This window comes from Balearica regulorum, chromosome 1, assembly GCF_011004875.1.
Source record: "Balearica regulorum gibbericeps isolate bBalReg1 chromosome 1, bBalReg1.pri, whole genome shotgun sequence".
Lineage (NCBI taxonomy): Eukaryota > Metazoa > Chordata > Aves > Gruiformes > Gruidae > Balearica > Balearica regulorum.
The window spans coordinates 42,439,875-42,672,547 of NC_046184.1; the positions used below are offsets into that span (position 1 = coordinate 42,439,875).

The 232,673-nt window shown below is 41.8% G+C and overlaps 3 protein-coding genes and 1 long non-coding RNA gene across 18 annotated transcripts; all 4 read right to left on the minus strand.

The window, feature by feature from the left end:
* Nucleotides 1–4,863: 4,863 nt before the first annotated feature.
* On the minus strand, nt 4,864–42,027 carry NAP1L1 (nucleosome assembly protein 1 like 1). Of its 4 annotated transcripts, none has more exons than XM_075747122.1 (15): nt 41,835–42,027; nt 25,468–25,502; nt 24,683–24,771; nt 20,149–20,251; nt 16,868–17,009; nt 16,330–16,410; nt 15,954–16,079; nt 15,379–15,450; nt 14,568–14,707; nt 10,249–10,394; nt 10,146–10,165; nt 8,856–8,978; nt 7,816–7,848; nt 7,389–7,439; nt 4,864–5,589 (listed from the first exon to the last, which is right to left on the minus strand). In XM_075747122.1, the coding sequence occupies exons 2-15, from the start codon at nt 25,482–25,484 to the stop codon at nt 5,554–5,556; spliced, it is 1,179 nt and encodes a 392-aa protein (XP_075603237.1). In that variant the 5' UTR covers nt 25,485–25,502; nt 41,835–42,027; the 3' UTR covers nt 4,864–5,553. The 4 variants fall into 4 exon arrangements, with proteins under 4 accessions (XP_075603237.1, XP_075603242.1, XP_075603227.1 ...); XM_075747127.1 differs by having other exon boundaries at nt 15,954–16,082; nt 41,835–41,962; XM_075747112.1 differs by lacking the exon at nt 41,835–42,027 and adding an exon at nt 41,497–41,712 and having other exon boundaries at nt 15,954–16,082.
* Nucleotides 42,028–83,744: 41,717 nt separating this feature from the next.
* On the minus strand, nt 83,745–91,233 carry LOC142600853 (uncharacterized). Its single transcript, XR_012834381.1, has 3 exons — nt 90,830–91,233; nt 85,474–85,673; nt 83,745–85,182 (listed from the first exon to the last, which is right to left on the minus strand). It is a non-coding gene; the product is annotated as an uncharacterized LOC142600853 (long non-coding RNA).
* A 25,092-nt stretch (nt 91,234–116,325) lies between these two features.
* Nucleotides 116,326–118,694, minus strand: BBS10 (Bardet-Biedl syndrome 10). The gene is made up of 2 exons (XM_075747210.1): nt 118,384–118,694; nt 116,326–118,310 (listed from the first exon to the last, which is right to left on the minus strand). Exons 1-2 carry the CDS (start codon nt 118,566–118,568, stop codon nt 116,354–116,356), a joined length of 2,142 nt encoding a protein of 713 aa, XP_075603325.1. The 5' UTR covers nt 118,569–118,694; the 3' UTR covers nt 116,326–116,353.
* An 81-nt stretch (nt 118,695–118,775) lies between these two features.
* OSBPL8 (oxysterol binding protein like 8) lies at nt 118,776–214,032 on the minus strand. Of its 12 annotated transcripts, none has more exons than XM_075747160.1 (25): nt 213,871–214,023; nt 180,650–180,755; nt 177,203–177,239; nt 173,446–173,583; nt 160,117–160,359; nt 153,755–153,825; nt 148,816–148,896; nt 147,842–147,943; nt 146,549–146,752; nt 141,807–141,891; nt 140,489–140,651; nt 136,971–137,205; nt 135,398–135,582; nt 134,557–134,638; nt 133,761–133,859; nt 133,221–133,317; nt 132,771–132,869; nt 131,209–131,306; nt 129,761–129,850; nt 129,047–129,183; nt 128,543–128,728; nt 124,526–124,613; nt 124,025–124,127; nt 123,322–123,427; nt 118,776–123,070 (listed from the first exon to the last, which is right to left on the minus strand). In XM_075747160.1, exons 5-25 carry the CDS (start codon nt 160,256–160,258, stop codon nt 122,935–122,937), a joined length of 2,589 nt encoding a protein of 862 aa, XP_075603275.1. In that variant the 5' UTR covers nt 160,259–160,359; nt 173,446–173,583; nt 177,203–177,239; nt 180,650–180,755; nt 213,871–214,023; the 3' UTR covers nt 118,776–122,934. The 12 variants fall into 12 exon arrangements, with proteins under 12 accessions (XP_075603275.1, XP_075603266.1, XP_075603271.1 ...); XM_075747151.1 differs by lacking the exon at nt 160,117–160,359 and adding an exon at nt 213,249–213,313; XM_075747156.1 differs by lacking the exon at nt 160,117–160,359 and having other exon boundaries at nt 173,446–173,580; nt 213,871–214,032.
* Between the last annotated feature and the right edge of the window lie 18,641 nt (nt 214,033–232,673).

The window sequence follows — 232,673 nt, forward strand, 5'->3', positions numbered from 1 at the left end:
ATCCTTGAAAGTCTCTACATCTAAGATCACTTATTCCTTATTGATTTTTTCCTTTTCCATAGACAAAGTTGATACTGGTGACAGAAATGTTTGTTAAATATACTGGTCTCCTATATCATAAGCTTTCTAACTTAGACTCAAGTAGTTGAAATTTTGTGTATGTAACCTTAATTAAAGAGCTGTTAGAGTAATTAAAGTGGTGTTCTTAAACCCTGAGGCAAGTTACACATTGCTTTGGGAAGCCACCATAAAAGAATAAAAAGCCCATAATTTTACTGGAGTTCTCCTGGGCAATGAAGCTGCAGACAGCAGCTTGACACCAGCCATCAACTATTAGTTTCAAAGCAATGCTAAACCTGAGTGACAGCCCCTAAACATCATCATTTCTTACATTACTATTAAGTGGCTAAAACAGAAAGGGTTAAGGAAACCTAAAGGAAATATGAGCTGGTCATTGCTAAACAGATGGGGGTGGGGGGGGGAGAAAGTCAAGGATTGAGAAACACATGACAAAGATGTGTTGCAGTATGTAATTAAAGCAATTAGACAATAACTGATTACTTCTGAAAGTATTTTCTTGACCTCTACCATCTCCCAGTAATCTCACTGGAACTTGCTGCTAACCAAACACTGAAGCACTGAACTGATCTGGGGGCAGACTCTTCCTTTTACAAATTCCATCTTCACCAATACATGTATACACTCCGCAGTAAACTAGGCATAAATAGATGGAAGATTTACCATATCAATCACATTCCCCGGGCCTTAGCATTCCCTATAACCCATGGCAGTACCAAATGAAGAAACTGTGTGCAACGCACAGACTATGGGCATCACAGCTGTTCCAGCCCGGCTGTTCCAAAGTCCCCTGCACTTCAGAAATAGCAGTCTTCTAAAATACTAAAAAGCACTTAAGCACACATTGTAGAGCAAAGCCAGCCTGTATAAGGTTTTAAATGACCTGATGTTTCTTAGATTTGATCACCTGGTGCTGAGTAAAACATGCTCTAAGTTCAGAACATACTGACTACTTCTTAACAACTGCAGGGTAAACATGCATTTGGGCAGATACAACACTTGAGCATATAGCAGAGCTCGCAACAGCTCAGTTCAGAAGCTAAGCCCCCTCTGCAGCTGGGGGGACAACTTTTGTCAACTCACCACACTTTAGATACCTGGGCAAACAACAAGACCCCTTCTGCCACACCCCCACACATGGTATACACTAAGCAGACCTAAATGTGGAATAGCTTATCTTTTGCTCAGTGTGCTCTGCCTTGCTCTGATTTTCCTACAAAAGCTGAGACGCAGGCAGAAGATTACTAGGTCTGAGCAGAAGTCTAACAGGAGGATTTAAAGAGCGATGGGACAATCTTGACCAACATGCCACGCAGACAAACTTCCAACTCGTCTTGATAGCATATAGAAGTAAAACTTACTATTTCCAGTAGACAGATTTATGTTCCCTTTAGGTAAGCATTAGCAATTAGAAGTCATTACTTCAACACCCTCTTGAAAACTTGCAAGGAACCAGTGCATCTCAAACAGAAACGAGCGGTTGAGAAATTAAACTGAAGGTGTGGTACCAACTTCTGACCTGTACAAGTCTTGGATTGGAGGAGGCTACATCTGCACAGAATGAAGGAGGAAGTGCTTTAGAGCTGAGTCTGCTTACTCCAACATCTGTGCAGCTCTAGCCCTACCCTGATAGGCCATCAATGCTGTTACATACAGCAAAGCCTTCATTATCAGGCCACCCCCTTTGTACCAAGTTTAGCATTTTGTTTCCTTAAGCCACTGAGAATGCCACAGCACAACCCTCCTGCCCAACACAGGGTATCTGGGACACAACTGCTGCAGAGATACCTTTGGAAATAGGAGATCTCCGGCAGACAAGCTAATCATCTATTTGTATATAAATTCCTTATCAATTTCTGAATCAGGTCTACAACAGTGGGCCTGAAAACACAGGGAAACTAAGTACCAGCTTGAAGGCAAAGATGAACAAATACCATTCCTACAGTTTTCTGCTAGGTTTGTTTGGGTTTTTTCATTTAACAAGTAACAAAATGTCAAATTACAGTATCTGCTATATAGCTTGGGAAATATCAGTTCCAAGAATCCAACTAAGAATCTGAGCTTATGAAGCTCATTAGCTGCAGGAGACATTGCTAAGACATGTTGCTATGCCTAGTGTTTAAATAATCCAAGGCAGCATTTCTAACTGCACCTGACATCACCCTTCTCCAGAAAGTAAAGCTTAAGAATGCTAAGCTTAAATCCGTATCCTGAAATATAGTAGACAAGATTTCATTAACATTAACAAAGTTATACCAGAAAGGGAAACTCTTCAGTGCTAATGTAATCTAATCAACATTTGCTAAAAGCATAGGATTACCAAGAAGCATCCCTCTCCATCGAGCATAAGCTCTGAGCACCCTTCCCCCTTATCCAGTCTCAGTTAATTCTCCTAGCTCTTTCTTCACCAACCCCCCATTTTTCCCCTGAGATAATTCTCCCTTCAACACAGCAACCAGAACTGGACAGAAGACACCATTTACGCCGATCTTAAATTTTGGTGCAGTGCTGCAACAACTGACCAAGAAACCTTACTTCACTGACATTTTCCTAGCCTGAACTTGTTAACAAGGTAACTTCTCCTCCTCAAGTATTAAGTGAGGTGTTTCTCTACAGCTGGTATAAATCAATGAGAAGTGAAAAGAATGAGTCACAATACTCCAGTCAATGGTGAAAGTTTAATGTTCCTGCTACATACTGCCTTTCAGAATTGCTAAACAAAAGCGTAATTGATCACAAAACTACGTTAAGCACCAAAACAGTTTTTATTTAACCGATGCCATAAGAACTGGCACCTCAAATTTGTATGATTATATCCTTCCTTTTGCAGCAGTATGGAGAACACAAGAACTGCTGATTTAGAACTTGCAAATCATTCTAGAGAGAAGTTTACCAGAAATCTGTTGACAGAAATGGATTCATGGTTCTGGATCTTGCAGGCTGCAGATGAGTTTTGATATCTACCAACTCCTCTTTTCAAATATTGTATCCCATTGTATGACATGAATATATTAAATGAGAAAGCAATTGAAACACAAGCCAAATTTAAGAACAGTAACTTCTGAAATTCATCAGACAACTTTTAACAGGGTTTTCTCTTTTTAAGATAACAGTTGCCAGATGCTGTTAGTAAAAATGGGCTAGATCCAAGTAAGGACTTTAGAGACTTCTCATGTCCAAAAGTATGAGCCACAAAGCCCTGTATTAATGACTGCTCATGCTCATAACATCATCAGTTTGGTCTCCACATCCCCTGAAGTTTAAGTTTAAACTCAACCCTGGGAGACATTCAGAGAAGAGACCAAGTGAAACCCCAACATCTGACCAGGGTCAGTGCCTTGAAGGATAAGCATATTCTGTCAGGATTTATATCACAAGAACACAACCACATCTACTTTAACACACAGCTACCGGAAAATGTGATGTTAACCTTTCATTACTGTATTTTTCTATGCTATGATCTATGTGTTACCTAAAAAACACATAAGAGCACAGCTTTGACAGTACTGTTTAATATACAGCTATAGATAACAAGAGCTGCTTCTCTCACATCCATAAATATCTAGAGAGGAGAAAGATTAAACCTGACAGGGATTCTGAAGTGAAGCAGTGTGGTATTTAAACCTTCAAAGAATTAAAAAAAATTAAAAATCAGTTTAGTCAGAGCACACTAGACCTTCCTCTCAGGGGAGCTGAGGATTCAAAGGGGGCTTGGGATAAGCTTCATTCTATGTTACTTACCCTCCAAGCAACAGGCATGATAGAGAAACTCTCCCACCAGTCCCATCCTCATGTGGCCATTGCCTCATGCTTGCCCTGCTCTTTTCAAACCTTTAAGCTTTTATGGCTAAGTCAGTATATCAGTGGCAAGAAAAAAAAAAAGGAAAAAATAGTAGCTACTGCAGAAATAGATCCATGGCTAGCTGGACATACCTTTATAACCCTACAAAGGCCTTTCCATCCCTAAAAAAAAAAAGTTATCTGGGTACCTGGCTTACAAGATCAGAACTTCTACAATTATATGAAGGACAAAACTGCAGAGTACAGTAGCATCTTACTGAAAAAACTCAAATGGAAGATATCAGTTTATAGTCTTTTCAAGCTGAGTGCACTCAATTCCACATCTCAAGAGCACCTCCACTGCTAGGCTAGAGGCAAGGTTAGTACAAGAAAGATCTCCTAGCCCATATGTTTCACCTGACAATGAGCATCCAATATGGACAAAGTATAAGCCAGAACATGCAAACATGAGCATAGCGAACAGAACATTAAGTGAGGAGAGAGAAATTCCTCGGGGTTTGTTTCCTCCTCTGTAGATGATACAGTGAGTACAAACTAGAGTAAAGCTAAGTGTTCTAGCTCTCCCCTAAGCTGCAGGGCAGATTTTGTTCAGGACAACCTAGCTCTGTCTATGCAGACTGGAAAACCAAGGCACCTTTCCTGGCTCCAGATTTCATACTAATAACCAATGCTTTAGAGTCAGGCACAGCAATACCAAAGTCCTTTATCAGATCTAGCCCCACTTCTAAAACCTTGTCTTCTCCAAAATGGCAGTGTTGACCTATCACCAAAACATCTATCTCAGAATCACAATAATCTCACTGCAAGTAGAAAGTATGGATCAAACTTTCCAAACTAATTGTGTGTGTTTTTTAAAGTGTTATACAATTTACTTTTCAGTAACTCTCAACTTTTGTTTCTAGTAAAAAGTGAACTGCAGCATGAAAGATATGCCTTACCAGTTTACACATGCAGATACACACATCATAATAAAACAAGACTAGCTTCTGAAAATACTAGGTTTTATTCACACCCCAGTGGTAAACAATAACCTTAATATGATGACTAGGTTTCTTCTGTAGATCACTATGTCACATAAAATACAAAACCCATAGCATAAACAAGCTGACAGTTATGAATGTTTAATGTGGTCTCGTTGGAAATTAAACAAGTTATACTAGTCTTCTCAAGTAGTCAAATTCAAAATGCATCATCATCTCCTAGTTAGTACAAGTCACTGCCATTTCTATAACAAAGTAATGAAGGCACAGCTAGTGCAAGCAGACTTAAACCCGTTCAGACTACTGGGCTGAAAAATACTTTGGTTGGTTCTTCAGGAGAGAGTTTTCTCTAAACAAATATTGGTCTCAGTTAACAGTTCTGATAATCTTCACAGCTGCAGTCTAATAGCTACATGACAAAGACTTCACAAGAACCAAACTATGTAGCAATGAATTAACATTCATGCTTTAAGGGATTTACTGCATTCTACATATTGGCAGAAAATTATACTGTTAAAATGCTAGGTAGATTGAACCTACATTTTAAACTGGTTCTTATGTGTTTGATTTTTTTTTTTTTAACAAATTGGTTACTTAATTCTACCAAGATACAAAACATAAGGCTGTAAGTAACTAATAGTTGTGTTTAGGCTATTACAGTGCAGGTAATCCTCAAGGCCACATACACACTGCTTCACTGCTGCTTGCATTCTGCTGGGTTTTGATCCTTCTGTTGAGAAAAAAGAAAGTATCAGTTTACAGATGTTTCAAAAATGTTTCAAAAAAACTATTAATATCGCTAAATATACTTTCTCAAGTTCCAATATTCAAGTTCTTTCATCTTTTCCCTTAACCTAATTGCCTAGTATTAGTAATACGGCTGTTTTTGGATGTGACAACATCCACAATGCATTTATTTTGGCTTAATTAGTGCATATATATGCACTATATATCATGTATATGATCCAGAACAAAAAATCTGTTCAGAACTAAGTGTGGTGGGATACTCTGAAAAACACTAAAACTGGAAAAAGGAGGAGGAGAGTTATGGGTAGTAACAAACAACTCAGCTCAGAATAAGCATCCCGTTCTTCTGCACTGAGGCATAAGAAACTTCCTATGCTAACAAGGGCACGGCCTTACTCCAGAAGCCACTGCAGAGCAAGGCAATGGAACACTAAATCATGGTAAGTTCTTACCATTCTGGAAACATCTTTTGCAATAATTTCCAGTTGTGAGAAAAGTCTAATGTGGAAAATTCCTTCTGTTATATTGAAACAGACAACCAACAATATCTCACTGTAATATGGGAATGTAAGGAAAAGGCTTTTTGGGTGCAGAGTTCAGTTGCAAGTTTTACTCCATTACCTTGGTCTGGATAGCTATTCTAGGACCACAGTGCTTTAATAAATTCAGTTGACTTTCAGCCTGTGATCAACTTACAACTATTTATTCTTATGTCAATACACTATAGTACCACTACTGTCTCTAGCCCTTCGGCAGTTCTGTGAAACTCAGCATACAGTCTTGCCCTTTCTCAGTTCTGTTTAGCCTAGAAAAGCAATCTGAAATGGTAGAAATAAGAAGCCCATCTTGCAGCTGTTTCATTTCCATTCCAAGACATCCTTGAATAGGAAGCAATTTGAATACACTATAGCAGGTGAAACATTACCAACAGGTTGTACATTTTGATTAGTAGTTCTATACCCTACATCTTTCTAGATACAGGGCTAAGAGTATGTAAACTCTTTCAATAGTACTTTGATTGTAGCTCAAACTATTCCTACTGAAAAATGTTGCCTCCTCATTTGAAATTGAAAGCACATTTTGCAGCAGACATTTGGAGTTCACAGAATTCATTTTCATGACTGCAACTTTCACCTACCACCATTAGATGCTTTCAGGTGGCCAAACGTGCCTTTCCCCCAGCTAGGAAAAAGCTATGGAGTTGCTCAGAACCACTTTTCCAGCAAAGCGAGCCTGAGTAGTCATTTGCCCTTCCCATGGAATAAGAAAGCTGCCAGTTGCTCTTGGCTGTTCACATTTTAGTACTTGGCTGTAGATGTATTCCTGGACTTTGACTTCTGCTACCTCAAGCAATAAAAGACTTGCTATTATCTACCCTGAAAAAAGCCTCTGTTTTGTACTGCTGGGAAAATCCGTGCCAGAGTCAGTTTGTGACAAGTTCCCCAAAACTGAGCCTGGATTACAAACCAATATAGAACATTTTTATGATTAGCAGCAACTTGCTACAAGACAAGTTTATAAAAAAACAAGCCTGACTAAATTCAGTGCTCAAAGCCAAAAGTTGCTTTTACAAAATAATTCATGGAGAAAGAACTTTTTTTAAAAGTTGCTCTAGCAATATTTAGTCTGTCAGAACTGGGACTGAAACAGCCTCAGCCAAAACATACTCACCATAGGAACTATTGATTAAATACTTTAACTAAAAATCAAGATTTAACCTACATAGAATTTTAAGTGTGTGTATGCATATACGAACTTCAAACATTCTTTTTAATTCCTTACTTTTGGGTCATAGTCAGGATCATTTTCTTCATCTGCTTCTTCTTCCCCCTCCTAAAAGAAAATACCTGTTTATATTTCTCCAGCTTATCCACATTCAGCTTCCCAAGACATTTTTGAGAAGTTTAAGACTAAATTCTACTCAAATAAATTCATTACCACTTTAAGTTATGCATATCATATTAGTTTACCCTACACAAAGCATATAAACTTTTGACATCAACTGCAGCTTAATTTGTACCTTAGGTTTGTCTCGGGTTTTGGTTTTTTTAAATAATCACCCTAGATCCACAAAACAATGTGTTGTATCTTCCATTCATAAGTAATACTTAAAACTTAATGTCTGGAACATTCAAAAACTAAAGGAACTCTTATTCCAGATAAAATACAAATGGGAAACCACTTGAATTCAGGCCATCTGTCAACTTACCTCATCATCTGCCTCTTCACCTTCTTCATCGTACTAGGAAAGAAAATAAATGGTTTTGATAGTGTCATAAATGCAGCCATTTATGGCTCAAGTACAGCTAGATAACTCAGTCAGCAGCCACACCGTATTGTGCTCTAAGAGAGCTTCCTATACTTAAAAGATTTAAAAGTGCTTTATGCATCAGCATGAACAACGTCCAATCTCTTAAGCTACTCCCTGGCAGAGAAAAGTGTCTATCTTAAGTTCCTTACGTGCAGCACTAGAAGAGCTTATCAGAACTGTGATAACACTCGTGGCCAGTAGGCTGTCCCAACACCTAAGGCAAGCTGTACAGCCAGTCACTTTCCTCTTCCGCCAGCCAAGGCTTTGGACTAAGCGCTACCACCTTACATTCTATAAATTAATTCTAAGGCAGGACTTATCTTTTGCTAAATCAAACTGTCAAACTGTCCTTCTTTGTGCAGAGGCAGGAGAGAGAAGATACTTTACACATCTAAAATTCTAGGGGTTTGTGGTTTCTTTTTCAAGCTTAGCTCCTTTAAAGCACTTCATTCAAGCTTTTGCAGAGCTTGCTTTGAATATCTTGGCATGCTTTGAATGTGCTTATCTATCATTTTATAAGAGTGCCCTTCTAAAAGGATCAGGCTTGAATCTCAAGGAACTTGGTAGCCTAGTGTCACTGTAAGCACAAACACCACACTGAGCAGCTAGACCAATCTGTTCTCTGGCAGCTCATTATAGTTCTACCAAAGTATTGGGTACACCAGCCTAGGAATGCCTTATACACAAAATTCAACTCTGACTCTAAATGTTCAGCTTCTACCACTACTTTTGCCACAAAACTCTGAAGTCACTACTTCAAAGAAATTACCTTTGTGCCACCCTTTACTGAACACTCTAGGAAGCTCAGCTGAAACTGAAACTAATGTTGATAGATCCCATTCTAAGAATACCAACATTATAAAAGTCAGAAGTTACCCCAAGTCTTTAAACAACATTATTTCAAAGTTTTTAGCATTTTGGAAGAGCATTATACTTACATCATCATCATCATCTTCAATAGCTTCTCCCGTGAAGTACAATACTGATCGGGGGACTATACGTTCACGCAAGAAATGACCTATTTCAAAGTCTGCAGCAAGGATTGCCTCAGCATCATCATCCTGCATAAAACAACATTATTTCCTAAATCGCAAGCTGATAACTGTTTTTGACACAAAAACACAAGCTGCACAGATTTTGATGTGGCCAAATTTATACAAATCTGATGTACTGACATTTTTGGTTCAGTATTTGCTTTACCGATTTGAAATTGTGGAGTCAAGTTTTACACTTTTAACAGCCTACCTGCATTATGCAGTGGGGGTGTGTGCTTCTTCAGTAAGCTTAATTATACAAAATTCTGGAGTTTAAGTTTTATTCTTCCCCCACCAACAACTTTTGTTCTAAGTAGAAAAATTGTTTAATACCTGCCATAGAGTTTCAGTTCATATGCACAATACTCTTAAGAGCCAAACACTAGCCAGGTGAGCCTATCTAATTAAAGATTTTACAAGCTACTTCTCATTCCTGCAGTGTATTGCCTCCATGATTCCCATTAAACAAGCCATTGTGAAGCACCTGAACACCTAAAAAAGCTCTCCAATCCAAGCCCAGGTTTTCACTCCTTTTGTTTACACACATATTCTGCTGTCTCCCACCTGACAAGTTATCGAATTGAACATTATGAACATACAGCTTTTGGTGTCCATGCCAACCGGAGTTCTAACCACATGCTTCTACAGGCTTTAAATCAGATTTCTCACTCAAGTTGCAGGATGTATTCAGTACTGTTGGGTTTTTTTCGTAGTTTTCCTCTCTATGAAAAGATGGCTTATTGCCTCAGTTTTCTACTAGTGAGCAGACAAAAGAGGGCTCTTGCAGTTTTCTACTCTTGATTTATTATTTTTTCCAAGAGTTAATAGCTTGGGAAATTTTTAACAGCATGAAATAGAAACCAGATACATGCAGCCATTAGAGATGATCATCCAAACAATGCCCGAAGGGAGAGACTTACACTACCTATTAGACTAAAGGCTAATAAAGATCACTATATTTGCACAACTGCTAACAATTTTCAAGGTAGCTTTCAGGAAGGATTAGCTGTTAAAGTTTACTAAACTGAACTCTACCATCCAACTCAATAAGCAGTCCTACTAAAGACAACTCAAATACATACTATCCATCACAAGTATTAAATACAGAAACAGCTGAAGCTGTTTAACAAATTCCCAAATAATTTAAGCACACACTTTGTACAACACGCTGTTATTTTAAATAAGCCAACTTACCAGGTCTCCACTTTCAGGAACTGTAGAAAAAAAGAGAAGAAACAAGTAAGTGAAGTACATACTACACTTGAAGTTAATGCAGATAAACCACTGTTCAGTTTACCTTCAGGAGGACTAAAGAAGTTAAAGAAGGAGTCATTAGAAACTGTTTTTGTCACTGTTCTAACTGTTCCACGACCCTTATGTTTCTGCTTCTTCTTAATGGTTTTCAAAGTAACATTCTTTCCTTTTTTCCAGTCTATTTGGCAACTGGAAAAAGAAAAAAAAAAAATCAGCTGCATTAATACCATTTGCCTTGTTACAGGTATATACTGAAACTATCACAACAGCAAGGGATGCAGTGAATATAAAGTATTAAGGTAGTATTTATTCAGTTGCTATCTTTTCATTAGTTTATACTTTTGAGAACAAAAGTAACAGGCTCATTTTAGGACTGAAGTTTTTTTTCATCCAAAGATTTCTCCTTCCCCACTCTCTCTCTGAAATACTAATTTTCATTTGCTGCTGAGTTCTACCTAGTTTCCTATCAAAGAATGGTGTCACATAATTTTCAGTGCTACCTATCCATTATCAAGTATTGCCATATCCAGTCATGCTAGTAATATGCCAAGGTTTTCCACATCTATCATTGTAATCAATAAGCCCTTAAAATAATGCAAGCAGGTGTGTAGTTTTTGGTTGGGTTTTAGTTGTTTGTTTGGGTTTTTTTCCATTTTGGGGGTATTTTTGTTTGTTTTAACTCTATTCTGCTAAATCATGCCCACAGACTTGTCTGACACACACAGAATTCTGGGGATGTGTTGGGTTTGCGTGGCAAGGTTTTGGTAGTGGGGGGGCCACAGGGGTGGCTTCTGTGAGAAGCTGCTAGAAGCTTCCCCTGTGTCTGATAGAGCCAATGCCAGCCGGCTCCAAGACGGACCCGCCGCTGGCCAAGGCCAAGCCAATCAGCGCCTCTGTGATAACATATTTAAGAAGGGAAAAAACAAGTTAGAGCTTTTGCAGCTGGAGAGAGGAGTGAGAAGATGTAAGAACATCTGCAGACACCAAGGTCAGTGAAGAAGGAGGGGGAGGAGGTGCTCCAGGCGCCGGAGCAAGATTCCCCTGCAGCCTGTGGTGAAGACCATGGTGAAGCAGGCTGTCCCCCTGCAGCCCATGGAGGGAGGATGAGGGGGTGTAGAGATTCCACCTGCAGCCCGTGGAGGACCCCATGCTGGAGCAGGTAGAGACACCTGAAGGAGGCTGTGACCCCGTGGGAAGCCCACGCTGGAGCAAGCTCCTGGCAGGACCTGTGGAGAGAGGAGCCCACACCAGAGCAGGTTTGCTGGCAGGACTTGTGACCCCATGGGAGACCCCACGCTGGAGCAGTCTGCTCCTGAAGGTCTGCACCCTGTGGGAGAAGTTCGTGAAGGACTGTCTCCCATGAGAGGGACTCCATGTTGGAGCAGGGGAACGATGAGAGGACTCCTCCCACTGAGGATGAAGAAGCGGCAGAAACAACATGCCATCAACTGACTGTAACCCCCATTCCCCGTCCCCCTGTGCTGCTGAGGGGGGGCAGAGGTTGAAGCCAGGATTGAAGTTGAGCCCAGGAAGATGGGAGGGGTGGAGGGAGGTGTTTTAAGATTTGATTTTATTTCTCATTCCTCTACTCTGTTTTGTTTGGTAATAAATTAGATGAATTTTCTCTCTAAGTTCAGTCTGTTTTGCTCATGACAATAATTAGAGAGTGATCTCTCCCTGTCCTTATCTCAACCTGCAAGCTTTTCATTATACTTTTTCTCCCCCTCCTTAACTAGACAGGGGAGTGATAGAACAGCTCTGGTGGGCACCTGGCCACCTGTAAATGAAGAAGCCACATGAATAAGACCATCTGCAAGTGCTTAAGTTTCTGATTAGTTTCCTTTAAAGACTCAAAGGAAGTGAGTTGCTTTGGGATAAGAGGTTTGTCTTTGTGTTTAAACACAAAACAAGGACTAGGAATAAATCATTTTCACAGAAGCAGAGAATCATCCTACAGTGACCTCTGCCAGGATTTATGCTTTTCAAAACAGTCCAAACAGAAAAAGACAAAAGAGTTTGATCGAAGCCACTTAAGAATACATCTTACAGGACATTCCAGAAATATATTACATTAAGTGACCGGAAAATGAAGCAGTAAGTCAGTCAGTATCAGTAACTGCACAGTAACACAAGGGTAAAAACAACCCTGACTATGCAGCGATAGAGTGATAACTAACTTAGAACCTAAGAGAAGAGACATGAACACAAAAGCAACTGAACAGCTCATGATGCACAGAACCCTGATGTACCTGTAAGACTAATCATGTAGGACTCAAGTTTTTCTTGTCCTTTTTCTGTGAACAGAAGGACATGTACAGAATAAAGAGATTATTTAGCCTAAGGAATAACAGCTAATTTAGAACAAAAGACATCAGAGAAAGGAGTGACAGATCTTTAAAATCATGAGGAACCTGGAGTTAATAGAAGATAACTGTTCTCCATTTCTCAAACAGATCAACTGAAAGACAGAGGCAAACATTCAACAGTTCTAAAACAAACTGGACAACTGCAATATAGGAACTGTAACATACTTCCCAAAATGCTGCATGTCAGAAATACAAAAGAATTAAAAGAAGTGATCAAACAAATTTTGAAAAATACATCAAGGCGTAGAAAAAGGTAACACCATCCACCTTCCAATTCAGCTTTAGTGATTGCAGAACAGTATTTCTAGATAAATACTGATTATAATTTTTTATTTATATGCATATATAATATATATTCTATATATACTTTAAGGACACTTTCCATAGAGGGAAAGAGCTCTCAATTACCATGTGTAAGAAATCAAGAAAGGAAGGTAAAAGGCCAGTATTGCTAAGTAAATACCTGCTGGTCAAACTAAGGGGCAAGATGGAAATGCACAGGCAGTGGAAGCAGGGACAGGTATCCTGAGAAGAGTACAGGGAGGTCACCCACTTATGTAGGGATGGGGTCAGGAAGGCCAAGGTACAGCTGGAGCTGAACTGGACAAGGGACACAAATAATAAGGGCTTTTATAGCTACGTCAAATCAGAAAATGAAGGTCAAAGAAAGTATACCCCCCTGATGAAAACTACTTGTAACAACAGATAAGGAGAAGGCTGAGGTACTCAATAACTTTTTTTTGCCTCAGTCTTCACCGGCAATCTCTCTAAATTTTAGAGATATGAATTTAATGAATGAAATATTCGGTGGATAAGGAATTAGCTGGATGGTTGCATCCAGAGACTAGTAGTCAACAACTCAACATCTGGATGGAGATCAGTGTTGAGTGGTGTCCCTCAGGAGTCCATATTGGGACCAGTATTGTTTAGTATCTTTATCAATGACACAAACAGCAGGACCAAGCACACCCTCAGCAAGTTTGCAGATGACACCATGTTTAGTGGTGTGCTTGACATGCCTGAGGGATGGGATGTCATCCAGAGGGACCTGGACAAGCTTGAGAAGTGGGCCCATGTGAACCTCATCAGGTTCAACAAGGTCAAGTGCAAGGTCCTGCACCTGGATTGGGGCAATCCCCAGTATCAATACAGGCTGGGGGATGAAGGGATTGAGAGCAGTCCTGATGAGGACTTGGGGGTACTGGTACTGGACATGATCCAACAATGTGTGCTCACAGACCAGGAAGCCAACCGTGTCCTGGGCTGCATCAAAAGAAGTGTGACCAGAAGGCCCTGCCCCTCTACTCCGCTCTTGTGAGACCCCTCTGGAGTACTGTGTCCAGCTTTGACATCCTCAGTAAAGACATGGAGCTGTTGAAGTGGGTCTGGAGGAGGGCCACAAAGACGATCAGAGGGCTGAAACACCTCTCCTACAAGAAAAGGCTGAGAGAGGTGGGACTGTTCAGCCTGGAGAAGAGAAGGCTCCAGGGAGACCTTATTGTGGCCTTTCAATACTTAAAGGGGGCTGATAAGAAAGATGGGGACAGACTTTGTAATAGAGCCTGTAGTGATAGGACAAGGGGTAATGGTTTAAACTAAAAGCGGGTAGATTCAGACTAGATAAGGAAGAAATCTTTTACCATGAAGGTTGCCCAGAAAGGTGGTAGGTGCCCTATCCCTGGAAACATTCAAGGTCAGGTTGGATGGGGCTCCGAGCAGCCTGACCTAGTTGAAGATGTCCCCACTCATTGCAGCGGCATTGGACTAGATGACCTTTAAACATTCCTTCCAGCCCAAACCATTCTATGATTAAATATATAGTTTTATACTGAAGTTACTGAAATACACTAAAATACTCAAGTCAAACCCAGCTGTTTACAAGTTATTACGTAGCAGTATCTTTTCCAGCACCTTCCCAAGATGATGTGAGTCTACAGTTGGATAATGCTAAGGAAGAAACTGTTACATTGCCTTAAAGCTAATTATTAGCACTTACCCTGTACAACCCATGATTTCCGGTCCATCAAAGGAAAAGGGATCAGAATCATCTGGCTCTGACCTCATTCTATACGTCTTTGTCAACACTTCATTTGTGAAGTAGTCATTTGGTTCAAAATGAAATTCTAATGTGAAACTCTTAAAAAGAATTGCAGAGCAACAACTTTAGCATTTCAGCAACACATATATTTAACTTTTAAGTACGTAAAAATTCAACCCCAAAAATACATGTGCAATGGAACATATCCATCTCTGCCAATATGGAAACCGTGCATACACGTAACTTATTCTGGATTTTGCTGCCCAAGTTGTACAATTAATCTTCAAATGTTTTCATTTACCATGTTAATCTTGTGCTTATTAGTTAATATACTGCTTGCAGGTTTCACACAAGATCTCCCAGAGTACAGCTTTCCTAGTGCTAACATACAGAGGTAAGTTCTAAATTTAAAATAAAAACTTAGCAAAGTATCTGGTTTCTGACAAGGAAATTATATCCAATTATAACAGTTACACAACAAGTACCTGAAGGTATCAAAATTTAAAGGTGAAACTTAGTCATCAGATACTAAGGCCAAGTTATTAACTCATCAGAATTTGAAGTTATTTGAAGTTAAATTAAGTATAAATTAATTCATATCATACTGAACGACTATTACTGGTCCTTGTACTGTTTTTCAGAAGACAAGAAACAGCTGCATATTTCTCATGATTGCCATAAGACAATTGGCTATCGCAGACCACACTAATATACAAATAAAAGTCTTAAGATAGCACAAAAGTAATCTTGTTTAATAAGTTAAACTAACCATAGGCTGTCCAACTTCTGAAAATTTCACTTTAATATCTTTTAAGTGTTTCAGGATAGGTTCATCATGTTCCTGTAAAGAAAACAGTTTATTAAATTTTCATAACATTATACTGTACACAGATTTAAGACCCTGCAGAGATAAAAAGACATTTAGAATGAGTTTTACATAGATCAAGAACCTTGTTATAGCACTGAAACATTTTCACAAATGTGACCAGCAGATGGCAACAATGGCCGTACAGAGTTTCCACCGCAGCACACAACATAAACCCACACAAACATCAAGTGTATTAAATATTGCTAAAAACTGTACATCTCATACACTCGCTCCTACAAGTACAGAAAATGCATTAGTAAGGTAAAGTAAGTTCAACAAATAACATAGAATGTATTTCAGACTGCTCTGCGCTCTCAGTTGAATGAAGTATCAGAGATGACACTTGAGGTTGGGGGTTTTTTCCCATTTTTGCTCTCCAACAGACACATCAAGTAATGTACTGTTTCTACTCCTTTCTTAAAGACACTTGGATTAACTACTAACACAACGTTAAGTCTGCACCACCCACCACCTACCTGAACCATGTCACTGAGCAAGTCCACATTCTTGAATACTGTCAGCCAAAACTCAGGAATTCCTTTAGGGTCTTCTTTTTCTTCATCTTTTTTTTCCTCTTCAAGCTTGGCTTTCTCTTTCATTTCCTCCTTGATAAAATAAAAATGTTAGTTTTTCTTAATCTTAAGAACGTCCACAAGGTTCATTAACAGTTTTATGTTGATACCAGTACAGATTTAATACTTAAAGCATGCACATGAAATTTATCATTAAGAATTATCATTATTGTAAGTTATCATTGTGCATCCAATTTTTCTTTTAAAGTTTAGTTACTGTATTGAATGTTGTTTCCTGCTAAAGCCCGAGATACTGATGAGAACCAATTAATATACTCACTGAAATTTCTTCTTCAACATCTGCTTTCCATTCACATTCTTCCTCTGTAGGTTCATAAATTGCATTGATGATTTCACTTCGCTGGAAGAACACACCAAGAATATTTTTGTATTTCCTAGTCATTGCAACCAGCAATGCCCTGACCAACAAATTCCTAATCCTAACTTTACACAATTAGTGAATACACTAACTATTTATCAAAACTTTTTCTTCTGGCCCTAGAAGATGACTCAGTACTTACGACCTTTTCAACACACTAAAATAAGCACCAAAGTTCCAGAAAAGTTACCGTACTGACATCTTCAATTAAGAAGATGAGGACTGGTAGATTGAAGTGATTTTGGTAACCACGGAACAGTCTGAACCTTCCTCCCCTTTAATCTTAGCTGATATTCACATGGACAGTAAAATGGTATCAATTTAATTGAATGGGCACATATGAGACCAAAGTAATTCAGAACACGCAAAAGCTTTCAGTTTATATTCCCTTGTGTTTTAACTAAAGCTTTAAGTACAAATCAGATTAGCATTACAATACCTTGTCAAATAAGGGCTGATAGAGAGCAGCATACTTTCTTTCCAGCTCATGAACTTCCTCATAGAACTTCGCTTCTATCTGTGCACACTGAACTTGAAGGTTCTTGAGAGCATTCACACGTCTTTTAACAACTTTAGGCAAGCTGAAAAATTCAGTGACAGAACTGTTACTAACACTGCATTCTAAGTACATACTGACCCCTCCTTAACCAGTCCCCTTGCAAGTTAACCAACTTGCATCAAAACAGATTTTACACTATTTTGAGCTTTAGAAAGCTGTACAAATCAAAACTATGATCCATGTGGATTGAAACTGTTAGCACAGGCTCTTAAACTGAGGCTTAACCTCAGCAGGAACAAGAGTATTCCAAACACCTATGTACATCACGAGCAATAAAACTTCATACTAAAACCAGATTTGAGTGTAATTAAGAAAGGTCTTATCAGTAATTGACTTAGTTTTATGAAAAAGTTCAAGACAATTGAGTTATTCTTCACCAAGGAAGTTAATCTTCAAAATTCACATTTTTGTTTCACTCAGGAAAGCAGCTGGTACTACTGTCTTGTAACATGTTAGCTGTCACTCCCAAAGGGAGCCAGAACTGTTTTGCTAAATAAGCCACTGTATTCAACATGTGTGAAAAGAAAACAATTAATGCAATCTTCATTGTAAATACTTGTCAGCTACAATTCTAATACTAGTTTCAGTTCAGTAAAAGAGGCTAACACAGACTTACTGTTAGGACAAAGTTACCTACATCAAGGCTACTGGTGAGACTCATGGGGTAGATTGCTGACAGCCTCCATCGCCTGTGAGGTAGGCCAAACCCCAGCATACAGTTCCAGAAGATTACTATGTTAACTTTCAGTATTTATTTTATTGAAGCAGTTGTGCCACATTATTTAGAACACAGTAGTAAACAACTGCTTTTAATTGTTAGGACCAGCTTCAGGTTAGAGGAAGTAACCAAGAACATATTAGCTTAGTTAAACATGAAGGTTCGTATTAATTACTAAAGCTATCTTACCTCTATTAGGTAGGACAAGCACACGTTCCAACATCCTTGTTCACTTTATATGCAGAACCCTTCTCCCTGACAGCTTTATACTCAACATGAATATACTATTTCTGGTTACTCAGATAATATGCATATCACCATCAAATCAAGATTTCCCTTAACCTTCCAATTTGGGCAAAAGTACATCTGCTACACAAACTACTGAAAGCACTTAAGTTAGTCATGTATGCTCATAAAGGGTTGATAATACTCTTGTTACTCTGACATTTTTCCAGAAGTTAGTCAAGTTAATAATTTGCTGTAATTTTATCTTCAAGTATAATATCAGAACTAACAGCAACTTAAGTAGCAAGTCCAGTTAGTTCAAGAAGAAAAGTGTTAAGGAAGAAAATTAATATGACCACACAGATAAGTCATATAACAATCGCCCACTTAACGCCACACACATATCTAGACTAAGAGGTCCTAGCAATTGCATATAAAGCACTATGAAATTTCTAAGAGGTAGTGCCGTACATGCAGCACATCCAACTCCAATATATCAGAGTAAAGATTTCCTTTCTTAGGGAATCTACAGTCTTTTGCACATGTCAAAGCTACATTTCATTACAGTCCATGGCAACTAGTTCAAATTTCACAATTTGTACATCCACTACCTTTATAAACTCTGTACTTTTAAAAAAGGTAATTTCATGAAAGACACAGCTCAAAGTAAATCCAAAATGAAGAAGTAGACCAAGAAATCTGAACTGGACTGCACATGTACAGTAATGGCAAGTAAAACCTGTTGTTTTGAATACAAGCCACTAGCAAATATTATGATCACACAAGAATACAACCTCCTGCAAGCAGCTGAGGGCAATTCTACTCTATGAAAGTATGTATGAAACTACTCTATGAAAGATTATTGTGGCCAAGCACAGGTGAAGAGGTAAGTTACTGGATAGCTGCTAAGCAATTAGCAGATTCTAAGCCTGAGCAGACAGATGTTTTCCTGGAACCTGTTTAGTTTCCTACCAGTTTATGCATCTAGTTCCTTAACAGCCCACATAACAGGCTTTTAGGATCCCAGACTCCTGATGACTTGTGCCATCTCATCGTCTAGACTCTCTAGATAAATAAGCTCAAAATGATACTTGGGAAGACATCTAAGAGGCACCTGTAAAGCATGGTTAAGTCAGCATGCATATGTTGAGAAACTGCAGACTCAAGTTACACACACTTCCCAGTTATTTTCATATTACAAGTTAGGTAAGCATTTGGTACACTGGCAAAGTTGCAATGCTTCTGTGACAGAGAATGCACTACTGTACTTGGAATTGATGAAGAAATGGTACAGTATCTTAGAGAGCAGATGACTAGAAGGATATCATGTAAATCAACTTTGGTCACTTAAATGAAGAACTTGAAAGATTAGTGGGGTTAATTAACATCTGTTGAAAAACAGAAGAAAAATATTGGGCATAGAAAGCCTGTAGCATACAGCTATCTAGACGAAAAAGAACCTGGGTACCCTTTGACTTCATGCTCTTTCTTGGGCCAGTATTTATTAGGAGACAGTATTAGTTAAATGGGCTTTTTTCCCATGCTATCATCTAACAGGAAAGTGGTATGAGTAGGAGTAGCAGCAGCAATGCCTGTTACTCAGCAGCTGCTGCAGTCCAAGTCAATAGCAATGTAGAACCCTATTGCAGCAAGACAGCTGTATGCTTTACAAGTCCTGTGGATGTGGTGAAATGTTCATATACAAGCAGAAATTACGTAAGAGGGACACAAAATTCTGTTAATACAGTTCAAGTAAAGAAAATTTTAGCACAAGGTTGTTTCAAGTTTTGCTGCAGAAGGAGACCACACCAAGTAATGATACAACATTCTCAATTAGTTCCTGGTTACACTCTAACCAAAAAATGACTATTAGAGACACTAGGTCTTCAAGTATTTGTCCACACCTAAGATAACTGATATTTCATGATTAAGGCAAAGCTACAAAAGACATTCCAAGTAGCAGGTAAGTATCTTTCTAAAGTGTGCCATGCTGCAACTGCAGGGGACAGGGTTAGCCACTGTAAATATTTTAGCATTCTTTTCATAAAAGCCCAAATGAAAACTCTTCAATTCTGAGATGCACTACAGACAGACTATACTAGTTTTCCTGCTATCTGGGCAGCCATAAACTACTGTGCTATTAATGTTACAGACAATACTATTCAGAAAACAAAAGAACCATTTATACAACTCTGCTCATACTGAACACATGCTGTACCTTTCTATATATCCTGTAGATGTTCCTACCAGACCATCAAGTCTTTCCTGAAGGGCTGCAAGAATCTGAGGATTTTGCATCATCTGCACAGTCAACTGCCGAGCTAAATTAAAAAAGAAAATTATGTAAGTGCAAAGTGCATCTTTTAGACTAATTTTGAAAGAAATGTTACTTAAATACTACAAAAGAGCAGTAAGTTTACTACATATACACTTGTAAAAAGAAACATTGGCAAAGAAGTATTTCAAACACCTCTCCATTTTGGAAGCGTGGACCAAATCCATCCTGTTCTGAATATGGAAACAGCACCTGCATTAAAACGGCCACTATTCAGCAAGCTGAGCTTTTTTGTTAAAAGGAGAAGTTTTATATGATGCCCCTAAAAGCATCAGTTTCGCCTTGACTGCTTTTGAGTTCATTAAGGAAAGGCAAGGCAGAAGAATTTGTGCTTTTACTTTAAGAAGGGAATCAGAACTGGACCCAAACCATTCTATGAATGGGGATTTTAATTCCATTTTAGGTAAATAGAAAGAAACAGTTTCAGACTTAGATTTATAAAGCAGTTTTAAATCCATGTTTACCTTATTTTTCCTGCAAAAGAATAAATTATTAATTAGGATAGTCTGACACGTTATTGAATACAGAATATCAGTACTAGGTCCTTGACATGTATCATCTACAGCATGTTTAGAAAGCACTTTGTCCAAATGTGAAACCAGTTTCAAAATACAAGGTAGAAGTATATTTAAAAGACAAATTCCTAGCCCAAGTGTTCTCATTATCCATATCAACATCAACCCTTTTGCTTTGCTCAAAATCTGTGCCCCAACCTACAGAAATTAATTTCAAAACTTCATATTTTTTAAATAAGAATTTATAATCAGTTTTTATCATGATGATTTGCCTCCTTCCTCCATCCTCAACATCTACAGATAGGCAAATTTTGCATTCCTTATAAGATACGAGGTTTATACAGCATTCTTCCAATACCTTCAAATTAGAGTGAAGCTTTTTAATCCTTCCTAACACACAAAGCTTCTGGAAAGAGCACATGATTTTCCACTTCTATGTCCCTCACTACATTAACCACATGTGAATATTCTCTTCTACTTTTACATCCTAGCACTGAAATTACATGCTGAAAAGTTATGTTTTAAGCAACATCCAAAAAAGCAGTCTTGTTTCTCCATAATGATTGCAATCAGTTTACATTTTAGCAGTACAAGCTGTAATGACTTCTTAAAAGTGCTTCCTCACATTAGTCAACACAACTACTCACCTAGGTATCTAGTTTTCTCTGGTCGTCTTATTCATTAGTCTTTCCTATACACTTGGAAACCTACCCAGTTGTGCCATTTGAGTATGTTACCAGTTATACTTTAATAAAAAATCAGTATACACATGGTATGCCAATGCCAACAGCCACATCCCCTCAAATTGAAATCTGACCACATATACTGTTTTGCAAGCTCTTGGATCCATGAACATTTTTTCTTCAAAGAGTTTTTTCTAAAAGCACAAGTGCTTTACTTAGTATCCACAGAAGAACCTTTGACACAATTAAAAATGGAATTATCTAGATTTTTAAAAAGTAAAGCAGTAAAACCTAAGGAAAAATTGTGCGTGAAAAAAATGCTAGAACACTAGACAAGCAAGAATTACGGATGCAAAAGAACTGCTTAACACTGTGTCAAGTTTCCCTACTACTAAAACATGTTTCTGATTTATAAAATCCAATTTCCCTCCAAGATTCCTACAGTATGATTTCCCCTCAGATCCTCATCTACAATAGCTGGTATTAATCACTGAAAATACACATTATTCATCTGTGGGTTCTTTTGGGATACCTGAATACTTACCATTTAATTGTTGTAAGCTGTTCTTCAACTGACCAGTGTGTTCCCCAGAATTTTGCAATCCACTTTTGAAAACACTTTTTTCAATAAATATAGCAGAGTCTCTAACATCATCTTGAGCAAAATTATCCTACTTTTCTTTAGCATTATTATTCTGTTCAAGCAATCACATAATGTGGCACTATCAGCAGTAGTAAATAATTTTATTGCAGGGATTATTAGTTCTCTTTTGGCTACTTGCTCTTCAGATTTGTCTGTGCCTCCAGTCTTTAACTACAAAGCATGAGTAAGACACTTCAGCACAGACAAAACAACCATTCTGGTACATTTTCAGGTTTTTTGTTGAGGGGAAAAAAGGATTTATTGATTTTAAGAGTGGTTACACTAAGCATGATTTTTGTTCTGTTCACAAACAACTCAGCAGCAAACTACTAAGCAACTGATCAAAACAGACACACACACACACCTGATTTTTCTCTACCCAAAGCTTCACATTTTAAAATAAGCTTTTAACTGTTTAGTTTTGAAAGAGTAGTCACATACCCACAATCCCTCCTTTTTCAATTATACATCCTTACAGGTGGCCAGCACTGCCTGAACTAGTAATAACCATGACCAAAATGAGGGACTACAGCTAATAAAAAAAAAATCACACAACTAAAAAAAGCCCTTCCTTTAGAATTTAAACAGGTGTGACTCAGTAGTTAATGTTTTACCATTTCCTATCATTTTAAGCAGTAGAATCATAGAATGGTTTGGGTTGGAAGGGACCATAAAGATCATCTAGTTCCAACCCCCCTGCTGCGGGCAGGGACACCCTCCACTAGACCACGTTGCCCAAAGCCTCATCCAACCTGGCCTTAAACACTTCCAGGGATGGGGCCTCCACAACCTCTCTGGGCAACCTGTTCCAGTACCTCACCACTCTAACAGTGAAGAATTTCTTTCTAACATCTAATCTAAATCAACCCTCCTTCAGCTTAAACCCATTACCCCTTGTCCTGTCACTACACTCCCTCATAAACAGTTCCTCTCCATCTTTCCTGTAGGCCCCCTTCAGGTACTGGTAAGCTGCAATTAGATCTCTCCGGAGCCTTCTTTTCTCCAGGCTGAACAACCCCAACTCTCAGCCTGTCCTCATAGGAGAGGTGCTCCAGCCCTCTGATCAGCTTCATGGCCCTCCTCTGGACTCTCTCCAACAGCTCCATGTCTCTCCTGTACTGGAGCCCCCAGAGCTGGATGCAGTACTCCAGGTGGGGTCTCACAAGAGCAGAGTAGAGGGGCAGGATCCCCTCCCTCGACCTGCTGGTCACACTTCTTTGGACACAGCCCAGGACATGGTTGGCTTTCTGGGCTGCTAGTGCACACTGCCGGCTCATGTTGAGCTTCTCATCAGCCAACACTCCCAAGTCCTTCTCCTCAGGGCTGCTTTCAATCCATTCCTCACTGTGGTGGGTTGACCCTGGCTGAGGGCCAGGTGCCCACCAGAGCCGCTCTATCACTCCCCTCTTTCATTAGACAGGGGAGAAAAGGTACAATGAAAAAAAACTTACGGGTCGAGATAAGGACAGGGAGAGATCATTCTCTAATTATCATCACGAGCAAAACAGACCAAACTTAGAGAGGGAATTCATCTTATTTATTACTAAGCAAAACAGAGTAGAGGAATGAGAAATAAAATCAAATCTTAAAAACACCTCCCCACCCCACCCCTCCCATCTTCCCGGGCTCAACTTCACTCCCGGCTTCAACCTCCGCCCCCCTCCAGCGGCACAGGGGGACGGGGAGTGGGGGTTACGGTCAGTTCATCACACGGTGTTTCTGCCGCTTCTTCATCCTCAGGGGGAGGACTCATCGTTCCCCCGCTCCAGCATGGGGTCCCTCTCACGGGAGACAGTCCTTCACGGCCTTCTCCAACGTGAGTCTCCTCCACGGGGTGCAGACCTTCAGGAGCAGACTGCTCCAGCATGGGTCCCCCACGGGGTCACAAGTCCTGTCAGCAAACCTGCTCTGGCGTGGGCTCCTCTCTCCACGGATCCACAGGTCCTGCCAGGAGCTTGCTCCAGCGTGGGCTTCCCATGGGGCCACAGCCTCCTTCAGGTGTCTCCACCTGCTCCGGCGTGGGGTCCTCCACAGGCTGCAGGTGGAATCGCTACACCCCCTCATCCTCCCTCCATGGGCTGCAGGGGGACAGCCTGCTTCACCATGGTCTTCACCACAGGCTGCAGGGGAATCTTGCTCCGGCGCCTGGAGCACCTCCTCCCCCTTCTTCTTCACTGACCTTGGTGTCTGCAGATGTTCTTACATCTTCTCACTCCTCTCTCCAGCTGCAAAAGCCCTCTCTAACTTGTTTTTTCCCTTCTTAAATATGTTATCACAGAGGCGCTGATTGGCTTGGCCTTGGCCAGCGGCGGGTCCGTCTTGGAGCTGGCTGGCATTGGCTCTGTCAGACACAGGGGAAGCTTCTAGCAGCTTCTCACAGAAGCCACCCCTGTAGCCCCCCCCACTACCAAAACCTTGCCACGCAAAACCAACACACTCACCCAGCCTATAGTCGTGCTTGCGATTGCACCAACCCACGTGCAGGACCTTGCACTTGGCCTTGTTGAACTTCAATCCTTTTAACACATTAATTAGAAAGTATATATACCAGCTGCTTAGCAACTTTTCAACATTACCTTTGCTGTTGGCATCTTCACCAGTTTCTTCTTCTTCTACTTCTTCAACGTCTTCCATATCCTGTTGATCAAGTTCAGACTGCTCTTTGCTATTAGGAATAGTCAATAACAGGATCAAGAAGTTAATTTTATAAAAAATACTATAATGAGCTTAAAGAGTTCAAGTTAGAGATCACATGGGTAGAAGCAAACTGCTGCATCAGTTTTGATCTATGAAGACAAATTTGGCTTTGTTTAGCTACTAAGACTGATTCAAGTTTCATATTCAACAATCTCAGAACAGTTTAAAGAACTACCAGCTTTCTAGAACTTCGAAGATTCCTTTTTACAAAAGAATTCCAGTTCATATCAACAAGTCAATGCTTCCTTCTGCTCTACACATCCTCCTTGTTAAGATGCACAGGCCATGAGAACTGAGGGTAAGTTCACCTATACTTCAAATGCCAGAAAATATTGAGCGTTCAAAGTACAGAAAAAAAAATACATACAGTGAAGCAATAGTAATGGGCAGTACTATTGGGTTTTCCCCTTCAGAATTCCAACTAACACAGTAAGTTGACTGGTGCCTTGTCCCACTTCTGATTTACTTACAATTAAGATCCCAAACCCATTTGGCATGAGCAACTCAAGCTTCCCCCACCCCCCACATGCTAAAAACCTCCCATCTTATCACAGTGCCAAGACCACTACCTAGACCCTGTCTACCAAGTATATGGAGATCACAGCCATCTCAGGTACAGCATAGGACACAGTCAGAGCCTCAGTAACCTACAGATTTTACTTACTTGTCTATGTCTGCCATTCTCTTAGATTTCAAACCCTAGAGGAAAAAAACCAAGAATATAAGAACAGCAGCATTAGACTTCACTTTACAAGGTCTACAGGCAAGTGCCATAATACTAAAGAGAAGAAAGAAACACAAACCATGTCAGCTTTAAGAAATGGGACAAATACATATTATAGTCTGAAGAGTGACATATGTCCCATGCGCTTTTTGAGCTCTCACTCTAAAGCATACAGAAATACTGAAAAAACTTTGCTCTGGTTTAGAACCAATAGATCTGATTACATAAATTTAAGTACCAGCGAAATGCCATGTTGCATTTTCTATCATAGGACCGTACTAATACCAGATATTTAAAACTAGACCCAAGTATAAAATCAAAATATAACCTGGGAAAAACCAAAGCAAAAAGGGTGCTAGAACCCTTTTGGTAACTGTTTACTCATTTCCAGCATGTAATTGCAAACAGAGGATACTTAGAGCTAAATCAGTTTCTTTTAATACTAAAGATACCTTTTTGTAGATTTACTTTTAATCCTAACTTTACAAAACCAATCCAATTAGTTCCTCAGAATACCCAGAGAATTGCAACATTTTTTAAAAAACCCACAACATTTGATGCCAACTGCCAAGCTATTTAACATGACTAATTTCCATGTCCTGAATGATCAGAATTTTCTTAAGTATCTCAGTATCATCATAAACACATTCCAGACACAGTAATTAGGAACATTGTATGTTGAGACTATTGTAAATCTTGCATACCATGAAGCACCCATGTTCTCAAGTTTATTACAAGATGAATAACAATTTCTACCAGCAAAACAGTACTTAGTCTAGTCTCCAAAAAGATGTTTCAGGTAGCTTCAAGTAAGAGACAGTATTACACACAAGAAAACACTGTCTCATTACTGCTGTCTTAGGTCCAATGGTTCAGGAAACACCAAGAATAATCCACTGGCTCAGAAAGCTTGGAAACCATTACTTTAGAGTCCTCATTTTAGCTGCTGTCAAGTAAGTTAAACAAATACAAGTTTCTTTCAGAAAGTTCAACTCTAAAATTCTCATTGGAACACATTATAAAGTGTTGGAGGTGTGTGTTCCAGTAAAAAATGAAAACTGCACTTGATCTGTCCAGAGCTTGCAACGCCAGTAAGATCAGGACATTAATAGTCAATATGAAAAGACATGTTAAATTCTGAATCTTAGATTCTAACAGCTACATATATGTAGATGTAATCAAAATACATGTTTCTGGTGTGATAACTACTTTCCAACAACTACATGGGAAGGAAGTATCTGACGTCTTCATTTAGGACCTACAACTTTTAAATGCCAACAAAGTATTTAGGAGACTGCACGTAATCAAAAAGTTTAAATTCTCTAGTATGCCAAAAAACAAAGAACCAACTACTTGTCAATTATTTCAGAGAAATACAGTATTTGCTATCAAACAGAATGGCAGCACTACTCTGAACCAAAGGCCAACAGTTTAGTAAGAAATCGAGGAGTTCCAGTAACATTTTTGACTCATTTTGAAGTTTCTTGAAATTCAGATCATGTTTGCCTGTCTTGTGACTTCAGGTTTACATATGGATGCAAGCTGTCTATATAACAATTCCAAAGAGTCTCCTTTGGACACCATTCTCAAAAGATAACACAGACTGAAGACCTACAGGAACTGATATCATACTACGATTACAACTCACATTTAGATGTCCCCATATTTCTTGAGTGACATAACAATTAGCATTATTTCTGATTTGCAAAAGATTTTTTTATCCATGCAAAATATACAACTTTTCCTTACACATTTTGTCTTAACTTGTTCTTTTGCACGGTGATACTACCTTGAAAGGTCTTGCATGAAGAACAGTTCACCTGCCTTTCATGCATTTCTATGCAAATGTGATAGACACAGTGATCGTATTCACAAACTATTATTGCTCCTTGCAGAGGAGACCAACATTTCCTCTCTCCATTCCCCTCAAATACAGCTTCATTTTCCATAAAACTAGAGGCAGTTTTTTCAAAGGTGTTACTAGTGACAACACAAGCCCTGTGGTCTCACCAAGCCAGTGGGCTAGATGAAACAGCAGCTGAAACACTTTAAATATAGATTTCCTGAAAGAGACAAGACCAACTACTACAGTTCATTTAAACTTTTTCTAAATGAGGACATGAAATTGGCTATGACCAAGTCCTGCCTAAAAGCTTTCAGAAGTATCCACCCCATCTCCAACAATGGCCATTAGCAGATGCCTAGAAAAAAAAAAAAGCAATGACACAGCAAGCATTCCCCCAGAAACTCTTCAAGCTTTCAATCACATTCAGAAAAAACACACTGGCTCAGGAAGTGCAGGTATTTGACAACCTCATAATAATTTTTTATTTCATAAACTAACCCTCATCTTCCCTGAAACCATGCAGGTAAGCTGATGTTATCACTCAAGTATCAAAGCACTAAAATCCTGTTTCTGAGTTGCAACATTCAGGTCAGAGATGGTAACTAATTCAGATTTTTCTATACTGGGCAACAGTGCGGCAGAGGAGGTTTCACCAGCAGTCTCTCTGTTCTTGAATTCCTCAGTGGGCCCTTGTTCTCACCATTCTGAACAACTACCTGTAATCAGCAACCTTCATCCTTGCACTGTTCACCCCTCTTTCCAAGATCTCTATGATCATGCTGAAGGCATTCACCTCATTGAAGAACCCTGTGGAAGTCCAGCATTTACTTCTCTCTCCTCATCGCAAGGGGCAGTTACTCACCCTCTGCTTCCTGTTGTTTAAACAATCCATGCAAGCACTGCATGTTTTCCAACTATGGAGTAAACCCAGTTTACTCAAAGACTTTAGATAACATTCTTCAAAGATTTTTTGGAAATTAATATAGACTGTATCAAGCAGTTGTCAACTTCAGAGCCTCCCTCCAGTGTGTTCCTATCTGCCTCATCCCATTTTTCCTATTCTCCTTGCATCAGTCTTTTTCATGTCTCATCCTTTTATTTTCCTTCTACTTTTTACACAATTCAATATCAGAACATTTGCAGTTGGAAGAGTTCTTCTGCAAACTGAGAAGATACTACTGTCTGTCATGACACTGTCATCTGCCAGCCCTAGACAACAGTTCTTGTGCGAGGAGGCTACAAGGCACTATGCCAACAGAACTACATTGGCAGACATTTAGACTAATCTGTGCAACCCACGAGGAGCATGGATATATAGTTGCATCACATTTAGTTTATTGTCATTTACTTAAACAACCATACGCTTCTCTGCAAACACAGTTCTACTGATAAAAAAGCTGTAGAGGCAGAAAAGCACTGAAAAAATGCATTCCTTAAGAGCAAACAGCCTCCACTATTTTTGCGCAATGCCTAATACAAGGTCCCAGTCTAGTATCCAGAGCTTCAGATACAGTATGTACCACAATCAGTAATACTAAAATACATCACTGCAGTATTTATTTTGCAGTATCTCCCCAAAACTAAATCTTGGGATACAGCACTCAGTCAGCTTTCCACAAGACAGACACAGCCATCCTTCCCAGTTTGTTTCACAGGTGCATTTAGGATTGTGAACAGCAGCTGCACCTTGGCACATGCAAGAAGCATTCACTGGTATCATTGAAGAGGTCCCTGGGAGATACCAGTCCACCAGTTGTCAGTACAGGATTATAACAAACCTGGCGACAGCTGCTGTGTTACTTGAAGCCTCAGTGTCTAGGTGATTGCTTTGGGCTGAGATACTACTTAGACTCTAGGCCTTCTGACTGCAAGAAAAGGCTTATGAGTACCAATAAAGGGTAGCCTCCTTCCCTGTTCAAAAGCCAGCAGGGAAATAACCTCCTTATTTGTAAAAATATTTTCTTTCCCTCTTAAAGAGCTACAGCCAGTAGCACCGCATTATGGTCAAATACAAAGGTGCCCAGAGGCTTCACTAACAATGTTTTGCTACTCACTGTAAAAATACGCAGAGGAAAAGAAACAGTTATCTTATCTTTGCAGGGCTTTAAAGACAACGCGCAGGAAGTTTATACGACGAAAAGGAAGCAAAAGCACAGAAAAGCAAGCCACAGTGCAAGTTTTCTAAAGGCTTAAGTTTAAAAGCTCTTTCATACAGGTAGCTTAAGCTCAATCACAAGCCTGCTTGCCATCACAAGGAACATCATCTTTTTCAAAATGGAAAGGTTAGTAGACTTAATCCAGCACAAGCTTAGCTAGTTTTGAGTGCATCCTGCAGAATGACCAAAAAATTAGCAGAACTCCCTTAAAAACTTAAACCTTACCAAAACAGTATGGAAATTCGCTATTTTCATGATGTTTAAAGGACACTTCACCTCTTTAATCTGCCACAGTTTTTAAGAAAAGTAGTTTGATACATGCCGAAACTAATAATGATATTGCCATGTGTTCACCCTCAAGTTAACCATTATAGTAAGCTTTCAGTTTTCAGGGGTTATTGTTTCTTCACTAAGAAGTTTTGCCCAAATGAAGACAGAAACACAAACTGTAAGTGTTCAGCCCTTCCTACTCTTTCCTCTTTACCAGTCTGCCTTTATCCACACAGAAACCAGTCTGAGTTTGCACAGCAGCACCAGCCGTGTTACAGCTGGGACACAAACACTCTGGTGAGAAGCCTCTTCTTCTTGAAGGTCAGCTTTAAGCGTCCCAAGTAAGTATGCCAGTATGAGATTACCCTGACATCCGCTCGGCCTCCGAAGACAGGTCACGGCGAGGTGAATTAGGAGTCAGCCGAGGCAGCAAGGTATTCCTGAGACACCATTCCCCCAGCAAAACAACAGCTTTTTTGCACAAGCCCTAAGGCTGGCAGGCCACCAACAGATCTCAGCTGTTCAGCATCTCTGTGGATACCACACCACAGTACCCATTCCCTCCCTTTCAGGAAACATCATTTCCCCTTTTTCTAGAGGGGAGAAGGTCACACAATTAGCTTGCAACAAGCAAGTAGAAGAAATAAGGGACATAAATGGGCTTTTTGAGGATACTGGACCCAAACTACAGGCAAGCCTTGTTTACTCACATCTTTAAGAGAAATCTATCCCTTTGCCCAAACTAATTTCCTCAGCAGCCAATAATTCAGAGCACTGCAAATAAGTCAGCCAGTGCATAGAATAGCATATCAGGCTCCTCCTGTCTCTTTCAAGCCTTGGGCCATTGAAAGCACTACATTAACAGAAAATACCTAAAACAAATGAGCCCTATGTGGGATTAAGGAGCTGCAACATAAGGTAATGAACTAAGTGAACTAAGTCAGATGTCAATGAAGATGAGAGGTCCAGCTGGAGGATAGCTAGTTGTATAAAAAAGTATCAGGATTAAGTCCTATAAGCTATTTGCAATGCGTGCAGAAACCAAAGGTGCCAGACAAATGACATCATACCAGCCAAGTTCAACTCTCACTACAGACTGGGAAACTCGAGAGCAACATATTCACTGAAAGTTACTTCCAAATGATGTTCTTGCCTTGCATTCCAAGAGGGCAACTTGTAACATTTTTCTTTACATAATCAGCAGTAAAAAAGAAAACAAAAATTAAAATAGTAGCACAGAGATCCATCAAAAGATGCATTTTGACTGTAGATGTTAAAAATAATTGTTTGGGGTAGTTTGCTCAATACCACTGAGAGGTTTGTAACTTTAAAGGGCTCAGATGCTCTGCTTCATGCAGTTTCATTCACACCAATGGCAGAACTGGGTGAACTGTTTAACAAGCACGCAGTACATGGCATAGAGTTACACACTTCAAAATTTATGGTACTAAAATCTAAAAACTGCATCAATCACTTCACAACTGTTAGTAGAAGCTATGGTACCAACCATCAGGTAGGAAAACTGAAAGAAAGGATCACCCAGTTCAGTAGTAACTAGGAGAGCATTTAGCTCCTCTTCAAAAAGAAGTAATTTAATAGAGTATCAGATTAAAAAATGCAATTTCAAAAGGGAATCAAGCAGAAGACTGTTTCCTTTTTACTTGTGTGGTCAAATTCATGAAACATCTATTATTTTTACTATGGAAACTGGGGGGGGATGAAACAAGGGGATATTGCACCTATCATTAACATGGCAGATACGCAACATACATAAAGATTATATTATACATATATAAAGATTATAAAGATTATATTATTCATGTAATGGAAAAATATGCCTTCCTAGGAAACCTGAAGGTCAAAAAAAAAAAAATCAATGTCAATTAAGTGAGCACGGTAGTCCTATGCTAGAACATCAAGATACATCTATTTGATGAAAGACATTATCAGTCACTGAACTCTCCAGAGACAATTTCCTTTTATTAGTGCCTCAAAGTTCTTCTGTCAACAAAAGATTTCAGACTGCTAACGTGGGAGGGCAAAAACTGGCAAAATCAATTTAAATTTTCAATCCTAGAGTAGATAATTAAGATTGTCTGCCCAAATACAAGCATAGAGAACAAAAGTATGAGATAATAAACAACATAGTACTAATTAAAAGGCTATCAAGGTCTGATAAAGAGACTAAGTAGCCAATGGAAGCAAGGAAACCAGGTTCCTCAATACAGTAACAAGAAGGTACCACTGGACCCTTGCAGTAACTCAAACCCCTCTGTTTTGTTGCAATTTATTGTGCAACCACCAGCTCATCCACTACATCCAAAAGACACGTGCAGTCCACAGCAGAAGTGCTAACTGGCATGGCACTATATGGGAAACTTCAGCAGAAGCTTGAGTAAGGTCTTCTGGACCAAGCAGAGAAGGGTAAGAAATTCACACGAGTAGTGATGTTTCACAAAACATACTCAGAACTTTTAGCTACGTGCAAGTGCTAAATTAAGCAAGATGGGAAGCACTTAGATCACCACAAGGGAGATATGCCCCCGTCATAAAAGAAACACCAAGTTTCTCTGCTGAACCATCTCCCAGTCAGCTAAAGCCAGTACAATTGGTAAATGCTGCTGGAAAAGCTTATCATGGTTCTTCCTTAGGTATGCACATCCCTTTCCTTTCATCAACATGTGATGAAACAGCTGTAATGTTAAAAAAGTGCTAGGTATTTCTTTGCATAGGGCTAGACCTGCAGTTGCATGAATTAACAGCAGGGTCAAGAGACAGAGGCCACCACAGGCAAGAGAGAACCTTTCATAACTCATGAATGGGGTTAGGCAAGTTTGAAGTTACTGTGAAACTATGCTACAGCATCTTACCTTGTGATAACATGACAAAATTCAGGATCTGGCTATAGAGAATACAAACCCTTAATCATGGTAGTGCTGAACCAATACAACATTTTTGTGTTGAAACTGTTCTCTCCCCTTCAACTGGTATTTTTTGCTTTTCCTAATAATTCCTGAGGTAAAGGCACCAACTTCAGCCATTTGCCAATGCAACTATTTCAGTAGTGCTTGCAGGTCTCTGCACAACATATTATGACATGAAAATGCAGATTTTCCACATTTAAAGTGCTCTACAACTTACATGAGAATGCCAGTTACATGATAGGAAAAACTCAAATTCTCCAAAACAAAACACAGTGATCATATATAACTCAGTTACTAGTAACCACAGGGCTTGTTTTCATTCATGTGGAAACATTTTTTATAGCTTTCCCCTTAACTAATTTTTAAATCAGGAAATGAAGATTCAGTCAACAAATACTGAACTCCTCTATTTTAGTAGCATTTGTATTGAATTTTAGGTAGTGCCTGTTTACTCTTGCAGCAAAAAAGAGTCTCCATAAGGAGATGGAAATGGACTACAGAATTACATTTTTAAAATCAGGACTGAATTACATCTGCATGTTTGTGTCTGCTACTTATCTGAGCTCCCTGATCATGTTCTAAAAATAGGGTAATTAACACACAATGCAGCCTTTGTCCTGGATGCCACAATGCTGTAGCAGAAAACCTACCAATTTGTATTTAGAACAATCTTTCATTATTAGAAAAGTAATACACAAATTTAAATTCAAATCTGAAAAACCTTAACAAGGATTTTTTTTCTCTTTTAAACAAACTAATTAGCATAGCTTGTTGCAGTTTCTCCTTTCCATCACTGGTAATGGGAAAACAACAGCCATCCTCAAAGGCTGAAATCAAAATCTTCATATACAGGAAGATATTTAAAACTTCCTTAGAGAATATGTCTCTATACAATTCATGTGCGTACAAGTATTCAGTTTGTTAAGAAGTGTCACAGTAATACAAAAATAGTGTTTTAACAAAGTACTTCAGGTAACAGGGTGCTTTTTAACAGTTTAAAATATCAACTTGCACATGCCACAACGTCAAACAAAGGAAAGAGTGTCAGTTGACTACTGGGATTGCCACATAATCAAACACAACCATATTGGCAGTTACGCTATCTGCAAGACTCACACATTGCAGCATTAAAGTCTTTTATCCAATTTGACTTAAAAAAAAAATCTAAACATCCTTATCTGAAAAGAAAGTTAAAATAAAAACACTGAAAAGAACGCACAGGTTTCAAAAGGGTGAGGTTTTTTTCTAAAAAATCTGATTAATACAGTATTTTAAATTCGTTTACTCCCCAAGAAGCCACTGAAATTCCTAAAATATATTTAGCAACTTTTTTTATAGCTTCACTTCAATATTTTTTCCATGGAAACAAAGTCCTTATTGAAGTGCAAACCTTAAAAGATCCAGTTTTCAACTAACAAGCTAGCATTCACCGAAAAAGACCACAATAACAATTTAACTGATACATTTTGAAGGCTGTTAGGAGTGAGACATTACAATTGGTAGTAAGACCAAACCCATGGTTTTAGTAAATCACTCAAATGAACACAGGTACAGAGTTTAAAAAACATTTGTAAACATGTATTACACCTGTAGAGAAGAACTTGAGCCTTATTTCCAAACTGCTCTTCACAGAGAGCCCCAGGTGCCCCAGATGGAATGTCACAAGAGCAGAGTAGAGGGGCAGGATCACCTCCCTCGACCTGCTGGTCACACTTCTTGGATGCAGCCCAGGACACGGTTGGCCTTCTGGGCTGCAAGCGCACACTGCCGGCTCATGTTGAGCTTCTCATCAGCCAACACCCCCAAGTCCTTCTCCTCAGGGCTGCTCTCAATCTGTTCTCCACCCAGCCTGTAGTTGTGCTTGGGATTGCGCTGACCCACGTGCAGGACCTTGCACTTGGCCTTGTTGAACTTCATGAGGTTCACATGGGCCCACCTCTCCACCCTGTCAAGGTCCCTCTGGATGGCATCCCTTCCCTCCAGTGTGTTAACCACACCACACAGCTTGGTGTCGTCGGCAAACTTGCTGAGGGTGCACTCGATCTCACTGTCCATGTCACCGACAAAGGTGCTGAACAGTGCCAGTCCCAATACCAACCCCTGAGGAACGCCATTCTTCACTAGTCTCCACTCGGACATCAAGCCATTGACCACAACTGAGTATGACCATCCAGCCAATTCCTTTTCTGTTGAGTGGTCCATCCATCAAATCCATGTCTCTCCAATTTGGAGACAAGGATGTTGTGCGGGACAGCGTCAAATGCTATGTAGAAGTCCAGGTAGATGACATCAGTTGCTCTTCCTTTATCGTCCAGTGCTGTAACCCCATCACAGAAGACCACCAAATTTGCCAGGCATGATTTGCCCTTAGTGAAGCCATGTTGGTGGTCACCAATCACCTCCTTATTTTCCCATGTGCATAGTATCCAGGAGGATCTGCTCCATGATTTTGCTGGGTTCTCACAGAGGTGAGACTGACCAGCCAGAACCCCTATTTTTAAAAAAGGGTAAAAAAAGGAAGATATGTTTCCCCTTTTCCAGTCAGTGGAAACTTCATTGGGCTGCCACGACTTCTCAAATATAAAGAACACTGGCTTAGCAACTTCATCTGCCAGTTCCATTAGGACCTGTGGATGCATCTCATCAGGTGCCATGGACCTGTGCACCTTCAGGTTCCTTAGGTATTCTCAAACCCCATCTTCTCCTACAGTGGGTGGTTCTTCATTCTCCCAGTCCCTGCCTTTGCCTTCTGTGACTTGGGCAGTGTGGCTAGAGCACTTGCCAGTGGAGAGTGAGGCAAAAAAGTTGAGTACCTCAGCCTTCTCCATATGCCGGGTAACCAGGTCTCCCCTCTCAAGAGGCTATATCATGAAGATCTCACCAGTTCAAAAATAGCAAGCACATTTCTGATGACGCTACCTTGCATACACAATAGAATAAAGCTCTTATACCAGCTCATAGTTAACCATCCAAAGTCAAGATGAGTAACTTCCAAAACTGGAGTATCACAGAATTAAGAACTGCTTAAAAGGTGATCCAAGCGAGGCAAGATAAATAGTACTAAAGTAACATATATTACAAGGAGCAATTCAAACTAATTTAGAATTCAAAAAGTCAAAAAATTGCTGTGCAAAGGCACAGGTATAACTGCATATAGCCCATTGAAGACTTCTACTCAACATGCAGAAATAATCAAGATCTGAAATAAATGCACGATGACTAAAACACACAATGCAAAATAAGATTATTATACACTTCAGTGATGTATCCTTAACAAAAAAAAAACTGTATTCACTGCTGAACATTGCAGAAGAGAGGAAAGAGATCAGTTCAGGGCCTCGCAACATGAATACCTGAGAAACAAAAGCAGTTTAAATCTGAGATTAATAGTATTTGAGAGGGGAACAATGAGAAGTGACACAAAAATAACTAAATTAAAAGGAAGTTCAAAAAGAACTTATTAAAAATTGCTTTGGATGTAAACAATTGTTTTATTTCATGTCCTCTCCTCTGTTGTCCCCAATTTAACTTTTCAAATACTCTAGCTTTTAACTAGAGCCAGAACTAAAAGGAAACTTTCCCTCAACAGCCAGTCATCCCACAAAAAATGTGAATCAATTGCCCCTCCTTTGAAACACCACATATTAAACATCTAGAGAAAGCAGATGACTGATCATACTGTAGATGGTCAGAAAAGACAACACGCATTTATGATTCTAACCCAGGGGTTTGGTCTCATCTACAGATTTCAGGTACCTGCTTAGTCCAATCTCTTAAACAGAATTTCCAACACTTAAAAATTAGAATAATTCCAGGATCTCTCAGGTTCTGAGTCAGAGTTGTTTTGTTGTTTGGTTTGGTTGTGGTTTGGGGTGGTGGTGGTATTTAAAAAAAAAAGCCATATCAGCAGCTGAACATCACACAGATACAGGTACATCCAGAAACTGAAGTTTTCATATATAAGTTGCTTTCATGTTTCAAAAACAATATTTATGAAATTTTTACTTTTTTTTTTTCCCATAAAAAGCTACTAAGGATAAACTGGTAGTATTTTGTCCTAAAGTCTGCAAAGATCAGGTGAGATGCAATTGCCTACTCATTACCACAAGTTAAGCTTTAAATTGAGGCATCATCATTATAAATTACTTCTGTGCAGATGTACGCTTAAGCACGCATTCAGCCCCCAAATACATTCTGTATTTTCCAATACTAAAATCTAAACAATTTTCCATCTAGGAAAGATCTGACAGTAGTTAAAATGCAGATTATGTTTTGGTAATATGTAAATTCATTAAAAAGATTAATCTTTAGGGAGAACACAAATTACGTCAAATCTTAAATTATTTATATTTTAAAACTAAATATGAAATATCTAAAGTAAATTAGCAAAGTCTCCTTTTCTTTTCTGAATGCAGCTGAAGTTTTAGTTCACAACATATGTAGTCTTCCTGAAAGCTTAAGGTGAAAGTTACCACTAAATACACAAAGCGTATTTATAATTAAGATTTTTCCATTTGCATTATCTTTATTGAGTGCAGGAATTCCTCAAAAACCTCATGCATTGTTTCTAAATAGCTTAATTTTTTAGAAGGTCATCAAATGAATCCCCAAGCAACTTCTGTGCTGCCTTCCAGGCACGTCTGGTTTTCTAGACAAATACACTGTGACACCAGAAATACTCTCCAGATTAACAAAGTTAGGTGATGAAGAACTGCACTAACCTCTGAGCCGAATGAGGATCAGCTAGATTGAATTAACTGTAATTATAATCACTTTTGAGCTCGAAGTAATTTACAAATGAAAACTGACCTATAAGCATTCATCACAAACATTTCTCAAATTAAACACCACTTGTACAATACTGTTCTGCTCTATTATTTACTAGCTGGTTTCCTAAAGAGAAGTTAGATGGAATGCGGTCGCCCAGACCAGAAGCTAACTCTGAAGAGTCCTCAGCTCTAGTAAAATACAACCAATATTAAGAAGTCTTAGAATCATAGAAAAGTTTTGGTTGGAAGGGACCTTAAAGATCATCTAGTTCCAACCCCCCTGCCATGGGCAGGGACACCCTCCACTAGACCAGGTTGCCCAAAGCCCCATCCAACCTGGCCTTGAACACTTCCAAGGAGGGGACATCCACAACCTCCCTGGGCAACCTGTTCCAGTGCCTCACCACCCTCACAGTGAAGAATTTCTTCCTGACATCCAATCTAAATATGCCCTCTTTAGTTTAAACTCATTACTCCTTGTCCTGTCACTACATGCCCTTGTAAATAGTCCCTTTCCAGATTTCTTGCAGGCCTCCTCCAGGTACTGGAAGGCTGCTCGAAGGGCTCTCTGGAGTCTTCTCTTCTCCAGGCTGAACAACCCTAACTCCCTCAGCCTGTCTTCATAGCAGAGGTGCTCCAGCCCTCTGACCATCTTCATGGCCTCCTCCGGACTCACTCCAGCAGCTCCATGACCTTCTTATGCTGGGGACCCCCAGAGCTGGACGCAGTACTCCAGGTGGGGTCTCATGAGAGCAGAGTAGAGGGGCAGGATCACCTCCCTCAACCTGCTGGTCACGCCTCTTTGGACACAGCCCAGGACACGGTTGGCTTTCTGGGCTGCAAGCGCACACTGCCGGCTCATGTTGAGCTTCTCATCAATCAACACCCCCAAGTCCTTCTCCTCAGGGCTGCTCTCAATTCATTCTTTGTCCAGCCCATAGTCGTGCTTGAGATTGCACCAATCCAGGTACAGGACCTTGCACTTTGTCATGCTGAACTTCATGTTTCTGTCTGCAAAGTACTATCTTCTGTATAAATGTCTACAAGTACCACACAAATAGCAAAGCACTATCAGTCCATGGAAAGACCCAGAGCTGAAGTTCCACTAAATATATATACAAATGCAGAAAAAACCCCAGGCATTTAAAGAATATCTGCATCTCCATTTTCTGCAAACTGTCAAATTCCTGAAGTTTCCCAAGGAAATAAGAATTGAACCTTTAGTCTGAGATACAGCATGTTTGTAGCTGTGTCACAAGAACCCAAAGATTAATTGGGTTACAACCATATTAACAAAAAGGTGTAGATACCATAAACATGTTCATTACACCCATTGGTCTACTGGAACAAACTGTCTTTCATTAAAGGATTTGATCAAGAATTCGAAATAGAAGATGCTTGTCTTACTTGCCCTGAGATTTTTCATTACTGAAATTCAAATCCTCAAGCTATTTTATTCCCCTGAAGGAATACAATCTCTGCCACAATGAGTTAAGTTCTCCTTGTTACAGTTACTTCAACTTTTAGGAGCTAAGTGAATGAACAGACTTCTACCAACGTGACTAACAGTACAGTAAACCAATGTTTATTTGAAAATCTGGAATTCCGTATTAAAGAACATGGACTCAGCCTGCAAGACTCAGGTCTCACTCAGGATTGTGAAAAGTCTGTTAAAAACCTTCATAACATACATACCTACAACGACTTGTTTCAGTTTCACTTGTGCACACATGTTTATTGTCCATTATGCAAGAAGCTAAAAAACAGACCGCACATTTCCAGGGTGCTCAGTAAGCAGATCACCACAGCAAGTCACCCACCTGCACCCAGGAACAGTTTTTGAGTGAGGCAGGGGCTAGATGAAGCACAAGGATGGCAGGAGCATTACTGTGCTGGATCTGCTGTAGCGCTGTGTGTGTACAGCAATTGGGCGGGCTGCATAGATGCAGTTCACTACTTCTGTACGCTTCCAGCAGTCCCAACACTCACTTCCTAGTGTTGGGAATGCCAGAGAAGGACTGGGGGCTCTGAAAATCACCAGATCTACCACCTGTGCCCAAGACCCCATTCTACAATCCTCTGTCCTCAGAAACTGGAACACATGATATGCAAGGCTGATCACAAAATACAAAGTGGAGGGAGAAGAGATTGTTAATATATAGCACTCTCGCAGGAGTAAGTGGACCACAAAAACAAAAGCTCAGGTATCAACAGCCTAATCCAAGCACTTATATCAATGTTTCAGTACCTGAAGCCCTGAGCAGCCTAAACTTTTCTGGTACAGAGGCATCCAAGTCACTCAAATTTCAGTGTATGTAGATTTCAAATTCCATTTTGTCCTAAAAATTGAGATAACTTCTGGATTTATGAGAGGCTGGAAGCCATTCAGCTAACTTCAATCCAAGTACAGTGCCATTCTCATCCTTTAAGGAGTTTACCATTGTAAAAGGGGCACAGCAAGAAGTTCAGTTAGCTACTAACCAGCTACTAAACATTTTTGTCAGAAAGTACCTACAGCTGTACACAGCTTTAAGCCTTAGCTCAAGTTTTATTTCATGATTGAAATGTAAATAATCAGGCATTATCTCCTGATTAACATAAGGTCCACCAGCAGGAGTTAAATCCCAATGGAGGGGGTGAATGATTTGTCATACCTTGGACACTCAGTGTTCACCTCTCTTACCTTCCTCAAAGGAGTCAGAACACGAAACGTAAGTATATCTACAGAAGGGTTCAAACACCAAATGGACACACACAAAACTGCAGTGTGCTTGGAGATAAACTGTGGAAGATGCGGCCGTATTATTACCATATGACAGCCACTTGAAAAAATGTTTGTGTTTTCTTATGCAAGCAAATGGGGAAGGTTTGGTACTAAACATTGAAACCATCACAAGTACTGATAGCGTAAGTCCCCTAAATATCCAATATGGAGTAGATGGAATACGTCTTATATCGAGATAAATAAATATGAATGCTAAACACAAGCCAGTACTTCCAAGTCTAGTTACTGGATCTTTCAGGTAATTTCTTAGCCTTCCCTGGTGACAGACATCATGTACCTCCTGTATCTGCTGCTGTGCACATCGGACACATCCACCATCAGGAGGAAAGCAAAGGCCTCATTTTGGGCGATATCAGCTAGCAGGCACCCAGAGAAGCGACATGTTGAACTCCAGAAAACCGAAAAATGCCCTTTCTGAGGCAGGAAGCAAGAGTTCTCCGTCCCCTGATGAATCTCTGGGTCCCCCTGCCAGCAGCGAGCAGCACAGCACGCGCTAGACGCGGCTCCCCGCTCGGGAGGCAGAACAAGGCGCGGGAGCCAGCACAAGGCCACAGCGCGCTGCCATCCGCCGTCCCCCCCGCGCTGTCCGCCCCTCCACCGTGTGCACATCCGCCGCCCGCCCCTGCCCGCCCGGCCACCCCCGCCGGCGGCCGTACCCGCCCGGCACCCAGCCCCCCCCCGCGTCCCTCACCGCGGCCGGCCGGACACACACACACACCCCCGCTACTCCCCGTGCGGCTTTCCGGCCCCGCCGCCCTCCCCCTCCCCGGCAGCGCCCCGCGGCGCCGCCGCTGGCCCCGCTCCGTCCCCACGTGTTGCCAGGCGGACCCGCCTCTCCTCAGCGCCGACCCGAGCAGCGCGCCCTGGCCTAGTCCGGCCCGGCCCCTCCGCTGGGCGCGGGGGGCGGCGGAAAGACGCGCGGAAGGTGGGGGGGGGGGGGGACGGCGGCAGGGAGCGCTCCCCGCCGAGGGGCCGGGTGAGCAGCGGCGCTGCCGGCGCCGCCACCCCGCGGGCCGCGAGGGAGAGGCTCGGGGCGGCGCGGGCACCGAGGGCCCCCCCGCCCCAGCGCCCCGGCGGCCGAGGGGCCCCGCTAGGCCAGGCCGGCACCCGCGGCCTCCCCGCGCGGGAGCGGGGGCCAAGCGCCCCCCCCCCGCTCGCTCCCCCCCACCCGCGCTCCCCCCAGCCCCGGCGGCCCGCGGCGCGGCGCCCCGCCCGGTACCTGCGCGGGCCGGGACTGGCGGTGACTCAGGAGCGAGGAGGAGGCGCCGCGCGGCTGGCGGTAAAAAGACCCGAGCTCCCGCCGCTCGCGCTCATATAGAATTAACGTCACCACGTAACACACTCCCCCCCTCCCCCGCGCGCCCGGGGTCTCCTGGCAACGCGCGCGCGCTCGCTCTCGCCGGCCGCCTCGGGCGCGCGCCGGCCGCCGGCCCAGGTTGGGGCCTGTCCCGGCGGTCGCCCTTCCCCCGCGCGCCCGCTGCCGCCGGGCCGGGCCGGGAGGCGCGGAGGGAAGGCCCGGGCGTGTCACCCCCCCGGGACGCGGGTCCTCTCACGTACCTCGGGCTGCTCCCCCGTCCACGCCGCTGCCCCACGCCTGGGTGGCACCCCGCCCGCAAACCCACCAGGCGCGGGGGCCGAACCGCGGCACCCAGAGCCGTTCCCCCGCTTGGTGGGGCGCAGGGCGGCGCAGAAAGCACCTCCTCCCCGGCGGGAGGGTGGCGAGGACGGACCTGCCGGGGGGCCGGGACGTAACGCTACCCCGAGCACTTCAGTGCTGCTTTAAACCTGAACTGGGAGGGTTTCTGACGGCACCAGGGCAAAACAGCCGCAGTCTGCCAAGTAGGCACGGACAAACCCTGTTCGCAAAGGCTACAGGTACCACAGAGCCACAGTCAGCGCTGAAAACCATGGTGGTGAAAATGCTGTTTCATCAGTTTCGATCGTTCCTGCCGTGGCCAGCACGGACAGCCAGAGGCAGCGACAGCTTCAGCCCTCCCAATTTAACTTGCCGTACTCGCCTGCTACAAATGCGAGCTCCGAGTGAAGCCTTTCCTGAAACTGATTCCTGCCTGGGGCTTCCTTCCCGTGCACGTGGTCTTGAGTAATAGCATGGAGCACACTTGGAGAAGATACCTGTGATCTACACTAAACCTAGAGAAACGTAAATGTCTTTGAGACTTGTAGCTCCTCGTGGCTGGTGTGGGATGGGGAGGAGAATGGGAAGGAAAAGGCAAGACCTGGTGGGTTGGTATAAGGACAGTTTACTGGGATTGCAAAGGGAGAGGGGAAAACAAGACAAAACAAACCAGTACTTAACAGAGTATACGAAACTGGTAATACACAATGCAGTTTCTCACCCGAGGACCGTACAACTCAGACCGCACGCTCAGACCTGTCCCGAAACCGGACTGTCCCCGAGCCACGCGTCCTGGAGCTGCTGCCGCCTCTCCCCGGCTAGCCCCCTTTTATGCTGAGCATGATGTCACATGGTATGGAATACCCCCTTTGGCTAGTTTGGGTCACCTGTACTGTCTATGTCCCCTCCCAACTCCTTGTGCACCCCCAGCCGTCCCGCTGGCAGGGCGGTGCGAGGAGCAGAAAAGGCCTTGGCCCCGCATAAACACTGCTCAACAACAGGTCCATAGAACAAAAACATCTCTACATTATCAATGCTGTCTCCAGTACAAATCCAAAACATATCCTCACACTAGCTACTATGAAGAAAAAATCAATCCTCTCAGCTGAAACCAGGACAGAGCCAATGATTTCAAACGTTATTAGAGGCAGGTGGGATGAACGTACACACGGTGTGATGGCATAAGAGCTGTTTACTGAGGGTATATCACCAGATAGTTAATCTGTTTTCTCTGCATTTTACTAAATTCTTGCATCTACTTGTCTAAAGCAATCTGCAGTCTAAATGCATCTGTTTAAATAATGGAAATGACAGCAGAAAGCAAAAGAAGAAGAAAAAGTGGTGGATCTGCCTAGTACCTGCAATACAATCTATGTTAAGAACGAGCAAAAGATAAAGGATCCTGTTCTTCACTGTGCAGGGCCACACCAGCTTTGTTCCAGTATATGGCAGTAAAATCTCAGCCCCCAAAAGCAGATGTCTTTGTGGTAAGGAAATCCCATCTTCCAGACAGAAGTTAATGGAGAGAACTTAAGGATGCCCTATTCCCCAGCACATTGAATTTGGGGAGGTGGGCTTTTTTATAACATGCCATTTAAAATAGCTAGAAACTGCAAAAGTGTAAGGAGGTGTCCTGGTTCAATCCCAGCCAGTACCTAAGCACCATGCAGCCGCTCGCTCACTCCTCCCCACTAAGGGAATGGGGAGAAGAATGGGGAAAAAACCTCATGGGCTGAGATAAAGACAGTTTAATAGAATAACAAAGGAAGACACTAATAATAATAATAATAGTAATAACAGTCATAATAATAACAAACAAACAAACAGACAAGTGATGCAATTGCTCACCACATGCAGGAAAAAAACCCACCTGATGCCCAGTCTGTTTCTGAGCAGCAATCCCAATTCCCGGCTCGCTTCCCCAGTTACATATGGACCATGCTGTTCTACGGCAGGGAATATCCCTCTGGCCAGCCTGGGCCAGCTGTCCTGGCTGTGCTCTCCCAGCTTCTTGTGCACCTGGCAGGGCACAGTGAGAAGCTGAAAAGTCCTTGACTTGGTGTAGACACTACAGCTACCCAGCAACAACTAAAACATCAGCGTGTTATCAACATTATTCTCATACTAAATCCAAAACACAGCACTATACCGGCTACTAGAAAGAACATTATCTCAGCCAAAACCAGGACAGGAGGCAAAAGAAAGATCCAGGCAAAAGGTTGCAGAGCATAGTCCAAGTGATAAGAATTAGGGAGAAACAGGGATGAATATGTTACGTGATTCTAAAATGAAAGTACCTGTAGCCCCCTTGTAACCCTCAGATTTGAAAATTGTACTAGTTGCTAATTTTTTATTTATCTGAGATGTCCGGTGCTTGGGAGTATGAAGAGAGCAGAGGTATACAGGAGACAATTGATAAAAATGAGCAATCGATTGGTATTTATTGCAACACCAATTATATGCTATTGCAGGCATTCCCTTTATTCAATCAGCTAAAAGCGGCAATCATCAGTAAACAAGTGATTCACAAGGCGGTGGCTAGCCTTGCTTGTCCTTCTGAGACCTGCCACCTCGTGACAGGCAGAACCCTGAGGTGAGACCCCGTGGCCCCTGTAGAGGCGTGATGTGCAGAAGAAGCCAGCAGTGTGGAGTAGAGCGCAAGGTAGTCAACAGCAGGGGTCAAGGAGTCAGGGACAGGTCTAAACAGGTCTAAGCTGGAAACTTCTAGACTGGAGGAAAATGCCTTTTCATCCAAAATTTTTCATTAAGAAGCAGTTTCTGTGAACAACTACGTAGGAGGGGACAAGGTAGAGGCCATACGGACACCACTCCTGCTTCCACATGGCTCCTGCCATCACATGTCTATGGAAAGAGGAAAAGACAAGCCTGTTTCTTACAATACCTGAATTGTATGCACATGCAAGCTTTCTAGTTTGGGTTGTTTTGCTGTCAAAACAGTTCAGCTTATCCTGATGTGTGCAGTCGTGACAATGAAACTAAAGAAACTTTAAAGTTCGACTTGAGTTGAAATTGAATGTGTACTTGAGTTTTAATAGCCCATATATTTTTCTTTGCTTTGAATTTTCATCTTCCTCTGTGTTTCCCATGCTTTAGAGCATGCTCTGCAACTTTTAGTTTCAGTCTGGCTGGATAGTTGGAGTGCTGCCTTGGTATTGCACAGAAAGTCAAACTAACAACATTTTTTGAATAATAGGAATCAAATCCCCTGAGAACACATTAGATACCGGCACAGGTATATTTTTCTCATAAACACATGTTATTTTCAAAATATTACTACTCAAAGCATTTTTAAAAGTCTTAAAACATGTGTGCAAGAAATGTGCCAGTGTGGTCACTGAATGCGCAGACACAGCATTTTCTCCAAGCTGGAAGAGCTTTGGTAAGCCACGCTAGGAGAACTGCCCTGTGGCATAGAAGCTGGGTCAAGTCTCCTGGGGACAGGGACTTGAGGTCAAATTGCTGCTCCAAGTCAGAGGAAGAAGAGTTTGAACCGGGTCCCTCGCACGCTAGTTGAGTGTCTCACGGAGCTGTTAAACATCATGGAATCTGCCCTCTCCTTTGAGTGCATAGGCCTTAGCTCTGCGCACATTCGAGTCCTTCCCGCCACAGCTTGCATCGCTGACTTGCACCTTGGCTGTAGACAGAGGCCGTGAGGATGCTCAGGGCTGGAGCACAGGCCTAGGTTTGTACGTGGAGGGGGCTAAAGATGGTCAGGCACTGAAGCCGTCACAGAAGGCCAAGCCAGTATTTGTGTAATGGCCTGTTGCAACAAATGAGTTTGGCACTCGCATTGAGGCTGAATCTTCCCAAGCACAGCTTGCGTCCTGTGCTAAGCTAAAGCAACAGTGCTTTAGCTTAGGGAAATGTGTTGGTCATGGAGCTTGGTATGCTTACTTCAGATCAAGAACTCCTCTGTGGCAGGCGATTCATTGAACATTTAAGCTGCTTTCAGTACCTTTTGTACTAACAGAAAAATGCAAAAGGTCCTTGGTATGGACCTGGATCTGATTACATGAACACCCTCAGGGTACTAGGCACGCTTGGCACTTACCAAAGGCTCAGCTTTACAGGACTCAGGACCTGCTCAGCACTGCAAACCTGCAATATACGAAAAGCTCTGAGCACACGTTCTCTTCTGGTCATAGCTGATTTCAGCTCACCCCGACTGTTTTCCGAAGTACTGATTGCCCAAGGTTACCCTCTCCTGAAATCTGTTGGCAGTTCTCCTCATGTGAGCACTGAGTTACAGCGAGGGATGATATGAGTGCTCCTTGTCTGCGTCTGTCTGAGGTAGCTGGCTGAGTTACAATCACCATGGAAGTTATCATCAGCCACCGAAAATGAGAACACCCTCACTGAACCATTTACAGAATAAAAACCCCAAGGTTCCCCAAGTGCCACAAAGAGATGTCTTTTCCTCAGTACAGCTTCAAACCATGATGAAATCCTGTGCGGAAGTACTAGGTTTACCAGTACACAATGAAAGCAGTGAATCCAGAGTATTCCTTTTAAAAGACTGAATTGCTTTTTTGTGGCCAAAAAGCAATTCTTTCAACTCTTACTGAATGATTATTTCAAATTACGTGGCTAGCCAATGAATGATACAGAGCAGAGCTGTTAGTTCTTCCATGTATTGTTTACTTTTTGAGGAACTACTTGTTTTCTAAAAGAAAGTACATCACCCCAGAAAGCAAGTCATAGTTTATAAACAGTGCCGCAGATGGCATAGAAAGTTCTGCTGAACTATCACATGGCAAATCATGTAAATCCCCGTGTAGAGCTGAATGAACACCTCTCACAGATTTCTCTTTTACACTTGCTTTTGCTTTTGTGAAACAGGAGCAAATTTTCCCTCAGGGAACACATTTGCAGACAGGGGTAGCAGCAAAATACAGTGTGTGTAACCTTTGAGATACTGTCATAAAAGACAAAGAAAAATGACATGGTTTGGAAAAAGTGAAATCCTGAAATGTGATTATATACTTTTTGACATAATAAACCTTCGACATCTTTCGTTTCTCAATATTTTTAACTCTCCAGGGACTAAATCGTGACTCTTGTCTTACATTATAGGGATTGCTCATAGGTAGGCAAAGTATAAACCAAAAGTAACAGGGGAAAAAAAAAAACCTAGAGGAGAGATGAAGAAAATAGGGATACAGTTTAGAGTGATAAACTGGGGAAAAAAGTGATGCAGTTGTATTGAAATGGATGTACAAGTACTTCAGAGGTAGTACAGAAGTTAAAATCTCAAGTACAGTGCACTTGGTGTTTTTTAGGGTCATTTCCAGGGGCTGGAACTCACTGCAGGGTTTTGGGTTTTTTTACTGCATTTACTCTGAAATAATTCTATCAGAAAAGCCCAACTGTGCTAACTGAAATATCACTCTAGAATAGCCTTTTTAAAGAAGCTGTATGTGGAAACCGATGAATTATTAAATTATTACATTAGAACAAATCTTTTTATAATGCATATAAATTAGTTAAGTCATAAGAAAAAAAGCCATTAAATAGAAGAAGCTGTACCTCTTGTAGTGCCTGCGGTTGGTCTTAATGTATCTAACTCTAACATGACAGTAAAACTATATACAGAGGGGTCCTTGTTTCTAGTCTTGTTGGTTACTTCACATGACAAAATAAAATGCCACAAAGTAGTCAAGGGTTTTGCAGTGGTCTGTAAGGATGTAAGTAATATGTTACCTAAAAGCTGCCCAACTTTTTCATAGCTTCCTTGTACATGTGAGGAGGAAGGTCACTCCCTTAAACTACTCTGGTTCTTTGACCTTCACAGGTTTAATGGTTTGGAGTTTGGTTTGATTTGGTTTGGCTTTTTCACTGTATGAGGGTGCAATAACCACTGCCGGTACTCTCTGTCACTGCTAAAAATGCCCACAGTAGCACCCCCAGCAGGGACAGGGTATATATTCAGCCCCAGAACTGGGCAGGAAATGGTTCTGAGCCATATGAAAAACCAGCATCCCAAATAGGGAGGGAAAGACAATAGCCCATTCTCATGGACTGTAATCCCTCCCTCCCCTCTTCCCCCAAAAAAATCACAGAGGGAGCAAATCCTAACATTCCATTTAGATCATCTGCAGTTGTATTGTTTTGATTTTTACCACTTCACTATGTCTTTACTAGCATTAATTCTAAGTTTGCAATTAAAAATCATGATAAAGCTCAAATCTTGCATTTTATTAGGAAATCCTGACAGTTTTAGAACTTTTTGTCCCATACTCTTTTTGAGTTGAAACATTTGCTAAGACTAACTCTTTCGGACGAGCAATTTAATTTTCAATGAATTGGCCATTACCAATTTAATCTCTGACTTTGGTCTTTAAAAAAGAGTTCTCAGCAGCGGTAGTCAGAGTATGACCTGGCACAGGAGAGCTAGTTCCTTCCTTCCTTTCAGCCTCATTTCTCAGAAAACAGTGAAACTTCAATAAGCACAGACACGGATGCAGACTACTTGCTTTCCTCAGTACGTTTTTCTAAGTCTTTGGTTTTTTTCAGCAACATGGACAACACTTTTGCCTGAAGGCAGGTGCCTTGGCATCACATAGCAGTGCAGAATACAGCTGGAAAGAATTGCAGCTACGCAACTTCAGTCAGCAAAGAAATTAATGTCTCAAAATTATAGTTCAAAACACAGCACTTCAAGTGGTTGGCATTCAAAGGCCGATCAGCTGCAATAGCAAAAGCTGTCTGAAGAATGTCAAAATAGGGATATGAACAAGCTTTTTAAAATAAATTTGTTAGAAAAGGTGTATATTTAAAACTTTTTTGTAATGATCATTTTCTGTCTTTACTCCTGTACTGCTTCCTCTGTAGCTTTGGCCTGAGGCTAGAGCTGAGAAGGGAAGCTGAAGATCTTTGAGTTTAGGTCAACGGCTGCAGTATCTCATGTTATCCTTGCATGTTCCCAGATACAGTTTCTTAGGACAGTCTGTCAGGGGCTGTTCTGTTCTGTCACAGAGGGCGGCTGGAAGAGTTTGTACTGATGGGATTCAAAGATGCTCAAATCCTGTTTACTGCAGTAACCACAGTAAACTTTTGATCAGAAGATCATGCTGGATATTAATGTTGCTGCAACCCTTGAACATGAAGGCCCCCATCTACCAACCTGAACTGCTGTCTAGGGAGGTTTGCTGCTTGCTGGGGGCTCAGATCTGGGATACCATGGAAAGACTGATGTGGCTTGTCCAGCCCCCAGATTGTTAACCCCTGCTGTTCTTCCAGGTGGACACCAATGCTGCTACTAGGGGAGACCTGGAGTGTATTGAGCATGACTACATGACACTGGGTAAGGGCATGGGAGCCCAAATGGTTTTGTCCTTGATCTTGTTGGTGAGGGGACAGGGAGTGGATGTATCCTTTGGATCAACATCTGTTTGCGCAGCTGGTGTCAATGACAGGGATTTGGTTTTTATGACCATGGGTCCTTTGTGAGGATTGAAGAGTGTTGGGAAGAAATGGGATCCCACCCCAACTAAGCAGGTCAAAAACATCTTTGCCAATTGCTGACCAACCTGGTAAAGAGAGATTGAAACTGGGAGTGATGGGGGAGGGAAATGTCAACTTACAGTTAAGTGAGGAAGTGGTAGACTGGGTTGGCAAGCAAAAGATGCAGGGTGGACAAGAGAAACCTTGAAACCAGCAGTACAGGACTGGAGAGGACCTCAGGCATATACACTCAAATGAGGTAATGCCAAGGGACAATATTACGGGGAAAACTCTCACACTTTTCCTGGGAAATCAGCACAGCTGGGTGCCTCTCTGAAATGCCTGTACACTAACGCATGCAGCATGGGGAGCAAACAGGAGGAATTCAAGCTCCAGGTGCCATTGCTACAATCTCATTGGGGTGCAGAGACATAGCAGGATAGCTCACATGGCTGGAGTGCTGCCACGGAGGGGTCCAGGTGCATTGGGTGTCCTTTAAGGAGAGGGAGGAAAGGGAATTGCCCTTTACGTGAGAGCAGCCAGGATGTGTGGGGCTCTGCCTACAGATGGATGATAAGCCGGGGGGGAGTTTACCAGTTAGGACGTGAGGACAGACTAACAAGGGCAACATTGTGGGTGTTTGCTGTAGACCACTTGATGAAGAAGAAGAAGAAGTAGATGAGGTACCTTCTTTAAACAACTGGAAGAAACCTCATGTTCACAGGCCCTGGTTCTCACAGGAGACTTCAACTACCCCAATATCTGCTGGAGTGACAGCACAGCAAGGCACAAGCAGTCCAGGTTTCTGGAGTGCATTGATGGTTACTTCCAGACACAGATGGTCAAGGAGCCAATGATCGGAGGCACTCTGCTGGACCTTATACTTAGAAACAAGGAAGAACTGGTCAGGGGCATGAAGCAGCCTTTGGGAACAACCTTGGCTGCAAGTGACCATAAGACGGTGGAGCTCAGGATACTGAGGGGATAGAGCAAGGCAAAATCAGGAATCAGGACCCTGAACTGCAGGGCAACAGACTTTGGCCTGCTCAGAGATGTACTTAGAGGAATCCTATAACAGATGGATCTGCAGAGAAGAGAGGTCCAGGCAAGTTTGCTGAATTTTCAAGGACTGTCTCCTCAAAGCTCAAGAGGAGTCTATCTTGTTTTGCAGGAAGTTAAGACAAGGGCCTCCTGACAAAACTCTGACATAAAAAGGAAGTATAACAAGAGGTGGCAGTAGGGGCAGGTGACCTGTGAGGAATATAGAGACACTGCCTGAGCATGCAGGAATAGCATTAGAAAAGCCAAAGCCCACCAGGAGTTGAATCTGATAAGGGACATGAAGGGCCATCAGAAGGGCTTCTACAGGTATCTCAGCAGGAAGGACCCAGTGCTGAATGGGACCAGGAACTGTAACAGATGACACAGAAATGGCCAAGATAGTAAATTCCTTCTTTGGCTCAATTTTCACAGATAAGATTTGCCTTCAGGAATTCCAGGTCCCTGAAAACACACAGAAAGTTTGGAGCAAGGAACACTTACCCTTGGTGGAGGAGGATGAAGTTAGGGAACACTTAAATCACCTGGACACACAGAAGTCCATGGGACCTGACAGAATGTAGCCCTGAGTGCTGAGGGAGCAGCTAATCTCATTGCAAGGCCAATCTCAATCATCTTTGAAGGGTCTTGGTAATCAGGAGAGGTTACTGAGGACTGGAAGAAAGCAAATGTCACTCTTATTTTCAGGAAGGGCGAGAAGGATGATGCAGGGAACTATAGGCTGGTCAACCTCACCTTGATCCCCAGGAAGGTAATGGAGCAAATCCTCCTGGGAACCACTTCCAAACACATGGAAGACAAGAAGGTGATTTGAAGTACTCAGCATGGATTTACAAAGGGGAGATTGTGTCTCACCCTCCACTAGCCTTCTACAATGAAATGACTGGCTTGGAGGATGATGGGACAGCAGTGGATGTTTATTTTTACTCATGTTGAAAGCATGGTTTCCACACTGTCTCCCATAACATCCTCATAGGCAAGCTGATGACTAAATTAAGTGGGCAGTGAGGTGGACTAAAAACTGGCTGTGTGGCTGGGCCCAGAGGGTTGTGATCAGCAGCACAAAGTCCAGCTGGAGGCCAGTCACTGGTGGTGTACCCCCGGGGTCAACACTGGGGCCAAGATTGTTTAACATCTTCATTAATGACCTGGATAGCAGGACAGCATGCACCCTCAGCAAGTTTGCAAAACTTGATACAAAACTGGGAGGCCTGGCTGATATACCAGATGCTGCTATTCAGAGAAACCTCCGGGGGCTGGAGAAATGGGCTGACAGGAAACTCATGAAATTCAGCAAAAGGAGATGTAAAGTCCTGCCTCTGAGGCGGAACAACCCCAGGCACCAGGACAAGCTGGAGAATGATGGGGTGGAAAGCAGCTTTGCAGAAAAGGACCTGGGAATCCTAATGGATACCAAGTGGAATACGAGCCAGCAATGTGCCCTTGCCGTGAAGACGACCAACAGCCTCCTGGGTTGCATCAGATTGAGGGAGGTGATCCTTCTCCTCTACACCACCCTAGTGAGATGTATCTGGAGTGCTGAGTCCAGTCCTGGGCTCTCCAGAAAAGGAGAGATATGGACATACATATTGGGTCTGGAAAAGAGCCATGAAGATGATTAGGGACTGGGACATCTCTGGTATGAGGACAGGCTGAGAGCTGGGACTGTTTAGTCTCGAGAGGAGAAGGCTCAAGGGGATCTTATCAATGTTTATGAACACCTGCTAGGGGGTAGGCAAAGAAGACAGAGCCAGACTCTTCTCAATGGTGCAGAGTGAAAAGGGAAGGGGCAATGGGCACAAATTGAAAAATGCAAAATTCCATTTAAACATATGAAAAAACTTCTTCACTCTGAGAGTGATCAAACATTGGCAGAGGTTGCCCAGAGGGATCGTAGATTCTCCATCCTTGGAGATATTCAAACCCCAGTTGGATACAGCCCGCAGCAATCTACTCTAGCTGTTCCTGCTTTGAGCAGGGGTTTGGAGTAGACAATCTCCAGAGGTGCCTTCCAGCCTCAACTATTCTGTGATGCTGTGATATTTACATAAAAGCCTTGTTGACATTTGATGTTCAGGGATGTGAGATTGAAAAGCTGAGAAAAAAAATGCAGCTAAATTTCTCATAACGAAAAATGCAAAGTAATACTATTAATTTAAAACCACTGGAACAATGGCAGAGCATGTCTAACATACACAGCTCTTACATGTCTGTCTGATAAATTCCAAAATGTTCATGTAGAAGGCAGATCAAAATTGTTCTCCATGATTTGCATGGCATATTTGCATGGGGAAATAAAGCCTTCATACCTGGGGAACTGAAAGTTGGCTATATTCTCTGCAGTTTATTAGGTCTCTTTCTATAAAGCCATGCGGGGTCTTGGTTATAAATATAGATTTTACTGTTCTGCAGAAGAGCCAACTGCTTCTGCATCATTTAGTCTTATCACCTCTCTGCATTTCAAATCATACCTGTAGCCTAATTTAGGCAGTTTTCTTATGAAACATAACAGTATTTAAAAGCTGAGGGTACTGATAAAACTGCTTTGGAGTTTTTGCTTGTCATTTTGTTTTGTTGCTTTATTTTGATGCTTTTACTTTTCATCTTTCTCTGTCTCCCACTGCAATAAGCAGACCTGCCATTCTTAAGAACTTTGTGGTATTGCTACATTAGCTGAAAAAGGATGAAGGACAGAAACTAGGCAAAAAAAAAATAAAGGGAAGTTGCAAAGGATGGGAGAAGAGCAAAGGAGAGGAAGTTTGATGAGAGCTGTGGGATTTGCTATGTGAAGTAACCAAAGCCTTTAAAAATAAGGAGTGGAATTAATTCCACCTAACTTCAGATGTTCTCAGCTGCAATATCTCAACTTTCCTGGGTTGCCTTAATAGTGAAGAAAGAGAAGCTCTTGTACAGTGTAATTCACCTGGGCTATTTTAATTGTCTGCTTGAAGGTGGGATGACTTGTGCCCTAGAAATGCCTCTTTCCATCTACTGGCAATACAAGGCCTAGGGGATGAGCTCAAATGTAAGCGTGTGCATTTACTGAATCAGCCTAAATTCTCTAGCGCAATTTTGGACACCTAAAGTGAAGGAAAGGAAGCCAAACAGCAGAAGTAGTCTGGGCAGCTCATACCTGCCAAAGCTGGTGGTGCCCCAGAGCACCTGGAACATGAATTGTCCAGTATATTTATTTTGCATGTTTAGTGCTGTTTTTCCTTTCTATTTTCCACAGCGGTGTCTGGGTCTGAAATGCAGAGAGTATATGTAGGGTCTGGTTGTGTGGCTTCGTTTGGGGCTGGAAGGATGACATGTCCTCCCCAGGTCGCCTGGCTGCCCTCAATGGGCTCCTGGGTCCCTTCTTTCTCAGATGCTCTGGAATTACTTGCTGGGGCGTGGTGGTGGCTGCAAAATTCCGGGCGTGGGCAGATGTGCAAATCTTATCAGACGTGTTGCTCCTTTCCATTAGCGCAGCTCTGCTGTTTTGAGGCAGATGTAGTCTTTGTCCTCAGGATACCTCTTCTCACGAATTTGCTGTGCCAGGAAGCCACAATTCTCAGTATTATTGCAAATGCAAGAAGGACAAGAAAGATGGTCAAGATTCCTGAAAGGTCTAGATGATAGCGTAGAGCTGCTATAGTGAGTATGTGTCCCTTGAGTGAACAAATCTGCAGTGAGCTAGAAATACCTGGTTATAGCAGCATTTAAGCATGGGGGATTCATCCAAACAAGATGCCGTACAAGTGAAGAGGTAGTCTGATCCAGGAGATCACGGAGAGAAACGGCAGAAAGCAGAGTTGTTAATCCAAATGTTCATGTGTTACATTAACAGCTTCTTGAAAAAACATCACTTTGGAATAGTTTTTTTCCAGCTCCAGAGGAATAATTAATGGTGGATAAAATAACAAGGAAATCAGAAGTGGTGAAAAGTGGCTTTCTGCAAAATCCCTGAAGGTATTTTGAAAGAAACTTTCCCCTTGTGTCAAAGGCCCAAGTGCCAATTCTCTGATTACTTCTTAGTAGCTGATCAGTCAGTCATGAATTCACTGCTAATGGGCAATGAAAAATAATACAATTTAAACATAAATAATTTATAAGCACCAGCCATGACTGGCAATACAGATGTAGTTAAAATGATTCCTACCTTCAATTTAGGAAGGGACAGGCATAATGAAATTTGTTCTGTAAAAGTGAGATGTCTTAGGTAAATTCAGGATTATATAAATAAATTTTATGACAAGTCTTCAGTAAATTCCAGAATTCATAAAGTTCTAGAGAAGTTTTGTCTGTTTATGAAGTAAATTGTACCTTGGAACTCTTGAGTTCTCTACCTAACCAGTGTTACATTTAGGCTAACGTACTATTTTTGAATTATTTGTAGCTATCCAAGAAGTGGCATTTCACGTATCAGTATCTTAGGTATTATAAAATACTAATATGATCATTTACTACTATAAACTACTACATTTTATTGTGTGATCTAACAGTAAAGGTTTTTTGTCTTTTGGGGTTTTTTTTTACATTATTCCCTATTAGATTAATATCTGCATTAGAATATCGTGGTGTTTAGAATATTTTACATGTTGAAGAACAGTTTATAACATTAAAGTGGAATTATTTGTATTAGAGGAATAGTGATACAAATTAAGTCATTTGTAAATGGCATATAAATTCATAGGTGAGCACTGCTCCAAATATTTATGAACGTCTCATGCTCAAAGCTCTACGTGTTTTTAAATGATAAAATATGAGTTGATGAAATATTGCTTTGCAAATATATGCTCTTGACATTCAATGAACTGGAGGAATCCTGCTTCATTAAATTGAGTCTGCTATTGCTTACTCCAAAAATATCTAAATCTACAGCTCTTCCTCCCAAATCCCACGAGGCAGACGGCGGTAACCAGCCACCTGGATGCTTTTCAGTCTCGTAGGATCTCATTAGATGCTGAGTATACCAACCACGCTTCTGTTCCTTCTGCTCACATTCCTGCTCCTAAATAACCAGTCAGACCCCAGCCCTGCTCGCTCCTTGTCCAGGGCCAAAACGGGCAATACTGACGTGTTGTCCCTCCGAGCTCGGCCTCTTGCCTTGCTCTGCGGTCTGGCATGTCACTGGCTGCGTGGCGTTGGTGGCTGAAGCCAGCTCAAGTCTCGCTCCGGCGTGGTTTGCCTTGGTGCTGTACTGCAGCTCAGTGCACTCTCCATACCTGGCTCCAAACACGGTTCCTGTAATCAGTAACTGTGATTGATTGATAATTGTTATTTAAGGTCAGACTACCTCACTAGTGTTACCCATATTTGTTTTTTATATTCCTAGCAATGAACTGAACACATCTGCTGGGTGGTGACTGGGAAGGCAGGTACAAGGACGTGCATCTGCAGGGACCCGAGGGTTCTGTAAGGAAAGATGTAAAGTTTTACAAATCATTAAAGAAATAATTATTTTCTGTTTGAACTTTGGTACCTTAATAAAAGGCACCTTAGACATAACTAAGATGGGAGACTAGCTTCTCAGGAAATAAAAATGTGAGTGGTCTCCTGAATTTTAATTCACTGGCTGCAGCTAATTAACTGATTGTATTGTCTATGTGTATGTGTTCTTTACTCTCAGTAGCTTACTTATCACTGTGTATCTTTTTTTTTTCTTTCAGAGTGTTCTAGAAAAGATTTTGAAGCAGAGGCAGTGATAGGTGATCGTGGGGCTAATCTTTGTGCATTACTCAGTAATAAAAATAATAAGGCTGGCTCATAGACTGTAAAATGCTGTTCACTTGTTCCTTTGGGCTTGGAGGGATACTGTCAAGACTGGCTGAAGTGTTGGGATAGATGTCTCTACACTCCAGGGAATCTGTGGAAAAAGCAGGTAGTGAAAGTCCTGTGTAGCCATGGAAAAGGATTAAAAATCCCTCAGGATTAAGGCTCCTCCGTGGGTTTGGGAGCTCAGGGTTGCACTCTCCCACTTAGGCAGTGTGCTCCCACTGACACAGGTGTGTGACAGTGTGTGTGACATGTGGCACAGGTGTAAGAGCCCAATAATTTTAAAAAGGAGCTTTACATTTGCTTCATCAGAGGTCAGGGCAAGCAGCAGGCAGAGCATGCATCAGCAAAGGACAGAGTTACGCATCTTTGGTCCTTAGAAGCACTCCTGCAGAGATCCTGAACTGAACAGCTCAGCATCTCGCAGTGATACCTGGAATTGCTCCCCGCTTTGATTTTTCATCCTGTTAGTGTGCAGCTTCTCCGCCAGTGGCACATCTGTATGCAGCCTGTGGTTAATGGGATTATTGCCCTGGAACAGTATAATTGAAGTTCTTTCCTTCTTTAGTATGAGCGTGTGTATTTTATCTGTGTCGTCTGAATTAGTCAGGTTTGCTGGGAGTATGTGACCATTAAGTGGGTCATCTGGAGCAGGAATGCACTGCACCTTACTCAGTGATGGTATCCCATCAACCACACACTTCCCAGTTTTCTCCCACACTGGCTGTTTTGATGCATTTGCCTTCATGGGTAGGAGATAGCACTGACTACTCTGCACCAATGTTCCTGTCTACCAAGTTCTGTACTATTTCTTATCTTGACAAATTGGTTTCTTCCTGTTGTAAACAGAAATTTCTGCTTGCAGCCCTGCAAACTGCAGCTTGACACTGCTTCTCTTTCTGTTCCCTCCTCCTTTCCACAGGAGCCTGGTGTGCTTCAGAAGTTCCTCAGCTAGACAGGTGGCTACTAAGGGCCACTGTGTAATTTTAGGGGAAAATTTGAAGTTTGCAGGCTGTGTATCCCTTTCTTAACTTCATGATTATGGCATGCTTTAAGAACACTTTTCAGGATGCTAGACCTTGCATTTAATCTGTCCTTTGCAGTCAGAATAATCCCTGTCAAGAACAGGTGGCATTTTGCAGGTACCATAAATGAAATGTACAGTGGTGAGAAATAAATAAGACAAACTCTAATTTAAGATTTCTTCAGTAAAGCCCCAAAGACATTTTGGGTAGGAAGAATGTAATGTTGGAGGGTTTTCTAAAGGGAAAGGATGAGGCAGCTGGAAAAATGAGACTACCTACTTGTTCTTGCTCTGCATTTGCTCTATCATTCCTTATCCTGCACTTCTCCAGCAACAGACCACTCTCAGTGCAGGTTTTTCTGTTCCCTCCAGAATGAATCTAGAGGTAGGAGCTCCCTTGTGCAGCACGGTCGTTTTCATTAAGACACCATCCACCACAGACCCCTCAGCAGAGGAGGACCACAAGGAGCATCAGCCTTAGCATCTAGCAAGGATTCCGTGGATTATGGCTGAAGCTGACTTTACATCAAAGATGAAGTTAGCAGATGAACCTAGAGAGTAAGATTTTTAACTGCTTGTGGTGGATCTTATTAGAGGGCATGCAAGCATAGTGAAGGGACTAACCAGGTAGGATTGCTGAAGGAAGCCTGAAGGAAGAAGAAAGCCACGTACAGGGAATATGTAGTCACTCCTCTTTGATGACTTGCATACTTCATGGATAAAATAATGTAAGCATCTCTAAGAATACAGATGCTCCCAGCTCCCTAAGTGTAATGAACTTCACAGAACTTCAAAGGAGAAGCACAGGTTGCAGAAAAACTGTGGAAACTCAGGCAGGCTTTTAATGGCCAGACACCTACTTGCAGTCATAGTATCATCAAACATAATTCCATTTATTAAAGGATGGTCAGGCCTTTACAAGCAGAAAAGCTCAGGGTTTTACTCAATGGATGGTGTAAAAAGGATCAAAAAGAGACAAAAATATTATGGGTACAAAATTTCTGACTCTGCTGACTTCATCAATGAGCTCATTAGCACCTTTTCAATTATTAATTGCTCTGGCTGCTGAAGTTATTACTGATCCATATTAATCCTCCAAGGAACAGGAGATGACAACACCAAGTCATGATGACCTTGCCTTTCCATATGCTGTGACTGGTCAGGAATTTTCCAAAGAAATAGCTGTACACTGGAAAATGTGAATTCTCCAAAATCTTTGGTTTTATCGGAAATATACATATTTCATTGATTCCTGTTGAGGAAGTCCTTTTCAATCTAACATGGCTTTCCTATAGCTAAAATTCATGAGGAGGGTTTGCCTTGAGTGTATGAGATGAACAGATCCTCTTTCTTCCTGGTAATGCATACAAAGCAAAGGAGAGGAGACTGAGGCACACCTAGCACAGACTGCAGTCTAGGCTGACCCAGCTTCAAGACCATTGGCCTCACATAGTGAAAATAGGAAGATCCCATCTTCATGAGAATTTAAAAATTCATGGGATAAGAAAGGCATTTCTTGTTTTTCTGCAATGGGCGCTAAAAAAAAGAGTAGCAGATCAAAACAATAACCCCAAACCATAACAAAACAATAGGGAAGTGGTATCAGCTTTTGTCATATTTTTCTCATGAGTGTTTCACACATTTTGTAAGAGTCACAGCTGGAGGAGAAGGAAACTTGAGAGGTTAACCTTCAGAAACTATCAGTTCAACCAAATATTGAATTAAGTCTATTTTATTCTAAAAGCAACAGATTCTTCTTTTCAAGATGCTTTAAAATATATCTTTGCCATTTGGTTCAACATCTTCTTTCCAAAGTCCCACCAAGCTCTAGTAAACCTAGGAACAATACATAGTACTCCTGTGTGCATTGAAATGCTTTATAGCATTTTAGCATAGTTAAAGAACTTTTTCCTTTCCTTTTCTTTTTCCATACTCCTGCCTAAGTCAGTGTTCTTTCTGCATATTCAACAGGGCAATGGTTCTGTGCAACAAAAAATTATATGTGATTAATGGTTATATTGAAATATGCACATTATCCAGCTGGGAAAGTCTGCTGGAAGGTAGTGTACTCTCTAAGCCAACAGATCCAAGAAGATATTAACTCAGACTTTGTTATCATCAAAGTTTTTACTCATCTTTGCATGCGAGATGAGCAGTGGTCCTTGGTAGGTTCCAGAAGAACCAAAGAGTGGTTCTTTCTGGTGTGAAAAACAAAGATCAGGAACAGCAACTAAATTGCCAGTGTGTGAGTTACAAGGCCAAAGTGGAATGAGGCAAGAAAGTGCTAGGAAAGGAAAGTGAATAGGATAGTAGATTCATGAAAGAGGAAAAAATAGAAGAAAAGTCAGAATAGAAAATGAGTGAAACTAAAAAGAGAAAACTGAAATCTAGTTTTCTAGACTGAAAGATGTCAGACATCATCATAATTTTTATTTATTATCATTATTATTACTATTACTGTTATTGCTGTTGTTTCTTTCTCCTTAGAATCATAGAATGGTTTGGGTTGGAGGGGACCTTTAAAGGTCATCTAGTCCAACTCCCCTGCAGTGAGCAGGGACATCTTGAACTAAATCAAGTTGCTCAGAGCCCCATCCAACCCAACCTTGAATGTTTCCAGGGATGGGGCATCTACCCATCTCTGGGCAACCTGTTCCAATAGCAATAATAGTACTAACAAAAATGTGAGAAGCTAGGACAACAATCCCATAAAAACATGGGGAAGGCTCTAAATGAGGGACAGAAGTCTGTCCAACAGTTATCCATTCTTGTTTTGCGGTAAGATGCCTCCCGTTTTCTATTCAAAGATTAGGGGAAAATTAATATTTGTGCAGTGACTTGGAGGCAGGTGTTATCTGAATGAAGTACAACTAGAGCTGATCAAATAAATGTGGGACTTTTGCAAAAGAATTTCCTGCTTTTTACACCTGCCCCCAGACTATTAGCATTAATGGTTTCCTTTCCATGCCCCTCTAAGAGAGCTCTGCGGCTTATAGTTTTGGTGGAATTACAACTAGTCGAAACAATGTGATAAGCTAAAGTACATATCCTGTCTCTAGTAGCTTAAAATCAGGTTTCTTAGAGATTACAACTGGCTGCTGATTAGAGGCCCTAAAAAACTCATCATTAATCTGTTGATGAGCAAAGGTAAACTAGGTCCAATGCTGCTAGGATAGAAACACATTGTTTATGGAGTTCCTTGAGCCACTAAGCTTTGCTGCAGCAGGTACTCCCAGAGAGGGGAGCCACTCAAGGTGTTTATTTTTCCTGATGCAGGAGGGATCCTCAGGGTGGAAATGTTTTATTTGCATTCCCTACTCAGCAGCAGGCATGCTCAGCGGGGGCTGTTCACATTCCAAAACTCCCCCTGCTCCCCAGAGCAACACAGCTCTTTGGGAAAGGGTGTTTGTGGCCTGAAAAATTTCTCAGTCCAAAGCCACAGAGAAGTCTGAGGGTCAGTCTGGAGTGAATCCCCTCCCAGGCGCATCAGGGAGACAGTGAAAGGATTGAGCTCAAGGCAAAAACATAACTTGCTTTTTGGGAGCAGGAGAAGATGAGTTGCCCTCATTTTTAATTTAAATAGTATTCAGAATGTGTTTTTAATTTAATTTGATTTAAGCAGGGTTTAGAAAGCCAAGCTCTTAAATCCCTTAAATAACTCGGATTTGAATTAAACAGCCAATGACAGGAACAAGGGTGGTAGGAAGGAAACATGATACCTACTTCTGCTCAGAGGAGCATCCTTTCATGGGAAGGATAAGGGAGTCAGAATCCTTCTAAGAATACTGTTGAACTCATGGCAGCTTAGGAGACCTAAAAAAAAAAAAAAAAAGAAGAAGGATTTGCAATAGAGCTATGTAAGAAAAAAATCTGGAGCAGCTTATAATATATAATATGGGTGCTTAGTCTTTAAAGTCAGGATACCATCACACTGAGCAGGTCCTTCCTTTTAACTCTCATAGGACACTGCTTTTGCTATTCACGCATGTTTCTTCAATTCTCTTTTATTCCCAGTCAATGGAATTGAATAAAGCTCTATTGCATGATTGGCCACGACAATGTTTTCTGAATGAGAAGTACAGGGAAATTTCTTGGACTTCCAGGTTTTGTTTGTGTTCCTTTTTCTACAGCTGCCTATCCACATGGGAAAGCACTTCCAGTGCTGGGATCCACATTGCAAGTGGGCTGTACAAGTGGTCCTTCCATTTAAGAGAAAACATTAGCAAGCTGAGTTGGTCTAGTAATAATTCTCTAGAGAAGCAACAAATAACCCTAAGTGATAAAGATTTTTGCCTTTAATTTCATTCACCTTCATAGTTTCTAATGTATTAGTCAGAAAGAACAATGGAAGGAAGGAAGGAAGGAAGGAAGGAAGGAAGGAAGGAAGGAAGGGAGGAAGGAAGGAAAAGTATGTTTTTCCCTGATTCATCTGAGTTTCAGATCACACTGAACTTTTCACAGAGATGGTGTGCAGGTAGACGGGATTTTAAGCAGTCAAGCAACTTGTCCAAGTAAGGTTTTTCATCCTTAGTGCTATTTAGCACCACTATTTCCAGGTGAGAGATGCTAAGGAGAGAGACATGAGCTATGTGAAAGTATGCTGTGCCATTCATTAGATGCGATATTCATGTGAATTATTTTAAATCTTCATTTGCAAGATCTCAAATGTTAGGGAAATAATCCAGAAAATTTTAGCTGCTTCTCTGAAGGAAATCGTAATTATGAGCTCACGCTTTTTTGTCTGCCTGCCTACCAGTCTGTCTCTTGCCTGTGCCATTCCTCCCACTCTACGTTGTAAGCTGCTCGTGGATTGTAGCTAAGTCGAGGAAGAAGTGGAGAACAGAGAAGTAACACCGTTCTTGCCAGCTCTGTAAACCAGACACACGGGCACATAAGCAAGGCCACAGAAAGAGTCACCTTTTTCTTATGAGGTAACAAAACACTCCAAAAGAGAGTAGAAGAGAGAGCTTAGCAATGGCCCAGTTTTGAGATGGCCTTCAGTGAGCTCGCAGTTACAATGAGCCTACAAAACACGAAGCTCCTTGAGCTCAGTGCTCAACAGCATTGGTTTATATGTCCTCCTTGGATTGCCTTATCACAAGAAAAAAGGTAATGCACAGTGCTGATCCTGTAATTCTGTACAGTGACAGTGACAGGTATCAGTGTTTTATTCTGGATTCCTGCTCTGTCTCATACTCTTTTTCTCCCATCCTCTTCTCTCTGCTCCATGGCGCACACACGTTCACACACAGTGATACCCTACAAAGGTTTTGGCAGAGTTTAGTTGTGGGGTCCTAAAGGTGAGAGTAGCAGAGCTTTTGCAGAGCGAAAGGCTGGGCAGATATTTCAGCAATGGGCTGGGACTTAACAGGTTGAGATTTAATTCTGCATGCTCTGCGTCTTCTGCGCTTTTGTTCCTTCTGTCTATAATGAGAATAATGAAGTTTCGTTTCTTCCACCTTTACTTCATGTAGATTGTAATGGCTGAGGTTTCTCAGTAGGCCTAGCAAAGGTCTGATCCTGTGTGAACACTGGGAAAAACCCTCTCTGGCACAGAGAAGTAGGAAGGTGAATCGCTTCATCTCAGCCAAGGACTCCAAAGCAGACGCCAGCCTGGTTCCGCAGTCCTTATCCAGACAAGGCTCAGACTCAGTGGAAGCACCACCAGCATGAGGGCAACCAGGTAAGAGCCCATCTCCTTTCACCATGTGCAGGCATCATATGCCCCTTCTTGTGCTACTATACTATCATATATTGCATGGTGTTGCAATAAATTATTAATTATTTTAAGGAACAAAACTGTATCTTGCCTTTTTGCTTCATTTCATTCATACAATGACCAAGGTCAGATGATGCATAACAATCCCATAATTCCAACTTTGAGCAGGCAGTCCTTGAAGCAACTGCATAGATCATTCTGTTCCTGTTCCCTTTTAGATTGTTGTTTCTATATACATGCCTGAAGAGGAGAAAAAATGTTTGCAATACCTTGATCTGTTTATTTATAACTTGCCAGACCTTTGGCTGCAAGCACAAGGAAAAAAATCCAAAACCAACCAAACAAAAAACAACCCTTATATGGAATGCTATATTTTAATTAAATGGATTTATATTATCCTAGAATTTATTTGCCAGTTTATTGTCTCTCCTGATAAAAAAAAGACATAAATTATTCTGTTAGTAACAATGTACTTGTCTCTCATAGTTGAAATTATTCTTGAATGGAAGTTCTTACTAAAAAGGATTTAATTTTAGCATTTTGATGGGAAGCAAAGATACCGGTTTTGCATCTAGCTCTCCTCCTCACCACCCCCATTTACATTTTCAGGGGAATTTAGAGCTCAGAAAAGGTGCCAGGCTGACAGCACTGGAAACTCAGAGTCTTCGTTTATCTGCAGGCTGCTGCGTTTTGCACCACTACTGTATGTCAGCTTGATGGGAAAGTTCACAAGTTAGAGGCTACCTCATGCTTTCGAACATTATTTTCTTGGTCTATCAACACTGCCAACAACAGCAAGTTACTGGGCTTGAAACTATTCCCACAGGCAGTGGGGAAGAAGAATATCTTCTGGCAGGGGAGTTGCTGCTTAATCTGACATTTCTGTAGGGCATCTCAAATTAAAGTTCCTGTTGCAAAATCTCTGACCAGCCGTCCCAAGGTGGCATACTGGAGAGGAGATCAAGAAAGTAATAATCCATCCTGAAGCTTCACCCTGAGTCTGAATATTGCTGAGATGCGACAGTGGGCTTCCGAAGTGTGAAGGCATTCAGAGCCATTCATTTTCGCCAGGTCTTGGCATTATATATAATGTATGGTTCTCAGCAGGACAAATTAATCTGCACCGAGTTCCGTGTTGCAGTGGCTGGACTGCTGACTGCTTCCTGTGTGCTTGGTCAGCAGTAGTTCACTAAACCCCTCTGCTCTGCCCCGGGGCCTGCAGGGCTGACACCTGATGTCATTACAGAGCAGCTATGAAAATGATGGAATTTTGTTTTCTCCCCAGCAGTTTGCTTTTGAGAGGGACAAAACTGCCAAAACCAATACTGTTGTTTCTTATTCTGCACATGTACAAGAATTAAGTCTGGGGCATAAGTGAGAATGAAAAAAATTAAATGCTCAATCTGCAACTTGTAGAGGAGCACACTGAGGAGCACAGGAATATCAGCCTGCACGTATCTAGCGGGAATATTTGACACTGTTCCAACATTTCTGCAAAGAAAGAGCCAGTTCAGTTTTCAGAAATAGCCCATCTTTTTTTTTTTATTGTTTCTTTTTAACATAGCATACTGTATATGGAATCTATGTTGCGGCTTACTGTAATCCTTGCTGCATTAAAGATGCATCTTGCTCTGTTACACATCTGCAGTTCATGATGTGAAACACAATGACACAGCTGGCAGGATGTCACCAGTGTAAACCATGTGATGTCTGTCAGACGCTTGCTCCGATAGCAAAATTTCTGATATAGATCTATGGCAGTGAGTGCAAATACAAGACAGACAAGATGATAAACACTGTGGTTCAGCAGCTCATAAAATGATTTTCAGATATTCCGTGAAGGAAATTTTGTTCAATCTCCCAAACTGTTTCACTGAAGAATAGATTGCAGGGTTTGCGGGGGTGTCTTTTTTTTGATGGGATGTTTTTTCAGATGGCTAAAATGAGGTGATATGAATCACCTTCATGTTTGTCTTGCCTAACTGTTTAATCCAACTTTTGAAAGCTGAATGGACTTCAAAGGTTGGCTGGCCAGAACACTAAAACATAAATTGTTAGGAACAATCCTTCAGAAGATCGTCATGAAAATCAAATGTAAACTGCCGTTAAGAGCCAGTAATGGTCACAATGCTGTCTTTAACTACTGCCTTCTCCTTTTGATATTCTGGGGCTGGGCCTATGGACGCTACGTACAAAAATACAGTATGCAAAAATGTAGATAAAAGTAGGAATAGAAGATTGCAGTCTGGTTTGGTCAATATGAGTATTTAAATGTCTATTTTTCAGAAATTACTTCTATCCCATAGGAGAAAAATACATTTTGACATGTCAGGAACAGGCAAGAGTATCGCCATTTTGGGCAGCAGCATAGTGGGCACAGAAAGCCTTAGAGGCAAAGTCTTTTTAACAACTAATATATCCTGGCAAGCAAGCAAATATGAAAGGCAAAGTGTGATAATCTGGGCTGCTCAGAAATGACTACAACTTAGGAACTAGAAGCCTTTTTCTGAAAATATTTGTATGTGGAACTAGCTACTCATGGACCTGAATTCTGAATATCTCCTTTTCCCTGCTATTACCATCTTTTGGCAGGGGAACTCTTACCTTTCTCACCCTGCTGACTGGCCTGTTCAGTGCTGTAGCCCTCAGGTTACACAGAGGAAGATGCTGAGCCCATTCAGACCAGTGATTCTGCAGATAATTCCGGTGTTACCAACAGAATTACCCTGTATTTCCCTTGGGGGAAAAAAAAAAAATAGTTTGTGCTCCTGGATAAATAGGTGTTTTTTCTTTGACTCATTCTATGCATAGATGAGTCAGCCAGGTGTCACATCACTCTCTCAGCTCCCTTGTCTTCCTTTCCAAGAGCTGGACCTCATCTGCAAAATAAGAGCTGGCCCTGACCTGCAAAATCATAGAATCACAGAATGGTTTGGGTTGGAAGGGACCTTAAAGATCATCTAGTTCCAACCCCCCTGCCATGGGCAGGGACACCCTCCACTAGACCACGTTGCCCAAAGCCCCATCCAACCTGGCCTTGAACACTTCCAGGGATGGGGCATCCACAGCTTCTCTGGGCAACCTGTTCCAGTGCCTCACCACCCTCACAGTGAAGAATTTCTTCCTTACATCGAATTAAATCTACCCTCCTTCAGCTTAAGGCCATTACTCCTTGTCCTATCACTACATGCCCTGGTAAACAGTCCCTCTCCAGCTTTCCAGACCCTGATCCATATATCCTCACTTGTCTGTTACCCCCCCAGAGCACCAGCCTCCTGCAGCACTCTCTTGGTCCACTTTTTTCTGCGCTATTTTGAAATGCCCAGTTCTAATGCAGCTTCATTGTACAAAGCACCCCAAGCTCATTATTTATTTCTTTCTGTCATTGTAAGGTTAAGATGAAATAGATCTTCTACAGCAGGCAAACTAAGTTTTAGTTCATGTTGTACCTTTTATTCTCAGAATTTGTCTCTTTGTCTCTGTGCCTGGCAGAGTACAAAAGTGTGCAATACACAGGTCCCCCTACAAACATCTGAGGACCTTGCAGCAGCTTGGGTGGCAAACACAGCCTCTATCTTCATATTGACAAAATCAAATAGGGCAATGCTCTCTCAGAAGCTGCATAATCTGTGAAAGCTGCTGACTCTGGGTAGCAGATGCTTGTGATTATCCTGGATATGAAGGCAACAGGACCAAGGAGGGCAGGCCAGCAGTAGCGAGGAGCTGTAGGAATCAGGTGTGCAAACGTAACATCCAAGGCAACAACACTCAGCTAATGCGGATGCATGACTGACCAGTCAAAGGAGCTGGTGAAGAAGTTTGCAACACCAGCTTCATTTTTACCAACAGGAAAACAACTCAGAGAGGTACAGTAACAGGCCCAGGGCTACCTGTAAAGTATTGGTAGTGCTGGAGAAAGCACTTGGTCTCTGCATCCCCCTCTCACTCTCTTCAGATTTTTTGTAGTGCTCTGGGTCAGAGCCCTCGTGAACTAGCAGGGCAGACTGCAGGACAAAAAGGAGCTTTGCCCTTTGCAGGGTCCGTGTGCTGCAGGACAAGAAGGAACTTTGCCCTTTGCAAGGTCCATGTGCTCTGCTGAGGACACGGAGAGAGCTTCTCCGGGCTACATGTTGTGCATTCTGAAAAAAACTAGTGCTTTGCCAGCTAAAGTGCTTTTCCTTTGAACCTGACCCAGATCTTTCCAAACTGTCTCTGCTACAGAGCTAAGTGGAATGTAGCAAAATCCATCCGGCTCGCCCTGGCGCACAGAGTGCGGCTCCCGCTGCGCGACTGGAGCGAAAGCTCAGAGGTAACGGAGGTGGGCTGTGTGCTGCAGGCAGGCGGCGGAAGTACTGGCAGGCATGGATGGGCACCCGTCTTCGTCTACTGCTGGCTGTATGTTCCTGTTTATTTACAGTGGCAGACTGTAAAAGACATCTTCAAAAAATGCTGTGTTCTTTAATATATAAGCTTGCATTTATATATTACTCTGCTGTGGGATTGCCCTGTGTAGTGTCCTCACTAAAATCCAGTGATACACTCTGGGTCAAGGATTCGCTGCAGGATACTGGTTGAAGACCAAAGGTCATCTTGATCCTCCAGTGCGTTGTCAGAATATGATTTCAGAAACGCAAGAAACACACTAAAAGAGGTGGGTTGGAAGCTGCCAGTGACCTTTCCCGAGGACTGACCTCCCCAGCAGTGTGTGAGGCAAGGATCCAGTACTGAAAGGTGTATTTCAAAGAGACAGCCGGCTGAAATCCTAGCCAGGTAGAAGTACATGGGAGTTTTGATCAGCAGATTTCCACTTGGTTTGTGTAATAGCGAAGCTGAGGTGGAGCTAATATTTCAATTTCAAACACTGTAGCCAAACAGTGAGCAAAATCTAATAATAAAAGCAGGACGTTGGGGACGGCACAATAAAGTTCTGTGTTTAGTTGTACTCCAGACTGGTTGAACAACCTTGACAAAAACTTGGCATTGAGATTTTCCGAGGCTGCACCAGAGAGAAAGAAATGCAGAGATGGAGCTTGCAGGAGGCAGCTGCTTGAGGAGGGAGACAGAGGTACGGCATTAGTGTGAGACCGGGCAATGGATGGTGGAGAGAGGGCTTTCAGGGAAAGAGAATCAAGCACACGACCATTTGCAGACCTTAGCTAGAAAATGGCAGGTAAAGACAGATAGGTAGGAGGAGGGGAGGCATATTTTTCTCCCCCAACCTAACAAAATCAGTGCCCACTTCTAGCTGTAAAGCCCTGCTGAATATGCAGAGCCCCACCCAGGCTAGTAACAAATATGTGGGCATATGGGTAGGATTATCCTATTATTTTGCAACATTCCCAAGAGTGAGATCAAAGGGAGGATCCTACGCTCCACTGCAGACAGAAGGTCATTTTTGTTCTTGAATAAGCAGAGTGATTTTATACTTTTTTTCTCAATTACACAGAACTGTGCAGTAGAAATCATTCCCATCTAAGCGTCTACAGGTTAAGGCAGGAAGTGCTGAAGTGAAACCCCAAATTTTTAGAAAATCACACTAAAATCGTATTCCTCATCTGCTCACAAGAGGGTGAAGGGAAAGGAATAGCACAGGTAACCAAGCACCGGAGAATCAAGAGAGGCTTGTTGAAATAGCTTTTCCTAGTGGTTATTATGCTCTCAGAATGGGGGGGGGGGGGGGGAGCCAAAGAAAAATATTAAAAGAGGCTGAATAGAAATGTAGCTATTTCCATTTCACTAACCATGATGAATTTTGAAAAGATGTTTCATCTTCTGAGCAAGACTAAATTACAGACAGGATGACAGATGGGTTTTGGGCTGAGTACAAGGCTGCAAATCACTTAAATGGCTCTGCTAACATCAGACTGCAGGGATGCTACCAGTTTAGGAATTTAGAAACGTTACCATTCAAACACCATTTATTGATTAGTTTGCATAAAAACATAGTTGGATAAAATGCCTTTTCTCCATAAATGAATCGTGTGTGATTTCCTTACCAATGCTGGAAACTGCTTAAGCAAGTAAAATTATCCAAACCTCAATCTAGTGATGTGGCTGCTCTGCTTCTCTTTCTGTGGCCACCCGAGCTGCGCCTACTGCTTAGCCGGCTCTCCAACCTGATCTCCTGGTTCCCCGCCATGCCGGTGTCTTCTTTTCCACCCAAGGAGACAGTACCGTGCTGGGCGATGAACACATGGGCCCATCTTAACACATCAGACCTAATGTGTAACACGTGAAGTCCATGAGAGAGGCCACAGCACAAGGAAGGAGCCTTCCTGCCAAGCTCCTTCCAGCATGGAGCTCTGCTGTCTGCAGCTGATCACAGATCCCACAGGCAGCTGGGTCTGGCGTGCGAGGCTGTGGGTTGGGAGACGAAACCGGAGGACGCAACATACTTCTGCTTGCATAGGACTGCAAGGCAAGAGACAATTATGGGTGAGCAAGACTGGAGAGCTTGGTCTTCCCCATCCCAGCCTAATTTGGGAAAGGTGATGCGCTGAAGAGGTCCTGTGGTCATGTTGACCTACTACTCCCAGCAGCAGCGTGTTCCTCTCTGCCCCTTTTCCTGCTGGCTTTTTCTTTCTCATAACAAGGTCTGGAAATTGTCTTGTCTTGTTATTTATTCTAATACTCCCACTGCTGTAATACCTGTTTTTCACAAAGACCAACCAATGTAGCATTTCTGGGGGGTCGGAAACGTCGTGTTGCCAGTGGAGCAAGGCAGGACAAGAGGCATGTCTATGGCGTGCAGCAGAGCATGGCCCAGAAAGCGCTGAGCTCCCATTGACCCTGCTGCAGAACTGGGAACTTCGCAGCCAGCATGATGCTGAGCAGGCTGCAGGCAACTCGCTGGCACAGTCACCTTCCCCGGAGGCTTCAAGGCGTGACACCGCATGTGGTGACACCAGCCTGCCACATCTACACCTGGCTCCACTGCTTACAGTGGCTGTGCCCAGTAATGCCCCAAACCTCTGTGGTCCAGCCCAAGTAATGCTGTAGGAAGCCAGCCAGGCTGCCTTCTGTGGGTTTCCAACCCTCTGAAATATAAGAAACAATCTGAATTTCTTCTCCGTACCAAGAAAACATGGCGATATTTCCCCCAGAGAACATGGAGGGCGGGAAGGACCCTGCACCCCATCTCTGAAAGTATGGATAGGAGGAGACCTGGTGTTCCTCCCTGCCACCCGTAATGGGGAGACTTCCACACACGGGCGAAGAGACTTGAAGGGGTGCAGGAGGCTGTTTCTCAAAGGGTGGTGAAATTACAGCCTGCGGTTATATTTGGATAAACAAATACCTTCGTTATGTTTATCAAAAGCTGGCAGTAACTTGCTTTGTCATCCGTCAGTCAGTTGTAATATTCATAGTAGAAGCAGTAATACAGGACAGTGGCAGCATGTATCCAAGATAATATTTTAATCATATTAGATGGAGATCGATCAGTGAGCTCCAGACTTCCAACTCTGTCATCATTCACCTTCAGGGTTTTTTTCAAACGCTGGCAATTCCAAAGGAGTTCATGAGGACAAATAATGAAGTTGAGTGAGCATAGAAATGCTCTGGTTTTGAAGCACCACTTTAAGAAACACAGCCGGGTGATGGAAGTGCTATTTTAGGAAATCAGTTCAGCACCATTTTCAGGTTCATAGATATTCCAGATGAAAAAGACCTATTAGGTCATTTGTCCATCCTGCCAAGAAAGGATTATGGGAGCCATTGATATCTGAATTTGTGTCAGTCCTTCCAGGTGCCCTCTTTGCAGCAGCATAAATACATCAGCTGCAGATTGTTCCTTCCTTACAGGTTCTGAACGACACACACCACTGCTAACAGCGCTTTGGGTGGAAGCAGGGAGCAGCCGGGTGCAGCTTTCCAAACGACAGGGCAAATCTGTGAGCAGTAATTTTCATTCCTCCTAATCAGCCTCATATATTGACAGAAGAGAATGAGAAAAGAGAATTGCCCAGTATGTGACAAATTCACGCTTCATTACCTTTCTAGTGCCTGTAAGACAAATCAGGTTTCTCAATTTTGGGACTGGATACATTAAGCTTAATTCTTGATTTTATTAGTCAAGACAAATATCCAGAATTTTTAATTCCATCCCTGCAATTTGATGAGGAAACAACTCTTTTGCTTAAATATCATTGCCTCCTGAGGATTGGCAGAGCCCTTTTGATGGTTCTTAAATTTGGTTCTTAAATTGCTTTTAGGAAGTACACAGGTATAGCTCAAATTGCAGAACCGAGCATTTGCTTTGTAATGCAGATACTCAGACTAGAAGAGATAGAAGCAAGAACCTATTTGTGAGCTCCTCCATACCCTTATATATCAGGAGTGACTCATCTGAGACTGCAAGGGTTAACATGGCACAGAGCTGTTGGGAAGGAGAAGAGAAATGGGCCCCAGCAGCATACATTTGTTATCTTTCCTTGCTGAGTCTCATTTTCTTATGCCAGTTTTTTTCTTGCTAGCAGCTAATTTCTCTTCTGGATTCCTCTAATGTTTCCCTAGTGCAAGAAGCTACTGGCTCCTGACAGAGGTCGCAGGGAAACTCATTAAAAGTACAGCCTCCTGTCACCTCTGCAGAGGATCCACAACTCACATAACACTGGTGGGCTGGACAGTTTTATAAAACATCTTCATGTGATGCTGCTGTTAGTTAAACACCGTGGGCAGAATAGTATAAACTAGAAACCTGCCAGCCCGTGTCTCCTTGCCAGACCTCTAGGATGATGGATGTGTATTTGTTCCCAGCGCTCACGTCCCATGCTAATTCAGCATTTCTGCGGGGCTGCCTTTGCTGCTGTGAGCCGCTGACGGGGAGCGCTGGCCGTGCTCAGCACCACAGGGCAGGTGTGGCATTGCAGGGGACACCCCGGACAGAAATCTGACAGTAGGCAACTGATATTGGCAATTAATACACTTGGACAAAGGAGCAATTGCAGCAAAACCAGAGAGATCGATGTTATTATCCTGCCCAGCAGCAGCTCCAAATGGACTGGGAGAGTACAAGAAGCTGACCGATAACTTGGATTTTTTTTTCAAAGATTAAAATCCTTTCTCTGTAATAAAATATTCCCTTCAATTGGCATTTGATTTTTTCAGCCAACTGAACGCAGTAGCAGATGGACTCCCTGTTTCTTGTCCCAGCATGTTCACAGCTGGAATGTGCAGAGTCTTAATCTCCATTTATAAGAATATTAGTAAATATATTTACCTTCAGTGTTGCTATGGAGTCTGAATGGTAAATAATTATGATCTTGATATATTGAGATGGTTGGCATGGTGTTAGTAATCTGGGCTACAATACCTTTCTGTCATACTGCAATACAGGAAGATTTCTTTAGGAAAATACCTGATAGATGCATTAATATGTACAACAAAATATAGAATTTTACCAGTATAATCCTTCTGCGTAATCCTGAGTTCTTTTATATGGACTTGCATTTTTAAAAGAACAATTCATAAAATGATCCTTTTAGTGTGACAAGACATAATTTGCCAGTGACTATCTATGGACTAGAATACTTTTAAGCTACAGTTTGGGAAAAAGAATCTGACAACTTGGGTATCCTTTTTATTATGTTTGATTTAAAGAAAACATCTGTTCTGGGGTCAGCCCTTCAGTAGTGACCTGGCACTGTATGTGAGGGTGCCAATTAAATTTGGTGTTGACACAAACTTGTGAGGTTTTGTTGGTCCAGGAGGAGATGGGAGGGTGGAAATCAGATGACCTGGAGGACTGAAGTAGCAGGAATCGAATTGCATCCAGCAGTGCAAGGTGGAGGACCGGGTACCAGGGAAATAATAAGAGGATAAAACTCAGAGCTCATCAGCTGGAAACTGCAGAGGAGGAACAACACTTGGGTCCAGCAGCCAGACCCAGGGTGACTATGTGCTGGCAGTGTGATGCCTCCAAATGGTCCCAGGGGAGGTGTTTCCACAGGCAGGGAAATACGAGGCAGTGGCTGTCTTAAGGTACCATAATAGTTTGATACTATGAATTATTAATATCATAAATATTATAGATTATCAATACATCGAGACGGAACATAAAATGGAGTAGTGGAGCAAACCTCCCATCTGCCTTTCAGGTGGAGTCTGGCCAATTTCTGGCACAGCTACCTACTACTGCAGTGGATTAAATCTGAAGAGCCAGCTCATTCCTGACTGGGATCTGCCCCACCTGCCTTTAAGGACAACCCCCACATCATCCAGACCTCCACATCAGAGCCCACCACCCAGGCTTGCTCTAGAGTCCAAAAGGAGCAGGTATTTTAGGAGCTGCAATCCGTCTGATCTATTTTAGGCAGCGACTCTGGGATAAGACGTATCATGTCCTGGAAGTGCCTGTTTCACTCTGTCGCTAGACATCTACATCAGGTCCGATGACTCCCACCCTGCAGGCAGTAGGCTCAGCTGTGTAAATGTAGCCCAGCTGACTACAGACTACGGGACACATTCCTCTGCATGTATTACTATTGACATTCAATATACACAAGAATTTTAAAAATTTTATTGACTTTTGGGGGAGGTATTATTTACTTAGCTATATATTTGTTCAAAATCCCTTCATGGGTTTGCAGGGAGAACTTACATTTGATTTTTCAGCTACAAGTATCAATTGAAATACTTGTTTAAGAATAAGTTTTTTTGATGGAAGCTGTCGGGGAACTGAGTTTCTTTGAAAAAAAAAAAAAAGCAAGGTTTTTAGTTATTGTAGCAGTTTGTACACTCATTTTTAGAAAACTGCGATTTAAAAAAAATATATAATCATTAAAGGATTTGTAGCCCTGGTGCAAATTAAGTAAGCGGGCTCTGAGTGTTTGTGAGAATCCAAGTCACAGATTTTGGATCTTGTTTTGACTGACACATTCTTCATTTCAGTATGGCAACAACTGAGAAAAAGCAAGATTTTTACGTCGGTTGTCTTGGTTTTACACTGGTTACAGGAAATTCAGTTGTTGTTTCATTCATGTCTCATAAGCAATTAAAGGCCTGATTTGCAAAGCGGGTGCGATGCCTGTGCACATTCTTGGGGTGAAGTTACCTGTTCATGCATTGGGATTCATGTTCCCAAATTCCCCAGAACAAGCACATTTGGGAACATCCAGCCTGTATATTGAGGACCAGGGCCTGAAGATGGACCAGTGCTTCCTAGAGAAAGTCACAGGCAGATTTTTTTTGAAAACAGGAGAAAAGAATGCGTGTGACAGGTTTCTCGTTTCTGATTGTGATCATACCCCTTCCTTCATTGGGGCTGAAACACCAGCCCTGTCCCTAGCAGACAGCCATTATTTATTATATCTGAGCCTTGCCATTATTTTGAGGTTTCAACATTAATTTTGTCGGACTCCATTATATTGCTTGAGGTGTTTCGAGGTGGTTCAGGCATACACAGCAATCTGCGAGCAGCGCAGACCTGCCCTCCCATCCTTCCTTACCGAAGGAGGCGATGCTTCAGTCCCATATTCACACAGGTAATCCCCACTCGCTGAAGAATTCCTGCCGAAGTAAATGGCAGCACCAGCACAGGTACGGATTTGTATAACCAGGCCGATCACTCTGGAAAATTTTGCCATCAAAAGGAAGACAGCTCTCTAGATTTCTGCTTTTCATATTCACGAAAGATGGCAGAACCGCAGAAGAATGAAAGTAAACACCATGCATAATTTAACAAATATTCACCATGGAAATATTTTTAAGATTACCTGCAGAAGTCCCAGAAAAATGTAAATAATTAATATCGCGTGGTGTGAAAAACACCACAGCCCTCATGCAGTTTGCCATGCTGACTGCTGCTGGTACTGCTCTGGTGCAGCTGCACCAGTCACTGGTGCAGATTTTATTCCGACAGTGTGTCGTAGTTGTTTTCAGCGCCACGCTGGGGCTCAGGAGCTCACCCGCAGCCCCATTTCCACTGGCAGGCTGTACATCTGCTTTCTCCCTGTCCCGAGAGCCCAGCCATGTGTGTAGGAGAGTCGAGTTTAGGCTGAGTTTCCCTGGCATCCACCTCAGTGTTAGTTCCAGCCAGCAGCTGGAACTAAATGCAGCTTTTTGATGGGTTGGGATTTAGGGTGAAGGATAGGTGGAAAAGAGTGGAAGTTCTGTTGGCATGCCACGTCTACGCAACTACACACACCTGCTTTGAAATAAAAAGGAAAAAAAAACAGAAGGCAGAGTGTAAACCACCAGGTACTAGCAAAGAGCAGAGGACTGGCAGTACTGGTTGGCACTGGTATTCCCTCAAGAGCGGTATCCTCTGCCTAAAAGCAGCTTAGACCAGCTGCTTCCAAGAAAGGACAAGAAACTTGGACGCTGCTATTACCAGATAGTTTCCTCCCCATAAAATTTCTTCCGTACCTGTATTAAGTGAAGGGAGTGTTATGCCCTGAGGAATGAGGGTTTACACTTGTTTCAAACCTTATGTCTTTTAATCCCTAGCAAGCAATCATTTCCAACAACGTGATTAGAAATAGAAAGCTTTTCTTGAACAGATGCAAAGATTCCTGCATTTCGGTCTGATATCTGATTTGATGCTGTTCCAGTTTCAAGTAGGTGAAACTAAAGACCCACAGTGAAATAAAGGCAACAAAAAGCAAGCAAAACTAGGCCAAAAGAAAGCCAACAATCTTCAAGAATTTAATGTCAGACACCAAAGAGGGAAGGCACTGTTACATGTTGCAGAGCGAAGGGGAGAGGCCACCATTGTTCCAGGCTGGATTAATGCAAAGCCACAGAGCCCTGGGCAGTTTGTTTTCTTCCCTCTCTCCATACCATGTAGATATGGCCTTTGAGTAACCTGGGCATATAGCAGAAGAAAAGTCAAGAGATCAAATTGTGTTTATTTTTTCTGGGAATACCCATCAAGCTGCAAGAAAGAAAAGGTCACTCTCTTTTTGACAGGGTTTAAAAATGTCCCCCAGATGCTACAGCCGGTGCAAATGCAAAGCCCGTATAATTCTGGGAAAGCTGCAGTGGTGCTTCTCTCTCTGTTCTCTGAGAAGCTAATTAGAAAAATTAGCTACACTTTTTAAATCCTAACTGCAACAAGTGTAGGCTTTTCTGTTTGCTTTATTTTATTGCAGGCACTCCAGCTGTTAGAAGAATGGCAATCACTGTGGGATTTGTAGGAAATTTGATCTTACAAGGCATCTCTTTCAGGAATGGCTGCAGGTAAGTCCCACAGAGCACCATTTAATCAAATGGTTGTAGCCAATAATTATTTTTCACTAGAAGCCAGATATATTTAAAAGAGCGAGATGCTGAATTCTGAACACTCCAAAAAACAGTGAACAAAAACTCCCCGGTTACTTGAAAACTGCCTTGAGTTACACAGATGTAATTAAATTTTCATTTTCGTTTAAAAAAAAAAAAGTAAATCATTATTCTTTTACAAAGAGCTACTTTTTAATTAGAGAAGCCCGTTTCTCCTTAGCACATTTAAGACTTCGGCTGCATTGAATGAAGTACTGTGGATTCATATACAGCATCCCTCCCATCAGTGTTTCAGGGCTGTACAGGCGCTGGGTGCAGGAGGGAGCAACACACCTCTGCGGGATCTTCCAGGCAGGCATTTCTGAGCCCTTTGTAAACATGACTCAATATCTGGAGGTGAGATCATTAGATATTATTAGCGCTGTTGGTTTGTAGGTGGCACAGAGAGACTAAAGGATTAAGGATTGCGTCTCACACCTCCTCCATGTTGTGCATCGGGGTGAGACAGCGCCCAAGCAGCACATCTCTGTGTTTGCTCTTGGCTGCAGCTGCTGTCCACAGCTGCTTCTCCAGCCTGGGCCATGTCCTCTCCAAAGGCAGAGGGGGCAGAGCCGTGCCCTTCCCTCCAGCCAAGCATCTCGGCGTTGGGCAGTAGCTCCATGGGCAAGTGTATGTGCGGGTGATGGAAGGTAGGAGAACCCCCAGCACCTCACTGGGCTGATGAGGAGGGAGCAGCGACCAAACCTGGCATGTGAGGAGCTGCCCAACGCTGAGCTGGAGCCCGGATGCGATGAATCACCCCAGCTATGTGATTCGCAGCCCTTCTTGTCTTCATGAGGAGCACAGCTGGTCCGAAAAATTTCCACCCACATTTTATATGGCAAAAAGGGCCTGTTTTTCAAAATACGTTTGGTTTCTCCAGATTTTGTCAATGAGCTCAGCACAGATCGGTGGTTTCCTCTGAGCCCTTGAGAGTGAGTCAGGTCCCCACTCCCGCTGCTCCTTCTCCGTGCAATGGAAGTCACCGGTGTCCTTATGTCCCAGGTGAGTGGCCAGGCTAAGGTCACAGAAACCAGGGCTGGCAGTGAAAATGCAGACAAGTAACCACTCTCGAATCCAAATGGCAAAGAAGGGGTCTTTCTCCAGAAAACATGCAGCTGCTTAGAAACCAGTCCTGCTGCAAGCCCCTGCCAGGGAGGTGCAAGTGAAGAGCAGAGCTCCCCCGAGAAAAGGTTTTTCCTGTAATTCCCACCTCATCCATGTTTTTCTTTCAGCGTTTATTCACTGTTAATTACTGTTTCAGACTCTACCCATTTCTCTTGTCTTTTTTCCCCAGGCAATTGCTGTGAGGCACTTGAAGGTTAATGGGCCATGTGTTTATTTTTAGCTCTGCATCTCTTTAACACAGGAGAACCTGGCTGATGGCAAAATAAGTGCCTCTAGCCAGCAGGAACAGTTTCTGCCTCCAGTGCTCTTACAGATATTATTTCTTTTTTTTTTCTTTTTTTAATGAAGTGACAGCAAATATCCAGTGACTTGCTGCACAATACGCAACGTGTGGACTCTTGCGTCTCTATGACAGGCACCTGCGGGTAGAGACTGCCTGGAAGGGCAGAAATGCTTCCAGCAAATTGTGATGCACCAGCTTCACCACTGCTGCGGGTGCACAGAAACAGCAGAAAATGGAAGAACACTCCAAAAAGGACACTATTCCACTGTACTTGCCCCTCCATGAGGTTGGAAGCACCTCATGAAAGCCACACCAGTGCTGAAGCACCCCAGAAAACGTGTAACTGTACTGAAGGTCTAACTAGTGGTGATGGAGGGCTGGGAAAAATTGCTCACATGGATGTGGGGAGAGCTCAGAATAAGCCTGTGGCCTTGTGAGTAGACTTTGCTAGACGAAAGCATCCTCCTGGCCTGGGCTGTAGTGTCTGAAGCACAGCTCGTGCTGCTAGCACTGCAGGGTGGTGCAGAGCCCTCAGCACTAGAGAGTGACCTAGAGACAGAGCTCAAAGGCAACGACCATAACTGAGATGCGCACACAGTTGTGTAAGCCATGAGATGTCCCAAAGAAGAGAGACACCAACCTGAAAGCAAAAGGTAATTTCAATAACGTCAAGGCACACAGAGGGGTCTGGGTGCCAGAATTAGTGGTATTGGGACAGGAAGAAAAGCCAGGAGCAGTAGAAGTGGGTAAAACTCACTTTGCGTTACAGTAACTACACAGGAGGGTGTAGGATCTCGGGGTGGAAATCATTGGATGGACTGCAGATGTTTCTAGGGCATGATTCCTCTCACCCCAAAGGAGATGTCAACATTCAGTCAGCGGAATTGTACCATTTCTCAGTCACAAGACTGCAAAGGTTCATCCCTGTGGCGTCACGAGGGAGAGCCACCAGAGTGCTTAAGTCACTAGTGATTGTAGGGAAAAAAAAAAATACCCCCACCAACAGTATATTGTTAAAAGGAAGTTTTTCACTTCCACAAAACCAGCGATCTTTGAGGGATGGCTCATGCCAAGCACAAGTCTTTCTGCTGGGTTGTTTGCATTCATGAGTTCCCACATTGCCTGGAGAAAGCAACACATGTATGTGTGTATGGATGGCATTGGTATAGGAGACAATGCTTCTCCAGATTGGCTTTTGGGTTGTGTTGTGCAGCTGAGGCCTGTCCCAAGAAACTATTTTTATGCTTTAATTTTTATAGAACAGAATAGAATAGAACACAGCAGAACAGACTATTTCACCTGGAAGGGACCTACAACAATCATCTAGTCCAACTGCCTGACCACTTCAGGGCTGACCAAAAGATAAAGCATGGGAGTCAAGAGCATTGTCCAAATGCCTCTTAAACACTGACAGGCTCAGGGCATCGACCACCTCTGTCAGAAGCCTGTTCCAGTGCTTCACCACCCTCTCTGTAAAGAAATGCTTCCTAATGTCCAGTCTGAATGTTCCCTGATGCAGCTTTGAACCATTCCCATGTGATCTGTCACTGGATCCCAGGGAGAAGAGCTCAGCACCTCCTTCTCCACCTCCCCTCCTCAGGAAGCTGCAGAGAGCAACGAAGTCACCCCTCAGCCTCCTTTTCTCCAAACCAGACAAACCCAAAGTCCTTAGCTGCTCCTCACAGGACATGCCTTCCAGCCCTGTCACCAGCTTTGTTGCCCTCCTCTGGACGCATTGCAGGACCTTCACACTCTTCTTAAATTGTGAGGCCCAGAACTGCACACAGTACTCCAGGTGAGGCTGCACCAACGCTGCTGGTTTTGGTACGACTGACAGCAAATGGCAAATGCATAGGCAGCGTTTTGAAGAGGGGAGCACAATGAGACACTGCCCATGGATAGAGACAAAACGTAGAATCATAGTATCATAGAATCATAGAACAGTTTGGGTTGGAAGTGACCTTTAAAGCTCATCTAGTCCAACCACCCCTGCAATGAGCAGCGACATCTTCAACTAGATCTGGTGGGCTACAATAAGACCATTTATATAATTCTGCATGATGGGACACAACCGTGCAAAAGGTTGTCACAACAGGTAGCAGTGAGAGGCCTAGGCACATTCACAGCTCCTGTTGTGGGTATTTGGGAAAGTTCTCAGTGCTAAATGGGACTTTTTTCCAAGACATCAGGATGTTCATTCAAAGGAGCTACAGGAAAAGATGTTTAAAAGGTTGCTTCTAGGCGTCTCCATATAGTTTAATTTAATTCCTTAAGGAATTGAGAAGCCTAAGTAAAGAACCACATACACTGGCCTTAGATGAGCAACATCACAGATAAATTGCTAAGGCTTATCGTGCTTGCAGAAAAGCCTAGGGAGGTAGAACAGCCCTTTCTGAGCAGTGGCTGGGCAAAACCACACATATGTTCTGGCTTTTTATTTTTGCAGAGCTAGCCCTGGCCAAGGCCCTCTTGCGCAGCAGTTCCTGCTGTTCCTGGTGCCTGCCTGCGTACAGGGTACCTGGAGTGGCTGATCTGACTCAGCAGTAGCTCAGTCGCTGAGGTGCAAAAGTGGGAGAGGAGCCTTTGGCTCTGCACCTTTCCTGGAGTCATAAGGGAACAAAGCTCCTTGTCCCCCATCTGCCCTCACCTGCTCCACCACCCTGAGGATTACACCGATGTCTTGCGAAATGGCCCCTCTGCAGCCTTGCAAGGGGTTGTGCAACGGGCCTGGGAGATTGCTTGCCCTTCCAGTCATCAGAAACACAAAAAGCTCCACAAAGTCAATATACATGAACACTAGTTTTATCTCCTGAAAACACATGCCACATGAAGGGCTCACCAGCTGCATGGTTTCCCTTACAACTATTTAACATGTGATTTTTTGACTGGGGCTGCAATGGGCATCACCTTTTAGTGGCCTTTTAGTGGCCACGTCTGCCATGGTCCACACTTGAATCTTCTGCTGTGGAAGAAGCATGTGATCTTGGCACATGCTGGTGTTACACCGGATTTTCTGTAGAGCTGCACCCACTCATGCCAGAAGAACGAAGGACCCGTATACCTTAATGAAGTGGAACGAGGCTTATTCTTGCAGTGTTGTGGTTGCTGTTCAATGTAGAGCGTGAATTTTGACCAATGGGACACTCTTCTTGGGCCCGCATTTATTTTATACCCTGTTTGGTGTGCATGGTGCTTTTAAACCTCAAGGCTTTTCCTGATGGTTTCCTAGACTAGCTTTCCTATTGACCTGGGGTCTGCAGTACCAGAAGTGACACCACCACAGCCTTCTCTAAAGGACTTCCAAGACATTTCATACACCAGGCATGGGGCCCTGCCAATGACTTGCCTAGCAGCAACATAGCCCAATTACATGAAATACGCAGCTCCTGAGGCTGATTTTCTAGCCCTGGCACCTTGCTGATTGCACAGGCAAAACCTGTAGATGAAAGACAGTGACATAGTGGTCTCCTGTGCAAGCAGCAGGAAAAGCGGGAGCCAGGGCTGCTCTTGAAGGCAGGGCTTGGCTCGTGCTTCGCGGGTCACCCCAGGACTGGGCAGCGGCTGCAAGGAGAAATGCCTTCTGGCAAGTTCCCCTTTCAACAGGCGAGTCTGCACAGTTATCTGGTTTTGAAGGACTTTCTTCAAAGCAGGCAGCAGGAAAAACACCACCTGTGGCTTGGATGGTCCTGGCTTCCTCATTGCCTTCCTTCAATCCCACTCCAGGAGTGAAGTCTGGGGGAGGGCAAGGACGACCTCTCTCCTTTCATGGCAGCAATAAAGCACAAAAGTATAAGGGGACAAACTCTGGGATTGCACCCAGGAGAGGCCAGGGCAGGGGACCAGGAGCTTAGCAGGGGGTAAAGGTGCTGAGCTGTGGAGATGCAGAGGTCACCCCTCCTGCCACGGAGCTGGATGAGGATGGGTGAGTGACCCCCATCCATTTTTGTTCCTCCAGTTGTGGGATTTTAATAATGTATTATTCAGGAAACTGCTGTATACAGCAATTACTCATAAAGTCCATCCAACTCCTGTGTGACTGAAGACCGAAATATTAAGTTTGCCCTTAGCCCTTAATAAGGAACAAGTTGAGTCCCATTTGGATCATTGATTTCAAGTGAGAGTTCAATACCAAAATGCTTTTGACATATTTGCCAGCTCTGTAGTTTGTAGAAGTTATTTGCTGTCACTGCATTTTCAGTTTCTCTCCTGACTGTGGGAGCAGAGTTGGACATCTTCAGTTAAGGTGGCTGATGGCTGGCCTCGGGGATGACAAGGTGATGAGTTTGGCTCATAGAAGATGTTGAGAGGCCCTGTTCCATAGCCAGCCTCTCTGGGGAAAGCACAGGGTCTGGGAGGAGAAGGACAGGGATTCATCCACTCCTGTCAGCTCCACTCCATTTCATATTTCAGGGGTCAACACACATGCTAGGAAGACCTGTGTGCAAGTTCATGATGAGACTTGAGATTGAATATAAAGCCTTCCTCAGTCCAGGGGGGAAATATCTCACTGAGTTGATGGCTTTTGACCACATTTTGTGTCCATACAACTCCATTAGCTTGTGAAACCTTACTAAGCTGGAAGCCCTTCTCTGGTGGAGACCAATTCATCCTGTGAAAGCTATTTTGCAAATTTTTGCAGTGCATTTTATGCCTTTTATTTTCTTCATTTTGGAGAAGGAGAACTCCATGCCAGATACTCTTCCATCTTCTTGCTTTCCTTCCCTGCCACTGGCAGTGATTCAGATCCACTGAGGGCAGAAAAGCCACCCAAGAACATAGATTTTGAAGATAATGCTTAGTAATTGAATAAAAACTTGCAGGGATTAGCCAACTTCCTGTGATTAATACCAACCTATAAGTTTTATTAATGAGCATTTCAACCAAGGAATGCATTTTCTAAGTCTATAAAGTATCTGCTATATTTTCCCGAGTTCCTTCATAGTCTTATAATTATAAAAGCCCAATGTGTTTTTATCTCTACAATGTAATTGCCAGCTGGGATCAGGAAGGAATGTATCCTTATGTCATATAGATGTGTACCACTATCCCCAGAGCATTACAGTATGGGGTTTTTTTTTGTCTTCTCTGGCTTCAGAAATAGGTCACTGCTGAAGAAACATGAGACAATTGGCAAAATCTGGGGAAGTAATGTGACTGGGGGCATCCTCATTGCAGGGTGGTTGCACTAGATGACCTTTAAACGTCCCTTCCAACCCAAACTACTCTATGATTCTATGTTTCTGTCGTGACCTCTGGGTCAGCGACATTGTGGTCCCAGGGCACAGATGTGGGGCTGCAAAACCAGGTGGAGCACGGCCCACCCGCACAGCCTGGTTGCCCGAGCCAGCGCGCAGACCCAACCGCGTGGGCAGCAGGCCATTTTGCAGGGGCAGCAGTGCAGGCATGGGTCGGTGGGCAGTGTACCTCTGGGACATTCATGGAGATGGTAGTCCGAGGGACCAGCACAGGGAGATGTAAGGACTATGTGTGAAGAAGGTCCTTCCCCACCCGAGAGTGTCCCCCCAAGCAGGTCACTGCACTTGCTGTGTGATGCTGCACCCACCTCCAGTTCCTTGACACCTTACAACTGGAATTAAGCATTACTTAAATAGTTTGAAGGTGCTGAAAATAATTCCCCCAAACTGAAGAGAAAGACGTTGAAGAGTACTTTGTGATGAATAAATGATGTGACGAAAAGGAACAAGAGTGAGTACACACACGCACAGGCAGAGCTCTTCCCTGCCACATCCTCACAACCTATTTACCCTTTCAAATTCATCATCATATAAGTATGTACCCTATACTCTAGTATACCCTACAGTACAGTTTGTATGATCTTCTCAGTTATTGCTTCTGTGCTGCTAGCCCTTGACCAAAACACACTGACCCACCTTTGAGATAATTTATTGATGCTCTTTCTTTGCAGTGCTGAGTCTCAGCAAACCACGTTTGGCCAATTGCTACATGCCTTTTTGTCCCTCTGCACTGCAACGAAAGGGGGACACGGCACTCATTGGGCTCGCTCCCACAGCCCCCAAACACATGACTACTCCTGCTGCCTTCATGTAAATGAAAACTGCAGGATCAGAGCCTTAAGGGCTAGAACATATTGTAGCGTTAATATTTGTTCATTCTCATTTGGCAACTCAGCTTGCACTTTGATAAATAACTGCTGAGAAGGAGGCAGCGGGCAGGAGTGCTTGGGGAGGGCGAGCGAGAGCCCGGCGGGAAGGAAAGGGCAGACAGGGCTTGCGGCAGGATCTCCTAACTCCAAACCCCGACCAGCTCAAGCGATATGTGCTGCATGTCAGAGGCAAGTATCAAGTGAGGAGACAGAAGCAGTTTTAATTTAACAGGAAACTTACCATTTTTGCAAAATGCTGCCTGTAACGTTTTGCATCTTTATGGCACAAGTGGTGTTGGTGGCCGAACAAAGAGAGCTCAAGAGTTTGCAACTCTCTGTGCAGGAACTAAACATCTCTTCTGTTCCTCCCAAGTGCCCAACTTCCTGGGGATCAGCCATCCCCTGTGCACATTGAGCCAAAGTCAGGACATTGTATGTCTGCTTCCCCAGGGATGCCAGCACCCTTTTGCAGGCAGCGCGGCTCTGTTTGTAGCAGCTGGGCATGAGCCACCTGGCACCAACAGCGGTGCGGCAGCACCAGAGCAGTGCCGGGACACCCGGCTTGTTAGCCACCGCACAGCGCTGGGTGCAGGGGCTCCGATCGCTTTGTGGAGCAGAGCGGCCAGCCAGCATCAGAGTCAGTGCGTGAGCAGAGCAAGGAAAAGGTGATGTGGACATCTCCCCACTCTCCATCTGATTTTCCACGGAAACTCTTGGGGGTAGCAGTCATCACTGAAACACAACCCCGGTATGGTTGGGATTGGAGATAACCCAGTAACAACAGGAGATACTCATTCTCCAGAAAGTTCGTTGGTGGATGTTCATCTCTCTGGGTGATTCATTATTATTGGTCTCTACATGTCTTTTTTTTCAGCAGTTCCTTTTAAGTTCAGTTACACACTTTATTTGTAGAGAAAGAGGAGCTGAATGAACATGTCACCAGCTTGTCACTTTTTCATTCCTCTCTCTGCCTCTGCCCTTCCTTTAATAGTCTGAACCAATTTTAGAGAAGTCTCCAATGCCATTGATGATCCATTGCCTCTGACCACTAGAGAGGTAGCTAACAGCCAACGTGGGCACGCTGCTCGCTGCATGGACTCACTACCAAGGAAAGAGCAGTACTAGCACAGGCACCATCGGTGCAAAGCTGATGATGTGTTGTACGTTCTGCTGCAGCTGCTTCAAAAATTCCATTTTTAGTCCTTTTATTTTTAATTAGATTAAACTGACAGATCCCACACCTGTTAAAGAGACATTTCAGGCTGTACTGAATGCAGCTATTGCAGATAAAGGTACTAAATACGCAACGAGAGAAACAGGATGAATTTTTAAAGCCCTGGTGCCCTGCAGAGAGAGAACTTGCAATATCTGCCTCGGTGTGCTTCACTGGTGCAGCCCAGCACTGTGCTCAGCCCGGCCCTTGGTCCCAGCAGCAGCAGACCTCATCCTCACTGCAAGGAAGAAGAAACGAGGGCAGACATAAGAAATGAGCCCAGGCATCCCTCACAGCTGCCCAATGGGTCCTCATATTGGCTAAACATGCCATTGCATGAATAAAGAGGCAAATCTGGTCCAGCTGCATCCCAGCCTTGCTGCTGCGGCCGTGAGCATCAGGGCTGCGGGCCCTGCGGATGGAGCCCAGGAGAGGCAGCTCCTAGCCAGGCAGGAGGACCTCCAGATGGCAGTTTGGCTCCACACCCAGTTTGCCACATTCAGAGGTAGAACTAATGGAGAAAACCTACCCAGGGTCTTTCCAATTTTCCTTGAAGTTGCCACTGAACTTCCCTGGTTGGGCAGGAGTAGCAGCAGCGAGGAAGGACAAACCCAATACCTTTGCCTCCTCTATCAGTGAGAGGGAGGAAAAAAGATGAGGGTGGGATCGCAAAGGTGAAATTGTCACTCTGCAAAAACCCAGGCTGGAGTCCTCCATGGATTTCAGCATCTGATAGAGAGAGGAAAAACCAACACATTAAGTTCAACCAGGCTTGAAAACTATAGCATAAAACCATTCCTCCCCAGATGCCAAAACAAAACTGTGGTGGGAGACTTTGCTTGGCTGGAGGTTGGGCTAGCAACATGCTTGGTAGCGGCTGCTCTGGGAACCATGTAAGCGACTTCTTCTCAAGAGACAAATTGAACAACATTGCTCAGGCCTCATAACTACAAATTCTTATTAGGTCTGGGCAGAAAAATAATCCAGTGTAGATGTTTCCATAATTTTGCTTATTGCATCAGTTAGCAACAGGCTGAAGTAAAATCCTATCTTACTACAAAGAGCCTGTTTAAAGCCTGGCATACAGGAAAGGCTGTTGATGAGGCTGTAGCCCCCAAATCCAGTAAAGTCAAGTCCCCTGGTGACTGCAAATGTTCCTAGGAGGGCTTTCGTCCTGGAGGAGCAATAGGGGCCTGATGTAAGGGGCTCTGCGCAGCCAACCCTGGAAACACTGGAGGAGAAGCAGCTAGAAAATTTGATGTATGGAGGCTCTGGGCTACTCTTCTGCACATAGGAGCAAGATGAGTAGAGCTGCATCAGCCACTCTCGCTGGCTGTGGTTGATACCGCAGCCGAGCTTCTTAATGCCACAGCGGTTGCTCAGACCAAATGTCCCCGTCAGACTGGTGCCTTCAGGACCATGGTGCAAAGGCTGAATGGCTCAGAGGCATGGGGTTGTAGAATCACAGAACGGTTTGGGTTGGAAGGGACCTTAAAGATCACCTAGTTCCAGTCCCCCTGCCATGGGCAGGGACACCCTCCACTAGACCAGGTTGCCCCAAGCCTCATCCAACCTGGCCTTGAACACTTCCAGGGATGGGGCATCCACAGCCTCTCTGGGCAACCTGTTCCAGTGCCTCACCACCCTCACAGTGAAGAATTTCTTCCTACTATCTAATTAAATCTACCCTGCTTCAGCTTAAGGCCATTACCCCTTGTCCTGTCACTACATGCACGTGTAAACAGTCCCTCTCCAGCTTTCCTGTAAGCCACCTTCAGGTACTGGAAGGCTGCTGTAAGGTCTCCCTGGAGCCTTCTCTTCTCCAGGCTGAAAAACCCCAACTCTTTCAGCCTGTCCTCATAGGAGAGGTGCTCCATCCCTCTCATCAGCTTCGTGGCCCTCCTCTGGACTTGCTCCAGCAGCTTCATGTCCTTCCATGTTTGGGACCCCAGAGCTGGATGCAGTACTCCAGGTGGGGTCTCATGAGAGCAGAGTAGAGGGGCAGGATCACCTCCCTTGACCTGCTGGTCACACTTCTTTGGACATAGCCCAGGATAGGGTTGGCTTTCTGGGCTGCTAGTGCACAGTGCTGGCTCATGTTGAGCTTCTCATCAACCAACACCCCTAAGTCCTTCTCCTGAGGGCTGCTTTCAGTCCATTCTCCGCCCAGCCCATAGTTGTGCTTGGGATTGTGCTGACCCATATGCAGGACCTTGCGCTTATCTGAACACTTGGGACACCCCCCTTGGATGGTCAGAGGTCACTCCAGCACATGCACTGGTGACAGGTCGAAGCCTGGCTGGGACCAGCCTTCATGGGCTGTTGCATGCCAATGACATGGATCTTCCACAGCAGAGGCGACTGACAAAGCAGTGGTTTCTGTCACCAGTATGGGTGACCAGGTAGCTGTTGCCCCATGCCTGGTGAGCAACAGGGGCTGAATCACACACTAGGCAAGTTCTCCTCTAGATACAGAGTCCTATAGTTACCTCAAATGGGATCTTTCCATAGCCAGCTGGGGGCTTTCTTTTAAAGTATCCGTATGCTCTGATTTGCAGGCAGCAGAAAGCTCTGCTCAAGACACATCCATCATAAATAAGAGCTCTTTATTTTATAACCGACTCTTCTCATTTTATGACCGTGAATGGTAATTTATGTCTCAAGAGATTTATTGCTTTGCTGTCGCCGGTGCTGCACACGCGGCTGGGCGCTCGCTCTCCTGCTGCGATGCCACCCAGCACCTGATGCTGGTGCCCAGAGGTGTGCTGTGGCGTGCAACAGCATTGGGCAAAACCCGGCTGGTTTTATTTCTGCGCTTATTATCACTTCAGATTTGTAGGTGGCCTCCGTGCTGAAGTTAGGGCAGGGTTCAAGCAACATCAATTAAAATTCCAGCCTTGCCAAATGTTTCCCATGTTCTCTGCAGAGCATTATATAAACTCATAAGCAGCAAAATGAAGACACCCTCCCAAAACTTCGCTGTCCTTAATGCTCTGGCTGGCTGGTCTGCTTAGACTGGTGTCTTTGGGCCGTGAGCTGCTTCTGAAGAGGGGTTTGTACATCTGGCACTGAAATGGCTGAGATCTTGCTCTCCACATATGACTGTATATGATAAATCAATGAATAAATGGCTGACTCCTCCTGGGCTTCAGTAAGGTGAGAGGTTGCATAAAGAGCCTCTGCAGGTCTCAGGATGCAGCAGCCCTTCTGCCAAACAGGGTACAGCAGTCAAGCACCGCAGGCAAGCAGGGAACAGTAAAATAGATAAACCAACGAGTATATTACTAATAAAACTGTGCTTTTGTGTAGGCAGAGAGAAAATTGACTGATGTTGGTCCTAGACAACTGTGAGGAGACAGAAAGATCCTGTTGGGAATTTGCCCATCCTCAGATCCATGTTTCTGCCCTTGTACATCACAGATGCTGTTCAAAGCCGTCGCCTGGGAGGGGGATTTGCAGGTTGTGCCCATCACCCATCAGCAACTCACCAGCAGTGCCTGATGCCGAGGAGGTCAGGGTAGCTTGAGCCAGCTAAAACTTTGTCCTCCTGTCACAAGCTGCGTCACGCAATTGCAGCAGCCTACCCCAAGCACGGAGGAAACGGCAAGGCCGCGCTCCGGTAACTGAGAGCAGATGACAGCTCAGGGTTTTTTTAGTTTAAATTTGTGGTATGCAAATGCAGATGCTACAGCAGCTGTTCTGTAGTCTTTAGTCAGAATATGTTTTCTGAATGTCACATTAGTGCTCTTTCCTGCTTTTTTTTTTTTCAGGTTGCTGATCCTCTGTATTACATTTCTCTTTAGTGCTTGTTTGTTATTTTGTGGCAAAACACCCTGCAAAACAAGCATTTCTTCTTCTAGAGGTTAGTGCGATCTGAACATGATCTGGCCCATTTTATATACATATTTTGTGAGAAAATCCACAACCCTCTGCAAAGCTGATGAGGAGAGACTTCTGACAGTCATCAAGCTATGCAAAAAAATCTTAAATTATTCCGTTTGGGGAATTTCAACTGGAAAGATGACATAGACTGATGCACTTTGCTCAAGTGTCCTTGAAAATACTTTTTTTCACATCACTTTCATGTCAGGAAAGTGCTGAAAGCGCTGCTGGAAAAATTCCAGTATTCAACCTGCTTTGTCTGAGAGCTTTCCAGCAACCATACGGGAGTGCAGCAAAAGCCTCTATTTTTATTTTAATATTTGCATACAACTCCTTGTCAGAAATCAGTTCCAGATGTGCTCAGCGGCACTAGTGAGCTCCAGAAGGGCTGTGGCCAGCTAGCAAAAGGGAAAACATTCCCTGGTGCAAAAAAAACCACACTGCATAAATATGTTTTTCAATCTTCCAAAAAACACAGTAGCCCCTTTAGCAGCCAGTCAAGAAGCAGGAGCAAGGTCTGGACGCTTTCCCCAGTCTTCCTCCTGGGAAACCCATGACTCCAGAGGAAGAGGGGCTGGGGCACCATGTGTGACATCTCCGTGGGCTGCGGGTTTGTGGCGACGTGGGGAAAAAATCTCAGCCAAAGGTGGGTGAGGTTTTCCCCTGTATCTCCGCAGGGACACTACAAAGCTCCTCTTCGTGTGTCAGCTGGAGGGTTTCATTGCTTCAGCCTCCGCTCGTCATTGCCTCCCTCCAGGTTCCCTCTCCGAACAGGCTGTTCTCCCTCCTTCTGTGCTTCAGGTTTCATTTTGTGTCATTTCTGAGCCTCACCTGAGCAAGAGAAATGTAACAAACTTCTTTGTCTAGAAAATTATTTTAATTAGCAGTAATTTACTTAATAGTTCTCATGTGAACAATGAGAAAGATTAACGTCACACACTGCAAATACATTCATGTGACAAATGTGTTTCTTTTATAAGACAACATTTGACTGCACTTCAATTTCAATGGATACTGGAAGATGAGTCTCTAGTAAATATGGTCCTGATCCCAAGCTATCTCGCTGAAGGGGGAAATGTCTGTTCATTCAAGTGAAGTATTAATTACTCTGACAATTGCTTAGCTAACTTGAAATCTTAATCATCTGAACTGATTTCTCCAGCAAAGTTTGGGTGATGAAGGTATGATCCGTCCAGCCCAAGGGGCCTTCCATACTAGATGTTTCTGAAGCCAAGCCACTGTACAGAAGCTCCTCATAAGCTAATTTTCCTCATAAGTTAATCCTATTTTGTGTGGCAACGGACAGGAAAATGTGCTTGGAGGAATTTCTGAGTACCACTTGTAGCAGAGGGAGCACAGGGGCAAAACCAGAGGGTGACCATTTCAACCAGCTATTTGCATGGGTTTTTGTTTGCTGTAGATCAAAGCGAACACTCAGGTGGTGTGTACAATGATGTGCACGTGCTGTGTGCCCTCATGTATATAACCTATGGAAGGGTTCGTTTACCTGTGCGAAACATTAGCCAGGGCCAGGCTGCAGGAGGAGTCGGGTGGGACGGCAGCAGACCTTGGGGATGTGTGAGGTGGGACGGGGCCACCAGCCGCAGTTTGTGCCCGCTCGCCGTGGTAGCCGCGTGCTCGGGGTTTTGTGGGAGGATGTAGCTCACACACCACAAAACCATTAGCCCTAAAGAGAGGGAAGTGACGATCGCAGCAAACTGCTTTGAATTGCAGAGGCTGCTCAAGCACGGCCACCCTGCTGCAAGCCACCAACGCGCCCCAGGGCTGATGATAGCCCCCCCCCAAAAGGGGGACAGGTAGCCCCCACTGGTCCCCAGCCCCAGTGCCGCTCAGCCCTTGTGTCCCCACCTGCCTGCAGCAGCAGGAAGGAAGGCACAGGCTGGTTTTCCCATCCTGATTAAATAGGTGCCATGTTTTCAGACTGGTTCCTTCCCTGCGCAGTTCCCCAGGACCAGGAGAAACCCAGCCCCTTAAACACCGACCTTGAATCCCGACGGCTCGCTTCGTCCCTGCTCGGTCTCCGCTTCCCAGCGCTGCCCAGCCACAGGAGGAGAGCCTGAAAAGCTGCGCGAGAAAAGGGACGTGCTCCCCTGTGTTTTAGCAGGGATGGAAGAGAAGGAGAGCTGAAAGCGGCGCACGTGGGTCTCTGCGGCTGGGGAGGGACGACCTGCCCGGCACGAGGGGACAGGCTGCAGCCCACGGTCTGTCTGTGCAAAGAATAAGGTGAAGTGAAAACGCTCCCAATCGTGTTTAGTGTGTCCCACCCCCAGCCCAATACTTCTGTGTTTATAGAGGTTGCTGACTTAAAAATCCATCTTACGGCCTAATGGTAGCTAGCAAACATGAACTACGTGTCCTCAAACAACAACAACAATATCTGCTTGGCAGTGATACGAGTCAATGAGAACAAAACACCGCAGTCTTGAGCGAGGACATACCAGTTGTTTGGGCTTAACACTGCTTAGTTCAGAGCAGGACTGGAGTCATCATTATGGACAAAAATAAACCCCAGTTGTTGTTGGAAGCCTTCGGAACAAAAGCAGGCTCGGAGCACAGCCAGTGCCCTTCTCCTCTGCTGCCATGTCCCCTGAGAAGCAGTGAGGAAGACACAGACAAGTGAGATTTTATCCATTTTTAATTACTCGCAATGGTGTTTCCCCTCCACCTCTCCGGGGCACTCAGTGGGTGTGTTTGCCCACCATTTTCTTACTTACCACGACAGTTCTGTGAAGAAGCATGCCATGCCAAGTAGGCTATTGCCATGGTCTAAGGACAGAGGAGAGGCAAGATTTGCAGGGAGGGATCATATCTTTTGTTAGACCAAATTATATGCTCAGGAAAAAACAGACACTCATGTGCCCCAAAACTTGCCAGCTCTTTTTTCCTCCCTGTGTCTGATTGATAGTCTAATAAAAGATATGAGCTCTCCCAGCAGAGCCTGTCTCCTGACGCTAAGGGATGTTCTCTTTGCCCTAACATTTTTGGAGAGCGTACAGACCATGGGGTGCTTTGCCCCTGCTTTGGGGGAGCCTCCCCACGTGCTCTGGTGGGTGCAGACTGAGAGCTCTGGAGCTGGAGGAGCCTCCCTGTTGTGCAGAGCAGCCCCTTGCATGGCCAGACGCATTATCGGGGTGCACTGAGCTGCCTGGTCGGCTAAATGTCTCCAAGTGCCTTCCAGCATGTACAGACAAACTCCAGAGCAATGAAGCACCAAATGTATTTAGAGATGTGCTGTGGGAAACACACGACCAGCCAGCTGTCTTCATCCCCACCGGCCAGCCACACCAGCTAAGGGAGCAAAGACAGGCACGTCCCAGCTGCGACACTTGCACCGTCGGGCTGGAAGAGCGCTGGGTACCCAGGCTGGTTTAGTGCAGAGGACAAGCTCCACAGGCTGCTGTGTTTTTTCCACCCCAGGTCTATCCCACGTTGGGCCAAGGCAGCCCCTGGTGAGCGCAGGCTGGGGTTTCCTTGGCCAGGTGTCCCTCGGCCAGCGAGGGGCTTCTGCAAAGCCAGAGCCCCCCACGAGGCAGGCGGCTGCTCGCTGCCTTGGGAAGACCAGCAGCTGGGTGCCGGGGACACAAGGGATGGGACAGTATCTCGCCTTGCGCTTTCCAGGGCCCCTGGGAGCCTGGGCGCTGCGGCTGGTATGTGAGCATGAGAGGAGAGTCATTTCTTCTCCTGCCCCAAAGGCAAATGATTACAGCTCAGCAGGAGGGAGCAGCAAGTGCTGAAAATGCTGGTTTCCTTTAACCAGAATTGAATAGTCACCAGAATAACCCTGCTGTGGTTTCTGACTGATGTCAGTTTTGCAGAAATATCAAAAGAGGGTAAAAACAGGAAAAGAGTTTTCTTGCTCCTGTATTCAGGTTGCTTTTTGGAGGCAGTGGCTGCACCAACCGTTTCCCCCAAGCTCTCTTACCTTGAATGCAGCCATCTGGGTCCCTGGCCGGGCGGTGGGGGGCACCGGCCTCACCACAGCTTCTTGGTGCATTCAATTTTCACACCCACGTGTGAGCAGTTTCCTTTCACCTGTGGTCACCTGTAGCATTGTTCGGTCTCGGGGCTTTGATTCGGTATTTCATCAAAATTATGCAAATGGAAGCTCCCCAAATAATCTGAGCTGTGAAAACCCATTTAGTTATTCCTGTTAACACACAATATCTGCCTCTGTCCCAAATCCCAGTAAATGTGAGGAAACTGCAGAGGTCTGCTAGGCAGAAAGAGATGGATTTATCTTTTTTTTCATCCTGAAAGGGAAAAGGCAGCGTAAGCAATCCTGGAGGAGACATGCACCAAGGACAAGGACAAGCGCTGGCAGGGACCACGGGTGGCCTTGGCAAACCACCCTGCAGTGAAACCGAAATGCCGGGGCATAGCTCTGCTTTTACCTCAGGACTGCTCACCCTCACGCCTTGCCTGGGGGGGGGGGGGCAAAACACCCCACGTCCCCCGCAGCCTTGCCTCCACAAGGTTTATGCTTTTTCCTTTTCACGTGATAAAGCGAAGCAGGCAGCCAGCAAACCCCGAGCCTGTCCTCTCGTGGCCGGGGGATATTTTTGGAGGTGGATTAGGTTCTGGGGGGGAGAGGGCTTGTTTGGTTGGCTTTGGCTTGTCTTGCACTGGATTGGATACCAGTGGCTCATCTTCTGGGAGCAGAGGGTCTGGCAGGGATCACCACATGCTGGTAGGCATGACTTAGCCTGCTTTCTTCTCCCTGGGCAAATGGCGTCTCTGCTTAATGGAGGCCATATCCGTGGGGCTGGCATGTGCCAGGTAATCTATACTGCAGGATGACTCTGCTCCAGAGGTCCTGAGAGCAGCACTAAAACCATCAGCACTTGGGCAGTCAGTCAGGAGATGCAGCTGCCTCAGTAACCTCTGATCCCAGCCAGGAGATGTCCCCGAGGAGCGTGCCCTCCAGATACATTTATTTTAAGGAGCCACAGTCTGGGCTGAGCTTGAGAGGTAAAATGAGAATGACTGTGGGTGACTCACCCTCTCCGAGAGCGTGACAACCGGTTTCTGCACCTGTGGCCGCTGCCCCTTGCTGCAGGTGGTGCTACACGGTGCCTGGGGGGGAACTGAAGCCCCTCTAGCCCTGGGCAGGTGGCTGTGAGCCACACCAGCCACACCACCGTGAGTCCTTGGAGCCACTTCTCCGGTCTGGGAGGCTGCATAGCACAGGAGGCAGTTGCTTGGCCTGATGGTGAGGACTCAGAGCGGACGAGGACACGTGCACAGGGAGTGGCAGCAGAGCTGAGACTTGGGGCTACACACCTAACATCAGGGCGGACACCCCGTTAGGGTCTGGTGCTGAATCGACCCCAGCAAAGCACATCACATAACAGGCTGTGATGTCAAAAAATAAGCCATCTGAGGCAGAAGATCCATATTCCTCCTGAAAGCCCAAAGAACATAACAAGCCTGGTGTGACATTCCCCTTTTCAAGCTCTGGAGGAAATGCACATCTAGACACCTGAGCCCTTGCGAAGCACCAAAGGCCTGGGAACCTGCCTTCAGCTGGTATGGTTGGGACTGAAAGGAAAATGGGCTCTTCTTTACACAAAAATAACATGGGTGCTCAAGGTGACAGCTGGGCAACAGCAATGGCACAAGAGTAATTCTTTAGCGATAAGGGAGAAAAAGAAACAGAGAAAAATTCACAATGGCAAACACCATTGGTAGAGCATCTGGACAAAGCAAAGCAAAAGTCAGCTGGGGCTCAGGACAGATGGGGTAGCTGCTGCTTCTGCTCAGCTGCGGGTTTTTTTGTTTACGCAGTCTCTGAAGCCAGCCTAGGCCGCTGGTCTCAGCTGTGAAGGACCATGAGCCTAGCTCTCAGTGTGAACCAGCCATAGAAAACAGAGGCTGAAGGCAAGAGGTTCAGAGGAGGCTGAGGGACTGCTCTCAGGCCAGCACAGACACACTTTCACAGCACAGGAAGCAGCCAGAGGTTTGGTGTTGTTTCTCCCGGACAGGCCTCCCAGGCGAGTGATGAGCTGCCGAGTGTCTCCATTTGGGCATTCGATCTGCATCCATTGGGCAGTTGCTCGGGGCCGGTGGAAGGCTGTCTGGGTCAGAGTCAAAGCTGCTGGTGAACAGCTTCCCGAGCTGGAGCCAGCAATGCTGGGGCTTTGCTGGGGCTTCACAACTACCAAGGTGCGGTGATATCCCTTGCTAACGAAGCAAAAAGGGAATTAAGGAGCCTGTGTGACCCAGGCCTCCTTTGATCAACTGTGTGTCCTCATCTAAAGAAGATGCGAGATGAAAACTTCCCATACAGCAGACCTTACCTCCCAAATCACTTTCCCACGGCCAGTTTCTAGCTTCCAACTGACTGGCAATGGGAAGTGAGAGATTAACAGTATTCAAATGGCTGTGCAGCTCTCCTCCCCATGCCATGGCCGTCCTGGTGCTTGTGTCCTATCCAAAAGGAGTCAGTAGGCTAGCACAGGTCTCCACAATGCCTGCATGACCCATGCTGAACATCTTCCCGTGGAGACCTTCCACTTTTTCATCCCCGCCTCTGCCACCAGGCACCAGTCTTCTCCCAAACCCTGACCCTGTGCAGAAGAGGGTGCTGTACATGGAGACTGCGGGCATTGAGCTCTGCAGCCAGTTTGGCATGCTATTACGCATATGTATATATATATATACACATACTTACACATGTGCACATGTATATGTACATATATACAGGTACACACACGCACTCTTCCTCTATGTGGTCCACAGCGAGCAGAGAAGCTTGTGCCCAGAGGTGGGCAGCTTTATGCCCATATGTGGCTTGCAGGGCTCCCGTCGGACCCAGCTGGGTGCCAGCCTCTCCCGTGCAGGCAGCACGGTGCCCCAGCGGTGCAGAGCCGCAGCACGGAGCCGTGGGGCAGCCGTTCCCTGGCGCAGCGGCCAACGTGGAAACAGCAGGCAGGGCCCTGGTGGGCAGCTGCCTACCAACAAGCCTGCACAACCGCAAGGCCCCTCTCCCATTGCTTTGGGCGAACAGGTCCAAGCCCGGATGCAGCATCCCCGGGGACAGCAGGTGACATGCCTGTTGTGCCTGATGGACAAAATAGACAAGTCCTCCGGCTAATTTAGCAGTGCCCAGCCAAACCGTGACTGCACATCCCCATCTGAGCTGCCTGCTCAGATGTCCCGGGATGACCGCGCCGCCCATGAGTAAGCCCAAGCTGGCAGCTGCAGGCAGCTGGCTGCCTGCCGGAGCGCAGCATGTCCTGCCCCTCTGCCAGGCCCGCGGCTCCCTCCGGCAGCCAATTCTTCAGCAAAGCTGAGGTGACACAGCAGAAAGAGCAGCTTTCACTCCTCTCCTTCCCCTTCTGGGAGGCACCTGTGACCCGAAGGCAGCAGTGTTCAGCTGTGTGGCCGGACACCCCAGAGCGCTGCTGCGGGCACCGCGCAGGCAGGACGGGTGGGCAGAGGTCTCCTGGAGCTTACCTGCTGCACACCAACCATCAGGTCAGTGCTAGGGGAGGTTAATGAGCCAGGAGCACGTATGGATCAGGCGACACGAGCTGTGCAGCAATTTCTGCCTGAGGACTAATGCTTGTGCCATCACTGTGGCCCTAATTAGCAAATGGGAAAGTAAATCTGCATAGTACATTGAAGCAAAACCCCAAGTCCACATTTCAATGGATCCACACATCTGCAGCTTCTTCAGCAGTTGTGGTGGGGAACGGGTGCTTTTATTATGTGCAGATGGGTACAGACATTAAAACTGATGGAAGCATAGGTAGGACAGGTCTGTAACCATGCATGAGGAACAGGGAAATGAAAGGGTTTGCTGCAAGAGACTGCAATGTGAGATGTCCTTTGTCCTTCCCAGGTGCAAAGGACAAGATTTATGTGAATCCAGCTGGAGCGGGTTTCCCAGTGCCTGCAGCAGCCCTTCTCTGGAGACCTGCTGGGAGAGGTGCAGGCAGCCTGGGGGAGGCCACTGCCAGAGCTCTGCATCCCTCCCTTGCGACAAAAGCTGTTGTTCTGGGCCGTGCAGAGTGTGAAAATGCCCCAGGAGGAGAGATCAGTAAGCAGGCAGCCCGGTCCGAGAGCTGGGCAGCTGGTCCCATCCAGCCTGTTCTCTCCTCTATGGGCACAACGGCCCCTTGCGAATGTGAAGGTGAGCGCTGCCTGCGTAATGTACAATGGCTGTGGGTTTATTGCAACCAAAACTAAGGGATGAAGTGTGCGGGCAGGCAGGCTGTGCTACAAAGTCGAGGCAGAAGCGATTCAGGAGAGGATTTGGGGGAAGTCAGGTCCTGCTGGAGCTGCTCTCCCCTGGAGGCCATCCCTGCGTGGTCTCTGCGTGTGCGCTCCTCCGGGGTCAGCTCCCTCTCCCAAAACGTTGCTTCAGGTTCAGTTTCATGGGATGAAAAAATTGTTGCAGCGGATGAGATGACAGAGCATAACATCTGCATGTTGTCCCAGGGATGGGTGAGGTAAGGAGAGAAGGAGAGAGAAAAAGAGCCATAGGTGCACAAGGCAAAAAAAAAAAAAAAAAAAAGGAAAAGAGAAAGAGAAAAAAAGCATAAGCAGCCCAGATTAAAAAAAAAAAACAACCACAACCCAACAACAACAAAAAATAAATAGAATTAAGCCAGTCAGTCTGCCATTCCTCTCTCTCAGCTGACCTCTTCCCATGCCGACGACAATTGCTCATGCAGGAGTTAGTAACAGGCTCAGTTTTCCTGGGTTTGCCTTTCCGCTCAGCTTTGCGTGATTCCCCTGCAGCAGATGTGCCTACAGGAAAATAGATCTGAATTTTCTTCTCTTATCTGATTTTTTAAAATATTGTAAGTCCTTGTTTTTTGTATGTGGTAAGTCTGCTGCCCGCACACAGGTGAAGCACATGAAGCTTGCTCCCACTTTTCAGGGAGATTTTTGGGTGCAGACCCTACACAGCTCATGACTCCTGCCTCTGTCTTACAATCATCTCAGCTGAAAATAGATAACGCGATTCACTTCTTTCACTTAGTTTTCTTCATTATTTTCTATTTATTCAGCATGGGCAACATTGTTCATCCTATAATATTTCTTAAAGGCAAGGGAGAAAAAGCATGACAGTGATTCATTCATGCAGAGCAAATTTTATTTGGAAGTCTTTATTTGTTGAGAAAAGGCTTAAATTAAAATCAAAAGGGAAAGAATCAAAATTAAGAACAAAAATTCTCCAGAGACTTTCTCCTCCTTCAGAGTAACACGAGTTACTGTCCTTTCAATTTGCTACTTTGCTCTAATGACTCCGGCAGATTTGTGCTAGCATAAGGGAGCCATTAATTAACCCTAAAGATTTATTTTTCTCTGGAAGAATCCAGTGCCTGGCCTGGTGCCAAAAGGGATGGGATGCTTCTTTCTCTGGCACTTGGAAAGAGCCTGGATCCATCCCACCGACTACCAGGCACTGAACACAGAGCTAGGACCTCCCCTGGGTAAGACAGAACCCCTCAAGGAGTGATTCAGCTCCCAGGGGACAAAGCCACCCTTCAGAGGTGTCTCTCTCATCCCAGGGGCTGTTGGAGCATCCAAGGGTGACCCAGACCTTCACGGCAGAGCTTTTTTGAAATGCTTCAAATGGCAGCATTTAGCAGGGGTCAAGGTGTTCCTAAAATAAGACCAAAAGCTCAGAGAAGGCTTGGTTGAAGGGGCAGGCTGGGGAGAATACAGTCCTTTTGAACAAGAGCTTTGTACAAGGCGTAATTATCACTGCAAACCAATCCATCCAGAGGCGCAGAGGCTGGGAGGACAAGCACCATATTGGCTCAGCTCTCAAGTTATTAGCTCTACAAGCAAATGTTGGCTATTCCTGCAAAACAACTTGCACTGCAAAAGGGGGACCTGGCACTTGGGTCAACATAAACCAGAGGCAGCGGGTCTTCACTCAACCCACCACTGCACTATAAACATGTTGCCTCAGGGGGCAAAACCCAAGGGGTTTGATCTTGGTTCAAAACCCAAGTAGACAGATTCACCCAGGACAAGGCCAGTGGTGGCAATTAAAAATAATGTAAAAAGGATAAACCCTTCTTTAGACATGGTGAGAAAGTGGCCCTACAGATGTCTTTCATTAGAAGGTGGGGAGGAGAGTAAGTGGCTGAAAGTACCTGTTTGAGACAAGAACAGACAAAAAGCCTAGAACAAATGAGTATTTGTGATTAAAAAAACAGAGTTTAACTACTACCAAAAATCCAGCTGCTGTGTGCTGGGTTATGGAGCTGTGCCAGAGAGACACAGGAGATACTGATGTCCAGGATGAACAGGGACTCCATCAGAAGGGAATGACCAGGGGCTCTGACCCTCAGCAGGTTGAGAGGCTTCAGTACGTGGCAAGCATATAGACAACTCGGTGTATACCTGCAGCCCTTTCATCGGCAGCCCCCCTGGATCTAAACGCAGGCGACATCCCCTGAAGTTAAGCTTTTCCCCAGCAACTCCCCAATTCTCCAAGTGCCCGACATCCCCGCTGGATGTGTGCGTCGGCAGGTAACGAGGCAGAGCGCAGCGCACAAGACCCACGCCGGCCAGCACTGCGGGCTTGTCTACGGCTAACCAGCTCTTAGGGGAGTCTCTCGTCGAGTGAGCGATCTCAGGTTTCCCTGTTGGACCTCTCTGGCTCCTTCCCATGAGGATTTAGGTTTGTTTCTCATTTTCCAACAAAATGAACGTGCTGGACCGGCAGCCTCCACTCTGCCTACAGGGGTACTGCAGGACACAAGATGGTACCAGCTGGGGCTGCTGGGACTGCTCTGCTTGTTTGTGCCTCCCTGAACTGAGCAGCCAAGAGACACAACTCCATTAAGGAAAATGACTAGAAGCTGTCCTCTTCTTGCCATTGCTATAGCCCTTCTATCTCCTAAGGAGAAGAGGAAGCAAATGGCAGGTGGGCCCAAAGACTGGAGGAACATTGTTTGCATGGTGAGGCAGAAGCTGACCTCCTGACTGCAAAGCTTTGGGTAGTGACCTCTAAGACCAGCGACATTTTGCTTTGGAGGCTCTGAGAGGAGGCTAGGAGGGCTCAAGCGGCTGGCTGTGGGGTCAGGCAGGGATGGGATCCAGCGGTAGGCTGGGCAGGGGGAGGCAGAAACATCCGGAGATGGAGACCCAGGTGGGAAGGTGAAGGACAGTGAGGCTTCTGCTGTCAGCTATCACAAATACAGTTGGAATCCACTTTCCAGCTATTACACCATTCACACACACTGGAGGAGGCTCCTACCATTTAATCCAGGCCTTAACCGCAGGAAAGGCTGGAGATGTCAGCAGCAAACCTATCCGTGTGCTTTTCTACTGCCAAGGGTTACTGCGGCACAGCAACAAATCAAATGCCCATCACACCAGCTGCTTTCTCATCGGTGGAACACGGGGGAAATGGGGATGGGCGTTCGGCCGGAGCCAGCTGTGCCACCAGGGACCAGTGGCCGGGTTGCCAGCCTATCTCCTCCCTCAGGCCCACCTCAAGTCCAGGCGAGGTTTTCATCCTATGCCACTTTCTTTGGTGGGACATACAGACATAGGATTATTAGCAGATTCCAGCACAAGAAATGTAAAGCTTTTTTCCTAATATGTTAAAAAAAATAAATGCAAAAAGATGGCGTTTGCGTTTTCCAGAGATAAAGCTGCAGCACTGGATACCCCAAGAACAAAACCACACTAGGGAAAATGTGCCTTTTTCATTTGTATTAGCATCACAGGAGCTAGCAGATTAAAATGCTACAATAAACAAGGCAATCAGATTTTAATATGTTTGTGGTTTGGATCTCTAACAGCCATTAGGAATGTACCTCTTTTTGCAGTGAAGAAAAGGCCAGAGAGAGAAATATTTCTAGCAATAAGTTGCTTTATGTGCTTCAGTTGAGTAAAGAAAGGCGTAGTTTATACCCTGCTGTTTAGTAACAGCTCATTTCTAAGATTCTGACTCACTTGGAGCACAGCAGCCATGCACGCCGTTTACTGAACTGCCGCAAAATTGTGTGCAGTGCTTATGGATAGTATCTGATGCTTTGTAGTATAGCAGGCAGCAAATGCCTGCTGTGGTTGATTTATGCCTGAGGCAAAGCAGAGGTACACAACTGAAGCTCAAAGGCAGTGTTGCAAATCTGCTCCAAGAAGGAGTCAGGTTATTTCTATAAGGGAACAGAAACCAGCAAACAAATTCCTTCTCCTACTCACAGCTACTTGAGGTGCAGCTGGACCAACTTCACCTTTTCCAGAAGCATGACATTAGAAAAAAACTGGGTTGAAGTCATGCACAGAGGCAGGCTTAAATAGCAGGTTGTGCTCTAAGAAGCTGGCTGAGGAGAACAAAAGGAGGCGGTAATTAGGGAAAGGGCCAGTTCTGAGGATACAATATGCAGTATTTTAAGATGGTGAGTAGGAGTGCTTTTTGTTGGATAATTCACATTACCTCTGTTGGGAAGGACAGTAATTCCTGCTCAAGCTACCGCGTTACTTTATGACAACACAGCAAAAAGCAGGCTTGCAGTATGCATCTCAAGAACTGGAGATATGCCAATCATTTAAAAGTTATTCGATCCAGTAGCCTACCTGATAATTTCAGGACATTTGAAGCTTGCTGCTCCTTTGCTGGCACCGCAGGAGTACCATACAGATAGCAAGGCGTGAAGAAGGTTGCAGCACTTGGGTGCTGCATGACATGGCAGCGTCTCTCTGGTGTCATGTCCCTCCGTGGGCGTTTGCAGCATGCTCTGTCATCCTCACTCAGAGCCACCGCCATCACCTCGACAGCCTGGAGCCCCTCTGGCAGCTGCTGGACAAGCCCACCTTCCTCCACTGATACCACGTGGGATGCAGTCACCTTGCTTAGGAGCACTGCTCTGCTCTCCTTTTCACCCCTGCCCAGGGTGTCAAGCTTAAAATACAAGGGCATCCCTTCCTAAATGAGGCTTGAGGAGCTGGGGACCTTGCATGGTCCAGCACTCAGATCTATTTTAAAAGAAAACCGTGTGAAAATGATCAACTGCTAATAAATACCGTAGACTTGAAGGGCTGCTCATAGAAACAAGACACCACCTCTCAAAAAGGGCTGGCTGGGATTTAAAACATTGACAATCAAATACAAAGCATGGGTTTGGGGAGGACTTTCTAAAAGACTTCTTTGAGCAAATGACAGCCTTCTCACAGAGCACAAATTCATTTTCAACTACAATTTTTAATACTGTGGGGCTTTTATTCATTATTTTTCAGACTTTCAAAATTCAGTTTTCATCTTATTTCTTAGCTATTATCAATATTTTCATCAGTGCTAACTAAACCCAGGCAGCATTTGCAGTTTTAGCCTGGATTAAGCCTTTATTCCTCATTGTTTTAAATGCATGAAAGTCAACCGAGCTGTTGTGTTTGATGTTCTCCATGCCACAGTGAATTCTGTGCTGTTAGGACTATAAATGGGCCATGTCGTTCATGAATTACTAATCCCTGTCACTCACATTTTCTGGGGAACACATACTATATTTAGTCTTTATACTTGGAAAAACAAAGCTGGAGAACTCTGAGGCTACTTTTCTCATTAGGAGTCTTTAGAATATTCCCTAAAAAAATAGCAAGATAATTCAGTTGCCATGTATAAGTGCAATTCATTAACCGTGGTGGAAATTAGACCCTTGAATTGAGAGGCTAATTAAGATAATTAGATCTAAAGCCTGAAAGGAAACTACGCAGACATTTCTTAAAATCTCATTTATACTTATGTACATCTGGACCGACTCCACTGTCATTTTCTGGATTTATACCCAAGTAATTGAAATCACTATTGAGCTCTTCTAAGCTCTCAATATCAGCAAAAGGCATTGAAGTAAAACAATTAACAGACAGGCTGTGTTTTTCTCTGTAACTTCTAGATGAACTTAATATCACAATGCTCTTCTTTCCAAAGGTACTTTGCCATTCTGATGCATTACTTATTTAAAAAAAAATAAAAAGCTTGATGAATTTAGAGGGCTGTCATCAATTTAAAGAGCTGCCAACTTTTACAGCATTAGCAAATGAAGAAAGTTGGAACGTTTCAGTGTCAACTACTGCCTCTTCCAGGAGAGCCATTATTTTTAATCCATGGCCCTCCTACGGAAGGAACTTTCTCCTCCGCCGTGTTTCTTGCAACCACCAACTGCACCGAGACCACCGTTGAGCAAAGAACACTCGATAAACGCTGCACGCAAACCAAGCAGAAAAGTGGGTGAAGTCAGCGAGGGACACAACATAATCATACACAGGTATGAATGTTAACAGTGCGCACTCATGCGCAGTTGCCCCCTGTGCGACCATCAGGAAGAGAAGCCTTTCCTGGCTTGCATTTAGTAGGGAGCGTTAGGCAGATCTCTGACTGTGTGACATGCTCCTCTCCCCCACCCCACCCCACCAGTGACATTAGCTGTAGACAGAGCTGTGCCAGGCAGCTGACGTGAACTGAAAGGCAGCCTGCCTAGACAGCTATGAAACACTGAGCCCTGCAGTCTGCCTCTCTCTCTTACATCCAAAATTGAGATTACTGCACAATTGTCATGAAAACAGGGAGAGCTCATGGCTCCCTCTGACCCAGCTGGCCTACGACAAATCCAGGTGGCACATACCCTCACATCTAAAATCTGTAACCAAACAGGGATTAAACAAACCTGAAAATCCAACCTCTGGGCATCACCAAAAATATCACGTTATTCCATGCTTTGCAGCTGGTTTTCCTCTAAATTAATAGTAACCTCCACCTCAAAGAACTGAAGGAATCAGGAGCAAGAAGCAGCCTGGAACAGACTAGATGCTTCAGTGAGAGCTGTTGGCAAACAGCTCTCAGAAATAAATTAACAATAAATAAGGAAGGAGACAGGAGGAGGGGCACCAGAAGACAACAGCAGGACTGCTAGCTCAGCCCAAGGGGCTCTCCAGACCTTTACCTCTTGGTTGACACCTCCCAAGTAAATGCCGGCAAAGTCTCTCAGGACTTCTGGTTCCTCCATCATCACTTGGTGACATTTCAAGCGGATCAACACCATGGGGAGCACGCACAACCTTTACCTGGTGTCGCATGATGTGATGCGGTGTCTGGGGTAGGAAGAAGGGCCTCCAGGGAAAGAGAAAAGAAAGAAGCTTCCCTTCATCTGGGGTAAAAAAAGAGGTAGAGGGGAGCTAGGTTCATTTGGTATAAATGTGCCTAAACTGCTTTTGCATAAGGCACTGAAGAGCATCCAAGATACCTGAAGCAGACATGGCATCTGAGGTCAACATTTGCTCTCCTTACTGATATGAAGTATTGTTTCTTATTCAAAAAATCTGTTCTTTAGAAGGTTTTCTAGAGCTGCAGGCAGCAGTCAAAGAGAGACTGCCAACCTCGGCACGGGAGGCTGCTGCATCACGGGGAGCGCTGGTAGCTCGCCTCTGGAAGACGGCCAGTTCTGGCTCCTGCAGCTCTGGCAGCTCAGCGGGAACTGGGATTCGTTGTCTTGCAGACAGCAGATATCCCTGGCTCGCTAAACAAGCACGGTGCTCTCAGTGAAACTGGAGACAACTGCAAATAGCCCCCCTCAGTCCAATGCCCGACTCTTATTCCTGTGTCCCATCGCTTACCGGCTGAATGCAAATTTGTGGAGTCAATGCGAACATTTCATCAGCTCTACCGAGTTCGGGATCAGCCCTTCCCAACTGTCCCTTGCCTCATAAACCTGAACCCTTCAAACCTCCGTCCTGCGGGAACCCACATCCCGTGGAGTACCTTGAATTTAGGAAACAAATTTACAAAATGTAAAAACTAAAAGAGGTCTCCTCTTCACCATATATGCAGGGGAGTTTAGGCTCCAGGACTGTACACTCTGTATTTTTTCCATTTGTGCTCTGGAATTTGATTTTTATGTATCAGGACAAATCAGTGCAAGTGACTTCTTTCAGCAGGCAGCAAGGCAAGGCAGCTTTCCAGCCCCATGCAACCCCGAGCATGAGACCAGCCTGTCCCTCCTGGGCAAGGCAAAGCCAAAAACACCCTTCCCTTCCTTCCCAGTTCCATCAACGTTCTGACATTTAATGTCACCCACACCCTGGTCATGGTTCTCCTTTGCAGCAGCAGTCAGATTTTAACCAAAATGTGGTTGTTGCTTGTTTTATGAGAAACAACATGCACCAACTTTTTTTTTTAACAGAAAATTGGGGTTTCAGTTGCTAATGGCACATGATTCAGTTCTCTCTGACTTTCCCATATAATTTTCAGGATGATTAGTCAGCTTTTTAATACAATCCTACCTCTCTGTCCTTTTCCTTGCTGCTGATTTGCACTGTCAAGGTTCCTGTGGAAATTAAAATTCAAAACCAGAATATCATAACAGCCTGACTATACCTAATATATCCAAGTCCATGAATAAACGTGCAATACTTTACACGTTCAGAGTACAAGAATTGCTATAGAAATGGCATCCTGTGAATTAGGTATTATACAGCTGTCTCCCAAGCGACCCAAATTCTCTCTCGTACACCCACACACACATCCCCCCAAAAACCTGTTGCTTTTGGCCCAGTGGGCCAAAATCTGAGCAAAATGACTTCTTTCTCATGTGTATATTAGGGCTGATGCATTGAAATTGAAAAACTGTGGATTAGGATCTCAGATAACTATCTTATTTTGACGTAGAAGTTTGCGTTGGACCTGTTGTTAGTGTAAACACAAAGTTTCTAGTCTTTTAAAAAAATGTGATCTCCAATACCGAAAGAGAAAGAAGCAAAATTCCATAGATAAATGAAAAATATGTAGGTGTTGGACTCATTATTTTAATGGCAGTAATAAGTCTTCCAAAATGCAGACTATTTCATGAAGATTGTTAAAGTTTAGCAGTCAAAGGAGAATCACAAGACATTTTAACCTGTGCTGACGATTAACCAAAGAGCATCTTGGAATTACATGACACGCATAACCCACTAAATGGTCTCTGTCTCTATATGTTTAATTCTAATAGAACCCAGTGTTACATGGATAGTCTGCTGCACACTTAAGGCGCTCTCATAGCAAATCAAATGACACACTAGATAACAATTCAGCATGTGTTGGTGCCTTAAAAATTAGACCTGGACTTGGATTAAGGAACTAATATATCACAAGATATGGCTGCAGGGGAAGAAGAGACAGAGGTTCCCAGGCAGTGGTTTTCCATACACCTTTGCTCCACGGCTTTTAGGAGACAGAGCCGGTGCCAGGCTGTATGACAAGACTCCTAGTTGGTCGGCTATGGAGAAGGTCATATAATTGAACCGCACACCGTTATACCACGCACACACCACGCGGGAGCTGTGGACAGTCGTGCAGGCTGAGGAAACGCAGTCGCGCAGCCACAAAGATGCCGTGTAGTGCCCTTGAGACCAGTTTCCCAGGAGTTAGCTCTCCAAAAGTAACGTTATTCATGGCTGTAAGTGAACACTGGCATCTTTAGCTGGCGGGCATGAAGGTTTAGACAGAAAAGCGACAAGGCACTGAACCTGCTCCTTGCAGCGTTTCTGTGGGCGGTGATGGGCTCCAGTGAGGCTCACACGGCAGGCAAATTGCTGTGCTGCACATCAGCTGGACACCTGGACCACCTCGACCTTGGCGAGGGACTTCGGGGTGAAGCCAGTGCTGCCGGGCTACGGCAGGCATGGGCTGAAGAGCTGAGGACCACCTGGGGAGCTGGGTACAGGAACATCCTTTGTCAATCCAGGTGACGAGGAGCAGAAGACTGATAGTTAAATGTCCTGTTCAGCTGAGAGGGGAATCCATGCATCCAGGGTCATAACTTCATGCTCCAGACACTCTTTCTGACAAAAATCCCAAGCACCTCCTCCAGATGCAGAGGCCAAGGTCAAACTCTCCGAGTTAGATGACCTTTCTAGCGCCTCGATCCAGCTCCATGCCACCTGCACAGGCCTCAGCACAAGCGCATTCGCACGGGTCTGCGTGCACGGGGACGGCCACGCTGCTCCCAGGACCGTGCGATCACCCCACGCGGACCAAACCACGGCCGGGATGCCCGGCCCAGGTCTGGCTGCGCCACGCTGCACCGCGAGCGTGCGCCTGCCCGGTGCTTTAGGTAATGGGGAGAGCTAGCTGTTGAGAACGTAGGAAATACGTTCTGCCTACATTTCTTTTTAGGAGCCTGAGGATTTTTTTGAACAGTTTGCCACATTTTATAAAAAGATAATTGAGAGAGTGAGAGGATGTCTATCCGATACATTGTTTTTTGTTTTTTTTTTTTAAACACACAATGATTGTATCTGCATCCATCTTCGGATTCCCAGAGATTTAAAGCACAGCCTGAAACGTTTATGAATATGAAGCCCACTACTACCTGATGATGAAAAATTAATCACATGGGCATTAAGTGACTTAGTGCAGGCTGTCCAGTAAATCAGTGCCAGCTATGATAAAACCCTGGGGTCCTAACCTCTGCCTCCTCCTCTAGCTGATGTCTTTACCCCATGATATTTAACAGCTATTCCTGCAGAAGACCAACTGTTGGCTAGTTATTTTTACAAGAAATGTAGGTTGCTGTATTACCATTGCACTGACTAATTATACCAATAACAGCAAACTAATTATATGGTGATACTGTCCAACTATAAAGCCATCCTGGAAATTTCTGGTAAACAAAAACCATTTTAGGAGAATCCAGTTATCATCAACTCCAAGATATTAATGCTGTGCTGTTCACGACAGTGAAAAGTTTGAAAAGTCCTCAGCACTTGCCTTCTTTAAACTGAATATTCATACCTGCTATTCTCTATTGAATCATTCAATGACTCTGTTAAAATAATTTTTGAACAGGGTGATTAAAATATATGTGAACAGATACATAATAAGTCGAGAGAAATTTTGGCATCTAAAATTTTAACAAAACATGACAACTATCAACCTTGAGGAAAAAATACGGATAAATAATGGCCAGTGGCACGTGGCACATCAAAACAGCACAAGGGAGGAAAATTAGTGAGGGGAAAATACATGTCACATTATGGAAATTAAAGCAAGGTATACACACACACTTCTTCCTACAGATGTGGGTGTTTTTATGAGTGGAACAAATTTATTCCAAGCTCAAAACTGGAGCATTTAGAAAGCTCACGATGACAAGTGCAGTAACATTAGGAGCGGTAGAGGCAGCCTTTCAAGGCAGCAGCATTTATTCTACCTTCTGATGTGAACGCCCACTCATTCTGACAACAGGAATCCAGAGGGAGTAATAACGAGAAATTTATTTCTCTGCGTTTCGATATAGATTCAGACTTTGTTATAAACCTGAACGGTACCAAAATGTAAAGGTAAAATTGTTGAAAAGCCGTACAGTTTATGAGATACTAAACACAGTTTGCAGATGCTGATAATTTGGGACCCAATCCTCACCTCAGGCAGACATTGCTGTGAAATGCCAGAAGACAAAATTCCCTGTTTTTCCCCAATGCTTCACAGTAATAGATTTCCTAGATGTTCAGAAATGTTTGCCACATTGTTATTATAATTTGATCTCTGCAGCTAAAATGTTACAGCCAAAGTCAGGGAGTTACTGAATCAACAACAAGTTTTTAAAATCAGGTATTAATCATTTTTACAAAACCCTATAGACACCACAGAATGAATGGTTAAAACTCAAATATGTTAAATACAATAGCAAGAGAACAGTCTATGATTTTGTTCGTGCAATTAATTTCAATCTTTTTTTTTTTTTTCTCAGCAGGATAATTATTAACTAGAAAAATACTGGCATCGATCATCTTCTGCTCCAAAGTACTAGGTAATCAATTTTACTGGTCTGGCACCTTGTAAATTTGGTATCTTCTGTTTACAATTACTTAAATACATTTGGATTAGAGTTGTGGGGTCTGAATATGCAGAAGTAGAAACCTGCTGTTTTCAGTGGGGATAGACCTTTTTCGTGTTCCCGAGTACTTGCTATTAAATAAGCAAGGCACTATCAATAAGAGATTAGTGTTTGAGATGCTGAAAATCTATGATTTTTAGAGTAATCGTTTCTCCTGAAACTTTTCAGTCATATGAAAAGTTAGAACTACAAAAGAAATTTTTTTTCCCTACATTTCAATAAGAAGGCTAAAAGCACTGAACTCTTGTTATATTTCACTATGTAAAATAAGCTTAGAGGTCCTAGACAGGCTTTCTACACTTTAACACAAGTAAATTTAGATTAATTACCTAAGGCCTAGAAGATGGCAGATTAAGCCGATGATGATTTATGGCTTCCATAAGAGTTTGTACGCTTATTTTCAAAGCAGTAGAGCTAGCAGCTTCCGGGCTCCGAAGCTACCCGTTACGTTCCTGCGTTATGCGCTGCACGACGCGTAACACGCAGTCGCGCGGTGTTCCCCGGGCATGACAGCCACGCGGGCTCAAGCCCAGAGCCCCTGGCCACTGGGGCTGGGGAGGGAAACGCAGTAGTATTGATGACTCCAGCCTGTATCTTGTAAGTACCTAAGGATCAAAGCGCATTCCAGAGGCTCAGGTTGGTGAGGGCAAGATGTGCTATCTAAATAAATGTCGTCCACACCCAGTAATTTCTGCCTCCACCCCTAGACTCTTTGAGCTTGGGGAACAGAAATGTGCATTGTTATCTCGGGCTGTTGCAAGTTTACAGCCCAGACTGCCTTGATCCTTTCCGAGGTAGCTACTCTCCTACCCCAGCACAGGAGGAAATCAGTTTCATGGATTTTTTTTTTTTTTTTTCCCCATTTGGCAACCACCTTTTGCCACTCTTCCAAGGGGAGAGCAGAAGTTAATGTGTTCCCTTTGGTACAGCATCTCCAGAGAGGGACATGTGGAAGCTGGGGTTGCTTCTTCCCACTCCTGTATCTGAGACTCTACCTTCTTCCTTCTACATGACAGTCCTTTTCTCTGCTATGTTCATCATTCAACCTTCATCTTTCCCCTTTCTTCCTTCTGAACTGGGACTTCTATCTCCTGTCTTCTCTTCTTCTTGTCCCCCCTTCTCTCCACCCACACACCCATGGAGTTATTACTGTACTACACTGTCTCACGAGATCTACAGTGAAGCAGAGGGTAGAAGCAACAACCCAATGCAACAAGAGGAGAAAATTTCCTACTTTCTGCTTGATTACAGATCGGCCCCTCTTCGTAGATCCAAGCCGTGTATCTTCTGCAACATTTAGGATTAAGGCCAAGGTGGCAAACTTTTGAAATAGAGGGGAGTCCTAGAACAAACTGGTGCTGACAATGCTTGCGAATAACCACCAAGGCTTAAAAAGTGTCTCACTGAAAAATTCTGCAAGGTGATAAAAATGCCTCAGATTACAGTGAACGTACTGTAAATTCTGATTTCCGATACTTGCTGATTATAAGCACCGGTTGTTTGGAAATGCCACAAAACCCCTCCACTTACTTACGTCGCAGCTTGCAAGGTTTACTGAGCTGGCCAAATTCATCCACAAACGCTACAGTAAACCAACCTGCATGGCACCTGAGCTTGGCACAGCAGGATCCCTCTTATATGTGGCTGAGCAGCTTTTGGTTTTTTTCAGTACGCAAGTGTCGCCAGAGTGAAGCTGGTGAGGAGCAGCCCAGCAGCACGTTATTTCGGAGACCCAGGATTTGGGTTCTGCTTTTTTTTTGCTCCCTGGTTCGTATCTCCTTCCAGCTCTCTTAGTAGAGAAGAAGTAGAGAACTGTGCTCCCAGCAGTGAAGCAAAGGGATTGCAAAGAATTTCAGATAAAAGAGCCATCATACAAAATGGAAGCAAAAGGAAGTATTTTTTCTAATTTGTTTTCTGGAAACAATTCAACTGCTTAGCCAAAACCTCCCATGTAAAGCAGCAAGCAGCAGTTGCTCCTGGTACAGTGAGGGGAGAGAGAGGATCCAGGCTGAATTACAAGTGCTAAAACCTGACTTTCATAATGGGAAGTACTGCATACTTCTTACTAAAAAATTGTCTTTACAGTACCATAGTTCTAAACTTTTCAGACGTGTAAGTTATGGAGAAAGGTTTCACATACACTAATTCATCAATCACAAAATTAAATAAGCTGCCCTTTATTTTGTTCTATGAATTCAAAATGCACCAGTCACACTGAAACAACAGATTACTCGAAGCTACGTGTACTAGAAAAGCTGAAAAGTGAGGCAACAGATGACTGCTACAGTGCAGGGGCAGAGCTACCCCGGTACCGACAGAACAGCAGCAGCAGCCCTGCAGCAGGAGCACTGGTCCTCAGGACTGCACTAACACCAGCAAATTAAAAAAACCACACATGTCAATAAACATCTCTAATACAGTTAACATTGGTTACATTTTTTTTTTTTGTTTTGCAGCACTGTGTAACTATTCTGTATTTTTTCAGTACTGCACCAGTAATTGAGAGACTCAGAGTATTTCTGGTTTTAGGAAACGGATGCCATGCAGTTTATTTGCCTGATGAATATAATCCAGCAGTTTCTACAATGACTTTCATTGCTCCAGAAGCCTAAATATAATCCTCATACATGATACCAGACACGTATCAAGTCTAATGTTAAAATCTCAACGGACATAACTCTCATCTGGAGCTGCTTTTTCCCCACACACGCAGAGAAATCCCTGCCATGTGTTCACTCTCTGCATTTACATTTTAAGGTAATATTTAATCAGATGCTTAGCCTGGAAAATGAAGACACCCACTGAAAGCAGGTCATGATTATTATGAAAAGAAAGATCACCATGCTGGATTGCTTTACTGGGAATCTCAAAATAAGAACAGGTTAGAGATTCTGTTCAGTAAAACAATATCTTTTTAAAATCTCTTAAATGGAAATAGTATTTTTTACAGTGAGCTCTGCTGAAGGTGGTTTAGGACGCAGCCACACTGGAAGCAATATTACTGATGCGCCCTTAATTCTGCACTGAACCAAAGTCTAAGTGTAACAGTTCTTTTATCTGCTGGTGATTTCATGAGAAATAAACTGTCTGCTGAACCAGCAGGAATGGTTTTCCTATGGAAAACTACTTTGCATTCGTTTTATCAGGAGTGTTTTTTTAAAAAGTGCACTGCTCTATCACAGGAATAAGCATCGCTTCCGAAGTCTAGTCTTCAACTGAATCATATAATAAAGAAGGAGCTACTATATATTAAATCTATTACATTTTTGCTAACATTAATTTTAGTTTTGGAATGCTAAAAAATTAAAATTCTTATTCCTGGAAGTAATTATGAGTTTAATATTCTCGGAGGGAAGTAATTTGTATAATCCCAGATCCAAACATTTCTTTCGAGTTTCACTAACAGAATACAAATGACATCTTACACAAAATGCTACTGCAAAATTATAATCGTGTTAATTACAGCCAACACATTTCCAAAGCTACTGTTTATAAATTCAGACATTACTCTCTTGATTTGTTCAGTCTTAATAGTAATAATGTGATAAATAGCATAGTAAATAAAGCAAGTATTTAATCTTTGGTTTTACTGGTGACAAAAAAATAAGTTTCTTAGATTTCAAGATAATTTAACTGAAGACATATTTGCAACTGAACATTGAAATAGTTTCTCTCTTAACATGGGATTTAAAAGAACCTCGCCAAAAAAGACACAAGGGGAGAGATTAACCTAAAGAAGCATAGAAATAAATTTACTAATCAAAAATGGAAATCTCTACTGCTAATAGCAGATTTGTTACATAACAGAAAGCAAATTAAGTCCAGGCCCAGATGAATGCAACTCTAGTGAAGCCCAGGAGATATATGCAAGTGAAGAATTTAAGCTTCCTTAATCTTCCCACATGGTATGATTAATCACCCACCTGTGGACTCTGTTCCAAAGATAACAGAAACAATATAAAATTACTAGTGTTGTGCCACTATACAGTTATGCTTTTAAACAAAATAATGCATTCCCCTTCTCCCTCTTGCAAATGTGATTCAGTCGTGTGTGATCTGTGACGCAACAGAATAATATTCTTTGTTGCAACTGGTTCCTATTAGCGATCCTGTCTGTATAGCTGCAAAAAGGGCTGAAGGTTGGCAATCAGCTAAGCATGGATTAAAATTTAAGGCCATATTTAGGTTGCATAACTTCTACCCCACAAGTTAAGCAATAAGCGTTTGGTGAGCAGGGAGCTGGTGTCGCCGGAGATCAACGAGAAGGGGCCGGGAAGGCGCGGAGCAGGCAATGGGGAAAGGCAGCTGGAGGAGCGCTGGCGAATGGGGGCTGTCTCCCTGTGGTCCCAGCACCTCGAAAGTCTGTTGAGACTCAACCTCCACCCAAATCAACACATAAAAACCCTTGTCACGTAAACGGCTTATTCCCATTCTCAAGAGCTGTGTGCAGGACACAGTTTCATTCTCTAGTCTCACTGTACATTACATATGGGGTTTGAAACTTTTTTAATTTAAAAAAACCTAAACCACTACCTGCCTATATATGTCAATCTGCTACCTGGATTACCTTGCTTAAAATACACCTACATTCCTTGTGGCTGGCTTCAAAATATTCTGACAAATTTCATGCATGGTAACACACACACATGCTAGAGGATGCAGAAAGGAGAGTTAAATATCAAGATTTGCTAAAACCATTCTTTTAGTTTTAGACTATTACCACTGGTATCCCTGTACTTCACATCATATTTCAAGTTTGGACCCGAGTCTACAAATATGCCCACATGCACTTGATTTTCACCTTGTGTGGAGGCCAATTCCTGTTTAGAAATATAAAAAACATAGGATCATAGCACAAAATAGACATAATCTCTGGGAAACAGTGCAAGGAAAAAAAATAACATAGCCTTTTATAACCTTAGCACATGCCCAAACATACCGCTCCCTGTAGTTTTGACTGAGTAAACATACTCTTCCAAGCTGCCCCAGGTAACCCCTTTGTCCCTGCCACGACGTCAAGAGATCACTCTTAGAATCATCCCCACGTCACCTGTCAAAGGGCAAGTTACGTTTCTAGATAGTTTTAAGATTTGGGATAGCTACAAGACATCATGAATAACTGCGTACCTAAGGCTTGGGTCCGAAGGAGCAGTGAGAGCCTGAGCAGGGTGCCTGGGTACCAGCAGCCTCTGCGACCGGGGAGGGGGGGGCAGCTGCTGAAACGGGTCAGGAACATCAGCAGAGGAGAAACAGCACCGACAGCACCTGAGCCGAGCCCAGAACGCAGGCTGCCGCCGCTGCTCAGCGCTACAAACAGCCTTTCGCTCAAGGAGCAGGTGGGACAGCAGTGATCTCAAAATATTTTCTAAGATTAGGTCATGATTACACCTCCAGGCTAACTACTGGAGAAGACTCCTAAAGCTAAGGAAGAGTTGAATCCAGGAGTAAATCTGCTCTTCTCCCCAAAGACTGAGTTAATGCCTTTTATTTCCCTTGAGCCAGCGCACATCTCGTAATGTGCTTAGAGTCCAGGACTGGAAATGAAACAGCCGTGTCTTGAACAAGCATCCACCCCAGCAGTCCAGGACAAAGAGGGGACATTCCTGTCCAAGGGAAAGGCGTGTTCTCAGTTCTTCACACAACACAGGGAATCAGTAGTTGAAAGGGGAAAACCGTCCTTCACAAAGTATAAAAAAAAGGACAGAGAGGTCAATGAATATAGCGCCTGACCCCACGAACCTTCAGACTTGAGTGGTTTCACCAGAAACAGGTCAGAAAAAGAAGTTTTATATAATTATAATTTTTAAATTCTCCCTGGCATACAAAAATGGGGTTTGTATATGATAAAATTTTTGGACTTTCTTCTTGATAAGAATGACACAATTTAAATCAGACATCCGAGAAGGCCATTCGTATAACAAAATAATTTTAACCTTTTTCAAGGAACTGCAGTAAATCTGGAAGTCTGCAGATGTGCAAATGGTATAAAATAATGTTAAATGATACAGTATTCTCTTTATTTTAACTCTATTTCAAGAATACCTAGCTTCAGAATACAAAGGCAGGTTCTGCAGACAACCCCCACCGCTGCCAGGCTTCACGCGCTCTGCGCCGCAGTTGTTAGCCTACCACGAAGCAAATCATTAATCTTTGGCCAGCAAGGTGGTCAGCAGTTTGAAGAGAGTATACGGAAACCTGTACAAGAGCAAAACTGCCTCAGCGGCTCATTACAAAGTTAAAATACAGAACCAAAGTGCCTGATGAAACGCCAGGGCTGGTGGAAGCTCCCGAGCAGCCCCGAGATTTCTCTTCGCTCAGACTGGACCTATCGCACTAAGCTGCTACTGAAAGCATGTTGAAAACAGCAGAAATATAATTTTCTTTCTTCTCCTCTGTGTTTTAATTCTCCCTTTCAAAACCACCAAAAATGATTCTACGAAGAGAAAAAATGACTGTCCCCAGTCCTTCTTTAAAGAAATCACTCCAGCAAACACTGAGTTTCACTGTTTTCCGTATGCAGGTGCCTGTAAGAGTGTATTAGGGGAAAAAAATAATCTTGACCACAATGTTTCATACTATCAAGAGTATATGTAAACTTTCAACAGAAATTTGTAGTCAAACAAACCATTGCTGCCAAAACACCTGAAACAACTTTAGTAGATACTCTTCTGAAGAAACTGAAAAAGGGAAAGCAACAGCATAAATTAATAGGGAAAAAACCTGATTTCCAGTTGTAATCATCCCAGGTATAGCAGATAAACATGATTTGTGTCTATGATTTTAAATATCCTCACTAAATTTTATTTAAGGGCAGATTAAAAAAATATAATCCAGTTATTCTAAGTATTATGCAACAGTGGCCATGGCACACAGAGACCCAACGTGACACCGTTATCAGCTGCAGCTGTTCAGGTACTCAGAAACCTCCCACACCAAACTAGAAGTTTCTAAGACACAGCAGAAAAAGAGGTATATTGACATCCAGGTGATACTGAACTTAAAGCAAATTGTATTAGGGTGAAAATCCCATGAAGATAAAAAGAATAAAAGAAAAACCAAACCAACCTATCCCAGAATAAAATCCCAAATGATCAAAGTCTGAACTGAAACATTGTCTCAGGTTTTTCACACAAAACTGTATTATTGCCTGTGTGAATGTTTTGCACAATACATTTAAAAAAAAAAAATATTTAAAATAACATTCAATCCAGCCTATTAGGAAGGCTAAAAAAAAACCCTTGCTTGTAACTTGCAAGTTCAATAGCTCATGTCATACCAGCAACTTTTAACGTGCCAGGAAATCTAAATAAATAACTTGCATAATACTCAAAAGCACCAAGAGAGGCAAAGTTCCCCCTTGGCTAGAACGTACATAGGATGCTCTGCACGTGGATGGAAAAGGCTCTGCAGATCGTCTGCAGTGGAAATCAGCTAGGCTTTCTCGTGTCTGAAACCTTACATTTGTGCCGTTCGCCACCTGGTTTTCCACAAATCTCAGCTGGTCAGCCTTTTTCTTCCTTTTCTTCTAAGTGGAAAGAAGCACAATAGGCCTCTGGGCCTAAAAAGAAACCTTTTAGTCTCTAGCACTGAATTTTGAGACACGTTCATTTGACAAGACGACACGGGAAAACACATAATCAAAAACATTCTTTATTAATGATTTCAGAAGTCATCTTCTGAATCATAATCCTCAATTTTTTGCAGTGGTCGCTTAACACCTATTATTAAATCTATGGAGAGAAGCTCTGTAACACAACGAAGAACTGAAATGACTAACTGGTATTTACAATACACTGATTCTAAGCCTGTCTGATTCACAGGCAGTGTCTGATTTTTTCTGAGTGCATTTATGGCTTTGAGATAGAATTTGGTAAAGCTGTTTTGTTCTGTTGCCCTGTATAACGACTTGGGAATACTTAGCAAAGCATCAGCAACTACATTAGATATGACAGTTACCTCTGACTGCTGAAACTGGTTTGCATAGTACTGAATATAATAATGTAACAGGATTTCAAAATAACCTCCTACTGGCAAAACTGATCCTGCTTCTATGAGGGAGTTGGAATTATTCTGTGCAATACTTACACAACTCTTTTTATGTTTAAATGGGACTATATCGCAACTTGTTTTCTCTAGATCTTTGCCAACATCTAGGCGTTCACATGCAGTGACTATATTAGCACGCTGTGCTGCTGATGCAGCGGTACTGTAATTCTTTTGATTGTCCACAAGTGAATCACTTTTATAGTTCTCGTGCACGTCACCCACATGCTCGCATTTTGCATGTGGTTTCTGTACATCTCTTGAAGAGTCATTTCCTTCAGTGGAAACATTTAATTCTTTGATGTGTGAGAGGGGATTTGAGAGTACTTGCAAGTTTGTTCGCACACATGTTGGATTTTCACTTCTCCACAAGTCAGGGTCTACAATCTGCGTCTCTGTTTCACCCCTATGCATCTTCAGTTGACTTTCAGAAACCTGATTACTGTTACAAGCAATATTTTCTATTACAAGTTGCTGCTGAGTAGCTGAAGAACGCCAGCTGCAAACATCAGCGGCTTCATTCTGACTTTCACCTTCTGCTTTGCCTTGCTCCCTCTGATCAACCGTTTTAAATAGCTGCTGCAGCATTGTAAACGCCCCTTGTAAAGCAGCAGCATGCTGCTCGTTAACACCACCGACTGGCCCACAAAGAATTAGGCAGTGAGGCTGGAAGGCGCACACACTGGCGAAGCCAACGTGGACGCATCTCTTTGAGCCGAGCAGCAAGGGCTGGCAAAACGTTGCTACTGCAGCTTCGGTGATTTCTCTGTCTATGTTACTACCAAAAGGTGTATAAGGCGGGAGTCCTGTGATTTCACAGATAAGGGCAATTTCTTCCGACGATAAGCACTCTACCACAGATACGCCGTATAATTTTGCATGGTAGATAACTACTTCCTCTTGCTTCACACTCGACAGTAACAGCTTAACGTTGTTCCTCTGCAAGTGTTTCATTAAGGCTTCTGTCCTCCCCGAGATCCAACGCAGGGAGGCCCGATACTGACCCTCGGACTCGACAACAAACTCGACGCCGGGGGCCGACAGCGCGGGCCGGAGGGGCTCGGTGACCAGCACGGCCCGCAGCTCCCCGCCCGCCGGGCAGTAGGCCGAGAAGTCCCTGCGGAGGACGAGCCCCGGCAGGACCCTGGAGCTCGCCACGGGGAGGCCGGCCACGGCGGCGTGCAGCTCCGCGAAGCGGCGGCCGAGGAAGCGCAGCACCTGCGGGCGGGAGGCGGCGGCCGGGGCGCAGCGGCGGCAGTACTCGCAGCACAGCCGCGCCAGGCGCCGCCGCTCGCCCGGCCCCAGCCGGCCGCCCAGGTAGGCCTCCAGCACCGCCTCCAGGACGCCCCCATCCGCCTCCGCCTGCCGCCCGGGGAGCGCGGACAGAAGGTGCCCCCGCAGGCCCTGCGCCACCGCCCGCTCCAGCACCTGCGCCTCGAAGGCGCGCAGCGCCCACCGCAGGCCGCCGCCGCCCGCTGCCCGCAGGCCGCTCAGCACGCCTGCCAGCAGCACCACGAACGTCTTGGCGCCGTCCCCCGTCGCGGCGCTATGGCTGCAGGCGCAGGCCGCCATCATCCTGCGGACAGACGGGCGGTTAGGCGGCGCCGCGCCCCGCCCTCCCCCCCCCCGTCCCGCCCCCGCCGCGGTACCTGGCCGTCGGCGGCTCCAGGCTGAGCGCCTCCAGCAGGCGCCGCCCGTCCCGCGTGAGCAGCGCCTCGCCGGTGGGCCGCACCAGCAGCGCCCGCCCGCCCCGCGGGCCCAGGGCACCGCGCACCGCGCCCGCCAGCGCCGCCGCCTCCTGCGCCAGCCGCCCCAGCTCCGGCCGCACCGCCATGGCAACCCTCCCGCGGGAATGGGACCCCGGCCGGGTGCGCAGGCGTGACGGGCACTGCCCGGCCCAATGGCTGAGGGAGGTGCATGCGCGGCGCTGTGAGGGAACAGCCCCGCCCCAGAGCCGGCCCGGGGCCCAGCCGCGGCGGGGGACGGGGGGAAGTGGGAGCCGGCCCGAGCCGGGGGAGCGGCGCACAGAGCCCAGCGGCGCGGAGGTGCGACACGTCTTTATTGGGTGCGGCGGGAGGGCCAGCCCCGGTGGGGCCAGCTTCCGCCGCCCGGTAACAGTTCAAACCCCTTAAACAAACGGTGAGCCCGGGTGACGTACAGCGCGGGAACGGCGGCGGCGACCGAGCAGAAACAAATCAAGGGAGACGGGCTCGGTGCTGTGAAGACTGATTTTCCCACTGGGTCAAACGAAAAGCCGGGACAGGGGCGTTTGTCACAGGAGAGTGACAGAGGGACAGCTCCTGCAGCCCTCTGTCCTCACCCTGCTTTGCTCTGACGTTAATAGTCTGTGAGGGTGGTGTTTTGTTATGGCTATGTGGTGGTGGTGGTACGAAAAGTATTGCAGCTTCGTTGTAGCAAACACCAGCACTCCTCCACTTGTGGCTCACCAGCCAGAAACGGGAGTAATTTAATGTGTTTTAAGAGTTGATTTTTTGCCCCCGGAGTCTGACTAAGCAGGAAAGTTAGTTTTCAAACACAAAAGCCCTCACAAAAGGTCAGATGTTCCATATGGCACAAACTTGACAAATCTGTTTTACATGTCTCAGAACAGCAAGAAACCCATCAAGAAGGCACTGTTTACAATACTTGAATATCTGCTAAATTTTCTGCGATTTGAGGATACCCTTGAAATAACAATAATTAAAACTGACAGATGTACAGGATCTTTGTCATATGTTATTTACACAAAAAGTGGTGAAGTAACAGCCTTTAAGAAACTATACGAAACATTTAATCCAAAGTCTGTTTCAAACACCAGTCTAGAAAAAAAAAAATTAATCTCAAAGGCACAGGAGGGCAGTGAACAACAAACAGAAAAAGGAACAAACCACCATCACTGCATTTTATGGGACAAACTTTGAAATAATTTATGAGATTTAATTGGGGGGTGGAACAACCAGGCTATACCCTCATTAAGTAATGTCAACTATTTAAAAGGAATCAACATGTGAAATGCAAGAAACATCATCTACTGCTGAAACTGATACTTGCTACATTTCACATGGCATATTTACTTTTTCTTACCTTGGGTCATCTGTACCTAACTAGGCAATCTGTACCTAAATGGCAAATTAAAGGCTTAGAGTGCATTTGAAAAAAAAAACAAACAAAACCAAAACAACAAAACCACATGGCAACAAATTCTGAAAATATTTCCTGTACAAGAAAAAAAAAATTGAACAAAACAAGATTTGTAAATCAAATGTGAAAAGGAGTGCTGTTTTAAACTTTAAAAATCAGGAGGTCACAGCCCTCAAACATCTGCAAAGTGTACAATCCATTTTTCTAACTGTGTGCAGAGCTCAGCCTGAAGCATGTAATATTCAAGATCAGCTACACATCATGGTTAAATAGAACAATGGTGATGCGCTAAAGAAAAGGCTTCATACACGCCTGTGACCAGCTGTACTGTAAAAATCAGGCAAGAAATTTCTTTGTTCTATTCACATGAGAGAACATCATAAAACCCCCAGCAAAATAGGAATTATTAGGTTTTCGATGTATTTTTTAGAATTTATCTAATACAGTCAAGCAGAAGTCTGGAATTTTCCCTTTCAAAAAGTTTCATCATATATCCACCTTCCTGGATCATCACTAAAACCACTTTTACAACAGAACTGAACTCTAAAAAATAAGTTGAAAAGGAACATAAGCAGAGGCATTTTGTCTCACTCTGCTCAAGTCTTCTAATTCTCTTGAGCTGAGCATGAATTTCAGATATGGAGTATCTGTTTAGTCTGACATTGACCAACACAGCGCTGCCAGCCAGCTGGCTGGGTCAAATCCACACTTACTACCATGCAGTCTGTATAAAAATACATGCAGACTGTGTTATTAACTGATCTTGAATAGAAGGGATTAAAAAAAAAAAGCAACATGAAAGGGCAGAAGGACATTTCTATTTACAAGGGAGATAAAAGCTTGTAACTATCAGCCAAGAGTTTCAGCACCTCAAATTTAGCAGGGTATTATTGTAGGGGATTGAAGTTATTGCCCAAATTCTCACTCATTTCCTCTTGTATTACTCCCACATGCAGAGTATGCTTAAAGGCTTGTAATGGATCTTAAGACAGGTGAAGCTTTGACATCTGAATGCGGTAATGAATGGCCAAATTCCAGGCTGAGAACATTAAAACTAATGCCATAATAATCTCCTTTCTTTATGCCATTTTATACATGGCTAACAACATCAGTTTCTGTTTAGAGACTTAGGGATTTTTAAAAATTTTTTAAACAGCAAGGGACTTTCTATATTTACAAATTCTACCTCATCAGCTGTAGATGTAATAGAAGTCCAAGCAAGTTTGGTCTTGCCCACATATACAAGATCAGTCTGGTTAAGGTACCACGTTCCATAAAATGATTCAAGACCAAACTATGCTAATATGCAGCTGTAAGAAATAAGCTGACGTTGACTGCTTAAGCAATAAGCTTTTACACAGCTGAGGCCCAAAGAAGGGGAAAGGTAAAAGAGAAGGGGAGGTGTGTGAAGATGTCAGGAATATATGAGCTAGACTGATACACAACACGTAAATAGTATTTTCACTAAACACTGGGTGAGACTGATGCAGAACAGAAAGGTGGGTCACCTGGAGAGTCAGGGAGGCTACCCAAGGCAGAGGGATAGATAACCGGGCCATGGCAAAAAGCCAAACGCGACCTTTGAACTGTTCCACTGCCCAGGATGGATTTGATTTCTGAGAGAATCCTCGGAAAACAAACCTGGCTGCCCTTTGCGTTGCGCCACTCACCCTCCTGTTGTCTCATCTGGGTTCCTGAGAGTACGTCTGCAATCCTACAGCCCCCTTTTGACTCGGTACGCTTCACTGGCATAAGGAATTCACCAGATAAACACTGGTGCTAAATTTTTTTGCTGGAATTTTACAAGTTTGATACATGCATATATTTCTTTGAATAAAAGTGTTAGAAACCCTGGTTTTAAACTGAAACTTCCCATTAATTTCTATGGCTATGGCATAATGAATAGGTGCATCCATGTGTTCTGTTAGGTAGTATGCACTGCAGTAAGGAGGAATTTAACAAAGGCTTAGGGTTTCACTCTCATTTGTTTCAATACGCGTGTTGTTAGCCATCCCACAATTTCTGAAGACTTTCCCCTTGCAAATACGCGTTTTCATTTGCAAGTGAACTCACAATGGTGCCTGAATTCTGTTCTACATTGTCTGTCTTTTGGGAGGTTCAACTCAAGCTACATACTAAGCACCTCTGCATCTTCACATTTTGTTTCAAAAATAAGAGTGTGTCCTGGCATCAGCAGTCTGTCTGCTTACTGTGACGTGGCCATACACAAATGTAAATTCAAAGCTGTAGATTTATCAAGACTTACAAACATACTGTAAATCATTGACATTTGCAGTTCATGAGAGAGTGGACCAAGACAGCACCTTCCTGGGTGCTGTACTGTTAAAAATGTGCTCTGTACAGTAGATGCAGGAATGTTTTTATGAAGAATCTGAAGTTTTAAAACTATAAAAATAAAACAACTGGCTTACAAGCCACTATAGTGGATAAAAACTGTCATACTTCCAAAAACAAATCGAGGACATTACATTGCAAAATTCCCAAAGACTTCAGCTTTTTACTTGCCAGTTCCTAACACTCATGACCTTTGTACAATAAAGTATTTGTTTGACCTTAAACAAAAGTTTTCTCCCAAACACCCAATGCCATTTACAAAAATTGTTGGCTACTTCGAAAGTTCCTTTGTTACAAAACCAGTAAGTTTAAGTGTAACAAAGTATGCTTGTTTATCATTCTACCATAACAGGAATCACACCCTACCTACAGGGTCCGACCTCTGAATTTCTAACTTCATCTATTCTGCGGTGGAGATTCATCAGTACAGCATATGACGTAATATAAAACACAAGGCGGATGTCGTATGTCTGCGAGAGAGAGGCACACACCAGGAGCAAGAGTGTACTGGCACTTACACAATTCTTACTTCAACTGGGTAGACGGGAGTATGATTCTGAACCACGGACGCTGAGGCAAAGTTCTGTAAGTTGTTGCTACAGGGCTCTTTTAGATAGTATTGCATCATTTAAAGTCCAACTTAAAATATGGTCCCCAGTAACAGTTCGATCATTCCAGTTCAGAAAGGCCCTTGTTCACACTTCCTATTTGAACACAAAATTAATGATAAGCTGTAGCAGAACCATGAGTAAAATGATGATATAGTGCTTAAACTGCAAGAAACGGTAGTCCACGGGTGGTGAATTAGAAGCAACTCTATTTCGTAGAGCCATAATGTCCCTGTAAGATAAAAATAATATCCTGTAAATGACAATCAAGACAATGTGGCATTTTCTGGTATGTTAGGGCTCCCTACAGAAGACAGTTTTTGAGGAAAATTATGACACATCAATGAGCAATCAACATTTGGGAGGAAGGGTAGTTTAAAGACATCAAGGCTCTAAAGCAGAAAGTACATACCAGCCTCCAAGGTAAAAAGCTAGAAAATTAGTATTCTCTAAACCATTGGAAAGCATTTTAGTTAGTACTACCTCTTAATGTCTTCTTGTGTTTCCTTTATAGATTCAATGGCACTCTGCAGTTCACCAAGGTCTGCCCCTTTTTTCCTTATTCTTGTATTATGCTTCAGAAGTTGCGCTACAAAGATAAAACAGCCAGATGTTATTCACAGAAATGACTGCTAAGTCAAAAAAGGAAGAAAGTACTAATGACAAACTAAACCAGTTAGCAAAAATGAGGAGAAAGTTTTCCAACTAAGCTTCTACTGAAAACTAAAGCTTTGTTTCAGAGTCACCTATAGCACAGGACAGCAAGTTAAGCGCTTGACGTATCTTAAAACACTCACTGTATTGTTTAATTTCTGCAAGCATTATCAACAACAAAAATCTGCCTTCTAGCAACATACTGATCTACGAATTAAAATGATTCATCTTCTTTTAAGAAAGAAAGAGTTTACAAACACTATTTTTTCCCCAGATACTAAATATGTGCAATACTTAGGCCTACCTAGACTACATCCTGATGTTTAAAAGGACAGGAAAGTTTGCAATTAAAACCATAAACCATTCTGCTTCGTTTTTCCAGAATGTGCTTCACTCACACTGGATAGAACTGTGATCTAAAGCATGCATTATTTTATAACACAACCATCCAGATAAGAACATGTGACTACAGAACTCTGTTTCACTGTCAAATAAATTTATTATTTCTGGATGCAAATGTATCTTTTCCCACCTTCACTCCCAGAGGAATCTTGGTTATCAGGCTCCGGGGATGAGAAGCCACACTCCCCTTTCTTCTGGCTGGCTGGCTTTCGTTTGATTTTTGGAACACTAACCTACAATTGATAAACTTATGAATTATTTCCAGAGAACCAGAACTGTAGCAAAGCAGCACATTCTAATAGTAGTAAAGTACAATATCTAACAGAAGTCCAAGTGAAAATTTTTGATATGTAAGCAGTATGAAGTTTGTGCATCTTCCCATTTAAGGGAAAAGACACATTCAGCTGTTGAGTCTGAGTCTGTATATTTTATATTCTCATCCGATCAAGTCATCTCTACCACTTGGGAGGCAACACAGAAGTGCAAGACCATGGACAGAGTAAACTACATTTTTGTGGGGTAACAATAGCATTACCCATCACTCCCAATGTTTTGATGACCTTTATACACATAATGCAATATATACAAGTCCCTGGATCTTGCTGCACCTGCTAACAGAACTGGAACATACCATTGGTGTCCGATGTCGAACTTTTGTTTGGATGGTGCCATCTTTTTCAAATTGGATCATATCATTCAAAGGGTCCCATGGTCTGGTACTAGAGAAAGCAAATATAATTGATTTATACCACAGCAATTTAAATAAGAAATATTTTCCTGCTTAGAAACTACTCAGTATGAACAGGTTAAAGCTCTCTCTCCCTATATAGAAGTCAGGCATAGAACAAGCAATCTTATCTTTCACCTATAGACCAGTCTTGGCCCAAGAGAGCCAAGAAATAGACTTCATGTCCAGGTCAAACCCTCAGCCAGCTGGTAAGAGTACAAGCTATTAGGATGAGGCTTTGGGCAATGTGGTCTAGTGGAGGGTGTCCCTGCCTGCAGCAGGGGGGTTGGAACTAGATGATCTTTAAGGTCCCTTCCAACCCAAAACATTCTATGATTCTATGATATTAATCAACAATAACATTATGAATTTATGTGGCTAGTGATACCTGTTTGTCAAACATGGAGAGGTTTTCTGCTTAATGTACAGTTATTATTTTAGAACTACAGGGAAATTAGAGGATTTTAAAAATTATTATGATTATTTTGGACTGCTTTTTTTGTTTTTTCTTTTAAAAGATACCTAGGAAGGAGAGGTTAAGAATCATAGAATCACAGATTTGTTTTGGTTGGAAAAGACCTTTAAGATTGGGTCCAACCATTAACCTAGCACTGCCAAGTCCAACACTAAACCCTGTCCCTAAGCACCATATCTACATGTCTTTTAAATACCTCCAGGGATGGTTAAGTCCACCACTTCCCTGGGCAGCCTCTTCCAATGCCTGACAACCCTTCCTGTGAAGAAATGGACACGCTCCAGCACCTCAATGTCCTTTTTGTAGTGAGGGGCCCAAAACTGAACACAGCACTCGAGGTGCAGCCTCACCGGTGCCGAGTACAGGGGGACGATCACTTCCCTGGTCCTGCTGGCCACACTGTTTCTGATAGAAGCCAGGATGTTGCTGGCCTTCTTGGCCACCTGGGCACACTGCTGGCTCATATTCAGCCAGCTGTCGACCAACACCTCCAGGTCCTTTTCCACTGGGTAGCTTTCCAGCCACTCTTCCCCAAGCCTGTAGCCTTTCCTGGGGTTGCTGTGACCCAGGATGTGACCCACGGGATTGTTTTGCAGGACCCAGCACTGAGCCTTGTTGAACCTCAGTTGGCCTTGGCCCATCAATCCAGCCTGTCCAGACACCTCTGTAGAGCCTTCCTACCCTCAAGCAGAGGCAGGAACAGCTTGGAGTTGTCTGCAAACTTACTGAGGGTGCTCTCGATCCCCTCGTCCAGATCACTGATAAAGACATTAAATAGAACTGGCCCCAGTACTGAGCCCTGAGGGACACCACTTGTGACCAGCTGCCAACTGGATTTAACTCCATTCACCACAACTCTTTGGGCCCGGCCATCCAGCCAGTTTTTTACCCAGCAAAGCATATATCCGTCCAAGTCATGAGCCATCAGTTTCTCCAGGAGAATGCTGTGGGAAATGGTGTCAAAGGCTTTACTAAAGTCTAGGTAGGCAACATCCACAGCCTTCCCCTCATCCATTAAGTGGGATACCTTCTCATAGAAGGTTAGTCAAGCAGGATCTGCCTTTCATAAACGCATGCTGACTGGGCCTGATCACTTGGTTGTCCTGTATGTACCACAAGATGGCACTCAAGGTGATCTGCTCCATAACCTTCCCTGGCACTGAGGTCAGACTGACAGGCCTGTAGTTACCTGCATCCTCCTCCAGCCCTTGTAAATGGCTGTCACATTTGCTGACCTCCAAGTCAACTAGGACCTCCCTGGCTAGCCAGGACTGCTGATAAATGATGGAAAGTGGCTTGGTGAGCACTGCCACCCAAGAGTACTGAGGGAGCTGGCAGATCCCATCCAGCCCCTTAGACTTGTGTGGTAGCAGGTCACTAACCATTTCCCATTGGATTATGGGGGCTTCATTCTGCTCTCTGTCCCTGTCTTCCAGCTCAGGGGCCTGGGTACTCAGAGAACAACTGGTCTTACTGTGGCACATCCTTGACCCACAAGGCCTCAATCAGACAAGAAATAACACAGATTAATAAAACAGACTGTCCCCTGCAGCTTTAAGACCTAACAGATTTAAAGTGCAGTACTTTTCCCGATGGTTTTACACAGGGTTCAACAGTTTGGGCAGTCAATTCAGCTGGACTATTCACAACTCTTCCAACAGGAAGAGGCATCAACAGCACTAGAAGGTTCAAGCCAAGAGAGGGTGTTTCACAGAGTATTTTGTCTAGTTGGGGAATTCCCTGCTGCAGGATGTTTTGGGTGGTGAAAATCTGCACAAACTTAAGAGGAAACCAAGGCAAGACATGGAAAATAAATCTATTGAGAGTTGATAAATACACAGAATCCCTGCTTGGCTCCAGGAAACCTCTGAGTTACAAGTTTGCTGGAGACAAAAGTACTCAGGATTCTTGTACTCTTCCCTATACATACACTTGGGCCACTGAGCCAATATTGCCATTCTTGTATAGAAAGGTGAAGGATTCCCAGGTTTAGCCATGGGAGTATACTTCTAGCATCCATGGCTTCAGAATTACTTAACGCATAGTGTATCATCTTTGGATGTTTTACTTTTACAACCCCTGCAATATAGAAGCACGTTCTGTATTGAAAAAGAATCAGCAGAATGTGGGTGTTCTGCAAAAACCATCACTAGTAAAAGGCTCAGCCCCAAGCTGACTTTTGCAAGCATTGGTGAGAACACAGCATGCATCCCAGGAGTCAGGGAGACAGCTACATCTTCATCTTGTGATCCGGATCATCACACAAAGAGATTCAGAGACACTCGTGTGCACAGTGCACGTTTGACAGCTGAGCAGAGCCATCTGGTCCCAGCACTAACCATTGCTGTAAACCTGTTATTCTCAGTTATTCTAATATATAACAGATTAAATAGCTCAGTTCAAGTAAGCACAGGCTTTTCTGATTTCCAGAAACTAGATTTTCTGATTTCTAGTGGGTATGCCGTAATATACTGTATTTTCTAGCCTGGGAAAATCTGTGTCACTGCTCTGGTCAGTCTGGGGAGAGGGAAAGGAGCACAATGCATCCCAAAGTGCCATGCCCAAGAAACTCTAGAATGTGGATTTGTAGAGGCACATAACCATAAAGTTAAAAAAGAAAAAGCCTATTGCAGTGGTTACATGAAACATGGTTTGCTGCATTAGCCATCACCACCTGTTCAACATTAAAAGGGCCAACCAAGTTCAGCTAAAAAATTATGCATTTTAATTAAAATACATAAATAAGAATATCAAATAGCATTGCGTATTTCACAGGTGTCCTGGTTTTGGTTGGGATAGGGTTAATTTTCTTCCTGGTAGGGGATATAGTGCCGCGTTTTGGATTTAGGATGAGAATGGTGTTGATTAACACACTGATATTTTGGTTGTTGCTGGGCAGCGTTCACAGTAAGACAAGGACTTTTCAGCTTCTCACACCCCGCCACCAGCGAGGAGGCTGGGGGTACACATGAAGCTGGGAGGGGACACAGCCAGGACAGCTGATCCCAACTGACCAAAGGGATATTCCATATCATATGACATCATGCTCAGTATATAATATGGGGGAAGCTGGCTGAGGGCACGACCACGGCTTGGGAACTAGCTGGGCATCAGTCAGCGGGTGGGGAGCAACTGTACTGTGCATCACTTGTTTCACATACTCTTTTATCATTATCTTTCTTTTCTGTCCTATTAAACTGTCTTTATCTCAACCCATGAGTTTTACCTTTTTTTTTTTTTTCTCCAGTTCTCCCCCCATCCCACTAGGGGATGAGTGAGCAAATGGCTGTGTGGTTGTTTTAGCTGCTGGCTAGGTTAAACCATAAAAATGAGTTTGAACTCAGTTATATATCTGAGTTCTTTTGCTCCTGAAACCACAGGAAGAGGCTCAGCAACAGTACCAAGCATTTAACAAGCAGTTTTCGTTACGGCACTTCTGGACTCACTCGGCATATTTGTAGTGCCATTCTCCTGTGACTGAATCCTGATCGAACAGCTTGCACGTCCACTCTTCACCCTTAAGTTTCCTCTCTTTGGCACTCTTTCTCTGAGCTTCTTCCAGAACGTATTTCTCTTGAGTAGCTTCTGTTTGGTCTTTGTTATTTATTGCTCTTGTAACTTGTTGCCAAAGCCTGACAAATGAGCAATATAGAGAGTTACAATCTGGTTGATAGAAATAATTGCAAACATTGCCTTAATTAAAGGCTAAGTAAATGGAACAACCTCTAAACAGAATATCACCACGTTGTAATTATGTTTTATTTACATTTCCATCAAGACTTTCCATGATTGTAAGGTTTGTAAATAATGATCTTGTATTTAATGGTGTTGCTTTCTTGTTTTACAGGCCAATATCAGCAAACATGGGAAAGAGAAATCATAATTTGTTCATAATTTGGAAAAGATGAATTTTGTCAAAATAATTAGACATGGTTATAAAGTGAACTTACTTCTCTGACTCAAAGTCATCTTGCTCTTCAAACTTCACTGTGTATCTAGGTAATCTACGCTGCTTGATATCAGATGTCGGATTCCAGAATGTCTCTGAAACATCTGTCTTCTTGTCACTAATAGTAACTTCACTGTCCTATAACATATATAATTCAGTTACCTCAATTGTAATAGTCTCAAAGAGTGCCAAAAGAACACAAAAGGGAGTAATATGCTTTTTTTTTTTTTTTTGTAATAAGAATTTCTTTTGGGTGCATGTAGTTAAGAATAATCACATACGCTAACTTTAAAATTCAGTTTCTGCACTCTGTGCTAGTTTAACTTGGAACATAGATGCAGTAGAACCATTACCATGTCCAAAAACCAGCAGAGCCAGCGTCATCTCACCAGAACTGAAACAAACATTTAAACATTTCATGCTGGTGCCGTAACAATTCTTCATGGTACTAACACATATACTAAAAACATTTCACAAGCTGAAATTTATTTTCTTCATCAACTACTCAAATTACACAACTTTTCCACCTTTTAACAGTTGCAGGTAACACTATGTTGATTCTGTACTTTCTTGAGAACTACCTAACTATAGAGATTCTTCCTATAAAAGTGGTACCTAACTATTTTAAACCTGAGTCTTTTTTGTAACTAAGTGCTATTTTCACCTGTCCCAACTATCAGCCCGAATTTATAAAATACCATCACTCACTACTTACCCAGTGACCCTCCAAAATAGCCAGAACTTCTTTGCCAAGCTTAATTTTCCCTGATATTTGGTTAACACTGTCATTGTTACCCAAAAAAGGCTGCAAAACAAAAAGAAATGCTTTCATGTTTATTTAATAGCAAATTATTTTTGTAGTTATGTTTAGGGTTAAGGAAAAAAATTAGTTTATGAAATGTGATGTAAACAGCCCTAATGGCTTTTAATATTGTAACTTCTGCCTAGTTAATGCCCAAAACAAATCTAAAACCACAGTATGTTGTTCTCTCATGCTGTATTTTCTTAAAAGATTTGCTAACTATCTAAGAAATGTGGAAAGAAAATGGAAAATAATGCAGAAAACCATGACTCAATTGTATCTCGGAGGACAGTCATTTGCTACATTAATTTCACCACTTTGCGAAGGACTATTTGTTACTAGAGATTAACTCTTGCAGAAGCGACAACAGATATGATTGCCAGGGATTTTCTTCGGCCTTTTTGATCATCTGCACAAGTATCCTGTGGGCTGACGAGGCAAAATATCCATTGCCATAACCTCCTAACTTTTATGTTTCCCCTATAATTTCAACAGAATACAGTTTCCCTCTCCACATGCACACTTAACAACTATTTGTTCAGCTTTAAATCAGCTTCTCCCTCAAAGATGGCAAATGTACTTTTCAGAAGTGCAAGCCATTCAGAAATAGTTTAGAAACCTTTGGTTGGCTTGTGTGAGTGGGGAGGTACTCCTACAGCACACACAGCTGCCAAAAATAGTCCATGCAAACTGTTGCTTAGCACTGGGCATTAGGCCGATATAAATGCTAGCCAAAGCCTTTGCATCATCTTTATTTGAGGTGTCACGAGTAGCTTAAATTTACCCAGGATGGTAGAGGGGAACCTGGGTCTGAGTTCTCTTCCAAGGGCTCTCCAGGAGTTTAAAAAGACCCTGAACATTTTTAGAGAATTAAAAATCACTGAAGTATATTAACAACAATACTCAAAATACCTGAACCACTGATCAGATCACGAAACACTTCCCCTGTTCTTACACTTTCCTAGACACACACTGCTGCCACTGCTGGAGATAAGACAGACAGAGATAAGCTTTTTCCCCCACTAGAGTTGTTCTTAAGATTCATACAACTAGCAATATGTTTGCATCTCTTATCACCAGAGATGAAGACAGCACTGTAAGTTTCAGTCAAAACCTCTGGACCCAGAAGAATACATTAAGAAATGACAATATAATTCCCCTTTAAAAAAAAAAATAAAAAAATACTATTTGCTAGATACAGATAACTGGATATGTAGCAGTTAAAATGAAAATTCCTCAGTTTCCAAAAAGACAATTGCATATTAAATCAGATCATATCTAAGGAGTGACCTAATAATTTTTTTTAATTATCATTATGCTCATCCTCCTTCTTATGCCCACTCACAACATTTACTACTAACCTTGAGTTTGAATTCAATTGTTGCACTGTAGCCAGTTTTCTCACAGGTGATGTTGACTGTTCCCCCAAGCTCTAAGGTCATTGTGCCATAAAGAATTCCTGCAGGAGAAAAAACAACTAAAATGAATGTTTATAACTGAACAAGACAAAAAACCTAAGATCTTTGGGCACAATTCCTAGAGTAAACATGTCTGTGCCAGAGGAAAAAATCATCTTTTCAGATGACCTTTTCTAATCATAAGCATGATCTTTCTGCCAAGTAAGATAACCCAAACAGAAAGAAAAAATGAATTACAGATAAGCAGGAAAACCGGTTTATTAAGACGTATCTTTGGCAAGCATATGCTGCTGCCTCCAGCAAGGGTGGTATTTAGTCTTATTGGAGACGATTGGAGGAGGGAAGCTTTTGAGGTTAAGACGGGAAAATAAGTCCATGACAAAGAGAGCAAAGAAAAACTTCACTTGAACAGAAGTGGTATGTACAGTCAGACCACAGGTGAAGACTGTCATGGACAACCAATATAAGACAACAGTGATCACCTCCCTAAAGACTTTTAGAACTGCAGGGTTGACAACGCTGAGCACCCTTTCTTTCCCATGATTACTGTCTTTCCCTCTGCAATCCAGCATTTGAAACACCAAATATATTTTACATACAGTGGAAGCATGTGCAAATATGTTTTTTTCACCATGCACATTCTTCTTCCCTGCATGTTCTTCTACTTTTCTCCCTCTCTAACAGCTTTATTAGTCACACTAGTTCTCCTTCTTCCTGTTTGACTTGAATGTATGTATATGTTATGTGCTTTTTAATTGTTAGGTATTATTTTTGTCACCAAAGCCATAAAAAAAAATCCAACAGAATATTAAAAACATCCATGAACAATGGAAAGAGAAAAGCCTACCAAACTAATAGCAAATTATCTAATTCTACTAATTGATTTTCATACATCTGAAATGAAAATATAGTTGCTGACGACAAGGCTTCTGAAAGAATTCTGGCAGAGAATATATGGGTAGATAAACATGAATAAGTAACAGTTTAAAAATCAGCAATTCTGCAATGTTTTTTGTACTACTATTGATCTTCCAGAACACTTTACAAACTACTGATTGGCTTCCCACAGTGAAATTAAAGACAAATGGTCACAATTTACACTCGAATCACACAGTGAGGTGTGGATACTACATTGCCTTTTATGTTTACAAGAGGAAAACATTGGAAAAGCTCAAAACTAATTTTTTTTTTTTTCCAAAAAAGCAACTCAAACAGTAAATTACTGCCACATAATGACAGATAGCTATATATATGCTCTTACTATGTACGAAAAAAATGTTTTTCTGTGTCAAAAAATAGATCATTGCTTAAACAACAGATATATTTTTCTCCTGATAAAATATGTGGAAGCCTAGAGCCACCAATGTGGCCGATATTCAGAACACTCTTCTCAGATGCCAAGTTCAAATCCAACACAGTATACTATTTAGAATAATGAACCATTTAGAATAATAAGCTTCTGTTCTCATAACATTGCCATCTAGAGAATGAAAAAAACCCACTACCTTTACAGTGAGCATATGGCATTGTCATTACATAATCTTCTCCCCTGTTTAGGAATGTTAGCCGTCCTTCTCCATCTAGGATGGCAGATAATGAATTCCCTGAAATTCAAAGAGAGAAAATCACATTTTTCAGCCTGCAAGACAACAGTCAACATTTGCTAATAACTGAGCAATAAAATTAAGAACATCAGTATATTTAGAACTGCAATCTATCCTTCCTAGTGAAGCAGCTATAATACACAGCGTCTCCAATTAAAAATTAAAATTCTCCAAAAATGGAAATTTAAATTTCAAGACCAGTAGCAAAAACTTTGCAAGGAAAGGACAACACAATGATCAAACCCCCGATTCTTCTAACAACCTTCTTTCATACACAAAACACAGCTCATTTGCACCCAATTTTACACTCCTCAATAAAGGTACAACTGAAAAAACCAACCCATTATTTACCATAGAATTTTGATTTGGCCAGAATGCTACCACTAAGGCAAAAACCGTCCTTGCGGTTACTAACGTAGAAGGCAGATATTGGAGGATGATGTGATACCTGTTGAAAAAAACCACATATTTAAAAAAAAAAAAAAAAGAAAAAAAGAACATTCAATATTGTATAAACCTTGAGCTAATAATGACAGAATGCAAAAGTCAAGCTGCACATAATAGAATACAGTTAATATATATATGAAATGTGACTATAATCTTCAGAGATGAAGATCAAGCAAACACTTACTGAATTTCAAGAGTTAAGAAAATCAGCACCTGACTTTTACTAGAGGATGAGGGAACAGAAATGCTGGAAACACCTTTCTCTCTGTCTCTCTAGAAAGACACACTTAAAAGAGCCATCTGCAAAAAAAACTGCTCACCTGGAGAGCTTTTTGGATACTATTGATATATTTAAATAAATTTTCTGAAACTATCATATCATTTGGCTAGCACAAAAATGCATTTATTTTTCCTAAAAACATTTGTTCCGGTTATTGCAGCTACCTGTTCTGCAATGTAAAAAGTCTTGCTATTCGTCCTTGGATGAATCCACATGCAGCGGAAAGTCTCACCAAGTATGGGATTGTACGGCTTTTTTAGTCCCTAAACAGAAATAGAACAGAGAGTAACCATACAATGCAGGTACAGAACTCACAAAATACTTTCAGTCTGTCACTGAACGTAAGACACAAAAAATATATAATCATAATATATATGCTAAAGTACATTGTACTTGATTTCATCATTTGAATATTATACTCAGTTACTCTGCTCTTCATTCTAAGGAAATCATAGATTTAGTATATCGGCTAAACTATTCCAGGCTACACATAAGGGCAAACAGAATATAAGATTTTTTTTTGCAGGAGAATTACTGTAGACTTTTTGTCTGAAGTTAGGCAGTGAGTACTTTCTTCTTTCAATACTGTTTCCCACCAACATGACTATAAAGAGTATTTAGCATAAAGCTAAATGAAGAAGTGGAAACCTAATCCTCCAACTGCAGCATGTTATCGCTGAAGAATGGTAAACAGAACTGGCTCACAAATAGAACTTTATCGCAAAATGTTTAGTTCAGCTTCTACTCCAAGGGAAAACGGCAATTGAATATAGTCTATTTTGAGCATGGCTAGGGACCAAAAAGGTCCATGATGCATTTATGTAAATAATAAAAACTTAACCTCGCTTTGAAAAAACGCATAGCAATATTGTTTAAAAAGAAAAACTCCAGCACATCCCTAAGCCCTCAAACTAGACACAAGGACTGAAGTAAAGATAACATAATATGCGAAAAGGACACCTTTGGCTTTTTGTAGAATCCTGACAAATACCACTTCACTACTTTTTTCATGCGGTTGTAAGCATTTTCTTCAAGAGCAGCCCTATGAAGCAAACAGAACACACAGATCAAATATCAGTATTGTTTCAGTCATAAGACACTATCAATCATGATATATCTTGAATGTAGGAGCTGACTAAAACAAAGGTTCTTTGATTTGCAGTACTGTAAAACTTTCAGCCTGATCACATCAAAGTTTTCAAATAATTGTCTGAAAATGAAAACCAAACAAAAAATCAGCAATGTTTTTTCCATAATTGAGTCTGTTCTTTGTAATATTAAATCCTGTTCCACCCATTCCATTTATAAAATACTACTTTAGAGAACCAGCCTACTCACGTACAGAACTCAAAGTTGAATAATATTTCAATTTAAAGTCTTTAATTTATTAGTTACGTTTAAGCAGGCAACTGTAAATCTGAATGGAACTTAACACTGTATCGAAAAGGTTAATTGGTACTGTTTTACCATTTGAAATATTCCTCCTAGAGAAAAAAAATTAAACTAATTTTGAGAAGTCTTCTAACCAGTCTCCAAAAGCTAAACCACAAATATCTGCAACAGAATTGCTATGAAATTACTGAAAGGACAGACTTCAAGATGTACCATTTGAGCTCTCAGGCAGTTACCTTTCAGAAAACAAGGATATCTGATAACTGATACATTGCCAGACAAACATTCAAACTCTAAGCAGTCAACAATGTTGTTTAAGTAGACCAGATCAAATGTTTCAGTGTACGCTGTTACCCCATTTTAGTTTAAAAAATGAGAAGAATGAAAACCAGAGATAGGATTGACTCACTCAGACAGAAAGTCTGCATGGTAGTAGTAATCAGACAGCTTGTCCAGGAAAGAACGAGGTTCCAAGATAAACGTAGGCAGTACAACCTTGGACAAGTCCATTCCTGGCCGGACTTGCTTCAGCAGTGTCCAGATCAGACTTTTGTTTTCTTCTGACACTACTTCTGTCTGAGCAGCCTCCCCTGCCTAGGATGAGCAAAAAACTGCTTAGAGAAAGGAGAAAGAAAATAATCCTCCACAAGATGGGTCAACACATTCTACAGATGCAACGACAATGGAAATGAACCACTCAACATGAACCACTCAGAGAAGCTGAAGCAACTATGGGAGAAAAATCAAGTTGCTCTAAATACACTTAGGACACATCTTCAATGAAGTACGATAGATATACTATTCAGCATTAAAACCTGCATTTGTTTTCATCAGCCCTAAAACAGAAACGTTTGCGGTAGAATGTTGTTCAGAAATCCTCCCTTAGTCCTTTCCTAGGCATCAAGTACATTACCCTGTGTTCTCAGGTGCAGGACTTATGTAGCAAAGGGCTGTTCATTCTACCAACTTTTCCCCACCATGAAAGTTGCCACATTTCTGCTTTTCATTGCCTTAACCCATCAACAGTATCAGTGGTTTTCCTTAAAGAAAGCCACTACTTAGGGGTAAGTGAGCAAAACCAGCAGCCACACTCCAGTATGCTCCTTTCTGTTCAAGAAGAGGGGAGATATTCTTTATAGTTTCTGAAATCAAAACCAAAGGTTGTAGGAAAAGCATCTCTCTTTTCAGAGCAGTTCTAAAATGCATACTCAAGAATTTATTGTCAACTTAAACTCCTCAACTTTTCCTAAACTACTGGTTCTTCTAGAAACAATACTAGAAAGCAATAAAACACAAAGTATTTAGGTTCCACAGGTATGCAAAAAAATATCATAGTTAGCACCTGAGAAGACAGGGGAGATTTGTGAAAAAGCTCATCCCAATTTATGTTACTAAGTTTTTCTGGTGTCTTTATAGCAAGTAAAACATACAAATCCCTGTCATATTTGCCTGCGTAGATACTGAAGACAACCTGCAGAAGTGGAATGGCAGCTCTAGGGCATCGTAGTAGAATGCTAGGTGACATGAGAAACACAGCAAGCCTTCCACTGAATTCTGCAGACCTCACAGCTGCTTAACTCCTCTCTTGCAGTAGAAAAACAGAGATGTCACCTTGCATTAAAATCTTCAACTTAAAGATTTTTACTTAAAGAAAAAAACCCCAGAAGTTAATAAAAACCAAACAGAAGCAACAACAAAATGATGGGTAGACATGGTCAGCTTCTGCTGCAGGTGGCCCTTTCAAACTGAGCACCTCTGTCTGAGCCATATTCCAGATAATCTCATTATCTCTGTCAAAATCTCAGGCACAAGCACAAGAGCGGCAAAGCAGAGCAGAACATGGGTGAACAGAACTTTTTTCCCCCATTATTGCTGAAAATAGGAAAGCCAATCCTCCAAGTCAGCTTTCAAGTGTAGCCTGACCCCTAAAATACCAGCTATTTGGAGAAGCTGCTTGCTCCCTACATCAACAGCACTTTTACCTCCCCGATTTCTTCATGACTCTGTTCTAAATAAGTAGTTTCCTTGATATCAATTGGCTCTGGATCGATGTAAGAATCATCCTGTCGCTCCGATGTGTCACTATCACTTTCTTCGCTTTTCCCCAATCCATCATTGTCAGATTCCTCGTGGTCATGGTCATTTTCCTTATCAGATTTGTCAGAGTACATATCTTGATCTTTAAAGTGATGCCTTTCAATTTCACTGTCATTTAACCTAGAAAAAATAAAAGCTAAATGAATCTTCAACTTCACACAATAATTTTATGTTTCCAAACCAGGACCTAAATAAAATACACTCTGAAATTGCCAATATCAAGCCTGATCTGGCAGCAATGTCAAACTAGCTTTCATGGAAACATATAGGATGGACTCTTCTCACTGAACTGTCAAACGCACCAAACTTGGAATAGTTCAGTTGGAAGGGACCTACAACGATCACCTAGTCCAACTGCCTGACATCTTCAGGGCTCACCAAAAGTTAAAGCATGTTATTAAGAGCATTGTCCAAATGCCTCTTAAACACTGACAGGTTCGGGGCATCGACCGCCTCTCTAGGATGTCTGTTCCAGTGTTTGACCACCCGCTCCATAAAGAAATGCTTCCTAATGTCCAGTCTGAATCCCTTCTCATGCATGAATCGTTCCCATGTGTCCTATTACCGGATCCCAGAGAGAACAGCTCAGCACCCCCCTCTCTGCCTCCCCTCCTCAGGAAGCTGCAGAGAGCAATGAGGTCACCCCTCAGCCTCCTTTTCTCCAAACCAGACAAAGTCCTTAGCTGCTCCTCACAGGACACGCCTTCCAGCCCTGTCACCAGCTTTTTGGCCCTATTCTGGATTCATTCAAGGACCTTCACATCCTTCTTAAATTGTGGGGCCCAGAGCTGCACACAGTACTCCAGGTGAGGCCACACCAACGCTGAATACAGTGGGATAATCCCCTCTTTTGGCCGGCTGGTGATGCTGTGGTTGATGCGCCCCAGGATGGGGTTTGCCCTCTGGGCTGCCAGGGCACACTGCTGACTCCTGTTGACCTGCTGCCAACCAGCACCCCCAGACCCCTTTCTTCAGGGCTGCTCTCCGTCACTCCTCTCCCAACTTATACCTGTGCCTAGTGTTACTCTGTCCCAGGTGCAGAAGCCAGCATTTGGACTTGTTAAATTTCATGCCGTTGATCATTGTCCAATGCTCCAGTCTATCTAGATCCCTCTGCAAGGCCTCCTGTCCCTCAGGAGTCAACAGCACCTCCCAGTTTGGTATCACCAGCAAACTTGCTAATGGTGTATTCAAGTCCTACATCCAGATTGTTGATAAATATATTGAGCAGAACTAACCCTAGAATTGAGCCCTGAGGAACACCACTGGTGACTGGTCACCAGCCCAATATAGCACCATTCATTACACCACTTTGAGCCCTGCCATTCAGCCAGATCTTCACGCAGCACACTGTGAACCTGCTCATCCCACAGCTGGATAACTTGTCAAGAAGGATGCTGTGAGGGACAGTATCAAAAGCCCTACTAAGATTCAGAAAAACTACATCCACCGCCTTCCCTTCATCCACTAGTGGGTGACCTTATCATAGAAGGATATCAAATTAGTTAAAGAGGACTTTCCCGTTGTGAACCCACGTTGACTGTGCCCGATGATTGAATTGTTCTTTAAATGTCTTTCAACAGTACCCAGTATAATCATCTCCATAATATTTCCAGGAACTGAGGTTAGACTAACAGGTCTGCAGTTTCCTGGGTCTTCCCTCATGCCCTTCTTGTAAATTGGAATAATGTTGGCTAGCTTCCAGTCCGCAGGGACCTCCCCAGCCTCCCAATGACTTTGGTAGATGATTGAGAGGGGTCCTGCTGTAACATCCACTAGTTCCTTCCGTACTCTGAGATGAATCCCATCAGACCCCATGGACCGATACAGCTGGTCTCTTATGACTTCAGTGTCCACAAATGGAAAGTTACTGTTCCCACACTCGTGCTCCGCCAACTCAGAGGACCGGGCAAGCCTAAGCTCTACTGGTATTATTAAAGACTGAGGCAAAACAAAGCATTGAATGTCTCTATTTTTTCTTCGTTCCTACTTTTCAGGTGACCATCTTCAACAAGTATTGGTCCAATGTTTTCCTTGGACCTTCTCTTGTGATTAACGTAGCTCTCAGCTGAAGCTAAAATTGCTTTCACCTTTCTTCTCCCTCTCCTGCCAACCCCATTAAAACTAGGCTTGCAGCTTTTGTTGCTTAGATAGTTAAGCACACTGAATACTCTTAGAATATGCTATATCCAAAGATCTACTTAATTAAACCATTAGTCTTAATTAGACTTAACAGTTGTAGCTAATTACTGTGATTGTAATCTGGGCCAGCTGCTGATATTAAACTACTATTTATGAGTACAGATCCCCAGCTGAATTGTACACAGCAGTTTTATTGTTTCCGTGAGATAACAGAAGGAGCAAAACTGTAGGTGAGCCTGCTTGGTCATCTGGATGTGGCCTTCAATACAGGCTGGGGGCAATAATTTGCCTTTTCTGTGCTTTTCTCAGACTACATGCACCAGAAAGAATTGCTTTTCTCCTAGTCCAAGTCTTTTGTCTCAAATACAAGAGCATACTCTTAACAGCAGTATAAAATTCCTGCCCACCCAGAAAAGACAGATGGGCAGCTAAATCTCCATGGGTAGGAGGGGTTATTTGAAATAAATTTACATCCACCTGAAAGTACATCAAATTGGTGAAAGATTACTGAGTGAAACCATGCATAGGGCAAACTTCAGACCCAATTATTTCAAATAAAGGACTAAACCTTTTCTATTTTCTAATGTACTTTAGTACCGCAACTGAAGTGTTTGAAAACACCATTCATTCGCCATGCTTGTTTAATGTTTCCACAAAAGCTTATGCTCCCAAAAATCTGTCTGAAAGTATCTATTGAAATAAACAGGGAGTTACTCAAAGGCACTCAGGCATTAGAGACCAGGTGATACCAGATAATTTCAACTTTTGTGCATTTAATTTAATATAATAATAGGGTGATTGAATCATTATTCATCCAGCTGATGATTCAAAGCTGAGACATGCTGGAACCATTTAAATAACAACAGGATTATTCATTTCTTTAACCAAAGAACAGCAACTTATATTCACATCTACCAACTTTTGTCACATGTACCAAACTTCTTATTTTCAGGTGAAGCTAACAAGAGAGACCAATTTCAAGATAAAAAAAATTAAAACTTTAACAGTTTAACTGAGCATTTACTGATGTGATACTCAACTTCAAGTTCCTTCGGCCAAACTTTCCTCTGTATCCACTTTGCTTGAAAAGATTTTTTCATTTTATCCACATACTATGTAAAAGACAGTGCAAACAAGGCATATAAAGGGAATTCAGGAGCAAAAAGAACTGCAAACTTGGAAAGAGATCCTCCCTGTGGAGTCACAATCACTACAAGGTTCTGCCAAAAGGACAATCAGGTTTAGTAATTAATTCACTTACGGTAAGTTTTCTCCACTGTGCAAGTTGTTAGCACGAAGCAGACCATAGAGAGAGACATGAGTAGTGTCTGCTGAATCGTGTTCTTTACCTTCTCTAATCATTGTACGTTTAAGCAGACTTGAACATTTCAGTGCCAGCTCCAAAGCATCCATCCAACACCTGCCTAAAGATAAATTTATTATTAGACTAAAAATTAAGGGTTTAACTGAACTACATAACTTCCATTTCCTAATTTCACAATCCTTTTAGGTCTGCTTACATTGCCTTTGAAGACACTCTTCAGAGTTGTTCCATGTTACATGCATTGGATTTTATAATCTGGTGGGGACATAAAAACAACTCACAACTACCCAGCTCTGGTACAAGGGATGCTTCAGGGTAGGACAAGCAAGGTAAATCATGATTCTGTTAGAGCATATTCCAGAGTTTCTTCCTCAATGCAAGTATGGTTCCATCCAGGCCCTGACTGTTGAATTCCTCCAAAGTTGCCTGCAGACCTGCTCTAGTTCTGAAGACTAAGTAACTGCATCAGTTGGCAAAATTTGCTCATGTAATACAATAATAATGTGGAAAAGGAGCTATAATGATAGCATATAAATGTCATTTTAACATTAAATAACAGACATTCTATTTTTTTTTAAAAGTAACTAAACAAATGTGTGTGGTGTTCTTGCTCCTTATTTCTTCATTTCCATGTACCTAATCCATTTTTCAATACAGAAGGCAGAGTCCTTTTTTTAAAGTCTGCAGGGCTATGTTTAATGAAGCAACAGGAGGAAAGCAGCTGCTAAAAAGTGACACAACAGATTCAGATTTTGTTTCCACATTGTAACCTTTGAAGATGGTCGCACTGATATTGACCACCACCTTCCCAGTGATGAAGGGTGGTACAAAACTTTATTTTGAGGGAATTTTTACTACTAGAACTCTGTGCAACTGCTGCACTTTATAATACACAAATGCTTTCATTAGAAAGAAAGTATATCCACATTAGCACTTTAGAAAGGTGCTAGCTTGAGTATTTAGACATATATTAATATAGTTAAATCTGAAATAAACCCTTCCCCCTCTTCTCCCCAGCCAACACAAGGCAACTGCAATGAGTTCAATGACAGTTTCTTCAGGTCAAAATTTTCCTTTAATAACCATGAAAAACTACTAGTACCAACACAACTGAATACACTAAGTTAAGGTAAAACCTTAACAATGATTAAACTGCAATCACAGTGCTGTAATAGACATGGTAATACAACTGAAGCCATCTCTTTCTAATAATTAACTGCTTTCACTGGGGAAAAACACCAAAATACCTATTTACCATCTGATTCTGAAGCAGCTCGGATGATCAAATAACTGCTGGGCAATGGCTGAGTTATAGAACCAACTGCTTCGCCTTTGGGACCCTTGAAATACACAAAATAAGCAACAGCATCAGATATTTTAATTCAGTTTTACAGTTTATCATTCAATGTAATAACAAGCTGACACACTGCAGGGCTATTTACTGTCACTCAGCAACATCTAATGAAGACATGAATGGAAAGATGGACAGCCCTCTTTTACTGGATTTCTTCTTCAAATACTTCATTCGAAGTATAGCTCCCAATTCAACCCCAATTTAAAAAGAATGGTCTTTGGGATTCAATTACTTTTTGGTGGTTGGTGGGGGTTTTTTCTGGTTTTGGTTTGGTTTGGTTTTGGGGTTGTTTTTTTTTGTAAATCAGACCTGGCATAGTAGCTTGGAAATGCTCTGCTGATGCTACTTATAGCAAGATGACAAAAGCATCAAAAGAAATGCCATGGGGGAGTCACCCTCACTGTCCTGGGATTCCTGCAGATGGGTGTAGGGAGGTCACAAGGGACAAGCCGTTCCTCTTCAGCTCAGTATTTCAGCTGAAGGGGTAATATTGAAAGCAACCAAAACAAAAGACATGTCTGTGGGGTTGTTTAAGAGAGTTGATTTACAACAAATGCTGCCTTGTAGAAGACCCCACATTTGTACAGCAACTGGTTCTGCCCCCTCCAGTCCCACTCATTCTCAATGAGAGCAATCCTCTCGATTCCTACGAGGATGCTGTGGTTCATAGCCGTGAGAAACACGAAGGCAAGCCAGACCCCTGCAGAGAACGGGAGGCCCCCTTCAGAGACCCACTTCATGCTTATTTTACATGACAGTATGCTTGGTGTCTCAGCAGCACCCTATGCTCCAGAACGGCAGGATTTTTGTCTGTCTTCAGAAGACAGATGAGTCAATTAAGATTTAGATAAAATGGAAATAACTCCTCCCACCCAAACACTATGTATTGCCATAGGAACCCACTCATCCCTTCTCCCTCCTTCCTTCCCCTTCAACCTCTCTACCTATCCATCAGTCAATTCCACACAATATTTAGGTGCCTAACTATAGGCTTGGCATTTAAATAAGAAAAAAAAGATCATGCCAAGGTCCATAAAAGACACTTAGATGCTTAAGTCTCTCTATAAAGGGTATCAGCAGGACACCATGACATTATGTTCAACTAAAATACGCATAGAGGATGTCAAATGCCAAAGCTTAATTTTCACTATGAAGTTCTTCCTATTCCAAATTAAAAGAAAAATAAATCCAAAAGACCTTTCCATTTCTGTCGAGTTTTATTTTGTTATAAAATGCTAACCAACCATTTTAAAGCCCCTTCAAAAAAGTTTACCTATGGTAACTTTAGGACAACTGGTAGGCAAAGAGGGCTGTATTAAACATACTTGGAGCTATTGTTGAAAGCTGGGTTAAGCCTGCCTAACTGATGAATTAACACATTTTAGTCTGGACTGATTTCCCCCAGATAGAAGCCTAATGAAAAGCCAGTACAAGGCTTAGAAGAGGGAATTGGAAAGCCAGCAGAAGTTTTGAGCAAAAGCAGATAAAGGCAGATATTTTAGAAGCAAGCAAATGAAACAGCCAGAACGTTTCTGAGGGCGAGAGGCGGGTAAACGAGAAGTCTTGGTAGCACTTAAATACCAATACAGGCAAGCTAGTGCTGGTGTAAATGATGTTCAGAAACTCCCAGACAGTCAGTACGGAGCAACAGCAAGTTGGGTGTTAGAAACAACATTCCAAACCTCAGTCCCCTTCCTAGCGGGCCGAAAGGTGCGCCTACGAAAAGTCTTTGGTGAAGCGGCCACACAGGGATTAGGACTTAGTGAGTTAGAAGAACCAGAAGGGACAACCCCATGCTGGAGCACTCCTCGCCCTGAGGGCAGGTGTGCAGGCAGGAAAGAGGTCCCACTCTCTCCAGGCCCCTGGGGAGAGGAGAGCACGGCGGCGCAGTGCAACGCCAGGCAGGGCTGCGAGAGGCACTGGGGGGGCTGCACAGAGGGGACAGCGGCACCGTGGGTGCACCAGCACCATGCAAAGGCATCAGCCATCACAGGTCCTCAAAACTCTCAGGTCACAGGACACAGACTAAGGGCAGACCTGTGCCCGTAAGATCTCCCCTTTAGGGTTATACCATGGGCATGCAGGGTACACTACTTATTCTGTACCAAACAACTATAATTTAGAGATGAAGTGTGGTTTTGGTGTTTGAGTTGGGTTTTTAATGAAAGAAAGCTATATTCCCATAGGTGCTTTGACAATACATTGATGAAAACTGAATGAATAATTTGCAGCAAACATTTAAGTAGGTTGACTTATTTGGGAATAACTGCTCGTGGATCTAGATTTCGTGGATCTAATTGATTACTGTTCTAAAAGCACTGGACATTCTTCTTTGATATCGCCCATTATGGTTTAAAAATCAATTTTCAGTATGTTAGTGTTCTGTACAAGACAGACATTAGCTTCCATTTGTTAGGTGACTTTATTTGAACTGTGTCTGTTCCTGACAAAATGATGGCACAACTACTCCAAATCAAGGTAATGGGCAAGTTAAAAATTCCACTAGATTAAAAGAAACCCAACAAACTCTGAAGTTCACTTCCTACATAATATTCATGCCAATAAAACTCAAATGCCATGAATATCCAGAAAAAGCAATAAAAACTGATAAGCAGTCACACTTGACCAAATTTACTTATGAAAAATTATTTGCAGTAACTTTTCTAGTTATTAATTTTAGAAAACTGAAATGGCATCAGGACCGGGCACACAAGGAAGACAAGAACAAGGTACAGTGCATCAGCTACCTCAGAGTGCAGGAGGAACATCAAAGACCACAGCAACAGGCTTAAGGGAGTGTGCGAAGTGACTGGCCACAAACTACTGCAGAAGAGAATTTGCAGTCTGCCAGAAGGACACACTATGGGAAGTGTGTCCAAGTGAGAGTCTCCTGCAGTACTTACACCTGTGTAAGTGTTTCTTGCAATGTCATCTTCCTGCACTGACTGCAAACAAGGCTCATTTTGCCTTAGACTTCAGGCTTGTTCGAGTAAATCTACTCTGTAAATCAGTCAATTGCTATTACGCTTATGAAAGTTTGCCTCGTGATAATAAATCTTTAACTAGGGTGTTATAATTGACTAGGTAAGCAAGGCAGAAAAAAAGTTTCAAACTTCAAGGCCTTTCATCTAATTAAATCCAGTAATTCTCAACTGCAAATAGCCATACCAAAATGAACAAACGCCACTCCAGCTCTCAGCACATTTAGAATGGACAATATCAACTTGTTCAGGTTCAAAATTTGACCTACCTTAAAAAAGTAAAAATCTGGTGGGGCATGTCCTCTAAATTCTAAATATCTAGTTAAAAAAACAAACAAATCCATTTCTCATTGCCAAGCAATAAAGAAATATAAGACTGATTTGTGATCTTCTGGAGACAGGCCACCACTTTGCAATGTATGTACACATGATCATAAATAATTAAATCACATTATCACCAAACCCTATAGCTTTGAAAAAGGATATGAAGTTTATGTTCTGCAAATGTGAGATCATCACTAATTAGTGAAAAGTCCTCCTAGGCAATATTAAAATAAAATCGTTCAAAAGAAACTAGAAAAGATTTTATCTAAGTTTGGTAAATTTAGGTAACACTGATAAGGATAACAATTCAGAGAGACCACAAACAAAGATCAGGATTATACTAGCTGACTTCCCAGTCTGAGAAAAGGCAGACAAAATCAATGCAGCATATTTGACAGATGCAACAGTACATCTATATCAATTTAAGATTCAGAAGATACAATCTCATAATTAGTAGCTATCTTAAGATGTATGTTGCAGAGGGCATAATTAATTTATTATGACAAGGGTCCTAATAACATACAGTAATTTCATCTAAAGCAAGATGTCACTTCAGGAGGTAAATATGTTCACTTGTGCTGTGCTTTCGCACCCCCTCTCCATATGCAAGCACAAAACAAGGACTACAATAGTTTGTTTACTAGAGTATAAACAATGAGTAATAGCGAACGTTAAAGATTCTTACCAGAAATTGAAATAAACCTTTGCTGTGCAGAACACACTGTGATTTTCAACATTTACAGATAAGAGCTGCTCACAATATTATGCCATGTATGACAAAGCAAACAGACAGCACAACTGAAGGTGAACATTTATCTTTCTAAAATTGTAGCCAAAAAGGAACACAATTGGCTATCAAGTTGCAATATAAGCTATTATTGCACAAGGAAGTAATTTGAATTTCTACTCTTACAAGCAAATTGAACTAGGCTGACATTTTATTGCATAAATATAGGGTTGGAAGCCAAGAAATGTTTATAACGTATCTCAACTCCTTCATTTTAGCAAATCACTCCCCTCCTTAATTTCGCAGATTTGACAGATGTAAAATATGTTATGCACTCATTCCTTCCATTTACATGATTGTCAGTGATGGCATTAACCTCTTTAATGGCATCCCCCTGCACACCACACTTCTGAAGCTATTTAAGTATATAGAGCAGCATAAATCAAATACATTTTGTAATGAAGAGGACTAGATGTGGAAGGCTTATATTCAGAATAAACAAACCATTAAAGTTATAACGGAAATGCAGTTCAGCTTTTCATTAAGGTTGTCTTTACTCATAGCTGGCTAATGCTAGTCATCCATTAAGAATCATATATGCTACCACTAACCTTTATAGCCCATATGGACTGCTCCAAAGGATGAAAGAGTTTGAAACAAAAGCCATCTTTTTTAGAAGGCCTCTCAATGAGTTCACAAGCGTTCAGGAGCACTGTTCCTACCCACTGGCCATTTTTGGGGGTTTTGTAAACAAGCAACACTCCTGGTTTCAGTACACACCACAGTTTGGTCCAGCTTTTCAAGGTACCACGAATCTAGAAGATAAATAGTTACAGTTAGAGTTAAGTAAAGCCAATACCAAAACCGCCCCCCTTGACAAAACAAACATTTAAATTGAAATTATTTATTTATTTCAAGCAAAGTTTATCAGGTCTATCAAAAGTTTACCCAGGTTTATCAAAGACAATACAAAGGTACAATTTTAATGCTCACTCTTCTATTTTTTTCTTGATGAATACTTATTCTACAAATGTGTATGCACACATCCAGATATGGGAAGTACGGCAATTCATCTGAAGCCTTCATGAATTTTCCTATCCGGAACATATTTTACCACTAGCATGAAGACAGAATAACCTCTAGAAACAGAACTCCTCTGAGAACAGGGCAGATGTCAGATAAGAAAAATAGGATATTCACAAAATAACTCAGTTATACTTGAATTTTTTAGGAAAAACCTCTTACAGCAGCTGTTAGCTTCAACCCATATGTGAAACATAAGATCCTGAAGAAACTTCTTCCAGACAAGCTATTGTTTGGAGCTAACTATAAAAATGGGTAACAGATCTTTTTTTCTTGTACGATTTACAAGGAATACATTGACAAACTTAAGGAATTATATAGAAATATATAAACTGCACTACTGTTGATGACACTGACTGCTATCTTTGAGAAATTAATTCCTCACTTTTGGTACCAGTATTAGAGGTCCATTAGTTCTTACGAGAGGAAAGGAAAGCTACCAGAAAGAAATACAGAAAGAAATCTGTATTCAAGTATCTAATATGACTGAACCACTTTCACTATTGTTATGGACATAACAGAGCTTCAATTCAAAGTGTAAAACAAAAAGGACAAAATAAACATCGTAAAGCCAACTCATCTGAAGTTAATGGCTATACACACAAGATGCACGTGACTATGGTGACTGCAGTAAGTGGGAGCTAGGTTCCTTCATTATTCCCCTAGGATCTGAGCACAGAGACCCTGGCATGCAATTAGTGGCTGCTGTGCTTGTAGAAAAACATTAACAGCAAGTAAAAGATTGAGTCTTTTCTATTCTGGTCAGAAAGCAGCAACCAGCTGCTACATCTTCAACTCAGGTTTCACACTTGGATTCTGACCTTCAACCAGTCAGCCATAACAATAACTGATGGGTCTGTGATAGTGCTAAGTAATTCTTTTGTAGCTCTCTTCTTTTCTTCTCTGTAATTTTTCTTTTGAACCTGTAAATAATAATAAAAGTATTTACAATGCCACAGCCATAAATGAGCAATCAGAGCACAAAAAGACATCTATCAATGCAAGCTGAGGAAAAATGTACTAAATTCAATTTGCAATACAGATACAGAGGAAGCAGCTTTAAAACACAGTATTTGACTTCCAGGTGTGAACAACTATTTCAAGGTCTGTTTCAAGAGCAGCTACCACAGAGCCAATTTCAGATTCTTCTGTGATTTGCTTTCAAGACTGAGGACTTCGAAACTCCTGTTAGAACCACAGGGAGAAAACCAACCAACCAACCTCCCTCACCCCCTTCCTTTCCTGGTGTAAAGTACAAAACCAGATTTGGGCCAGATTCAGCTGTACAGGTACATTATCTGATCAGTAGTGTTTACCCACCAATTACTCTCCTTCCCCAGTAGAAATCTGCAGCAATGTATTTCCCTTTTAGAGGCAAATAATTTTATATTTCACCTGACGTGACATCTGCCAAACAGTGCAGTCTGGTCTTCTTACAACACAGGGGGAAGAAGGCAGTAGAAAAAACACAGGGACTGCATGTAAATTGTACTTTTGATAATGCAATTCTTCATTTCATTGCATGTAAGTGTCCTGAAGTCCCTGCCAACCTGAATTATCCTATAATCTTCTGAGTTAATCTTGTGCTATCTTAAAGACTACATTATAGAAGCCCATACTCAAGTAGCATACAATAAGGTTTGAAGAGAATCAACACCACTACTTCTCACAATACTTCAATATTTAATAAGAGGTCTCATCACTACTTGGCATTTTTGTCTTCTCGTTAGAGAATACAGTAAAACTATGTGCATGCATTTGTAGTCCATGAGGAGTTACTTGGAAATTAATTCACCTTGAGAGATTCTTTTTTTGTAAGCTTGCTTGAAGATAAAGAGATGTCCTTCTCAGAGCCATTGAAAAGCTTGGATTCAGACTGAAATTCAGAAAATGCATAATGAATAAATGACGATGATAGATACAAGGATATATTACAGTTGCAGGCACTTTACAAAGTATTTGAAGTGCACAGTTATGTTTGTAAGGTTCCCATTCTCACTCACTTCTCTACTGTTTCTCCCACTTAACAAAAAAATCCGAACTACAACTTGTAACGTGAGCTGTTCACCACCTATTTACAGAGTGTTTTTCATAAGGTTTTTATGAGGAAGAAGTCTGAGATTCCTCCAGGAGAAGCTGAACTACATGCAGTAAATATTTAGCCCATGTAGTCTGTTACTTGGTATGCTGCAGTCTTGACTAGTCAGGCATTATTTTAACAGAGAGAGAAGGTTTTAGGAGAATCCCAGTGTTTAAACACAGAAGTCATTCTCATGACATATGAATTCCAACATCTTTATTCATAACTTGACAGCTCCTACGAATGGATTGCTATAGAGGCACTTACCCCATGACCCATGAAGGAAAACACAGCCTCTTCAATCTAGGATTCAGTGCTCTATAAATTACCAGAGTACAACTGACCACCAACGGTATTCCTTCTGCTCCTTCCTCCCTAATCCCACGCTCTGATTACTTTTTGCAAGTCATCTTCAAGAAGCTCACAGTGGCAATAGCCAGGGGAACAAGACTCAGGTTAGTTCATGAAACCCAAGTTCTTGTTCATGGCAGGACAATATGCTGCCTCAGCACCACGTGATTTCTCCCTCCCACCTCTCCTCACATCTTCTAAGGTTCAAAGTTTATTCCTTGGCATCTGTTGCCTACAAGCTGAAAGGAATTGATAGCTATCAAAGATTCATGCTGGGATACAGAGCTCTTAAAGAAAAAAAGAAAAAAGAAAAAAGAAAAAAGAAAAAAGAAAAAAGAAAAAAAAAAAAAGAAAAAAAAAGAAAAAAGAAAAAAAAAAAAAAAAATAAAAAAGAAAAAAGAAAAAATAAAAAACAAAAAAGAAAAAAGAAAAAATAAAAAAGAAAAAAGAAAAAAGAAAAAAGAAAAAAGAAAAAAGAAAAAAGAAAAAAGAAAAAAGAAAAAAGAAAAAAGAAAAAAGAAAGAAGAAAAAAGAAAAAAGAAAGAAGAAAAAAGAAAAAAGAAAAAAGAAAAAAGAAGAAAGAAGAAAGAAGAAAGAAGAAAAAAGAAAAAAAGTCTATCACAGAGTTATGTCATTCCTCTTGCAACTCAGAGAACACTAAGTAGGTATCCACTATATATAAACTTTGGATAAATTACGAAGAGTTGCATTTCTTTGTGCACTGAAATATAAACCTGATGGACCCAAAGTTCCTGCCTAGTCCAAAAAAAACACCACCAAAAACAAAAACCCCAACAAACAAAAAAACCCCAATGTAAACTTCTAAACTGTCCTTAAATTTACACAGTTTACGAGAACTGCTCCTCAAGCTGTTCAACATTTCTGACGAGTCGTTTCAAATCTCAGAATACAAGGCAAAGTTTATTCACCGAATTTCTATTTTGGAATACTAGAAAATGACAGTCAAAAAAATGTCCAAGTTTTGAGAAAACTTACTGCAATAATAAAAACAGTGCATGTGAGTACTCTTTTTCAGAAGTTGCTCAAACCAAATAAATAAAAATTTACAAGTAAATAAAGATTTACAAGTGAAACAAAGCAATTTAACTTTGATCCTACTCTGATGGCTTTAATTCAGAACTAAGACTTTACAGGAGTCTACTTACTTAGCTAGTGTCAAAAAAGATGTGCAATAATGGGCAAAAAGGAATTTTATCTCAAAATCATTTTAATGATACGTAAATGTTCTCTAACTTCCACATACATCTTGGAAAAATGAAGGAAACACCTTCATTTTGTATTAAAGATATGTTCTTAACACTCAAAATCTAGCTTTAAGACAAGCATACAACTTGAAATTTAATTCCTCTGTCTAGAAGTTGAAGGAAATACAGTACTTTAAATGTAATAACAGAAGAGGGGAAAATGCTTATCACTGTCATATAAGAAGAGGTAATGAACTCGTTATGCAAGCTATAATGTAGCAACTTAAGTAAAACATTCATAAATATTCTAGTTGCTCACTAACAGAAAGCTAATGCAATCTAGAGGTCATGCATATAAAAGCTCCAAACCAGTAAGTAGCACAGGTTACAAAAACTCATTTTCTCAGTATCTCAGTTTTAAAGCTCGCTAATATGACACTGAGTAAAGGCCCGTTATTTACCTGTCCAATGGATTATGAGACAGATCAGTGGTTCGTATATTTTTAAGCTAGTAACTTTCTCAGTGTTACATCCGCATAAAGTGAATGGGATCAAAATTTAAAAGAAGAAAACATTTTAAGAGAACCTACTGCAACTCCCAGATTCTGGGCAAGTCTCATCACTGCTTTTCCATCCTTATTGAAAAAGAAGGGCTGCTACTTTACTTTCGCAGCTGTGACAGACAATTAGCATCTTCTGTTAGTCTGAAGTGGGTTATAAAGGAACCACTAGTCTTATCAAGCTCCACATGCAGTAATGGCAAAAATAAAGATAAAGACATAAACATATTAGGAAAAGTAGGAATACTGGTCTCATCTTTGATAGTAGAAAGACACAAACAAAAGTAATGGCAAAGCACACAAAGACTTAAAGGTAAGAACCCCCCAAAAAAAAAAAAAACAAACCACCAAAAAACCCAGGGAAGAAAAAAAACAAATTGGATAGTCAAAGATAAATGATTAATAGAGTCTGAAATAAATCCAAGTTAAAAGAGACAGTATTAACTTGATTTCCAAGTCAAAAATGATTTAGAGGTTTCTGGACCAACATAAATATTTTGATCAGAAGCGACCTGGATGGTAAAGTATGCTTCCTCGGTCTCCCTGACAAGTGAGGCTCTAGGATGCAGTAAAGCTGAGAGACGCAAAGTTCTGTGACTCCAAGTCAGATGTAAGACACCAACAGCTTGAAATGCTTAGCTACACACCACAGAACTGCAGCATCAGCTGCGGAAACTAACCTGCTCACCCCAGTGCAATTCTGATTACACCATTTAAAGCAGGAAAACGCTCCCTTTAAGTCGCTTTGATTTCCTTCGATATCTCTTTAACGTTTCTCTTTAAGGCTCCGACAGATGACATACCACAGAAAAATTTGTGTCAAGACCTTGGGTGCAATCCCCCTGTCCCCCAGGGCAGCTCTGATGGACTGCAGTGCTAACCTTGCAGCAGAGCGCTATGGAAAGAGCAAGCTGTGCGCGAAAGCGGCGAGGAGCGGGCATCTCCCCGGTTCCCTTGGGAGCTACCCGTGTTCAAGCTCAGGTCCTCACCTTTCCCTACAGAGCAGCCCACGCCTGCTGTGCCCTGACAATCTGGTTAAGTGTCTGTTGTGACATTGGCGCTTCTAAAAACAGCACAAAATAGAAAATCCCACAGCAGGGTGATTTAAAGCCTTTAAATTCTATCCTGTAGCAACGTCTAAATAAGAAAAACAAGTGAAGTTAGGTACTCCGTTCAGTGATTAAACCATACACAACCTCCCCCTTCACAAAATGCAGTCTTTCCCTCTTCTCTTTAATCTTTAATGTCTTGAAGAGAAAGAGATGCCTGTTTTACGAGACAGCCAATTTAAAATAGTTTTTTCTGGAATTCCACATTCTAAATACATAAAAAGCACTACATAAAAATTCAGTGCATTGACATGCCAGGCACTTTTGCTGACCAAAATGTTCATGCACTTTAAGAGTTACAATAGGCCAACCAATAAAGAAGATTGCATCAGAGCAACCTACACAATGTCCTAAAACTGACAGCTTCTATAACCGTAACCTACAAATTTACAAGGATTTGGGAAAGGAAGAGTTAGCTATGGTAGATTTTTCTCTATGCTATTACAATGAGCTTTTGCACACGTCTCATCACGTGCCTCCTATTTCAATACCATCAGAAAAGAACATTTTACTCTGAATCAGAATGCTACTGCAAACTACTCATGTAAATAATTGTGATTAGAACAAAATACAGTTCTGGAAAGAAAAGACCTGGGATCTCTACATAAAGACTGTTTTTGGTTGCTCAGGTAGTTCATGTTTTCTTCCTTTTTAAAGTTTAGCCACCCCCAATATTCTATGGTTTTGGCGAGTGCAGTGTCCATGTCCTAGCCCCACTTTGTACGTTCTCTGTTTTCACTGCATCTCAGTGAGCCTCTTCCATCTTGGGAATACACAGTGATGATTGTGAATTTGCTTTGCTCCTGTCTTTTCCATTTCTATTATCAAGACTCACAGAAAGCATAAACACGCACACCAATTATATCTAGTTTAATATTCGACTGAGCATGCTTTCCTTTGCACTCTCATTGCCTCAACTAAATGGGCCTTTATACTTGAATTCTGAGGTACAGAAACCCTTGCAACAGACAGGACAATAGATTACACTTAACTATGCTTTCTCTGGCAATTTAAGCCATTAAACTAACTCTTTTTCAATTACACTTTCTTTAACATTCTTAGAAGATTTGCTACAGCTCAGTGAACAGCATCTTCATCTACAGCTTAAAAGGATTTTAAATTCTGTTCCATAGCAAGAGTTGGCCTCCATCCATCATTATATTTGGGGAGGCAACATCCCACCCCAAGATGACTGTGTGAAGACTCCACATTTCACTTTCACTCGTTTGAACTATAGGCTTTTATGTGACATCATCCTGAGAACTATATTAAGAAATTCCCTTTAACCTTTATCTATTGCTGAATCTGAAGAGTAATCTTCAAGATTATCTACAACAAAAGTTAAATACATTTGCATTTAATTAAAAATTCTCTCAACTCCTTTGCACACTGACATTTTTAAGCCAGATTAGGAAGCTGCTTTCCTTACCTTGCTTTTTGACATAGAATGTGCTGTATCCTCTTTGCTTTGTGACACATCATCCTTCCCTTTTTCAAAACCTTAAAGAAAAGACAGCATTGTTGCAAATGATTTGAAGATACAACATTTTATATGAGCTAGCCTTTGAAATAAATTTGCAAATTGTGTTTTGCATAAAAAAGTGCAAATTGGATTTTCAAACAACATATACATACCAGTCCATCACATCAGTTGAAAACATACCAGCTACTACAATATAAACTAATTCAATACCCACTAAGAGGTGAGAACAGTCCATTGTATTTGGATGGTGCTGCACCCGATCCAATAACCTGATGAATCGTAAATATGGCGTGCAAACTTTTGCCCTTTTACTTTCTCATTCTCCCCTATCTGCATACATGCGTGCGCAGAGCAGAACACTAAATAAAGGCTTTTTTGGTTTGTTCATTTCTGTAGCTACAAATAATTGTTAAATACCACCTACATGAAAGCAAATCTAAAACACTGATTAAGATCGACAGTTTTTTGCAAGAAAATGAAAAAGGTTGCTTGCATTAGCTTTGAATTTATACTTTCAACTTGACATTGTATAGGCGTAACTGTAAGGCTTTATATTAAAACAGTCGTTGAAATCCCACGTTTCTCTTCTGTGAGTGACTCACAGTACAAACCCCACACTTTCTCAGTATCCAAAAAGCAAAGTGAGACAACGGCTGTAGCCAGTATTCGTGTGACAATGAAAGGGGGGTGGGTCACAACTGGCATCAGTGCTGCTGCGCAGCTGCTATGTGCCACAGAAAAGGATGCAAGGTTCTCAGTATATATTAAGGAAAAAAAATCTACTCTGGTTATAAGACAGAAAATCTCAGTGATCTATTTTCTTTGAAGAGGTTGGTGGTAGCATAAAGCTTTTATAAACAAGAATAAAACAAATTGTGCAACGCATTTATCCGAGTAAGTAAAAATGCCATCATTTGCATGCCCTCCAGATAGAAGGAACATAAATACGAGGTCATACATGAATTTCAGAAATAATCCACGCAGCTGAAAAGCCTTGCATGGCTCTGACAGTGGTACCCTAGAGCTTTAGCCCACCAGAGGGCACTGCATCAGCAGATAAATTGAATCAACCAACACCAAAAGCTCTTCTGAGCTTCTGTTTGAAAGCGTTCCGAACTTTGAAATTGATACTTGGATCTCTAAAATTAGAAGATTTATCAGAGAAACAGTTTGATTTCACATTCTGCAGGGGAGCGTGTGGCGAGACTTTACGAGCTTTAAAAGAATTTTTATTAACTCTCTGTAGCACTGTCGAATAGCTTGTTTGGTGTAGGATTATTTTTTTAAAAAACAGTATCTTCACCTTTCCACAACTTACAATACCCAGAAACTCTAAGACAGGACTGATTTGTCTATCACAAACATCTTGGGAAGTTTCACTAAGTTATAGAGGCATTAGGCTGGTCTTCAGGTTACATGAGAAATCCAAGGTTCCTTTTAGTTTTGGTCTGGTAATCAGTCTTTTGGGGTTTTTTGTTTATATTTATTACATTTTGCAGAGATTCTTTTTTAAGACCAGATTTTAAAAAATTATATACTGCAATACAATGATATTTCATTTTATGTTTACACAAAGAAAACCTTACATGCTCCTTTACAGAAACCTTTACATGTCTTCACAGAAGCCCCTCTGTGCAGTTCCTTAAACCAATCCTTTGCAAATTCTTCCAACACATCTGTGATGGGTTTGTTTGGCTAATGAAAACCTATAATGCAGAAGACTACTTGACCACAGGGAAGAAGTACCTAGATAGGCAGAAGATTTGTAGTACTAGGGAATCCAGAAAACCCGCAAAAGGTATGTCATGATCTAGAGGCCAGAAGCCAAATTTCCTATATAACACCAAATCCAAAAGCACATTTTCTACAGCACCAGTCATCAGGTGCCAAAACAAAACAAAGATTGTTTTAAGCCTTAGAGGGCAGATCTGCTCTAGATCACTGAGAAGTCATTGGATTTGATGCCAGTCTTAGCCAAACACACACCAGAATCATAGTAATGAGGTTTTCTCCTCACCCCCACACTCAAAAGAAATTCCCAATTAGGAACCAAGTTCCACTGAAAATGCAAATGCAGGCATTTTCTAATGGCTTTCCAGTTTTCACTTGTTTATTTAGATGCACATACAAAAGACTTAGCGATGGGAATCAACAAGAAAGCTAAGTAAGGATTGTTCTTACAGAAGAGAAGCTATAATTCACAGCTTGCTTTCTAAATCACAGCAGCTTTAACGGCTTTACACGTCCTTATCTACCATGCATATGTTTTTATTTTCATAAACAAGCTTTTCATTGGTATCACCAATGAAAACAGAACGAAGTACTGTGTCCCAGAGAATCAGACATGAAGACCAAAGCTCAGCCATGTTTTCCTGAACTTCATCTCCTTGCTTCCAGCATCTGGAGCCCAAGAGGTGTGCATGCTTGCTGATTTATACACATGCCACCACAGTCACTGTTCCCTTCCTTACTCAGAGCACAGCAACGGGCAGCCAGAGTGCTACAGATCCTGGAACACCTTCACAGTTCTGTCTTGATCTGTGAGGAAACCCAACTGGCCAGCCTCACACCCCACACCATCCTACTTGTAACCTCTCTCTCTAGAGAAGAGAGAACACAGACAGAAGGCTTTTTTCTCCACGTGATAAAATGTATGTTAAAAAAAAAAAAAATCATAATTCAGGTGCTGATCCAGAAACAGCCTCACCCAGTGTAAGGATATGTTTTCCAGGGAGCCTCTATTAAGATGAAGGGACCTCAATACCATAAAGCAATCTTACTTCTTCTGACAAGAACAGTTCGATATTCATACCTGCAGGGAAATTTGTACGGAAACATGACATAAGCTATATATGGGCCCAAGCTGACGATGATACTTGGTCAAGGAAACAACATCAGAACAATTATATTGTTAATACTGTTTTCTCCCTTCCTACTACCAGTTATGAACAACAAACTTCTCTATGGATTTCTGACAAAGACAATAGCAAAGCCAAGAGAACTGTGCCTCTATATGATGCTTTGTGTTATTGCTCTCTGTAGTTTTGTTCACCCCAGAGGTACTGAAAATTGCACCACAAAAAGTCATTGAAGTCAGCCTCTGGAGCAGAGGCTGCCAGGGGATGAGACACTAGAGGCAGGGTCTAATAAAAAGAACATGTTTCAAGTTTTTAATATCTATCAGCAATGGTTTGGGGCTTAATACTTTAGCTTGCTTACTGTTTACTATCCTGTAATTCAATGAGTAACTTTTAAATAAGATAACCTGATCTCACATTTCACAATGCAGAAATTCAGGTATGGAGGACACAGTCCTTTTCTGTAATTTCCTCTGTTTTAAATCTCTTGGATTTGCATATTGTTTTCTACCTAACCTCATGAGAGCAATCCTCAGAGTTAGGGGACAGCAAGCAAGTGCAGTTTGAATCAACCTTCAAACCTGAAGACTGAGCTCCCAATGTTAAGACACTTGTAGTCGTTTTTTACTTTTTAATTTTAAACAGAAGTTCCACTACTACAGCCTCTAAAAAACAGTTCTCGGCATCAGAGATTGTCTTCAGAGCAACACTGGCTCTTAACAGACTTTCTCCCAGTGTGACCTTCCTTGTCTTAACATCACAGGCCCCATGGGCTCTGAAAGCTGATCCAAACAGCTACATTTCATGGTGTGACCTTAGAAGACAAGGAAAATTGTCCATTAGTACGTTCCTACTGTGAGAACTCGGGAAGCCCTTCCAAAACTTGCAGGCAGAAATCTACGTGAAAGCTCATGATGAGCATTCAGACCAATGCAAGAGTCTGACAACCACACACAACTGGAACAACCACATCTCTCTACACGTAAGATGCTAGCGAAACAAAACCAAATGATGCTTCTTTAGAGACCAAGCTGGAACACGGTGTCATTACCAAAAGAAAAAAATCCTCCAAAACATTGTCTTTGACAAAAAATGAGGAGTATATGCATTGTAAGATTAGTGTCAAAGAATCTTTAGGATAAAATCTGTGGTAGGATATATTTAAAACAAAACTGTTTAGTTAAGAGATTTCAATTTTGAAGCATTACACAGGTCTCATTCTTTAAAGTCGCACACGTGATTTTTCCAATCAATCTTGAGGGAAGGGAAAAACCAAAACCAAACATGTACCATCTCCTACATCTCAAATAGTGGTTTTGTACCTCTCAACAAATACCATCTGCAATCAGGATATCTGAGAAAAAATCCATCAGAAAAAACATGTTACTTTTAATGCCAGATCTATTTTATCCAAAAAGAAAGAAAAAATTGCTATCCATTGGAGGCTTTTTTCCAACAGACAGAAGAACGGGTAAAAAGCAATGCATGAAAAGATCACAAAGAGCAAGCCAAGCAACAATACTACTGACTTCCAAATAAAAAGCAAGGAACAGACTGATTTGATGACTAGTGTGCATGTGCAGTTCTGAAGAATAATTGAGCTGAAAAACTATATGCTTCTGGAAGAACTATGAGCTATACTTTGTGAGAGATATCAATACTGGTGTTATATAATAAACACAGGAAAAAAAAAGGAAAAATCTTTTTAAAGAATTGAACTCAGGAGACAATAGTCTTTTTAACTGACTGATTTTCAAAAGCTTGCTGACAACCAGTTTTAAGAATACAACCCCACATTAACTAAATCAGATTCCTCCATGGATTTTGAAACTGAAATAATCAGAAAAGCAAGAAAAGTCCTTTTATGTCTTTTCTCATGGCCATGTTTTCTTTTGCAAACACCATATAAAATAAACAACAACCAAAGAACGTCCTCACTATAACTACACATGAGTATCTTTCAGAGAGGTAGTAACTACTCCTTGTTTAAAGCAAACTGAAAGAGTACACCTTCCAGCATATTAATATTCTTTAAATTCTTCAGATATATGAAAGATTCCAAAAGATAAAATATTGATTTTTTTTTTTAATGAAAAACTGGTCTGCATTTGTTCTATATTTTAAGAAGTCATTCATTGCCCACTTACAGACAGCTATCAGCTTTAATGTAGAATCCAACACAGGAAGGAAGTAAATAGGAAACGAATCCCTTTTTGTTTCAGTAATTACCAGACCACATGCATTTATTTTAAAGGTAGGGAGGCTCTGTCTAGTTGCCAACTCCTCACTTTCAAGCTTTGAAATCTTTATTTCCTGACCAGTTTGAATAAAACTCACTGTTCTTGGTAGAAGCCTAATCATTTCCTGAAGCAGCGTGAAAGGAAATGTTATAGGGTAAAACACAAGGTTTAATAGAATGTGGTGTCCCAAGCAACTGCCCCCAGCTGCCTGCGGCTGAACATGCTGCTCCAGTGATTCTGCAAGCCAGCACTGGCCAGCGATGCAGAGAGCTCCTTAATCGTCAGCTCTGTACCCCAACTCTTGTCCATGGCTTCCGAGCCAGGGCTTATAAATTCAGTGAGCCATTCTGCAGAAGGCATACAATAAAAAGTGAAACCTATTTTATTTCCCCCACCCCCAGCATTCTGGCCTCATGGCACTATGCAACAAAGTGCATATGTGCGCATGCACAGGACAAATCACACATACAGAGTAATTCTGGTAAGAATGTACAATTTCTACAATGTCCCCTTTCAGGAAAAGGTGACCTTGTAATACACTTTCAAGCATCGAAGTTTCCCGAACTAAACTGCTGAAAGTCAGGTACCTCTATCAGAAGTACACATTATGGACAATGAAACTCTAAAAATTGATTTCTGTACTGATTTTCAGGAGACAACAAATCTAGGCAAAAGGAGATTCAAGCACTTTCTGGTGTTCAATGTTTTAAAAATCTTGCACTACAGAGTTTAGCAAGGCTATGCTTTTAGCCCTAACTCATTCTATCTTGTCATTTTATGTCAAACTACTGATGACAAGCATGCGGATTCTTCAGTAATTATAGCTAAATTAAAACTTTCTGCTGTACTTTACTATTTTAAAGCAAGTCCATTGTGTGCAGGGGGAGCGAAAACTACAAGGCAGGACTGCATTTATAAACCACATCACAGAACTTCAGTCATAAAAGCCCAAACAGCCAAAACAAATATTCCAGTGAGTATCAAATACACACATGCCTTATAGAGAGAGATTTGCTGCAGTGTAAGCTTACTCACTTGCCTATCTACAAATCTTGCCACTACAAAGAGCTGTTATCTAAACGCATACGAGCAATATTCTTTCCGATTTCTACCAACATCTCAGTACATTGCTTTCGTTCAAGTGGAAAAATCTGAGGTGGAAATTATATTGTCTTCTGTACACTTTAAGAAATGCAAGACCAAAACAAACCTGGTAAAGTAGGAGACAGTTCGTTATATCCTCCAAATGAAGCATTCCGGACAAGCTTTCGGCCATCAGATCTTGGAGAAAACACAGATGAAATCCCAGCACATGAAGAAAACCTACGTCGCACTGGACCCTCTTCCTTCATGAGTTAAGATGTTTGTGTAAGGATTATGTTCTCTGTGAAAGCTGGTTAGCATTAGCTGGTTGGAACAAGAGTGTTGCAGTAACAGCCTTCTACCTCACATTCTGATGAGTAAGATACAAAAGGAAAGGAAAAAAAAAAAGAAACGAAGGGCACACGTGAAAAATGCAGTGAAGAGACAGAGGCTGCCAAATCAGCAGCAAGCCGAGCAACACTGTACTCCTCTTGTCAAACCCATTAGGACGCTGAAAGCAGAATGGCTTTGCTTCAGCTCCTCTTTTCCACAAACACGCTGCATCTCATTTTTTTACATCTCAGTTTTGGTCCTACTCATCTCTGCTTTCTAAGCACACAAAAACGGTGATTATTTAGGTTTTAAGGATTCATTAAAACAATTCTTTTTCCTGTTAGCCTTTCAAGTCCCAAATTTATACTGAACAAAGCACAGCTCACGAGCTATGTGGCTTCCCTATTTCATATTGTGCTACACTACAAGAATCTAAAAAGGGAGTCGATGTTTTGTGTTACACAGCCATATTGAACTTCCCTGTTCAGACACTTACCTAGCTAGTTTTCATCAACTGATTGCCACGGCTTCTACATCTTCATTTCTTATTTTTATTTAAAAGGTGAGGTGATAGCTTTTTCTTCTCTAAGCCTTTGCCATATTTATAATATACAAACCAGCTGGAAGAGTTGCAAAAAATAAGCTCCACCAAAAGGTTTTTTTATTATTAATGCCCCAAATATTTTATGCAATGAATAAAACACTTAAATGAACCAACTTAAATTTTAAACAAAAAAATCCCAGTAAACTGTGCTTCAAGGCCAGAAATCAGCTGATCCAAACTGCTCTTGCTGATAGCTACCAGAATAAAGTCAAATAAGCTCTCCCTAACCTTCATCATCCACTGCTCGTTAGATTGGCCGCTTCTTTGCCCTGACGACTCACATGCCTGGCCACCCTCCTCCATATGAGGAACTTCCTTCCTGTCTGGTGCTTCTCTGCTGATCCCATTTTCCCCATCACACCTTATTTCTGACAAAATACATTTTGAAACCTACTCTGCTGGAAAGCAGAAAAATAAGACATTAAGAATTGGCTTGAAAATAAGTTCTCCCTTACTCCATATCAGAGATCTCTTCTTACAAAGTGAAACACTTGCCACAAATTAAATCAATAGTACTATGAATTTGATTAATCCTCAAATAATGCTGTTTACTCCAGCTGCTTATGCAAAGAAGCGTGCTTAATAATTGTGGCTCAGTAATTTCAGTTCATGTTGGCTCAAGGATAATAGAGTAGAAGTATTTTATAACCCTTATGAAAGGTTTTAACTGTGCAGAGTGTATGTACATTAGTACCTATAGATATACACTAAGACACATACAGAAAACACTGAAAATATTTTATTATGAAACACTGTATCTTCCAGAATCTATGAATCACTAGAATTTCTTCATGCCTCTTAAAAGACTCATGTACCAATACACACCAAGGAAAAAAGGCATAACTGAAAAAAACCCAAGTATGAGCCATCAATAGAAACCATTATATGTGATACATAACTTTCACTTCTTTTGTAGAAGAAGTGAAAAACTCTATTCACAGGGAGGGGGAGAAATTGGATGAGCATGTCATGTGTCCAGGCCTGTCTCCATTTATCTGTTACCGTCTCATACTTCTCTCAGCTGAAGCTGTCCTTGTCCGGACGTCCCAGAAGGAACAGAAAGAGCATCTGAAAAACTTAAGGAGTAGAATGGTGGGGCAAGAGGGAGAATACCACTTTTTTTTTTTTTTTTTTTATTTGAATAAACACAGCTCCACATCACTTCTCCAAATCTATCTTCTTCACTACAAAACAGAGCCTTGGTCCAAATCTCTTCAGAATATGCATTTTATTTTTTCCTACTTAAAATCACCAGAAAGCTGCAGCAGAAAAACTCCCCTTACACACAGAAGGAACCGTATCCTCTCATTACAGACCTATCTTGCCCAGTTAATGGGTGTGTTATCTCATGTTTCAGAGTCAGGGCTATGACCTTGCCTGGGGATGCTCTCCTGACACTGGTATCAGGACGTTTCCGTGTTCTGCACCGTAACAGCAGGGTGGCACACACTAAGGGGAGGCTCCACCACCAGCCACCCACACTGTTTTTTCTGCAGCTGCCTGCAGCCGCCGTGCCAGCCACTTCTGGAGCCACTGCTGAGCATAACTCTGCCTGTCTACCAGGTTCTGCCACAATACTCTTCTCTGCCACCTTACGTTCACCTTACTAAAAAGTGGCCAGACATCCAGGGGTTTGAGGAAGCAATGTAATCCTGAGGGTTTTTCCCTTATTTGTCTCCATGCCCTCTCAGGTCCCTTGACACTGTTCGTGTAGCCAAACTGTAAACGAGAACAGATTAAAAACTCTTTCACCTTCCTATGCCCTTTTTTCCATTCAGAAGTGAAACTGAAAACTTTGGGTAGATAAAATTAAGAATTTCAATGAGGATAACGTTACATTTCCCCACTCCCAACCAAGGAAGCTGTTATCCAGGTATTCTAAGTACCTTCTGCTTTAACTCAACAGCAATATAGGAGAGGCAGACTCTGTGCCTTTTGCCAAAATATAACTGTCTTGGCACTGCAAAGGAGGGCAAAAAGAAAAAAAATAATCTAAGCTTCCTCCTTCATTCCCCCCCCAAGTCATCTTCATATTTCACTTAAACCTGCAATGATAAAACAGTTAATTATATGGTTTGGATGTAAAAATTCATTAGTTCTCCACCTTTTCAACAGCTTGTGATTTATTATCCCTGCTAATACTTGTATACACATGCTCATTTGCTTCAGCTACTTCAAAGCAGAATATGTTGCTGGAGACAGCTGACACACAACCAGAAGGCTGTTAGATCAAAAGGAATCTGTAACATTTAATGAAAATGAGCATTCTTCTCCATGTTGTGATTCTAGGCTAACGTTTATTGTAACTCTTGAGCATCAGCCTGCGATATTAAAGGGATTTCTGCTCCCCACACATTCAGTGCTCAAAGCTCTTAGAAACCATATTAATTCCTTGCAATAAATTTGATTCCTGAAAGGACACAGAGGTACTTTTAAGTAGTTGGAAGTGCTTTTATTTGCATGTTCTGTAGATGACAATGGAGAGGTGTACTTCATTAGCCACCATGTATTAGACAAAAAAAAAAAGTTTTAAAAAACATCCTTTTTCCTCTTCTCCCCTCCCCAAAAATAGATTCAGACAGAATAAGTCAATCTACTGATAAAACTGGAATGAGTATCATTCATTAGGTGACCTTAGCCTAACGCCACAGGAAGCCTTCTATCCTTTTGATATCAGTTCCCAGTGCTTTAATAATTGATAAACTTAGAAAATGCACTAAGATACACAGCTTGGAAGTTTACACAGTTTCAAAATACTCACAAACAGAACTACAGCCAAGTCCAACTCCAGAAGTCAGACACAGCTGAAAAGCCTACATAAACAGGAAAGGATCTGCACTCTAGTCTAAATGCATTAGGTGTGTGCCACAGTTTATCTGTGCATGAAAAAATAAGATTCCTCATAACAAAAGTGAAGTACTTCGTGAAAGCAGGCACTAGACTAAATATGCCACTGAAAGGGATGAGGTCTCCTGGTTTCTCCATCTTATGTAATACCTAAATCAGTAGGAAGAAGAAAAAAAAAAAAAAAGACTGAAATATTTAGTTCATCTATCTCAGGGTAGGGGAGGAAGAATGTATTCTCAGCCAACTGTTGAGCATCTCTTCAGAGGAGGAAAACTTATCTGTTGTATATATTTTCTAAAGGAAAGAATGCATTCCTCCTGTCAGCTACTCAATTAGGGCTTCTTCAAGTAGTAAATGCTGACTGAAAACCAAGTAATAATCCTGTGCTTAAAACATTCTTCCAGGATATTGCCTGGGGCAAAACTTAAATCTCAGTATACAAAACAAAGGTGCAATTTCAACAGCACATAAACACTTTTAACAAAGCTTGGGTTTAGTTTTAAAACATTTCTCCAATTGAAAAATATTTACAGCTAAAAAAACATAGACTTATCAAAACAGACCCCTCTGAATTGTACAGGTATGAATTCCAAGCATGGAAATTGAATTCAAGTCAAATATATTCTGAACTATCCAACTGAGGAATTTTAAATACAATAATCCTTTTAATACAGATTTTAGTAATGAACACAGTATACAAACTAATACTGATGCAATAATACAACTAAGAGTATATCTAGTGATGCAAAATAAAAAAAATCTTTTTCCCCTTAGAGGTATACAGGGAAAACCCAAAACCTTCTTAAAACCAAACTCTGTAAAAGCTAAAGGGAGAAGAAGGAAGAAGGAAAACTGAAGGTATAGCAGAGAAGACAGAAAATTTTTAAACTTGCCCTTCAAGTCTGACAATAATTTGCCCTGACATCTCGACAACGCTACATTTTCCAGCAGAATTCTTCCCCTAGTCCAACAAAAGAAAAGGTCAGAAATAATTCTCTACATGCAGTATTATACACACACTCTTTGCAGTACGCAGAAAACAGAAAAAAGAAACTACTAGACTGCCATACCTACAAACGAGTTTTATCCAACATGTGATTTTTTGCACATGGACTTTAAGTGTTTTTCTCTTATTTAACAATAAAAGGGTATTAAAGATATACTTGCCTTCAGACACCAATATGTGATTCAGAAGACATCTGAACCATGAAGCTACAAGTTATGTCAGCAGTTTACAGTGGCAAGTTTCTTTCACCAAATATTCTTCTGTTCTCTGGTATTTCCAAGTCGAGTGCACTTTAGCTGACGAGTAATTCCAGAGGCATGCCTGAGAGTGGTTATGAATGAATACCAATGTTGCCGGTGCCCTGTTGGCAACTGCATTCAGCTGCACCTCCTCGCTTGCTAACGCTCCCGCTCAGCTCCTCCCTCCCAAAGTAAATAGGCTTGCTCACTGCTCAGGTTTCATGTTTTCATCTCAGCCCTTATGAAATTCTCAAGGTCACAGTTCAGGTTCAAGTACACCAGCTCTGCAGAGATTGTCGCGGAGAAAGAGAACTTGCTCGAGAAGTTTCACAGTAATCAGCCCTGCTGTGCCTTTCAAACCCAGTACCATGCTTTCATAAAGCTATAACCCACACAGAAAGGAGTACATGCAATTTACCCAAGCCACAAATACTGGGTGGAGTAGCATTTTAGAGATGGCAAGTTTTAATAAGCACACAATGACTTGCAGAGAGGAATGTGCCAGAGTATGCATTACAGTAAGAAAGCAGAAAGTCAAGATAATAGATTCAGGAGACTAACCACACACAGCAGAACTTAAAACATTTCACAAGAAATTCAGTCTGGTAACATAAGCTATAACTAGACTATTTAGTGGTCAAACTCCTTCCTTGATGACACTGGCTAGAACTTCACTTGCATCCTGTTTCAGACAACCATCACTAAAGTTATTCCAAATAAGTCGCACAATTTTGCAGAACTGGGGCTTCACCTCTATGAGGTACATACCCTCCATTGTAAAACCAAAAAGCGACCACCTGTGTCACTGGGGTCAGGTCCCTGCAGCAGCACAACAGACATTAATCCAGAACTACCAAAAGAACAATCTGCCCACATGGCTCCTATGCACAAAATACTTCCTCAGCATCAAAAGACAAAGTAAGACAAATGAAAACACCTCCCAAGAACACAGCAAGAGAGACCAACTCTCCAAGGTTTTAGACAGAATTCCCACGTGGCAGGAGAAAGCAAAAGTGTTAACATTTTTCTAAGACATTAGATGCACTTACTCTACAGAGAAGGTGCCTGACTTCAGAAGTAATATTTACTGTTAATATGGAAATGTTAAAAAATAAACTTGTTGGAGAGCCTCAACAAGCCCTCTAGCACTGAGACAGTGAGACAGACTTATGGAATGCTTAGTAATAAATTGCTCTTACTGTGTCAAGATAATAAATTATTTAGCCATTCTTCAGCTTCTCTATTCAAAGGACAGAAATAGTGGGGGGAAACAGGAGAATGCATGAAGTTACTTTCATGACTAAGTCTGTCTAGATGTAAAGTCAAAGGAAATATGAGAAGAAAACCAGAAATCATTATCAAAGATTAGATATAATCCAACTACCCAGCAAAGAGCTTGATTTGGAACCAGATAGATTGCCAAGATTTTACCATCTGCAGGCCAAATACCATTAGCAAAAAGAAATATTAACACTCTGAAAGTGCCAGCTGAAGGAAAAGCAGGAGTTGGCATTTAAGCAGTGATCAGTATTCTACCTGTATACAGCTTTCCCCATGCCCATGCAGCTACTTTAACCACAAGCACGCAGGATTTCTCTCTGCAGCTCCAACGCAGTGCCTCTCCGCTGTGGCTTGTCTCGTGCACCCATAGATTACTGCATTGCCCACATGAACGAAGAAGCTCTCATGATGCCCTGGCAGAAACCTGGCAAAGGGACCGAAGCCAAGTGCCCATCTCAGAAATAGTTGCTAATACTTTGAAATACTTTGAACTTCAAGTTCACTGACATGGGACTGTATCTTTACTTCCACTGGACCACAGTAATCTGTCTGCCCCTGACAGCTGGTAAGAGGAGACATATGCTGCGTCTTCAGAGCTTCTTGCACACTGAACACCAACAAGCCAGAACAGGGATGATGACAGTCAGGAACTCCAAACATTTCTTACCACCTAGTCAAACAAAACATGCTGCTGCTGTCAACTCAGCTGAACACCTGAAACAAATAGTTTTTAAATGCTTCAAGTTGTACCGGTCTACAACAAACCACCTTTAACTTGTTAGCTGCCTCAGGTAGATAGTAATTGTCAAGTCTTGTACTTTTTTGGTCATTATGGCTCCAAAGTCATCTCATCCCTTCAGCAGGTAATAAATGTTCTCAAGCAGTAGGTCCTAAAGAACATCTATTTTTCTCTCTCCACCTTCTCTCACATACAAAAATAGTTACATTTGCATTTTCTCCCAAAATGCAGCATCCTATGAATTAAAACCCTACCATGTCCTTTAGCTGTTTACTCCGGAGCAAAAAGCCTTTAGTACAAGCTCAGCACAGCCAAAACTGCCCTTACTCTCTCCCAAAATCAGTTTCACCACCTCCTTTCTGTTCATTGTGACCATCATCATCATTACTGGCAGACCTATAATTCTGGTTCCACTGTCAATCCACCTCCCTGCACTTAAAACACTTCTGTTTCTCAGTCACATAACACAGAATACATTTTCATCATATTGCAAACTGAATTAACAACTACTATTACTCTGCTGGAAAGGAGGGGTGAATCCTGTTTCTTAGCTCAGCTCAAGCTCCTTCTGGGCACACACTTCCACTGCTTACCCTTATTTGATGAGCTGACTTTAAAAAAAAATTAAAAGAAAAAAGGAAAAAAAGAAAGAAATAAAAAGAGACAGCAAAAAGTTGTTAATTTACCTCAAAGACATATATTATTGTAAAACACCTCCTCAATCTTCATCATTCTAACATGTTTTTCCCAGATACTACTCACACTTTCATCCTATCTGCATCTCATCAATGCTTTGAATAGAGATAGGAAAATTACTGAGAGCTGATGCAGTCGAGTTCATGAGCCAGGAAGTTTGTCTGCACAGGTCATCATTACCCACATGAAATATAGAAACTAGAGCTCCAAAATCTTAATGCATCTTCTTCTGAGTTGCCAGCCTTAAAGTATCAAATATTATCTTGTCAACACAAGCACCACTGGTATTTGTTCCTGTTTAAGTTTGGATGATGCTCTCGTTAGTACTACCTGCAAATTAGAGTCCTCATTCAAATCCATAAAACCTGAAAATGGCAAAATCTTTCTATAATCAATGTTGTGAATTTTATGTTGTTCTTCATGTGTTTTTTCACCTCCTCACACTCTTAAAAAATAAGCCCAGAGATTTTCTCCCATGCAAATAAACACATATGTAAATTACTAGCAAGTTAAAAAACTAGAAAAGCATTTCATCATATATACTTTGTAACATACACTCAAAAAGGCACACAAAGAACAGCACAAACTTTCATTAAACAAAATCATAATCAGACAATACGAATACTGCTTTAAAAAAAGTAAATTTCAAATGTCCTATTACAGAATTTTTAACATTACCATCTTAATTAGATTTCTCTCTTTACCACAAGTACAGCTTATTATTTATGCTGTTTTCGTAAAAAGTTTGATATATGTTTTAACAGCATATTTGTAAATTAGAAAATATTGAAATCTCCTTCTGAGGAGACTTCTGATTTTTTTTGTAAATTTTAAGTGATCACTATTTCTATATTAATCCATTTTATCAAATAAATAAAGTGGTATCCTGATGTAGGTCTGTGTTAACAAGATTTACAAGAATCCAATTTACCAGGGATAATTTGTGTAACAACATAAACAGCTTAGATCAGCAAGCAGAGTTCTGCTCTACAGCTTTTGAAAATGCAGTCTTGGACTCTGTATTTTCCATGTTCATTTTTTAACTGTAAAACAGTTTTGTCAATGATTTCTTTTTGTCACATGTAGGTAGGTTAAAAAAAAAGCAAACTCCCCAAAATTAGCTTGATAACATTTTAGTAGTTCGCACATTGATGGTTAATAGTATTTTCAACTATCAAATGCAAACACAGAAAATGAGTTAAATTAACATTGTTCAATCTATGTGTCAACTGCTAGAATTAAAAGATGTTTTAGTATCTATATACACTTAGATATATAACATCTATATACACTACACTTAGAAAAATATGGTCTTGGTGAGTTGGCAAGGCCATGCTACCTCACAAGAGCCTAAAACCACACCATCCCACAAACATAAGCAAAGCTTTACAGCAAAAAAAACCCCTCCCCAAAATCCATTAAAGTTTCCATCAAAAGGTTACGGAATTATTTAGGTCCAAGTCTGACAATTCTAAATAAAATATTTAGCAAAAAACACAGTATGACCATTTAGTATGTTCAAGGCATGGAGAAGTAGGAAGGTTTCATTGCCTAGCAGATAAGGCAGGAGAAAACCAATTATGATCTGAATATAAAACATATCGGAAGGCAGCATTCACATACAATATATATAGATTGACAAATCAGAGACAGGACTAATTTGGCAGATGTTATGAAAGGACAATTAAAGACTTCAAAAGTTGGAATTAAAGACGGGGGGGGGGAAGAAAGAACTCCTGCAGAAAATTTGATCTTGCAAATTCTTGCCAAATTGTTATTGCTGTTTGATCATTTCCCACCCTGATTTGAGAAGCGAAGCAATCCATTTGAGTGAGCTGTTGAGTGAAAGAGTCTAGAATCTGCTTTCTTAAACATATACAAAGAAAAGCAAGGAAAATCAGTAAATGTTTGCAAGATCAACTCAATGTGGAGCTGCTCAAGGCCACTTTCATGAGGAGTTCCTGAGTTATGATGCTGAGAAGCTCCATAATCAGAAAGCTTTCCTTTGTGAAGTTGAACTTAGAGGTCCCATAAAAAGTTGTATTGCTGGCTTTCTAGAAATGGTGGTACCACACAGAATGTTAAAGGTTGTTTAGTTAAGCCAACTTTGTGTCTTTATTACATCCTTTCTTGAATGCTGAGGATGCAAAAAGTGATGTTTTACGTTTGTTTTGATGTTTCTTGAACCTCCACACATCTGAGTGTTATCAGCTTTTGCAGTAGATGGCACTTGGATTTTGGTGTTCTCCAACTTAAAGCCACTAACATTTGAAAACTCAATAAATTTATTTTGCAGAACAAATTGCAATTGCAGCATTATGATCAGGACTGGCTTATTCTGACACTCCAGTTAATTAATGATCGGCAAGGCAGAAATAAATTAAATCCACTATAATTAAAATTACAAGTCCATCTCAGGACCAATGCTACGTACAGCTGTGTTAGCCTTCAACACTAAAATTCTGAACTAGCTATGTAAACTGGTGAGCATAATAAAGAAGCATAATCCCCCACCATCCATTTTTCTAATGCATTTCTGTGAAACAACCTTGCTGAAGCTTTCTATGGAAGCGAGTCTGACCTCCACACTTTTAAAGGTCAGTCTGTAGCCTAAAAGATAAGCTAGTCTTCAGCCTCAGAATAAAGCACACCATATCTTCAAGAATCTTAAAAACATGATGTAAAATACGAAGGTGCAATTTCTTTCTGCAAACTTTATGCAGAACAATGTCATTATAAATAGACTTTTGATGAACAATGACTAGACAATGCTGCCACATCAAGCCGTACTCTACATTTGTAAAACAGATCTGCACTGGACTCCAAAACGAAGACCCCTACCTCTGGCTCAGACAACATACTAAGTTCCACCTCACAAGAGTGAAAGGAGCGAGAAAGAAGGAGGAAGTCATGTTTTAAACTAAGAAACCAAGTACAAGAAAATAGAAGCTTTCTGAAATCCAGAGCTATGGTCACATAAATTAAACCCCAATATTTAGACACAGGAGCACTTAAAATCATGAAATACATACCACTTACAACTTCACAACAACACATTACATGGTTCACCCTTGGTTTCAAATAGGAAGCCAACGGCCTAAACAGATGTTAAATGTTTACGTCCACTCCCTCATATTAAGACTCAAGTTCTCACCCACGTTTAATCATATTCATAATACTTTTAAGTATTAGATCTTAGTTAAAACACAAGCAGAAGACACAAATTAAGCTTGTTCCAGTAGATTTTCCAAGTGACGGGCACTGATCATGCCTCTCCCTGGACTGCTGCTGGCCAGCCAAAGAATCCAGCACATGGGGTGGTGTTTCCCCACTAACACCAAAGTTGGTGCTAGTTGCTGCAAAGATTGTCTCTTCACAGGTTTCATTTCATTCCAACTCATTTATTTTTAACCACAAGCTCCACACAAAACTGGCTTTGCCACAGAGGCTCTTTTATTCAGGCAGCAGGAAACAAAACTTAGGTAATGGTGGCCAAATAGCATCCAACAACATCCAACTGTCCAGTGGCAAAAGCCAAGCACTCATGTCACAGCTCCCCTTTATATACATTTAATCAGTACTTTGTAGACTGTATCACACATTTTTCTATTTCAATTCTCTTTTTTTCCTGTGCCTACCATGCTTTTGAATTGTTTATTCACATTACTCATCTCCCAAGATGCATTCAGGTGCCAGTGACTAAAAATATCTCCATTTAGTTCATAGTAAATGCCTTTAAATACTATATCTAAACATTTCCTGTATTTCTGCACGTTCTCATCATACAATAGTACAAGCATATTGTAAAGACCTTTGCTAACTAGATTTCAGTTACAACAGTCAGCCTTAAGTACTCCACCTCTTTAAACTCTGTTCTACTTCATATTTTTCAGGCTTGCACAGCATCTCTCTTTCCCTAAATAATAAGCTCACGTTTTCACCAGCACTGTAATTTTCCTGTAGGAATAACTACCACATCTAAATGTGGGTCAACCACCTCCATAAAAACCAAACCTAGAGCTCCCAAGCTGCAGATAGGCTAGAAGTTAGCAATTACAGGTTGCTGAAGCCTAGTCCCCATTGTACCTTTTCACTACTGAAATGGACTGCAAGCCAAATTCCTTGTTTCTTGAAATTACAGCCTCATTTCTAGTAGTGCTCCTCGAAGACTAAGTCAGTGATGACCGATGCTAAAAAAGGCACCAGATACATTTCACCAGCTTAAAATCACTCATATAAGCCCTGAAATAATCACAAGGAAAAAAATTCAGAAGAGGAGACAATATCTGCAAGGAGTTTGACATAGTACAATCAAGTCTTAGTGCTCTTCAAGCCTGTGTTAATGACTTTCCTAAGAGTGAAAGCCCTTAAAAAAACACAAGAGTGTGCCCTTATAAATTAGAGGCAATGGCAACGTTAAAAGGAAGACTTTACTACAATATTCAAATATATAACTACGACATTTGTCTAATAAGGGATACAACACAGTACATACAGAGAATAACCAAAAAATTCTTTAAACATAATAAAAAATACAAACAAGGGGTTTTTTTATATATACATATATATTCTACAGAAAATCATTCCGACTAAGCACAACGCAAGCCAGAGAACATCAAGTTCCAGTGAGGTAACAGCAGCGTTTAGAAAATATATCAGACCTAGCTATGGGTAGCACTGAAAATACTACCATAATAATTCTTAAAATACACTGAAAGACTACCAGATATTCAACATAGTAACAACTACCTTTGGTTTCAAAGATTTTTTTCTTTTTATCTGAACGATACTGAATGAGAAAACAGGAAAATGATTCAAAGTTACCTGAAAAACTGCGTCTATTACTCTGACAGACTAATACCATTACTTTGACAAAGCAAACAATGGGAGTTAAGGAGGCTCATACCAAAAGAAATCTCAAGACCACTACTCATGGCAAGAGCTGAAGGAAGCATACATGACTAGCATGGCTGTCGAGTAAAAGGAGAGAGAATAGTAATTTAAAAAAGCCTGAAATTTTTACTAAGGACTCCACACACCATAACAAACATATCTAATGATATCCTAGGCAATAAGACAACACAGTTTCAAATGCAAATAAGCACAAAGAAGCAACTATGGCTTGTTTTTCAGTTTTGTTTTTTAAACATGTCAGGTCTACTGACAAATTTCACTTTGCATCCAATCAGTTCACATGGACCCACTGAGAGCTTGTTTTCAACAGGTTTAGCAAGGCAGAGGGACTGTTTTAAAGCTGGCAAAAAGTAGTGCTGAGACTTTTTTTTTTTCCTAAAGAGAAGGATCTTTCCGTAGAAGTAACTGTTAAAAGATCTTTACACAAAGGTTCCAGGCTTAGGAGGTGTATCGTAACGCTTCTGCATAAAGACACAGAAGTGAAATACCTGAAATACCTGAGACATTAACATGACCCTTGGTTACAGGATTACACACAGATAACGATTTACCATCACGTGGACTGTTCTCCCACAAATCATAGCATGGTTTAATAAACTAGCACACCACAGCATACATTTTTTTCTCTTTCAGATTAACAAAAAAGGATACAAAGAATTATGTACAATATTTCAATAGGCTTTCTTCCTTACCTCTTTATTGTGAAAGGCAGTGTTCTTGAAACAATATTTGGAACAGATAATTAATGTCAGCATTTAAGTTCTTTAAAACCTCTGTAAAAAGTAGCTTTGTCTTACCATGGCTGTGAGCAGTTCCTGGGCTGAGAGATGGCTGGAGTAACTCTTTGGTTGGAGTAAAATGGGCTTCTTTCCCCTGGCGCTGGCTCATTTTTCCTGGAGTTAAAAGCTGAGATTCATCGCTGTTTGTTACCACTGCTGAAATACAAAGTGGATGCTCATTCAATGATGTTATGTGCTTGTGCATAGATTTCTGTTAACAACTTCACTGCTATTTATGAAGCTGGTATTCAAATGCTGTCTTGCCAAATTTTTCATTCTAGAAATTGAGGATTTCAAACCAGAGATTTGCTTTGGAGAGGATGGCAGAAAGAAGCCAGCAAGACTGGTCTAAGTCATGAGGTAGAAGATGAAACAGAAACTAGGAGAAGATAGGAAAGGCTACTACTGAATACAGATACAGCACTGAGCTGTTACTTAACTTCTGAAATCCTGCTTTACTTGCCACTTTTGTAGATAGTTCTTGGTTTAACTAGCCACTACACAGCCAATCAAAAAAATGTCTTGCCGGATCAAGCTGTGCCATCATCCCAGAAAGCTAAGATGAATGTATGTACATACATCACAAGAAACAAGTCTTACTAATAAAGATCATCTATAGACTCTGTCAAGGGAAATGTTTAGAGCAGAAGAGTTACTCTCCTTGAACGTTATCAGTCTGAAGGACTTTGATGTCTTCTAGCTATTTGTACGATCACCTGGCCAGCCATCCTGTTTATGGTGTCTGTACATTTCCTTAAGCTGAACACAAAACTGTACCTTTTTTGATAGCAGAAGAATGGCTGACTCAGTAACACCTGTCCTGTGGAAGTAGATATACTGACAAAGAGATCAGAGAGGGAAACAAAAGATGCTCACTAGAGAAGAGCCTGCCTAAAAAATTGGAACTTATGATGCGGCTCATTTTAAGAGTTTTCAAGCTTTCCTCAAACAGTTTTAAAAGTTCAGCAGAAGATCTAGTTTAAACAAACAAGTTTCATTTTCTGGATGGAATCTGCAAACCAGAGGGGCCCTCCTCTTAGCTTTTTTCTACTATTATTACAGTAACAGAAACATTTTTTCAGCAAAGCCTAGCATAAACACAAGGCGGTATGAAGAATGCAAGGATGCCAGGATACCCACCTGTACTATTTTTCTACATCAAATAAACCATCTAAAGCTCTACTCCAGGCAAACTATACCCTATGCAGACTGCTGTTCCGGAAAAATACATGAGGAGATAGACAAGGGAGGCGAAAAGCTCATTTTACAAGTCCAGAGTTCAACTCCGGCAGCGCCAAAAGGCCAACAAAAAGTTAAAAGTAGTGACTGACTTTGCTCTTCTTGTACAACCACCAAACTAGCTTGTTCTTTTCCTGCAGCTACAAGTAAGGGGAAAAGGGGAGAACAGAGGAGTTGCTGAAGTCTTGGGAAGGGACTGTAGCACAAAAGGTCCAGTATCTGAGAAGAAAAATAAAAGAGAGAGGGTAGAAAAAAGCTGCTTCATGGCCTCACACAAAACAGGTCCCTACGAGGGCAGTGAGCTATACTGACTCATTTTAAAAAAGTTTCCGATGCACTGAAGTAGCACCAACTTTCAACCAATGAGCTGAAAGTTGCTCTCAAAGAGCCACCAGCCACTTTGCTCCGCAGGTATGGGATTTCACAGCCTGCCGTGCTCCACAGGTGCCCCAGGCCAGCCTCCTTTTTAAGCCCCCTCTCTTTTTAAGAGAGTAGATTTAATTAGTACATATTAATAGATAACTCAGCAATTTGTAGAGGCTCCTTGGCTGCTCTTTATAGGTTCTGATGGACTGATTTTATATACAATACAAAAATATATGGTATATACTTAAGTCATCCATTTACTGACAATGTTTGATGGTCCTATAGCTAATTTTGAATTCATCTGAAGTATGGAATGATTTTATCCTGGAATTTCATTACATTCTTAGAATAAAAATAGCAGCAATACTGAAAGAAAGCAATGGTCATTTACTCTAGTGACCTTGTTCACTTGTGAAATAAAAGTTAGCATGAATGAATAAATGATGTTCCTAGTCAAACTTATGCTTTCTTATTTGCCCAAAATACCAAACTGAAACTTACAGTGTTGTACTCAATGTGTCCCCACGTACCTGCAGTGTACCTCAAAAAGCACACTCCATTTCTGACTGATCTTCAAAGCACTCACACTTTCTGCTGAGTTTTGGCGAGGACAACCAAAATATGATTTTATTTTTTTTTTCATGTTTCTGGGGAACGCCTCACCTACAGAAATGATCAGAGGGCTGGAGCACCTCTCCTATGAAGACAGGCTGAGAGAGTTGGGGTTGTTCAGCCTGGAGAAGACAAGGCTCTTGGGAGATGCAGGGGCGTTGGAACTAGATGATCTTTGAAGTCCCTTCAACACAAACCATTCTATGATTGTAATTCTTTTTAGGTTTCACATGCCATCTCTGCAACTTGAAAGGTAGATTTGCTCAACATGTCCAACAAGACTTACAATAGCATTGCCAACCATTCCTTCCACTCACAGGCCTCAAAGTGGTGATTTATTTTTAGACTTTCACTCAGGCTTCAGAGCACTCATCCAAGAGAAAGGCGACCTCCGTTCATCCCTTCCTTTACCTGAGTGAGTTTAAACCCATACCATCTATCTCCTTGAAGATGAGCACAGGCTTATTTTAGAGAAGAAACATCAATTAGTAAATATCAAGGCCTCCTGGCGACTCTTTGAAGAGTACATTTCAATACCAACAGAACTATTAGAGTTGATAATACATACTTCGTTCAATTTCTTCATGCTGGCCATCAAATTACTAATATACAGTTTGTCACTAAGATTCATGCATCAGAAGAAACACAAATTGGGGTCTTTACAGCCAATTTATTTCATCAGATAAAATATTTGAAGTGGCAGTTTCCATGTTCTTCTGTTTCTATAATGAGCATGTCAAAGTGCCTACACTCTTGAAAATAGCACAAGGACATCAGATATAGGAAAAGGTTTATTATAATTCAGTTCCACATTATTTTTTAATGTCTATAATAAGTGATATCAGCTAAGACCATTGCTTCTGCACAGATTTCTCATGAAAAAGAAAGAATTTGTGCCTGCACTTTTCCTTTCCTCACGTATACAAACTCTTAATCCCAGGCAAAATTACTCTGCCAATCATACGATCATACCAACGCCCGTCAACCAGCGGCACTAATACATCTTTGACTGCATGCATACACATATATACACACACTGAAGTTTTCCCTATCACTACACGAGATCCAATCCTAATTTGAGTATTACAATATATACACCTGTTCATTTCTGAAGATGTAAATTTATTGAAATTAAGTGAACCATATAGTACTATAAACAGACAAGCTCAAAAATAAAACTGTTTCTGAACCATTATTCTCATGTCTTTATTATCTATACTACAGAAACATTTGAAGGTTTCATTTCAAACTGATAAATATATCTTTTTCTCTTCCAGGTAAGTAATTTAAAAGATTTATTTTTTGTAGCCATGAGTGGGAGAGGTGAAGAATAAACTTTTCCCTCTAAGGAAAAAAAAAAAATTTAAACATTTACATGAGTTATATGCCAGGTAAAATACTTTTCTAACAGTAAATTTTCATTGTACTTCAGCTTCTCAACTACAATACAGAAGAAAACCTAGTATTTAGCCTACTTAGTATTAGCAGCCTACGTGCAAAGATGTATGCTCTTATGAACATATGTGCAAACATACTGTAGGAGAAGGGAGTCACTTACTTGACGGTCCATGAGAGTCTCTGTTATCACCATGATGCTGTGTACACATACAATTGAAGAACGAAGAACAGCAAACAAAAAAATCCAGGCCAGGAAGAAGCAAGTGCACAAAAGCAGCAGCAGTGGGAAAGAAGGACAATGAAAACAGTGTTAGTTCATAACTAAAATACAACATGCACCTTAATACCAAAGGCAAGACCTCAAGAGACTTAGCAGTTTAGAAAAGTTGAAGCAACAAAACTGACAAATATGCTTATAGAGAAGCCATTATTAGAAGCCATCATTATGTATGGTTAGTAAACAGCAACTGCCTCAACTGCTAATTCTGAGTGGAAACTCTCCATCAGTATTTTAGTGCTCATATGACCTCATACACCATATACTTGATGAAATTTTTAGCTGGAAAAAAGCTGTTTTCAGAAGACTAAAGCTCTGAAGAAAGCTGAAATAACACAATAGCTGCTCCACTTTCAGAGAGGTGTTTTTGGAAAGACAAAGACTTTTAAGCCATCAGTAATGTGCAAGCACCCACTAATGCCAGATCCAAGCCTAACTGCTTTTGCACACAAACACGAACTTAGAAGCCACAGATTGAGTTCATCTACAAACACAGGTAACATTTTAAATTGCTTAGGATGCAAGACAAGCACCGCATTTTAAATTTAAGAGGACATTTTATATCAAAGGAATTCCAAAGAATCAAGTTGTATAAAAAATTATCCCTGTCCCACTGAATGCATCAAATATAGGCACTACAGGAGTGTAATTGCATAGCAATAGTCTGTACTCCTTTCTGACATTTGATCTGGAATCTTTTGTAAATCATTGCTACTCAAGGCCACAATCGGGGCTAAGATCCCACTGTGCTCAGCTGTGTACAGATGTAAGGTAAGTTCCACCTATCTTTTAAAGGATTTACTATGTTTGAAATCCACGAATAACAGAAAAGGAGGAGAAAACAAGCATCCTGATCAGCATGAACATTTCTTCCTTAAAAATAAAATAAATCCAAAGATGCTATATCTTCTATATCCCAAACAAAAAACTTCTGCTCCATAAAGGAGAGAAATCCTTGCCCTGATTTAAAGAGGATCCAATCTTGCCTCTGTTATCAGAACTAAACAGCAGGAAACGTAAAAAAGAAAAAGAAAAATCTTAGCAAACAGGAGTCTTGTCTTACACTCCTGATCTCAAAACACGGATTTTTATCTCTCTCAGCTGCCTAGGGGTGTTAAATTGACATGGTGATGTGCAAATGTAAAGTACTGCAATAAGAACACAGCAATTGCACTACACATCATTGGAAAGGCGAGGGAACCCTTCTTTCATAAATTTGCACTTTCTGAAAAAGGATTGGATCAAACAAGAGAAGCTGAAATAAATTGTAAGTGCACTTGGTGAACAACCTTCTATCCCTGCCAAAGACTAAATTTATGTCAAAGAGTGAAACACTGCTAAGGGAACCCATGAACTTACTAGACAGGTTCAGGTACTAGTACATGAAACACATTCAAGAATTCAATGATTTTCAAGGCAAAGTGTTTCTTTTTAATGCACAGGTAACATACTGCAGACTAGGAAACAATTTATGTTCAGACTGGAACTGTATTACCCTACACTGGTTTTAGATTCAAGAGAATAACGACTGATAAGAGAGCAAGAGAAAGGAGTCTGCAGTAACCATACAGAGATCCCACAACCAACTGAAGAGCTGGGGACATGGCTATTCAGCACTGGTCTGCTTTATTTCACACTACAAGTTGGAAAACAAAAGAAGAGAACTGAAAAAGTAAATTGTTAAAAGACATATAGGATCAGAGGTTTCTGAGACTCGGACAGCATGTTCACTCACAGTGCATACTTACACGTTGAAGAAACAGTGAAAAAGCACCGCAGCCGGTCCTGTCTCACTGCCTGCCTCTCAGGCAGCCTTGACCAAGATACAACATGACACCACAGAGCAGGGCAACCCGTCACCCGAGACGATGCAGAGGCTTTTTATGTAAATATTTTAGCATTGCATGGTTAATCCCATGAACTGGTACAAACAGCTCCTACGCCAGAGGCTGAAACACAAGCCCATCTAACTCTGTCCCTGATCTTCTCCAACAGACATTCTGTTTACACATCAAACTGCCTCCGTTGCTGGTCAACCCCCTCTCTTCATTAGAACTCGTTGTGCCTGTGTATTTACCTAAACCCTGTAGAATATATATTTCTAAATATTGATGCAAGATGTTAAGATACTGAAATGAGACTATTTCAGTCAAAAAGACCTCCTCATGTTCCAATAGCCTCTTGCACCTCTACCATCTGCAATTTATATCACTGCAGATCAGGGATTCAAACCCCTAAGGGAATAAAAAAATGACAGTTTTACTACTTCAATGTTTTCTCTGGGGAAAAAAAAAATGCCCTCGGGACATTCCTGTCCATCATCTCCCACAATTTTTATTGTAAATATACAAAATTAAGAGAAACATACACTTATTTCCAGAGACACAGCCTACCCTTAATTTCACATTTATTTAATTGATGACTTTGATTACAGATTACTGAACAAATCCTTTGATAAGAGAGGTTCTCAACACCTCGATCGATTGATTTAGCTTCTGCTGAGGCACACTTAGTTGAAAATGTTCCTTTGCTCCTCCCAGCAAAGTTTTAGATTAAGACTAAGGAATAAAACCAGCAACCATCACATGAGACAGCAGCCATAATTCCGTTTTCATACAAAAGCAGCTCTGTGCTTCAGAAAAGTACTATTTTTAGACATTCATTTCTCAGAAATAAAGCTTCTAACAACTTCTACTAAACCTAAAATTACATCTGCCAACTTGTCCTATAAAACAGTATTCTTCTCCTGTTGAAGGTTACAGTAAAAGCCTGGAAAGAACAGCATATGATATTACGTTCTGTGATCTCCTCCTCCTCTGTTTTCCCTTTATGTGCAAGCCAAAAACACATTATAAAGCTGATACCTCAAAAAAGGGCTTTTTTAGGTACCTCCCAGAAACTCTCTAAAAGACTTAAACCATGTAGAAAAGCACTGATGAGTGTCTTCATGCATGTTTGCCACTCATGTATTTCATTAATTTTAATCAGACAAATGGAACTTAAAAAAATTAGATTGCAGCTAAAACTCTGGAATACTGAAGAATCGCAAATATGACCCTTCAAAAAATGTAAAATTCTGGGAAGTGTCAGGATTTACATACACTCAAGGTCTTCAAGATTATGAGGTCCAATGTCCCTTAAAATATGTGCTTTTTAAATAAAAATATTTCGGTTTCAATTTTTTTACTATGGTGTACACCAGACCAAGCGCATCACCAGAAAAGCATCAATTCAAACCAAACTAGAACAGATTCAAGCCGTTTAATCCTCTCCCTGCAAAAGCATCTTCATGTTCATCTGATTACATGAAGCCTCATTTAAGTTACTTACTGAAATTCTATCTAGTTCCCCATCAACCAGAACAGTCTCCATGCTGAGAGGGCGTCTTGTCTGTTTCTCCTTCAGCTAGAGTTCTTCCATCCTGCTACTAAGGATCCTGGAAGAGGAAAGAAAAATATAATAATTCACTTCTAATAGCTGAAAACCATTAAAGAGCTACACTCTTTCCCTCCTTTATGTTTTAAGACAGTAAATAGTCACCTATTGTAATGTTACAGTAATATTGTAATATTATCTCCTGTGTATATTACAGTTCCTGGCAAGACATGTACATTGCCCACAAAAATCAACTTTTTAGGAATTAAGGGAGAGGAGAGTTTCAACTAAAATGTCCAAAACAAAAGCAAGTATTTACTTTTAACTAGGCTTGCATCAAAAAATGAAGAACTATGCTGGAAGACCACAAGCAAAAAAAAGAAGAAAAGAAATACACAGTTTTTGCCTCGTATTTCCGCTTGTTCCAGAGTCCCCAGCAGCACACCACTCCCACCCCACAGTCATATGCACACAAGCTTTTTGGGTACAGAAAAGCTATTCTGGAGCAGTGAGAGTTTAGGGCTCCCAGCATAACTACAGAAAGAGCCATGCTTTGCTTTGTGGAACAGAGACAGAGAAATTAAATCATTGGTGCAAACCAGCAGCCTCTGTGGCAGAGTGAGCACTCAGCTGGCAGTCACCACACGCAAACAGAAAGCAATGCCTCGTTCTCTAGACATTTCCTATTTACCTTTTTTGCTAGAGAAAGCAAGCTACAATAAACCTCAGTATTCACACCACATTTGAAGTCATCAGTGAGACATGGAATCAAGCAAAACTCAGTGGAAAAATCCATGCCTTAACCATTCAAGCATTTAGTGGGTTTTAGGAGGGAAGTGGATCAAAATGGGATGCCTACAGAGATGACCATCTACACAGCCCATTGCTCTGCTTCCCTCTCCAAGGTCCCCATCAGCAGAAGACACAAGTGGACGCAATGCCTGTAAGCTGGCCTGTTCAAAACAGCAAAGCCAGTATCCCACAGGGAGAAACCCCCCATGGTCCCACCCTCCATGAAGCCATGTTCACACTGCCCTTCCTTCCAGCCACAGCAAGTGGTTGATGACAGAATTAGCCCAAAGACTTTTTTTTTTTCCTCTTTCTTTTTGTCTTGGGTGGGGTGAGGGGGCAGGAAGCAACTAAGATACCAGCCAGATTGCTAAACCAACACTTGTGCAAGAACAGGGGTAGCATGGAGATGGTGAGGTGTTTTTTCTTCTTTAAGCCATGATGTTAGCATATTGTGTTTAACGTATGCATCAAGCTACAGCTTCAGATCAAGCTTTATCAGAAACAGATTAACAGAGGACATAGGGATAAGGTGGGAGGAAGCATCACAGCCCCTCCAGGGAGCCTGAGGAGCATCCTGGGTGCAGGACGATGGGAGAAGGGCAAGGAGAGGACCAGGAAAGTACACAAGATCTTGCAGTTCAAAGCCTCACTCAGGAAATACTCATGTAAACAAATCTCACTGTAAAGAACAACCATTTATTCAACTGCTTTCAATGTTTTTTATTATCATAGTTGTTGTTCTTGTATTATGTAGAGCACATTAAAATTAAAAATCCCTTAGGAAGAACATACAGTATTAACACAATATAGCAAGTTACCATAACATATGTCACTAAAACACAAAAGGAAGCATTAATAAAAAGTTTAGCACACAATCTTTTTGTTAAAGAAACTGCAAAGTTCATAGTTACCTATGACTCAGTTCAAAGACCTGACAAGGATCTTACTCAGGTACCTGAGTAACTATCAAGGTGGCACATAACTGGGAAGCTTACGGCTAAATGTTTTCATGTAAATTAGAAACAGTAGACATCTGAAGGGAGATGACTACAAACGATTAATTTGCATTAATAAAATGAAAGATGGCATTACCACAGAAAGAAAAATTCACCCCAGAAGCTCTGTTTCCTGGGGCAGCAGGCACTGCGACACGCACCTTCCACACACCAGCACGAGGATGCAGAATTGGGTAATGTCTCTTGGAGGTTGCTCCTTGTCATCCCTCTCCCCACACCCATTTTATGTTCTATTATTAGCAAACAATTCAGCAACACCAGGCTGCATATATATTCAATTTACAGAAACACTAACCTCTCAAACAGGATCAAAAATGAGTGGCATTGCAAATATCAGCGCATACATCTGTTTAAAGCACTTAATCGGCTTTTTTAGTTACACAAACTTGCAACCATACTCAGTTATCCAAATAAAACAGATCTTTCCTGACACAGGAACAGTTACTCTAAACCAGTTTTAAACCCATCCTTATTTTCAACAGACATTTTTTAATTCGTAATTTTTATTGTCAACACTCCTGGTCTATTCTGCTCCTCCATTTGTTCATGTGACCACAGCCACGACATCCTTCCTCAAGAGAAGTATCATTGGACAGGTACCCTAATATCTAATTCTTAGCAGTCATGGTCTTCCATGGTCCCCAGGAAACTCGTAATCCAGCAGGGTCCCAAAGACTGCAGAGGAGTTATCTGGGAGAGGGAGACAGAAAACTCTGCCTGCTCATGTTTGAATAGACATGCAGAGTAAAGCAGGTGCAGAAATGGTTAAAGACTACCTTCCCCCACATTGTTTAGCTTCTGAGCAGACAGCCAGCTTGGCTTATTTTTCTTGGCAAAATGAAGGCTGAAAGTGAACAATATTGCTTCTGAAATATGCCAAAATAAATACCAAGGAGAGAAAAGGGATCTCTCAGCAAAACAATATTGCCAAAAAGGCAAGTAAGTATGAACTTGGAGAACAGATTTATTTTGAAAATTACAGAATGCTTCCAACCACCCGAGCCCCAAGGCTTTGAAACAACTTTCCAATCAATGTAGGGAAGGGGAATTTATTTATTTATTTGTAAATGCAGCCAGATTATTATGGGGGGGGGGGGGGTGCTTCCACACCTAAGTGAGGTCTTTTCTACTTCAGCTAATCCAACCATTAGATTTAAAGACACAACCCCAAATTTAAATCATCATCTTTTTAGCTTTTGGAGGACCTTTATGACATGCCTTTGCTGCTCTCTCCACATTCATATGTGTTTGCAATTTGGTTGCCTAGTTTGTTGGTTTGGGGCTTTAATTAACAGATATTCCTACTTCAAAATCACAACTCTTAGGAGCTTAAATGTTCAGAAAGTCACACACAAACTGAAATTATCTGAAAATAATTACATGATGGCATCCCAACTAATCACCTGTGTTTCTTTTACAGACAAAAGACACAAACTGGCACTTAGAAAGTTATTGTTCATTTTAAAGCAGCTGTACCAAACAGACAAAACATGCCACAAGGTACTTCTCTCCAACTGTGAAGAGGATCTAGGGTGATCAGCTCAGAAGCATATATTTAAAGCAGAGGGGAAATGCATCCTACTTATCATGTCATTGTCAACCTGTCCTGTTAACATCTGTATTTCATCTTAATTTATTTTAGCAGATTGCATCAGCCATTTGTAGTTTTGTAACAGTCTGGTTTTCAGTTAGCTGCACCTAAAGAATAGGAAAATCCTTCTAGGGTCTGTGATAGAAGCAAAGCACAGTATGCATCGATGAGAGCTACTACTCTGTGTGAACAGGATTTTATCTAACTATCCATACATATGCATACGAAAATATCTTACGTGACTTCCTACCTCTTCCTAACTCCCATCCTTTAAAAAAAAAAAAAAAATCAATCTCAAAAACATTTATCAAAAGCAGTAGGAGTATGCCTCAGGTCCTGCACTTGGGTCACAACAACCCCAGGCAACGCTACAGGCTTGGGGAAGAGTGGCTGGAAAGCTGCCTGGCAGAAAAGGACCTGGGGGTGTTGGTCGACAGCTGGCTGAATACGAGCCAGCAGTGTGCCCAGGTGGCCAAGAAGGCCAGCAGCATCCTGGCTTCTATCAGAAACAGAGTGGCCACAGGACTGGGGAAGTGATCGTCCCTCTGTACTTGGCTCTGGTGAGGCCGCACCTCGAGTGCTGTGCTCAGTTTTGGGCCCCTCACTAGAAAAAGGACATTGAGGTGCTGGAGCATGTCCAAAGAAGGGCAACGAAGCTGGTGAAGGGTCTAGAGCACAAGTCTGATGAGGAGCACCTGAGGGAACTGGGGTTGTTTAGCCTGGAGAAAAGGAGGCTGAGGGGAGACCATATCACTCTCTACAGCTACCTGAAAAGAGGTTGTAGCCAGGTGGGGGTTGCTCTCTTCTCCCAAGTAATAAACAATAGGACAAGAGGAAATGGCCTCAAGTTGTGCCAGGGGAGGATATTAGGAAAAAATTCTTCACAGAAAGGGTTGTCAGGCATTGGAACAGGCTGCCCAGGGAAGTGGTTGAGTCACCATCCCTGGAGGTATTTAAAAGACATGTAGATGTGGTGCTTAGCGACATGGTTTAGTAGTTGGACTTGGCAGTGCCAGGTTAATGGTTGGACTCAATGATCTTAAAGGTCTTTTCCAACCTAAATTATTCTATGATTCTATAATGTTACATGACGTTCTCTGAGGTATACTTGCACAGGTCACAGAGCAATAGAAGGAGAAGCCAGATGCTGGCCAGACTGGCCAGAAGCCATGTCAGAAGTCTCTGTGGTAGCACACCTTTATTCACATCTTTACAGACACGTGGATTTGGGGGTGTTCTGTATTGAATTATAAATTCTGTATGTTAACCAGATACATCAGTGTTTATTGTAGGGATATGTTCATTTAACTGAATAAAGGGGTTATTAGGAAAGACAAGCCCTTTTTTTTCCTCCAGCATAAGAAAGGCTTAAATATGTAATTTGTTCCAGGCATATTAGAGAGTTTAAACCTGACTCCATGGCAGTAGTACCCTACTGGAGGTACGTTTCTAACATTAAAACCATAATTCAATTCACAAAAGGATTCTTCTTCTTCCCTCTCTCCCTCAGAATATTAGCTTCCATTCAAACACTTCACTAAATTTGGAGAATTTCATCAAGAGTCTTTGCCTGATCTCATGGCTGAGATGCTTGCTATGCTACCTCCTGTATCCTCACTTGCCCCCTCCTGAGTTCCTGAAATTCACTTTGTGGCTGCACCTGGGCTGAAAGTGGTAGAGATGAGCCCTGAATCTAATACATTTTCTGTTTCATGGACTGACCAAGTTACCTGAACACCTGCATACTGTATTATACAGGCAGGTTCTAGCTTTCTCCCTAAGTACTATCACCTATGGTCATTAGATATGGCATTTGCACTGTGATACTGTTTTGTGATCTGTTATAGTATCAGAGTACCCTCTTAAACTCCAGCATCATACCTCATAGGCAAGGTACTGCTTCACCGGTGACCTGCTAACAGGCTGCATCAAGTGCACAGTGAAATGATGACTGCATGCTGATCTGGCCTTTCCAAAGGGGAAGCATGCTCCAGGGCTCTGATCTCCAAAACTGACCTGCTAAGCTCTGCTGGATGCCTGCCTTCTTTCCTTAAGGGCTAAAGTAAGTTTGACACACTTAAATTGCCCAAGATACGTATCAGATAAGAGTATATTGTAAATGTCTTTAAGATGACACAAGCATAATACATTGACTTCAAAGATCAATGCGGAAACAAGCATGGACAAGGCACACAGAGAAAGGAAACCTAGTTGTTCACATTGGCATCAAGATGGGTAAAAATTCACCTAGGTCCTTGTTGTAAAGCAGAGTCACAACTGTACCAGAAAAGTGCTATTCCACAGGGAATCACAGAATGGTTGACGTAGGAAGGGACCTCTGGAGGTCACCTTGTTCAAACCCCTTTTGCAGGAGGGCATCTAGATGGCTTTTGAATATCTCCAAGGATGAAGACTCTACAACCTCCCTGGGCAACCTGTACCAGTGCTCGGTCACCCTCACTGTAAAAAAGTGTTTCCTGATGTTCAGAGGGAACTCCTGTGTTTCAGTTTGTGGCCGAGGCCTCTCGTCCTGTCACTGGGCACCACTGGCAACAGCCTGGCTCTGTCACCTTTACACCCTCCCTTCAGGTATTTATACACATTGATGAGATCTCCCTAAGCCTTCTCTTCTCAAGGCTGAACAGCCACAGCTCTCTCAGCCTTTCCTCACGTAAGAGACAATCCAGCCCCTTAATCATCTTTGTGGCCCTTTGTTGGACTCTTTCCAGTATGTCCATGTCTCTCTTGTACTGGGCAGCCCAGAACTGGACCCAGCACTCCCAAGTGTGGCCTCACCAGTGCTGAGTAGAGGGGAAGGATCACTACCCTTGACTCACTGGCAGTGCTTTGTCTACTGCATCCAAGGATACCATCCACCTTCTTTGTGCCAAGGCCACAATGCTGGCTCATGTTCAACTTGTTGTCCACCAGGATCACCAGGTGACCCTGAAGTAAGTGGTTCTCAGGTGTGGTTATCAATGCATCCAGTTCAGTAAGGTCCACAAGGAATTTAAGGTAATACTCTTGAGAAAGGTACCTAAGTGCTAAAAAAAAAATATAATAATAAATAAGGAACAACAAGTTTCATAAAAATTAAGAGCTAACAGGGATAGGATCAGTTTTAAGAGATTAAAGGTAATCTAAATCCCAAATCCAACAGGGTGATCAAACCAAGTATCTCAAATAATCTAAGTGTCATTCAGCAACCATATGACAGGGTGAAGGCACTTTCACTTTGCTCCATGCAGTGGGGGAGCAGCAATAGCACAGAAGGTAATCAAAGTACATGCCATACTTTCAAGGCTCTTTGAAAGAGAGACTTTCTCTGTGCACCAGAGAAAGTACAGTCCCCTGGTTGCAGAGTGAGGCCACAGATCATGTTTCTCAGTTCAAGAGTCCACACACCAAGTACACTTCATTAACAAGCTACAGATCAGGCCAGCTTCTTGCACACGACACATGTCACTGCATGCCAGGGACCATTGTTGAAACCAGTTCCGAGAATGCAGGAACTGAAGCTGAGTTACCGGTAAAATTGGAGTGGGGCCAACAGGGTAAAACGATTCAGCGAAAGATCTGGTAAACAAAGAAATCACAAATTTTCCTCAACTCTCAAACTAAGCATCTTACACATCCTAACAAGAACTTGGAAGAACTAGGGAGAGGTTTTATTCTGCAATTCTAGAAGAGAAACCTGAGAGCTGAGTAAATCTCCAGATTCAATTCCTTCTACTGTGAAGTCAGGCCAGGAGGGCTTTACAAAACCAGTAATAATGCAGGGGAAGTCACAGGTGATGAACCACATGGTTATGTTAACTATGAAATGTTATGTTTGAATGCTCAAGTCTGCTACAGGTATAACTACCAGACTCAACAACTGCCTCGCGTATGTCCTCTGAGTATACTGTCATCACTTAATGCTATCAGCCACAAACATACCTTTCTGAAACACTTCCTTCCACCCTGAGTTTCATCACCTGCCTTCTCATTTCCTGAATAAAGAGTCCATGTGCAAAGAAAGGTATTTCCTCTGTTTCTCTATTGCTATTTTCAGAAGGGAGAAAAGAAAAAAAACAAACCACCAAGAAAACAGGAAAGTTGAAGAGCTTAAGAACAAGACTTGAAAACATGTCTCATCTAGAAAAAACTTGGAAAGTAGCTGAGGTATCTGGACTGTGCTTCTATCTTTAGAGAGTGATAGATGGCAACGAATGCCAAGAAAAGGATAGCAAACTTCTGAATACCCACTGCAACTTTAATAATTACTACCTTAAACAGGTGTCCCACAGGCAAACTTGTCCTGATAGAAATGAAGGAGTACAGAAAAGGTGGTAAGAGTCACCTCCAGGTACTAACACATCTTCCTCTCAAAAGCTCGAGTCCCAATTGTTCTGGAGCCTTTTGGCCGTTGAAATGTACTTCAAAGCTCCCCAACTTGTCCCAGTCTTCATGATGTATATTTTGCAAGACTGCTCCCATGATTCAAATGTGTTGTTGGTCTTAATGGTAAAAACAGCTATTTCTTCACCTAAGGGTTTCTAGTTACCTGGTGGATTATCCGCTTTGCCTCCACAAGCCAGTTTTACCAAGGCCTCAGTCTAAATTTTGAGCATAAGACAGACAATAATTTTTTTTTTTTTTGCATTCACTCTTGAACCAGAGAGAACCTATGAAGTTTTATAAAACATTCAGATTTTTTTTTGCTTTGTTGTGATGAAGTAGGGAAAGAAGTTTTAACCAAACCTTACATCGCAAGATCTAGCATTTTATTTTTACATTTCAAGATGCTGCAGTATCAATCAGCAAAATAACGAAGTGGACACCAAACTGATCTTACAGAACTTTATACACGGTTCAATTGGCCAATGACTGCCTTTGCGTGAAGAAAAAAAAGATGCACTCAAACTAAGTGATTAGACACACTGCAAACTGTTTTCCTTTCAGAACTCCACCCTGCAATTTAAGGACACATTCACTATTTGGGCCTTGCATTTTTTTCTGCCCAAAGATGACAAGCTAAAAAAGGTTTCAGAAAGCAACATGACGAATCTAATAATTTAAAGTCAGGGAATCATGCCTTTCTTCTAACAGCATTAGAAGTTTTCTTTCACAACCGTAAAGGTACTACTAATAGGCTCATGCACACACCCCTCCATCTATCTCATCAACTCATGTTCATCTAGAGGTTTGCATTACAAGCCAAGATGCTTCTATTAATATCCGAGAGTGGAAAAAAACCCAACACAGTTGTTCTGTGCTGTGATGAGAGACCAGCTCGTACTCCCTGTGGTTTCTCAGCTCTCACATTGGCAGGTGTATGAAGTTGCAGTGTGACACACTCCCAGACATAGCTGAAAGGGGTTAAAAGACTATTAGTCCTCCACACTTGGTCCTTGGTCTGCCTTCCCCACTGCAGCTGCAGCCTTTCCACCTGTGCACAGGCCTGTCTGCACAGGTGCTCTCTAACCCTCTTCTGTCAGAGGGACCCCCACTATTGCAAATTATTTTAAACTGACACTCTCAAAACACAGAATATTTAAATTGAGCTAGGCCATGGGACTTTGTACCTGCCTTTCTGCTTGCAGGTCTGGCACAGCAGTGGTAAAGAACAGCCAAGTGGCACCTCTTAACCCATCTCTGTTCTAACCATAACAGCCTGGGCAAGCATGGACTATGTCTACAGCTATGGACTCACCCGACACTGGAAACTACTGCAGGAAGTGAAGGGAGCCAAGCCAAGGCAAAAGGAAAAACAATGTTGTTGTTAAAAGCATTTTCTGAAATGAAAAAGATAAGTCAGCAGAGATGTTTCCACAGACAAGATAGATAGGTGGCAGAACAATTCCTTCCCCGTTTCTGATGCCAGAGTGGAATCAGTTGCCGTCCTGAGACACGAGACAGATCTGGATTTCCTCTGCATGGAAGTTTCCAAAACAAAATCCAACCTTGCTTTTCCTGAAAGGAACGTTTTTCTCTTTTTCCCTTGATAGACATTACTGTCAAATACAGAGTCAAAGCATTAAAAAGGAAAAAAAAGAGAGACTATTTCAAGTTTATGAAAAAAACACTTTAAGCATACATATAAGAACTAATTCACTGTGCTGAAAAAGCCTCAATAAGGGGATTCTGAAAGTCTATTTTAATACTTCAAATGATGCAGAATACTACCTTCAGTGATGAAACCCTCTAAACATCTTGGTGATAATGCAATCACAGACACAGAAATATTTTAAGTCTCATGTGCAGGTCAAGAATACAATCGACTTCAAAAGGAATAGTTTCAGAGAGCTATTCTGAGATTATATAGAAATGATTGCAAGTAATCATACCATTGCAGATCAATGAATTACCAACTGCCAGATGAACTATACGTGACTAGACGAGTGTTCTAAACCTATTGCAAAAAAAGTAAAGCTTAAACTACTGTGAAGTTTCTGTATCTCAGAAGCTGCAGTGACTTTGCTTGGACAGATAGGCACTATCATGCAGACAGATCATTGCCACATCAAAAGCTATTGCAGTTGATTTCCTACATTGCTTCTCTCTGAGCTGACTTAAGCAAACACAAGCAAGATTCCAGCTTGTCACAATTTCAGAATACGTACCTGGTCAGACAGTCATTGTAAAACATCTTGCTTGCTAAGAGTTTACAAACAATTTGCAGATTTAGTATCAACACCAAGCAACTATCTTGGGCACAGCAGCATTTATTACTTATGTTACAATACTGTTTCTGTTTAAAAAGTCTCTATTGCTGGGGGATAGACAAGAAGATTATTCCAAGTCTGCATCCAAAAGACTACATAATCCTCTCCTTAAGGAGAGTCCCCCCGCTTTTTTCACCTACAGTCTCTCCTCCACCTTTGCAAGAGTTACACCTGGAGGAACAGGATCACTGTCCTCCTCAAAAGTGACAAAAAATCTTTCTCAGCACATTCCTTGACAAGGGACATAGATCCATAGCAACTAAAGCAAATTCAAATTAATACCATATTCATGGGTATACGTACCCTCTGAATCACCCAGCTGTAAAGGTCAAAGCTCAGAATATGCAGGACCATATTCAAAAACCAGCCCCCACAAAACACCAAAACCCACACATCTTCAAAAGATCAGAAATGTGTAAGGAGGCGACTTCAAGTGACCTACAGTATCAAATTATTGGTATCACATGAGGTTCCACCACAGCCTTCCCAGAAATTGCAACAACTAACCAAAGCAGATACCGATCTTTACTTTTCTTACTGTATCTCTTAACGAGTAACTGTCAATGTTTGACTCAAGTACAAACTATCCTTTTGTTCCCTACCGGTATGCTACCAAGTTCAATTTGATTCAAATGTGACAAGGGTTCTCAAGTTCAAAGCAATATAAACAGTTACTGTTGACTAAACAGAGTTGATGGGAAGAGAATCATCTTAATACACATCTACAGCAAAAAGAAAACCAAATTTGTAAAACAAATAAAAAACCTTCAAAATCAAGTCAGTGCAAAGGACAAATTTTCCAAGTGGTAATGCTCCTAGGTTTTTAATCTTTCCTTTGCACTGTGCATTTTGCTGCTTCTCAGAACTGCAAAGGGTGGCTAACTCATTTTAAAGAGGTGACATACACCTTAACAGCTCTTTCAAATTTCCATGCCTGTTGAAAGGACACCTTAAGTTTTGGGGGCAGAGGGGGCAGTTGGTTCTGTGCACTAAAAAAAAAAACCCAACCTCAAAATATGATTCAGGTGACTCACTACGACCTACCTGCCCAAGAAGAATACAGTGATCCAAATTCTGAGTGTGATGCCATTTAACTGTGTTCATTTCAAAATAACACTGGACTACAGGCTTCTAAAGGTCTAACAGGTGTAATACAGTTTTTTCGTTAGCAAGTACTGTTGAGGAATAGCATTCATGAGAAGTGAACAGAATAGAGCATCCTTCCCCATCCAGAGCTCCCAAAGACCTACCAGTACAGAATAATTTTCCTATACCCCAATGGCTTAGTTTCACCATAGTAAGAACTACGATTACCTCTCTCGGTCCTGCTGATAAGAACCATGAACACACTTCACAAGGGCTCGACTAAGAGAGTAATCCTAATTTCTGTTCTAACCCAAGATACATAAATTAGAAAAATCAAGGCAAGTTCTAAGATTAAAAGCATGAAAGAAAACTTAACACAGACAAACAAGTCTCAGTTGAGCTGTGCTCAGCTGCAATACAGTTAGACTGTGCCTGAGAGGTTTTTATGGACTTTCTGCAGGATTAAACATGGTGCATATTTCAAACAGGAACCTAATGTTTATTCTCATGTAGAATTTAGTTTTCTTGTCTTGGCAGAAGTGTCTCTTCTTGATATTAAAATAGTGTTGATGACTTAAGAGATGGCCTTCATCTGGATTTCTTTTGGCTAGCACTAGAAGGTAGTTTCCACAGTTTCAAGATACAGGATATCTGTAGGAGAATTTAAGAACAAAAGGTCAGAGAAGCCTACTGCAATAGGAAAAACCCCAGAAATTCTAACAAAGTAGCAGCAGGTTCAAACAGGCAGCGATAGTATCTGGCTTACACATCATGGTTTATTAAAAAGATTTAGAAAGTCTAATTTAGATTTCCATTGTTTATGCCAAGTTCAATTTTTTTCACTTTTCTGCTTGCCTAATTAAAATGAACTGATGAACCCAACTTCTGGATTTTTTAGGCGTGTTATTCCACATGTTTGCAATTCACAATGTTCATAGGTTGGGGGGTGGTGTGGTTTTTTGTCTGTTTTTTTTTTTTTGTTTCAGAGATTTTTTGGGGGTACTGAGGGGAAGTGGATTTTTGTGGGGGTTTTTTTCTGTTATTGTTCAATGTGGGTTTTCTAAGTCACGAACAACTATTTCAAATAGCCTTTGTACAGGCTTAATGAGGACTTGTGCTTTTAGCACCAAACCTCCAAGCTCGTCTTTCTGAAGCTACTGAGTAACTGCTGATCAACTTTTCTTTGGAACTGTTGCAAGGATCTCATACAGCTTTTAGTTTAACAGGATGAACCAAGAGCATTTAAACAATATAACCTGATGCACAGGAACTGTAAAATATTATTGCATTGCAGACTTGGCAAGTAACCTAACACTGGACCTCGTTTCCCCACCCATTTCTATTTAAGAAATTACATGGTGTCCCACACACACACACCGCTTCTTTGGGCAATGAGAAGCACCTCCCCTGCCACAAGAAGCAGTTAGGGAAGAGATACAAACGTCATCAAGTGACAACTTACCAGCAATTCACAGCCCTCAGAAATCAGCTCAATATTGCTGCCTAATGTAAGATAGGTAACTCCTCACATTCTTTGCAACAATAAGCAACTTACATAAAAATAACTTTTGCTAGAGCTGAAAATAGAAACCAAGCCTTTCACAGCTCAAAGCCAGCCCTCAAGCACAGGAATTAAACATATTTACCCCCAAAGCTATCCCATTTCTGAAGAGTAGAATGCTTTTTGCTTGCGGTACTGGAAGGGGATACCAAGGTTCTCAGTAACAAGAATCCCATGTTATCGGGTACATTTAATGTTCTGCTTCAGGGACAAATATAGAAGATACTAAATTCATTCAAACAGTAAAGAAACTATGTGTCACAGTTGGGATCATAGGGTTCTGTTCCTTGACAACCAGGGAGTGGTTGTAAGGTCACTTCATACAGCACAGACAGGAAAACAAAGTCCTGACACTTCCTTGGAAGTTCTTTGAAATATTTCAGAGAAGAAAACAGAGGGGGAAAAAACAACATCTTGAACAAAGAATTATTCCATTCAGGGCCAAATAAATATTAAATAGACGAGGCACCACCTCCTGCCCTTCCACGCAGTCAACTCAAGTACTGGGAATTCTCTTTCCCATGAAATGGGTTAATGGGGCCATCACATAGCTTGAGCATGTGATTTGAGTGCTACTGTCTCAGCTGTGCAATCCCACAGGACTATACAGTATGAAGTTTTGAATCCTGCTTCCCCACCAACCTCTATCCATCCCTTCAATACTCAGCTAGTTAAGGGGAGTCAGAACAGCATGGTGCAGGTCATGAGAGAGATCACACAGTTTGGGAGCCTGCGCACAGACTGAAGACAGACAAATGCCTGGAAGGAAGGATGCAACGCTTGTGAGCTCCAGCAAATTCAGTTGGTGTTTTACAATAAATAAGGGAAAGAATACTTCCAAGACAGAGTGCATTTATTGTTTAAAAGCAAAAAACTATGTTCTTCCCTTCACAGCATTACCTCATTCCAATATTGTCACCAAAACTGACAAGAGTTATCAGTTTAATAGCGTTTTATAGTTTACTTCCATAGTTAACATCACACACAATACCAAGATAACACTACCTTAACTACCAAGATAACATTAGCATAAAGCAATTCAATACCCTGTATCTCCACCACAGCAGTTAACTAAACCTCTAAGTATCATGTTACACATTTTATTCCCTTGAAGGCAGCTTACGCATCTATTTCAAAGTCTAGCATTTAGGAGAAGAATGAAACACCAATTTCCATGCTTCACAATGTAAAGCAATACCTCAGGTCTCAAAGATATAACTGAACAGAAAAGTATGTCCCAACTTACAGCCGAGCATCCGCTTCCTGGGGCACATCCCACCTCTGATGCTCATTTTCACACATCGCACTGAGATGTCAGGAGGAGGAAAACTGAATGTACCCATTTACATTTCTTGCAGGAATAGCTGTAAGAGTAACTGGTGCTACATGTTTCCAACCATGTGCTATGCTAAAAGGGGTGACTGGAGAAATCTCGGGTCCTGCGTTTTCATCTATTATTAACTGAGTGTCCAGACTGAATATCCCAAACTGGTCACAGATACAAAGTAGTGAACTTCAGCAGGTACACTCTACTTAGAACTAGAGGATTTAACTTTTAAAAACTCTGATTTATTCAAGAAATCTCATAATGAGCATGTAGGAGAATAACGGTTTGTTTGGTTTTTACCAAAATTGTCAAGCAAAAGCACATGTAATACTGATTTCAATTAAAGCAACAGATATGCAGAGCCCCCTATCCTCAAAAACACCTACGCATGCATAACCTTTCCTGTGAGAAAGGATTTCGTCCCTTCGTTTTGCAGTCCTCAGAATTCAGAGGATGAGCTGCCCTCTCCTCCTAATGATCACAACTCAAGAAAAAAATATAAGCCAGTAGCTCTTAATGCAATGGCATGTTTTACACTCCCATGACTGCTTTTAGAAAGTCTCTGACATTCATAATTTAAGCTTTTTTTATATTCAGATTGTCTGCAACACACAGAGTATGAAATTAAGACCTGGTAACTCCAGGAGTCCTATTAACTTTATAAAATCCAGATTTTAAGTGAATAGCCACTTGGATATGTCCATGCCATTTATAACCACCAAAGTGTAAAATAATTGAGAAGCTGCTTATCCACCAGAACAACCTAACCAAGATAAGCTAACAAGCATTCCAGTTAGATCATAAAGTAATAAGCCACTTTCACCTCCATGAGAAAAGCACTGTGCCAACACTTCACATACAATGAGAATCGACTATTTCCAAATGTTGATAAGTATAAGTAACCTTCGTAACCCTGTCTTTGGCCTTGAACATCAAAGCTGAATTCAGTTTGAAAACCAATTAAAATGCTAAGCAGCCTATCCACTTTGGGACTGGAGAATGGCATACTGCATTCAATTAAAAAAAAAAAAAAAAAGCACAATTGTCTCCTTAGACACCTTCAAGGATCTGTTAGTTGTTTTAGTAAAATTCATTAATAAATCACATTTTAACAAGAAATGAAGAATTCTTCAATTCTCCATTAAGACCCTGAAACATTTAAGGTTGATGAAGGTACTTTTCTGATCCTAGCAAAACTGAAGGTTTAACAGAAAGCAAAAGCATAGAAATAAAGGATAAAGATGAGCTTGCTGGGCTATGAAGTTTGATTTAGCATTTTCATGCTTATCTGCAGCAATACATATTACTTGTATCAATATGGGCCAGAACTCATTCTCAGCTTGCACAGCACAGTTCACATTCACAAAGCTTAACTTCATTCTCCCCCAGTAAGGTACCCTTATTCATTCTGCCTTTTGGATTGACTATTAGCAAGGAAAGCTACTTAAAATTTATGTTGCCAAACCTGCTTTTTCTGTGGTTGCCATTTTTAAATAGGCAGAATGACTAGACTGCCAAATGGACCTGGAATTCTTATTTTCCCCCCTAACTGCTTCTTTCCTAGATGGAAAATCCTGGGCTACAATACTAAACTGCAAGATAAGGCTTCAGACAGACCTCACATCCAACTAAAAGCCTACATATTGAAAGCTTCATTAAAAAATATAAACGCACATTTAAGAGTGGTAGTGTCCTTGAAGATCATCTCTGTAAATCCAACTGGCTTTAAAATAATAAGAAACACCATAAAACAACAAGCAATTGCCCATTTTCAAGAATATCTCTATGAGTGGCAGCATTCCAGTTTAGACAAAGTGCTCTAAACTTAACAAAATTGGTTCTGATCTTTTAAAAGATTTTGCTGAATGTTACATTTTTCTTCCTTGTTGAGACAAAAACATTTTTAGCAACTTTACAATGGGTATCATAGTCTCTCTCACAAAAGAAAAAAAAATCACGTTGACCTGCCATGAAATTCATACGCATCAGCTGATGATCAGGCTTTTTTTCACCCCCTTGGTTTTGTTGAAGCTGGGGCAATCCTTATGTTATTCTGTTGCCACATCCCCGAATAACGAAGGGAATAGATGATTATAGTCACACTCCTAAATAATGAAAGGAACAAAAGATTATAGTAGACAAACATCCAGCCACTTAAAAGAGCCTTTCAGAAAATCCAGACTCTGTACATGAGCTATTTTGCATGACAAATACTGTCGCAGGTGCAGACCAAAAGTACTCTGCAGCTTTGCTTAAAAGTAAATTAGTATCATTCCTGATTTCCACACTTTCCCATTTGAGCTTGAAATCATATTATACTAAAAGATTTTTAGGCCAGGTATGAAACTCTGCTCTTTTAATAACATTACAATTTTTCCATGCTAGTCTGTATATGAGGCTGTCACATCATGACAACAGAAGAAAAAACTACATCTCTTTGTAGTATCTTGTTGCATCTATTCCTTCACATTAATCACCATTATTAGTGTTTAGTGTCAGAGCAAATAAATTAATGGGGTTTTTTTCCCAGTTAAAACACTAGGTAGAAGCATAACTTTTCTTTTTTAACAGAAGGAAAAGTAGGTAAAGCAATTTCTGATTCTCTAGTGAATCTGAGCTGATTATCACCATTTTATACTTACTACTCAGTTTTTAACATCAGAATTTTGTTTCCAGTGATCTCCATGTTATATCTTAGTGTAACTTCATTCATTCACTACTGGAGTTCAGAGTTGCATTAATTTTAATTTATTTTTTTTTGCATTTTTTAAATTTCTTGTCAAATACACATAATACATCTGCTTAACAAGCATCTGTTCAGGTATTTAGACAAGATTGAATTCACTATTCATTTTGAAAGCAGCCCCTTTATGAGGTGGCTAAAAGTCAGAATCATCTTTGTGTCAAGTTAAGGCGTATTTCAAACATTTAACTCCTACAAGGAGTTATCAATATTGCTGTGAGCTTGACAGCTATTGTACATAGTTGTGCTGTAGATGGCAGTATTTTACACAGCTCAGCTCTCTACCTTAACCTGCAGTTAAATAGCACAATATACAGAATATACTATAAGGTTGCTGCACAAGCTTCAGCTTCAGCGTTTGCAGAACATACCATATGTGGTAAGAAAGTACGCAAGATGTATTAATTTGAAAAACGAAATCTTGGTCCCTTCTCAGCCAACTAGCTAAAGACATGTTGTACCATAATGCCAATTAAACATAAGAATTCTAAGTTACTGCAGGTAACAACATCCTTAAAACAGAGACCCACAATAAACTGTTCCTGTGTATAGGATTTGACCACACTCAGACATTTTACTTCAGGTGACCAAAATCAAAATAAGTTTTCCGTAATGGCCTCAAATTCCTGACTATAAAGTGCTGTTCCGATGTAACAGGGTACATCTGGATCCTCTGGGCTCCCAATTTGCCTGGAATCAGGGCACAGACTTTCCAGAAAATACTGGTCTGTACAGAAAACACCCCAGTTCGACACTAATCTCTCCAATTTCTTTCTTCAAGATGGCTCTAGTCTGTCAGCAGCAAGCTTTCCATGCAGAACCTCTCTGCAGCAGTCACTTTTGTCTGAAAGGTAACTTTGCCCACTTCATGACACACATGGCATGAACTTCACAAAAACGAACCACCACTCACTCCTGGAAAACAGAAGCAACATGCATTCAGGTATATATTGCCTTGACCTGTAATTCCCTTTCTTCCTAAAACTTTAACTGGAGTTCTTTGAGAAGGAAACTATGCTATATCCCACTGCTACAACTCTTACAGATTCAATTAAGAGCACAACTATAAAAATCCCATGCTGTCATCACATTGGTTTCATATTTATTTCATAATGGGTATAAAACAAGCTCAATCACTAGCAAGTCAACAGTTTTAGGAACTACATCAACAGCAATTTCAGTGCCCCCCCAGCTAAAAACTCCCTTCTACCTGTCAGCCTCATTATGCATCCCAAGTGAAGTACATACATAAATGCTAACTCAAACTGGTTCTCCCAGGACACCAAGCATGAGAGCTTCTCATCGTAATGCTCACAAATCAGAATTCATAAGAGACCAGCATTTCCACTCCCTATGAGAAAGGACAGCCTGCTTCTCTGAAGATCAAAATTACTGTCATCACTACTCAGCAAAACATTTGCTAGGAACTGTAAGAGGCATGAGACATCAGAAACTGTGATGATGGAGGAGCAGAAGCCAAGACACAATAACACTGCATCTTCATTAAGTCTGTGAACATAACAAAGTCCAAGGCTGCAATGGAGAGCAGACTCGTATCACTGCATTCCACCAGAGTATCAGCAAAAAAGGCTCCTACAAGAGTTGGTCCTAGCAAATACATTTATACTGGTAACAACCTCCCTGGACACAATACTGGGAGGAGTGGAGTGTTATGATTTTTGCTTATACAGCTTATGCTTGTAGTAATTTGTTTGGGGAGGGAGGATACACTTGCTGACACAAGCACCTCCACTGCAGCTTCTCCCACACTGTTATAATAGCATGACCTATGCAAGTTAAGCAAAGATTACCATGCACAGGATTCAAGCAGATATATTTAAAATTTCACAACAGCAAAATATGCATTTATGTTGGCAAGCTCAAATCAGTGAACATCTGTATTTTTCTCCACAGAAAATAAAGAAAAGCAGAACAACAGAGAAGAACGCTACCAGGTTTCTGAGTTGCTAAGACAGGTAGGACAGCAGCCAAGAAGAAAACCAAATATGCTACTATATGCTTAAGTGAAAGAAGACAGACAGGTGCATAGGGCTAAAGATAAAACTATCATGGACATGGAAGAAGATGGTATGGCAAGGTAGTTGTTTGTGATGCTAAACAATGTGATTATGCAAGCAGAAAACTGGGAAGAAAGCTTGGATGGAGAAAAGGCATTTAAAACTGTCAGACAAGTATAACTGGAACAGTTAATGAACACAGCAATCATCTAAAAGATGGCTATAACAGGACAAACATGGAAATAAAAAAAAATTTTTTTTTTCTTTAAAACATAGAATAAATTTCAAGTAGACATGATGTAACAGGACAGAGAATAAACCCAGCAGAGCTTAAGAAGGCTTTCATTCAGTATGGATGGCCACAGCAACCTTACGTCACAAGAAGATGGCAGATGCTGAGGTTGGAAAATTGTATCTACTACACTATTAAGTGGGAACATAAAACCCTCATCACCTCTTCTCTCCTCCTCCAAGGCTTAACTCTTGGGACCCTTGACACTGGAAAAAAGGAGGAAATATTCAGCAAGAGCATTCAGATTCCAAGTTAAAACCCTGGTAACATACACACACCTTCCTTTACTCAGGACTTTTCCAATTTTTCCCCAACATGAAATTTGTTTAGTAATTACTTTTCACTACTCTAGAGTTTCCACTGTCTGGGCTACCCTGCCATAGAACACGCAGTGCAGGCTGCAGAAGGTCAGCTATAGCAAGTTACAAGTCATGAAAACACCAGCTGCTCCCTGACAAAAAAAAAACACCACCAAAAAAAAAACCCAACCAAAACAAAAAAAACCCACCTCCCTTCCCTCCTCCAAGAATTCACAGATAGAGGCTCAAATTCAACATCATCTCTATCCAGCCACTAAACTATATTCAGCAAATCATACTATGAGTCAAGAGCTTGCTTTTACACCACTTCCCCCAACACCTTAAAGCCATATGAATCACAACAGATGCTACTCATCTTGCAAGAAACACAACCCAAGCTTCTTAAGTTTGAATTTTTAAGATAGAAACATCTGCTAAGCAAGCGGTTCACATTTTAATCACCTATGAGAAACTAGCAGTAAAAAACCCAAAAAACCTGATGAAATTAAATTGATTATTAACACTGGAAATGTAAGCATTTTTTTAAATCCACAAAAATGCCTACAATGAATAATAGTCCAGACTTATGTGCAATATCTCAGATATGTTTCAGCTATCACTTCTGGACACTATACATTAGAGAGTAATGCCAGGTCTCTGTCACTCTAGTTTCCCTTTCCTCTTCCATGCCTGCCAACACAAATGCTTTTGTACACACCATCTTCAAAAAAGGTCAACTGCCAGACAATATTCCGTATTCAGAATTTAAAAAAAAAAATTAAGTCATTGTCTTTAGTCTATAGTTCTCACAAACAATACAGAATCAAGTTACCCTTTACACTGTTTACTTAAGACGCAACCAAGCCTTAGCTTCCTGAAGTTTAAAATAAAAAACAAAACCCAAAAGAGCCAGAGGTTTGAGAGGCCCGAGCCTCCCATTGCTACTCAGCAATACCGAGTGACCACGGCATTAAAGAACAGTCACTGGTCTCTTTTTCCAAAAGCAGACTAAGCCAGAGAGTACTGTAATTTTTCTGCTGGATCTTCAAAAACCTGATGCATAAGGTCTTGTTGTGAGTTCTGCGGAAGAACAAATGTATTAGAAAGATATGATTTTTAATTGTTCCCAGCATGACCATTGTCATGCTGGTAAGAATTTCAGAGCCATAATGAATTCTTGTACCTGTAATATGAGGAAGGACTCCTCCACAATTTATTAAACAGAATAATTAAGGAACAGAGTTCAGAAATAAACCCACATAAGGGAACAAATAAGAACTACAATGCAGGAAGATAAGTAGAGCAACACCTACAGTATATTTTTCTGAGCTTCCTACTGGGAAATATTTAATCTATATAGCATGTAAAGATAAGTAATTGCTTCTATTTTCAAATGAAAGACTACAGGTGATACTTGGAAGCATTCACAGAATAAAGCAACTGAAACAGTATAGCTGAATGTTGATGTTTGCCTTATTCTATTCATGCCCTGATTCTATCTATGCTGCTTATATAACAATTAATAAAATGGTGGTTATTTCAGTGTATTTACATTACAACACCAGTCCTGTTCATAAGTAGGCTGCATTTACAAAAACAATCTGTCAGTCACAGAGGAAAGTGGCTTCAGATAAACAAAAAATAACCAGTTTTCTTCATTTCATAAAGATGGATCAAATATCATTTCATCATTAATAAAATAGTCAAAAAATATACATAAAAATTCTGCTCTGGTCACTTTTTATTAACAAAAATTAAATATTTATACTCAACAAATGCTGCAACATTCATTGATTTATTATGCTTTAAAACAACTACCACCCAAGTACAACTAGAGGCTGGGAGAAGAATGGATTGAAAGCAGCCCCAAGGAGAAGGACTTGAGGGTGTTGGTTGATGAGAAGCTCAACATGAGCCTGCAGCCCAGAAAGCCAACCGTGTCCTGGGCTGCACCCGAAGAGGTGACCAGCAGGTCGAGGGAGGTGATCCTGCCCCTCTACTCCACTCTTGTGAGATCCCACCTGGAGTACTGCGTCCAGCTCTGGGGGCCCCAGTACAGGAGAGACATGGAGCTGTTGGAGTGAGTCCAGAGGAGGGCCACAAAGCTGATGAGAGGGATGGAGCACCTCTCCTATGAGGACAGGCTGAGAGAGTTGGGGTTGTTCAGCCTGGAGAAAAGGCAGCTCCAGGGAGACCTTACAGCAGCCTTCCAGTACCTGAAGGAGGCCTGCAAGAAATCTGGAGAGGGACTGCTTACAAGGGCATGTAGTGACAGGACAAGGGGTAATGGGTTTAAGCTGAAGGACGGTAGATTTAGATTGGATGTCAGGAAGAAATTCTTCACTGTGAGGGTGGTGAGGCACTGGCACAGGTTGCCCAGAGAGGCTGTGGATGCCCCCTCCCTGGAAGTGTTCAAGGCCAGGTTGGATGAGGCTTTGGGCAGCCTGGTCTAGTGGAGGGTGTCCCTGCCCATGGCAGGGGGACTGGAACTAGGTGATCCTTAATGCTGCTTTCCAACCCAAACCATTCTATGATTATATGATTTCAAAAAGGTTAAAGATAAGTCAAGCTCTGTCTGGGAAGAAAGTAGAAATCAACCAGAAGATACAGAAGGACAACTTTAAAAAGTTCACTGAAGGCAAATATTGTTTCTATGCCAAAAACAGGGAAAAAAGTACTAAAGCTTGTTTTAATTCAACAAGAATATGGCTCTGAAAGACAAAATAGCACAGTTTGTAACCTGTGATCTGACAGTGACCAGAACAGAGGTCTTCTACAAATTTAAAAAACAAAACAAATCAAAACCACCCAAAAAGCCAAACCCTCTCACACCACAGGCTTCATTTCCTTACACTGATTCTTAGTTTACATTAAAAAGAAAGCATGTTTTCCCGTTTCAAGCTGAGAACCAAACGGAGCTGATTATTAAGCTTAGAAGAAAATATTCTCATTATGCATAGAGAGGAATAATTGAGCACTGTTCTTTAAAGCACTGACAGTGAGCATGTATAGTTAACATTTAATTCAAGTAGCTGACATGGTACAGACCCATCTATATGCTCAGGTTTATTTTTCACCAGTTTTTCCCTCATTTTATAGGGCAGCTCGTTGCTTTCCATTCTTTTTTCTACCTTGATTACCATGTATAAGCTTTCTGCTTGGTGCTTCTTTGCCTCTGCAGGCTTTCTTTTTTAATGAAAGGAGAACTTTTTTCATCAAGGGAGAACATTCATTCTTGTTGATGATTTCAAAAATCCATCTGAAAACCTTCCCTTACACTCAGTCATTTTGTGTATTTTTCAAATAGACAGAATCAGCATTTATGTAGAAGACGTTTCTTTTCGCTTGAAAATATCACTGGCCTTAAACCCATGTTTTCCACTGATGATTCTTCTATTCTAATGTAATTGTTTGCATTAAGATTTATCCAGTCCCTTTTCAAGGCAGCATAGGTTAGTGACAGATAAGTATAACTACAATCCTATTTGCAAGCTAGAATCAAGGTACTGTTTTTAAAAAGAGCAAGTAGTAAATCTTTATAGGAAGGTTAGTGTGGGGCCCTTAATTCTGCAAAACAAGATTCAGCTGTTAGCTTATTGGCTTCTCTCTACAATCACAAAACCTACATTTTAATTACTGATGAGATTTTCATTTGATCACAAAAGAAATATTACAAAACTGTGATTTCAGTACAGGAAATATGTACCGTTATACAACTCTTTCAGCTCCCAAAAGGTCATAATGGACAGCCTAGCAAAATATTTAGTGTAAATTTTGAAGCTAAAAATACTGACTTAGAATTGCAACTTCTCCTGATGTATTGTGCAGAATCAATATAGATTTATTTTTTTTTAAGATGCTAATCAAAACAAAGAGGTACCTTGAAAGTCTAGAATTTGTATTATACAGATTAATCAAAGTTGCTTTGCTTATCCATGCAAAAAGCTGCTTTTTCTAAAGGAGACGGGAAATAACACGAAGGACTCCAGGTCACAGCTACCCCTACATTGCGTTAGCCTGAAGATCTAGCTAAGAGCCCTACACTGATGATTGCCAACTAGCTGTTTACAGGAGGTCATCTGCTTCCGATGTATCACTAGTACACTTCTTTTATACACACAAATATATACATGCACACATGCAGATTATGTTTGACAGGTTAAGCAAGTCTTTGAAGTAAAGTAGATACTACATAGGCACCGTCTGTATCAGATATAGTCAGCACGTACCACTGTCTCTATAACACAAGCAAGGATATCACTTAAAGCCCCACAAAACAAAACACAAAAAAACCCAACCAATCCCCTCCCCCAGTTACTAGTCCTCCGCAGCACCTATCTGGAGGGAATACAAGGTTATGATCATGCCCTCTTATAAAACTATAATCTTCTGAAAACAGCTAAAGCCACGATTAGTTGGTGCCTACAGTTACAAGAAATGAGACAGAAAATTCCCTGCAGCAATTTCACCATTATCTGTGTAGGAGACCAAGGCAGGAGAAAGATTGTAAGTAACCAATGAAATTGGAACAGGTAGTGTAGCTGGAATTGCAGGACAAAGGAGACAGGTCATATCACAAATAAACAATAATCCCAGATGTCTTTTCCTCAATAAAACTAACAAGTAGAAGGCACTCACCATCCTATGGATGGAAAAGAAGCAAAAAGGCCACCTCAACAGAGGCAGAGAAGATGCCATTAGGTTAGGAAAATGATGCAAGTCATCTTCGCTCACAAAAATTACTCCTCCTTTAGTGATGTACACATTACATCTACTTCTAGTATGTTAGATGTCAGCTACAAGAAGCATGGCCAGATGTTCAGTCACACTAAATTAACCCTACCTGCTGCTTCACTGCTTCAGGTAAGAATTTAACAGCCTTACTCAATCCTCCTTTTGCTCCCCCCCTCCACACTACCATAACTTTCATGACTTTGCCTGAATTGCAAAAAGACTACAATCAGGGGAAAAAAAAAGACGACAACACCAAAGAGAAGCACAGAGCATTGTAAGCTCTTCCCATAAGAAATGGAAATAGCAGAAGAGCATATATCTTATTTAGAGACTTACTCATGGTCTGGTGTCTGGAGAGCTGGAAATCACACAAGTCTAAACACTATTATTGATCCTGAAATTTTTTCTTGTAGACCTTGGATCTTGGCTTCCCAATACAAGACCTAAATGACTACTACTGATGCACAGACCTCTTTCATCCCAAAGGGGGAAGAGAGCATCAAGAAGAATAAGCACTAAGGGAAAAGAGTATTTCTGCATTAACTTCTGCTGCAGCATAACCAGTTACCCAACTGTCCAGCTCATACTAGTAAAGTTTAACGTATTATCCAAAATTAGATAGAACCTGGTATACTACATTCAGAATAAATGTATGTTGGCTGTATAGTGCATGTGACAAGCCCACAGAGACTAGTCAAAGCCAATTACTGTATTTTCCCCAGGTTTACAGAGCAAAGACTGTTAGTGTTTAGCTGATGTGCTGTACCTCTACATGCCAGTGTTGGCTGGAAAGAGACCAAGCTATTAGGAACAATGACTTCACACTGAGTCGATGCCTGTTTCTGATCCAAGTCTACAGAACTCTTCCTGTGCAGTTTTTTTCTCCCAATCACACTAGCTATTATTTGAGGTCTTCAACAAATCACTTTAATGCTTTTTCTTCTATTATTATTATTTTTAATTCTGCTTCAGCTTCTCCACAAATTTTGTTTCCTCCAGACTTGGATTAAACATATTAGCAATTACTCAAAGATTGTTTGCTAAAAGGAACAATAGCTGTGCCTCTTATCTTCAGTTCTTGCCATTTTCATCATGCTAATATTTCAACTCAGGATCACCCCTATATTTCTAGGACTGGTATATTAGAAAAGGTAAAGTTTCCCTTAGTTACCATCCTATACACATCATCCTAATGTCGGTGGATACTGTATTCTGTATTTATACATGGACTACATATTAATAAGATCAGCATGTTTTAAGTATTTAAAGTAGCTCATTGGTTTTTTAAGTTACTCAGTCTTCTAGATTGGTGAAAAGAATAATTCAGTAATCTTGAGTGTTCAATAGTCTCTCAAAAAAGAGCAGTGCAGCAGCTTGCAGGACTAGTGGAAAAACAGGGTAACCCTAGCACTAGGCATATTAGAGCACAGAGCAGGTGACTTCTTTCAAAAACATTAAATTACACATCCACCTACTCAGATGAAAAAGCAGTCTGTCTTCTGAAGTGTTTGGATGGCTTCATAGGCTCTCTTCACCTGGAAATGACCAAAGTCTGAAAAAAGCTTCCCTGGTCCTCCACACCACCTCCACCCAGCACCAATCCCAGCAACTACCTTTAGTTTAGCTCCCAGCTGCAACTCCAGGGAGCCAGGGCCCAGTAAAGCACGTGCGCAAAGGCGGCTTCACGTGCAGTCAGGATGTGGGTGGCAATACAGACAAGGAGTCGGCACTACCGCCATCTTCCTACACAAGAAGCACAAATATTATCTGTGCCTGTCCTCAAGTTGAGAGATACACCAACGGTAAACTGTCTAAGAAAGGACAAATAAATTAATCCATCAATCAAATGAGCTGCCTCATTTTCATGCTACACATGTGAGGGTAGGGATGAGGGGGAAGAAAAAGTTAAATGGTTTGCACTGAGAGTCAGGCCCAAGTAACAGGGACTGCATTATATACATTAAGTCATAATACATTTGTTTCAATCAAAACATTTTCCATGCATTAAGCAGTTGATTGCACTACTCTAAACAGGTATCTAAGCTGGCTCAGTTCAGTTCAGAGACACAAATAAACTTGTTCTTGTGATTGGTTTCCACTGGAAAAAAAACTGGAAGAAACATCACGAGAGCTCTCAATTATGCAAAGAAATTGCTTAGATCGAAAGCCTTATAATGCAGCTCTTATCGGACAAAGGTAAAGTCACACAAGGAAAGAGACTGGAGATCTTCTAGAGCCACGTTAAATATTTGTTTTCAGACTGTTAGTCCTTCTACCAGTTCTCCAATGACAAACAATGGTAAACCTACTCTCCTGGTACAGTATAGCGCTGCAGGATTCGACTCTCAGTTGCAACACAACAAACTGCAGTTTACACAGACTCACTGGTTTAATGTCTAAACAGTATCCTAGCTATCCCTTCTGTATTTAAGAACAGTATTTACTTTATGCAGTGTAAAGGTTCACAAGTTGCACTAAAACCTCCACTGTGAACAAACTGCCACCTCCCCCTCCTCTCAGCAGCAGTGGCGTCCCACTACACAAGGAACAAGATTCCTACCCTGCTCCTTTCCACCACACATCCCCATGCACGGAGGAGCACGCTGCAGCAGGTCCCTCGGGCAGCCACCTCTGAGACAGGGCTGGAAGGAACAGCTTGCACAGGGGGTGACACACTTCTGCAGATTTTTTCCAAAAGCTTTGCGTGACTGAGAGCAGTATTCTTCCTTATTTCCAAGCACCCACTCTACAGTATTGGTATCACCTGCAGAAACAGACCATGGAGGACCTCTCATGCTATGGCCTGTTTCAAAGAAAACACAGTGGCTCTTGAGCAGGTATTTACATGAGACGTTAACATGCAAGAATAAAGAAAAAATATGCCATTTAGTACTGAAAAGGGCTTATATCCATCACCATGTATGCTCATCCACAATACTGTAACTAGACAAGAGAAGCTAAGCTCTCAAATAAACATGTTTTGTAATTCAGTGCCACTTGAGGAGTATCTAATCACAGATTTACAGCATCATTATATTTTTTTTTTAAACTTGCAAAGACTGCAAGACCATAAAATCTGAATATATTAACCAAATTGAAATCAGTCAAAGTAATGTTTAAGCAAATGCTGCCCATGTTTTACCTTGAAAAATATTCTTTTTGCCTGTAAAAACATCATTTTTACTACATGTCTTAGCAGTAAATAGAAAAAAATTCCATGTAAAATTTCAAGCAAAGGAACTTGCTGTGTATCTTGCAATAAGCGTTTCACAAATCTTAAAACATCGTATTTCTCCTTTAGAATGCAGTCAGAAGTTTTTTATAATTCATGAACTAGACACCAACTGAATCTATAATTTACCACATAAATCTCGTATCAGCAATATAACACTCTAAGTAGCATCATCTAGTTTTAAGTAATACGTTGTTTGTCTTAACTCTCCAAATCATCTACAAGAAATACAGCATCTAAAGAACATCTTTTTGAGGAAAAACGTGCCAACCACTGAGATAAGGCCCTCTCCTTTTAAGTACCTTAAAAAGGTACTTAAAAAAAGACCTACTATACATGAGACAAACTCAGGCTTGGTACAATGCTTCTGCCATTTGAAGAGTCAAGCAAATCATTTACAGGTGTTACTTGTTACTTTAGAGGGGAAAGGAGAAGTGAAAAGTATCTTTTAATTTATTAAAGCTATTGCTAAGATAAATAAAGCATTCTTAAGATATGTAAAGCCCAGGCCCCAGTGAAATACCCAACTCAGTTTATTGGACCACCCACTTACTATCAGCTTTAAACACATGAATATTAAAACCAACCTATTTTCTTCTGATGCATAATTCCCTAACTAGCTAAAACTGTCAATCAAAAAAGTCAATACAATATGGATGTTTCCCTAAGTTGTACAAGAACACTAAATTCAATAAAAATATCTTTTTCACATGTTTAAATGACCAATAACGTAACTGTATTCCCAAGTCCAAGCCTTTTCAGAAGCAATCTGCTGGTCTTTAGAACAACCTTCAAAATACTATGGCTTCGGCTTGCAAGCAAGCAAAAGATAACTGGAAGAAACAAGTTGTTTTTCCTTATCTCAACTGAATAGTCATATTAACAGCTTCTGCAGTACTACGACACAAACGCTGGGTGACAGGATTACTGTACTGGAAAATGTACGAACATACAGATAGCATATGAACTAGCCCAAGCTTATATGCAATGGGAACACTTTAAAATGGATGAATGACTGGTTGAATGTATATCTGATCTTCCTCTTTTCTCAGACTCCTGTATTGTGTCAAAGTCACTGGAACCTTAAGAACTTCTAAAGAGACAGATGTAGCATTTTCATGGATGAAGGATGAGTGCTGCCTGATCACAAGGGAACAAGCTGAGATAAAATCTCACATCCACAATTAAGAGCGTGAAGAAAATGAGGTTTATTTATTCCTCTCCTAACACCAGAAGTCCAAGCTACTTCCTCAAAATGAAAATCTCACTTCCCAAATGCCTTTTACCATCTGTCAAACAGTTTTAGCTGCTCTCAAGAGGCTTCTTATGCTACTATATACATTACATCTGCAACAGATTTTCTTGTTGTAGAGTACAGATGGAATAAAACATTGTTTTATAACAAACATAGCAAAATACAGCACTGGATTTCAACTGTGTGCAATCCAGAACCAGTTATTCTGAATATAACACTTCTGACTAACGCATCTGCTGCTAATCAGTGCCCTATTACAAACATTGTTTCCTAAACATCACTCGGTTTATGGGGTTCAACACTGCACATACTCCTTCCTTTTAAAAGTCAACGTCAGTCCTCAAAACATCAAGCTCCACTAAGTCTCTCTACTACAGTAGGAAATAACAAAAATTAATTAATTGAGACAAATTATCAGAAAAGCATGCAACTTGCTGTTCCACAAGCTAGCCAAATGTATGTTTTAAGGTAAAGCTACACAGAGCTGCCTCTCCTGTGTCTAAACTGATGGGAGTTTCTTAGGCAGAGAAACCATCTCCTTGATCGGAAGTTAATTTATAAAATCATCTCCAAAATGATGTAGATTCTTCAAGTCCAGGGTCAAAGTAAGTCCACAAAGCAGCAACGATATGTCTCCTCTACTAATTCCCAATAACATGAAAGTGAACGTTAATTTTTCAAACTAACTAACTTATTTTTTCTATGTTCTGGTTACAATTAGACCTTCCAACACCTAGAAAACTTGTGAAATCTCAATATTTGCTCATACATTTTCAATGGAAGCAAAAGGCTTACAAAGCACTTCATGTTGCTCCAGCTGTAAACTCTGAGCATGACTCTCCACTCTGTGTTAATGGAAAAGCTGTAGGCAGCAGAGGGAAGGAAGGAAACTACTGGCAGGCAGAAGTTAAACAGAAATGTTATCAACTTTACCCAAAACACAAGACAACAGCAAAAGAAGTCACTCAAGCAAAATCCAGAAACAATCCTCTAAAATGAATCAAAGCCTTTGGGAAAAACTTTTTTGTTGTTGGGGGGGGGGGGTTTGTTTGTTTTAAAAAAAACCCACACAAACAAAAAACCCACAACCCACACAAAAAAACAGCCACCAAGACTGTGCCCATTACCTCTTGTATCTTAAGAGAGGTATTTCTGAACTATATTACCATCAGCTACCTGTTATAATACAAGTTAATTGAAAAGGCTAACAAAATAGAAAAGCTTTATTAATTCAACATCATTATGAGCACATCAGAATGGGAGGGGAGGAGAAAAAAAACACAACAGTTCACTCAGTAAAGAATTGTTTGACATTTAGAAGTGGTATTTTTTACTTCCTCACCAATTCACCGAAACAGCCTAGGTGAAGAACTATACCATTTCATTTCCTGTAAAAACAGGGACTGCATAAATACCCACCTCAAAAAGCTTTCAGCTACTGCTCCCCTTCTCCCCAACATTGCATCTGCCATAGAAGCAAGATCTTCATTAACAGCATACTGTACTATGAACCACAATTTACTGACCAAGTTTTCCACATTACTGTTTGGGGAATAGGATCATCAACTTCTGTGTTTGTACTGCTTCTATCCCACTGTACGTACGGAAGAAAACCCACACTTTTTAGGTAGTAAGACTACTCTGTCTGCAAAAAAACCAGCTGTAATTATTTCTTCATTGAAGGTCTTTTTCTGCCTTTCTTCACAATTCTCTCGTTTGTTGAACACTAGAAGTTGTTCTGTGTTTAATCATAAATTTGAGTAACCCAGAGCTCGATGTAGAGTCAATTAAAAAAACAACCAAACAAAAATACCCCACCAAATCACACTGCTTGGCCCATTGGGAAGTTTTAACTATATGATGGCATGTAATTTCTGCAACAAATTTTTTTTCTGTTCTAAAACAGAAGCCCAAGAAACTAACAGATAAATTATTTGACAGACAGCCTGAAGCGATAGAAATTTCACAGCATGGGCAGGAAGACGGGAGAATAAAACCACCTTAGAAGTCTCCCCTGCAGGCTTCAGGAAACAGAAGTTGTGAGAAATGCAGTGGCAGGGCAGGCGATGAACCATTAGTCAATGAAGAGACGAAAGCCTAGTAACTCACTTGACACAGTTTATTTAAACTTGGCTGAGGGCTGTATGCAAAGATTTACTGGATGGAGACATGGCTGGAACACAACTTCACAGAATACAACACACACACATAGTTTCTCATACTAGGTAACTGCACAAACATTTCTTTCAAAGCATAAGAGCAGACAAAAGAAAAAGGATAAGTACTGCATCACCTAAGACCCTTCTTGATCACTTCAACAGAGTTAAAAAATAAAAAGCAATCTAAAAAAGAGTATTCGTCAATAAACTTATTTTCCCCCAAAATTACTTTCTATTAATTTCAGCATTTTATTTCCTTTTGGAGTCAAACCCTGAGATAATACAGTAAGCAGTAATGAAAGAACAGGAGCACATCAGTCTGACTCTCCGTCCCGATTCAGTTCCCTGTAAAAAGCATACAAGTCCAACATTTTTTCCTGCAACATCAAAAAACTCCTCCTTATGTTGTAAAAGTTAACAAGCATTTATAAAACAGAGTCTGAAGTACCCCAGAAGTTCATGCTTGTGGCAGAAATATGAGCTGGATGGCCCTTTGCTAAAAAGTCAGCTTTTAACTAATTTGACAGCAGCATGTTTAAAAGGAGCTCTTTCCCTGACCCATGATTAAAGTAGGAAAAAGATCTATTCATTGCTAGGTCTAAGCAATAACAGTCTCAACAAATTCAGTTTACTTACAACACCTTCACAACTCCACAACAACAGAAAAGAAGAAGCCAAAGAGCCCACAAGTGACCACGATCACACAGCTCTTTTCTCAACCAGTTTCAGTTTCAAAGCAGACTGCATTAAATAAGCATCTGGAAAGGTGGGCTCTACGGCTGACTTTTAGAAAGTTGTATATTCACAAAACAAATTCTTTCAAAGCCCAGGAGTTTTGTTGAAAAACTAGTACATGACTAAAACAACAAATATCCTCAGAAGTTTGCAGGGAACGCTAAAAATGAAAAAACAGACAGAGAATTTTACCAGTCCTTTTTACAGCTACTTGATAGCCGACAAGTGAAATCATGTTCTTCTCCTTTTTTCCCCTTCGTTTAAGACCAGTATTGTATCAACTTTAAACTCTCACTAGCTGGAGAACAGACCTGACGAAGACAAGTGGGGAACAACACTCCACGCACGCTTTTCCTGCTGCCCGTAAGGACTGCTGTGGACTAACGACTCAGTAACAACTACTGCCTTTTCAAAACGTGAAAATTAGGTTGATATTAAACAAACATCAGCAGGGCCTCAACTGTATTAACACTTAATGGATCAAATAGATTGCCATTTCCTGTGATTAAGCTGAAATGATTGAAGTTAAGAAAAGTTCCAGATGAAAATCAACAGTTTTAAAAGGTTTCCTGTCCTCAGCCCCAAAAACTCTGTTTTGTTTGGACAGTAGTTCACAAGCAGCAATATCTTTACATTAGAAACGTCTTCAGTGACTCACAAGAATTGATGTCTGTCCTCCTTTCAGCAAAGGAATTCTATACAGCATTTCTATAACATACAATTTATGAAGCTTATTATTTCAAGCAAACGTCTGAAGCTCATCTGAACTGTCACCGAGTACATTAAGCACAAAATGCCTTTAGACAACATGCAAACACGCTCTTTTGGAAGCGAGCCATTTATAAGGCCTGCTAATAAAGACACAGAAGAGCAGCTGCCAGCAATAAGGGACTGGCGACAATAACCAGGATTTAGGTTTCATTCCCCAAGGCACTGCTCAGTCGGAAGATTATTTTCCCAGTGCGAGGGGAAGGCGGTTAGTGATAATCAAAGGAGCTAAATTTTACCTGCATTCAGTACTTAACTCGACTGTTTCCAAACCACGGCTTGTGAATCCTCGCGGGCCCAAGGTCTAAGCGAGGCCATTAACAAAAGCAAGTCGATCGTGAAGTGGCTTAAAAGTCCTAAAGCCGAGACGCACGGCTTCACGGAGGCGCGCTATCGGTTTTAAATAAAACCGAGCTTTATACAACACCGCTACCCCCCGACCGCACCAACCAGCCCTGCCGCGGCGTGCGGGGAGCTCTGCTTCCCAGCGCCCGGGCACCTCCAGCGCTCAGCCGTCCCGGAGTTCACCAACCACCACCCCCGGGTGGGCGCAAGGCCGAGCCGCTACCGGAGACCCCGGAGCGGAGGGCGGGGGTGTGTGGGGTGTGGGGTGTGTGTGTGTCCCAGAACCTCCCTCCCAGCAGACCGCGGGGAGGCGGCACCCGGCGACACTCCGTGACGCCACGCCACCTCCTCCTGCCACCGCCGGCAGCGCAACACCGCCGGGGAACCGAGTGGCAACACCCCGCTGCGGCACGGCCCTGGGGGCTCCGGCCCAGGGACCGACGGGGCGGGGGATCCCCGCCCCGTCGGGCCCTGGGCCGGAGCCCCCCGCCCTACCCGCCGAGCGCTCTCTCTCACCTCTCCCCGCAGCCAGGTCCGGCAGGAGGCACGGCACGGAAGGACGGTCCGGCCGGTGCGGGTGCGGAGGGAGGGGTGGGGGCAGCGATCGGGACCCGACCCCTCCCCTCCCCACCGCGGGCTCCGCCTAGCCTCCCGCGGTACCGATCGCTTCTTCCCCCACGCACGCGCGGCCGGTCGCCGCTTGATCCGCTCATCCGTGCGCCCCGCCCCGTCAGGCTGCGGCTAGCAGAGGGACCGCCCCATCCCGTCCCGTCCCGTCCCCCCCCTCCTCCCCGGCGGGCGGTCGTTAGCTCGGCCTCGGCTCGGGAACTCGTGAGGCGGCTCCTTGATACCGGCTGGAGGTCTTGGAAAGACGGAACGACCGCGGCCCTGGGGCCAGGACGCGGTTTGCTGTATGGGTGGGTAGGCTGGCAGTCGCTGAAGGGGGGGTAAAGGAAGAAAGCTGATGTGGTGGAGACTGCGGGAAGCGTAACGGCTCCGCATCTGTGAGACGGCTGAGGGAGGGAACGAGGGTCCGGAGGTCTTTCCACAGGGAACAAAAGGCACAATATAATCCGACGGGCAATACCAGAACAGTTTGGGGGACACTTGGAGGGAGGCCTGGCAGCGAGGGAGCTGCTGAAGTTCGCAGTGTTGATGCTGTACTCCTTTCTTCTAAAAGAAAACCCCGTTCTTTCAAGCGGCACTATTGCTCCAAGTAGAAACTGTGCACTGTGCAGAGTGCTGGCAAAAGTACAGTCATAAACAGCACGGCAGCACTGTATTAATCATCAAGTGTGGTTTTAAGTAATAACTTAGTCAGTAACAGTGGAAATAAAATACACTCTGAACAATACCCATAAATCAGCACGAGAGGTGGTTGCCAGTTAATGTACCAACGGGAACCCTGCTTTGGATTTTGTTTTCATCTCAAAAGTTTTAAACATGTCCATAGTAATGCAAAACCACTGTGAGCAGCTTACATATATTACCATATTTAAAATAAAATCAGCGTGTACCTCGGGTGTTCATCACCTGCCAGTTGACATAACCAAAAACAGTTGCAAAATGCTAAATAACTTTTGGAAATGCTGAGCATCTTCTTTCCACTTATTTCAAGGAAGAGCCCTGTCAGTACATTCAGAAAACGTCTGGCACCTTCAGCCCTGATCTGCAAACTAATAACGCAGAAAAGTTGTCACAGGATTAATGTTTCCAACTCTGAAAATAAGCCTTCTAGCTCAATCTGGTTTTCATAGAATTATCTGTTGTACCTCAATTATGTAGCAGTGTCGCTAGGAGTCCATTATCTTGAGCTAATGTTCCACTCACAATCTTTTCATTCTGTTCCTTGAATAATCTGAGTTAATTAAAAGGCTGAGTATTCTTTCCTCAGTACTTTTTTCTTTTTAATACTTCTATAGAAAGATATGTATATATTCCTGATGGCGGAAGATTGCTTTTTCTTCTCAGCAATGAAGTATAAAAAGTTGAAAAATACAGAGGACAATTTTGTTTTCATCATTAGATATGAAGTTTCTTTGTACAAGGCTTTCTATAATTAAACAATACTTCTCCCCAAAGTAGGGCCCTGGAATGAGATAATTCACTCCGACAAGAGTTACACACACGGGCTTTCACACTGTAGAGCTTTAATTCACAAGGCTGGTCATGGTCTAGCGAATGGACTGCGTCTAGCTGTGGGAAGCAGTCCTGCTCATGTGTGCAATTCATGACTCATTCATGGCTTGCCTTGTGACAGAGCAATTCTTTTAAAGCTGTTTTCAAGGACACCACATTGCGCACTTTCACACTGTGAGAGCTCCATAAAAAAGAGGGAGTTCTTCAAGTCATGCTAAATACCCACGGATGGGTCCCAGTTTCAGATGGCATTGGTTCACTGAGTGAGTGTGCCAGGTGAATCAATACTACACTTGTTGCTTCTTCTTGAGGTCACCAGCACAGTCCCGTTACTCATTCCTTAGCGTGCACTCAGGACCCACAAAGAGTTAAACTAATCCCTTTTTTCTTTACAGGATAAAATTTGCAATAATATATCAAAGCAAGGCTTTCACCTCAGTTACGTACAGCTGCTCCTTCCTGACTCAACTCTTGCAAAAGGAAGGGTGAAATGGTGAGCAGAAGAGCTATATGCTGTATGCTAGATGTGAGGCTCAGCCCAAGGCAAGAACAACTTCACTAGGTGTGTGGGAGCTTATGACAGTGCCTCCATCTCACGGTTCCTTCCCAAGTTCATGTGTTCTCTACTGCGTGTTCAGAAAACAAGATAAAGTACTTTAGAGTTGAAGGTGAACAACAAAAAGGCAGAGTGTTTTGGTTTGTGGTTGTGCATATCTTTGCGGGCTATGATTAGGGCTTGTAGATGCCATAGGAATACAAACAAGCTCTGTTCAGAAAAGAAGATAAGAAAATTTGCATTATTCTCAGATAACATACTTGCAGAGTCACTAGAGGATTATTCATTGTAATCCTGCTAGGTGTTATCTTATTATCTAGTGGTAACGTACCACATGGGGCTTTACTGGTAAGGGAAGGCAGAGAAAGACTGAAAGCAACAGGAGAGTCTGAAGTAAAATGAGAATTCTGCAGTACTGCAAGGGAGCCTTCTGCACCCCCCCTGTTTTTTTTGGTCTCTCTGAAGTGTATAGCTTCCTGCTACATCTGTAGGTGCAGACAGCTCTGAAAATTAGAAAGAAAAAAACAGCCAACAACTAGAAATAAACTAGGGATATTGTACTAAAAGCTTTACCGTGAATGATATCAACAGTTTTATGTTTTCAGGGAAGCTGTCCTTTCCTTGCTTTTCCTGAAAGTTTCAGCTTCCTACATTTCAAAGAGAATTGAGGCTTTTGTTCTCAGCCTGAAATCAATTTTTATTAAAAAAAAATTATAAAAGTAAAAATTTAGCTCTTAGTTATAATTAACAAAACTTAGTTATAATTAAAAAGCAGCCGGGCTTGGGCAGAACAGCAAAAGATTTTTTAGCTAAATGTTCACCTAAAATGGTTTTAGTCTCCTCTTATGGAAAGAAAACCAGTTTCAGAGGTCTTCCGTTGCCCTCTGCGGGAGAGCCTTAGCACTGCTTATAGAGCAGTCAGCTCTGCAGCCCCTGAACACTTACTGCCTCACTGCATTGCTCTTCTGGCTTAGAGAAATTATCTGCATTGTGACATCAGTAAACTTCAAATTTTAATGAAAATTTAAAAGTGTTATTGGTTGGTTGTAAGTACATTGTTCATGATAGACGACAACGTTTAGTAGTACTCTTTATCATGGAGTTTGGTAACATGGTTGTTATTAGAATAACTGTTTTGAAGCTTTAAAACTACTGATATTACTAAGAATGGTGTGAGTTTGATTTGAAGTCAGTGTGTTTGTACTAATTAAAATTTTAAAAAAAGATGACAACATTTCAACTCTGATTCAAAAAGCTATGTTGCAGGTATCTGAAGTATCTCTAATTTACATTACAGTAATTCTCATTGTCTTCAGCCTGTTCACAGTTACAACTGGTATCCTTATGAAATTATTTTTGTCCACAGTAATCCGTAATTTATTCCATTCATTCACTGGACTAACATAAAAAGATCCAAACTTGGTTTTCCACTGTTAGATCACATTTTTATTTTATAAGATGCTAGAACTACTCATTCTGTCACAGGCCCTGGCACTCCAGAATGCCATTGCGTATGTTCCTTTTTCCCTTAGATCTAAGCTTGTCTCTATGAAATATGTCAGTCCTGCTCTTCTGCATTATATTTAGTTATTTAGGACATGATGTTATAGGAGTTTTAATTCAACTCAGGCATTTTTCAAGCACCAGCATATTTTTATTCTTTTGCATCTCCAGTGTTCAAGTATTCTTAGCCCTCATCTGGTTTGTCATTTTTGCAGTTTTCAGTATGCTCTTGTCTGACAAGTCCTCTTTAAATATCTGCTGTGTCAGCTCCTCTGCTGTCTTGGAAAAGCTCCTTCTCCCCATCTGTCTCTTTTTAGCCTTAAACCTTCATGTAGAGAACCTCACATTTCTCATGTACAGTGAAATGAGCTTGATAAGATTATACTTAGCTGTATCAGTAGGATTTTAATCCAATAATCCTGCTGAGAGGGAGTTCTTGACAAGAAGGAGACCTAATGCACCTGTTTCACCTGCCACTTAGCTTGCATACCTTTGCGGTCAGTTTTCTCAGAGCTCTTTGTATTAGTATTTGGTAATGTGAAGAAATACAAAATAAATATGCATCCACTCTTGCACTAAAGTGTAAAGGTAGGTAAAGGATGTAAAACATTCATGTCATACAGAGTGTCAGCTCTCTCCTGGGTTTGAAATAACCCTTGCCAGTAATAAATTTCATAACTCTTCATTATAAGGCTCTCTGCCAATACCAGATGCATCAGGTTTAAGTGGCAGCATCAGGCTAGTTCTTCCCCAGGTCTGAAACATTTCTTTTTGTTTTGGGAAGTTCAGATTGGCCAAGGTCTTGAAGAGGAGGAGGAGAACAAAGAGGGAGAAGGTGAAAGGCCTCAGTGCACTTCTTAGCATAATTATATCTGGTTGACAGCAATATTGACCAGAACCTGTTCAGGCCAACAGTACACAGTCATTAATGAATCCAGATCTGAACTTTGCAATTGAAGAGTATAGGTCTGATTCTGCACCATCACATATCACTGGCAGTTGTTCCTAGGTGGAAATGCAGATAATTCTTCCTCTGCCTAAAAATAGTTAAATGATTAAGATAGAATCATAGAATCATAGAATGGACCTCAAAGATCATCTAGTTCCAACTTCCCTGCTGCGGGCAGGGACACCCTCCGCTAGACCACATTGCCCAAAGCCTCATCCAACCTGGTCTTAAACACTTCCAGGGATGGGGCCTGCACAACCTCTCTGGGCAACCTGTTCCAGTGCCTCATCACCCTCACAGTGAAGATTTTCTTCCTAATATCTAATCTAAATCTGCCATCCTTCAGCTTAAACCCATTACCCCTTGTCCTGTCACTACACTCCCTCATAAACAGTCCCTCTCCAGCTTTCCTGTAGGCCCCTTTCAGGTACTGGAAGGCTGCTGTAAGGTCTCCCTGGAGCCACCTTTTCTCCAGGCTGAACAGTCCCAACTCACTCAGCCTGTCCTCATAGGAGAGGTGCTCCATCCCTCTCATCAGCTTTGTGGCCCTCCTCTGGACTCTCCAATAGCTCCATCTCTCTCCCGTACTGAGGCCCCCAGAGCTGGATGCAGTACTCCAGGTGGGGTCTCACAAGAGCAGAGTAGAGGGGCAGGATCACCTCCCTCAACCTGCTGGTCACGCTTCTTTGGATGCAGCCCAGGACATGGTTGACTTTCTGGGCTGCAAGTGCACACTGCCGGCTTTTGTTGAGCTTCTCATCAATCAACACCCCCAAGTCCTTCTCCTCGGGGCTGCTTTCAATCCATTCCTCACCCAGCCTATAGTCGTGCTTGGGATTGCGCTGACCCACGTGCAGGACCTTGCACTTGGCCTTGTTGAACTTCACACGGTTCGCACGGGCCCACCTCTCCAGCCTGTCAAGGTCCCTCTGGATGGCATCCCTTCCCTCCAGCGTGTCGACCACACCACACAGCTTGATGTCGTCGACGAACTTGCTGAGGGTGCACTCGATCTCATTGTCCATGTCGCTGACAAAGATGCTGAACAGTGCCGGTCCCAGTACCGACCCCTGAGGGATGCCACTTGTCACCGTTCTCCACTTGGACATTGAGCTGTTGACCACAACTCTTTGAGTGCGACCATCCAGCCAATTCCTTATCCACCATGTGGTCCATCCATCGAATCCATGTCTCTCCAATTTAGAGACAAGGATGTCATGCGGGACAGTGTCAAATGCCTTGCACAAGTCCAGGTAGATGGTGTCAGCTGCCCTTCCCTTATCCACCGACGCTGTAACCCCATCACAGAAGGCCACCAAATTTGTCAGGCACGATTTACCCCTAGTAAAGCCATGTTGGCTGTCACCACTCACCTCCTTATTTTCCATGTGCCTGAGCACAGTCTCCAGGAGGATCTGCTCCATAATCTTGCCAGGCACGGAGGTGAGACTGACCGGCCTGTAGTTCCCTGGGTCTTCCTTTTTACCCTTCTTAAAAATGGGGGTTATGTTCCCCGTCTTCCAGTCAGCGGGAACTTCACCAGACTGCCAGGACTTCTCAAATATGATGGCGAGTGGCCTGGCCACTTCATCTACCAGTTCGCTCAAGACCTGCGGATACATCTCATCAGATCGCATGGACTTGTGCACCTTCAGGTTCCTTAGATATTCTTGAATCTGATCTTCTCCTACAGTGGGTGGTTCTGCATTCTCCCAGTCCCTGCCTTCTGTGACCCGGGCAGTGTGGCTCAAGCATTTGCCAGTGAAGACTGAGGCAAAGAAGTCATTGAGCACCTCAGCCTTCTCTATATCCTGGGTAACCAGGTCACCTGTTTCATTCCAGAGGGGACCCACATTTTCACTCATCCTCCTTTTATCACTGACATACCTATAGAAGCTTTTCTTGTTATCCTTGACATCCCTGGCCAGACTAATTTCTATCAGGGCTTTGTCTTTCCTAACCTGCTCCCCGGCTGCTCGGACAGTTTCTCTATATTCTTCCCAGGCTACCTGCCCTTGCTTCCACCCTCTGTAGGCTATTAAACTGTTTTTATCTCAACCCCTGAGTTTTCTCACTTTTACCCTTCCGATTCTCTCCCCATCCCAATGGTGGGGAGTGAGCGAGCGGCTGTGTGGTGCTGAGCGGCTGACAGGGGCCAACCCATTGGCACAGTTCTTCCACCTCATGCCAAGTTTGCAGGAAGGAAGGAAGACATGTGAACATAAAGATCAAGGTGCTCCAGGTGGAACCTTCTTTTCCAGAACTTCTTGCTGACGTGTTGTGTTTTCCTCCTCAGTGTGGACTCTTGTACAGAACTGAAGATAACATAGTCAGAGTCAGAAGCCTGTCTTCCAAAAGGAGATGACCTACTTGTGGGGGGAGGAAGGAACCTCCATAGCTGTGAGGCTTCTTTTTTCGTCCCTTGTCAAGTTAGTGGGCAATATCTGCTGGTCCCTCCATAACAGGCTTTTTATCAAGGCTCTCTTCTCAGTCTCCTTTTGTTGTTCTTTTTGTTCCCTGAGATGATTCTTTCCCACTATTTTTTCAATAGCTGTCTACTATAATGGATGCAATACCATTCTATGGCCTAAATTTGGACAAAAGCAGGTGTCTTTAACTCACAGTCCAGGCCCTCCCTTCTCTCAGATGTATTATCAGCTGCTGGTGAAGCAAGCCCTTTTAGCTAGACCATGATTGCTATGGATATGGTTCCATTGTGACTAGCTGTTGAGATCAATGCTTTCATTGAAGCAGCAACTGCAATTGATCCTTAGAAGACTGCAAATTAAAGCTTGTATCTTGCCATAAGTCTCCCTCCTGACCCTTGATTGCTAGCTTGATTCATACCCTTAATGTATGTAGTTTTTATGTCTTCATATCATATGTCCTTAATGCGTGATCCTGAAAGCATATTCTATTTCCAGGCCTCATCTTAACTTTAAGCAGAGTTGACCATGTTTCAGTTCCTTCATTTTCTTGGTAGACAGTTAAGTTCACTTAGCTTGTAAATGCTTGGTCTCTAGCACATCATCACCGAAAACTAAACTTATATATTCACTCTTTAGGGTGGTTATCTAGTCAATGCTTGGGGGATTTTGTCAAAAAAAGTCTACTGTCGCATTTGATTTTCCTCTCACAGACAAGCATTCATTAATTCAGCGCAAAGCACAGGCATCTCTCAGAGTCTTGTTAAGATTTTTATTTAGCAGTAGGGCAGTTGAATCAAGACTCTATCCACCTCTGCAAATGTGTGTTGTGAATATGTGGTCTCCAGCCTGTCAGAAGCTTATGAAACATTTTGTAATCAGGGAAAGGCAACTCAGGCAATTTCCTCTATTTTAGCTCTTGTACCACACAGCTTCTGTGTTATCTGACACTTTATTTCTGTCATAAGAAAGCCTGATGCATAGAAAAATATGCAAAAGCAACTTATCCCGTGTGGTTTTAGGTCCTTTCCATGTTACGCAATGCTATTTTTCATTCTTCACCATGCTTTTGTTACCTTCTTAATATGTTAAAGGCCAGTATCTCACATCTGGACCTTGACAGGCTGATCTTGGTAAGTTGAGAGCTATGCCCTTCATTTTGGCATATGTTTCATAGCTATAAACATCACAAATGAAATATGATGTGTATATTCATCATTGCCCCAGCTACAGGAAATTTCTTGTCATTCCTCTCTGTTGCAACCTTGTAGTCTACAAATCTAGTTGGAAGTTGCCTAGATGGTTCTGCATTTCTGTCTCATGAAATATATGAACTGTCTTTTCCTTTTAAATTTTATCTATGTGAGTACAGTTGCGATGAAACTTGCCCATGAGCCACAGTCCAGGAGACCTGAGCCCTTTATTTATTTGCAGAAGAGAATATAGATCAAGGTTGAGGGAAATTCTAGAGGCCTGCAAAATGGAAATCACAATGGCCATCTTTGAAAGGATGGAAGGGGAGAAGACAACCAAGGGAATTACACTTTCCCTTCCTAGAAATAGTCAAGGATAAATTATCTATGTGTAAGCACGAGAAGATAACAAGGTAATGACCAACAACTGGCATTAATAAATCAGAACAAATATGTCAAGTTACCCTAATCTTCTCTACCTGAGGAACTTTCTGAATAGGAGGCGGCCAACGTGATATGACTTAAATTTAGTAATACCTTAGTAAGTATGAAGATTCAATCTAAACATACCATCTATAAGGTAGGGATATAATCTACCCTTACTTCTCTGGTTTGAAAACCACAAAAGTTGTCAGTGGTTCCTGTGGGTTTTAGAAAAGGGTTAAAGGTAACAAGATCCTATCCTTAACTCCATGTTCTCTGTTGAAATGAATGTGAAAGTTCTCTGGTAGTAATAGTTATGCTGGCTTTAATTTTCCTCTATCATTAAATTTAATGTATGGAAAGCAGCAACCCACAAGGAAAATAAGTTAGTCTTGCACAGGCAACACACTGCACAGGTGCTGCTGTGAAAAACAGACTTTTGAACAAGTGAGAGTCCAGAAGTAGGCCGTAATTGTTTAGGTTGAATAGAGAGTCATTCCAAAAAGTGTAATACAGTGAGATTCATAGTTAAATCTTCTAACTAGCAGATTAAAGACAAAGCCCAAAAATATTTTAAAAATTTCCAGTAAAAATCTAGTGAAGCTGGTAAATGTTCTGGTTGCTAAAGTGGTCCAGGAAGTTTATTGACAGGACAAAAACTGCTGCTCCCTCCTGAAAGGCACAGCTACTTTACAAACAGTATTACGGTATCCACACATGTGAAGATAAATAGGAATATCTGGAAACCAGGCATTCAGGAAGGTGATGGTGTTTAATCCCTCAGTGATGGTTCCGAAGTGACCTCTCTTAGCTGAGTTGTTATTATTGTTAGTTACAGTAGTAGGTAATATTTATACTGTGTTAATCAGCAGTATCAGTCTCAGTATCTTTTGATAAGTGGCTTGCTTATATGGGTAATTTTTCTTACGAGAAAAAGGGAAGCTGCAGTCTAGTGATTTTTTTTTTTCTACTGCTTTTGTATGTGTTTGAAATAAAGGTGTTATTCTACTCCGAGAGAGATTGTCAGTGACTTCTAGGTTCAATTGCTTTCAGAATTGTGTCCAGCAATTTCAAATGACCACTAGTCAATGTTCATTTGGTTAGTAAATATCTTTAAATGATTTAAACAAGAAATCATCGCATAGTTGTGCTCCAAATTCTGTGCATATAATACTCTTGAGTCCCTAGTGACATTTACAACAATTATGTTTTGGTCATGTTTAGGTGAAGCAACCTTTGTTTGGCAACGGATAGGGCTGGCTTAAGATTTTAGGGGAACTAAAAATGGTGTTAATCATCTTGTTGGAATTAAAGAGTAAGACATTTTTCTCAGTTTAATTTTGTGTCATGTGGTGCAATGATCTAGTAAATGCTTAATATAAAAACAGAGAGAAAATTACATGTCCCTTATGCAAATAAATGCTGATTATTAAGTCTTTATAACAGTTCAGAGTTTTTAATAATTTCTCCACAACAAAATCCAAGGGAAAACAGAAAGGCACATAGGAATCCACCAATCTTAATTTAGCCCTGTGTAACTAAGATGGAAGAAGTCCAGAATCTGCTGAAATGTTTTGTTGAATTAAGGCCTTTTGTTAACATAACTGAAGGCAATTTCTAGTAATAATTTTTTTCCAAGAGAGGAAGGAATGGCAAAAATACAGAGGAAGACTGGGAATATCTGCCTGGCAGGTGGAGCTACAAAATCCCACACAGAATGTCGGCACAGTATTCCTCATTTTGAACAAACTTGACTATATTCAGTAGAAATGGTAAAAAAAACATTCATTAATAATTTCCTGCTTGTGTAAAGGCAACTTCATGAAGTCCAGCCTATGCACAGTGTTTATTTGCCAAAGGAAAACATTTGCACAGTTTCACTTTTCTTCAATAGCCATGAAAACATACAATTAAAAAATCACTGAGGTTGGACACTTTATTATGTTTTTCTCCACTGTGGAGTTCTGACCTGATTCTGCTCTGTGATATTCCGTACCACAGAAATGAACCCACCTCTTCCAGTTGAGTTGCACCAGTGGGGGTGGGTGCAGATTCAAGCTTGTTGCATCCAGAAAGCTGAAAAACAGAATTTCAGGGTCTGGTTTTTTTTTCATGCAAGTTTTAACTTAGCAAATAGCTCCATTAAATAATGCTTCTCGTCCCTAAAAATGGCTGAATCTGAACCTAGATGATTACTTCTAATAAATTTTAGTGGTCTTGAATATGACACTGCCTTCATGGGTAGGATTCTGTTAAGTCAGTGGAGTGATCAGTTCAGTGTAATTATGCGTAGGACTAAATCCACCCCCCCCCTTCCCCAGCACTCCCCCTGCTCCCAGGAGGAGTGCTGCCTGGTAGGAAAATGCGTTCGGTCCTGCTGTTCATACAGTACTTCAAACAAACGATACGGCTGTGAACTACAGAATAAAAAACAACAGCAGAGGGAGGCATGTGAATAGGCACAGGAGAAAAAATGTGGAGGTGAGACCTGAAAGCAAACGAGAGGAAAAGAGAGAGCCTGCGGGACAGCGAAGGGCAGGGCTGCACAAGTGGGAGGGGGAGAGAATAACTGCAGATAGGCGCCCTGCCTGTGAGTCTCAGCAAAACCAGCCCTTTGGTAGGGTTAATTTAAAAAGTGTTGGGGGAACAGTTTTGAACTTCCAGGAATTGCAAGGAGGGGAGATGGCTGGGTTTGTTGTTTGGGGTTTTTCTGTCCTGTTACAGGCGGAACACTCTCAACTCAGGGAATTTTTACTTAATTTACTGCATTAGCACCAACTTCTGATCGCTGATTCAGGTGTTGGGGGTGGGGGGAGAAGAGATAATAATTAAATACTTTAAGAAACACCTTTTCTTCTCCAAGCTCCACTTTGGCCAAACATCTCTCCTGCGCCCATCCTAGTCCCCTGTTTCACTGCAGGTCACACTCAGTCATCACAGGGGGAGGTGGTGGTCAGTGCATGATGGCTGCTCCCTGCCGCTATTCCCTCCTCACTCCTTCCCCTTATGCCTCCCTGGGGCTGCATCTCCCTAGCAACATCTTCCGTGGTGTCCTCAACTGTAACTGAGGCCTTAAACACCTTTTCCTTCTGGTAAATCCATGGTTTCATGTGGTACTGCAAAAATGGCTAGGCAGACTGTTGATGGAATTGTTGATACCACTAGACATATACATGCAAAAAATTTTAAAAAGAAAATGTTGCTTTTAAAAAGAAATACACTGAAAAAAATCTGAAATGCTTCTAATTACATCCAAACCAAATCCAGGTGTAATTGCATGTTTCTGCCTCTAAATGCCCTCCTCTGTCTTCCATCAGGTACAACTCTGTCTGCCAAAAGCAGCCATCAGCCTACTGATGATGGGGTAGAGACTGCCTCTTACTAAACCTTTCTGCAATGTATGGCTCTATGTGGTGCAAACCAAAATCAAGGCAAAATACTTCCAGGTACTCTGCCCCTGCTAGGGCACTCACTTGTGAAAAGTAATGTAATCAAATGGTAGCTAAGTTTATTTTTGTCCCCAGAAGTCTACATTTTTTCTTGAAAAAGAAAGTTCTTCTTGTGTGACCTGCTTTCTTCTATCTGTGCAAACTGTGTACTACAGAAAACATTAGTTGTGATAGCACTCTGTGAGGGTGGTGACTGGTTGTGAAGATGCCTTGCCTTCTTAAGCCATCTGACTCTAAAGCCCCAGAGGCACAAAGCTTTTTCCTTCTGTTGCTTTACTTGCAGAGATCTCTTGTGAAGGACAATCTTGGAAATCAATTTGCCGTAAGTACTAAAAGTATATGTGTGTGTTTGGGTTTCTTTTTTCTCATTAAGTTGGCATCTCACACGATGTCTAGATTTAAACAAAACTTCATGGAACTCATTTCCCTAAGACTGTCCTCCCAGCTTGGTAAGGATCTTTGAGGACTTCACTGAGAATTTGTCTATATCAATGAGGAGGTGCTTTAGCCCTGGGCCCTCCCTTTGTCTGTTGAATTACGGGGCAAAATGTGTCTCTGATAAATTTCTGCATTTGTTTCAGCATTTTCCAGCCTGTAGTTTTCAAGAGCAATAGGGATTCGCTGCAATAGTCCTCTTTCTATTTTATGTCTGGAACATAACATTGCTTACTCAGATCCACAGGCCGTGGGGCTGAGGTATAACAAAAGGATGTTGTCAAAACTTTCTATCCCAAAGTGATAAAACAGGAGTCCTGTGGAACTTCTGATTAAATTCAATGGGGCCAGGATTTTAGCCTTATCCTTATGGGATTTCTCCTTTATAATCTTTTTACCCTTTCTCCTTTTCTCATGTAAAAAGGTAGTTATTAGGATACTACTTTCTGGGAGGAACGTAATGACAAATTTCGCCGTGTGGACGGACAGAAAGAACCTTAAAACACTTGTGAGCACTCAGAAGATCTCATTTGATTATTATTTTCCAGTTTTAATGTCACCGAAATTCGGGAATAAAAGAAAACTCCTTAACATCAATTTAGCATTAAGAATCAGGCATATCCTTTTGTTGCAGCGCTGGGTGTCAGGAGGATAGTTCCTCTAATCAGGCATACCTAACACTGGTTCTCTTGTCATATTTATACACAAATGTTACAAAGATTACAAAGTGGTACACTCCCCGTTACAATAATGGGTTCGTATTTCTTCACCTAGTATGCAAACTAGAGTGCATGCTCGGTTCCTTTCTCCGCCTCTGTCTTTTGAGTAGGTGGTGTAATTTGGGTAGGGGGCTTATGGGTCGGTGGTCGTGGGGACCCTGGCCCAAATTACCTTTCCCCTAGTTTCTCAATATTTCGGTGTTGGTAATTGTTCGCTATGTGCCTCAGGGAGATAAGGGTGCTCCTGGAGACAATTAGTGTCCTCCCTTTCTGCAAAGTATGTACATAAGGACCTTGAAGTGTCTTGTAGCTCCTCCTTTTTCTCATGATGTGTAGCAGGTGCTCATTCTAAGAATCGTTAACCTTCTACCTAAAGTAACAATGAATAGTTTCTTATCACATATAGGTGGGCCTTCGTTACAGGCCTATGTTTTTGGCTACACTAATACATCAGCACACTGTCATATTAAAACTCATGTTTATATCTTTTTCTAATTTCACTTTTCATTGAAGTATTTTCTAAAGCATGAACAGTGTCTGTTCATAGGAGATAGACCTGACCCTGCACTCCAAGTCTAAATAACACAGTGTTTTGGTATAGTGTGAGCTTTGTCTGAATTGCTACAAATTGGACGCATCTCTACTGTGCACAAGAAAACTAGTTTTGAAACACATGCTTCATATGTCCTAAAATGTGGGCTGGTGGCCTTTCAAAGTAATATGCACTGTATTCCACTGCAGAGTGCATTCGCATGTTAAAAGCAATATAGAAATATAAAAATGTCCTCACAATATCTATATGAGGTAAATAAAGTGTCCTCTTATTTCATAGATGTAAATATGTAGAAGTAGAAAGTCAAAGGATTTGACCGAAGTTACGGACAAAAAGCATGCTAGGATTTACGACGTTGTTTCTCAAATATAGGCAAACTTTACCCTGAAAATACTAGTTTGTCTGTGAGTGATACATTAGGGTATCTTCTGGCGGAGCTTCCTTCTTCAGCAAAAGATTGAGGTAAGCTACTCTTCCCAGGAAGCTCAAAATCTTCATTACAACTGATCTTACTACACTTTTACTATAGTTCACTGCCGCTTGTATACTGAAGGATCCTCTTGCTGATGTCAAGCCCAAATATAACGAATGGACTGTAGGATCAGTGTAGGAAGCTGCAGATGGCTCCTGTAAGCACTCTGGCTTATCCTCTGTTTCCAATGATGCGTAAATCACTGGCTCCATCTGCCTGCATTTTCTTTCAGCATCTTGGGCATTATAACTCATTAGGAGGTGGCAGGGAAACTCACCCTGAACTGCAACGGCTTTGCCAAAAAGCACAAGACACTGAACAACCCTCAGGAAAACCCATCCCTCAGCATTTTGCTGACCACTCCGTTGCAGAGAGAAATGCCTGCTTTATTTTGTACTCTTATCAAGGCAGAGAACAGGCTATTTGAAAGCCCAGGGTATCAGGCAGGAAATCCTCATTCCCTATTTTTCTGTGCTTGTAAAGTGAGAGGGAGTGACGACAAGCTCGTATCCTGACAGATTTCACCATCATTCTGTTTGGCATGGAGTCATTTGCAGTCACCCCTTTGCTTGCCTGCTTACTATAAATAACATACTGTCAGAAAAAAGAATTCACTGTTCCTTACTCTATTGCTGGCAACAGAAAACTATTTTCTTGCTGCTTGTTAAGTATTTTGGGCTTTGGCTTGGATTTCTACAATCAGGTCTAGAATAAATGACATTAAATGCAGATTGGTTGTGCTACATGTTGAATTTTGTTCAAGAAAACTTTTACTGGGGAGGGAGTGCAAAACACCAGGTAAAGGAAGTACTTAAAATTGTCTGAACTGCAGAGAGTGAGCAATATGGGATGATGCAGTCTGAGAGATAAAAGGCTATAGGAAAAAAATAGGGTGAAGAGAAAACCTTAGGAAAGAGCTTGTAGGTGAGGGGAAGACATCTATAGGTAGAGCACAGCTAAGTTGAGTGGCTGCTGGTTTGGTAAGGGTAGGCTCGGGTGAGAGTTCTCATTTCTACTGATAGATGTGGGGTTTTTCCTAATTAAAAAGCTTTACAAATCTTTAATGGCAGTGATCTTTTGAACATGATTTGGAAACTAAGTGAACGTTTCCAGTGTCTGAATGTTATTACTCTCATATGCTACCTTTAAAAATATCTCTGAAGGCACCTATTGTTTACTTACTGCTGCTCACTGTTTGCTTATTGTCCTCTTTGCTGTGTCAGGCAGGAGTCCGGATCCGAAAGAGTAATAGTACCGGCTGAAGACTGCATCTTGCCACACACACATGATGCAACTAAGCAGCACGGGCACCCTTCCCTTGGTCATTTCCTGGCTCTTACTGCATTTCTCAAACACTGATGTTCTAATGCCAGTTTTTGGGATGTGTGGCCCTGCTAGTATAAACCTGAGTGGTGTTGAGATTCCTAGGTGTTTCAAAGGCAAGAGCTATCAAACAGCGATAAAACAAGGATAAACTTACTGTCATTTCACTCACAGGCCTATAAGAAAAAAATCCATTTTTCTCTAACCTTGGTTTCCAGAGTGATGGAACTGATATCGGTAGATTCCCCAGAAGTATTTTTTTGCTCTTTTGGTCAAGCACTATCCAGTGAGATACTTCAAGTCTTATCCATACACAGAATTCAATGACATTTTTAGAAACTGTTTAATTGTACCAGTGCAGACCAATGTGTAGGCAACCCTAAGTTCTACATTGATTTTTCTCAAGCTGGTTATCCAAACAAATACCTGATAAAATAATGTGGGTGTCTGTATAGGGGTGTTACATTAGATAAACCAATTTAAGTCATAATTTAGCTGAAGTAATGGGGGTGCATTTGCAGGCAAGATTCTAGTGTGTATTTTCTATCCTCAGTCTTTGTTACTCAAACATCGTAAGAATTAGCTGTTCTAATTCCTGCATCTCCTTGCAATACAGTAGCATCGCATAACTAGATATATGAAATTTAAATTATTTACAACTTGCTTTCTGACACTCCCTGAGAAAATCTATGATGTTCTTGTTTAGCCTACCTTATGCATACCAAGGGACTGATTTTGGTGCAAACAATATTTTTCTAGCATTTTTTTTTAACTCTGTATATGGCTTTAGATCAGAAGAACCTATTTCCATTAGAACATAAAGCATCAAAAGATTCCAGCATTATATTCCTTTCTAGTTGTATGATGAAAGGAAATTATAATCTACAGCAGTGGGAGCAAGCTTATAACAAGAAAAATGTCCTGCCTAATGCCCAACATGTTTTTAGTCAGGCTGAAGTTTATGGTAAGTGCTGGATTGCTGCAAATGCACAGAACAGAAATCAGTAGAGGCACATCTCGCAACTCCAGGCTGTAGCTTCGTAATAAAATCTCCCAGAGCCCTCGTTTCCTGTCAGCCTGTACTTGACTTCCTTTATGTAGAAAATTCCCTGGGAACTTAATGATCTGCCAGAATTAGTTTATTCAGTCTTTGCATGCCCTGCAGACCGTGCCTTTGTCTTTCATTTGTTCCCGACTGTCCAGGAAGGAACAAGCTGTGGGCTGGATGGATTTTCACCTTTTCATAGAAAGGATTTTGGATTGTTAGACAAGGGCCCTTTTACATGAAGTTGTATTATTATTTGAGGTATAAGACGCACAGAATGCAGAGCGAAACCTACTGTTTTGTTTTATGTACTTGAAGAGATAAATAATATATGAGATCAAAGATACTTTCACTACCTTCCTGGATTTTTATGTGCTCTTTTTTGTTTTAATGTTTCATAATGCAGACAGATACATATTAGACCATAAATCATTCCATTTCTTTTGATGGTGTTACTGCAGACACCCAAAGCAGAATAACAGTGTTCAAAATACGGGTCACTTTGCTTTTGGTTTCCTTGCTTTACACATGGTAGAAAGAATAATATTTTTTAAGCCTGTGACTTGCACAGTTATGGAAACATCAGACTCCTAGAGAGTATGTCATTACAAATAGTGTTTAAAAACTGGGAGTCTAGATAGATATATGTCAGACTTTGGGGTTATATTTTGGTCCTAAGTAGCAAAACTGAGGGAGAATGGGGAAAGAAACTTCTCTCTCTGCCTGGCTTCCTGCTGGTTTTTGTTATGCTGCATCATAGCACAAAAGCTAGGGTTAGCTGGAAGAGAAAATGCCAACAGGATTTACATGGGTAAAAGGGTAGATACAGTTGTAATAAATGTCTGTGATACAGCCAAGCTCTGAGTGACCCCAGCAGACCCATCCAAGAATGCATTCCTGGTGTCTTTGCTCTTGGGCTTGCTGTAGGACTCAGGATGGTGCTGCTGGAGACGTCTAAGAGGGCCATAACTATCACTCTGGCTCCTACCAATGCATCCATCAAACTCCTGGCAGTTGGAGCCAGGATGCATGAACAAGCTTGTAGGCATGTACGTGTGCTCGCACGTAAGAACTGGGGTCCTGTGTTTCAAGTAAGATGTAAACACCATGTGCTAGGGATGGCAAATATGCCAGCATTCTGTTTTGTTTAATAAAGGTGTGGAATTTAATGCATTGATGTAGTCAGGGAGGTCGCTGTAATGTGTTCTTTCTTCAGATAACCTGAACTATGTTGAAACAAATACCAGGCTGGCAGGACAAAGAGAAACTGTTACCAGCTTTAAATGTGTAATGGGCAGATACTCAATACTAGGTTGGGGTCTTGAAGAAAGCTGGCTGTGAAAAGGGTCCCAAAGAGCTGGATTCTGGGTGAGATGTCTTGTTCCCCAAAAGTAGTCACACTACGTTAGTCTTCCACAGCATTTCTTTCACTGCAGGGGATGGGTAGTGCATGGGTCAGCGCTGCATTTGCTGTGTGCTTTAAGAAAAACTGACGGGCAAACCTCGCAGCAGGTAATGGAGTGCAGGGGCTTCTCTTTGTTTTCATGCTTAGATGGCCTCTAAAGTTTGAAACAGTATCTGCTGTGATGAATGCTTTGCTCAAGCAGCTCAGTCCACCTGCAATATTGGCCAGGATTTGAAGAGCTGCCTCAAGTTGTTTCTGTTCCTGGACAAAGCCATGGGTAGGATTGCTGGTCTTGCTTCCTAGGAGTAACCTAGTGGGAAATGGCAAAGTGATAAGTAAAGAGCTGTACTGGACTGGAGTGCTACTATTGGGTTAATTTGTTTATATTCTGTTCTAGTCAACATGAAAAGCCTGCTTTTCAGAAACATACTAGATCAAGTCAACTTATACCTCAAGTAATAAAAATATGACAAAATAAGTTGTCTTTCCCCCCCCATGAAGCTTATAATTACCATGAGGCTGTGTTTGTCTCATTGTGAAACAGCAGTGGGAGTTAAAGAACGGAGTCAACATCTGAGATATCAGCATGTGTGCGCACACAAAATGACTTAGCCAAATCGTTGTGCACACAGGATAATTAAACAATCAGCTTACATAAAACAAAACAAAAACAGGTGCTGAAACAAGAGCACAAGAGGTGTGGGAAGATGAAGAAGAGTTACAGCTGTA

Excerpts from the sequence above, each read along its gene's own strand:
- OSBPL8 (XM_075747141.1), bottom strand. The coding sequence starts at position 180,691 with ATGGAGACTGTTCTGGTTGATGGGGAACTAGATAGAATTTCA. Across the intron at positions 153,826-173,445 it reads AGGAACTGCTCACAGCCATG|GTTTTGAAAAAGGGAAGGAT; the intron begins GTAAGACAAAGC and ends CTTTTCTTTAAG. Across the intron at positions 135,583-136,970 it reads GTCATGAAGAAATCGGGGAG|GCAGGGGAGGCTGCTCAGAC; the intron begins GTAAAAGTGCTG and ends TGCTCATCCTAG.
- NAP1L1 (XM_075747127.1), bottom strand. Across the intron at positions 16,083-16,329 it reads ATGTTGAAGAAGAAATTTCA|GAGGAAATGAAAGAGAAAGC; the intron begins GTGAGTATATTA and ends TATTTTATCAAG. Across the intron at positions 7,849-8,855 it reads TTGAAGATGATGATGATGAT|TACGATGAAGAAGGTGAAGA; the intron begins GTAAGTATAATG and ends TTTCTTTCCTAG.
- BBS10 (XM_075747210.1), bottom strand. The coding sequence starts at position 118,568 with ATGGCGGTGCGGCCGGAGCTGGGGCGGCTGGCGCAGGAGGCGGCGGCG. Across the intron at positions 118,311-118,383 it reads CTGGAGCCGCCGACGGCCAG|GATGATGGCGGCCTGCGCCT; the intron begins GTACCGCGGCGG and ends GTCTGTCCGCAG.